Genomic DNA, 252,772 nt, shown 5'->3' on the forward strand with positions numbered 1-252,772 from the left:
GATGTTGGGAAAATCATTTCATTTCTTATGTTTTGGGGGTTGGGAGCTGAAGGGAACAGTGCATTTCTTTGTGCCCTGAGAATTGCATGTCCTTAGAAAACGTTTTGGCCTTGACGTGGTCATGAAATATGTTTTTTTTAAGGGAAGAATTTATAGAAAACTCATGTTCATGTTAAATAATTTTAAGATTGATTTGTTATTTATATATTTCTTTCTAGTTGTGGAGTTTTTTTTTTTTCTTTTTACATTGCAAAAGAAATGGGTTCTGGCTATGAAATCCAAACCCTCACTGGGGACAATAAAGTTTACCAAGTCATTTGCCATGACAAAATGGTTTATTAGCCCTACTTAACACAATCCAGGAGTTGGTAAAGATATCTTGATTTGTTCTTGTGAAGGGTTTACTTCTTAAGATAAGTCTAAAATACCTAAAATATTAAGGTGCAAATACTTCAATAGCAAATGTACTACTTACACATCAGAAATAAAAAACATTTAGGAGACCATAGATTTGCCTGTGGGCTCAATAAAAGAGCTGAAGATCTTTTGTTTTATAGTCACACATTTTATTACAAATTTCTTTTATTTTGTACCCAATAGAAAAGCAAGTTTGGAATCTATTTACAAGTACTATACATTTACACATATTATATACAGTTAATGAATTTAAAGAAAATGGGCAGAGAAACACAATATATACGGAAGAATATGCCACTGTACATGGTTTATTATCATCATGGTCCTTAGTGTTACTGAATCTTTATTGTAGTAATAAATACAGTTCTATATTTACACATCTTATAAAACATCTCATAAATGTATTTTTTTTTCAATTCCAAGTTAAAACATCTGATCAAAATAAACATGCTTATATAAAAATAAATCTACCTAGCAGTCTTTTGGTTTGGATGTATTGAAGCTAATGTAGTATAATAGAAGTTACAAATTAATCCTTTGACCTTTAGTATTTAATAATTCTGCTTCTTAAAATACTTAACACATGTATTACATATGGAATAAGCAGAGAAGTCATGTTCCTGACATCAGGTGGGTTGGTCCAGAGACAACACAGCTAAAACCAAGCTAAATAAACAGGATATGTTACAAGTCCCTGTTGAGTCCAAAGTGGTTTCAGACAGTTGCTAGAGCTACTAGAGATACACGTGTGAGAAGTTATTATGCCAGTGGATTTCATTTATGTCAGTCTCCATTTGATTATTTCCTTAAGATGCACATTAGTTTGAATCAAATGATAAAACCACCTGCAAAAAGTGTGCACTCACCTGAAAACAAACAAACAAAAAACATCAAAATCCTCCCAGGTTGCTCACCATCTTTTCTAGGTATATCCATTGCCAGCAATGGACTTTTATTCTGAGTGCTGGACAGCAAGGAATTAACAAGGAATTAGACAAGGCAAACCTCACTTTTACATGATCGCCTTCATGGCAATTTAAGAATTTAAGTTTATTTTCCTTTCAAAACATTTGTAGACAGTTTTACTTCACTGAGGTGGAACCATCTCATGCTGATACACAAATTCTGGCATCTCTAAAAATGACATGACTATAACTAAGAAGGCCCCACATTATCCATTCAGGAGGGGACTGGTGACCTGGAAAGATCCTTTGTGAGGAAAGGCAAAGGAGGACTAAAACATCCACATGGTCATTAAAATGCAATCCTACTGGCCACAGCCTTTACTTAGTAATGTAGGCCATTTAAAACCCTATTTTCCAAACACCTCTAACCATCTTTTAAGGGTTTTCAGGTTTAAAACCTCTTTTGTAAGCAAGTAGTTCTGCCCCTCTCCCCAAATAATTAGATTGGTGAGTTTAAAAAGAATTCAGTTGAAATCATGGAGAATCTTTTTTGAACATTGCAAATCTGCTTTTTAAAATCTGGGCATACCTAAATAGTGTGACTGATCTATCTCTTGTATCTGAATGAATTATACAAGCAGCATTTAGACTTATTTTTCACTTTCCAGTATCAACAGGTTTTCCAGCTTTTTCCACGCTGAGAGATATCAAAAACAAACAAAGTTTCCACTCGGCTATTTTTAGTTACTGCTCTGATGTACCCAATCTCATATTTTTGGTTTTTCAATGTTTGCAAACATTTTCTCCCACAGGTGAATTAGAGACATGGGACAAATGCCACAGATGAAAGGTGACAGCTTTCGGTCACCGGGTAAGCTGGTGGTGACACAGAATTGGAAGGCAGGTCATAGCCGATGCTGGTGCTGGTGAAGGTTACCAAGGCTTGGGTTGAATCACAGGACTGCTTCTCGACATCATCAGAGTTAATAGACATCAGGCTTGGGTTTCTCGATCTCGTCCAGAAGTGGGTTTGCTTTCCCAGGCTCCCCAGATCTTCCTTAAAATGGGGATTGAAGAGGATGTACAGAAGGGGATTGAGGCATGCAGGAAGCGGGACAATCACCAGAAGGATAAACTTAATTACTTCGGGACTGATAAAGGTGAGGTTTAGTAAGGAGGAGAAGGACAAGAAAGCCACGGGGCAGTAAAGGATACAGTTGGTGAAGAGCAACAGAGCGATGTGCTTCACCATAGAACAGTCCCACATATTCTCCAGGTCTCCCTTTTCCAAATTGCAGTAGAGCTTGGTGTAGGCAATGGTCATCACCAGGAAGCAAAGGGAGTTGAGCAAGACGAGTGCGACCATGTAGCCTGTGGTGCTGGGATCGCCAAAGGGCAGGGGCAGGCAGAGCGGGGAGGCGCTGAACTCACTGCCCCCCAGCAGCGGAACTGTGGCGATGGTCAAGGCCAGCACCACGCAGAGCAGAATGATTGCTTTCAGACTGGAGAAAGGAGTTTTCCTTTCAAATTTTGCAGAACATTTCACAGAGAACCCACGCTCCAGGGCTGCCAGGGTAAGCAGGAAAACAGATGATTCCGAAGCAAAAATGGACAAAAAGCCGACAACCTGACACCCGACCCCCTGCTCCCACCACGCCCCATGCTGTGCAAAGCTGCCAAAAGTGAACGCATCCACACCAGCCAGCACAGCACTGGAGACCCCCATGAGCATGTTTACTGCTGCTATTAACCCAATTAACAGTTTTATGGAGGAAATGTACAGAGGGGCTCTGAACACCGTTGAGGTCACCAAGGCATTGCAAGTAAGCGCCAAGACGGCTATGGTCCACACTCCAATTCTGATCAGCCAGCTACCAAACAGGTATTCGCAGAGTTTGAAGGGCCCTAGAAGTCCAAGGAAGAAAGAGACTGGGTATCAAACTAAGGTTTATGACTTCTGCCACATTACCTTTTTGTTTCTCTTATTAGGACACCAAGAGAGAGGCCAATAACAGCCAGAGTAACACACAGTTCCCCTGTGGCATGCTCTACTTTCTTTAACTACTGTGAAAACACGAATACCAGGTGCTCATGTTTTGAAGCTAAACACAGAGAAATGGAGATGGGGAATTTCAATCACTTGATTAAGGTCCCCCAAATACAGCCAGATCTCCTGGGCTTTTCATTATACTTTTTTCAGGATGCTTCAAAAATGTTCGGGAAGCAGAGAAAGAGAATCCCAGGGAAATACTCCATAATATTAGAAGGGAAAGTATGGGTAGTATGAGAGTGCATTTCATGAAAATTTCATCTTAGGTTTATAATGACATTTGACATTTGAAAGCAAGAGAGCTTTTTTTTCCCCCCCCAACTGGCCTATCCTGTTCCTGGGATTGGGACAAACACATGACATCAATATACAGTTTTTTTACTTCTCTGTATAAATTATTATTTGCTTTAACCAAATAGCTATTTAGGGAAGATGAAATTTTAAAAAATAAGTGATTACATGAAGCAAGACTGCTGTGTACTAGTTCAGGCTAGATTGCTGATAACACTTAAACAATTGCCTATGAGGGGGGGCTGGGTAGCCCAGTTGGTTAAGTGGACTCTTGGTTTTGGCTCAGGTAATGATATCAGGGCTCCGAGTTATCAACATTGCTCGGCAGGGAGTCTGCTTGAGATTCTTTCCCTCCCAATCTGTTCCTCAAGGACCCCCACCGCCCTCCTCGTGCAGCCCATGCACGCTCCCTACCCCGCTCAAGTAAATAATAAATAAATAAATAAATAAATAAGTAAATAAATAAAATCTTAAAAAAATTGCATATGCTTCTAACTACATGATTGATTCTTCAGTTTTCATTAATCTGAATCAAGTCTTTCGCAGAAATCTTATCTATGAATGGGGACCAACTCTAGGGAATGGACACTTCTATTTTAAAAGTCCCCATGCGGAGGGATATAAGAGCCTCAAAGGTGGCACAGATTTTGCTTTGAAGTGTCACCAATATGTCATTGATGGCCTCAGAGTCAGTGGTGGGTCTGGTGCTGAGGCAGTGCTGAGAGCTTTCTCACCTGGGGAAGGTGAGCACTGCGCCGAATGAAGGGCTTTCAGGTCTTCCTCAAAGTCCAGCAGGAAATCTTCAAGATCACGCTCATCTGCAGGAATGAGAAGCCCTGGAATGATGGGTTCTGTCTCTTTCCTGGGGACCACATCCCAGGACCACATCCTCGAGACATGAAAGGTCACAAAGGGAACTGAAGGCCAGACGTCCCACTTTTCCCTGGGCTCCGGCTTTTGGCCTTTGGATGTTCTACTCGAGCTACTATATGACGTAGTATTCCAGATGAACTGGGGGTGAGAGAGGGTAACCCCAGGCTCCGGACCATAACACCTTAGCTCTCTCCTTCTGTCCTTGTTCCCTGCAGCTCATGATGGCCCCAAATTGCACTGACCTAAATTAGAGAAAGGCTGTGGGCCTGTCTCCACTTTTCCAATGCTTAGATAGCTAGAGTGCAAAGGTTCTGGGCTGTGTTCTCTGAGCACAAGAAGGAGAATCAGGTATAGTAAGTTTCTATCTTTCCTGGGGAATTCTGCTTAACAAAGGACAAATCAAGTTACAGCTTGGTGCTTAGTTTAGCACCTACTTATGAAATAGGAGTTTTGTGATCTAACATATAGAACAACTGCCCTTAAACATAAACTCCTTGAGGAACTTTTTCTTGTCCATTGTGTTCCTCCTGGCTCATAGGAGGCACTCTTAATTTTTTTCTTTTACTGAGTGAATAAATATGATAGAAATTAGCGTGGTTGAAGCAGGAAGAGCAAAAACTAAGGGAAAAACAAGAGCCAGATCCATGCTGTGGCCTCAAACAAAAAAGCCAAGGGCTAAAATATCAGCTCCTTAACCCGATGTGTGTGCATGAAGAGAAGGTAAGGCGGGAACATGCAGACAGACGGAATCACACTTGCTTGGGAATCAACAAATCATCAGGGCCCAAAGGGAGAGAAGCCAGTCTGTTTAGACACTGTGCAAACTCGCAAGGTTGGCAGGAAAGGAAAGCGAGGGCCGCCCGGGCACCTCCTCATTACCACAGGTGTGGTTTCAGGTGCATTGCTGCCTGTTTAAGTAAGGTCTTACTTCAAGGAAAGCCAAGCGCTTTACAGACATTATCTCATTTCGCCTTCCTGACAGATACCTCCATGGGGGGTGGGAGGGGAGAAGGTTTGAGAATTAGTTGGATGAGAAGTGGGATTCTTGAGTCCTTCTGCTGACATATGGAGGTATCTAAATGCCTATACTGTCCGCTCATCTCAGGCCCTAAGAATAAAAATGGATTTTATCTTCTGGAGGAAACCACTCAGAAACATGTTTTTTTAAAAAAAGGTAGCCGTAAGGATGAGGTCCTTTTTAAAAAGCTTATGGAAATATTAACATCAATATTAAGAATTACCCCTGAGGATAGTCTATGCTAAAGGGGATCGAATTATAAATAAAAGTAGGAAGAAATCACTTACGGAAAAGATGAACTTTTAGAATGAATCCTAAGGGATATTTCTGTTTCTCTGGGAGTCTCTAAGTAGTGGGATTGAATGCCAGCTTGCTGGGGCTGGTTACATAGGGACTTATCTGGAGTTCAGATGACCTGTTTGATGACCTTTCAAGACCCTTCTAGATACAATTTCATCAGGGTGACATAGCAGGTCTTACCTTGAACTTGAAACATTCCAGCATCTTTCTTATAAAGGTCATCTGTGCTGCTGTTGTCCTCTTTATTCCATTGATTAGATATTTTATAGACATTCTCACACACTCCAAATGCACAACACTGGTAAGCATAAGGCATTTCTATAACCCTTTAAATGAACAAAACCAAACAAAACACATGCTTAAAGACACAGGTTATTAAATATAGTGTTCATCTTCTTTCACTCAATAATTCTGTCTTTGGATCTTAGCCTTAATTAACTAAAATATTAACTGTGTACAAAGATGTTCATTACTGTGCTATTTATAACAATGGAGTTATTAAAAATTATTGCTATGAAATGTTGATAACTGTTGAGGTTGAGTGATGCATATATTATATTATTTTCTCTACTTTGGTGCTCGAAAATTTCCATAATAAAGAAGTTAAAAAATGACTGCTAGGGAAATTGTAGCACCATTAAAAAGTGCTTATAGTATGACATAATGTAAAGTAAAGAAAACATGATGTAAATTTGTATATGTACAGTGGTTCTTCTACTTTCCAAACTCCCGTTTGGGGTTATGGTTTTAAAAGTATGTAAGATGTACTGTGGTTTAAAAATATGTATATATATGTATATATACACACACACATACCTACATGTATGTAGGTATATATAGTCTTTCAAGGGATTTTTTTTTAACAGTAATAAGCATAACAGGTTTTAAAGAGCATTACTTCCTCAAAGAAATACAAATTTAGCACATTTTATTAGAACATATAACAAGCTAGATTAATTTAAAAACGTAAGCAGGACTACAATAATGTTATGTTATTTAATTACGTGTCCTAGTTTACACCCCATGGATCAGTGGTTTTCAAACTCTTCCCGTGAACGCTAGGATTCTGGGAGTCATCTTTGAGAAAGAAAGGAAATGTGATCAGGAAGACGCAGTCTCCCACTTCAGGGTTTGTCCTAACAACGCCCCAGGGGTGGGGGACTTGAGGGCATGAAATGCAATTCAAAAGAGTCCCATGACCTCATAAATTTCGAAAACTACTATAACACGTCTATTACTTTGCATGACCACAAATGTATCTTATTAGTTTTAATGACAAACTCACTTGAGTTCTGGAAAGTTTTCAGATGATATCAAACTCTGTAAGGCATGATTTCCTGTTAATTTTAAGTGAGTTAAACCATGTAACCCTGTTACAGGAAGAGACGACAGGAGGTTGGAGGATAGGTCCCTGCAAAACATCAAACAACAATTGGCTTTTGGTCTGTGTTAGCAGAAAGCATCGGTGTTAAAAAAAAAGCTCAACCTAAAGATTATTAAACTGCTTCATAAGAACTTCTAAGCAGGGTCCATACCCTTCATGGTAAAAATAAACATTTTGGGTTTAGCTCCTGATAATTTTTCGATTTAAAATCAGACATGTTTCAATCACATCCAAATTGTAGTTTCTACATTGAGCTTCATTTTGCCAGGTGGGGACATCACAAATCAGTGGAAGGTGCTATACCTAATTTGAAAAGTGATGTTGAGTGGATTAAGTTGCTGGTGGGGTGGGGAGAGGAGGAAGACATAAGAAGCGGAGAGGGGGTTGGGAAGTGGCACAGGAAAGTTTTCTGTTAGGATGGCAAATATGAAATGAAAAGGCTTTGGAACTGAAATGACATCTTATTCCACCCCACCTGATTGCTCAGCGAAAATGGAAAATTTCACCTCAATAACCAGAACCAGCTGTCACCCAGATCTTCCATTAAACACGTCAGGGCCCCCCTGGCCTTGGAGGGGCAGGATGGGGGAGGGTAGGCGGGGTGAGGGGGCTCGTCTCTGTTCTGACTCAGCTGGAGTGTGGAGAGCACTGAGGGCCGGGCAGTCTGTGCACGGCGGCCTCTTCCGCAAAACCGGTATTTTTGATGAATTTAGGTGGCCCCCCCCAATTATTTAAAATATGCCATAAACAAGTCACAAAATACTCACAGCTTTCTTAGAGATGGCAAAGTGGAAAATGCATTGGGATGAATGATGGCAATTTTGTTCCAAGCTAAATTCCTATTAAAAAAAGTGAGAGGCAAGTGAGAGGATTATATACTTTAAAAAGATTGTGTGAAGTTTTACCTTATATATTCATTCTTCTGCCAAAATTTAACTTCATTCAGGACAAAATAATGAGCTTATCAAATCAGCCTTCAGGTAAAGATATTAGTAGTATAAAATGACTAAAGAGGGAACTTTAAATCAACCTTGTTTTAAATCAATCCAGGAAGAATCATGGAAGTGAATACTTTAGATTTTACTGTTTGCTAAAAAGTTTACTGAAACATGGTTGTGAAATTTTATGAGGGCATTTCTGAGATGAGTGGGGGTGGAGGAGGAATAAGAGACAGGACCTTCTGAGGGTCTTCCTCTGACAAGCCAGTAAATTCGAAGTGGATAAAATGTCCTAGATATGTAATGAAACTCAGCAGTGCTTTGTGTACATTGTCAGGTATGTCAGCCCACAAGAGAAACACCGAGAAGTATTTAAAAAAATTCCCAGTAAAGGAGATGCACATTGGAATTCTTAACTGCAAAATAAATAAAAAAGGGGCTAATATGTAGGAAATAAAATCCTTTAATAACAAAAAAACCCTACAATTTATGGAGAAATAAAATTCACTCAACACGTACACACGCACAATGAAATGTAGATGATTCAGCAGGAATAAGAACTTCCACATTTCAAAAAAGGAAAAATGAACTTCTAATTTGTCTTTTTAAAATGCCTAACAAGTATAACAAAAGTGTAGACATCTGAGGAAAGTGAAAGTGATCACAGTCAACTTTTCTCTAGCACAGATGAGTGATTTATTTATGATACTGGGCCTCTTGAGTTACCTTGGATAAATGGTCTTCACAGAACATTTATATTCTCATTTGAAAGGCTCCCTAAACTGGATGAAACTGGAAGGCTTTTTATTTTGATCCATCACGGATCCCAGAACAGAAAACAATTTTGGTGAACAAGGGGAGGAAATGGCAGGGAAGGGGTGGGGAAGCTCCAAATGGGGTTTGGGGAATTAATCAAGGAGACTGTCTTCTGCTGAGCTGCTCCTAAAGTCTCCGTCCAGTGAGGGGAGCGGGTCCTACCATCTGTCAAAGTCTCTCGTGGCTTTAGGGAGAACATGGGTGCCCCCGGTGAGCTTCACAGAGCGGAATATCAGGAATGTAGGCCAAGTCTTGCCATGGGGCTTTATAGCAATTTGACCGGTTTTTGAGTAAATATGGGAGAATTTGTATGTTCAAAGGACTGTAATTCCTCTCCTGTTTGTACACCTGTTTGCTGGAATCCTCCCAGCAGCCCCCCTAGGAGCCATTTCTGCTCTCCGGCCATTTTCAGTGCCTGGGGCTGACCTTGCAGGTGGCATACCCATGGCTCCCTACTGTTCGCAGTTGGATTCCTGGTGGAAGCCCAGGAGAGAGAACTTGGGCACTGGTGCTCCTTCTCTGCTTTGGAATCTTGTCTCTGGTGGCAACTGCACACTTTCTCAACCCCGGCCTCCCTTCTCTGTGCCTGTGTCTCTGTAGCCTCAGCCTCGGCCATGTTGTTGGTTTCTGCACACCCATCCCTCACTTGCTCTCATAACCGTCAGCACAACTCTGAGAGGTAGGTATTATCAGTAGCCCCATTTTACTGGTGAGGAGTGAAGCACAGAGTACTAAGTGACTTGCTCCAAGTCACAGAATAATCTCAGGAACTGGGATTCAAACTTGAGCTGACTGACATCAGCGTCCCTGATCTTTTGCTCAGAACATGTTTGAAATTCCTAAGTAAATAATGAGAGAGCCACTGCAGTAGACCCTGGTGAGGGGGTAAGACGATGAAAAAGTTCTTGTCATTTTTGGGTAGGGCACAGTGTACACATGGCAGTGCTGAGTGCTGAGTCCTGTGTCAGAGTGTGCAAAGGGCATCAGAGTGGCGTGGGCTCATGGCAGGAGATCTTGTTCTTACAAGGGCACAGGCAGGGGGCAAGTCAAGAATGGGGAGGAATCCGATGGGCAGCGGGAACAGGGGAGCTAGCCACCATGTGTCAGAGGCCTGGGAACGTGTGGGTGAAAGTCAGGAGGTTGTACTAGGAGGTTGGAGTCAGATTTTGAAAGGCGGTGCTGGGAAGTCTAGTCTCTATCTTGAAGACATTAGGGGACTGATGAGATTCTTGCAGCAGGGAAGCACCATAATTAGATTTCTATTTGAGAAAGATTCTCTTCAGAGAATGAGTGGAGACCGACGGCGGAAAGGCTGGTTAGGAGGATGATGGTGGAGATCCAGGGGAGCCATTCTGTGGGCCTGTGGCAGAAGAGTGGATGAATTGGAGGTGGCAGAGTTTAGTGGGGTCTAAGGGGCAGGAGGAATTCAAGGGGATTTGGACATGTAGCCTTCAGGGTCTGCGTCCCATTCTTCTGGTGTCATTAGAGGTCAACCTTTTATTTCGTGTGTAAATGAAAAAAATATATATGTATTTTTGGTGAGAACATTTAAGTGCTACTATATTAGCAAATTTCAACGACATAATAGAGTATTATCAACTATATCAGCCTTTTAAAATGGAACTGACTTTTGGAAACAGCCAGAACTCTAACTGGGTGAAAAAGGCAGGTAATGAAATAGGTAATGTATTTTTGTTTGACATTTATTAAAAAGAGTAGAAGAACTTCACAAGCTGATACCAAAAGTAAGGAAAGGGCAACATACTTAAATTCAGAACAAGATAGTTTTCAAGGTAAATTTTTAGGAGAAGATGATTCTTAAGGGTAAATTTAAAATGTTTTGAGGAATGGTATTATTTTACAAGGATATAGTCTCTTAAGTATTAAGAAAAACTTTAGGGGGGGCACCTGCGTGGCTCAGTCAGTTAAGCACCGATGCTTGATTTTGGCTGAGGTCATGATCTCAGGGTCGTGACATTGAGCCCTGTGTCGGGCTCCATGCTCAGTGGGGAGTCTGCTTGAGACTCTTTCTCCCTCTCCCTCTGCCCCTCCCTCCCCTCTCTTTCACAAATAAATAAATAAATCTTAAAAAAAAAAAAGAAAAATTTTGGGGAAAAAAAGGGTTTTTAACAAAATATACCAGAGTTTAAACATTACATATTGTCATTATTCATCAAAATTACATTGAAATTCAGTTTCAAGATGAAAAAGATCTGTCACAGAAAACAATCTGTTACCGAGTTTTTTTTTTAAATTTATGGTTAAAATATGGTGTTTTCACTTATAAAATGGAATTAGATACCATATTTACATTTTGACAAGCATTTTCCAGAGCATCTGTGCTCAAACCTTAGTGTACTTGTTAAAGTGCAGATTGTTATTGTACCTCAGAGCTTCTAACTCATGAGGCAGGTGAGGACCTGAAGCCAGCATTCTTTACAGTGGCCCCCAGATGATTCGCAAGTACTTTGAGACACATACTGAGAACTGTTTACCCACGAGAAATGAACAGGCAGGAAGAATTGTGTGGTCATCCCATTTCTGTGTCAGGGAAACGATCCCTACCAATTCCAGGCTGCTGACAGAAACGCGTTTCGTAGGCAAGGCAACAGCTTGGCCTCCTTCTTCTTTATCCAAGTTCCATGTCAGAGAGCAGACTGCCAATTTACTACTTTTGAATACATTCCCAAAAATTATCATGAGCAAGAGATTTGCCTTTTCATAGCAAAAGTAGGCACAAAGGTCCAACAATTACCCGTATACAGCGGAAAGAAAATATTAGAGAAGTAGTGGTGTGTTGGGGAAGGTGCTGGAGGCAGTACTCACAGAGCTCGGAGACCAAGCAGCTGCTGGAACGTGTCAACTTTAATTTCATAGATTTCATTATGTCGCAGGTCTCTGAAATGACAGAGTTCCAAAGATTGATTTCAAAGTCACTGGTTTCAAAGATTAGTCTTCAGAGAACTTGCACAGAGGGATGACCTGTCCCCAATCAAAGGAACACATGAAGTGTGACTATCAAGTGACTGATTTAAAATTTTTTGTTTTGCTTAAAGAAGAACATTCCAGTTTATACACGTAGGTGTTGCCTCTTTTACAAAGCAATGAGTTCTTTCGGGTGGGCAAAAAATGCCAGCCTCGTTCAATCACTTGGTGCCTGGCTCTGCCTTCTGAGCCCTTCTAGAATTCTTGGAGGGTCTTCAAGAGCATCAAACCATTACCTTTTATTTTTTTATTTTATTTTTTTAAGATTTTATTTATTTATTTGACAGAGACAGACACAGCGGGAGAGGGAACACAAGCAGGGGGAGTGGGAGAGGGAGAAGCAGGCTTCCCGCAGAGCAGGGAGCCCGACGTGGGGCTTGATCCCAGGACCCTGGGATCATGACCTGAGCCGAAGGCAGACGCTTAATGACTGAGCCACCCAGGCGCCCCAAACCATTACCTTTTAAAGACAGATTTGCCTTTCTTTTTCTCCCTTAATCGCCCAAAGGCATTCAGAGAAAAACGAAATGGGAGAAGATAGATGGTTAATTTTGATCAAAACCTAAGTATGACTTTAGAGCAATAAGGCTCATGTTTTGTGGAGGCAATTTTAAGAAAGGAATGTTAAAATGTTTCCTGCCTAAGTAGCATCAATGGCATCTCGAATATGACCAATAGGACACCTCCTCTAAAGATGGCTGTTGTGAAACAAACACCCAATGAACCCAAGTCCCTCCCATGTTTACAGATAATACCGCTCATTGGATATGTAAGCTTAGAAAAATCCCAAAGCTCCAATAGCACCAAAGTTCTATTATAACACCAAGTTTGGGGTGGAAAGAGCATAACAAATGCTTTACTTACAGTACAACGCATGGTAAAATAATATTATCTATGTTTCCCAACTTAATAGCCATCCTACACAGTCACACCTTGTGTGTATGAGAAGGGAAAGCACCAAATGTCTCCCTAGTGAATCACGGGGGCAAGCAAACCAAGGACCCCTGGAAATGTGAGTTTTGGCCCTTGTTTTTTGTTGAGTGACTTAGAGACTCTTACAGACATACATTTTCTGAAGCTTTTGGCAGACTGAGAAACTGGGTAAATCTTCTAGCAGGTTGTAAGATAGATCTCTGGAAAACAGAAGGTACAAAAGGGAAAATCTGTTACATATTAATCCTAAGGAAACATGCTTTGCTCTCCTTTCCCCTCCAAGATGATATATCTCCCAAAGGCAGACTCTGAATGTTTCCCCAGCCCTGACATGGAGCAGGTAGTCATAGCCATTATTGGATTAAGCATAGATCCAAACGTTTACTGAAATGTAGCTGTTGTACTTCTTTAATTGATTTAAATAATTTACTTAACGAATTTATTTATATTTTGTTAGTGATGATCTACAATGTTCTAGCTATTATCTTACTGAAATGAGTACAAATTAAATTAAATAATTGTGCCTCTCTAAGAGCTGCTATATCTCTGCAGCTAAGAGAGTCATTGTTGGTTCTTTTCTAATCAACTAAAAAAAAAAAAACCAACAACAATTCAAAACATAGCACTAACTTTGAAATCAATCACTGCAAGGGGGGAAAAATCTAAGAAAGTCTTCAGCCAAAACTCAACAAATTACAGAATAACAAAAACATCTGGACATATTTATAGTATAATATAACTAATCTAAAACAAGCCATGGTAATTTGCAGAAAGCTTAAAAAAAGAAAGCTGGTAGATAAAGTAACATAGATACCTAAAAAAAATCTTGTCTCATGTTTAAAAAGTTATCAGTTAATCAACTAACACACTTTCATGCCTGATTCTAATTCTTAAAACCAGATCACCACTACGCAACTGAAAAATCCATACTGTTTTCCAAGAGGCTTTTAAATTATTTTGTTCTTGTAATTGAGCACTCCATTCTACATTTATTGAATGAATGGAATTTATATAGAAAGACAGTTCATTTACTACACATAAATAATGCAGATGAAGCTGTTTGCAAACACAAATTTGTAGTTCAAACTAGAGGTTTGAAAGACCAAACCAAACAAAAAATGAAAAGACCCCAAACCATACCCCACACCAAGTACTTACTAAATACACCCGGTCAACAAAATGGTGTATATTTAAAAAAAAATAGTGACTGTGATAAAATCGACATACATATCATCACAGCTGATAGTAATTTGGTTCACTCATTTTCACAGACTGCAAGGGGACAAATCCTTCCTGTGTACCAAGTAGAGGATACAGAAAACTTTCTTCGACATAAAGACACAGTGTCACTTTCTGCCTACTTTCTACCTAATGATTTTCATGGCTAACACTCATCAAGCACTTCTTAAATATAGTCACCATGTTTACAGCTTTACCTAAATTATTTCATTTAATCCTTGTGGTCATCCTTATGAGGAAGACACTGATTATCACCATACAATGTGAAATAATTTGCCTAAGATCACCAGCTACTTAGTGGGGAAAGCCCCATACAGTCAAGTAATTCCCAGGCAGGTGAAGAGACTTGGGGACAATTTCAACAGTGACGTTTCCTCATGAAACAGGCACTCAGTGGATGATTCAGTCAAAGGAGGGGAGCTCGCAGATCTGTGCTTCCAGAACGTAAAGTAGATTGTAGTAGAGGTCAGGACCCTGAGTTCTACTCTCAACTTCAACCGATTCTTCAACTTGATCGATACACTGGCCAAAGCATTAGGCCTTTTTTCAGTTCTCTCCTTAAAGGAGGAGATACCCGTTCAGCTGACCTTGCAGGGTGTTGTGAAGAACAAATCGAAATTATAGGTTGAAGTGCTTTGAAACTGACAAGCTCCTGTGGTTAATGTATTTGTGTTCTTTCAGACCTTTCAAGTTTCAAATGGAGGAAAGAAGAGCTTGAAGAAAGAATAATGGTCTAAGGGAAGTGAGAAAGAAGTTGGTAAGAGCTAACACTGCCTGAGAGTTTACAATGTTCCAGGTGCGGGTATAAGCGTTTGACATGTAGTAACTCACTTAATCCTCATGAGGATCCTCTGGAGGAAGTGGCTGTTTCTCTATTTTATAGATTGGGAGATGGAGCCCCAGAAGGGATAAATAACTTGCTCAAGAAATCTTGCTGGTATATAGGGAGACTGGATTTGAACCAGAAAAACAGACCCAGAGCCTTTGCTCTTAACCGATTTGCCAGTCAACCTCCATTTATGCAGTTCTAGCCCTGGGTGGTTTGCCATTTGTGATGTGACATAGTGGAGACAGATGTAGTTTTAAATACCGGCTTCTTACGTACTAGTTACAGCATCCTAGGCATGTCATCAGGCCAGTTTCGTCAAGAAATGAAGATAATTACACCTGGGTGTGGTAGGCGGAATTCTAAGATGTCCCCTAAGATTTCCACCACCTGGTATACACGCACTTTCTCCTGGTTATCCAATCAAACTGCCTGTATTTGAATGTGGACTCTGCTACTTTCCTCCAGTGTGACTTCAACAAATGTACTTCACTTCCCTAGTTCTCAGTTTCCTTGTCTGTTTCTACACCTCAGAGGGTGATGTGGGGTGAAGAAGCAGACTTACTCCATATTCCCTCCCTCTATACATGAATGACTGACTCCAAGCCTGTCCCATGGTGTTCGTACAACCCCATATCACTGAACAATGGAAGTCTGAAGTGGTTAGGGGGCCGGGGATGGGGGAAGGCAGAATCATTGTGGCAGACATTCCCATTCTTCTACTTAACATTTGTAGTGCTGCTTGTAGTTCTGCTATGAGGTGAAGCCTGTGGTGGAATGACAGGCATTCAACTGACACAGATGTCTCCCGTGTGAGAACAGAGCCAGGACGGAAGACTAAGGGTCCATTCATTAAGTCTCCACAATGCATGAGAGGACGATAATAGGGGTGGGAGTTGAGGGAGAAGGTTGAAAATGGAAGGTCAAAACAAGGCTCTTCAAATTCCTATAAACTACTTTTCAGTAAGGGAAAGGCAGAGAAAAAAAAAGCTCCAAATCACCAGAAATCACATATGCAAGCTGTTTAACCACTTGTTGGAAACATTACAACGCGGCACCCACAACTATACTGGAAGAATGTTTGGTCGCCTTTATCAAGGTTTGTATGGGTCTGATAACTTAATTTTTAATTTTGGCATCCATATTGGGTTTTTGATCTATTATGTAATTTTTTTCTGCTCTGCACAGCCTCGAGAGGGGGAAATGAAGTTATGTAGGCTTGTTCATAGCCTTTTTCTTGACAGGAAACGTGTGCCAGTTGAAACTCTAATGGGAGACCGATGGGACCTTGGGAACAAAGGGTGAGCCACCACCATTACCGGGGTCACATCAGAGAGCCACTTCCCCAGCCCATAGGGGCGAGGGAGGACCGACCTCCTGGTGCCCTCAAGGAAAGAACTTTCTCCCCTTTTCAAGGATTATTGAAAGAACGCCTGCCATTTCGCTCCTAAATGGAAGTTGCCTGTTTACACAACGTCACTGCCTTCCTGATACGCACAGCACTTGCAGATTAGGTAACTGATCACAGGCGGTTTGAGGAAGAGATGAGATCTGGGCTCCAGTTAAAGTCCTGTTGAAACACAAACCAGACATAATTCTCTTATTCAGGCATCGCACAGTGACATATTTTTATTCACTGACTTTAAGATTGGTCAGGCTTCAAGGGCAGTGCACATTCTGGGCAAAGTCAAGAGCCTATTCAAGTACTTACAGACTTTCCAGGCTTGCAGTTCCAGTTAAATCAGGAAATTCAGTTATTTGTGAGGCGCCATTCAGAGTCCTAGAAGGAGGGGTACATGAGTACTATTGGAAGAAGATTCCAGAAAGGGGTAATTTTAGTGCCATTTTCAAAGCACTTTAACTTAAAATATTCACTTGGTTTTTACAGTACCCCTGCAAGGGGAAAGTGATCTGTAAGAGAAAAACCTACAGTGTTCTTAGTTCAGGTAAATGTTGAAAAGCGGATCTTCCAACAAGCTGGATGGGGTTGTCATAGAAATGTCTGAAAAAAATCCAAATACCAATATCTTAGTATAAAAGTTGAACGACAAAAGAATACCTGTTCAAAATTTCGACAGATATATTAAATGTATGTAATCTTGATTGTACTATATTGTATAACATTCCTGGTTACTTGGTAAAACACAAAGTGTTTTAACTCACGAGGAGACTTTTTTTGTTTTTAAGAATTTATTTCTTTATTTGACAGAGAGAGTGAGAGAGCACAAGCAGGCAGGGAGCGGCAGGCAGAGGGAGAAGCAGGCTCCCCACTGAGCAGGGAGCCCGACATGGGACTTTGTCCCAGGGACTCCAGGATCATGATCTGAGCCGAAGGCAGACACCTAACCGACTGAGCCACCCAGGCATCCCATGAGGAGACTTTTGGTAAGAAATCCATACTATATAAAAATGAAAGTTTCTGACAGCAAGGCAGATATAAGTGATAGATACTAAGGAGAAAAGCAAGTGAACAGACTGTAGGCATACCTAAAAATCTTCCTCTGCCTCCAACATCTGTGGCATATCCGTTAGGTGGCAAAAAGGTAATTCAAGGTGCTGGCAATTGTATCATTAAATAAAGAAAGATGAAGTTCTACAGATTCACACGAAGGTTAGATCCTCGGGTCAAATCTTATAGTAACATACACGAAGGACTCTTCAAAGTATTTGAGAGGAAATTTGCTCTTCTGCTTTTTTGGCAACATTAGATTTCTAAAAACTTAATTACTGCTTTAAAAGGTGAGGCATTATTAGAACTTAAATATTTTGTTTTACAGATTTTTCAGTAACGGTATTTGAACTGTCTGGTCAATGAAGCCCTACAAATAGGTCTTAGTGGAGAAGACAACCTAGTTCAATGAAATTCAACAAATATTTATTGGTGTCTACTGTGCTCAACGTATGAGGGAATTTACAGACTGAGTCATTAAGGAAAGCCATCATTAAGTATCTACCACGTGCCTGACATTATGCTAGATTCTGGGAGTTTGAAGATGGCTAAAATGTCCCTTCCCTAAAGAAGCTTGGAATCGGTTGGGATAGAACAAATAAGTAAAAGCATAACACTTTCTGGTTGATAAAGCACTTTCACGTATATAGTTCAATTGATCCACTCAACAACTTTATAAGATCCAGAGCACAGATGCTTAGATACTATTTATTTCATTTATGGAGGAGGAAACTAAGGCTCAGATACTTTGGCAAGTTCAGTACCTCCCACAGCTTTACTTTTCTCATTTGTTACACTGGGATAATAAATCTGAGTTGTAGGGTTTGTGTACAGATTAAAAGAGCTCATGCTTGTGTAACCTCTGGTGGACCTGGGTTAGAGTTGTCACCCAACAAACCTAAGTCCCCTTCTGTCCTCCTGCCCTCTGCCCTCTTCCCTTGGATTAGATCATTGATAAGAGAAAAAGCTAGAGCCAGAATATAGGTCTTATGATTAAAAAATGGAATTTTTCTCATAATATCACACTGTCCCTTATCTATATCATATGCTTGTATGTATATCATTGTGTTCACATACATATATTTACATATGTACACTGGGCAGATATGAATGAATACCCCTGCTTGTGTACGTAAGTTTCACAAATAAGGAGTTATAGGGTTCTCAGGAAGGAGTTTTCTTGTGAGATCAAGAAAAACTTCATGTAATGTCATTTGAAACGGGCCCTGGGAGACAGAATTTCAATAAGCATTGTGAGGGGATGGACTCATAGGAGCAAGGACATAAAGGGTTTTTTTCTATGGATACAGCTTTGTCAATCTGAGTTATGGCATCGGGTAATTGAGGAGACTGTGGAGAACTGGTCGGGCGATGAGACAAGAGACGATCCTGAATCTCCGGATGTTCCACAGTAAGAGGGTGACAAGATGGATGCTGTGCCTCTACCCTCCCGTGATGGAGGCAGGGGGATGAGCCTTAGATCGGCAAGAATGTGGAGGAAGTGGCTAGCAGAGGCTGGTGGCAGTGGGCCTGAGAAGTTACGCAGAAGATGGGGACCACAGAGGGAGAAATGGAGACCGGGTAGCCAATGGGACAGGGGAAGCATTCACAGAAACTGGGAACTGGGGATCTGCCAGGGGGTGGCAGTGACTGACGAGAGAGAAACAGGCAGAAGCAAGATGAGGAGAGTTTCAGGGAGAAAATAGTGAACGCCATAAAATACTGGATAGAAGCACTAATAAATTTTGGGGGCTGTTAGTCCTTTCTCAAGTGGTATTAGCATATCAAAAGAGTGATTAAAAAAACCCCAAACAAACCCAGTCTTGTGGCTCTAAGGAAAAAGAAGCAAAGGCAATGCAATTTGCCAACTTTTAATATGTAAATACTCTCTAATGAGGCCTAATGTTTATTGGCAATAAACTTTAAAACCCTTAGTTTGCCAACATACTGTCAGACTATTTCAGAAACGATGAATGGTTTTTTTTTTTTTTTCACTTGTCAGGGCTAATTGGGATTCCAGCTCATTTGTGACAGATACTACATGGTTCCAGAAAGCCTCTTAATCAAATTGGCACAGGATGAATAACTGCCAAGAAATGCCCCCAGAGTCATGTTCAACAGTTGTCCTTACTCCCCTCCTGCTGTTTCGAGACACCTCCTGCATGATCTCAGGCCAGTACTATGCCCCCAGTTTGCCAGGTCTTTGAACGAAGAACCATCCTAACACCTGTTTTCATCTTCCCGCGCGTCTACACGTGATCGACCTTCTGTCTGTGCTAAATGTGAAACATATAACTAATTAATTATATGCTGTAGTTGTAACTCTGTTTTGTGCTTTTATGGTAGATAAACGCTCATATACATCTTTTTAGAATATATGCACCTTTCTAGAATTACAACCGAGCTTGTAATTGTATAAATGTGACTCAATGCTTGGGCTTGATAACAAATAGATACAGAAACCTCGCATAAAACAGTATCCCCCCAATGCCCACAATCAACTGAGTCTATTGCTGTAAAGGACTCCTGTTATAATAATTTATAGGGGCACCTGGGTGGCACAGTCAGTGCAGCATCCGACTCTTAGATTCAGCTCAGGTTGTGATCTCAGGGCCTTGAGATCGAGCCCTTTATCAGGCTCTGCACTCAGCACGGAGTCTGCTTGAGTTCCTCTCTCCCTCTTCCTTTGCCCCCCCCCCCCCCGCACGAGCGCTCTGTCTCTCACTGAAATAAATAAATCTTTAAAAAAATTTGTATTTTTAATATACCTGGGTTCAAGTTCTGAATGACTAGGTGACCTTGATAGTGATTCTCTAAAAATCAGTTTTATTCCTTAGAAAATAGAGATAAGCAAAAGTATGTCACAAGATTACTGTGAAGTGAGTCAAGGCCTCTGAAGATATGAAGCATAATGTAATGCACACCTGTAGGTTCTAGAAAAAAAGAATCTTTTATGTTATTTCAGCATTCAGCTGAAACCTGGCAAAACATCTCTATAGATACTTCTCTGTAAAGAATCATATTGACAAAGACAAAACTTGGGAATATATAGGACATTCATTTTATTATATTTAAAAGTGCAATATGTATTATATCTCAGGATGGAAAAATCAAAAAGAACTACGGCCACTTACATTGTAATAAGAGAAGGATTGCCTACAAATGCTTTCTCGGGTATTGACTTGATATTGTTGCTGTGAAATCCTCTAGAAAGAGAGGGAAACATTTCTTTAAGAAAATAACCTGTAGGGTAACATTATATAATAGCACTCCCTTCCTGTGGCAATGATCAGCGTCTTTGGTAGCTAGAGGACAAGGTTACATTCCTCTATGCATTTTGAAGCTTATGTGCTCTCCAGGAGAAAAAGAAATCACAAGCTGTCCTCTTGAAAGAGGAATAAAGAAACTGAAAAGAACAGTTGTGCTTTAAGGAGGCTTACAATCTAATGTTATAAAAAGAAAATCCATCTGTTAATATCCAGTAGAACACCACTGTATGACAACCAGATACAGAGGGAACCATCTTCGGAGAGAGGATTATGATCACTTCTCCTGACCCCGTTTGAAGTGAGGAGAAGAGAAAATTGACTTAAGCTGCTGTGAAGTAGAGATTTAAGTAAGCTCCTTATGAGGACAAGATTTCCTGAGCTGAAGGGAGGTACTCAGTGAGTCTGTAATAACAAACCGATTCTCCTCTGCCGGGTGCTAATGTTGTCTGGATGGCAGAGGGGCAGAGTCAATGCTCTTTGGGTCCCATGTGGCCGGGCCTGGCTGAGGCGCCTTTGGGCTGCCTGACCATAGACCATGAGGATTTCCCAGTTGAACCACACGTGGGGGCTCCTGAGGGAGAACCCTCCTAAAGTCTTCCGCTTCCAAACAAGCCCTGTTGTCTGCCTCCTTTAGGGGTGTCTCTCATTCCTCTTGGCCAAGAGAATAGGCTCTACGTTTATTTTCCTTTCCAAGCCTTGGAACATTCCTTACATACGTCATTCATATTTTTAGGTACAAAGAAAAGCTAATTGAATTATAGCATATAAAAGACAATGGATGCAACCTAAGAGCTGGAAGTCAGCTTTACTTTAGTAAAATTGTGGGTTTTTAAAAATTAAATATGATTCACAAAGTCTTTGAAGAGTATGAGATGATGTATGTGAAAACATCTAGCACGATACTAGGCACACGCATTTTATTTCTCTAATCCTAGACTTAAAAGACCTAGAAAAGTTTGTTCTTCAAAATGCTCAGCAAATAACTGAATTCCGTGACAATTCTTTATAAATGTATGAAGTGTGTAGATGTTGGGGGAATATAGCTTAGGAAAAGGGTATGATTTAGAGAACTATGTATATTTTTTCTAATATACATATTTTAAAGAAATCCATTCTAAATTTAAAAAAGATTATCTAATGTTTGCTGGAGATAGAATAAATTAAAATATATTTCAAGTGTACTTAGCCATTATTTATACAAATTTTTAAAATTTTCTAGTCAGTCATACTAGGTACAATAGTCAAATATATTTTAAAGTGAATTCACAAAGAAGAGAGTTCTCCCATTAAATTTGTCCTAAATACTTACAGTTCTTTAAGGTTGGAGAGTGTCCTGATGGCAGTGGGGAATTCATCAAGATTATTATAATTTAAATCTCTGAAAAGAAGTAAACAGTACTTTCAGTTTTTTGTTTGAAAATTCCTATATACATTTACAGAGAAAGTGAATATCCTATTGCAATGGGCCAGGATCACCGATCAAAATCCTCCTTCCTTCTCTTCATGGAGATATTCTTGGCTTGCTGACCACCATCATTCCACCAGTATCTGCGTTAACGTGGTCATTACACTGCTCATGAGAAATGTCAGAGTCAAGTCTCAATGGCACTGAGGTATTTAAAAACGGAGGGAATGGGGGTACATACAGCCGTGTTAATGTCCAAGTAGGAGGGACACTTGGTTAGGTTGTTGGTAGCTTGACCATGTAGCTCTTCACCTGAACCTGGCTCACCATGCTGTCAGCTGGTGTGTGTGTTCCTCCTGGCTCCTGAATCACATCTCCTCTCTTGTTCCCGCCTTCACACTCTGATGTTTCCCCCTGCTTTTCAGTCTCGCCTGAGAGGACATCTTGGAGAGCTGCTTCATCCCTGACTCCTGTAGAGTGCCTGTGAGTCTCCCAGCCTGAGGTCCAGGATGACAGTCTGCTTCTGGAGAGGTGTATGTGGTACAGGGTACTCTCAGGAAGGGCCTCAGGTCTAGAATTTCTTCAGGGTCACAAATAAAGATTCAGACCAGAAGTATGTTTTCCTCGGTCTGTGAGGCAAAGCTCTACATTATCCTTCATGCCCAGAGATGGCATGGCCAAACAATTTCAACTCATTAATTTCTCTATCTGTTATGACACAAATGGCTTTTCAATTCCATTACGCAGACTAACTCCACCTTTTATCTACAACTTCGTATGAAAAAGTAATTGCCTCCTAGTCTCGGGGAATGGCAGATTTCCCAGATGACGCAGAAAAAACTCTTTTGGTCAGGCAATCAGATGTGGTTAGATCTTCCTCTATGGAGAAGAATTGCTTTTTAATTTTGAGAGAGATAATTTGACCGAGTTAAACATGAATCAAGATTCCTACTTGTCTGGCACAAACCATCCTTAAGCTACACTGCAGGCAGGAAACTCATGTCTTTTGTGGACATAAATTTTCTTCCTATTTGTAAATCTCTCCAGATGCTCTGTTTTGATTAAATGGAGGACTGGATCCTTATAAATTACTTGGGTTTCTAGTGAGGCAGAGGAAGAGGTTGGGAGTAACCAATTTACTGATCCTCTGTAGCCCCGGGCAAGGCGAAAGGAGGGTGGGGGACAATGAGACTCATATGAATTTGCCCTGAAATGTTTGACTCTATGGTATTTACATGAAATCCTGGGTTCTCATCTCAAACATGGGGTGGGGGGAAGACTATTTACGGAAATACCCTTCAAAGCCAATATTGTTTTTTGTTCCTCTTGTGTTGGAAAGGACTGGAAGGTGCTTTCCATTACTAAGATCCCAAGCCCAGTCCTGTGTAGATAAGGGAGAAGTTCTAATTTTTCCAAGCACCTCATAAGAATGGTTTGCCTATGCCATTAAGTTGACTGCAAAGTTGTGCCTGGAGAAGTTCATCTTTGGCATCTCCTTATGAGGATGATGCCTCCCTTCTACGAGGAAACACAGAGTGATGTAAGTAACCCGGGAAGGAGAGCTGGGAGCGCTCACTGACCTGAGCCACCAACAACAGATGGCCCGTCAGGAAACTGTCAAGCCCAGACCTGATTAGAAGCTAAACTGACCAAGTGCAAATGCTAAGCTCTGGATGCAGATGAATAATGGGCTCCAAGGCCACAAGAGAGGTGGTCTTTGGTCTCTCCTTCTGCAGGCCGGGTCAGTCACCTCTGTAGATGTAGTGGCCCTGGGTGGTTTACTGTACCTGAGTATTAGAAATATGGGGGTGGGGGGGCACAACTGGAATCACCCCCCCTCCAGAACACTCAGGACCCCCACGACCTGTCACCTAACCCTCATGATATCTCTCTCACTCAGCTAGGGCAGTGAAGAGCAGCTCCTCCCCTGAAACGGCTGGGGCCTGGGGAGGCCCACGAGAACATGAGAATTTTTCCCGTCGTGGCTCTGGGAAAGACTTTGGGCAGTCAGCTGGCTGGACTCTATTTTTATTATAGGTACCAATTCAGATCTGAGCTTTTGACCTATTCTTTGGAAGCAGTGTATGCTGGTAAACATGGATTTTAGAGTCAAACCTGAGAAGAAGCAAAGCCCAGCTATGCTACTGCCTAGATATGTCATGTTGGTAAAACAACTTAAACCTGACTAGAGCTTACAGTGGGATGGTGATAGCCGCTCTCACAGGACGGGTGTGGGATCAACTGAAACCACGTATGCCGAATGGTGCAGTGTTTGGATAGAGATAAACGCAATAAATGGTAACTATTATTACTTTTTAGTTTTTCGAATCACTTTGTTGTTTGCTAATGGAACTCCTGTTCATCTCAGATTGGAAAGTCCAGCATTTGTCTGGTCGGTATCCTCTCATTGGGCGGGGGCCAAGAAGGGGGGCACGCCTGGACTAGACTCATGAATAGTGAGCCTGAGCGACAGATTAGAATTGATCCTTGACACAGAGTACACATTCTTAGGCAAACCGTCGCTGCTCAGTAGAGAACATCTCATTTAGCTTATAATGATTCTAATTTACCACTCTTATTAGATTAAAATAAAATCTCAGTTTTACTAGCTCTGTGTGTGTGTGTGTGTGTGTGTGTGTGTGTAAGATAAAGCCACCGTAAATATCTGTTTAAAGCTCAGGCAATTAACCAAACCAAACAGCAAGTTTGACTTTAAGGCTATTTTGATTCCTTCAGAATACTCATGAAAACACTGAAAAAAGGGAAACAAACAAAAGGTCAACTCACAAAGTCTCTAGGCTGTGGAGCCCATCAAAGCATTTCTTTCCCAGGGAGTGAATTCTATTGTTATGGAGATGCCTGCAGGAGAACATTATGGACACAGTCAGGAAGGCACACTGCTCATGGAAACTTCGGCACAGACTTCTGATAGCTTAAATCCAAAGAAACTTAGAGTAAAGAATGCACTAGTTATATATAAGAAATGCTTTGTTTTACTTTTTTTCTTCAAGGCTATATGACCCATCCACTCTTATCATAGATGATTCTATACTACAGAATTTAATAGGCAGTGATAGTTTTACCTTTTGGGTTTGAGATATCAGGGAGTATATAATAATACGGGCAATATGACTGATAAAAGTAAATTCAGGTTGTTAACCTAGCTTTCGGATGTAGGATATTAAAGCAGAGATTCTGGCCATCGTTGACAAATGAAGGATGGAGGGAAGGTCCTGGTGTACACGCATATTTTCTATTAAAGCTGCTGGCTTATAAATGGCTATGTTCCCAGGGTGGGACCACAGGTTAACAGGCAACAACAATTTTAGCCACAGAGAATGGTGATCAGATTTTTTTTGGCTGCCCCAGGAGATTAGTTATCTTGACATAGTATTAACATGTATAATTATCATCTTTGGCTCAGTGGTAAGTCAGTTAAGTCAGGGCCAATGAGAACAGCTGTGTATATAACTGAAAATTGGACCAAGTCCCAAGGGATTTTTGGAAAATGGGCTTAAGGAGAAGAGGGTGAAGAAAAATAGTTGGGCCTCTGTAAATCCATTCCCTCAGGTGGAGGAAAAAATTAAAGCACACACCCAGCTTCTGGTGGGTCAATGGCATCATCTTTATATGCATGAGTCAGTATAGAAATTTGTCAATATCACCCGAAATTTCTTATCCTTTAGACTAGGGTTTTGTTTGTTTGTTTTTTCAAAGATTTTATTTATTTATTTATTTATTTATTTATTTAATTTGAGAGAGAGAGTGAGAGAGTGAAAGTGAGTAGTGGGGGGAGGAGAAGAAGGGGGAGGGCAGGGACGGCGGTGGGTGGGGAAAGAATCTCAAGCAGACTCTATGCAGAGCGCTGAGCGTAGAGCGGGACCTGGGGCTTGATCCCACGACCCTGAGATCATGACCTGAGCTGAAACCAAGAGTTGGTCACCCAACCGACTGAGCCACCCAGGCGCCCCAACTAAGGTGTTTATTCTAATACATCTATGTTGGTTTCATGTGAGATCTTTGTGACATTTATTGAAGACCTTGTACATGCAACACACGGGGGGAAGCGGATTGAGGGGAACCTAAAAAGATGGATAAGATGCTGGCCAGCCCTCAAAAGAAGATAATACAAGAGAGACACGGGTAATCAAGAAAACTGGAGTAATTGAAGGCAGTGGTGGACCCGTGGGCAGGCACGGAGCAAAGGGAGAAAGAGGGCAGAAGAAGCCTTCCTCAAGGTTCCTTGGCAAACTGACCTTCCAGCCTTTCAAGCAGCTGCTATTTTCCTTTATCAGCCTTGATCGACCATTATATTATACACGTGGGGCATACAGCTACACCCTTAAAGGAGACTGATTATTTTTCAAACCATTACTTGAGAATCATTTTGGTTTACTTAAAATAATGAAATCTAGACCCCTCCGGGAAAAAAAAGCCACACAAACACACAGCTCCCTGTTAATGATTTGTCCTTACTTCTCTTCCCTTGGTAGGGGTTCAAAAAATATTTATTAAATAATAAGAAGGGCATATTTCAATTTGACCTGAATTAGAAATTATTGCCAGAAATAAGGAATTTTTATTCGCTTCCATCCCTGGACTAACTTTGTACAGTGTGACGATTGTCTGAACAATATACATGGGCTTCCCTAAGACACAGGTTGTAGTTTATCTTTGAATACCTCAAAGTGCTTGGCACTTAGCAGGTGCTTGGTTGAATTCTTTAATATTCTCAAGTCATTTCGGGGAGTCCCTATTCAAGGCGTGAAGGGCCAGCACTTGAAGACCAACAATGTCCTGCGGTGAAAATTTAGAAAGTATGAAAAGAGAGAGAGAGAAAGAAAATCATTAAAACTTACAGAACTACCAAGCTGGAGAGGTTTCCAAAGGCATAGTCTGGTATGTGGTGTATTTTGTTCAGGGCCAAGGTCATGGCCTGCAGTGCTGATAAACTTCTGAAAGCCTGGACGGGGATTTCTGTCAAGGCGTTGTCATCCAGCCACAAGTGCCTCAGGGAATGCAGGCCACTGAAACAGCTCGGGGGGACGTAGCTGATGTGGTTGGCATCCAGACGCCTGGGAAAGCAAGCAAGCAAGGACGGTGAAGAGGGCAAAGCCCAGGCAGGAGATCAGCCTTGCAGGAACACTCTCAGTATGCTGAGGAACAGGTGTGAAACAGGGCTCAGGGCCCTCAGGATGCCCAGGCATCTGGAACAGTTTGCTTTCCCGGGAGGCTTTCCTCACTTGCGAGTAGAACCATGGCTTCATAGGGCCCCTCGGCTATTAAAATTCCACGGAGCTATGATTCCCTTCCAGGCTTGTGGGTAACATGCCTCCATGCACAGAAGTGGCCTCCCCTGAGGTATGAAGTCTCAGTGTGATGATCTTTCAGTTTTTCTCTCTGACACCCTTTCTCTTCCCCCTTACCCCAAGGCAAATACATGCCTTTGCTTTCTTTTCCTTTTTTTTTTTTAAGATTTTATTTATTTATTCATTTATTTGAGAGAGGGACAGAGAGGGAGCACGAGTAGGGGGAGGGGCAGAGGAAGAGGGATAACCAGCCCCCCCCCACCCCCCCACCGCCTGCTGGGTGCGGAGTCAGTCTCAGGACTCGATCCCCAGACCCGAGATCATGACCTGAGCCAAAGTCAGATGCTTAACATACTGAGCCACCCAGGCACCCCGCATGCCTTTGCTTTCTCTGGACTGTTCTGAACCTACAAAACCTACTATTCTACCAATTTGTTCACTGAACTCTGGGAAAAGATCTTGGTATTTAAAGAAACGGAGTCATTTCTGAAGGCTGTTAGAGACACGCCTCGGGGAGAGGAGAGGTGGTCCCTCTGGTTTTTTCAGTACAGTGCTGATAAAAAGCCTAAGAACTGCAGGCTTTCTTGCTCATCTGACCATTTGCATTGGGCAGGTATTTGTTTGTCTTGACATTTTAAACAAATAACAAAATGAGCAGCTTTCCCAGCTTTTGCTTCTTTCTTCCACATAGCATTTAAAAAATATATTTTATTTATTTATTTTGACAGAGAGACACAGCGAGAGAGGGAACACAAGCAGGGGGGAGTGGGAGAGGGAGAAGCAGGCCTCCCGTGAGGCAGGGAGCCTGATGCGGGGCTCGATCCCAGGACCCTGGGATCATGACCTGAGCCAAGGCAGACACTCAATGACTGAGCCACCCAGGCGCCCCGTTTTTTTTTTTTGTTTTTTTTTTTTTAAGTGGGGAAATACATCTAAACATAGGTCTGGGTAATGAGCTGTTGCAGCTTCAGAACCAGCAGAGGGAGTGCAATGCACTTCTCTCGCTCCATCCAACAGGAACAGCGACTGCAATGACAACGCCGAACTTTTCTAAGTGGAAATTGCAATTTTCTGTAAGGTGTATCAATGACAGAGCCCCCAGCACCCGGCTGTACTTCCAACGGCCCTCGCTCACTTTTCCAATCTGTTCTTAAGGCTCATGCATTTGTTTGCATTTTCAAAGCTAGGATTAAAAAAAGAAGAAGAAGGAGAGTTGCATTTTAAGCAGTCCGTGTCTTAGGAAGGATTAGAAAATCACGAGTGGAGTTTGAAAAATGTTTTAGGAAGCATTGAAGACTAAACAGATACAGGAAGCGCAGCAGGGTCATGGAATAATCCCTTTCCAACCAAATTTAAACAATTTAGAAATAGAATTCTCTGTGGTAGGGAGCTAATTTCTTTGGAAAGCAGCCTCCTCACTTTTGGTCACAATATGTCACTTCACTTGTCCTCTGGCTTCTGCTTCTGTTGACTGAATGGGGACAAGTGATGCCTTCAAGGCCCCGGACCAGGTTTTGATATTAACTGAGATAAGGTCACTTGGAATGAATTTTAAGAGTTTGGTGTCCAGGGGTGCCCACTCACAATTAAATTTCCAGTATGGTGACGATTACTGTAGGCAGCAGAAACACAGATTCCAAGTATCTCAAGGTTCTGTCAATAAACGGAACCGGAAATGTTTAGGAAAACTCAACACTGCCCTTCCCCCTTGATGCAGTGACAACACGCTCAGCCCAGGTTCAAATAAGGTATAACTTCATCCAGGGTGAGGAGGTGATGGTTTTCTTTTGACCAGAAGTGAAGCACGTACGTAAACTCTCCTTAACGATTAAACAATGAAGACTTTATTCAAATAATATGAACTTCCCCGTTTGAGGTGACATCTTGTCTGATGATTGCCAGTTGCTTATGTAATAAAACAACAAGTGGCTTCTAAGAGTCCTGAAGATGACTCATCTTAAAGTTCGGTACACACGTTGGGGTACATTTACAGAAAAGGCTCTCTCAGCCCTGAGTCAGAGGCTTGTCTTCTTCGGGACTTAAGTTCCCGCTAATGTCACCGCTGGGTCTTGAAATGACCTTGGTCTCAGTTTTTAATGTTAATAAACCCATTTCTCTGGATAAGTGAATTTATGAAAAAAAGTAATTTATGATTTATGATTTCGGAATCACTCCCGGCACCCCGCAGGAAAAAAAGAATGTAATCTGCCCTCCACAATGTAATCTTAGGGCAATTTGCTGTCTGAAATGAAATGAGTACGACAGGGCAATTCTGCACAGTCCTATCCCTTCCTGCCTAATACTTCTCGACCCCGTACTCGGGTATCCTGAATGCGGCACTAAAACGTGTCCCTGCCTCACTAGTTTCTTCATCTAAGAAGCTCCCAATAAACCATACTTCTACTAAATGCAGTGTTTTGAAGTCCATGTCCAAAATATGATCCAGCCAGCCACTCATATGCGTGGAAAATGCAATATTTAAGTAGTGGTGTATAGGAAAAACATCACTACAGAGTACCCAAAACCATACATAAAAATGCAGTTCTAGAATATTATCAGGGACAACAAAAATAACTGTGTTATATAGTTCCACTTTTTAAGTGTTTCTTTGTTATCATTTCTATTTCATGCCAAGTCACAAAGGGTGTGTGTGTGTGTGCGTGCGTGCCTGCAGCTTAGAATCTGAATTAGAGCAGAGATTTGGGATGAGAAATCTCAGGTCCAAGTCAGTATACAGTAGCTGTGTGACCATGGCCAAATCAATAGACCTCAGCCTTCACACCTGTAAAATGGGGGTAACACCCCTCCATTTTATAAGATTGCTTTACGATTTAATTAAAGGAATGAATACAGCACACTATAAATCACCTTCATGATTTTACATTATTATTACTTGAGGCTGGTTAACGGTTTGTATTTTTGTTTCTTTTGACCACGGAAACCATTCAGAAAAAAAAGAGGTAAACTAAACTTTGCCTGAGTCAAAGGTTGGTTAAAAGGAGTACTATATTGTCGGTGAATTTCAGCTCTGAAAAACGCTACTTCCTTCATCCCTCACGACGGAAATATGAGGTGTCTGCAATTAGACTGACTAGAAGTTACCCTTACTTTTCAGCCTTCAGCATCACAATTATAGAGTGTGCATGCATGTGCACGTGCGTGTCTATAATCCCAAAGGGCAAAGAGTTTTGTTCCCGATACATTACTGAATAGAACGTCTTCATTCCAAAGGCAAAGGAGAAGCAGTGACATGGAATAGACAGCACAATCTCAGAGACAATTCCTACTGGTGATCTTGGCATGTAACTATCTAACCCTAATGTTACAGAGGTAGCGCAAAGCCTGCACGCTGTTAGGGGTAACAAAATAAAACACTAACAATGGGAGTGGCCCCATCATCTTTTAGACAAATAAAACCTCTTAATTATGATCTTGAAAGGCATTCTAAAAAGTAAGGCATTCTAAAAAGTAATCACCAAATGGAACATGGTACCCATTTTATGCTCCTTCTGTTACTTATAACTTCTAGCACACTGGTAGATACAGATTTTACCCTACTTTCTATGTTGTACAACCACTTACATCATGGGCCTAGGGTAACTGAAAAGTGCACTGAATTAGAAAAATCAAGACACATTAAGTCAAGACCCTGTCGGTTATTAATTCTGAGATTTAGAGGCACGTGGATTAATTTCTCTGAGGGTCCATTTTCATATCGGTAAAGCAGAATTGTAACAGGTCACAGAATTGCTATGGGAATTAAATGAGAAAACATACGTTCAAGTGTTTTGTAAACAGTAAAGCATTCCACAAATGATAGGTGTTATTACCTGAGAAAAATCTTCACATTTAGGAAGTGATATCATTCCTCCCCCCTCCCCCACAAAAGTTTCTTTAATTTTTCCTGAAGGTTCTTTACTCTTTGTCATTTCAAATCTCTCTAACGGAGACTGACATTTTTTGAGGGGGTCATATGGGCTGGCAGGACTGCTGATTTTCTACTCACCGTAATCCTTCGTATGTAAGTTCAGTAGCTACCCTGCATGTTTTGATTAGAGTTCTAATCAAAGGAAGCCTCCCATCACAGAGAAAAGAAGAAGCACACATCTTTGAGATTAGGCCAGCAGAAGTCCAAAAGGGCCCCAAAGACTAACATGGCTGAGAAAAACTATGACATCACCTGGTGCTGTCTATTCTCATAGGAAGAGAATTTTCATCAAGTAGAAGTCTGGGCCGTGTTACTTAGAGGACTACCGCTGGTGAGAAAGGGTTCTGTCATGACTTTGGGGCATATGTTGGAATAACTCCCTCTCAGGAGGGAGGACTTGGAGGGCTCCATAGTTACCAAAGGGATTCTGCTGCACAAACTGCTTGGGCAACGGGACTGTCCCTCATGGACCTGAGGATGTGTCTCCTCATCACTGGGAACTTGTCAGGGCCATCCAGGTCACCCTGACAGGCTTTAATACTTTTGAGTATCCAAGGTAAGCATCTGGAGTCTGGATAACTGCGTTCAGAAGATTTCTGGGTTATCTACCTATGAGCAATGTCCCATTCTCCTCCAAATCATCTTCAAAATCTGCATAAAATTGTTTCTCTGGGGGGGAGGGTTGTACAACCTCCTGACTGGGTACCCTGATAATAGCTGTGCTGTAGAAAAGATCTCTTTGATTGCAACGTGCAGAGGGACTGGTGGGAAAGTAAGTGACCAGGGCAGTTGCAGTCAGGAGGGTGAGAAAAGACAGGAGCCCGGAAGAAGTGTGGAAATGGACAGGAAGGTCCGAGATGAGGATTGCTAAATAAGTGGGCCCGGCAGAATGGGGTGAGTTGTCAGCTGTGGCCACAGGGGGAGGCAAGTGACTCCATGTTCCATCCTGGGCGACTGGGCAGACGGGGACTGTGCAAGAGCAGGGATGAATGTTACCCAGTATTCTGTAAACTAAAAACAAAATAAAACTGCATGTTTGGGGCGCCTGGGTGGCTCAGTTGGTTAAGCGACTGCCTTCGGCTCAGGTCATGATCCTGGAGTCCCGGGATCGAGTCCCATATCGGGCTCCCTGCTCGGCGGAGAGTCTGCTTCTCCCTCTGACCCTCTTCCCTCTTGTGCTCTGTCTCTCATTCTCTCTCTCTCAAATAAATAAATAAAATCTTTAAAAAAATAAATAAAACTGCATGTTCACTGTGACTGCAGTTCTGCAATATCAGTGTGTCCTGTGTGATGAAGACCTAGAAGGTAACAGGCAAAAAAAAAAAAAAAAAAAAAAAATCAATCTTTTATGTCAGGAAATGGTAAAAAAAAACCCCACACACAGAACCCCCCCAAAACCCAAAAAAACAAACTTCAAAAGCTCATTTTCTTACCTCCTGTCTAAAGATTTTTGCATAATATTTTCATGTGTAAAAGCTTAATTTTACAAGTTTTCTCTTTCTAAAGAAACATTTTGCCAATCTGTTCCATACTCCTGAAAGGAATTTTTGATTTATAAGTGGCATTATTGCAGGGATTAGAGAAGCTATGAGATCATTCTTGCTATTGTTTTTCCAGAAAAAGGCCCTTTACATATATCTCATATATGATACCTTGCCAATGTATCACACAGACTTATATCTTTGTTTGAGAATGTCTTTGATAAGCCATTAACTACAAGGAAGAAAGCGTTAGTCAAAAGATAAGCCATAGATCTTGGCTAATTCCATATCTGAGATGACTGTAATGTTGTCAATTATTAACACAGATGACATGAGGGAAAAAAAAGTCAAAGGTGTGAAGAATGTTGCAGCTGCAGGTATAATACAGTTTATGGGGATTCTTTCAATAAACAGAATTATGAAGCATAGCATTTTCATCACTGACATTTCTAGTTTATATGTGGATGAGCATTTTTCCTTTGTAAGTTTTAAAGAAACGACCAACTCACTTGTACATGCATTTGTACATCTTGTAAGACCGTTTTGAACCATTCACGAATAGTCAAAAGAGCACAATCATTCAGTTTTTGATAAATGAAAGCATGTTCAGTTATTATCTTGCTTTGGTGCTGAAATGAAAACTACATACTTCCAAGCTTGTATGTAATACAGTTTGACAAGGTATCTGAAGCACTTGTTACGGTGAAATTTTAATGCACTGGACAACCAGGGGATCACTGGAAATTGAATTTGTCAGATCGTTATAATAACACTATTGGGATAGAATTTTCTCTCCATAAACCCTTATAGATTGGATTCCTGTTGATTTATATGAATTCTTCATAATCATAGGAGTCATTTTTATTGTTACTGTTGTTATTTAACATTTATGGAGTGACCGCAGTGTGGGATTCTACCTTTTAATGAAACTTCCCATCCATATCCTAGGAAGACATGAAGCGTATGAATTCATATAAGAAGCGTGATTGTTTATATAAGGATTGCTGCTTCTAGCTTTCTGTTCTCCATCTTATTCATTTGGAAAACTTAATGTAAACCAGGAAGAAAAATTATTGCTTTAAACTTACCTCTGAAAAGGTAAAGAAGTTTTCTCATCTCTGCAGCGTGGAGAGAGATGAAGCCTATATAGGCTCACCAAAGAACGGTAATTTAGAGCCTAGTCAGTTGGTTTGATGAACAGCTACCTGAACCAAACCTCTGTCTCTCCAGCATCATTGGAGAGAGCAAGCTTCAGTGAGAAATATATTTTAAAATCAATTTATATGAGGTTGCTCAGTTTCTCAGAGGTTATTGTTGCTGTGAATTTTGTAACAGGGAGATGAGTAACAGAAGCATTGACTTCTTCAGTTTCATTTTTCTCCATAGAAAACAAGGCTTTTTTTTTTTTTTTTTTTTTTTTTTTTTTTGGCCAAGGGCACCATTTGTCTCCCAGGTACCATCAGGGTTTGAAATCTAGGGGTCATTTTTTGAATCTTCCATAACCTTCCAGTCAACCATTCACCAAGTCTTCCGGATTTATTTTTATCTCCAAAACTCTCCACTTCCACTGTCTAGTTAAGTCTCTTATCTCTTAACACCTGCATGACTGCAACAGTCTCTGAGCTGGTCCTTTTGCCTTTGATCTCTTATCTCGTCGATTAATCCTGTAGACTGCTACCAGATTAATCTCCCTCAAACTGCACCCTATGTCCTTCCCCTGTTAGGAATCCATGGTTCTGCTACCATCCCTTCAAACTCAAACTTCCCATCTGATATTCAAAGCTCACCATCCACCTTATCTAGCCACACTTTTCTCTTATTTCTCTGTCCCAGGCAAGCTGTCCCTTTTTAGCTCCTTCCCACAGTACTTCTGAGTCTTGTATTCATGAGCATCTCCTACTTCCTGCCCATCTGAATCTCACCAACCCTATAAGACTTAGCATTATGGTTCTTCCCCAAACCCTACTCCTTTTTTTTTTTTAAATTATGATTGCAGTATAGTTGGCATATTATATTAGTTTCAGGTGTACGACCTAGTGATTCAACAGTTCTACACATTACTCAATGCTCACCACGGTAAGTTGTAGTCACCATCTGTCACCACACCATGTTACTACAAGATTACTGATTACATTCCCTATACTGTACTTTTCACCTCTCTGACTTATTTATTTTATAACTGGAAATTTGTCCCTCTTAATCCCTTTTACCTATTTTACCCATCCCTGCCCCCACCAACCCCTCCCTCCCCACCCCTCCACCCCCACCCCCGGCCCTCTGGCAACCACCAGTTTGCCCTGAACCCTTGAATTCTTAGAGCAGAGAGTCCTCAGCTGAGACAGTGGAAAGCTAAATCTTGCAGACAGATCGACTCCAAAATCCCTGAAGAAACGACTAGGGACCAACTCTCAACTCAGGAAGGGCAGGTAGAAAAAGCCAGGCACAGAGACAGAGTTTGGAGCCAGGGAGATCAGTGAATGTGGGCAACAAATTGGGGGAGATGTGCTGATCCCGAGCAAATGTTTAGAACATCACTTACGGTTTGAGGCTTTAGTTCAATAAATTCATTAAATGTTTCTTGAGTGTGTTTTCTGCAGGTCCTGCTCCTGGTGCTTGGAGAGCTAACAGCAAACCAGGCAGACATGGAGCATGTTTTCTAAACATGTTGATCCAACATTTACGGAGCATGTTTTCTAAAGTGTTGTCAGACAATCAAATCATTACAATGAGGTGTTAGGTGGAGGGTAATGTATGGTAGGAGGACCTGACCTAAATTTCACTTTTCTTTGAGATCCAGACCTGGATTTCAAGCTGTTTATGTGACATTTCTACTTAGTCATTCCTCCACAAACATACACGTTCAAGACCAAACTCATTATTTCCCACCTTATTTTCCCCAGATGTAGCCTTCTATGGGTGTTTCTTGTCTCAGTGATGGGCCTCATTAAGCACATGGATATATAAACCAGAAATGTAGGAATCATCCTTGACACCTCTTCCTCCTTCATTCTTCATCGCCAATTCATTACCAAATACCAGTAATTTCATCTAAAGATTTCTCAAATCCATTTCCCTTTCGCCATCTCCACTGTCCCAATCCTGAGAAAGTTCTCCTTTCTCTCCTAGACTGTTTCAGTAACACAGATCAGATCATGCCCCTTCCTGCCTAAACTCCTCCAGTGGATTCCCATTGCTTTCACAATGAAGACTCAAATCCTTGGCATGTCCCAAGTGGCTTTCGAGGTGTCTGATCCCACCTGCCTAACCAACTCTTCTTGTACTTCCACCTCCCTCTCTCTTCCTGCTTCAGCCACATGGACCTTGTTTCTGTTCCCTGATGTACTAGCCCCCTGCCTCTCTCCCCCCGCCCCGCATCCACGACAAGGTAGTGCAGCATACTTCCCTGTCTGGAATGTTCTTCCCTCTTGTCTTTGTCTAATCAACTTTCACCTTTGCAATAGGGACAAGATACCATGTACTTACTTATCAAGAAAGTGGAAACAAATTCTACCTCACAGGTAATGAGGGAACAGACAACCGAATGTATAGGGAACACTACAAAAGGCAGACTGACCCACTCTTTAATAATATTGTTCTCTTCCCTTCTTCAACTTATTTACTTCTGTCCTGCAGCATTACCAGTTTCTTTCTTTTGGTAAACCTTCACAACATAGGTCTAGAGGGAAGATGTGATTCTGTCAAGCCCTTTTCCCTCAGATTAGTGCATCTGCTGTGTGCCCATTCTCGGCAGTGGATTTTGGAGGGGGGCAAGATAGCGTGGTGGTAAAATGGGCAGATTTTGGAGCTAAAGAGACCAGAGTTCTTATCCCAGACTCACCGCTAGCCTGACTCCATTACGAGCCATATGACCTTGAGGAGGTCATTGAACCTCTTTGAGCTCTTTGCCTCCTCCTCACAAAGGAAAGGATCATCTCTGCTCCTTCCTCCGGGGGGCTGCTTCGAGGATGAGGGGAACGTTGCAGGTAAAAGCACTTCATAACTAGCAGGGGCTGATGCTTTTATAACCAAGGGGGTTTAAACACCCTGGGTGTTTCTGATTTTGTCCTGGCAGTGTTCCCATGCTTTACTGCTTCTTCATGTGCCTTTTTACAACTCCTTACAGACTTCACCTACTGCAAAGAGGGGGAAACATTTTGTCCCCTTCACAATGCACCTTCCCATTGGTGTCATCCCTTTAGCTTCTCCGAAGAGTTTAACCTGCTTTCCAAAGGGAACCTTCATTTCTCATCACAAGACTGCAAAAAGTGGTATTTGACTTCTCATGGATAATGTCTATGTTCTCTCTTATTTATCTATCTGATAGGACTGTCCTAGATGGGATTTGATCAGGGCATTGGCGGGTAACCTGATGTAAGAAAGCCTCAGGCATGGGGTCTTGCATTAAGTATTCACATTTTTTTCGTATATGATTCTGAAGACTGTGCTCCGACTTGCTGTAAACATTGCGTGGGAAGGGTTTTACCTTTGAAAATAGTTTGCATGGGGGCATCTGGATGGTTCAGTCGTTAAGCAACTGCCTTTGGCTCAGGTCATGATCCCAGGGTCCTGGGATCGAGCCCCGCATGGGGCTCCCTGCTCAGTGGGAAGCCTGCTTCTCCCTCTCCCGCTCCCCCTGCTTGTGTTCCCTCTCTCGCTGTGTCTCTCTCTGTCAAATAAATAAATAAAATCCTTAAAAAAAATAGTTTTCTTCTCCTGTTTAAATGGGGGGAGGGAAACAAGGAAAACTTCTCCTCATAACAATTCAATGGGTGCTGGTTTGCACGTAGTTCTGTGAAGTGAACACCCAACAGTGCAATAGACAAAACGCCTGGCCTCTAGAATGTCTGAGTCCCCCCCATCCCAAGACGTATCTGATAAGTTGGCACTTGGTGAAAAAACAAACTAAACCAAATTTTTACTTATTGAACATGCATTTTTATTGTGTAAGCTTGTAATTTCTCTTTCTGGAGACTATTTTGGTGGAAGGAATAATGTCACTAATACTAAAACCATTGTTGTTGTTGTTGTTGTTTTAACCCCTTTGATCTTTTAAACTTATCCTCTTGATTACCTCACTCTGCTTTCTTTTTGTCTGGTTACACCACCGTGTCTTTTGTTACTTCCTTCCCATTCTTTATCCAGGGTCTGAAACCCAATAGGCTCCTGGATATTAGTGGGAGAAAACTGGCTGGTTCTAGGCTTGCCTGACTTTCTGCTCAGCACCCTGCCTCTTCCTCCTCGTCTCTTCCGCTCGCTTACTCTCTTTTAGGACTGTTATCAGCAAAACCCCATCACAATGAGTGGGTGAAGTTATTAACATTTCACAGGGTTCGGGGGTGGAGTCCGCAGCCCTGAAGGTGTAATCACAAGATGCACGGGCAGATCATGTTCCAGGCAGGAGTTTTATGTTCTTCGGTTTTAAAGCAATATGTTATCCTCTGAAGATGAACACCAGCCAATTGGAGAACAGAGACAATACTAAAGATATGTCTAATCCCCTCATTTTCTATGTATCAACCCAATTACTTTCTCTATTGACAATGAAACTTGGAATGAAAACTAACATGTAATAAATAATACTGGATAAACACGAAGATGTCATTGTCTTTGATCATCTTCACTGATGACAAGGAAATGACTGAACGTCATTAATGACTGTCCACAAGTGAAGCAGTTGATTTTTTTCAGAGACAGATTTCTTAACTACAAACACAAAGGTGTGAGGGCATGGGAGGGTTAAGGTTTGAGTTTCTATGAAATCACTGTAATCTGAACCTGGTCCTCAAATGACTATTATGCCAAACGTTTCTTGGTGAAATACAACTCATTGTGAATTCTGATTACATTTCCTATTCCCTTCCAAAGAAACAGAAAGGAAATTAAGTTATATTTGATTACATTACAAAAAAGCCAACTGGTGTCTGGGCAATCATTACCATGTCAGAAGCAAATGGCCATATCGTTTGGGGGCAGGCTCTGGGCTACTGGGCTCCGGCACATGGACTTGACCTCTTGTTCTTTATGAAAACAACTTGCAAGCATCAGGAGAGAGTTACAAGAACACAAATGTACCTATGTGTTCTCATTATGAACAAAGCCAAATAACGTTTGTTTATGTAAAATAAATGAAAATTACATCTCTTGAAACATGAGTCCAATTTGTTATTTGCTCACAGCAATATTACCAATTTTAGCCTATCAGGTTTCGTAAACTATCTTCAATGCCGTCAAGTCCATACGGTGGAGCAAAGTACACCAAAGATCTATTTCAGTAGTTATCAGCCACTTTTGGTTTGTAGACCACTTGTTAGTGTCATAGAACAATAAAAATGTTCATTTCTCAAAGGCAGCGGCCATATCAATCCCCTGAGGATTCTGTTAAAATGAAGTTTTGAGTAGGTAAGACAGAGATGAGGCCCACTGCTCCGTAGATCTCGGAGGTGCCCGCGCTGGGGTGAACACATTCGGATAGCCGGGTAATACACAGCATGTGGCCTCCTATCTTTATCGGCCCCAGACTGTCAGTAGAATTAATAGGCAGATGTGAGCTGTTTCAATTAAACACAAACAACGCAACCCCTGACTTTTATTTCATATTCTAAGGACATCATGAGTTCATCCTGGAATGCAAAGTATGGCTGAGGTTACGATTTCAGGTTTCAAAATGGTTCAGGAAGAGTATCTGCCGTACGCCTGCAGGAATGCCGTGGGACACCAGTCTTCCCAATCCTCCTTTAAAAAGCACTTCATGTTATAATTGCACCAGTTAGAAAACACTCGGGGGAGTGCAGCCTCAGGCTTTGGGCCTCTCTGGAATGATTCTTCTTTGCAGCCAGCGTTGAGGAGCCCCCGTTGGAGATGACAGGGCTGGGCACGCACAGGGCTGATGTGCTCACAGCTCCTGTGGAGTGCCCCGTGCGGCTTAGAGCGCGAACATATACCACAAGGCAAATAATCAAGTGAAGAGAAAAAGAGCGACTTCCAGAGAGAGAAAGAAGAGGAACCATGACCAGAAGGGCTGAGGGGCAGGCTAAGGGCTTGACTGCGGTGCAACAAGAGCTGGGGGACTGAGTGGAGGCCTCCCGGGTGCGGGTGCGGGCGGCAGGGAGGAGACAGGTGTCATCCTCTTTGTTACTTGTATTGATACAGAAGCATCTTGAAGGGAAATGAATGGAGGGCGGATAGGGAATGTATGTATGTAATGACCACTCTTCTCAAAACTAATGCTTTCATTTTCGGATCTGCTTAAAGGAAACGGGAGAGGGACTATTAAACACCCTGAATCTGGGACAACAGTAAAACTTTAAAAGGGCTCGCTGTGGCCCCTACCTGCAAACCCAGCCGGGGGGCTCCTTTAGCTGGTACAATACAGTGTCTGTGTGGTTGGTGGCTCAGTCTATGTTTATGATACTCTTTGCCAAATCTTAATTCTTGTATCCAAGCAGCACAAAGAATGTGAGAAGATGTGGCGTGATAGCGCGCACTGCCAACATTCAGCACCTCCCACGGGTCCGTCTGCGCTCCGGGCAAAGGGACGGCTGCACAAACATTACACAGCCCGCCGATAAAATTCAGCGAGCACGGGGGGCCGAGGGTCTATCTAGATGCGATAACCATCATAATAGAAAGTTAACCCTTGGCTTTTTCACAGGGAACACATACTTATAAGGTTTCAGACACCATTGTTTTTTGTGAATCAGAAACCATAATGCAAGAGACACCTGGTGAACAGTAAATATCGAGACTGTAAGAAACCAAATCTGAACACCTTTATCAGAGAGGCACCACCCAGTTTGGGTGAACAAAAGATTCATGGTTTTCTCTTTCTCAAAGAGTTCACTTCTGTGTGCGTTCTGTTTGTGATCTTCTTTCAGCTGATAGTGGCTTTTGGTTACAAACTCTTATCCTTGTATCTTCTGCCTCACAGCTGTTTAAAGTTCCCATTGGCCACTGCCATTAAGCAGCGCCTGGACCCTGTGCCCTTACGCATACAGCCCCACTTGAGAGCCTTTGGCCTCTCTGACTGCTCCGTCCCTTTAGGAAAACGTTGGTGCAACAAAGGAGGAGTGATACTCTGATGGCTTTAGGGAGCCCCTAAAAAGGCAGCAGACCTGTCCCAGGCCACAAAGGGGCCCTTGTGGGCTTGTTTATCTATAGGCCCATGAAAACCTAGGAAGTCACTTTGTTTGACTGGACTAAAAAGCTTAAAATTGTCTCAAGCACAGATCTGCTTTCATTAAGGAAAAAAAAAATCAAAGGAGGAAAGTATCATCTTCAATCTCACATTCCTCCTTCTCTTGTATCACCTCAGTAAAAGGCATTAAGCAAACTATATGTAATTATTAACTGATGGATTCCTTTTTTTTCTTTCTTTTTTTTTGGAGAGGGGGAGGGGCAGAGGGAGAAGGAGAGAGAGAATCTCAAGCAGACTCCCCTCTATAAGGGGAGTGAGCTCACAACCCTGAGATCATGACCTGAGCCGAAATCAAGAGTTGGATGCTCAACTGACTGAGCCACCCAGGTGCCCCCATTATTAACCGATGGATTCTTTATAATACTCTTCAGCTAGAGCCTGCAATATTTATTTGGCTTTTTTTCATGCATTTATCTCCCTCAGCATTCTAGACCAGAAACCAGTATTTTGTTTGACAGGTGTTAAGTAAGATAAAAGGGGACATTACACATGCATATGTTGGAAATTGTGCAATAGATTGTAAACACTGATACATTCTGATGAGATGATTTACTAACCAACTGCTCATGGCTTAGTCTTGCCAAATAATCACCGTGAATAATTGCCTACACCCCAAGCTCTAAAACATCCTGCTTGTAAGAAAGTTCTTTTTGTGAGAAATAACTAATTTTTATTTACTCAGAGATTCTAAATCAATGAAGAGTGGAAACTCCTGACAGAAAACCTGTGTGTTTGGAATAAGGAACAGTAACACCACTGCCGTGTTATGTTTGTGGATGTGTCTGTGCGTGAAGCTGAGGTGTGTGTGAGTCTCTCTGTGGGACTGTTTGTATGCCTGTATGTGTGTGTGTGGCGATGGGGAAGTTGGGCAGTAAGGCTTCAAGACATACCATTAGATCTCAGTTTACGGCTATGAGGACCCCTGATGTACATACAGGACTTGAAAAATTAAATCTGTATTGGACTCAGCAAACATTTTACTACAAAGCAGCTCAGATCACCTGAAAACAGAATAAACTGAAGATGCCAAGCTGTCTAGATTGTGACACTCCTTTTTCTAGATAAAGGGAGAAAGCATTCTCTCTGATTTGAACTCCGGAACTAAAATATTACAGGGGAAGGCAGGACAAGATCCTGGACGTTCTGTCCCTTGATGCCAGCGTATCCAAGAGGCTTTTCACGGCGGGTGCTGTGACTGAGTATCTGACCTGAAACTCCAAACTCCAGCACTGGTCCCTCCCACACGTATTGTTTAATGAGGATTCGAAGGATTGTTGCTCTAATGAAAAGTCTCATTCACAACTTCTTTAGGTATGGTCCCCAACCAAGGAATTAATGAAAATGGTCATTTGGACATTTCAGTGCTCCTTCCCATATTGATCCTGAGAACACTGGCAATTGATACTTACAGGGACTGAAGGCTTCGCAAATTCTGCAGAGCTTCCGTCGGTACCTGTCTTAGGTGATTATTCTGCAGCATACTGCATATGAAAACAAACGAAGAAAAACATTAAAGAAGGTTCACAATAATTAATAATAATTGGCCGTAGCAGTGCCAGGCACTGTTCTAGGCGTCAGGGAAACAGCAGAGCATCAGACCAAGTCTTGGCCCTTGGGGAGCTTACATTCCTGTGTGGAGTAAAAGACAATTAAAAATTAATGGATGTGTCCATAACATCAGACAAGGGATAGGTACTATGAACAAAAAACAAAACACGGTTTTGGGATGGATGGCTATGAGGGATGAGATTTTTTTTCTTTTTAAGATTTTATTTATTTATTTGACAGAGAGAAAGCGAGAGAGGGAACACAAGCAGGGGGAGTGGGAGAGGGAGAAGCAGGCTTCCCGCGGAGCAGGGAGCCTGATGCGGGGCTCGATCCCAGGACCCTGGGATCATGACCTGCGCCAAAGGCAGACGCTTAAAGACTGAGCCACCCAGGCGCCCCAAGGGGTGAGATTTTTATCTTAAAGGTGGTCAGGGAAGATCTTTCTTAGGAGGTGATACTTGAGTGGAAACTAGGATGGAGTCATGGAGCAAATTCTGTGAACATCTGGGAAGAATTTCTGAGAAGACGGAGGAGTAAGTGCAAAGGCCCAGAGGCGGGGGCTTGTTTGACTCATTCAAGGAGCAGCAAAGGAGGAGTGAGTGAAAGCAAGAGGCTGGGAGAAACTGAGCCATCTCAGGGAGGACTTGTAGGCCACAATGAGTCTTTTAAGTGTGATGAGAAACTCTTGTTGAAGGGTTTATGTAGGGAAATGATATGCTCTAATTTATGTTTTTTTCCTTTTTAAAAATTTGATTATAGTTGACATACACTGTAACATTAGTTTCAGGTGTACAACTTACTGATGTATCAGTTTCTACATCATGCTATGTTCATCACATGTGTAGCAACCATCTGTCTCCATACATCACTATTACAATACCACTGACTGTACTCCTTATGCTCTGCTTTTTATTCCTGTGACTTATTCATCCCATAACTGGAAGCCTGTACCTCCTACTTCCTTTCACTGATTTTGCTCACCATCTCCAGCCTCCATCCCCCAGCAACCATCAGTTTGTCCTCTGTATTTATACGCCTGATTCTGCTTTTTGTTTGTGTATTCATTTTTTCAGATTCCACTGATGAGTGGAATCATGTGGTATTTGTCTTTCTCAGTCTGATTTATTTCACTTAGCATAATACTCTCTAAGTCTATCCATGTGGTCTCAAATGGCATGATCTCATCTTTTTCGTGGCTGCATAATATTTTCTCTCTCTCTCTTTCTCTCACACACACATTTCCTTATCCATTCATCTATTGATGGACACAGGTTGCTTTCATATCTTGGCTATCATAAATAACATTGCAGTGAAGACAGGGGTGCATACATCTTTTCAAATTAGTGTTTTTGTTTTCCTTGGGTAAATACCCAATACTGGAATTACTGGAACATATGGTATTTCTATTTTTAATTTTTTGAGGAAGCTCCCTACTGTCTTCCCCAGAGGCTATTCTGATTGACATTCCTAACAACAGCGTTCGAGGATTCCCCTTTCTCCACATCCTCACCAACACTTGTTTTATTTATGCTTTTAAAGGATCACTCTGATGACTATATAAATTAGACAAATGGAAATATGGATACAGTAGGAAGCTATTAAAAATATCCCCTCTTCTTGTGTGTGTGGTCATATTTTAATAGAAACTAAATACTTTTTGTGAAGTTTTGTGCTTTTGTTCGCCTGGATTCAACAGTTTCAGAATGTGAGGACTATAGAACAGAAACACCTGGTAACAATGAAATAAAAATATATCATTGCTAGTAGGGAAATAGCAAGGAAAAAAATTTCCCATTAGATTCCTTGTATTTTGCTATCTTATTCATAAATGTTTGTAACACCATAATTTCACAGCCATTCCTTCTGTATTTCATAGTCTCTGTAAGCCAGAGGCAGAAGACTATTTTAGGAAAGCAGACATTTTACAGAAATATTTCTGCTGAGGAGGCTACTACTTACATTTGGATCTCTGAAACAGTGTGCCTGGTTCTCTTCTCTCCACAATGGAAGTTTCTTTTCATAAGATGCCTAGTTGGGATCCAACCCCAAGTATGTCTAACTCTGAACTTGATGTACGTTCCACTGCACCTTGCAGCATTCTCTTGAGGCATATTTGCTGAATGTCCAGAGTCTCAGGTTGTATGGTGTATGGTCTGATTAAGGTATGGGTAAGACAATGGGTTCTTGAATCTGTCCACCTCTTCCTTGCCACTAGCAGAGTGGCCTCAGGGAAATCATCCAGTTTCTCCACATCTCAGTGACCAATGATAATAGCCACCCGAGGGCTTCCTGTGATGATCTGATGAGTGAATGTACACAGAACAATCCCTGCTGTATGGTAAGCATTCCATAAAGGTCGGCCCTTTCTGGATGAATTGACAGACTCCTTGTCAAAACTAACAATGTAATGAGATCATACTGGATATGACATTTTAATTAGCCAGAAAAAAAAATGGGCAGGAAAAAAAATCTGTGCCAGTGGTTCTCAGACTTCGGGGTTCATCAGACTCCACTGGAAGACTTGTTAAAACCCAGCGTGCTGGGCCCCACCCTCAAAGTTTCTGGTCCAGTACGTCTGGGTAAGAGCCAGAGAATGTGCATTTCTAACCAACTTGCAGGTGATACTGGTGCTGAAGGGCAAGGTGCTACACACTGAGAACCACCCTATGCTAGACTAAGTGATTTCTGGTAGAGTATTTACACCTAAACTTGAGGCTATATTGACCTTGGAGATAAGGCCTAAGTTTTGAGTCTTAGGGAGCAAACCATTTAATCTCTCTGACCTTTGGTCACTTATCTGTGTAATGGGAATAGAATAAGATCATCTGATTGATAAGGTGTTTGAGGATTAAAATATGAAGGTATTTATAACACTCATATATACAAATGTGAATTTGTATACAAATAAGACATGAAAAATACTTAAAGGTCATAAAATTTATACTTTTCTTATCATGTCTGAGATTCTGTTTAATAAAGAATAGAATTATGTCGCTTGTATTCCAATAGTTCGCTGAAATAATTTCATAATTAAACTTGAATTCAACTAACATTTTATAAATCAAGAATGTCAAATGTATTGGTTCCTTATGAACAAAGTCAAGTGTTAGGAAGATCTCATGCTTCACATGCCTGTTAGGGAATTGGGAAAATTGTAGCTTGAATTCTGTATTTTGCATAATTTACCTGAATATTAACATTTTACATTTCTAGGTTATTTTACATTTTTCCAAGTAGTTTTAATATATTGTATAATTTTTAACTCCACAGAATGTTTTCTAAGTCACTCATGAATTGAGTGATAAGTTTAAATGATGGTACGACACAGATAATGGACTGAATTGATGTCTAAACTTTGTAGGTAATATATTACTCTATAAAGTATTTATTGAATAGTCTTTCTATGCTTTGCTAACCAAACAGTGAAACTATTAAAATGTGGACTTCCTAAAAAATTGGAAAATTGGAGTAGAGGATAAGAGATATTCAGATGGTTTTCCGTCATTAAGTAGTTGCAAACTGTCTCCGAAGTTTTATATATCTGGTTTCAGAAAACAGAACTTAAGTGAGCTTTGCTAATGATAATTTTTAAACTACCCCTGAACTACCACTCAGCAATTTAATTTTTGAACGACTTCTACCAGTAAAATACCAAAAATACAATTTAAAAAAATCACTTAAGTCCTGAGCTCTTCCTAAAATAACTTCTGTTTAATTACTTTTAAATAACAAAACAAGAGCAAGTTATCTCCATTATATCCTTATAAGTCTCCAGTGAGTTAATTAGAAAGTTCTGTTTTTGTTTAAGATATCCTAGTGTGAGACAAAACAATTAAAGGGTTTACAGCACTATGGAGTGCAGTTAGAACAGAAAGCATTCACAACATGGTTGCTGATTTCTTTTGCAAATATTCCTTTATTCAGTGCATTGAATATAAGCAGAAAGCACCGGTAAACTGAATATGCGTTTAGGCACTTTTAGCTTTGTTTTTTATCATTCGCATACGGGTGACAAAAGAAAATAAAGCACTTTCTCTAGAGACAAAGGATGGTTGCATATTTTCTTAATTTCTTTCTCTGATTTTAAAATATTAAAAATTTAAAAATGTTTTTATTTTTAAAATTTATTTTAAAATGTATTAAAAATCTACATATATTTAAATTATTAAAAATTTGAAATATTCACTATTTCCTACAGCATCCCATACTTCCTAATAACACAATGTTTGGTTATCTTTTTTGCCAACAGGACTAACTGAGAACAGGTACAGTGCAGCAGAGGGAGATGAAATCATATGTTATAAGGGGACTTCATCACATCCATAGCTTGATCCTTTGGTATCCCTTCTGCCTAATTGTTCTGTGTTCAGATAGCAAGTAACTGCTGAGACTCTGTTGTAAGTCTACGTGGGAATGAGAATTTTGGCTACTTGTACTTTTCCCCGGTTAGTTTTACCCATCACCTCCACATGGCTTTGGTTCTTGTGCTGGGGGGCAGAACGAGAAGCCGTTCCCTGACTGAATGGCTTACACGAGAAAATGAACCTTGGTTGAAGAGAGCCTGGTTCAGAATTCCATTGGACTGGGTATTTTGCAATGCAGAACCAATAACTTCTTTTTTTTTTTTTTATGAGGCCAATATACAGGGGTAATCTTAAATATTAGTGATCTTCCAGAGTTCACAGTAGCAAGATTTCAGGTATAACAGAGTCCTAGTCAAGGAGGGCTATTGCTATCTTTATTTTCTCAGTGGACTGGATTACTATTCTCTCTCTCTTTTTTTCATCTTCTCTCTGCTGGTCAGAGACCCGGATGAATATAACTTGGATATTACCTTTCTTACCATGCTAATACTGTAATCAGTTCTTTCTTTCTTCCAATGACTTTTGGACTTTATAAAACATGTGGAAGAGTTGTCATGAGCATAGAAACAGGCTTGTCTTCTTCTGCATTGTACCTCTAGTTTGGTCTTAACCCTATTGGACCCAATTCTCCCTTTAATACCAAATATTTTATAATGCCTCATCTCTTATATTTAGATAAAATTCATTAAAATATAGCCTATTTACATACATCATTTTGAAGAAAAAAATCAATATAATGTACTGCCCTAACTATATTATGAAGGACAAATAAAAGAGATTTATAATAAAGTGATACATGTGTCATTACACACATGATGTTCAGATAGGAGACATATTTATGAACGAGTCAGACGTTTGCCTCTCCTTTTGATGAATAAGGTTGGGCATGAGAGAAACACCATGATCAGAAGCTATTCGGGACAAGAACAGGGAAACGAGATTAGAGGTCTAGATGGATACTGAGTGGCACATCACAGGACAGTTTACTTCATGCCAATCATCTGGAAAACCAAAGACATCCCCACAAGTTTCCAAAACACTCTGTGGCAGGCAGAATGACCATGGTTGAGAACCACTGTTCTCCTACCAAAATATTTTCAAAATATTTGACGATTGAATTTGCCCATTGAATATTAGTGTTTAACTCAGCAAAGTAAAAGGAAGAGTGAATTCAATTCCTGGCAGGGGTCTTGCTCCTCCAGGTTCCTCTTCACATGGACAGCGATCTGCAAAGTCTGAAACTGACATTCCTGCGCTTACAACTTTTCCCTGGTTCCTCAACACGCCTAGAACATGATCATGCCCATGCTTATTTGACATGACACACAGGATCTCTGGGACCAGAACGCTTTCTATCTCTTACAGGAAGCCAGTCTGAACCATCAGACCAGACTAAATGCTTCCCAACCTCTGGAGTTCCACAGTGCCCTGCATATATTTCTAGACACACTTTTCAGATGAATCAGAGATCTGTTTGTTTGTGTTTGTCCTACTATCCTGATCCCACAACCTATCACTACATTATAAACCCTTCAAGGGCATGGACCATACTTACTGATCTTCGTATTTTTAGTAATAATCTGTTCAATGCCACACACACACACACACACACACACACACACACACACACACACACACACTTTCTCTCTCTCTCTCTCTAGCTCAGTATACCCAAAATACATTTTGTTAAGCGAATTAAAATAATTGCTTGTAGTATAACTTATTTAACAAGTATAATAACAAGTATTAACAAATGCTTTGTGGTATATATCTCAACATTGAAAAAACATCACTTTTCTTTGTCTTACCTAAACTCGATTTATTTATGATGCATTTTGAATGGTTTGCTGAGTTCATGGAGATATAGGTGCATTAAAGAGTTGGTGCTACAGCTCAGAATTTTACCACATAATGAATTAACATTAGGATTTGGTAATAGGACAACTTAAAAATATTTCTGCCTAATAGAAAAAACAAGTTAACAGTAGGGGGGACCAAACTCAACCACCTAAGCAGACCAAACAATGGTTCTGCTGTTAAATTTGATTTTTAACAAAATGTTGAATTTAAATAAAAGTGCTTTTCTAATAGCCTCTCTATCCCTCAGGTCAATGAAATACATTTTCCATTAAGGAGAAATATATCAAATGCCTTCTTAGAGTTCATAACTTTTATCTCAAAGAAAGGAAGTAAATTCAGGATATTCTCTGAGATAAAATTTTCGTGGTATGACTTTCAACTTAGGCTACCTATTTTCTCTACCTAGGTGATTCTTTTTCCTACACAGAATAAAGTGAAAGAAATTAAGCAATGAGTACTAGAAGGAGGTATTCAATAATAATGAGTTTTCTGATGAACAAACTGGGAAGTTGGGTATTAAATAATAAGAAAACCACTTTTACAAGTCTCAATGAATGAACAATTCTCAATTAAATACTCAGTGTATCTGTTACGGACTCGGCTTTTCTCTATTCATAAGTGAAATATAAACTTGGTCGTGTTTTAGCTAATCCTTATTCGGTGCATTATAAGGAAACAAGCCTGACAAATTGTTTGAGGCTGTGGTCTCATTATGTCAGCATCATAATGATTTATTCACTTGGTGATCACAATGATTCAAGAAACTGTCCCCAACTTCATTACACAAAAGGAAAGGGAATGGCTTCTTAAAAGTCCAATTTGATAAGTTGCTTATTTAGAGGCAATTTTAGAAATTAAATTAGAACAGGAGGGATGGACTTTTTTTTCACACACAAATCCAGCCGGTCCTATGGTACCAATGAGGTAGACTTGAATTTAAGTGAATTAGCCTATGGTTCTAAATAGCTTATTAGAGGGATTCAGTCTTTACAAGTTAATTACCATCTACTTGACACTAAAATCAGAAATATAACAAATAAAAAAGAAATATAACAAATAAGACCCTGTTTACTTACAGAACTTTAAGACTGTAAAGGCCAGCGAATGCTCCCTTGGGAATGTATGTCAAAGAATTTCCGGCAAGACGTCTGTGGGTTTCAAGGGAGAGGAGAGACAGTGAGCATAGTTTTCTTCATGTGGAATTCATTTAGTTGTTAAGAAACGCAACAGAATTTTGTTCAAACCACAAATGTCAAAAACAACTGTAGAGAACCTTGTCTTGTTATATTTTGTGAAAAGCTTCTGTAAATTTCTAATCAAAAGGCTGGCAAAAGAAGTGCCTACAAAGAAATATAATAAGTTATCTATTTTTACACTAAATCGTTTAATAGCTTAGACTATATATGTAGCTCTCCTTTCTAAAAAATTTTATATGAAAGTTAGTGCCATATAATAATCTTCAAAAATTGTAATGTCAAACTGTGATTGTCACATGATTTTTACAATTTTTCTGTAGAAGTCTAAATAAATCAGATAATCAAACATAAGAATTTTTCTGTTGCAATTATCCCACAAAATACCCAACTTTCTTGCTAAATCTGGCAAATAAGATGCAGACTATCACAGTTAGTTTTTTCTTTTTCTTTTTCTTTTTTTTAATTAACATATAATGTATTATTTGTTTCAGTGGTACAGGTCTGTGATTCAACAGTCTTACACAATTCACAGCGCTCACCATAGCAGTTACCGTCCCCAATGTCCATCACCCAGCCACCCCATCCCTCCCACCCCCCTCCACTCTAGCAACCCTCAGTTTGTTTCCTGAGATTAAGAGTCTCTTATGGTTTGTCTCCCTCTCTGGTTTCGTCTTGTTTCATTTTTTCCCTCTCTTCCCTTACGATCCTCTGCCTTGTTTCTCAAATTCCACATATCAGTGAGATCATATGATAATTGTCTTATTTTGCTTCGCATAATACCCTCTAGTTCCACCCACATCATTGCAAATGTCAAGATTTCATTTTTTTTGATGGCTGCATAATAGTCCATTGTGTATATATACCACATCTTCTTTATCCATTCATCTGTTGATGGACATCTAGGCTCCTTCCATAGTTTGGCTATTGTGGACATTGCTGCCATAAACATCGCGATGCACGTGCTCTTTCGGATCACTACATTCACAGTCAGTTTTTTCTAAACTCTATCGGGAAAGGGTATTTTAATCAACGGTTCAATTGGAATTGTATTTCAAAATGGTATTATGCTTAAAAAATTGAAAACAATAAAGAGTGTTTAGTATGAAAGACATGAATAAGGTTTATTTAGTGGAAAGTTTTGACATCATTAACTGGTAAAATTTAAAGAGTGTATAATATTTTTCTAAGTGGGAAACAGCCAAGGTGAGAACATACGCAAAAAGATGGACAAGGTGTGGTACCGGAAGCACCTGGTTCAGTACTTTTCTGGCAATCACATCAAAGCCATAACCTCAGGTGTTAGATGGTTCCACAAAATGAAAAATCCAAGAACAACACAGTGACTCAGAAGAGCACAGAACCTTTTAAGGAGCTGATCACATTGTAGAAGGGTGGGTAAAGCCGGCAATCAAGACACCCGCATGTTTTCTTGACGGAGGTGGAGGTTGGAGTAAAAGGGTGGAGGGGCCCACTTGAACTAGTGCTTATTCCTGAAGGGCCGAACAGCTTCAAATTTGTATTTTGATATTATCTACAAATGAGAGATAATTCAGTTCCACTGAGCTCCACTGATGGGACTGAAAAAAGCCATTCAGCATACAACTTCAAATATGTGTCCCCGGGCTAGTCTGCATCACCAACAAGCTGGGAGTATTGAAATAAATATTATCTCATAAGCAGCACCTCTGAATAGCATGTTTGGTATGTGTATTAGAAAGCGTAATTTGCTCGATCCAAATTAAATTGACTTAAAATCAAAATGTATCACAATTTTTGTAATCTTGCTTTTATTTTTTTTAATTTTAAAATATATAACAAGAGACTTGAATCTGAGAAGAAGGTCTGCCTATTTCGGGTCTGCAGCACCAACTTGCTGTGAGCTGTTAAGTAAGTTTATATTGCTGAGATTCATTTTCTCACTAATTACATGAAACAGTAAGATAAGGTAGCTACTCAGGTCCCTTCTATCTCCTACACTCTAGCACTTCTCTCTCTCGTCTTATGTTTATTTGTGTTTGTGCCTATTTTCCCTCTCTTAACAAATATAATTTTGTTAAGATTCAGATAGCTCTTATATGGTACTCCTCCCGCATTCCTCATGGTGCCTAAAGACGTCTTTTTCAAACTGTAAATAAATCTAGTGGCTTGGAATAGAATTAAGAAAAAGAGAGTAGAAAAACAACAGATTGCATTTTCTACTCTAGTAGAAAAGTATCTTTTTATGAAAGCTTTGTTTTGAAACATGTTTGTGAAACTGGATTGAGGGGAAGAAATGGATTTCTTCCTGTATATGGTCAGAAAAGTTTGAAGGCCACTAGCCTAGAGCATAGTATGTATGCCATTAACATGTAATTCAGCTAATATTTAACCAGGGTGGTTTCAGAGGTGTTTTGTTTATTTCCTATAAAGTCTTACTAGAAAACCCTCTTTAGACTATCACAACTGGCTTTCCATCCAGTCTCCCACACTGAATCCCTCCCTATGCCCACTTATTCTGTGTCCGCCACCATCTTTGTAAAGCCAACTCTGATTATATCACTCACCTGTTCAAAACCCTTCACCAGTTCTCATGCCAAATGAAAAGAAATGCAAAGTCCTCAGCTTCCTCTCCATAATTCCCTGATCTGTGTTCTATGATGTAGCTCCACGAAACCGTGAGACTGGCTTTTCCTAACTGTGCCGTCCACCATCTCCCTTCTGGTCCTTTGCTCTATCTAAAATGTTCTTCCTCCTCTCCCTTCCTGTCTCTCAAAGCAATTTCATTTCTTAGTTTTCCAAATGGATGGGCCGGCTCTCTATTTTGAACCACTTTGGTAGCACTTTGTGCCTCTCTATGGGTTTGCTGGCTACCTTGTGTGACAGTGCGTACCTGTCTTGTCACACACATTCCCCTGAAAGTGGGAATTCTTTCTGTATCCATTATAGGGCCTTGCATAGTGTCCGAAACAGAATAGGCTGCCCCAGTAGTGTCCAACTAATCATTTGAGTAGAGACGACTAAATGTCCCCGGCAGCCATTGCCCCCTCCTTCTAGAATAGTACCCGTTACCCAGAGTTCTAGCCCAGTATGTGGTCACCCAGCTAGAGACTACACTTCCCAGCCTTCCTTGCATCTAAACATGGTAATGTAACCAAGTTTGGGTGTGAGTGAAAGTGAGGTGTGAAAACTCCCGTGTCACCTCCTTAGAAGGAATCTGCTTACCCCCAGTGTTGTCTATTACAGGAAATTCCTGCAGAAGTGGTACTGGCAAGACAGCACTAATGATTCTGGTGTGGAGAACACTCCACCCAAGGCAAAACAAGGGCAGCGAAAGAGCCAGAAGGAACCCGAGCCCCTGGATGACTTTAGGGAGCAGAGCGGTCCCCTCGCCCTGGCGTCCTCTTCTGATGAGTAACAGAATCAGTGTGATCCCTTGTTGCCCTCTGCAAACAAGTCCGTGATTGAAGGATTATGAAGCTGGCAAGGCTAGTAAACCTCCGCTGTTAGAGACCTTACTAGATGCCAGGCTTGAGGAGCCATGTTTGCAAAACCGTTCCAAACTGCAGCATCCACTCTCCTCTCCTTATCTCCCTTTTGTCCTTGTATCATGAGCTTGCACTTGGCACCCCTGAACGCTCACAGCCATTGCATGTTGCTGTTTCGAACAGTCACGCTAAAGTCGGAAGACGTTTACTTTATCATTCCTTCAAGCAATCTTTGCAGATCCGACAAGTATTGACAGAGGGCCTGCCCTGTGCGGTCGCTGCGGTCCGTGCAGAGATGCAGCAGTGATCCCCAGATGGGTAGAGCCGCTGACCGCACGGAGTTCCCTTTCTAATGTGGAGAGATGGTCATTAACGGAAACACAAAGGAAGACCACCACACAAAACAGACTCTGAAAAAAAATATCCAAGGCGAGGGGATGAGAGCAATGCGGAGGACAGTGGGCGATTCTTTCAGATCCGATGTGCGGGGAAGCCTGTCTGCTGAGTGGGCATTTCAGCAGAGGCCTGAGACATGCAGGTATATATGTGAAGGGAAAGTCGTGCAAGAGCCCCACGCTGGGAGTGGGCCTGGGGGGGGGGGTCCCGAAGCTGTGAGGTGGCCAACAGGGCTGGGGTGGAATGACACAGGGAGCGAGTGCCGGCGCGGGGACTGTGGAGAGGCGTCCAGGGCCACTTCATGCAGGGCTCCGGAGGCCACGGGAAGGACTCTGGCCAGGAGAGGGGATGCGATCAGACTTGTGTTTTAAAGTGGCCCTTCTGGGGGCGCCTGGGTGGCTCAGTTGGTTAAGCGTCTGCCCTCGGCTCAGGTCATGATTCCAGGGTCCTAGGATCGAGTCCCGCATAGGGCTTCTTGCTCAGTGTGAAGTCTGCTTCTCCCTCTGCCTGCCGTTCCCCCTGCTTGTGCTCTCTCTCTCTCTGACAAATAAATAAATAAAATCTTAAAAAAAAATAAAGTGGTCCTTCTGATGGGAGCTCTTAAAGGGGAGAGTGGAGTGGAGTGGAAGCACAGGGGTAACCAGAGCAGTTCAGGTGGGAGATGCTGCTGCAGCCCCCCAGGGCAAAGGTGGCCAGAAGTGGTGGGATCTGGTGCAGAAGAAAGAAAACTCCAACCAGGCAATCCACTAGGGGCAGGGCGACATGTAGGCAGCCAAAAAAGAGCAACATTTTACATTTATGGTTATATTATCTATAACTCACGGTCATTTGCCTAGTTACCCAAAGTACTACGTGTAACACTGAAGTAATGAACTATGTGTGACTAAGAGCTACTTAGTGAATTAAGACAGACTCAGGCTTGGTAGATGACCACATACGACTTAACTAATCAGACTGGGCTGACTAAGAACGGTTATTTTCGCCAAAAAGTCCCTAACTATCCCTGTTCACGGTCCTAACTTCAACAGTACATTTCGAAGTTCTAGGGCACAGCTTTCTTTCTTTCTCTCCTTCTTCTTTTTTTTTTTTTACTATGTTAATCACCATACTAGGGCATAGCTTTCAAATGAATGCTTAACTCCTACTGCTGCTCATGTGTCATCACGCAGCTTCGAGGGTTCCTGAGACGTTGACTTTGGAAATGAAAACGAGGGAGTAAAAACTTTATTTACTTTATTAGTTGAAATTATTGTTAGGGCAGATACTTTTCTGTTACATTTCCTGAAGTCTAGCTTACTTCTTTCACATTTTCTTTTCTGGGCAAAGACTTTCAGAGCCCTTGAGTCTGTATTCAGAGCTAACCTGTGGAACCATGAACCTGTGTTATGAGGGGAGTTTGTCTTAAAGGAATTTTTGATGTGCTCTTAGCTATTTGCGAGGCCGGTGGAAGATCTATCTCATTGACAAAAAACAATAGTTTAAGGAAATCCCTGGATCCTTCTCATTTCTTTACCATGTGGGATGGTTTTAGTAATTCTAAAATTAAATACATATAAACTATAGGGGGGAAAAGGCTCTCAAATAAATACATGAATAATTAGAACTGCACACAAATCTTTCCTGTGACGATCTGAACTAACAAAATCTCTGGCAACTATGTTCCAACCCCAGAGACCCACATACCATTTGTCTGAGAGTTGGATTTTTTTTTTCCTGTTTCTAAAATTATTTCATGAGAATATCTCTTCCAACATCTTCATTTCTATAATAAGATACAACTTATTAAGAAAAACTTTTATATATTTTATATGATCTAAAAAACGTTTTCATTCTTAAAGATATTGCTCCACATGTAAGACTCATATTGTCCCGCTGTTGTTAGTGTTACTGACTCAGCTACCATAAAAAGAAAAAAAAAATCAAATTATAGTAGACACATGCCTCTTCAACTAAATCAAATAAGTAGATGTTTTGGTGTTTAACAACCAATTAAAATATCTTTGAGAGTCTATGTTTCTTTTAATCTCTATGATAGTTTGAATCTCTAAAGAAATCTAAAGGATTTTTTTTTTTTTTTTGGTAGCTTCATTTTGTAAAAAATGGAGAGACGAGAGCAAAGCAATCAGATGCGACCTCTAATTTCTGATTTCTCTTCTCTGGATGTTGGCCTGGAGAGGGAGAAGCATGTGGGTAAAATGGAGTGTGCACGGTGAGTGGAAGGGGTGCTTGACCCTGTGCTCTGGCGAGGGCCTCAGGAAAATTACTGTGCGGGGAACCATGCTCCAACGTGGGTTTCCCTGGCGGAGTTCCAAAGGCAGAAGAGCATTTGCAGGGCTAAGTGAGAGGGCCTTGCTAGTTCTACCAGGCCTCCTGGGTCAGTTCTTGTGAGAAATTTTGCCTTGTAATTCTTAGGAATTCCCCCCCCCCCCCCCGCCGCCTTTCCCTTTTTGGTTTTCTTCCTTCTCACCATTAGTGTACAGTAAAGCATAATAAAAGTCCCTTAACTTCCCTGGGCCTTATCTCACTTATTCTTTTAAAATGATAGGGTTCTGGGGTGCCTGGGTGGCTCAGTCATTAAGCATCTGCCTTCGGCTCAGGTCATGATCTCAGGGTCCTGGGATCGAGCCCCGCATCGGGCTCCCTGCTGGGCCGCAGCCTGCTTCTCCCTCTCCCGCTCCCCCTGCTTGTGTTCCCTCTCTTGCTGTGTCTCTCTCTGTCAGATAAATAAATAAAATCTTAAAAAAAATGATAGGATTCATTCACAGAAGTTTTCTCTGCCCTCAAATTGTTTTTCTGCTACACGTGCATTTCCTACTTACCTTCATTCTTTTCCCCCTCATCCTCCCTCTAACCTGCTGTTTTCTTCTTGTTTATTATAAGATTTCTTTATTACACATTACTAACATTTTATTTTATTATTATTTTTTACATAACTTTTTTTTAAAGATTTATTTTTTTGGGGGGAGTGGAGGGACAGAAGGAGAGGGAGAGAGAGAATCTCAGGCAGGCTCCCTTCTGAGCATGGAGCCTGACATGGAGCTCCATCTCACAACCCTGAGATCATGAAATGAGCCAGAATCAAGAGTCAAATGCTTAACTGACTGAGCCACCCAGGTGCCCCTATGTAACATTTTTTAAAAAGACTTATTTATTTATTTATTTTGGAGGGGGGAGTGAGTGTGTGTTGGGGGAGGGCAGAGGGAGAGAATCTTCAAGCAGACTCCCCACTGAGCATGGAGCCCAATGTGGGGCTCAATCCTATGACCCTGAGATCATGACCTGAGCTGAAACCAAGAGTCTGACACTTAATCGACTGAGCCACCTAGGTGCCCCCCAGCCCCCATGTAACATTTTAAAAGCATTTTCCCATACTTCATATCAGGAGGTAGATCAGAGATTATTACACTCCATATTTTGTAGGTAAAGATACCAAAGCTCAGAAAGGTTTTATGTAAAATGAAAAACATCGTCACTTTCCTAGTTTTATTTAAATGTAATCTAGTCTTAGGGAGCATATAAGTTATGTAACAGCAGGGCTGCTTAAATAATCAGAGAGAATGAACTTGAATGTGATAACCCTTATGATTTAAAAGAAGACATTTCTGGGGCACTTGGGTGGCTCAGTCTGTTAGGCGTCAGACTCCTGATTTTCGGCTCAGGTCATGATCTTGGGGTTGTGAGATGGAGCTCTGAGTCGGGCTCCGTGAGGGGAGTCTACTTGAGATTTTCTCTCTACCTCTTCCTCTGCTACCCCCACTCTCTCTAAAAAATAAATAAATAAGTAAATAAATAAATAAGTAAATAAAATAAAATAAAATAAAAGACACTTCTGGCTACTTAGCAAATTCAGGCTGGCTCCTAGAAATTACTGCTTTATTTTCCAACTTTTTTTACCAAGTACATGAGACCTGGACAGCACACATTCTATACTTGCAAAATTAATTTGTTCTAGAAATTTGGTGAGGGCTAACATCAGGCTTGATGGTAGAGTAGTTTCCCTCCCTCTTCCAATTCTGAAGCTCTGGATGACACTTGCTGATTTCCAGTTTTCTGGGACTATTTTCCTTCTCTGTGATTTTCTGATATTTATTTTCAGTGACTCTGTTACTATTTTTAAACTTCTTTTTCACTCTTCTGAGTTGAGATTCACCTGAATAGTTGTAAACTATCACTTAAACATAAAATCTCTAAAGTCTTCTATTTCTGTACGATGTGTCAAAATATTCTCATATGAAAAAACAACATCATAGTCAATTCAGATTGGCTATTCATGACTCAACTCTATTGATTAAGTGTTCTTATTGCTTTTGGGGCCACCCCACTGATGAGTGTGGCTTTGGGTTATACTCTTAAAGGAGCCAAGAGTCTGGATGATGAAGACTTAGACATAAACAGGATGAAACTCACAGTCCGATGTACTCTACTAATCTTAACTCTGCAGACAATAATGCATCATCGTTGTACTTGACCAAGCTTACCATGGTGGCTTTTCTTTTATAAGATGCCCATGCTAGTCAGAAGGGCCCAGATGCTTAGAGTTTAACCCGCTGGTATTCATCTTTGGTAAGGTTTGCTGAAGCCTATTTAGCAGTTTTGGATGCAAGGATTATGAAATTCTATCAGCTGTTTTCCTTCCCATCAGAGGAAATAAGTGTCTTTCCTAATATGCCTCAAGAAATTGTGATTTTCAAAAAAATGTGGTTTCCACCCCTCCTCCAAAAGTTAAGCATATCCAATTGGTCAAATCCAGTCAGGAATCTTTCTCTCTTTTCTTTTTTTTTTTTTTGTGGATTTATGAACTGTCCATTTTGTTTTCATTATTAGGATAAAAATATTCAGATCTCAATGTTCAAAGACTAAGACCATTGGAGCAAATAAATGAATTCTTCAGGGTAACAGAGAATAATACTTCAGTGGGCATAAAGTCCTATGGTTTCTTTAACCACAATATTAACTCCTTTGTGAAGCTTCCCTTAATTACTTCAGTCCAGAGTCAACTTTCCTGTAGGACATATTTTATACAATGCTGTTCATTTCCTACCTTTTTCTTTGTAGTCTACCTGATTTGATTATAGATTCCTAAGGTAAAGACTCTTATTGCCTGCCCAGAGCAGGTAGCTGAATCAATAGGTACCGGTCTTGTTTCTAAAGACAGTTGGCCATAGTGCTACAGGTCTGTCATAACTATTCCAAGACGGCTGGCTAGTCACATAACCAGATCAGGAACAGCTAAAGAATATGCCTCCGTTATGCATCAAATTTAAATTCAGCAATTTCTTTGAGTACTTTTTTTTTTTAAGATTACATTTATTTGAGAGAGAGGGAGAGAGAGCATGAGCAGGGGGAGGGGAAGAGGGAGAAGCAGACTCCCTGCTGATCAGGGAGACTGATGTGGGGCTCGATCTCAGGAACCTGAGATCATGAGCTGAGCCAAAGGCAGACACTTAACCCACTGAGCCACCCAGGCAGCCCCTTCTTTGAGTGCTTTCAATATGCCACGGAGAGTGCTTTGCAGCATACAAGTAATAGCCACCTTTTATTAAACATCTTGTAAGTGCCCGGCACAATGTTAAGTAGTTTACATACATCGTGCTATTTAATTATTGTAAAATCATATTAAACAACATGATTATCCCCCTCTTACAGAGGGGAAAATGAATCTAAGAGAGGTTATTTGCTCACACTTACATAGAAAAGTTTACACAAGAGAATTTGATACAATATAGCATTTTGGCTCAAAAATTTGAGTTTGTAACCATTACTTCAGTTAAAAGTAGGTTGACCTGGAGCTTAGGTTGGTCAGGAAAAATTACTCTAAAACAGGAAAAACATAAGGACACACATGCCTGCATCACTGGGGTTAAGGCCGTAAGAAAACTGTACTCACTGCTTCCTACTCAGATTCTTCCATTGCCCTCCAGATCCTGTACAACCTTATTGCTCTCACCACTATGACTGGTGGTCTCTCTTTCTTCCTGCTAGCCCCTCTTTTAATTCTCATCCTCTAAACAGAGATGTTACTTAGGTTTCTGTCCTCACACTTTTTCTTTTTTCTCTGGTGGTGCTCAAACTTGAGTGTGCATTGTCATCGCCTGAGAAGCCACAAAAATTCAGATTCCTAGGCCCCAACTCAGATTCAGTGACTCAGAGTTTCTAGGGGGAAGGATTCAGGAATCTGTATTTTAAAATAAGCAGCCCAGGTGATTTTAACATGGGTAGAGAGTCACACTGGGAAACATAGAGCCTATATCTTCTCTCAAGGTCCTCATCTGCCCCAGCACCTTCAAAAATCACCTCTTTGGTTTTTTGTTGGTTTTGTTTTGTTTTTTAGAGGGAGAGAGAGAGGGGTGGGCAGGGGCAGAGGGAGAGAGAATCCCAAGCAGGCTCCATGCCCAGCGTGGGGCTTGATCTCATACCCCTGAGATCATGATCTGAGCTGAAATCAAGAGTCGGATGCTTAACTGATTGAGCCACCCAGGTGCTCCAAAAATCACCTCTTTGTAGACAACTCTGTAGTCATTATTTCTAGAACAGACTCATCATACTCCAGACTCACATTCCAACTGTGTTAACAACATCTCCATTTGGATGTCCTACTGGCACCTTACACCTAGTATGTCCAGAACCAGACAACTTCTGCCTACAAAATACCAGTTGTTCCCCTTGAATTCCCTGTTTCACTGACTGCACCTCACGAGTCTCCTGCACCTAATCTCATAATCTTCCTCACAGTCATCTCTCACCTTCGGACTTCCCTTCTGGTCCCCACATTCCATCAACTGCTGAGTCCCTGATTGTCTTCCTGCACTGTGATGCTTCCATATATCCCAGTGGGTCTCAGCCCACCTGTAGGGCTTTAAAAAATATTGTCAGGGTCCCCACTGAGACCCATTAAATCAGAATCTCTGGGCATAAGCCCCAGTAAAGTAGTTTTAAAGAATGGTCCAGGGGATACTAATGCATATGCAAGGATTTTAAACTCTGGAATAGTTCTCTCAGTATAGTATTGATAAGATCAACTAGAGACCTTCAAGGTTTCCATCCCCAGAAATGATGATTCATTCATTACTTGTTGGGGGAAGTAGGAGAGGTCATTAGTTAATGGGTTTTAACAGTTATCCAGAAGAGGCAATAAGAACCTGACCTACGTAGTAATAAAATAGGGTAAACGAATGGGAAAGACAGTGTGGAATTATGAGCTCTGGATCTTGGAAACTGGCTGATACCAGGGGGTGAGAGAGAAAGAATTGCAGAACACAAGAAGTGAGGGACAGACACAGTGATCACAAGTTTGGATGATAAGAATGCTTATGGCAAGCAGGAAAGGCAAGAGAAAAAGCTTGTTGGGGGGCTGGACAAGTCAGTCTGGTTCTGCACTCGTTAAGTTTTCAAGTATTGGTGGGGTAGGTGGAAGTGTCACTTGGCAGATGATTCTCAAAGTGTGGTCCCTAGACTAGCAGTGTCAGCATCCCTGAGAATGTGATATAAAGGCAAATTCTTGACATCTCCCCCCCCCCGCCCCACTTCCAGCCCACTGAAGAAACGCTATGGTGGGGCTAAGCAATGTATGGTTTAGCAAGCACTCCAGATGATTCTGATCTCACTAGAATTCGAGAACCACTTGCCTAGAGTAGTGACCCTCAGATTTATTATGCATCGAAATCACCTGAAGAGCTCATTAAAGGCAGCTTCCCGGGCACAATCCCCGGAATTTCTGACTCACTAGGTTGGAACGGGGCATAGAATTTGCATTTCTAACAAGTTCACAGGTGGTGCCAATACTGCAGGTCCGGGGACCACACTTTGAGAATCACTGGTCTATCAGTCAAAGACAAAATAAATCTGAACTAGGAATATTGATTTGGTGGTCATCTATCTTAACAAAAATAGTTTAACTGTTGGGTTTTTTTCCCCAGACGACCACAGTCATTTCCTAATGGGTCTGTAGCCTCCTGTCAGGTCCCTCTGCTTCTGTAAGTCCCCAGTCTCTTTGGCATACAGAAATCAGAGAAATCTTTTAAAATCATAAACCCTATGATTTCATTAGCTGTACACAATCCTCCAGTGGCTTTCCATTGCTCTTATTTGAATTCTGTAGGTAGCCTGATTGGTCCTGCACAGTCGGGTCTTTGCCTTCCTTTCTAACCTCACCCCATGTCAGTCTCTCTTCCTCTCACTCAGTTTCAGCCACAGTGATCTTCTTCCACGTCCAGAAAACGTGTCACGTTCTTTCCTACTTCTGGACGTCCACTCACACTATTCTTTTGCCAGAAACATTCTACCCCAGCTTTTCAGACTGCCAACTTCCCTTCATTCTCCTGATCTCAGTTTAGATGTCATCCTCTTAGAGAGACTTTCCCTCCTTGTCCTCCCTTGTTATTTATTCTCTACCTGTGTTTGTGTTCTTCAACACTCTTGTTACAATCATCGAATATCATCGGTGCTAGTTTCCTCACTTACTGTGTCGCTCCAGTAGAATGTGAGCTCCCCCAGGGCGGGGACCTGTTGAATGAGTGAGTGAACCATAGCAGGTCCCATTCTCTCTTACGTTCCCAGCGGCTCAGTAAATATGTATTCAGTGAATGAACTGAAAAGTACCCGAGAAAGGAGACAATAAAACGAAGTGCAATAATCTGGGGGAATGTCTACATATTATAGGAGTTGGGAGCGGAGGAGGAAGGATGCTAAAGAGAAAAAGAAGAGGAGCCTGGAGATAGGGCACTTTCAGAACACTGCCCAAAATGTCGTAACGAAAGATACATACACGTGTGCACACACACACACAAAGACAGATATTTAAATGTCTATCTCCAGCTATATGGAAAGACATTCGGAAGAGAACTAAAATAACTGCCATGGAATAACATTGGAGAAAAAGAGCTTCCAAGAGGCAGCATTTTTCATCATTTGCCAGATCTACGAAGACAAGAGACCGAACACTGTGACAAAGCCCAAGGGTAGGAAGAGCATTCATGGGCATGAAGGTGTTTTCACTTTACTAACAAATCCAATATGTGAATTACAGTTTACCAAAGTTCTTTCATCATCATTTCATTTGATCCTCAGAAAAAAATCTCAAAAGGCAGGCAGGACAGCTCTCACCATTTTCAGCAACATGATGAGGAAGTAGAAGTAACAAGCGTAGATTCTGCTTTCAGGAAGTTTGGTGGTATTTCTCATTACAAATCTCATCTGCAATAATCGGTATCTACTATTTATATAGAGATTTATATAGAGATTCCTCAAGGCCAACCATAATATGAGCAAACAGTTCCAGGGAACAAGAGTAACTTAAAAACAGACCTCCCTAGAGCTTCTCGTGTTTCCTTGATGGCTAAATCGAGTATTTGATTCCAATAGCATTCGAATCCGGAAAGATTTTAAACTACTACTCGGAAACAAAGGCCTTCAACTCACACTGTTTAAAATGGTAACAGTTCATTTCCCCCTCTGGTTTAATCAGACTACGAATCTAAGTTTAATGGGACCTGTAGATGTCAGCATTAGGCATGCTCTGCCATTAGCTCCTAACATCTGAACACACTCTGAGGGACCAAATGTAGGCTCTTCTATTCGTCCAAATAGCAAACATTAACATAAGTCCCTGGTAGAACTGAATCAACAGAACTGAGAGAGCACTGTTGGAGAGAAATGCAATTAGCGCTCAGGATGTTTAAAAACTCGGTAAAGAACTATTCTGCACTAATCGTGTATATCCATTAAAGCCCACAGCTCAAAACAGCTTTTCCTTCCCAAGTCCTGGATCCCTGGGTTACTGCAAAATCAGGCTCAGGAAATAGGGAAGAAAGAGCTTAGAATCTTCTCGAAAGTGCTCTCATTTTACTAATACAGCTCGGTAGGTGAATCAGAATTTAGCAAAGTTTTCTCATCACCCTTTCTTTCGATTCTCAGAAACATCTCAAAAGGCAGGCAGGGCAGCTCTCACCATATCCCCTGAGGCCCAGGGAGGTCAAGTGGATTATCAGCTAGTAAATGGCAGAGATGAGACAAGAGTCCCGGGCTTTGCCTTTAGATACTGCGCTTTTCTCTCTACACAGCGCAGCCTCGCCACACTCAGATATAGTTTTTGTTTTTTTTCCAAAAGGAAAAGGCTCTCCTTCCTCTTGCAATAATAGGACATTTGGCCTGTGCACGTCTGGTCACCATGTAGATTAAAAAAAAAAAAAGTAACAGAGGATAAACAAGACTTGAATGTGCCAATACATGTGGCCCAGGTAGTAAGCATTCCAGAATGGTGTGAGGGAGGGGAGACCATTAACGGTGATGGCTTTTATTCTTCTTAAATATTTGCCTCAGGCAGTCACTTTCTCCAGGGTTATAATATACATATATTTCTAAACACTGACTCAGTGAGTACCTTTAGGGCTTTATGGATTCTTAGAGGATTTTAAACCTCGACACCTTTGTCTAGCTCCAGGGATGGAGGAGGGATGAATCATGGCTGTCCACACAGTTTGTTTTTTTATTGTTTTTTAAAAATATTGTTTTTTTTAAACAAAATTTTTTTGTTTAAAAACAAAATTTTTAAACAAAAAAATTGTTTTTTAATTCATTTAACATAGTTAAATGAATTAAACTAGGGAAATGATTAAGTGGGGGGCAATTAGTGCGAATGGGAAGAGCGGTAACTTGCCTTTATTAATAGTGATTTTTAACAACTGAGTTTTGTGCTGGGAGTTTTATTAATATCATTAATAGTATCAGTAGCACTTATCCTATTTAATGGCTGAAGAGATAAAGCATAGAGATGAGCTGAATAAACTGAATGAAGTACTTTTAGAACAGTGCTCTATTGTCATAACAAAAGACACACACACAAATGACAGATATCTAAATGTCTGTATCTAGAACATATAGGAAGGGGGAAAAAAAGAGAGAGAAGGAAACAAACCAGGAAACAGACTCTTAACTGAGGGTTGCTGGAGGGGAGGTGGGTAAGGGGGATGGGTTAAATGGCCATTAAGGAGGGCCCTTGTTGTGATGAGCACTGGGCATTGTATTTAAGTGACTAATCACTGAATTCTACTCCTGAAACCAATTTTACACTCTATGTTAACTAACCAGAATTTATATAAAAATTTGGGGAAAAAAATGCCTGTCTCTAGCTGTATGGTTGTCATTTGCTAGTTCAGGTAATATACTATATAAAACAAGCTGCTTAAGTATATGCATGCACTTGTAAAAATATTCACTAAGGTTTTGTACCTGTTGAGCAATGCTAAATTGGTGGTAGTCTACACCTGAAAATCCTGGTGATACTTCTCCATAGCCAATAAAAGGTGATGGTAGGAAATTAATAACCTGAATATCCAATTTCACCCTGCCTGGTAGACAGCTCTCTTTCTTTTTCATTCCTCCACATATGCACAGACAGACACAGATATATGGCAGAACTATCATTACAAAACTTGGTTTAAACAACACTGTCAAGGATTCAACTGTGCAAACCACTGTTCCAGGTACTATTAGAGAAAAGAAATGCACAGACGAAAACTACACACAATTCCTAACACTCCCTCTACTTTCTGAAGGCGGGTTTGACCATGCATGCTTGCCCACTGCATGATCTTGAACCAGTTCCTTATTTCCTCTGTACTTCATCTTTTTTTTTTTAACCTATGAAATGGGAACAATAAGAATATCTACTTTTATGGGATTGTTAGGAGGATTTGTGGGAAAATGTGTATAAAGCATTTTGAACAGTGCCCGTACAGAGTAAACGACTATTGTAGTCATTATAATGATAATATACTATTATCTTGAAGATCTTATACTCTAGAAGAGAATATAGACTTACACATAGCTAAGTCTAATAGAAATTATCAGCAACATAACAGAGGCATAATCACAATGCTCTGCAAAACAGGTGCTTTTTTGTTATGGTTTGTTTTGTTTTAAATGCAACACCCTAAAATTAGCCTTGGGAACAAAAGAATAAACCAGGCAGAGTTGATTATTTTTCCAGGTTCTATAAATACTATCCCCTTTTGCCACAAAATGAGTAATGATGTCTTCGAAACATCAGTCAGATGCAACACAGAATTACATATGAGAAAGTGGTCTAGCTTTTGAATTCTGCAAGTTGGCCTGCTCAGCAGAGGGAATTCCAGAACAGAATGAAAAACTAGAATGAATAGCCCTTTAAGGGTCCCCTCGATTTCTGAAATTCCATGATTCCAAGGTCAAGACACTTAATGGAGTTTCCAGATATAAAAATAAGACAATACAGAAAAATATCTTTTTCAAATGGTAGTTCCCTCCCTCTTTTTTTTTTTTTCTTGACTTTTCTCAATGATCTTTTGAAAAACTGGCCTTGGAACAGAATTAACATTTACCTCATGAAGAAAGAGTAGTTATTTTCAATGAGCTGGGTCACCGAGGGAGGAATTCTATTAAACAAAGTCCTTGGGGAAGTGAATTCTTTATTGATTCCATTTGTGGTCCAAAGTGGAGGTGCATTGCTGCTATAAACATTGGGGTGCACGTACCCCTTCGGATCCCTACATTTGTATCTTTGGGGTAAATACCCAGTAGTGCAATTGCTGGATCGTATCATAGCTCTATTTTCAACTTTTTGAGGAACCTCCATACTGTTTTCCAGAGTGGTTGCACCAGCTTGCATTCCCACCAACAGTGTAGGAGGGTTCCCCTTTCTCTGCATCCCCGCCAACATCTGTCGTTCCCTGACTTGTTAATTTTAGCCATTCTGACTGGTGTGAGGTGGTATCTCATTGAGGTTTTGATTTGGATTTCCCTGATGCCAAGTGGTGTTGAGCACTTTTTCATGTGTCTGTTGGCCATTTGGATGTCTTCTTTGGAAAAATGTCTGTTCATGTCTTCTGCCCATTTCTTGATTGGATTATTTGTTCTTTGGGTGTTGAGTTTGATAAGTTCTTTATAGATTTGGATACTAGCCCTGATATGTCATTTGCAAATATCTTCTCCCATTCTGAGATCTTGCCATTTGCAATGATGTGGATGGAACTGGAGGGTGTTATGCTGAATGAAATAAGTTAATCAGAGAAAGACATGTATCATATGACCTCACTGATATGAGGAATTCTTAATCTCAGGAAACAAACTGACGGTTGCTGGAGCAGTGAGGGGTGGGAGGGATGGGGTGGCTGGGTGATAGACATTGGGGAGGGTATGTGCTATGGTGAGTGCTGTGAATTGTGCAATACTGTTGAATCACAGATCTGTACCTCTGAAACAAATAATGCAATATATGTTAAGAAAAAAAAAAGAAGAAGATAGCAGGAGGGGAAGAATGCAGGGGGGGAAATCGGAGGGGGAGATGAACCATGAGACACGATGGAGTCGGAAAAACAAACTGAGGGTTCTAGAGGGGAGGGGGGTGGGAGGATGGGTTAGCCTGGTGATGGGTATTAAAGAGGGCACATTCTGCGTGGAGCACTGGGTGTTATACACAAACAATGAATCATGGAACACTACAGCAAAAACTAATGATGTAATGTATGGTGATTAACATAAAAATAAAAAAAAATAAGGTGAGGGGCATGTTGACACAGAATGGAAGCTTTGTGCCATTGGTTAGTGTAAGGAAATGACAGAGGAAAGCATAGCAAATACATACCTTCAAGATATGGGGTGGGGGTGTACATAGGACTAAGTGTCATGTTTTAATTATGGTGAGGAGGGGAGGATGAGAAGGATGGAAATCAGGAAAAAACCTTAACTGAAATTTGCTAAAGGTAATCTTTAGAAATATTGGCTAATGTCTACCACGTCTGTTGCTCTTTTCTAAGGCAGCCAACTTGGATGAGAAGCTCCTTTTACATGTTTTGCTTTCTCAGGATGCATTCATTCATCAAAAATGTATTGATTACTTATTATATATAAGCCATTACTAAGATAGACAAAGACTCAGCCCTGACCAAAATTACTTTTTAGCTGTGGAAATGGCAAGAGAGAAAAGAGAAGAGGGGAAAAGAGGAGCGTGGACAACCCAGAGTGAAAACACATGAATGATAAAAACTTGCTGTGCAGCCTCGTATTCTGAGCTTCCCCACCGTATTCCTGGATAAAAACCTGGGCATATATTCAACTGATTTCAGTAGTAAGACAATAACATTTGCTAAAAATATAAGGCCATCAAAAATATAGATAAAACCCTAAAGGGAGAAATTTGAGAATATTATCTTCTTGAAAAGGGAAAAGATCAATGCAGTGTAATTTGGTTATGATGGAACATTCTTCCCACTTCCCATGGTGGATCACGCAGTGCATCAACCATTTAAATTTTTGAAATTTTGACCTCTTTTGAAAATAGAGGTCATTGCCTACACAATCTCTTTAATCAACAGTCAGAGGATGTACTCAAGGGATGGTGCCAAACTTTCTTCATGAGGACTGTGAGGGCACATGGCTCCCCTAGTCTCCATCACTCCAAAGGGTAAGAGGATCAAATGAATTTTTAAATGCAGATTTTTGGATTATACAATTCTTTTTCATCTTCTGGAAAGTGATTACGAGACTTAATCAAGATTCCTCTGTGTATCATTAGCTAATTTTAGCTTCATCCTTTTTTATTTTTTTATTTTTTTTTATGGTGAGTTTAGGAGAGCCCAGTTTTAAGTCCTCTGTGGATTTCATGTTTTTCTGTTCAAGCCTCGAGGGAAGCTAAATTAAGAAGTAGGAAAATAGTAATTAAAAGTGATTAGGACAAGAAGTTTTGGTGCTATGGAATGTGGACTCCACTCTCCCTGTCACAACCTGAACCAAGCGGCAGTTTTTGGTTTTGATTATGGCTTTACTTACTATTTTAATAAACATGAACCGGTATTCAAACTTTCAATATCCTGCTGCTTAACTATTTCCAAAGAGACATCCAGCGCTCTTAAACAGCCTTTGTTTTAAAATTTTAATTTGTTTGGCTCAAGGCTCACCTTAGAAAGTTGTAGCCTCATGGTCAACTCTTTCATAAGTTGATTTCCAGAATCTTAGGCAATTCCTTTTTTCTCCCCTCCCAACTAAGTGTTTCCTCATGTGCCAAAATTGTTGGTGCTGACAGCTTTTTTGCCTTGTTTTATCTGGTTCCCAGAGTAAGTATGAGGGGCAAACCCAGGAATGTGCTCCGTGTTGACTGGACGCATCACTACTACGGGGATACTTACAACTCCTCTAGGAAGCGGAGACTGTACAGGGGATTCGGGAGCAGCTGACTGATGTTGTTCATACTGAGGTCTCTGGAGAGGAAAACAGACAGCACGTGAGGAGCGGTATATGCCACCACAAGGGAATCCAGCTGTTCCCTTCGCACATTTTCAAGCAATACAGCCCAAGGAACTCATTCTTTTGCTTGACAAATGAATCGCTATTTTGCATCTTAAACATATTCCTTACCAGCACCCCCCACCCCGCCCCCGCCCATCTTGGGCTCTCTATCAAATTAGAGACCCTAAGAGGAGATTTTTTTGAATTCAAAATGATTTAGACCATTCATGGGCATGGTGGTAATCCTTCACGTTTAAAATTATGTGAGTAGGACGGCAAAGGAAACAGACATAACTCAACCCTAGACATAACCCAACTTCATGTCTTGCTTTGAATTTTGTGACAAAGAGAAATGTCTTCCCCATGCAACTCTGCAAGTCCTGCTTCTGTGGGGCTATAAGCACTTTGTAAAAACAAATGTTTTGATTCAAAGAAACTCCAAAAAAACAAGACAAACAAGACAAAAAGCCCATTCCCTCCTTCTAACATGTTCCCTTTGCAGGTTCTCAGATTGCATTAAATAAGTGAAATGAACCATAAAACAAGGGTGTAATGTGATCCTGCTCCAGAGCACACTTCCTGCTGGGCCTGCACAGTAGTTCCTGGCACAGGAAACAACAAGCCACTTTGGGCAGAACTCAATCAATTTTTGTTTTAAGGGAAACTCCGTGTAATTAGATTTTATTCTGTTTTTACTTTTCTATTTCTTGACTGTCTCCCACATAACCCTACAGCATCACTGATATATGCCATCTGTATCTCAGAGGACAAAAGACCGGCAGCAGGATAGACTGCAATCAAGACCAGCTAAGACTTTAGGTGATAGTCAGCTGAAAGTTGACTTAAAACATGACTCATTGCTCAAACCTGTAGGTTCAGATTCTATTCAAAATTCATTATAATCTCAGATCAGGTGTACACACTTAAAATTTATCTCAAGATAAGACAATGAGCTTCTTTTTATTTATTATTTTTAAAAATTGACTTAATAGGCATATGACATTGTAGTAATTTTAGGTGTACAACATAATGATGTGATATATGTATATATTGCAAAATGATTACCGCAGTTAGTTTAGCTAACATTCATCACATTTACTTTTTTTTCTTGTGATGAGAACTCTTAAGATTTACTCTTAGCAGTTTTCAAATAAGCAATACAGATTTGTTAACTATATTCGCCCTCCTGTACATTACATACCCAGGACTTATTTATCATATAATTTTAAGTTTGTATCTTTTGACCACCTTCACCTATTTCACCCATGAGCTGTTTAAAAAATCCAGATTACCCCTGTTATTTAAGTGGCCACACCCATAGCATCTAACCAGCTGATGTCAGTATAGATTGCTTGGTTCCTTTATCAAATATTAACTTTTAATCACTGATGGTAAGAATGGAGGGATTGATCATTTACTCTTTAAAAAGTGACTAAAAAGTCACTAGCATGTACAGGAAGATAAAATATTCAGTTAAATGTTTCAGAGTACTTAAAAAAACAATTATAAATTTTAATATCCGCTACTGAACAATGATACAGCTGAGTAACATGCTATATATATTCTTTTTTTTTTAAAGATTTATTTATTTATTTGAGAGAGCGAGAATGAGAGAGAGAGTACACGAGAGGGGTGAGGGCCAGAGGGAGAAGCAGGCTCCTCACCGAGCAGGGAGCCCAATGTGGGACTCGGCAGGGAGCCCGATGTGGGACTCGATCCCGGGACTCCGGGATCATGACCTGAGCCGAAGGTAGTTGCTTAACCAACTGAGCCACCCAGGCGCCCGCTATATATATATTCTTAAGCTAAAACTAAACGATGTCAAAAATATACACGCAAAATTTTGTATTTCCATATATTAAAAATCTGAGTTGTTTTCTGGCATTGTCTAGGTAAGAGTGCCAAATAAATGATTAGCAATTTAAATTTGTTGTGCAGATATTTCTCTGAAGTAGCAAAGTTGTTTAGTTCACTGGATAGACATGTATTAAATGAATCAATCAAGTTTTTGAATTCCTCACTGGGACTATATAATCCCTGCAAAGACTTGATATTTCTCAGGTACTCACTTATTTCTCATGATATCCCACTTATTTCCTAAAAGAATCAAGTTGGTTTGCTTTTGGAGCATGTTTAATAGCAACCCAGATCAAACCAGTTTCAACATCAAGACAACTGGTATGGATAGCACTAAGTTTCCTCTCCTCTTACACTTTTCTGTGTGATGTGCAGATCAGTTTGGGACAAACAGCACTCTTGTCTATATGCAGAAAGCTCTAAATAGAATGTGGAAATTTACATATTAAGGAGATTCATAAACATTCCACATGATTTTAATACTTATTATCCTATTTCAGATTCCTGGAAGTGAAGCTTATATAAGCCTCTCAGGGTCCCCACTGGAACACTTTCTATGCCAGAATGGTGGAAAGAGCAAGGCACTGTCAGGGTATAGGGTCTTGGGTTTGATTCCTGACCTCCCCATTCACTAGCCGCATGATCTTGGGAGAACTAATCTCCATGTGGCAGGCTTCCTTGTATTTAAACTAGGGTGTCTCTACATTAATAGTTTATGCTATTGAACTCTTGCTAGCTGTTTCCAATCAAAAGAGAGTGACTTAACTTATTTCTTAAAAAGAGGAGTATCTCCCTTTCCCAAAAGGAATTAATAACTTCTCTGTGTTACCTGATGCTGGGTTCCTCTTAGAAAATGAGCAAATACTGGGTGGAGGGATGGGTTAGCCTGGTGATGGGTATTAAAGAGGGCACGTATTGCAATGAGCACTGGGTGTTATACCCAAATAATGAGTCATGGAACACTACATCAAAAACTAATGAAGTACTGTATGGTGACTGACATAACATAATAAAAAAAAATAAAAATAAAACCGTAATAGGGAAATTGCAAAAAAAAAAAATAGAATGATAAACAGCAGAATGCTCATTATGCTCGACCTATGTATTAGTGATTTTCAAACTTGGATATATTAAAGTCAAACTTGGGGAAAAAAAAAGAAAATGCACAAATACTGCTAAACCATTCTTTTACCACCTGTTTTCTAATAAGTCTGTTTCCTTGTTTATTTGAGAGAGAGAGAGAGAAAGAGTGAATGGGAGGGAGAGGGACAGAATATGAAGCAAACTCCACACTGAGTGCAGAGTCTGATGCAGGGCTCGATCCCACAACCTCGAGATCATGACCTGAGCTGAAACCAAGAGCTGGATGCTTAACCAACTGAGCGACCCAGGCACCCCAAGTCTGTTTTTTTTTAAAGAGCTTCTAAGCAATGCATATAAGCCTATAGCAGAAAATAACTTTCCATATCAACAATATAAGGTAAAATGAAATAGGCCTCTAAAATATAAATTCAAAACAGATAAGCTAAAAAGGAATTTGTCTGCATTTACTTTATTCATTCTGTGTTCACCTTTGCACTGATGTTCAAATGGAATAGTGGTCCTCTAGCTTCCCAAACTAAACTATCCATGGTGAAAGACCAATTTTTTAAAATTTTGAATTTGCTGAGTGTTTATAATTAAAAAAATAAAATTAATTACTAGGAAAGGGAAATAAAAACACTAAAATGCATAAAATAGGAGCTCAATATTTTGTTATGTGATTCAATATAGATTATTCAATTACTATAAAAGCTTCTATACCTTTACTCTCAAATTCTTATCTATTGTGGATTAGTAAAAAACAGCCACATCCTGGGAAGGACACTTCCCTGGACCACTCTTTGATTAACAATGCTCTTCTTGCCTTTATGTCAATTTTGAGTTAAAAATGATAGAATTAGAACAACATTAAAACTCTGTACTAAAATATTCTCTTTCTTACTTAAATTATTTGTGAACTTTTCTTTTTAGTGTTTGGTCTTTCTGATACCTGGAACACATATAACCTTAGCAGCAAATCAGGAGGTCATAAAATAATTTCCAAACATGCAAATTAAACTATGATTTTAAAAGGGGCCCCATATTGCACCACATTTTTGTCTATGATTCAGTTTCCTAACATTTGTGAAACAATGTAATGGATTTCTTTAATTTTTTCATCTTTTGCCAAGGTGTTGGAATTAATTTTGAACAAGTGGTCACTATGTACAAAGATTTCATAAGACATGGAGGAATCATTGTGACAAGATGGTCAAATATGTTCCAACTATTCTGCCCTGTCTCTGACCCTGCTCTTGCCGATGCTGTGTTAATGACCGTGTCTGGGAACCTAGAACAGGGGCTGCAAAGCTCTATGGGAGCAGTTGACTCTGTGGAGTCATCTCAGGAGCTTTATGGAATATTGATGTCTGGGTCTCATCCTCAGAGTGCCTGAGTTGATTGGTCCAGTATGGACACTGGGATGTTTAAAACCTTCTCCGGTGATTTGAATGATCAGGCAAGGCTTAGAACCATGGCACAGGAGCAACCCTGAATTCCCAGGTGAGGGCTCTGAACTCTACAACTCACTCAGCGTTTAGGAGGCCTAACTGTTTTCTAGAAATAGAGTTCCGTCCAAGTGAACAGTATCTCTGTCTTGCGAATATCTTTGTTGCTTGCAGCTTTATTGTTTTTCTTCATTTGACAAATGTGAGTTGAGCGTTAATGGTGGGCAGGTCTAGGGACACAGTGGAGAACCCATCCAAGTCATCTCCAACTTTTCCCTTTTCTGCTGTCCCTACGTCCATAAAGACACTCAGTATTAAGTCTCTAGAGTTTTCTTCTGGATCTGGCCTCCCTTCCTTCTTTTTGGCTGCTTGCTACCTTTGGTCAGGTCCTTGTTATGTGGATAACCGTTCTGCTCTCCCTGCTTACTGTGTCTCCTCATACTGTGTCTAGGTCATCTTCTACCATGGCCAGAGAGGTTACCCTGAAAAGCCTATCTGTCTGATCGTCACTCCACTCAGAGTGACTGTTAGCCAATAAAAAAAGCAACCCCTCAGGTGCATCCACAGGAAAAGGGGCATGATGAATTACAGAAAAGATCTTCTTTGCACTCAAGCAGCAGAACAAGGTGAATGGTTTGCAAGCAGACCTTGGCCTGGAGTTCAGCAACCAGGGAGGAGTCCCTGTGCAGGGCAAACCTCACAGATGTAGCCACATGGACCCCCTCCATCTGAGAACTTCTGCTGGCTCCAGGCTTCTTAGAGGAATGAATGCCTAAACTATTTAGACTCTTAACGATCTGGCCTAATGTATGTTTCCACCTTGATTTTATGTCACTTTCCTCTATGCAATGTGTGGTCCACTTATACACTTGAAATTCTTGCTGTTCCCCTTTGCATCTGTCTTTACCTATGTGATTCTCTTTCCCTAGAATGCATTAGCCTCTCTATTTCTAAATTCCTACTCCTGTGCTCCCCCACCCTTCCCTCGCCCCAATTCAAGATCTAGCTTTACAGACCCTTTTGTTTCTGACACAGTCTTTTGTCTTTCCAGCTTAGTCTTCTATTTCGATCTCTAGTCCTTTGATACTTCCAGTATTAAAGCTTTGTCTTAGCCTAAGAACCTAGCTTAGATCATTGGTCCCTGGATCACTACCTCACCAACACCCTCAACCCCCTGGTCCCTTGTCTTTTGTTTCATTCTCCTGGCAAAATCCCAGCTCTGGAAAAACACCATAATTCATTTTCTCTGTTCCTATCCCAGGGTACTGAGTGCTACTAGAAAAGAGAAACTCACAAATATGCAGACTAGTGACTATAAATTCATGGTCTTTGTGGGTTCTCAACACTGCTGCACAATCTTGTTATTTGTGATTGCTCAATTTTCTCCCACGGGAACTGTGGCCAATCTTTACTACTTGCCTCAAACCTCTTAATCAACAACGACTCCCATTATGGGACACCTTCCTTTTAACTTCATGGAAACAACTGAGATTCTTTAGACCACCAAACATGAAATAAACCAAATTCTTGTTCCTTTTTGTCCCCTGCTTATGATACCCATACTTTCTGCTTGCTTAGCCTTGCTTATGGGTCCCATCCCCTGTAGGATGCTATAGCTCATTACTCATGAATAATTCCTTCTACTTCCTCTATTTTTTTCCCCTATTCTTCTTCCCTTTCAATGTATAAACAGAGTCAAGTCTTTTCCTCTACTAAAACAGATGGGAAGCAGGATCTTTCAATCCAATGTCTTCCTTCACCTGCTGTTCAGTCTTTCTCATTCCCTTTGGGGTTGTTTAGAGTCTACAATTGTAGTCTCCACTTCCCATTCCCTTTCCAACCCACAATACCCAGACTTCCATCCCTACACTCCAGTGAAATTGCTCTTGCCAAAGAAACAGTGACCTCCATATTGTCAAATTTAATGAACACAGGACTTACTGGGCCTCTCTCTTGCATTAGATTTGCTCTTTCTGGAAACTCTATACTCCATTGGTTTCCAAGTCATCATTCTCTCAGGATTCTTTCCATACTTTCCAAACTTTCTACTTTATAGGCTCCTTTGTGGGATTTTATTCTATTTTTCCCTTAAATGTCAGTGTTCTCTGGAGTTCTGCCCTTGGCCTAGCGCTCTTCAATCTGCCTTTTCTTCTTGGAGACTGTTACTTACTTTCATGGGTTTGAGTGTCTCTTAGATGCCCATAACTCCCCACATGCTAGCCTTAATCCCCTCTCTCCTAAATTTCAGAACCATAGTTTTAATCCCTCTCTCCTAAATTTCAGAACCATATATCTAATTTCCTTCTGCATATGTCCAGTTAGCAATCTTGCAGGAATGCACCATGCATGAACATGCACCATGTTCAAAATGGAAATAATTATTTCCTATTCCAAATTTGTTTCTTTTTCTGTAGTACCAGTTTCTAGTTAGTGCCATTACCATCTTCCTGCCAGAAAAGCCCAAATCTTAGATACTATTCTTCTTTTTTTTCATCTTCTCTACCTATCTCTTTTCCTCTTTCTTTACTCTTCCCTGCTGCAGGTGCTCACCATCTCTGCCCCAGTCATCTGAAATTACCTTCCCACTCTGTGCTTGCCTGCCATCAGTCTTATCCCTTTAGGCCCACCCTCTAATGGCTACAGAGAGCCATTAAAAAATGCAGAATTAGCCAAATCAGCACCCTACCTAAAACCTTTCAATTATCATTTTCCAAATGAAATTCACATATTTTAGTATTGCACACAAGCTCCATTATGCAGCACACCAATGCTTTACTACTCTGGCATATTGATTTTCATTCATTGTTCAAGACTTAGGTAGGGTGTCATCTCCTCCAGGAAGCCTTCGCCCAACTGTAAGGTTAGGGTAAGTGATTTGTTCTCTGTCCTCCCAGATCACCGCACACATTTAATGGCATCATATTGAAGTCATATGTTTATGTGTCTATCTCCTACAGTAGGCTGTGACTCCTCATGGTTGTTGTTTTTTTTTTTTATAGTATACTTCTAGTGTCTAGCTGAGTCTTGCCATAGAGAAGATATTCAGTGAATGCTGAATTGAACTCTCTTCTACTGCAGCCTTACTATAAGTGAGCAGATGATCTTACCCGATCCATTTTTTTTTTTTAAATCATGTTTCTCATCAAATGGCTACATTGCTTCTAAGTGTGAGGCATATAACACTTCTAGTATGAAACCCTACTGGGAACAAAACCCACTTTGTGTATACCCACATTCCACCGTGATTTCTGCTCAGAATTAGAGTTATGGCTTCTCTCTTCGGTCAGCCTTATTTGCTTTCTGTCCTAGAGATTCCTCAAAGATTCTCGTCCATTGAAAGTCCTCCTTCTACCGCCACACTCAAGTATCTCTACGCTGCTGCTATTGCTTCTCCTTTGCCCCCTTCCCCTCCTACCTTTTTTCTTCCTCCCCTTCCTTCCCTCTTCTTTCCTTCTACTTTTCCTTTTCTCCTCTTTGTCCTGCTAAGACATCTTTCCTATCGTTTCTATGGACTTGTTGTGGGAGGAATGTTTGCATTAGGCGCTTAGTCCACCATCTTAAAATCCAGCTCGACTATTTATCTTTGAGATTCAGGACAGGAATCAGTGAACAAAGAGGCCATTCCTTATAGTGTGACTATTAAACAAATTAAGAAAACAATTCCCCAAAATGGTTCTTTAATCTCGGCCACAGTTGAAGACAAATATTTTCTTCTTTAGCAGCACAGTGCAATTCCCATTTCTTCTAAGTACAATCATTTTAAATTTGTCTTGGGAGATCCAGTAGCATTTAGCTTTCTGCCAGATACCTTTGTTAACAATGGATCCAGGCTGGAGCCACTCCAACTCTTTTTAATTGATCACTTTTCAAATATGCTTCTAGAGATAAGCCGTCCTGTGAACTTCAAAAGGAAAGGTGCAGGCTTAAGTAGCATTTTATGATAGTATGAATAATGTTATTTCCACATACTTTTCTCATGTTATTAACTGCAAAACAACATATCTTTGAAAAACATTTTTTATTAAAGTGTAACATATATAGGAAAATGAACAAATCTTAAGTGTCCAGCCCAATGAATTTTCAGTGTGAACATACCTTCATAAATGAGCACAAATCCAGAAATAGGACATAATCATTGTCTCAGAAGCTCCCTTATGTTCCCTTCCACCCACTTATCCCCCAAAGGGAACCAGTCTGCTGACTTCCAACACTTTTATATTAGTTTTGCTTAGTTTCAATCTTTCTGTAAATGGAATCATACAGTGCATAGTTTTTTTTTAAAACACATTTTATTATTTAGAGTGGTTTTAGATTCGCAGCAAAATTAAGAGGAAGCTAGAGAGATTTCCCATATACCTCTTGCCCCCCACCCCCATGTGCACAGCCTCCCCTGTTATCAACATTCCCCTCCAGAGTGGTATTTTTGTTACAACTGATGAACCTATTGACACTTCATGGTCACCCAAACTCTGTAGTTTACATGAGGGTTCACTCTTGCTGTTGTACATTCTATGGGTTTGGACAAAGGTGTCCACCATTATAGCATCAGACAGAGCATTTTCACTACTTAAAAATCCTCTGTGCTCCATCTATGCATCCTTCCATTCCCCATCCCAAACGCTGGCAATCCTGAACCTTCTATTGTCTCCATAGTTTTGCCTTTTCCAGAATGTTATATAGTTGAAATCATACAGTATGTAGCCTTTTCAGATTGGCTTCTTTCACTTAGTAATACAGAGCAGAGTTTTTTTGTGTTTTCCTAGCTTCTTTCACTCATTATGTTTATGAAACTTATCCATGTGTTGCATGTAGCAATAGTTTATTCCTTCTCAATTCAATATAGTATCTTGTTTTATTATTATACCACAACTCAACTGTTGATGGACATTTGGGTCAGTTTGTGTCTATGATGAGTAGTGCTGCCATAAACATTCTTAAATATGTCTTTTGTTGAGCATATACGCAATGTGTGTATTTCTGTTGGGTATATACCTAGGAGTAGAATTGCTGGGTCTTGGGCTATGCCTATATTCAGCTTTAATAGATCCTGCCAAGCAGTCTTCTAAAGTGGTTGTGCTGAGTTATACGTCCGCCAGCAGTGTATGAGAATTCCAGTTGTTTCACACCTGTTTTTCTCCATTTGTTATCATCAAAATTGGCATTATTTCTCTATTAAATTTTAGTCATTTTCGCTAAATGTACAATGGTATTTCATTGTGGTTTTAATTTGCATTTCCCTCATGTCTAGGAGAGTTGAATACCTTTTCATATGACTTTTGGCCATCAGAATACCCTTTTGTGCAAAGTGCTAGAAGAATATTTTATTTTATTTGATGACCTTTAAGTTAAAAAATAAAACTTACAGGTTGTAAGTGAAACAATCCGTTTATATGTAAAGAAAGACTAATAATCTTTTCATTTCCTTTCTAATATTATTATTTTTCCTGAGGTTCCAATGGTATTAGGAGCTTGTATTCTGGAGCCATCCTGCCTTAGGTTGAGTTGGCAGGATATTTGCTGTTTCTGAGCTGAATAACCTTGAGCAAGTTATTTAACATCTCTGTGCCTCAGTTACCTAATCTCTGAAATAGCGATAGTAATAGTATCTGCTTTATAGAATTGTTGTGAGAAATAATGGAGCGAATACATGTAAAGTATTTAAGTAGTACCTGGCAATAAGCGAACAGACAACAACATAGCACTGCATAGTTTGCTATGATGATGATGATGATGATGATTTATTTTTTTAAAAAAGATTTTATTTATTTATTTGACAGAGAAAGAGAAAGAGAGAGCACAAGCAGGGGGAGTGGCAGGGAGAGGGAGAAGCAGGCTCCCCAAAGAGCAGGGGGAGCCCGATGTGGGGCTTGATCCCAGGACCCCGGGATCATGACCTGACCTGAAGGCAGTCGCTTAACCAACTGAGCCACCCAGGCGCCCTGCTATGATTATTATTATAACATAGACTCTCTTAGTGTTTTTACACATGAAAACTCTTACCTGCACAGATGTATCAGGAGTGAAGAAATATTAGCTTATTGATACCTGGTTATCTTGAAAAATCTTTTTAAAATTACAGTATAATCTTAAAAATGTTTAGAGATAGCTGGCTTATGTACTTACGTATGGGTCCCTTTGCTTTATTGAATTTTTTTTTTTAAAGATCTTATTTATTCATTTGACAGAGAGATACACAATGAGAGGGAACACAAGCAGGGGGAGCAGGAGAGGGAGAAGCAGGCCTCCCACCGAACAGGGAGCCCGATGTGGGGCTCCATCCCAGGACCCCGAGATCACGACCCGAGACGAAGGTAGACGCTCAACAACTGAGCCACCCAGGCGCCGTGCTTTATTAAAATTTTAATGGAAAATTTGAAAAGACAGAGCCTCAAAGCAAAGCTCATTTGAAAATTTTACATTATCACCCTGATCTAATAGATAGACATAGTTAATGTGACCGGGTATTCACATACCTTATTTGTATTTTGTGAATAACAAGAGAAGAGAGATGTAGAGGCCACTTTTAGGCACACAGTCTTGAGCGATGGAATGTAGAAAGGACCCAGAGCACCCCTCGCCCCCGGCTGAGTACAGACAGGCCCATTAGGGGACCCACCTCAAAATATCCAGAGGCCCTCACTGACCAATGGGCTACTTACAACCAGGCACAGTCACCAAAAAAAGGGAGAATTCCATACGTTGCCATACCTCCTCGCTTTCCCCCTTTAAAAACAGCCCCCTCCCACTGCCTCCCGGCAGATGGCCTCTCTCTGCTGTCCTGCCCGCAGCGCCCTTGCGGTGTATTCAATACACTTCTATCTCCTTTGTCCTGCCTCAGGTAGAACCTTTCACCCCAGAGTCAGTCACACCACATTTGGGGCCCCCATCTGATCGGAAAGACACCCCATTTAGACACCACAATAGATACAGTTATCTGTGAGTGGACCACTTATCTAAAAACTCATGTACTCGGAACACATCCCAAATAGAGAAATGAGCAAGCAGACAACAAAATGAAACAAAAACAAATGGACAAAGCAGGAGAAATTACAACAAACCAAACCCTTTTACAACTGTCAGAATTAGAAGCCCACAAAGTCAGTCATGAATGTTCATGCACTTTTCTCAGAGGAAAAGGTCTCCATCAGAAGGGAAGTATTCTTTATTTGGGCATTCTTGGTGGGGTTTTTGTTTTGTTTTGTTTTGAAATCCACTGTAGCAAATTACCCATGGGAAGCAAACGTGACAAGGTTGGCAATGAGGTGGGAAAGCAGATTTAAGAAGTCAAATGTCGGGACACCTGGGTGGCTCAGATGGTTAAGCGTTTGCCTTCGGCTCAGGTCATGATCTCTGGGTCCTGGGATTGAGCCCCATGTCGAGCCCCACATGGAGCGCCCAGCTCAGCGGGAAGTCTGCTTCTCCCTCTCCCTTTGCCTCTCCCCACCGCTGGTGCTCTCTCTAACAGTTGTCTGTGCCCAATCGTAATAACTAGCATTTTTCTCTCTTTCTCTCTCTCACATACACACATGCACACACACACGCACAACCTAATGAATCTTCAGATAACAACCCGTTTTATAGATGAAGAGACAGGAGGCACACAGAACTTGAGCTTTCCTAGGATGACACTAGCAGTAAAGTGGCAGAGCCAAGCAAGGTCTGAACCCGGTCCGTCTGACTCTAAAGCTTGTGGGATCAGCCCTTTGCAGCTACACTGTACACTGGAATCCATGATCTATTTCCTGCCGTAGCTTAAGTTCAGGTCTTAATATTTGCTTGACCTTTTTGACTCTTAAGGACCACGCATGTAAGAAGGGGCCTCCGGGAAAGTCTCTTCTCTACTGTTCACACCTTTGTGTGGCATGTCTGGCTGCTTTTACGTCTTAGCCAGCCCCTGGGAATGATTCTACTTGAGAACACCTCTCTGGCCCATCGACTCTGCTTCCTTCCACTTAGCCTTTGGACATCATCTTTTGGGTCCTTCTTGGCTCCATGGTGTGCAGCCCCTGGTCCATTTCCCTCCCAGCCCCAGAATCTCAGAATTCCAGTCGGAACTCTGGGCCTTTCATTTATCTGGCAGGAGAGGTCAAGCAATTGCAATGAGATCTTAATGGTCCTCTCTGCCTTCATTCTTGCCCCCTTCCCAATCCATCTGGAGTTATCTTGATTTTTTTTTCCCTGAAGGAGAAAAGAGCTCATATCTTACATTGTGCTTCTGTTTTTTCTTCTAACAATAACTCCATTTTTTGTCTAAACAGTTTACGAAGCTCGTTTATGCCACAAATTGGTCTCTGTGAGAGATAGCTGAATAGGGATATTAGTAGAATCCTAATTAAGACTGCTATAATTCACAATAGTAATGTTCATGTGAGTAATATATTCTGTTTTTCTTTATGCTTAGAAAAAGAAATCAAACAATCGACTTTGGAATTAGAACAGGGTTTTTCAATCTTGACGCTACTGACATTTGGGGCTTGATGATTCTTTTTGCTGTGGGGGGCTCTCCTGTGCATTGTAAGGTGTTGAGCAGTATTCCTGGCTCTACCCACTAGATGCCAGGAGCACCTCCACTCCTCCAGCTGTAGCAACCAAGAACTTGTATAGACTGTTTTGGGTTGAACTATATTCTGCCCCCCCCCCATTTGTATGGACGTTCTAATGCTCCATAACTCAGAATGTGATTGATTTGGAGACAGAGTCTTTAAAGAGGCAATTAAGTTAAAATAAAGTCATTAAAGTGGATCCTGTTCTGCTATGACTGGTGTCCTGATGAGAAGAGGACATTTGGACATAGGGACAGAGGGAAGACCATGTGAAGACAGAGGGAAAAGACAGCCAACCACAAGCCAAGGAGAAAGGCCTCAGAAGAAAACAACACTGCTGACACCTTGATCTCAGATTTCCCGGCCTCCAGAAGTGTGAGAACATAAATTTCTGTTCTTTAAGCCACCCGGTCAGTGGTGCTTTGTTATGGCGGCCCTGAAAAACGAATGTATAGACACTGCCAAATAAATGTTCCCTAGGGTCAAATCGCCCCTGGCTTAGAATCACTGAACTACCACACATGAATTACACACAGGAGACTCTTCGTTTTGCCTTCTTGCGATGACAGCAAAAATAATGTAATGACTTTTTTCTTCAAAAGAGGAAATTTAGAAAAACCTTCCCTCCCTACTCGTCTTTCACACCATAAATGCCTTTTAGCAGATAATTTCATTACTTAATTATTGGACAACAAAAATATACAAGAAAAAGTAGAGTAAAAAGCTATGAGATATAGTGTGTGTGTATGTGTGTGTGTGTGTGTGTATACACACACATATATAATAATTTTGGGCCTGTGACTATGCCTAATGTTTCCGTAATAATTACATTAAAAAGACTCCCAAGGCAATGTTTCAAAGAAAATCTTTCAAAAGCTTTGATTAAAGGAACTAGATCTATTTTATTCCACCCAGGCAGAAATTCCCATTGTTTTTCCTGCTCTGTGCAGAAAGCAAGAGGCTGAAATATCTTGCAGTTAACATGGTGTGGCTAAGGGATCCTTTCTTGCCAATAGGATGAAATCTTTCTCTTCCACCCATATTCCATCTCATATCCTGGAGCACATGCAAAGAATCTGGGTTATTATTTAAAAAGGCAGATCTGAGCCATCATCCAACCCTATCCCCTGGGTTCAAAAAGCCTTTGTTGGTTGTCTACCAGCTGCAAAATGGAGCCTAAATACTGTTACCTAGCTGTGGCATGTGGAAAGTAAAATGGGTTACAGATTTACAAAAGAGGTCAGGGTCTCAAGTGATGGTTCTGCCACCTTGCTGTTAGAGTCTGTCACTTGTTTTGTTTTTGTGGCCTGAACTTTTAATGTTGTATTGTAACACCTCTTTCATGCTGCCGTGGTGGGGATTAAATGAGATAAGTTAGGTGCGTGCCCTTGGCTCAGTGTCGAGCACTGGAAAGGGTTTCCCTAGTTGTGGGTGGAAGTCTCCATGGTCCAGTCCTAATCCGCTGGATTACATTTACCTCTCTAAACCTTTCCAAATACAGATCTTCCTTCCCTTATGATGGAATTACATCCTGATAAACCCATCATAAGTTGAAAATACTGTAAGTCAAATGCATTTAATACACCTAACCTACTGCACATCACAGCTTAGCCTCGCCTACCTTAATTGTGCTCAGAACACTTACATTAGCCTCCGGTTGGGCAAAAATCATCTCACACGAACCCTATATTACAACCAAATGTTGACCATCTCATGCGATTTACTGAATACTGCACTGAAAGGGAGAAACAGAATGGCTGTTGAGTGTATGGGTTGCCGACCCTTGTGATCACAGGACTGACTGGGTGGCTGCCACTGCCCAGCATCACGATAGAGGACAGTACCGCATGTTGCCAGCACAGAAAGGAGCAAAGTTCAAAATTCCAAGTGTGGTTTCTACCAAATGTTGTGTTGCTTTTGTACCGCATAAAGTTGAAAAATCGCTAAGTCCAACCATTGTAAATTGGGGATCAACTGTCAACTCTATTCCAGTCACACCAGACTATTTTTTATTCTCCCGTTGCGTCTTGGGGTTTTGCTTTTTAGATCGACACAGGCAGTATATTTCCAGTAAACTTTCTGTTCAGGGGAAGGGCTTTGGAGGAATCTTGTCCTGGGGTTTCCTGAGCCCAGGCTTTGCTAGAGTTGTGCAGACTAGAGAGTCTCCATGGCAAGCGCCTGGCACAAGGCTGGTCCAGGGGAAGCAGCTGTCACCTCCCAGTCACATCCCAGCCTGCCGAGGTCCCACTCAGTCCTCTTTCCTAAGCGCTCTTCCCCTTCTTGCTTCTATTCCTGGCCCCCTCCACAGATGCTCCACACAGAGGCCAAATTAGCTTTCCAAAACAGAATTAGATAATTTCCTGGCACTGCCTGAAATCTTCCAATGGATTCCTGCTTGCTCTTAGAGTAAACCCAAATGCCTTAGCACGGTGGACAGGCCCCGAGCGCCTCACCCTTCATGCTCGTCCTGACTCACTGCGCTCAGGGCACAGCTGCCACAGTGTGGCTCCCCCAAATCCCAAGGGCTTTCTCCCTCAGCCCTGACCTGTCCATTCACCTGCACCCACAATGCTCATTTGCACCTCACCCTCCCTTCCAAAGGCTGGCTCCTCTTCATTCTTAAATCATCACTTTTTCAGATGATCCTCTTGGTCTTCCAATCCAGGATAGGTCCTTTCCCACCTTTCCCTGCTCGTCTTCCTGCCTACCCCTGCAGTCCTCCCCCCTCTCCCTACCTCCCACCACCATCCTTTCCACTTAGAAAAGTTTGTGGTCACATCTTTATTTACTTTCTTGTCTTCCTTTCTTGAATGCCATGAAGGCAGGGTGTGTTAGATCACCAGCTTTTAGCACAGCGTCTGGCACATGGTTGACAATCAATAAATACTCTCGTTGAGTGACTGACCAGCTGAATGAATGCTGCATTCTCTGGCATTATTCCCCTCCTGTCTTATTTCTGGGAGGATTATTTTTACTAAGTATGTTTTTGTGGGTCTCCGAGGAGAGTACAGCAAGCAGATAAAAGAATACTGGGTCTACTTTGCGTTTCCTATAAACAGTTGGCCACAGTGTTTTAAAAATAACTTTTAAAAATAACATTACTATAAATGCTAATCTACTTATCAGAAAGATATTAATGAACAATGGGTAGGAAAAAATAAGAAGGAACTCAATAAGTCTCGCTGACTAATTTTTGAGTTAGTTTCTAGCTGAGTATGGAAGATGTAGAAACATCTAATTGCATTTTAAGTAGGGCACAGATTGTATTTTTATTTTGCTATTGAACAGTATGTGAGCCTGCGTAGACAAGCTTCTCCCTAAATTGAATTTTTCCTCCCACTAAATGGAAAAATCTTTACCGTTCTTACTTCAGTGATGTGGGGAATGTGAATGAAATATTCATAAAGCATATTCTGAGATCCTTTGAAGTGCCTACTTAATACTTAATGAGCTCCTGTTATTTTTGCAATGCTTTTAAACATTTTAAACTCAAAACAAGGTAGTAAAAACAGAAATGTAATTCTCCAAAAGAACAAATGCGACAAGATAGACTCTCAATCGAATTCAACTACTCAAGAGTTTGATTTAAGCATTCCTTTTCTTTAAACTAAAATAACCTTCTGAACACCACATCAGACGGCTGCTTGCATTCAAAAGATGAAAGACAAGACATATCTTCATGAGGTGGTGGCACTTTTCAGTTATTCGATGGGAATAATCTTCCAGCTTAATGTTTGTCTTCATTTCTCTCTGGGATGGCTAGGCCAACTCTAAAGAGACATTCTTCCATTTCAGGGAAACTGTTTTCCCTCTCAACTTAACCAAGATTCCAGGAGTGGAAGCAGACTCAATGATTAGAGAAGAGAGATTTTAAAACCTCATACACTCAACAGTAAACAGATCAAGTGCTCAATCAATTTGAGAAAACTGGAAGACTTCATTTTTGCTACCAGTCACGTAGTTTAGCTATTTACCTTCCCAAGGACCTGTCATAAAGGCAACTGTCTGCCTTTCTTAAACATTTGCTGCAGAACATTCATTTATATGCTTGGAGTCACTTGAGAGCCAATAAGTCACCAATGAACTTTTAAGAACAACCAAAGGCATAATTATTCGTTGTTATTGGTTAATGAGTTACAAAGCTTAAGAAAATGTAAAAAATAAGTATAACGTTTTAGACCCGGAGTGACTACATATATCATTAGAGATCCAAATTGTCAGATTAAGCCACATCAAAGGTATAATTATTAACTGAGAAAAGACGGAAGAGGAAAAAATGGGGAAACTTCAAAAAGAGAAAAATCCAAACTTGTGTTTTTACAATGAGTTTTGTTAAAGGCACTGAATCCTATGTGGGAATTCAACAAGTGCCAATTGATGATTAAGCTAAACATGCCATGCAAAAAGGCAAGGAGGTATACCAACCCTAAGGAAGTAAGTTTGCAGATCTTACTACAGACTCAACAGTAAGAAAGCGAGCTCTGACACTCACAGACACTTGCCATTACTTGCCACACTGCCCAGGCCCGCTGACCCGGAGTTGGGGCATGCACAACTGTGTGGCTTTATGTGGCGGTCCTACTTACTATGGCCCTGGCAGTTCAATGTTAAGAGAGGAGGCCATCATTAAGTAGAAGAATTCCCAGGGCAGCTAGTGGAATAAAGTATTGGTGACCAGATAAGAATTTTCTTCATTGATACAATACTGTGTAGTTTTAATTGTGTTTTCATGAAGGTGAAACCTTTTATTTATTTTATTTCTTTAAATTAAAATTAAATTTAAATTTTATTTTAGGTCAAAGTGATTATATATTTGCACCTAGATACATAGGCATTATATTATATTATCCATGTTATATATATATAGTTTAAACAACTACAAGCCTTAGAATGAAAAAACAAATACAAAAACAAAGTCACCAGACCCCTTCCATCCCTGATTCCCACTTTCCAAAGGCAACCATTTGTATGTCTTAGTCCAGAGTCTCTCAGGGCTCACTCTCTTCAGACTGGAACTTTCCAGTCTTCGACCAGGCTTATTGTCTGTGCTGGAAGTTTGGGTGGTGAGGAAATAGGTGTCTGGCTGTGTGAGCTAAGGGAGATGTTTAGCTGCTTATTATTAAGAATTTCAATGAATCTCCCTATTTTTAATAATAGGTAGACCTTCAAAAGTACTCTTTTTTTAGGAATTGGGTTGCTTCTTGACTAACCCTATGCCATTTCTCTGCTAAGTCACGTCACAGATTTTTAACACCTCTCCTCTATTATAATTTTCTCTCCTCTTTTCTTTGTCTTTGTGGGTTTATGCTTTCTAAATTAATTTGCTGCCCCTCGACATAAACATATGTTTAATCTGCTATGTGTTTCTGATGTTTTTCTTTTTTTTTTTCTGACGTTTTTCTTAAGCTGAAACCACATGCCAATTATTCAAATATCTACTTGTTTTAGGTATAGTGTTTCATTACTCCAACCCATGCCAGCCTGATTAAAAATAGCCATAATATATCATTTACAGGGTGTTGCTCCCAGTCACGCTTAGGAACTTTAGTCTCCAACAGATTTCCTTCCCCAATCATTCTAGAAGTTCCAGCCTTGGGTGGGATGACTCATCTGCAATGCAAGAACTAGTGTTTGTGACTACAGTATGGTATCTGCTGTTGACCCGTCCTTCTGACCTGAGTTGCCACCATGATGTGTCAAAATGCTATCAATGATCAGTTCACTGTGCCATAGATACTCATCCCAGGCGTTTTCCACCTGAGACTAAAAAGTACCCAGGGCTCTGTTGGTACCACCATCACCAGTGCCCTGCTCCTGACCCAAACTTCTGCAGTTAGGCACCATTTCTTTTTGATACTTCCTAGAAGATTCCCCCATGTAAATAAACCCTTTCTCTGTCATGCTTGAATCCCAAAGTAGAGACAGCTTGGGTTCAAGTTAAGTAATTTACCCAGACTGATTCCATGTAGAAGTCTGTATGCCTCCAAGAACATGTCCTTGATTACCACAGGTCCAGAAAGCTGTCAGTACATTTTCCATTAGTTAGGGAGACAGCTTCTTGAAGGAGCTGAGATTTCAGCAGTGTTTTTTGTGTCAAAAGAATAGTAAGGTAAAGTGGGTGTTCAAAGGGAGTAGCCGCTGGAGCACCTGGGTGGCTCAGTCAGTTGAGTGTCTGACTCTTGATTTCAGCTCAGGTCATGATCTCAGGGTTGTGGGATCGAGCCCCGCATGAGGCTCCGTGCTCAGTGCAGAGTCTGCTTGAGATTCTCTCTCTCCCTCTGCCCTTCCCTCTGCTCTCTCTCTCTCTCTCAAATAAATAAGTAAGTAAGTAAGTAAATAAATAAATAAATAAATAAAATCTTTAAAAACAGACAATGAAGGGAGTGGCTGGAGTTCCAACTGGCAGGTTTGGGTAACTTTGCTGTCCACCTACTAATCTGGCTGGGAAACAGTACCCTAATATTCACATTAATATGTGACTCCCATCTGACCTGTTCAAAGAGAACAACCCTCCTAAACAAAGGAAACCTATGTTTCAATCATTGACATATTGGTGATTTTTCTATCCTATTAGTATCTCCAAATTAACTCTCAAGATCCCAACATGGGAGTAAAATGACCAAAAAGGAAATGAAATGTACAGAATAAAAGTCTTCATTTTCTAATAAGTGAGATAAAAAATGGTAAAAGTTTCTTAGTCCTTTAAATTCCAATACAAGACCAATCTCCCCATAAAATCCCTCCCAGATCTTAGCTGGTTAGGAATTAATCTCTTCTGCTACCAAACTCTTAAAGAACTTTCTTTTTACTTATGTTAAACAGTTAATCTCAATATTCCTTATATCACAGTTCTAAGAGGCACCAACCCTTAAATGGAGGCTTTGAGAGATGTCCTGTCTCAGACAAAGGGAGGGGTGAAAGACAGCAAAGCATTTCTGGTAGGAGAAGAGCATGCGCAGAAGCATCAGGGCATTAGAAAGTAGGCTGTTCTCCAGAAGCTACAAATGGGTCGTCAGGGTTGAATGGAAGTGCTTATGTTGCAATATGACCCAACACAAGGCCCGAGTAGCGTCAAGGGCCAGAGCCAAACCAAGCTCGCCTCATATGGAATGCACAGAAGCTCGGACCATCCTGGAGGCTCTGAGAGCCACTGTAGGACTGAGTGGAAACAGAGAAATCATCTTTGGATTCAGTAAATCTCTTGGGTAGTAGTTCTTTTTCTTTTATTTAAAGACATAAAAAGGGAGTGATGTTTATTTGGGGGGGATCATGTAGTATATTTTACTTTCTCTCTTGAGAGCAAGCATCGAACCTTTCGTTGCTTTTGTGCATATTACATATTAATTTTGAATTAGACACACCAAGAGGCTTAAATTAGAACAGTTCTTCACACGTTCTTTCTTTTGTGGTCAGGCCATCTTTCTAGATGCATTTTTAAGGGACTTTACATGTCTGCTAGCCTCAGACTGGCTGCAAGAATCTTCCAAACCCTACTTGCAATTCCAATTAGTCATAGATCAAAACACGACTGTGGACAGATTAAAGCAGAAGTCCTCATGCCTTATTTCCTAATATCATCTGTCTTTGCTTTGAAAAGCACACCAATGGAATCTTCTGCATCTGTACACCCCAAAGGCAATTTAATCTCCCTTGGCCAACATTACGGCTTTAAAGTAACTCTATGCTATGATGTATTTTTCCTTCTTTCCCAAGTTGAAGCATTATATAATTCCCTTTTTTATCAGCTTTTTTTCTTGTGAATGGTCAGTCGCCACATTGTTTATAGCTTTTAAAATCACCTAAAAGAAACCTTACAAGCTTAAAGTTAAGTAAATTATTTTCCACATATTGTCACGTGAAACTGAACATAGGCAAGGACATAATCTAGAGTGTATTAATCCATGTTGCTTTAAAATATTTTTACTAATCTAGGATTTTCAAAGATTTTGGAAGAACACTCATCTGTAAACTTTATTTATTTTTTTTTTAAAGATTTTATTTATTTATTTGAGAGAGAGAGAGAGAATGAGAGATAGAAAGCACGAGAGGGAAGAGGGTCAGAGGGAGAAGCAGACTCCCTGCTGAGCAGGAAGCCCGATGTGGGACTCGATCCCGGGACTCCAGGATCATGACCTGAGCCGAAGGCAGTCGCTTAACCAACTGAGCCACCCAGGCGCCCTCATCTGTAAACTTTAAATGTGAAAACAATTTCTCCTCATTTACTGGATCTATCTTAGAATAGATATTCCATACATGTGGGTTTCCCACTTAAATTGAACCTTATCCTTTAAAATGTCCAATTTTTTCAATGTTAAAATTACATATAGAAAACTTTAAAAATTTTGATTCTGTACTTTAATGCCATGTTAAACAAATTAAGACTTTTAATTGTTCATGGTTCCCATCGTAAAAACACCAGTTACCTGTGCTGAAACTTCTTTTGAAACTATTCAATGAGGGCTGTAGGATTCCTCAACTGTACACCAAATGATGGCAAATAGGGTTGTTTTATTTGGAGCGCTAGTTCAGGAATTCTTCTTCCTTTGCTATTGATTGGGTTATCAGTTGATAAATCTCAGTTATCAATGAAAAGTGAAAGACTCCTTAGTGTTCAGCTTCTTATGTAGTTGCTGTTTATACTCAACATGCATTCAGAAGTAAAATAATCAACTTTATCAAGATTATATGTAAAAAGCCCCAAATGGAGTGTGAAAGAGAGTCAAATCCTCCTTTTCAAAGAGGCTTAAGTGTATGGGATTTGTACAGTAATATTTGATGCTCAGGGTCCTATTACATTTCCTGGCTCTGTGTAAAGAGGCGAAAATTGCTGGAAAACTGACCTCTGGGAAAGTGAGGTGTTACTCATCTGCCCTGTATGACCCTGATTCTAATGGTTCCTGATGAACACAAAGTGTATAAAAGATATGTATATATACACACACAGAAGATATATATATATATATATATATATATATATATATATAACTGTTTCACAATTTTACTGAATGCCATATTCTGTAATCATATTTCAATTTCATTGAAAATCATATTCTCAAAATTAAGGATGACTTAGGTTAGCACCCCAAATTTACCTTTCTTTTTAAAGCAAATCTTTTTTTTTAAAGATTTTATTTATTTATTTGAGAGAGAGAGAGAGAGAGAGAGAGCACGTGAGGGGGGGAGGGTCAGAGGCAGAAGCAGACTCCCTGCTGAGCAGGGAGCCCGATGTGGGACTCGATCCCTGGACTCCAGGACCATGACCCGAGCCGGAGGCAGTCGCTTAACCAACTGAGCCACCCAGGCGCCCTAAAGCAAATCTTAAAAACATTTTTAAATGAATTAAACAGACAGGACAGTGGAAATGAATGAAAACCTTATTCATCTTTCGGTCTCCTTTTGAACAACTCACCTTGTCATATTAATTCATTTAAAGTCCATTCATTCATCATTCAACATATTATTTATTTAATTTTTAAAAACTGTAGTTTCAGGTGTACAACATAGTGATTTGACAATTACATACATTATGAAATGAATTATAAAATGCATTTAAAGTCCATTCATTCATCATTCAACAAACTAATAATGAGCATTCTTTTTTTTAAGATTTTTTTTTTTTTTTTTGACAGAGAGAGATACAGCGAGAGAGAGAACACAAGCAGGGAGAGTGGGAGAGGGAGAAGCAGGCTTCCCGCCGAGCAGGGAGCCCAACGAGGGGCTCGATCCCAGGACCCTGGGATCACGACCTGAGCCAAAGGCAGATGCTTAACAACTGAACCACCCAGACACCCCAATAGTGAACATTCTTAAAAGTGTTGAGTAGATGTTAATTTATAAATACCCTACACAATTTCCCCCCAAGTTGTAATTCACTCACTCACTCACTCATTTATTGACTCCACCAATATTTAGTGAGAGCCTCCTCTGTGCCAGATCCATGGAAAACGCTGGGAATGCAAAATCCAACAAGACATGGACACTGTTAAAAATCTGTCAGACTAGATTGTAATCTCTTTGACAGCAGAGATTTAGTGAGAATTAAATACTAAAATATGGCTCTGCTCACATATGAATTATTTATAATCTAGTATATATGTGCTGAAGCTCTGACCTATGGATTCATTGAATACTCTTGAAGAGAGAGAATTTAGTCTGAAGCCCCATAAACTGTGTTCCCAGATGTCCCAAGTGCATTCTGCTCTCCACTCGGGATTAGTTTTGCATTGTCCTTTTTGATCACGGGATGTGCTTCATACAATCCACTTGTGCTGCCGTATGCACATGCCATGTGTAACACATTCTTTGCTACTGACTACAGTGATTGAAGTCAGATGTTATAAGCACAATTCTTCATGGTGTCATAATGTTGGTGTTGAGAGAAAAGGATCACACTCTTCTGCTACAGACCCCCCAGGCCTATCCTTTCCTGAGGTTATATTTATTTAACAGCGTTCTCGAGACAAAGCCTCTGCCTATTTTCCATTTCGAAAGAATATTTCTTATTGTACAATCTCAGATGGGACAGGAGGGCCTGTTGTGGCAGTTTCACGTGGCAGATGTGTTTAAATAAGGAAAGCACGGTGGAGCCATTAACATCCATTGAGACAGTTCTCTCGATGGGCAGGTGCGCTATTTGTTGGGTATGTGTATGTGAACACATTGGCACACGGGACAGCCTTGGGTACCAGAAAGGGTACCGACCGAGGGGTCGGAGGCCTTCCATTCTCCACTGACAAGGCACGGGGACTTGAGCAAGTTACCCTCTCTGTGCACCACTTCACTTGTCTATAAGTTGGGGATAATAATAGTTATCTCACGGGTTGCTCTGCAGCTAAAACCATAATATAATGTGTGTATATGCATGTATTTTATTATGAGTTGCCCATGGTGTATACAGGATGGCTTATTAACCACGAATATTATATATGCTATACACATGTCATCATTCGTGAAAGAACTAAGACAGTTTGTATTATGAGTATGTTAAAATATGTCACATTTCCCCTCATGATTCAGAATACATTGCATAATCTTTTTTTAAAATGTTTTTTTTATTATTTTTTTATTTATTTGACAGAGAGCAAGCACAAGCAGGGGGAGTGGCATGCAGAGGGAGAGGGAGAAGCAGGCTCCCTGCCAAGCATGAAGCCTGATGCAGTGCTTGATCCCAGGACCCTGGGATCACGACCTGAGCCAAAGGCAGACGCTTAACGACTGAGCCACCCAGGCGCCCCCCTCCTACACTGCATAATCTTTTAGCAATCATGATACATGATATTTTTTGAGTGCTACTATTTTGCAGGCACTGTGCGAGGTATATTCAGTGTTCATTATGATCGTCTGTGATGGGTACTATTATTACTTCTGTTTTATGGAAGAGAAACTGAGTCACAGAGAAGCTAACTACCTTGCCCATGATCACTACCTGGTAAATTGTGGAGGATCTGACAATCTGACTTACAGCCTTCACTCTAAGAGCTTTATTGAGATATAATTCACACACCATACAATTCACCCATTAAAAGTGCACAATTCAGGGGCGCCTGGGTGGCTCAGTCGTTAAGCGGCTGCCTTTGGCTCAGGTCATGATCCCAGGGTCCTGGAATCGAACCCCGCATCGGGCTCCCTGCTCTGCGGGAAGTCTGCTTCTCCCTCTCCCACTCCCCCTGCTTGTGTTCCCTCTCTCGCTGTGTCTCCCTCTGTCAAATAAATAAATAACATCTTTAAAAAAATATATTAGCTATAAAAAAAGTGCACAATTCAATGATTTTTTTTTTAGTATATCCACAGAGTTGGGCAACCATCACTAAAATCTAATTTTAGAACATTTTTCTCAGCCCCAAAAGAAATCAGCAGTCACTAACCAATACCCTCCTCCCCTCTTAACCCTGGGCAACCACCAGTCTACTTTCTTTCTACATATTTGCTATGCCGGACACTTCCTACACAAGGCTTATTTGTGCTGTATCACGTATCAGCACTGTTTCTTTTTATTGCCAAGTAATATTCCATTGTGTGGATATACCACACTGTATTTCTCCATCTGTTAGTTGATGGACCTTTGGGTTGTTTCCATATTTTGGTAGAGCCCTCATTCTCACCAGTTAAGGTAGGCTACATTATTTATAAATCATTTATTGTACTATTATTAAGGTTTATTTATTGGATATCCTGTTCATATGCCTTCCAGATAAAAATAACATGTTAATTGATCAAATATTTATTGACCAAACATTATATTCCAGACAGGTGTGTCAGAGACCTGAAGGCAATTCCTGTCCTCATGGGGTTTATTGAATAGGAGGACAGAAAAACAATTTAAGAATTACAAAAGTGATAAGTGCTTTAATAAAGATGTAACCAAGATGTTGTGGGAGCTCAATGGAGGGGACCCTAATTCAGCCAAGGGAAGCATGGAAAGGGTGGGTAAAATAATGGGACAGAAAGCTTTCTTGAGGGCTGCCCTAGTGCCCAAACTGGAGGGATGAGTAGGGATTTTCTAAGTAGAGAAGAATGAGAAATACAGTCTAGAAACTGGGACAGCCCATGCTCTAAAAGGGAGCCCAGCAGGTACTATGCATGGTACATGGTACATGGTACATGGTACATGGTACATGCATAGTTAGGCCATGCAGGATTTGTAACGATTTGTTACAAGATATACATGAGGCGGTGGAGGGAGTTGAGTCTGCCCGGAGACAGGAGTGAGTGAAAGATTACAGTGGGATTTATAGGCCATGTAAGGAGTTTGGGCTGTATTTCATAGCTCTGTGTTTCCCAAACTACTCAGTCATTATTCCGCCATATAAGGACAGTAGCTGAACTCTTATTTTATATATCTGCATACATATATATCTACATATACACACATATGTACACGTGTATACATATAATTTATATATGTGTATACATATATACACGTGTGTATGCATATGCACATATCTATATACATGTGTCTATATGTAGCTATATATGCGTAGATGTACCTATAGGTATGTAGATATATATTAATTGACTGAAATTGCCTAGGTAAGTTTAATAAGAACAGAAAATTTCTATCACCACCTGTAAGTAGAAAACCAGTATCACTTCTCAAAAATAGAAGGAAACTGTTAAAGTATATACAATGAAAACCAAATGATGTTATTAAATTCTAGTTAGATTCCTAGTTATATTTGCCAAGTCAAACTGAGCCTGAAACCTGTATTCCCTTTGATAAGAATGGAATGTGGTGGGTTTAAGAGAGATGTTGAAGACAAACCGCCCTTGAAGAGACTTTCACATTGATGAAGCCAGGATGGTGAAAGAGAATCGAAAAGGGAGTAACTTTCCCACTATGTGATGCATTGTTTTCGATTCCGTGACCAAGTGCCAATACTCAGATCCTGCTGGGTATGGGTACCCAAGGAGTCACTGAAGGTTTTTTGGGAGAAACACATATGATATTAGGATGACATTCCTAGAAAGATCGTCCAGGTGTGGTGTGGAGAATGAATTGGAGCCGATCAGCCCAGAGGGGGTCATTCCAATAATCCAGGTGAGAAAAGAGAAACAGAAAGAAGTGGGTTGTCTTTACTGTACGTGTATGTGTGATGCTACTCTGGTTATGGGTGAGCCTTTATTGGGTGCTAGCTTTTATTTTTTTTTAAAGATTTTATTTATTTGAGAGAGAGAGAATGAGAGACAGAGAGCACGAGAGGAAAGAGGGTCAGAGGGAGAAGCCGACTCCCTGCTGAGCAGGGAGCCCGATGTGGGACTCGATCCCGGGACTTCGGGATCATGACCTGAGCCGAAGGCAGTCGCTTAACCAACTGAGCCACCCAGGAGCCCGGGTGCTAGCTTTTAAAAGAGCAGGAAACCAGGGGCACCTGGGTGGCTCAGTGGTTAAGCCTCTGCCTTCGGCTCAGGTCATGATCCCAGGGTCCTGGGATCGAGCCCTGCATCGGGCTCCCTGCTCAGCGGGAAGCCTGCTTCTCCCTCTCCCACTCCCCCTGCTTGTGTTCCCTCTCTCGCTGTGTCTCTCTCTGTCAAATAAATAAATAAAATCTTAAAAAAAAAAAAAAGAGCAGGAAACTGACTACTAGGCTTTCTAGCTGTTGTGGGGAGGGATTGGAGGCTCCTGTGCACAAATCCTTCCTTCATGCACTGGGCCTTTAATCGTTACCAAGGCAGTGAAGTGGGAACATTTCTTCCTTGGTTTGGGGGGGTGTGGCCAACTGATATGAGCCCAGAAACCTGCCCTAAGCCCTCAAGTGTTTATCCTTTCTGCTTCCACTTCACTGGATTTTCTCAGTTCCTCCGCTTTGACCTCATCCCCATCTCCTGCCCCTTTCAGCTTCTTTGTATCAGTGTCGCTTTCTGTCAGATCACTGTCAGCGACCCAGGGAAATGGGCAAACAAGGCCAGAGCGTGCTGCTCCCGAACCCACTGGCGCCTGGGACAGCAAGAGGGCAGGTGGAGTCTGACGGGCCGACGGGCCGCACCCAGCACAAAGTGATTCATCCAGCTCTCCGAGGATCAGTCAAGAAGATAGGAGGTGTCATCTTGTTTATGAAATCCCCTTCAGATTTCACTGAAGTGAGCAGAAGAAGGTGATGACAAAGTTTAAAGTGGGGCCAATTCTAATCCAAATTGTGCTGGGTATTTTATAATTGCATAATACTCGAAAATTGCACTCAGATTTTTATCCAATGAAGAAACGTTTTGAATATAATCTCTTTGGAAATGTTCCTCTTCAGGCTGAATAAATTTTCCTTGCGCCAAAAACCAATGGCAAGATGCACACAAGACTGACTGGCAAGAAAATGATGCCAGTATTCATTAAAATCTGATTTATAATGTATAGGTGGCCGTGACATTCTAGAAGTCTAAAGTAATATACATATTGACAAAAAAAAACTAAAAAGAAAATCCAAACACCTTTAAAAAGCTTTAATTGTATACTTGAACCATGTTATTCTAAACTTTCAATACTGGGGGGCTTTTTATAGCTTCTATATTGGTAGAAAGGTATTTGAGAAAGACACTCCATATGCACAATTGTCTGGCAAGGGTTTATCTAATTCTCCCTGATAGAAATATATGAACATGGAAATACATTAGAGCAAGGCTCACCATCTTCTTTTTCTGAACCACATATTTTAGGAATTCAGCAAAGATGTGGGAAAAAAAAAAAAGGCAGGAAAGAGAAAACTCAATGATACATCCACACACCTAAAAACCAGAGGCTACCACAGAGATTCTTCAAAGTCATCTTCTATAGTGGGAGGATTTCCTTTAAATCCTTTTCAAAAGCATATGGCTGGCTTTGAAAGCTTAAATGGCATTTGTCAACCATCAGTAAATCTTTAAAATTGTTTCTGCAAATAGGCCAACTCAGTTTCGGCTTTTCCCATTAATCTTTAGGTAGGACCACTGAAGACTTTTTCAGAGCCTAGAGAATGCCTTGATTAAAAGGCTCATTCAAGAGGGAAGGCTTTAGCATTCACCTTGGGTACATAGTCATTTCTCCAGGGTATTCATGGGCTGCTATTTCAACTCTGCAATTGTACCCCAAACAAGACATTTTTCCCCCCGCAAAGCTTTGAGTAGAGACATTCTTTAGTGAATTACTGAAATCTTGCCCTTTCTATTTGTCACAGCTTGTTATTTTTTTTTTTTATCGAGTGTAATCAGTTCAAATAAGACCCTTAGGTTTGACAACTTTACAACTGTTACTATTTAAAAGAGACAACATTTTATTTTATTTCTCCAAGTGCACCAGTAGTCCTGCTCAAACTACACGTACCTGTCTTGGGTGCTGTCTTGCTTACCAGTTCATTATTCATAGCGCAGCTTCTAGCGATCGAACACAGAAACAAAGCAGATGAAGTCTAACGCACGCACACTATTCAATTATAATTTTTAACTTTCACAATGTCTAGGGAAAATTAACCTGCTTCTCACACAATAATATTACATAATGTTCCTTGCTCTCTTTAAAAATAAAGATATTTTTAAAAGCATTTGTTGTCAACCTTATAGAAATATTTTGAGAATTAATAAGAATTCAGATAAGACCCTGGGACCTTTTTGGATGTAGCAATGCTATGCAAGTTTCAACAATACAATACTTAGGATTTTCATGAGGTTAAAGCATACCTATCTAGAGATTTCACCTGAGGTTTCTCCTTAGAACTTTCAGCATTTTCATGGAAATGACATGAACAGAAGTAGTTTCTAGGCACAATATTCAGAATCATGGCAACTAAAATTACTATCCATGTTGTTTTCATGCCACCTGCCAATTTGGCCTCAATTATTCCAGTCTTTCAGGTCCAACAGAAAGTATCAACTGTGATCTCTACCATCCTTCCAGGATAGTTTTTGAAGGTACTCATGATCACTGAAGTTATGTGCAGATAACATCATCCTTAGGAAATAACACTATTAACTGGCCAGCAAACAAACAAACCAAGCCACTTTGATTACTCCAAGAAAGACAAAGATCATCAGAGACACAGTTGGAATGACAGCCAGCCAGTCCTGAGGCAGATGTTATCAATGACAACAACGGAGACTCCATAGTATCCTCAGTCCTGAGTCCCCTGGCATTTATCATGCCCCCCATCTCTTCAGGCCAAATTCACCCTAAAGCTACTTCCACACCAGCAAAACCTTGAACAATTTTCTCACAATTGTATGATTACTTTTACCACCTTTTAAAGTAACTTTTTATTAATGAAAACTTCAACCTTCTAGAAGCAAGTTAAAATAGTCATCACAGTTGGCATTAAGGCAAAGTTCATATTTGGAAATTCTTTGTGTAGTCCTGGAGAAAGCATAGGGATCAGGCAGACCTCTTTTCAAATCCTCTCTCTCCACTATTTATTAGGTTTGTGACCTTGGAAAATTCTTCAACTACTTTGATTTCTTTATTTATAGACTGGAAATAACAAATCTCACTGGCTTGGCATCAGTGGTGAATAAGATAACATATGGGAAGTCTGGCGCATCACAAACAGGTGGCTATTTTGGTTAAAAAAAATATCTGGTCTACACTATTTTCTTTTTTACCTTCCTCATTCTCCAAGTATTCAGACCCTGCCTCATGTAACTATTTTGGTAACTCTCATTATCACTTAGGATCCACTGCAATGTTAAAATCAGTTGCATTCTCCTTATTTCCAATGAAGACACGTTGCCAATTTCATTTAATAATAGCTCCCGAAAGAACCATAGTTATGTTCCTATCTCCTCAGTTGCCTTAAATTTGGAAAATCTGAAAATGACAACCAGACCTTACCCAAAAAAAGCCTTTTAATTTTTTAATTTCTTGTAATCTGCCAGATTTCCTTAGATACTACTCATGAAAGGCCAAGACAGCCAGAAGCAATATGAATCACATATAGATTCTATTTTGGTTTTTTTGGGGCAGGTAACTTAAATGCAAAATAGTGTCATCATTACTGTATCATTTTCTTTTTATCCCTCAAATAAATGGATGACTTTTATTTAATCTACTACACTTACATTGCATTTCTTCATCATCTTCCCAGTTTAAAGGTATGGATGCAAGATGATTTTTCTCTGTATGATGCTCTCAATTCCATATCCTCTGGCATTTTATCAAGCAAGAAGTCCTGACTTACTGCAAGCTTAGTAAGAGCACCTCACATTTTTTGAACTCTTTTTAATAAAAGGGAACCTTTGCTAAACTGAAATGAAGCAATGTTAAGCCCTTTCAGGATTGATATTACAGAAGTAACATAATTTCATAATCCTCCTTGCTCCTTTAATTCTCCTCTTGATTCATAAAGAAAGATTATACCAGTATATTTCGTCACCATTAAAAAAATACAAGCAAAAAACTGTTCTATTCAATGGATAATCCTCATAGCAGTCTGTCTTTAATTCATGACTTTCTACATAAAGGCACAGGCATCACTCCGGCACACCAACCATCCCGTTGGTGGCAGCCTGCCAGTCTTCCCAGGTGCAGTGTTGGATAAAAAATTATCTCATTCTATTGAGTTCTAACAGTGTGCTAGACATTGTGCAGTGAAAAGGCGCACAGAACAGGTGCAACAATTACTGCCTTTCAGGAGTTAATGGTTGAAGACCAACAAAACATCTTTCCTGCTGCTGTTTCCCAGCATTATTTTTACTGAAGGTTTTTCTGAGTGGTCAGGAAGTGGCATTTGATAATCTCTGTGCTGTGCGAATTACCAGGGACCACTTGTTTTCTCGTTTCCAGTTAATCAGTTTATGTTACCTAAAAAGGGAGTTTTGAGGTGAGTTTCTACTAGAGGAATTGAGAAACATACTTTTGCCAGGTGTTAAAAGGCAGGAGGTGTACCCAATGGACCAGGAGAATATAAATATAGGAAGGGAGGAAGTTTAGGAAGCTGTTTGGGAGATGGAGTTGCACTAGTATGGTAGCCTTTTGATGCTCTTCTGTAACTCCCTGAGGAGTCCTAGGAGACAGAGTTTTGTTTGAAAGACAGTGGAGGAAAGCCAAAGAGCATAAACATTCTTTGGGACAGTAGAAATGCCCAAACATATATACATATGATTAAGACGAGAAAGAAACGAGCTAGAACCTATGGAACAGAAGACAAAGAAAATGGAGGAGGAGAATTAAAATCTGAAATAACTTTCAGGATCCTGTGGAGGGTTGGCTGTCCTCAAAGTAGCATTGCTTCAATGTGCTAAGTCCTGTTACTCTCCTAAGAAACGTGGCATCCTTGCCTGTTCCTTCCCTCTTCCAGACTACATTTTTCTTGGTCAGTTCTAGGAATGTTATGGTATGCTGTCCAGATGCCCCACCTTCAGGACTGAATCCCTCATCCCCTCAGCGAGGGGTCCAGCTGAGTCACTCTGCTGAGCAATTAAAGGGTGCCTCCTTGCCCGAGGTCACACTCAGGAAGGAGGCTGGGAGGGAAAGACCCACAACCAGTAAGTGATCAGTTTGAGGTATGAAGGGATGCTTCCGGAGGGCTGCCCCAATGTTAAAGCTTCCTGTAGGATTGCCTGAGGACTTTGGTGCAATCTCAACTCAGCCCTACTTCTCCCTCTGGGCAATCCTGCCCCCTCCACTCCTCTCTCCCCCTACAGGTGTCATCTTGAGGGCACGCCCCAGGAAACGTTCGGTACTCAATTCTCCAACTCTGAGCCTGCTTCCCAGGAAAACTTTTCTTTTTTAACCTCCAATCCTGTTTTTTGAACAAAGAAATCTCATGCCAATTTTTAATGTTCAAAGAATTCACATGAAGTATCATTACTAGAATAAATCAAAGTAATAATGATATCGAATGTACCTTATTCAAACAACATATGTATCCTCACAGAGCCTAGCTTGTTGAAACTCACTTTAATATGGACTTGGGACTATTTCCCTTATATCTATTTGAGGGCTATAATTGTAGCTTCTGTGATATAATTCTGATTTTTCTTAACTGGTTGTTCATTTTTCTGTCTCTTTCGCCCCTCCTTCAGCATCAGTCTGGAGTCTTACCTCTCCTCTATTTGTTAACCCCTCTGGACAGTCATCATCTTCCTAAAAACATTTATTAAGTGTACTGGATGGTACATATCCCTGAATATGTCAGGTACCACTAGCTACACTGTAAACTTCGGTGAGATGAGGCTGTCATAGTCTTCTTTATATTTCACACGTAGTTCCAAGTTTATTTTGTGCACTGCTCCTGGTTCTGGGATAAATATGTGGGAGTACTGTCCTCCTCCCACTTCCTTTTTCTCATCTTCCTTTCTTGTTCTCACTCAACAAGTATTTTCTTGGTACGGACTATATGGCAGACACTGTGCTAGGTTCAGGGGATTCTATGGTAAACAACACACACATAGTTCCTGTCTTTCTAGAGTCCCACATTGAGACACTTGTCATGGAAACAGACATTAATCTAATTGTAAGGAAATGATTATTTAATTATAATTGTAAGTGTTGGGAAGAAAGATATTTTGATACAAAAATGATTTAAGCAATCTTATTAAACTAACATATCAGTCCACTATATAATAATATATTCTGGCAGAGGCTTCTATATCACTTTGACCAAAGGTGGACACATCAAAGGGCTATCAAGTAACCTCTGAGGATGGGGCGCCTGGGTGGCTCAGTTGATTAAGCATCTGCCTTCAGCTCAGGTCAGATCCTGGGGTCCTGGGATTGAGCCCCACGTCAGGCTCCCTGCTCAGCAGGGAGTCTGCTTCTCCCTCTCTCTCTCTGCCCCTCACCCTGCTCATGCTTTCGCATGCTCTCTCTCTCTTTCTCTAGCAAATAAATAAATAAAATCTTAAAAAAAAAAAAACCTCTGAAGCAGTGCTTTGTTTTTACCTATGGCAGAAAAGGCGTCCAAACACATTTGGCTTAAAAGCCAGACAAGGTCAAGGACTTTTATATGGCCACTTGAAATATTAGAGATTACATACACATACACTGACACACACACACGGACATATATTACATATACAAAATATAATTCATTTTTGTTAAAACTTATTCTAATAACCTTCAGGGACAAAAATAAGAAATGTAAGAGAGATATTATCTTTACCAGTAGAGTGATAACTTAACTTATATTAGTATTTCCTTCAGTACTATGTAAATTGGTCTTGAAGCTACCTGGCCAATTCGAGATTTAAAAAGAGGAAGTTCAATAATCATTACTGTCATCATTACAGTTAACATTTATTGATTATTTGCTACATGTTAGGTGCTGTCTTGAATACTACGTCGAATTCGATCTGATTTTTATCTTCCTGTACAGTACTATCATTGTCCCATTTTGCAAAGGGGTAACCAAGGTTTAGAGAGATAAAGTAATTTTCTCCAAGTCACACAACTAGTAAGTGATGAAGCTAAGATTCTAACGCAAATGTTTCTGGTGATAAAGTTCAGATAAAGCTCTTAACTGAGGCTGAGAGACCGTGCCATCAGAATCTGTGCCAGGATGCTGCCCAGAGCTGTGCACTGCACAATTCCTAGAGTTGTGTGATCTGGCGAGCTTGATCACTGTGGCACTGTTCAAAAACAGACGCCCAGGGGCGCCTGGGTGGCTCAGTCGTTAAGCGTCTGCCTTCGGTTCAGGTCATGATCCCAGGGTCCTAGGATTGAGCCCCACATCGGGCTCCCTGCTCTGCGGGAAGCCTGCTTCTCCCTCTCCCGCTCCCCCTGCTTGTGTTCCCTCTCTGGCTGTCTCTCTGTCAAATAAATAAAAATAAAATCTTTAAAACAAACAAACAAACAAACAAACAAACAAACAAACAAACAAAACCCCAGATGCCCAGGTTCACGTCCAGATCTACCAAGTTAGAATCAGGAATGTGGACTTTTAAAAAATCTCCATAAGCGATTCTGACTTTTGCCCCAGTTATGAGCTCTTGAACTAGAGTATAAATACATTCAAATGTTTATGGATTTTACCTAAAATCTACTGTTAAGTGCCTAAATGTGCTACAACCATAATACTGTCACCAAATTTTTAATAAAACATAATCACAGTTGAAGTCTTTAAGCACATTTTTTATTTGCTGTAAACTTGTAAATGCATTATCCTAGTCATGATACAATTAAGTATTAAAAATCCAGGCTCCTTACAGCTCCTTGCTCTCCTTGTATGACTTCAGCTACATGGGCTCAAGTTTGCTCTGAAGAGTGGCTGACAGATGAGAGAACAAAGGTTATTTGGGACATTTCAGTGAAGTTTTCTGAAGCTTTGGGTAAGAAGTGTTGGATTTGAGGCACTGGGCAATGTTAAGTCATGGTGGATCTTTCAGTAAGGGTTGGCGTAACCAAAGCTGGCCAGAGGAAGACAGAATTGACCAACGTGCAAAGGTAAAGCCAGCGGGGCAGGGAGAAGAGTAAGGAGAAAACTGCTATGGTCCAAACGGGACTTCCCTGATGGGAATCCACCACAGAGGAGGATGACTGACATCCCTCAGGTGGGACAATGACTCTTGGCCATGGAAGAGGAGATGACACTTGAGAAGAGCCTGAAGGAAGAATTTTTACACGTGGAGATGGGAAAGCAGCCAGTCCAGCCAGAGAGATGGGTAAGAGCAGAAGTATCAAGGCAGGAGAGCAGGAATATTTTAGGAAAATTGGGTGAAGAACAGATATTTGAAGGGCAAATATGGAAACATGAGGCCAAAATCACAGAACTTTACAGCCAAGTAGAGCGTCAGCTCTGACTGAATCTAATACTTCAATTTGTTAATGGAGACACTAGCGATAAAGAGATACTAAATGGCAAGCAGAAGCCAAGTCGAACTGTCTCTGGGATTCCTGTTGTTGGAGCACAGCTGCACAGGATTTGAGCTGACTGTGGGGACCAATGGTAGGTCAGATCTCAGATTTGGAGTTTGCCCGTGCCCGGGTGTCGCTGGGGCTTTCTGAACAGGGAAGTGACATGATCATTATGAAGTTTAGGAAGGTCAATTAGGCAGCAGTGCACGTGAGAGATGAGAGCGAGGGAAGGAGAACGATTAGGAGGCCGAGTAGTGTGCCAAACACAGATAATAGGCTTTATTAGCCCCATTTCACAGATAAGGAAACTGAGCTTTGGACTGTGGCCAAACTCAGGCCTGGCGGATTCCAAAACGTGTGCATTTTAAGGCTGCAAGGGTGGCGCACTCACCTGGCTTACGGTGGGCAGAGGGGCTAGTGGGCAGAGGCTGATGCTGCAGCGTGGGCTGGGAAGACTGAGGGCTGAGAACAGATCTCTTGGATTTGGCAGTAGGAGGTCAGGGGCAGTGTGTTGAGGAGAGAGTGATTTCAATTGAATGATGGGAGTGGTAGGCTGATCGCAGGAGGCATGAAAAGAGTGAGGGGGTGGTAATGGAATGGCAGCAAGGAATACAGCCTCGTCTTTCAAGAATTCTGGCAGTTGAGAGGAAGGAGAAAGAGGGGCAACAGTTTGGGGAAATCACGGAACAGAGGGAGGAAGCCCTCATTCCACCCCCAGAAAACATTTGTACAGCATGCATGTGTGCCGGGTACTATGCTAGGTAGTGGGGGACACGATGATAAATAGAGGAAGGAGGGAGAAATAGAGGATGTCTTGGTAACAGCTATCTCTAAACGGAAATCCCTTTATCAGGTGACCAAATTTAATACATAAAATGATAACCAATCTTTTAGATTTCAAACTTCTAGAAGACAATGAATGGATATGTCCTCCCATAGAACCTTGCATAGCGCACTCTCATTCAAAGTTCACTGAAGGAATAAACCATGGGTCCCAGGAGAGAAAAGGGAAATCCAAAATGAGGGGCAGCTTTGGCAAAGAGGCGGGAGATATGCCTTTTGAGACATGAGTCCTTGCAGCCATTCAGATGTTTTCCGGGTTCTTTGTCTTCCAAGCTCTCTCATTTCCAGTCACTGTTGCCCCATGTTCAGCAAATCTGAGAATTTCCTTCCATGTGCTTTCCTGCTCTGCTGCCCCTGCTGATGGGCTTCTATAGGACATGCCCCAACCATGTGGTGAAATGCCCCCCCATCCTTTAAAAGCAGGGCAAACCAAACCCTCTCTGGCAAGTATTTGCAACCCCAGGTGGAGTGAATGGTGTCCTTCTCTATGCCTCCACAGGACTTCATACTGACCTCTAGCAATAATCACAGCTAACCTTGCCTTGTATTTACTACCTGTCAGGCACTGTTGTACGTGCTTTGCAAATAATATCCCTCATGAACAACCCTATGAGAAATGTTCTGTTTTAGAGATGGGGAAACTGAAGCCAGAGAGGAGTTAAATAATTTGCCCAAGGTAATAAGTGCATGCCAGGATTCCAACAGAGAGTGATTGATTCCAGAATGAGGCTCTTCACTACTATACTGCTTTGGTTTACTTGTCTGTCTTCCTTAACTAAATAGTGAACTCCAGAGAGGAGGCTGTTGCTTGATTCATCTTTGTTTCTTGGGCTCAGTCTAGATAGTAAGTGCCAAGTAAGTGTTAGGTGAATAATTTAAAGAATTAATAAATGTGCGCACTTAGGTCCGACCAGCTCCCCCTTGTGAACAGAAATTGGAAGAGTTTACTGTGAATGAGAGGAGGACAAGCTTGCCTTCTGCTTCTTGGCTCCCCATCTAATGCAGGGAAAACACACAGGTCCATACAACACAATTACCACTTCTTTTCAGGTTATGATTGGGGGGTGCAAATAAATGTTCGTAATTATGCTTCAGAGAAAATGAAGTCAGTATGCCCACTAAAACTATAAGCTAGACTTTGGAGACCAGAACACAGCTGCAGAGACCCTTGCCACACAGATCTTTGTACTATATTCCTATGAGAAGTTTCCTAGTAATGGTAGGTCAGATCTCAGAGGTGGATCCTGCCCCCTACGGGTAACCATGTTCAGACCTGCAATAGGAGGTACTTGGAGGTCCCTGGCATCACGCTGGACGTTACAGTCGCAGAATGAATAGAGGAGAATCCAGCCAGTGCTTAGACTGAAATGGGGAAGTTTGTCTAGAATGTTCTTTCCCTCTCCTTCTGGCCAATGCCAACTCGTCCTCCAAGATTCCAGATTAAATGTCAATGGAAGTCTTCCCTGACCACCGAGACTAGGCAGGTTCTCTTGTAGTGCACTTCCATTCTCCATCAGAGTCTTTGCATAATTCTAATAACATAAATGTAACTAAGCAGTTACTTAATGTCTGTCTCCCCTGCAAAGGCTATACTGCTATGCCCTTAGCATCCAGAACAGAGTGGGCAATAGATAAGCATGAATTTTGTGAAAGAATTAATGCATATGCAGGAACATGATGTTAACACTACTGAGGATTTGCTCCCCAGCCACAGATTGAATTCTTATTCCTAAGTGTTGTCCTCTTTTCTAGACCTTGTGACAGTTAGCAACAAAGTGAAATAGACTTATTTGTATTTTTTTAAACAGTTTTTTCAGAGCTTTTTTTTTTAAAGATTTTATTTATTTGAGAGAGAGAGAATGAGAGAGAAAGAAAGCACATGAGGGGGGGAGGGTCAGAGGGAGAAGCAGACTCCCTGCCGAGCAGGAAGCCCGATGCGGGACTTGATCCAGGCACTCCAGGATCATGACCTGAGCCGAAGGCAGTCGCTTAACCAACTGAGCCGTATTTTTTTTTTTTTTAAAGATTTTTATTTATTCATGAGAGACAGAGAGAGAGAGAGAGAGAGAGAGAGAGAGAGAGAGGCAGAGGGAGAAGCAGGCTCCCGAGGAGCAGGGAGCCCGATGCGGGACTCGATCCCAGGACTCTGGGATCATGACCTGAGCCGAAGGCAGACGCTTAACCATCTGAGCCACCCAGGCACCCGAACTGAGCCGTATTTTTAAACACTTAACAGCCAAGAACGTTTAAAACATTAAGGAATTAAAATGTTTGTTGACTGCGGCTTCCTGAAAAGAGGAGAAAAACATGAGAAAAAGTAAGTCAAATGATTTTGAGTAATTCTAAAGACAGGGTGGAGGAGTGGTTTTATTTTCTAGTTTCCTTTGGAATTATTCTGTAGCAACAGTTCCTATAGAACCCTGAAGCTTGGCGAGCTCCGACCCCACAGAGAGATCCTTTGAAAAGATCCACTTATTTTATAAGACACATTGAGTTTGACATGAAATGTACCCTTTCATATCTAAGAACCCCAGCAAAGGAGATTAGTAGCCAAAAAAGCAATTAAGGTTACAGTAGGGTAACAGATACCATATCTAGTACAACAGCTTGGGAAAGGAAGTAAAGCAAAGGTCATATTAACAAGAAAAAAAGTAACACTAAATAGCAGATTTTTTTTTTTTTTAGAAACAAAATCCCATATTCCAAAATCTTTCCTTCTCATCTAATAACTTGCATGTGTTTGGGTGTTTGGAAAAAGACAAGAGACGAGGACGCGGCATTACTGAAGCTGGTAACTGGCCCAAACCCTCGTGAACCAGGCTGTGAAATTCAAGCATCTGGAGCATCGGGTTCCTGATCAGCTTTTCCAGTTTAATCTCAGATCCCACTCTAGTAGATGCAGGATTGTAGAATCCCAAGCTGGCTGTGTCTGTGTGCTTTAGAGGAGCAGCGGCTTAGGGTTCGAACAAACACATCCAACTACCCCAGCTTAAATAATTTAACAACGCCAACGCAAAGGTGCTGGAAAAACCAACCATGTTTTAGGACTAGGTAATAATCAAGCCCTTTCACGTCAAGGTAAAGGTGTCCCCACAAAAGAACGGGGCTCTGTGACACAGACACCAATTATAAATCACCCCTTGGTGATTCTGTTTAGTTACATAGCATTGTAGATCCCAGGATTTACAATGGTTGTGCAGCCCATGAAACTATCTTTAGCCAGAGTTCCTCTTCTGTGTCAGTATCCTATTTTGAACTAACAATGCTCTCAGATGAGCCGAAAAGATGTATTTAGCTCCCACCATTACAATTTCTGATCCTCTTTACTTTAGCTCTTTTGAAATAACATGAAAGCTTTGGCTTGCTAATTACTTTTATCCAGCCCATAGAAAAATTAGTTTATCTTCCTGATCAAAGCAAATTAGGCAGATCGTGGCTGATTAGAATGCAACAGTAAAATTGCCATACTTTCCCTTCCAGTCCCCTTTCTCTCAGAAATAGGGCCTGTGTCAAATATGTAGGTATTTCCCACGGCCAGGCCGGACTCTGTTTCCAACAGGGACCGCGGCTTGGACAATGGTTCTTACACAGACACCAAAGTTCTTTAGTTCAGTCATTGTGTTCGAGAAGAACTAGTAACCCCTTAGCTAGCATTTGATGAAACATCTAGATTTACATATTTCCTTAATTGCATTTTTTTGAATGTGAGTGAGATTTATCTGACCAGAGTTAAATGCCTCTTTTATTCCCCTACCCAAGGCAAAATTCAACTCCCTGCTCTTAAAAAAAAAAAAAAGTGAGGTGGGAGGGTGTATGGAATCTTACTTAATTCCAATCTGAATAAATCTGAAGGTTTCAGTAAAGTGGGAGGAGGGAGATACATTAGCAAACACAGGAAAGGTACACCTTTACCTTTCAAAGAGGAAATGTCAATTGCCAAAGCTTTTGCTTACTCAGCTCATTCGAAAACGCTATTTTGATTTTGATAATGAATGTTATTCCCGGTTGCCAGATTCCCCAAATCAGTTGCTAAGAGGCTCCAAAACTGTTGTCCTTAATAATTTCTCGCTAAAATTTCTTTGTGACTGTAAAAACTTGAAAGTTAGGTTTACTCTTCCTTATTTATTTACTATAAATTAACAGTAAGTCTTGTATTTAGCTCCATTTAAACCCCCCTCCGCAGCTGCCCATTTGAAAAATAAAATGGTTGCCTTCTTTCACTTCAGTGGGTACGATACAAAACACCCATTGAGCTTTCCCTTTACTGCAGCTGCCAGTACCCAGCCGACTTTTAACAAACCAGCCAAGCGGAATCACAATGCAGCTGCAACATTTTATGGTATTTCTGTTGGTTCTCTTTTGAGACTGGAGGTGTTAATTAGGAATCAAAGAACACAACCCTGCCAGCTTTCTTTCACAAACCATACCCTGGTCACTGCAGTTTGCAGAAGAAAATAAATCTAATAAAGGGATAAAAATGTTGTTTGTCACACCAGTAAAGTGTACTTAAGACCCTTTGATCAAAAGCTTTTTATGTCATCTTGTCAGATGGGCTGGAAATATTGTATTTTCCCCCTTTCTCTCCCTTCTTCGTGCAGACTTCTCTGATTTTGAATTTCAAGACTGTCTGGAAGAAAAAAAATATAAGCATAGTCATATGCGGGATTATTACTTAGAGGTGAAAGGTGTTCTCATAGAGCAGAGTCATTTTGTTTCTTAGAAAATTGTTCCTATTCAACGGAGCGTCCTGTTATGGGTTCACACAAAACTGGGCCTTCTATTAGCATATTTACCGTATTCTAACCACAGGTTCTCGCGCTTACACTTTACACATACACCTGTCAATACTCTATTTGGGGTAGATTATTTGTTGCATAAATCTTTTTCAGTGTTATAAGAGGATCTTTTTTTACATACACAGAATTGAGTATTCTCATAAGCGTAACATCCAGATATATATACACACACACACGCAAACATATATATAAATAATGTTAATTAATCAAATAGTGTGCCATTTTTATATAGTTTTTATGCATCTCGAGTATCACGCATTCAGATGTAACAGTGTGAAGTCATTACCTTTAATCTTCAGTCAAAGTTAAAAGCTTATAGTAAGTTTATGAAGTTAGCACTGCTGGGAATTAGTCAAGCCTGCTAGCTCTCTCAGCAAGAGGTTTTGCGGCTAGATGCACAAATCATGCCAAAATCCATTAATCCTGCTTGAGAGAGGCAGAAAGAAGGTCTGCTTGTTGATTTAATGTTAATGAAATGAATGGGCTCCTGAGGCTACCTACAGAGGCCCTCTAAACTGCAAAACAAATAAAGTCATTTTAAGTAATGCTCACTGCAGGAGAGTAAACAATGCTCCCAGATTTGCTGTACAAAATGGATGTGGGTGTGGATGCCTAGAAACCTCCCATTTTCTACAATCTCACTACACCTGTCCTGGTGTACGATACACACAAATCTCAAGCTGACAGATTCATAGATAACTGGAGAGACCTCAGAGCATATGCTCACCACTCTGACTTTACAGATGTGAAAACTGAGGCCAGGAGGGTATGCATATCCTGCCAGAGATTCTACGGCTGATTTAGCGGGGGAGCTAGATCTAGTTCAGTGGTTCTCAAAACTTGACCACGCATTGAATTTGCCTTGGGGAGTAAAAAATCATTCTGATGCCTCGCTTCTTCCCCCAGAGATTCTGATTGAGTTGGTTTGGTGTGGGATCTAGGCCTCAAGATGGTTAAGGTTAGGTTACAAATGGAGCTCACGTGCAGACAATTTGAGAACCATGGACTAGACCTCTAACCGGGAACACTGCTCCTCTGTGCGTTGGGGGTCTGTTTTGTCCCACTGCACCACAGTGTTAACTATTTCCCAGCTCCTAGGAGTATGCCAGGTGCCTTAGCATCCTATGGAGAGAGTAGATAAATGGGTTTAGAGATTTTCAGGTTGTTTGCAAAATGAGTTTCCGTTTCTTCTATGTGTAAATGCAGCGATGTGCCCCTGCTGTGGGTGTGTAAATGTGTGAGTGTGCGTGTAGATTCCTTGAAGGACAGACAACTACCCGTTGGGTGACCCCACCCCACAGCTGAGACGGTCGCCAGGGTCTGTGCCATCTTGGCAGCCTGAGTTTGTGCCTCACTTTTCTCTCTGTCCTGCCGTTGACCTCACCTTTGGGTCTTCCTTGACGCTTTTTTATTCTTTTCTTATTTGCCCCAGTCTCCTTTGGGTTGTGGCTTTTCTCTTACCCCCTTGCCACCTGGAGAACTGTGCTTTGCCTGAGCCAGATCCTTCTGACTCTTCATTTGAAATTGTTTGACTTTTGCTGCCTTCAGATTCAGTCTGGTTTGGTGATTGTTTAAACTGCCTAATAGAACTAGGCTGATAGATCCCACTTGTCCAATCTAAGCTGCTGGGTAACACAGAGTAGACGTCTGCCGGAACGTTCCTTCAGTTTTGGCTTTAGTGCTGTAAAATAAATCAGCTTCCTACTTTAGTGATTCAGTGGGCACTTGAGAATTCCAGAATCAACCTTTCACACGTAGTAAGATATGAAAGTGTTCCTAGAGAGTTCCCTTGTCCTTTCCGGACCTGCTCTCTTGATTTCATTGGTCATGGGTGAAGCAGCTTGCCTCTTCTGCAGGGGGCTGTTGAGAATCTGTGAAGATGGTGACACAGGGCTCATCCAGCAGAATTAAAAGGCTGTCTGGTCCAATAACCGCCCACCCATCTCTCCTCTCTGCTGGGGATCACTGGCCCTAAATCCAAGGTCCCCAGCTCAAAGACAAGCCTGAGTGGTGCTTTGACCCTCTATTTAACTTTGAATCCCTTCCCCTTCACAGAGTCAAGTCACTGGTATCTATTATTCTCCAGGAAATAATTTCAGCCTCGTTGTCATCACTGACTGCAAAGATCCTTCCTGCAATTGCATTGAACTAACGGCTTCTTTTTCAAAGACAGCTACCGTAATTCCTCATGAGAATTAAACTCTTTTGAAGCTATTTTCAGATAGACATAAACCTATTCCTTATATTTTTTTCCCCCAGAGTTATTTTTTCTGCCATTAATACATTGAAAAAAATCAAACACATTTTAGTTGTGTTGAAAACATAGTTTTCCTGGGTGCATCTCTGGCTCTGAGAAAAAGCTGGGTTCCCTATATCCTCTCTGCCCCCCACTAAATCCATCATCTCTCACCTGCTGCTACAGTAAGTCAACTGCTGAGATTGGGCTTCTGAGAGCCCAAGAAGTGACCAAACTGATTTTTTTCCTACATACTCAGGAAAAATCGTGGGGATGGGTGAGATGAAAATGAGAGGAGAAAATCAATGTCAGCCCAAGACCGCAAACTGTGAGCCATTCATTGAATCCTGTCTGAAGAGTGGGCTTTTACCATGAGGCCACTGGCCCAGAATCGGTGACAAAGTGTCTGCTCAGTCATCAGCCACCCTGGAGGTCTGTGCAGTGTCTACACAACATTATGCACCCACGTGAAAATATGAGACTTCATTCAATACACGGAATCTTTTATCTATTTGATACCAAGGATCAAAGATGAAAGAATCTTTTAAACTTAAACAGGTGTTGGGTGATACACTATTCATGTGAAGCTGCCCCTTTTTCCTTCCCCTATTCTTTTACCTAAAAAATCTTGTTTAATGAAAATTATAAAGTTTTAGGGCAATGGCTTTAACTATTTTGGGGAACAGCAATAAGAGGCAACACTGTATTTGAAAAGCATGGGTTTAGGGGCACCTGAATGGTTCAGTCAGTTAAGCGTCGGACTGTTGATTTCGGCTCAGGTCACAGTCTCAGTGTTTTAAAATGTCGGTTTTAATGTTGTTTAGGTATGGTATGGCCCATAGATCGGGAGACAACTGTTAGTGAAAAGATAGTTTGTTACTCACAGTGCCCAAGAGTCGGGGGTACATTCGGCCATGCAGGGTCACATGGGCGAACACCAGAGTCAGGAAGAAGAAGGAGAGGGAGGAAAGCATGGGCATGAGCGTTCATTGTGGTTTCCATGTGAAGGAATAGACAAGGTAAGCAGGCTAGGAATTGGCTAGTTGGAATAATTTCAGCAGGCTCGGGGGTGCAGGGGCTGTCCACAGTCGTCTGGTACCTGGCCCTGGGGTCATCAGAATAGGCAATATAGACCTGGAGTGTAAGAGCCTTGTAAGAGCCCAATAGAGCCCAATAATGAAGGTGGTGGGGGTGTGGGCCTTGGATCGGCTGGTTTGCATATGAAAGGCACACTTGCGGAGGAATTTTAGATAGCCCTGAGAGAGGCCATCTCTCCTGGGTCAGCAAGTCCACAAGAGAGCAAAGCATCACAAAATGCAGAAAATGAAAAGCATATTAATACACAGGGATTCTGAAAACAAAACAAAACAACGCAGGGTTTGTGTGTTCTGATCTCAATCCCAGGCGGAGTCTTCTTTGGTCCAAGAAAATCCGTAATTCAAGGGGTATACATAGTCTAGTAATGAAAACAGACAAGCAGATCAGACAAGCAGACAAATATGGTGGTCAAGTGTGGTGAGTTCTATGACAGAGGTGGGCTCAGCATGATATGGAAGCATCAGAGACCAGTTTCTAGAATGGTGGGTTACAGAAGGCTTTCCGGAAGAGCCAGTGGATGTTTGAACTGAGTATGGAAAGACTCATAGAAGTGAGCAAAATGAAAAAGAAGACAGGCATTCCAAGCAGACACCAACACACGTGAACACCTGGAGGAAGGAAACATGGAAATTGTAGGTGGAGTTGCACAGGGCTGGAGTGAAGAGAGCAGGAGGGGCTAGGCTGTGGAGTGGCCGCAGGGTTTGCAGGTGAGGAATGAAGCAAGAGAAGCTTACTTTGTGGGTCAGACTGAGAATTTAAACTTTATCATGAAAGCCACAGGAAACCCCTGAAGGACTGTATATGAGAGAGACATGGCCACAGTTGCATCTTAGACAAACTAGCGTGAGGGTAGGGAATGTGTGTGTCCAGAGGGTCTGTGGAAACCAAGACAGGAGGCTGCCATGGTGATCCGGGCAAAAATCGAGGAGAGACTGAATTAATGCAGTTTCAGTGCTAGATGAGAAAGGGAGCACATTCAAGAGACACGAAGACAATCTAAATTTGGTCAAGTTAAGGTCACAAATGAAATTCAAATTATAATAAACACATGTTTAACTACTATGAACAGACATTTGGGAAATTATTTATTCCTCAAACTAAATCTGATTGTTTCCTTCTGTTTTGCAGATTTTTAGGTGATACAGAGACACTTTATCTGCATCTACAATGGGCCAAAAAAAGACAATACAGTTAAGATTCAGGCACATATATTTACGTATATAGCACGCATAAGCAACAGGATTATTTGGCAACATCTAGAAAGATAACTGGGATTTTTAGAATTCACCCGAGTATCTGGCATTGGAACAAAAAAGTGAAGAGAAGGGACACTCAGCTGGGGTTCTCAGGAGAGCTGGGTTCCAACTCCATCTTTGCCAGCCATGTGCTTTTTGGGAATGTCATTTACCTCTTAGGAGCATGAATTTCATCATCTGTGGAATGAAGGTGTTGGATTAGGTGACCTCCAAGGTGCTTCACATTCTACATCCCATGGGTGGACACAGCGTCTGACTCATCGGAAACCTCGGCAACCCATCTAAGTGATTTTCATTCTGTTTATTTGGGCAATTAGGGTAATGCTCTAGCAATCACGATTAAATTTCAGTTTTGCACTCTGTAATGTGACCTTAGGTATACAGCTTAGTCCTGCTGGTGATTTGTGGATAAAGATTATCTTTAGTTCTTTACGGTAGAACCATACTCTACATGTGGTTAGCTACTAACATAAGCTGTGAATTGGTATTATCATTAACATCAACCTACCAAAATTAGCCTTTCCTTTCCCAATATACAATTAACTATGTTTTGAGGCGTTTCTATAGCTAAGGCAAAGGGGGCCTCAAATTACTACCTACTAGTCATTCGGGACCAGACGATATCCACCTAACACTTGTCAGGATTATAAGACCGTGGTAAGACCGTGGGGAAGTGGACTCTACGCTGGATGACCAGCAGCTGTAAGGTGGAAAGTGCATACTCGCTGTCAGTGAATCATGTTGCTCAAACTTCTGAGATCTTCAAATGAGATATTTTTACACCCTGGGAGAAGCTGGTTTAAGGAGGATTTCCTTTTGCTACCCGAAGTGAAAAGAAGACTCAGTGAAAAAAGATCTTGAACTTCCTCCGTTGCCCTGAGCCCCAGCGTAAGACAGCTGCTGAGGGAAGGGGCTGCTGTGACTGCGGGCCTCCCACCGCAGGGAGAGTGATGTGGCTTCTCCAGGTTAAAATCAAAGACCCCAATTTCGGTGCACTTAGGGTTGATACTTTAAAGTATCAAAGTATACAAAGTATACAAAGTATACAAAGACTCTTCTCTCTAAACTTCCCTTCATCTCCTAGTTTGAAGCCCTGGGGGACGTGTCTGAGATAAGGAAAGTGCATGTTTCCAGTCTTCTGATACTATCTGGAAGCCAGGGATGGAGAAGGATCGAGAGACACAGGAGAAGTGTACCATCTGCGTCAGGGGGCCTAGTAGAGGTCTCACCATCTCTCAGTCCTGCCCGCACGGTTTCTTGGGTAGCAGATTTCCTTGCTTCGTCTTTCCACCTCTCTTGGCATTTTTTTCTAGGCTTTACTTTATGCGGCAGTTGACACTCCAATGGTCATAGAGTAGTAGGTCTACCATCCAAACGTAGGCATGACTTTCTGCTAAGGGTCCCTTCAGGGCAGGAAGTTTGAAGGGAAAATAAGGAAGAAGATGTCTTATTTCGGTCTTCACTAGAAGACGCCAAACTCATTCTGTAGATTCATTCAACAAACACTGAAATAAATGTTTATTACCAAAGTCTCAATATATATACAAAAAATAGATGATCCTTCCATGGAAAATTTTATTTGTTTTTTATAACCAAATAATCTTCACTGTATATGTATACAAAAAGGGAAAGGTTATTTCGTGCTGATAGATTGAAAGACCAGTTGATTATGTAACAGAGTTCCTTCAAGTAAGTGCCTCCCAAGAAAATTTATAACCTGAAAACTTCGAGTACCACGTGGTGTTTTGTGTGTTGAACCAATAAACTCATTAAAATAACATTGGGTAAACCCAAACACAACACAATGAAATTTCTAACACAGCCCACATTAACCAACCAACTTTAAAATAATATCTTTGTTATGTACTAAGGTTAAAAATTCAGCAAATTCTTTATATTTTTTCCACTTGAGATCATGTGTGGTTTTCTACTTCCCTGAGAAGTACACTTTTGCGGCTTTTTTGATCAAAGGCAGGTTATTTTTGCAAATAGACATCTTTTGTAGAGTCCCTGTTCTACTTCTTCAGAGTTTCAAGAAAAAAGAAGCACAAAAATATTTACCAGTTTTTTAGTGAAACATAAAAATTCTTAGGTTCTTTTCTTTTCTGTCAACTTTGTAAAGGAAGGGAAGGCACGAATGTTAAGGTTAGCCATCACTCTGTGTGTGTGTGTGTGTGTGTGTGTGTGTGTGAGGGAGAAAAGGAGGAGGAAGGAGGAAATAAAGGAATTTGGCTGCAGAATTGAGTAACAGTTTGAAACACTTGGCTTCCAGTTGTGAAAGATGAGCAACACTGGGGAAAAGGCTGGGCTAACAAGGGACCACTTGAAGAAAGCTTAATCTCAGCTTCCTCAGCTGAGATGAGGAAGGTCAGCTTGGTGCAAGCGCTCTCGGCAGGAGGTGGGCTCCCTTCGCCAGGACAATGGTCTTTGCATTTCAGCTTCTGAACTAAACTGAAGGTGCCTTCACACAGCCAGCTCCTCAGCCTCTCGCCTTGAAAGAGTTGGCTCTCCGCGGCCACGCCATGTCAATGTTATGTGTCATTTCCACAGAGCATGTGACAGAAAGGAAACCATTTCTTACTGGTATGTTGGTGCCATGGGTGTTCGTGTGTGTGCAGGAAAGGGATTGCTTTCCTCCCCGCCCCCGACAACCACAGTCCTTGTTAGAAGACGAAACCAAACTCCTTCTGAAGGCAAGGAGGATAAAACGAATGCAGAAAAAATGTGTATACCTCACAAATGAGACCCCTGAAAGTGACTGCTGCATAATTTTAAATTATTAATGTTTAGGGGCGCCTGGGTGGCTCAGTCGTTAAGCATTTGCCTTCGGCTCAGGTCATGATCCCAGGATCCTGGGATCGAGCCCCGCATCGGGCTCCCTGCTCAGCGGGAAGCCTGCTTCTCCCTCTCCCACTCCCCCTGCTGGTGTTCCCTCCCTCGCTGTGTCTCTCTCTGTCAAATAAATAAATAAAATCTTTAAAAAAAATTATTAATGTTAAAACAAAACTGGAGTTGGGAGTGGTGTTTTAGGAGATTTTAGAGATTATATCCATACGTGTCCTACATTTTCTAAACATCAATTCTTACTTGATGAGGTGCTCTTTATACAGAATATAATTTATAATTAATTGGCCCGCTATTGGTTTTTCATATTGTTGACTTTGTAATGCAATAAATGGTTAACACGCATGAGATTTCCAGCAGCAAATGAAATGAAAGACTGATGAAACAGGATGGATAGCTTAGGAAGAGTTTTTCTTTGTTCAAAGGGGGGAACTTTTCTCTGATTTATCCAGATTGCTAATTTACACAGATGTCTATATCACCGGCCTAATTGTTAAACCAGGCACAATTTACAGGTAGATAAGCAGACAAAACTTTGAAATAATTTCCATTCTGAATCAAATGATAGTATGGCAACCTTCATGACATCGATTCATCTTATCTGTTTTAAAGGTGAATACAAACTCAAAATTTGCCTAGTAAGAAAGTTCATGTCTCTCTGAATTGAGAACTAGTTCTAAAGAATTCAGCTGCTTTATTTGACACATGGATATGGTCATAGAAAAAAAAAGTTTTATTCTTGACTTGGAAGTTATTAGTCAACTGATCACTCTTTAGGATACTCGGGCAGCTACCACAATTTATCTTTGACTTGTGGATAAGAAAAATTGTTTCTGTGGTAGTAAGAAAATGGATATATGAAAAGATATCTACTAAACTTAAAATATTAGCCCTCAGCTATATAATGTTATTCTCACTTTACTGAAAATTAAAAACTGCATTTCCCAGTTAGTTGAAGAAATATTTCTGGTATTAGAGCTTCGTAAATTGTGTTCCTGAAAAAAAAAATGTGCTGAAATATTTCATCACCAGTTACAATTACTGTGAGGCATAACTATAAATTAGAAGGCTGGTTTTCTTGTATTTCTGGTAAACTGGCTCTGAAGATAATTTCAGAGAGGTCCCAAAACACGTTGAGCAATGTAAATATCCTTGAATAAGCAGACAGGCCTGCAAGTTTGGGATGATGATAGTATCTGCGTCACAGGGTGTTTGTGGGGCCTATGAATGAGTAAAGTACTTAGCATAATGCCTAGTACTCACGGGGAACAATATAAATGTCAGCTGTTATTACAATAAAATGACTTAGATATGTAAATTATGGCGTGTTTGTTAAAATAAGCAACTCATTGCATCCTTTAAGCTGAATACAATTTAATTGTATTTCAAGTGGGGCTGGTCCATACACAACTGCAGAGAGCCTTGTGTGGTTCTGTTACATGCAGACGGGCCTCTTTTAGCCACTGGGATTTCAGCAGCTGGCTCAGCCAACTCTATTCACTCCCACACCGTCAATGTTTACTGAACGTCCCTTAAGTGTCAGGCACTGGTGTGGACACTTGGGTTATAAAATGGAAAATTTCCTCCCCTGGAGGAGCTCAAAGTCTAGTGAGGAGGATAAACCCTGAAGGAAAGAGAGCTCATCATCACATCCTGGAGTGTTACTCCACTTGACCTTGAAAGGAAGACCGTTTCAGGGACATGGTCAATCCCTCTGCGTCCTCTCAAAGCAAATTTCTGCTTCTCCAATCCCAGACTTACACATTGAGAACAGGGGTAATAAACATATGAAGGTATGAGGAAGGAGTCCAGCTTGTGAAGTATCTTTTAAACAGCTCTTCTCTTATGGCGGACACCCTGTTAACAGTCTTTTAGTATTACGACTAGATAATGTAATTCCATTGCGTGAAATCAAATGGCTAACGTTGTTCTGCCTCCCAGTTTCAAATAAGGCATTTCCATTGGGCTCGATCAACGTAATAAAAAAAATTCACTGGGAGAGGTAGGGGAACATGCCAGGGATTTCAAGAATGGGCCCGCCTCTTAACCTCTAAAGAACAAAATTAATTTTGAATTATGAAAAATTTTATGAAAAAATTCCACCCTACAGCCTATGAAATATCTCCCTTTTCCGTAGAAAAGGAGTTCCCTGGGTGAAACTGAGTGTTGTAGTTGGCGTCTATAATGAGTGGATAAAAATGTGGATTGAAGCTGAAAGATCCGGGAATAAAAAAGTTGCAGGAGGTTAGAACTCATGGATACAGTTAACAAGTGAAATTCTGCTAAGAGACATCAAAAATAGCAATAGGACTAGATAATCAGCTTGTTTTCTTTGGTATGTAATATATCAGTTGTGGCTCTGATGCAAGTCTGATTCATCTTTGTGCTATAAAATGAGACTCTGTAAAGGAAAGCATTGCAACAGGAGTGAAGAGGTTGAATCTCATAGGAAGGAATCTGCCTTCTCATGAAGAATTCAATTTGCCAGAAATATCCACTTGTGGGGTATTTATGAGGAAATGTACCATTTAGCATTATTCTAAATTTATATAAATAACTGAACAAAAACAAAAAATTACTCCACAGAATTGCTCAATGCAGAGCTCACTACTGTTTTTCATTTCTATCATATGGCATATGATTTGGATTAATTGGAAACATACTTCAGTTTATAGCTAAAACGACTTACATGTATGAGTTTAATAGAAAAAACATAAAAAATGGTTTACTAAGGTCAGTAGTTATTAGGTATCAGTTATAAAACTACAAATATTCTGCAATGTCTTTAATTATATGACAGCTTTTTGGGGTTAATTGCTTACATGGGTACTATTTCTATGCCTTTGACAGATGCCTTGGAAATTAAAAAAAAAAATCAAACAGTTCAGTTAAAAAATTTAACTCTGAGAAATCATAGACCAGCTTAGTGTTTTTGAACTTCTTCAAACACATCCAAGTGGGAATGGTTCCATTATCGAAATACATTTTATTTAACTACAAATGGGTTCTTCTTTTTAATTCCAATCTTCTAATTTGTGATTGTTATCAAAGCTCCTTTACTTTGAAGAAAACACATAAGGACAAGAAAGGATTGAAGATCTGATTGAAGATCATATTTCTTATATGTAAAACTTCATTCTTCTCACACAAACTCTGTCATGCACATGTTGATCATATTCAATAAAATATTTACTTTAAATCTATGCCACAAAATTGTTTGAATCAGAACCACTGCTTAAAAAAAAAAAATCACTCGGAATAATTTAGTCAATGAGTTTCAGTAATTGCCCCCATATCAAAAACACTACTAAAACAACCCTGGGAATCCTGGAGAAAAAGAAAGAACTTCTTTAAAATGAAGAAAAGTCATTGAATCATTCTATTTTCAACAAATTTTGAGAGCAGTCTGTGGAGCAAACTGCATACATTTAGCAATTGATTTAAATTTTAAGACTGTTATAACAGCTAAAGGCTTTTGTAACCATTTCTAAACTACAAACATTTTCCTTGATTTAAAATACTTTTCTTTGCTTGCAGGGAAGCAGAAATATATTAAACCATTTCAAAGAAGATTCTAAAAATATTCTTTAATTTTGAAACTGCATCTTAAATGCTTAAAACATATGTATGACACCAGGGCCATACTTAATTAGTTATAATTGAGGGTTTTGATCAGTTTTTATTAATACCAGTTTTGCTAACTATGTGTAAAATTAAATTTTGTTATAAAGTTACATATGGAAAAGTAAGCAAGCTACACAAAAATTTAAAAAAAAAATTCATTCTCCTGGTTCCTTTGGTTCATGAATTTGCTTGTGGATGAAATGTTTATGTCTTCAAGCAATAGCAGGGAAAAACTCAGTGTTCATTTAAAAATAAAATGGCTGTTCTAGATCAATAAAGAAAAGTATATTTTCTATACTAAAACTATATTAGGATGTTCATAAGGATTTAGTTTTTCTATCTGGATGCCACACTAACTGGATGAAAGGCACATCTAAGTAGCATGGGGAAATTATTTTTAAGACCCAATTAGCAAAAAATGTCCACATTTCATGCATTAAAATAATTTACCTAGAATAAGATTATCTGCTAGAGCTACTTTATTTCTGACAGATCATTACTGGTAGATTGAGATGTATTAAACATTGCAAACAATTACTGCCTGCTTTTATGTCTCAACTTTAGTGTTTTCCTTATTTTAATGCAAAGGGAGCTTTGTTAGCCTATTTATTGTTTTGTGAAATCAGAGCCCAAAACGACTGGAAGAGAGAGAGAGAGAGAAAGAGAAGATTAAGATTGAGATTTTCCAGTGTTTCCACCATGTTCAGTGGTCCAATTACAGATCTACTGGGGAATGCAGTTCAGTAAGAAAAGAGAATTAATATTAATATTTAGACTGGCTTAAGATTCAGCTTTTCTGGGGGAACAAAGATTATAAAACTTCCCATAAATAGCTCTTGCCTTATATGAAGAGGTTCAGGAAACCTTTACCTATCAGTCTGACTAGCCAGCTATCAGATGATGGCAAATCCATTTGCCAAATGTGTCCAGCTGCAACTTGCCATCATCAATCTGTTTGAAGAAAATTAAATGCTTGTTCTTTTGTGGGTAGGGGAGGAAGATTAAGAGATAATATTTTGATTCAAATAAATGGTGATAACCTACTACAAACAATAAAAGATAGTAGTCTGGCTTTTTACCCACGTCAGTCCTTGGCACAGTTTGATGTTCTCGCCAAAGCTTAATTACGACGGGGCCCCAGCGGTACGGGGCTATAATTTCGTGGTTTCTTTCAAGAGCAAAGGGAAGTTATTTCTTAAAATAAGGAAACCTGTACAATACATTTATTTGAATATGAGTAAATAAAAATTTCTCTTTTAGGTTAGGAGTGCACAAGTGAAGGCAGAAATGGCCAGATAATTCTAGGTGTAACCAAAAGAGGGCACCATCTACCCTTAATGTCTGCACAGAGTTCCTGTGGTTGTAAAAACAAAACCCAAAAAACTCCAAGCCCCTCAACCCCTCAAACTCTGATCCCGCCCCAAGAAAGGGCATCCCGTGGCTCCTGACATTTTGTACTCTATAAGGAGACCAAATTCTGAAACTACACCTCATGAGGAATATCAGTTTGGTTATTTACTTCAGGACTGATTTCAGCAACTCATGGCGCCTGACATGTTAGCCACAAGAAGCAAGTATTTAACATTCACTGTGACACTTTTCAGACACTTCGAGATTAAAATTTTATAGGGCACTGAGAAAATTTCCCCCTAGGCCAGAGTAAGGCTGTCATCAAACAGCATGAGAAAAAGATGACAATTAACTTCCTAATGCTATCTTAACTCCGAGGGGTTATCTATAATGATAGATAGATAAGGACCCCCGGCAGTAAGATCTCCTCACACAGGGAGGACACAGTTAAATGCATTTGAGGTATGTGGGAAATAATCTGAAACAGCATTTGATGCCAACTTTTAGTAACAGAAGCCTAACAAATGTTCATTCTTTCAAGTGGGAAAAAAAAAGCATTCTGACACTACTCATAAATTTATTTTCTGTATTCTTAAACATGTCTTATGACAAGTGCATGATTAAAATTGATCAGTGTTTGGGGGGATTGCACACCTCCCTTGTATCTAATCAATTTCTTCAGGGTGATGGGGAAGAATAGTTCCAGGCTCTTAAGTGCAGTTGCCAAACTGCTCTCAAAAATTCACTACAGAGAAGACCACATGATTCTTGAAACAATGAGTTTAGCATTTAAACCAGAGGCTGGGGATGAGCATTTCACTTTGTAGTACAGACAGCTGTTGAGGAAGAAGAAATGTGAATTCTTAGAGAATGGTCATTTCCACCACTGTAAACATGCAATGAGTGTAACTAGAGGAAAACCTGGTGGGGAAAAAATAATTCTATAATCTTTTCAAGTAAAGAAAAGCACCCAAAATAGTTTTATGGTAGATGAGAAGGGGACTGCCATCTATGAACACTAAAATCTAGCAGGATGGTGCCCTCTGAATTTCAACGCAATATTAAAGCAAATAAAATTTTTTTTTTGTCTTACTCTGTCTCTAGAAAAAGAATCACTATCTAGTGGAAGGCGTTGTACAAGCCTCTTCATGTTTCTTTTCTCCAGAAAACAACGAAACAGAGGAAAGAACGAGTTCACACAAACATCTTAACTCGCTCCTGCCAAGGTACACCAGAGAAGCCGAAACTGGCATTGCGTGGGCTTGGGGTGGGCTCACGGCAGTGGCTCGAATTAAAACCTAAACGTGTCACCTTGTGACCACCTCGTGACCCCTTTTTCAGAGTGGCTCTGACCCTGGTCTCTCTCTGCCCGAAGGAACCGAGCCGTAGACACTCCATGGATTTGGGGGAAGTAGTCGCCTTGGTCCCGGAGAATCGGGTTCCTCCTGGGTCACCTCATCCACCCAACCACCTGTTATCCTTCGGGCCTCCGTTTTCCAGAGACAAAACTATGAAATGAGCCGCGACCTGGTCTTCGCGGTTGGGGCTTTGGAGGCTGTGGTGGGGGAGGAGGATCCCCGAGGGATGACAGAGAGCTTCGGGTCTCCTCTGGGTAGTCGGCGTGGCTGTTTACCAGCCCCGCCGCCTTCAGCCCACTTCCCTTTTCCTCCCAGGGAGGAGGAGATGGTTAAAGATTACACCGTGGCCGCGGGCACTTCAAAGGGCGGCTCGGGCAGCCAAAGGTAAAGATAACGTTCTGGCAGCTCTAATCAGGGTTTGTGGTTGCTACATTTTAATCACTTCATTGAAAGAAAAAAAGAAAGAAAAAGAAAGAAAGAAAGATCAAGAAAAGAAGAAAAGAAAAAGTTTACATCACACGTCCGTGCAAGGGATGCAGAGTAAGTTCCTTTGGGGCTGGGCAAGTTGGAGTTCTCTTTTGGGAAAACTTTGTACAGCCCGTGTCTTCGTGGAACGCGGCTGGACGCGGAGGGGAGGTTGGCGCAGGGATCAATTGGGCAGCCCGCCCTTAGGTTCCAGGCTCAGGGGCGCAAATGCCCACACTGGAAGCAAATGGTTACAACCGGGAGCCCCGCGACCAGCCTAGAGCTGCACTGGAAGGCTGCGACGCACTAGCGCTTTCTGGGGCTTGCACTTGAAGCCTTTTCTCTGCGGGCCGGAAAAGTGCGCTTGTTCTCCCCCTGAGACACGTGCATTCCTCTGGCGCCCAAACACGTCGGTCCAAGATGCCCTCTGCAAACTCGCCCGGTCCCTTCCAGACCCCCAGGCTGGTCTCCCCCGATTTGCCCCCTTCCCGGAGCCGAGCGGCGCGCACTTACAGGTAGGAGGTGAAGACGCTGAGGTTGGCGGGCAGCTCCGAGAGCCCCAGGTCCGAGCAGTCCACCCTGAGCAGCATCCTGCCGTCGGGCTCGCACTGACAGTGCGCGGGGCACCCCCGCAGCAGCGCGCCGGGCCTCGGCGAACCGTCCACGGCCGCCAGCTGCAGCAGGACGGGCAAGGACAGGAGCACGCCGACCGGGGAGGTGTCCATGGTGCCCTGGCAGGGTGCCTGGAGCGAGCCGCGGTCGGAGGGCAGCGTCCTGGGTGCCGCGGGCCTCGGCCGCTTAGCGCTTGCCTGCAGCGCTGGGCGCCGCGCTCCTGCCCCACGGCGGGGGCACAGAGGAGAAGCGCCGCGGGGCCGGGCCGTGCCCGTTGCAGCCACGCGGGCCTCGGGAGCGGCCCTGGCTGCAGCCGCCGCAGGGGCAGAGAGCGTTGCTGCTGCAGGCCGCCTGCTCGGTATGGAGCAGCATCTCCGCTCGCACGCTTGTTTTTTAAAGCGCTCCAGCCCGAATTGCGCGCCCAGTGACGTCAGCGCAGCCCGGCTTCCCAGGCACCCCCCGCCCGGCCGCACTTTCCCTCCTCCGGCCCCCTCCCTCCTTTCCCGATCGCGGGCTGGGAGGCTGCTGGCGGCGGGAGGTGCCGGCGAGCTCTTGGCCCTCGGGCTGGGCCGCCGCCGGGCGGATTCCGGCGCTCAGCACCGTGTGAGGGCCGGGCGACCCCCCACCCTCATTCCCCTTTGCGTCGTGGCGACCCAGAGCCGAGAGCCGAAAGGGACCTGCCAGAGGGACACACACGGCTGCGCAGAGACCGAAGGACGCAGCACGCTTCCTCCAAGCCCACTTCAAATAATGGATGGAATACATGGAGTGATTAAAAAAAAAAAAAAGACTAAAATTCAACCCAGAAAAATAGTTAAAGTTATCAGGGTAAGGAGGCAGGCTTTCCCGGGCGAACGATGGGTGGCCTTTTTGATCTTTACCTCACAGCACACTGTCTAGCTCGCTTTTGCCTTAAAATCAAAGTGCCAGGTTAATGGCTAAATAAATACGGCTCGTGAGCAAGTACTGCAATTCTGCCTTCCTAACTTTTGGGGTGAGAAGTCGAAGTCTATTTTTTTGAAGTGTTTCAGGATCCCCTGGAAAGTCACCTTTAGTTAGAACAATACCGGACGGACAGACAGATGGCTGTTTGCTTTTGTTCAGGGAGGGGCCTTTTCTTGCCAAGCGCCCCTAGGGTTCTCTAGTGCAGCCCCCCCCACCCCCGTCCCCCCAGGCAAGAGGCACCGGGCTCTGGGAGAACCTTTGCCGAGTACCAGTGCAGAATGTGTCTTCTCACACTCTTCAGCAAGTGCCCTAGGGTGAAACTAGGGGAGAAAGGAGGAGAAGGACGTAGGGCTTTCTTGGAGAGACAGCCTCAGTGGGAACAAGTCAAACGTCTCCAGACCCGAGACAGAGTGGCTGAAAGAGGTGACAGCCCAAGCCTGTCACATCAACTCACAAAAATGCACAGTTTTCTCTCTGGGGTACAATGCCTCCTTGTTTCATGAAGGTGGAGAACCCCTTTGGCTCCCAAGGCCTCTCTTAGTCTTCTTCCACTTAGCCTTTCCCACCGAATTTCCCGTATAAACTTCAGAATTTCACGATTGGGGAGTTCTTTTTCTTTTTTGTTAGGTATATTTCATTGAAGGAGTGATCCCCACAACTGGCTGATCACCTGTGGGGCTTTTATGATTAATATAGGTACCTGGACCTAAATGAGTATTCTGAACATGTCCTTTTCTTGGGTGAATCCCATCATTCACAAGTTTGTGATTCTCTGGCTTAGATGGAGGGGTAGAGTGGCAAAGAATTAGAAACTCCATCCTCCTCGTTTTGCAAATAAAGGAACTGTGTGGCCCAGAGATACTGGAAAATTTGACAGAGGCTGCTGAAAACTGTGAGTTAAGCCTGGTTTCTGGACATTAGTGCAGTGCCTGGTTCTGGACTGTTTCTTCACTTATCCCTATGCACACCACATCCCCTACCATCACTTTGCTCATTCCCACATTATTGTTTCTCCCAGCCATTCCTTCCACATGTATAGAATGCCTACTAATTGCCTATTTTCATTCCCACTTTTTCTTTCCCCAGATTACTTATTTTGTAAGTGCAACTCAAGATTTATTCTTTTTATGAAACCTCCCATGACCGCAGTCTGCATTAATCATCAAGCAACCACTGTTTGTAGAACAACGATGATCATGATGCAGCAGTGACCTGAGGGGCAAGTTAGCTCTCTGCATGGAGCTTGTAGTCTAAAGGGGAATCCCACGGAAGATGAATCTCACTGAACGGTATGTTGTAAATACCACAAAATTTAGTTCTGAGGTTTTCTGGAAAGCATATTTGTTTTGTTTTGCCAACTTTATTGTGACAACTTTGGAGACAGGGACTTGTCTTATCTTTACCTGTAGGACTGAAGCTCACGGTAGTGACCCCAAACCTAACAAATATTTACTGACTGATTGATTTATCAACACAGGCATCCAAATATGGTCGTGTCCACCGCCTGCCTAAAAACTTTTGGCAATACTTTCTTGACTTCAGGGTTGTTGAAAAGAGCATAACACTTTAGTTGTAGAATGAATCGGGCAGAACCAGATTTGAATGTAGGTTCTGCCAGTTTCAGGCAATTTGATCAGAGGCACAGAATGAGCCCACCTGTCTCAGCTACCTTCTCTGTAAAGGGCGGGTAATTATTCACCTACGTTGTTCTACATGTGGAAATGTCTGGAACTCGGCCTAGAGCAGAATAGATTTTCAAATCTGTGTTAGTGCCTTTCCTCCTCTTCTCAGGACTTAAAGCTTGTTAATAAATTCATGTAGAGTAGAGGGATTTCCGATTCAGTTAAATGGGGGTAGACAGCTGTGTTGAATGAAGCCAGGTATATTGAGCATCTGTTATCTATCTGTCTGTCTATCTACCTGTCTATCTGCATGCCAACGTTTCTCCTGTCTCCTTGTGGTGGGAACACTCCACACTTCTTGGGAACCTTTAACTGATTCTGGGGGGGCTATCGTGTGGTTCTACCTACCTGCCCCTGGGCAGGTATATGACCCAAGCAATGAAATCTGAATCTGTTTGAGGGATTGTCATAGACCCTGGGGTGAGAAGATCTTCTCTGGCTTCTTGAGTTGTAAGCACAAGGAAAATTAGGGTCAGGGGTGCTGTTATTCTGCTGTAGAGAAAACTTACCGGACATTATTAGCATTAGTAAAGAGAGAAGCAAAGTCCTAGGGTCATCTTTTAAACACCTGGATCTAAGACTATTTCTACCCATCACCTCCAAATTGGTGAACCAATCAATTTTGTTTTGTTTTGTTTGAGGTAGTGAGTGAGGATTTAGTTGTGATCAACTACAGTCAAGAATGCTCTGTAAAAACCTGAAAGGTCAGGAAGTGTGGACATTTAAGAGTGACCAGATGAACCCCCAAGGTCTTGTAGACCTTAAAAGATAGAAATCATATAGGTTGAGAATAGGAATGATTTGGCTAATGGTAATTGTATTGCCTGAATGCATGTATGTTAGTCATTTTATCTGAACTAATAAAGATGAGAATATGGCAAATCAGATTCCTTGCACACTAAAAAAAAAAAAATTCTAGTAAGGACACTGAGGAGTAGTCTGTCTGGTTATGTGGCAAATACCATTTAATTTATAAGATCAGGTTCTCAAATTGCATTATAATGACCATCAGCATCGACTCAGCTCTTTATACATTCATATCCTCACTGGGTCCTCTTAACAACTTTAAGAGATAGATATTATTCTTACCCCAATTTTAAGAATAGGAAATGCAAGTGGTTTTCCTAATGGAGACCAGCAAGTCAGTGATAGAACTAAAATTCTAACTTGAGTCTTAAGACTTTAAGTTCTTTCCCAAATCCCTTGAGAATTCTAAGCACTACCACTCCCACCCTCAAACACACACACACACACACACACACACACACACACACACACACACACACACACACACATACACACACAGACTTAAACTGGATAAGATCTTGGGTTTACTGTCAGTCATTTCATTGAGAAAGAAATTCACATTTTTAAAAAATTTTAATTTTTTAAAGATTTTATTTTTAAGTAATCTCTACATTCAGTGTGGGGCTTGAACTTACAACCCCAAGATCAAGAGTTGCATGCTCTACCAACTGAGGCTAGCCAGGGACCCCATCACATTTTTTTTAAAAAAAGAAAAGTATAGTCTTTTGGACTGCAGTGGAACCAGTTGGAACAGAGAATGGTGGCTTTTTGTGTGAAGAGTAGGGGCAAGTATATATTCAAGCTTTTCCTCTTAAATATATGCATTTCTGTTTTCTCTTGATAACTCACAGGAATACATTCTGGTGAGATGTCAGAGCAAAACAACAATACTTTTACTTGTGATAGTAAGGCTAGTAGGCTAAAGCAGATTCATTTAGTATTTTGTCTGGGTGAAATGTTCTTATTTATGATTTTGGAAGGTATCTCAGTGTTAACGAGCCGGTATGTAATGGAAGATCTCATGCCAGAGTTTAAATCACTTATTGCTTCTCAGACTCTGATTGCAAGTGCCTAAAATTGATTCTGGTAAAGTGCAATCTGGTACGTGTCTACTTTCTGGGCTTGCTAAATGGATGATTTCCTAATTCTTTAATCTTTGATAAAAGTCCACCACTAAAAACATTCATGTACACCACAAGAATTACTAATAAGCTTAGTTGAATCATGCCAGGATAATTTTAGTTAACAGGTAAGTCAATATTTCTTTTACAAGTATAGTGAAATAGTGTTTACACAACTGGTGGGCTATTATGGACTTATTTAACTTGTTTGAAAGAGTATAGAGCCCATTATTTGCCCTGCTCATTTTACATTCATGATTTAATCAGGCTTATGCTGAATTTCTTAACTTCCTTTCACCAACAAAATCTAATTAATTGAGAAGGGAGGAGGATTTAAGAATAAAGATCTATTTTCTTTCAGAATTATTTATTTTGCAAGAAAGCATTAGTTCAGCTAGTTCATTACTTTGAAATAGCCTGTTATACAAAATCAAGTGGATCTGTCTTTGATATTATCCAACGTAAAGAAACCTTTAAATATATCCACATGTTCACAACATGCTAAAAGAAAGGACAGTGCTATATTATCGATTCTTTAGCTCATTTTGATTCTCTTGTCTTATTTCATGTATGATAATGAACATGGTTCTACTGGTATGTGGTGGGCTTCCTGAGAACATATGTCCAATCAAACTCACATGTGAAACAGGGGGAGGTTTTCTTTTCAAACGAAGAGTAAAATAAATGAGAAAAAGATAACAAAATACTTCAAATTAAATGATCTTACTGCTTATTCACACACTTTATTTAATTCTGCCAAATATTACCTTAACATCTGGACAAACTTTTCCATATGCCCAATATGATGGATCCTTTCCTGGTCTTTTTAGAAGTATACTTTTTGGATTTTTAACCATCTACCGTGTCCACATGCTCATATTTAAATGGCAGGGCTCAGACAGAGCATAGGCCTTACTCCAAAATGATGAGGTGCTAATAGGTTCCTATTCCCAGAACTGCTTCCCCCAAGGCCTGTTGCTGGAGTATATACAGATCTACAACTCCTCATCTGCAATTCTGAAATCCCAAGAGCTCTGCAAAGAGAAAGGTTTTCTGAAACAAATTTGGTGGCACAATCTGAACCTAATGGATGCAAGTCTCTCTTTCTTACATTTCCTGTTAATCTTCACTCAGTTTGCCCAGAAATATTGATGTCCTTGATTGCAGGGTGCTAACCGGGCTTCCACTGGGAGTTTTATGTACTATATGGGGTTTAGTTTTTAAATCTTCCAAAATTCTGCATTTGGCGACCTCTCTGACCCTGACGTTTTTGGCAAAGGGATTATGGACCTATATGTATTTATATTTGGAATATTTATTTCATAAACAATTTTCAGAGGAAAAAGAAAGACAAAAAAGGCATGTGAGAACCCGTACCATCAAGAACAAGACTCAGAGGAGAAAGGAAGTCGCTCAGGGGAGTGAGTGGCCCTCACTGACCACATTGCCCTTTGCAGAGTACCGGGCAGAACCTCCTGTCTCTGCTCTGGGCGAGTATTTGGGAAATGGCTGGTAGAAAACATTCTATATATTAGGAGTTAGCTCTCTCAAACACTGGAGAATAAATAACGGTTGGTAAGCATATTTCAGGAAAGCAAAACCAGAGATGTTAGAAATAGTAAAAGAAGAAATTGTAGAGCTTACCTAGAAGAACAAATTTATGGATTTGCAGGATTTGTAAAGTAAAATAAATACAGAGAACGCCGTTTCCCCAAAATGCTTTATTTTGATAAGTCTGGTGTATTTTAATTGAGTATGCATAGTAGCATTTCACTGCAATTACAATCTCATAAAGCAGGGCAAAATATATTGCACAAACATTGTGGTTCAACTAAATGAGTCATAATAAAACATTGTCCAGATTGCTGCAATTAAAATTTACAGAAACCTTTTGTTGAGTGTTGTTAGGTTTGTGGATTAATAAAATGAGCCTGTTTGTTTTAATTTTTCTTTAACGAGGACTAACATTTTGATTTTAAGTTTCATAGATTTTTCTTCTTTTGCATAGATTTTAGATTGGTACTTGGCAGAAAGAAGTCTCACTGCACTTTCAAGAAATATATATTTTCTAAAAGACGATCCCCTTCATTTCCTTATTAACCTTCACTCTCCTTTGTTTATAGTCTCTCTGTTTTTCCCACTCCCATTTTCTCCCTAACTGCTGGCCAGGATTGCTGGGAGTGGGCAGAATAGCATGAGGGTCATTGGTTGGGTCACCTACGAGAAGGGCAGCAGCACAGTGTGGGTTTTGGATTCTCAGAGACCAGGGTTCAAATCTCTGTTCTGTCATTTACAACCTGTGGGACTTGGAGCAAGTTCATCCCTGAGGACCAGTTTCTTTATCTGCAAGGTGAGGACAAATAAATAGTATCTACCAAATTTGTACAACTGTTAGTAGAACGAGGGCTAATGCATTACAGAGCTTTGCATGCAGTGAGCACTTAATATATTGTAACAATAAGGGACTTTCCATGGTTGGAAAGTAAGAGTTTCTGAACTCTTAGGAGTTTTCTCCTCACGAAAGTCTGTTCAACTCTGTAGAGATGGTAGGATAGAAAGTGGCAAATAGGTCTTTCACTTTTTTTTTCTTTTGCTAATGACATGAGTACTTTGAATGTGGTTTCACATGAGAGTAGAACATATCGTGAAATTTTGAGTTCACCTTGGTTAGGAATATTTGCTAGTGAAACTGTCTGAATTACATTTAGTGTACCTGTTTTCAGTTTTAGTAAAGCCTCAGTTCCTAGTTTTAATTAGAATCTATTTAATCAAAAGCAACTCTTGCATATGGGATAGATGCCCAGCACTGGGAATGGGGGATAAATACATATGGCACCTGCTTTCAAATAATTTACCATTAAGTTGAGAAGACAGACATGGAAAACAGATCATTAAAATGCAGGATGTAATATCCAGGGACAAAAAAAAATGCAGTTAGGGTAAAAAGGAGGGGCAACTAAGTTTGCCTCGGAGAAAGGCTTCACAGACAAGGGCACCAGGAATTTGTTAAGTGAAGAGGAGCAGAAGGATATCCTTGGGAGTTGGATGGGGATAAAATGTAATCTTTAGATGATGGTTAGGGTGGTCTAGCTTAGGGTGAACACATGTGAGGCTTGGGAGACTGGCATAAGGTAAAGCTGGAGAGATCCACCAACGCAGGGGGTTTGTGAGAGGAGGGTGCTAAATGCCATCTTAGTAAGCTCGGGCTTGATCCTGGTGCAACCAGGGGCCCAGGCAGCTTACTGCAGGGGAATGACATCGTCATATTTCATCTTTGGGAAAAGAGAATGTTAGTGTCTACACAGGGCACTGTTGGAGAAGTCAGAGATGAGTGGTAGAAGCAGGCATTGGGAGTTACCACTGATTGGAGTATGCAGATTTGAGCAGGAGGCAACAGTCAGTATATAGTAGTAGACATGGGAGGAGGCAGGGGTTAGATTTCTGGGATATTTCTGGGGCAGAATTGGTAGAACTTGATGATTGTGGTAACTCCAGGGAACAGAACAGCCGTAACATCTCTGTTGTCACTAACCTGGGAGATTGGGTAGATGGTGATTGTTTACTGCAAAATACTGTTACCATTCTTGAGTCCTTATTTGTGCTGGGTGCTGGGCTAAGTGACTTAAACACATTCTTTTTCTCATTTATTCCTCTCAACCTGTAGGGTAAATATTATTACCCTCTTAAACAAATAAAGAAAATGAGGCTCAGAGAAACTAAGTAACTTTCCAGAGTCACTCTGCCAATAAGTGGCAGAGTTGACATTGAATTTGTGGTCTACTGGACTCTGGAGCCATGCTTCTGAGCCCTGGAAAGGGAGTGGGCTTTGAAAAGAAGATCGTAAATTTAACTCTGGATATGTTGAGTTTGCAGTTGAGAAAAGTTCCCAAAATCATGCCAGGGTCTATAACGTGTACTTTTGCAGCTTCAAATCTTTCTTGATGTGGACTCTTTGATTTGAGCCGGACATAAATTCTTGATCACAGGCTTGATGCAATGGCCTCTCTATATTGCTTTCTCCCAGTGATAGACTGGATGCAGGGCTCTAAAAACCAAAAACTCAGGAACTGTGTATCCTAATCAATTACAGTGGCAAATATTTTTGGTAAATTTTTTCTGAAGTTCTTTATTGTACTTAAGCTTTTCCAGTCACACTGTGACTGAAATTTGATGCATTTTGAAGGTATAATGTACCCCCCCTGGATTTTTTTGGTGGTACTGAGCTTCATATATTACCGTAGTAATCTGTTTTAATATTTATTTTTATAAAATGTCTTTCTTCTTAATCCTTTTTATATTGTGGGTCATAATATAGTTTCCTAAGGCATTCTATAAATGTTTGGTGAGTCAGTTACAAGAGGAGTACAAGAAGTGTAGTGAAGGACCTATTCTTTAGGAGGTTTACCTGGGCAGCCAGGCGGGGGGCTCACTGAGGGGAGAAGGTGGCAGAAGGACCACTGGCTCAGTGTATATTCACTGAGCACTCTTCTGTGCCAGTATACCAACTAGAATGCAAAAATAGAGAAGTTTCCAAGCTGACCGGGAGAAAGGTGGTGCTATTTGAAAATGAGCAGATTTGGGGAAGAGTCCAGATTTGGATGTGTTGAGCTTGAGTGGCCCAAGCCTCAGTTGGGTATTCAGGCTGGTGCTTCAGAGAGAAGGCAGGGGTAGATGTCTTACGTTTGGGAATTCAGTTCGTGAGGTGGTCGTGGTTGATACTGTCATTGAAAGATGATGGATATAAGTGTGGGAACTGATGAAATGATGGACAAAGAGACTGTAGATAAACATCTAAACTTTGTTGAGCACTAACTACTCATCAGGAACTGTTCTAAGCATTTTTAGATATTATCTCATTTAATCCTCCTAACAACCCAACGAGAGAGGTACTGTTAACATGCCCACTTTATAGAAACCCCCATTTCATAGTTGAAGGAACTGAGGCCCAAGATCACACAGTAGAAAGTGTTAGATCTGGGATTTGACCGCAAGCAGGCTATTGTTAGGCCCTACTTTATGCTGCTTCCCAGACGGAAGGAAAAGAGAAAACAAATCTGAGGACTAGCAACACTTAGAGGTGAAGTCAGGAAGAGGAGTTGGCAGAAACCAAGAAGGAGTGGTTAAAAGAAGACATGGGAAGGAAGCCCAGAGAGGCTGTGGCTGGAATGGTGGGGAGGCGCATCGTCAGATACTATGGGCATTTTTGTCTGTTGAAAGGTACATCATAGTTGGCATGAGCAGGCGTCAGTGGAACACTAAGGCTTCATCTACATGGTTTGAAACAAGGTTTTCTTCAGTTACTTAATCAGGAAGAATATTCAGAGTAAATATAGCTATAAAGCAACTAGTACCTTGTTGGTTGATAATAGTCTGTAGCTACATTTAAATTCTCCTAGTTTTTCAACATCAAGACTAATTACTAATCAATGGAAATTGGATATAAGTACACCCTCTAATAATTTTGAAAACTTGGAGGGATAATTTATTTGAGGGAAAGAAAAGTCTGAGTCATGTGTTTTGCTGAAAAGAAAAAGAGATGCATTTAATAATTTAGGGCACGAATAGAAAAGAAAACTGCAACAGGAATTGGGTTTAACAAAATTATGTCAAATTAAGCATATGCCTGAGGGAAAGTTACAAATGACTTCCAATTATTATTTCAGTATTTTAATGAATAAATTTGTAATTCCAAAACCACCTCCCTCAAGACTATCCTCTTAATGCAATTCAGTAAGAATTTATTAGCCACTATTAGGGACTCAAGTATGCTAGGCACGGAGTGCTATAAAAGGGACAATTATTTATTTGTTGAATAAATATTTATTGAGAACTTACTCTGGGCTTGGCACTGTGTTTGGCACTGAACATACAATGCAGAGTAGAACAGAAATCTGGCCTCCTGAAGCTAGTGGTCTAGTGGGAGTCACAGACAATGATTAAAAACAGACACACACAAATATTTGTTTACAAACTGACCTGAGTGTCATGAATGATCTTTTTGAGAAACAAGATTTACCAGTGAAAGAATAAAATAAAATCTCATGCAAAAATGAGCTACATTCCTTAGAATGATTTTTATACCATTAATTTGCTTAGCAGTCCTTCTCATGGACAGATGAAGTGAACACCAAACATTAACACAATTATTATGTTTCTCAATTAGTGGGGGTACAGTTTTACTTTTTATCTGCCTTTTTTATTAGGCATGTTTTTTCTCTTTCTTTTTATTTTTCCATTGCTCATGAAGCTGTAAAATTGTGGTGGTGGCTTGTTGGTTGCAAGTTTATTCTAGCAGCAAGTGGGCAAAGAAAATGGAGCAAGGAATCATATTGATAAATGGGGTTTTTACACCTTAATTTTGAGGCTGCTTTGAGCGTTGTAAAAGGTGGGCGTGTTGTCTTCAGCATGGAGACAGGTAGCTATGTTGAGTAGCTGAATTTCCTTAGATACTTACTAAGTTGAAATCTTTCAAGAATAAGAACAGTGTTTTCTACAGAGTGTTAAAAAATCTTGAGTGACCACTCTAGTGCCCCTTCACCTCAGGCAGTCAATTTTTTTTTTAAAGATTTTATTTATTTATTTGACAGAGATAGACACAGTGAGAGAGGGAACACAAGCAGGGGGAGTGGGAGAGGGAGAAGCAGGCTTCCTGCCGAGCAGGGAGCCTGATGTGGGGCTCGATCCCAGGACCCTGGGATCGTGACCTGAGCCGAAGGCAGACGCTTAACGGCCGAGCCACCCAGGCGCCCCTCAGACAATTTTTAATTGACACAAATGTTGACTTCTAATGTTTTGTACTGTGATTTGTCTATATATAAGATGTCGAAAAGGTTGTATTTTTCCATGAAATTCAAAACATTTGACAACATGCTTTTATTCCATTTCCAAATGCTTTTCAACCTTCACACTGAGAGCCTGTGCTCGTAACCCAAAACAGAACATGTGGCAAAAATCTGGCAAGTCTTCTTTCAGAGGAATAGGTGTATTAGTTACAAAGAAAAAAAAAGTGAATATCACAGACCTTGGAAATGGAGAGAAATCCAAAAGAAGGGACCACTTTGAAAAGAAAAAAAAGAAACAATTTAGTTTATTATAAAGTGTAAATGGAAAATGGAATTAATATAATTTTTAAAATTAATTTGTCTTTCCTTAGAAACTGTTGAAGTAGGTAAAATTTTTCACCAAAAGCCATTTAAAATGTAAAATTTTTGTTTATTTTACATAATGTGGGTAAGACAACAGAAATAATTTAAAAGGTGTATGCAGAAGAGTATTAGAAAGAGCATGTCCTTAATTGGTAAATTTAGAATAGTGAAAGAAAACATTTATTCTAATAATAATATTTAGTTAATACTTCTGGCTAGTAGAACAGAGGAATCTTATGCCAGTTTATTGGCCAGAGCTCTAGGATAGCATTTTTTATAAGGATCAGAAGTTTTTGAAGTACTAGAGGATAATAAAAACAAAAACCAAATATGAAAATCCAAAATAAATGTCGTTAATAAAGAACTTGTGAGGGAATTTCACATATTCTGTGACTTCTTTCCCTCTTGGCTATTTTGCCGAGGTTCTAGGAAGAAGAAATAGATTGTTTCATTCTGTGGAAAACTCTACTGAAAGAAGGGAAGCTGCTCCCTGACTTTTAACTTAAATTCTTGTACATATTAATTATCATTCCAAAAAGGGGCTGCTTTGCGAAGAATCACTGTTACCCCCAAAGAGAAGCAAGAATGGTAATGCTTGGAAGAAAAAGAGTAGCAGCATATTGCTAAGGCTTAAATTCTAGTTTGATGTATAAACTAAACTTAGTGAGGTACTATAAAAGGAATGTGTTTGCCTCGTGGGTTATATATATTTATGTATGTATATGTATACACAGACACAAATACAGACCCAGACACACATACACACGCACACGCACACCCACACCCCACACACAGACTATTGGATGCTAAAGGACCAACTGTTACGTGTGCTGTAATAGATTTTGTTTCATAAGCAAGTTTTTAAAATTTAAAATTGATCTACGTAAGTGCCAAAAGCCTTAAGGCTTTCATTATATTTAGGAGGTTAATTACCATCTTTTCTTGGCCTAGGAAAACTACCCCTTCATCATTTTCACTTATTCACCCAATAGTTATTGAGTGCCTGCTAGGGCGAGATGTTGTTCTTGGTTGTCGAGACATAACAAACAAACACAACAGACAAACATTCTCGCCCTTTACATTCCAGAGCGTTTACATTCTAGAGAGATAGACAACTGACAAATAAGATAACTAAAATATATAGGCTAGCAGGAGGTAATTAGCTAAAATGAAGCAGGGATGGGGAGCTAGGAAGTGTGTGAGCAAGGAGGGTGAATGCAGTTTTAAGGTAGAATGACCAGGGCAGGGCTCGCGGAGAGGTGACATCTGAGCAACATGCTGAAGGAAGTAGAAGAGTGGGACTCGCAGACATCTGCACGGAGGACCTCTCCAGGCAGAAGTAACAAAGGCCAAGGCCCATGAGCCGGCAGGAGCAGGCCTGCCATGATTGAGGGGCAGCAGGTGACCAGAGCAGGGAGAGTGCACCGAGAAGGGAAGGGCCATTGCAAGGACCCTGGATTTTACTCGAAGTGAGGTGCGAGCCGCTGGAGGGTTTGAGCAGAGAAGCACGTTGGTGTCATTTCCATTTAGAAGAATGATTCCGTCGGCTAGGTGGGGAATAGATGATTTATGAAGAGGGCTAAGTGAAAAGGACAGGCTGTTGTAATCCAAGTGATGGCTTGGGCCAGTGTGGTAGCAGGGAGGTGATGACAAGTGACTGGATTAGGGGTTGGATTCTGGATATGTTCTGAGACTAGAGCTGACAGAACTTACTGATGGATTGGATGTGGGGTTTGTGAGAAGGAGGGAGGAATCAAGGAAGAATGTAAGGTTTTTGACCTGAGCAACTGGACGGATTGAAGTTGCCATTGATTGAGATGGGGAGGCTGTGGGAAGAAAAGGTTTGGGGGGACGGAGAAGGTTGGAATTGAACATGTTAATTTTGAGAGCATATTATATGTCTAAATGGAAATACTGAATATGTAGCTGAATATATTATGTCTGGCATTCAGAGACTCTAGGCTGGAAACTTAAAATTGATAGTAGTCAGAATATAGGAGGTATTACAAGCCACAAGAATTTTTGAGATCATTAAGGGGGTGAGTGCAGATAGAAAAGAGAAGGAGATCCATGGCCTGAGCCTGAAATACTCTGAAGTCTACCCTATAACAGGTCAACTGTCAAGGTTGGGGCACAGAAACATTCCCAGTGAAGTCTAGGAAAAGTGGTCAGCGAGGGAGGAGGAAAATCAGGAGAAAGATGTGTGCTGGGAGCCAAGAGAAAACATTTCAGGAGGGAATGCGTGATTAACAGTAAAATATGTCCTAGTAGACTTACAAAGAAGGAGAACTGTCTGTTGGGTTCAGCATGGTGCAGGTCATTAATAATTTTAATAAGAGCAATCTTGATGGAGTGATAGGAACAGAGTCTACTTGGCATGATTCATTTAACCTTTTTGAAATAACAATAGAAGTAATTTAATCTGCTTGAAAATATCTGAGATAAATAGCACACTCAAAAAATATTCTCTTTGCAACAGACCAAAAACACACTTTTAGATACCGAGACAAAAAACAAGTGACTTTTATTTAACACCTATTGCTGCCAGGCAGTGTGCAGAAGTGCTCGACAGGCCTGAATTTATCTGACTTTCACAATAGATCTGTGAATTCAGTGCCATTATCTCCATTTTATGGGAGGAAATTGAAGTTTGCAAAGGTTAAGGGGCTTTTTCTAAAGTCATACGACGAGTAAGTGATGGAGCCGGGGTGTTGAAAGTATTTTCATATTTCTTTTAAGGTGAACAATTATTTGTTTCCAAAACTTGTTTTTAGAAATTAATGGCTTCATTCTTTAAAAACTGTCATTCCTTCATTTTGTTCATTGCATGTATTTTATATGTCTTTATTTTCCAAACATGCAGCACTTCTACAATATTGAAAATTTATAGCCAGTTGCTTTAATAGTTGTTTGCTTTTTTTTTTTTTTTTTTGGTGCAGAAAATTACCCCAAAATGTTCCAACTTAATGAATTAGATTTACATGGTCAATCATGTTAAAATGTTATTAAAGAGAATGAAGCTCTCTAGAATGATTTCTATAGAAGTGTGCTGTGTAGAAGTTTGTTTGGAGGAACTTGATTAAATTTTGAAAGTACATTCTTAAAATAATGATATGGAGAATCATCGAGCTTTTTTAACATGCTATTTCATGTTCACAAGCGCTCTGTGAGGTGGATGTTGTCATCATATACATTTTACAGATGGGGAACCAGAGGTTTGGAGAAGTGGAGTAAATTGCCCAGTCACAGGGTTAGTAAGTGGTGGAGAAAGGACTGACCCCACGTCCTCTGAAATTACATTCCATGCTCTTTCCACTACAACATGCATACAAATTTAGTTAATTCCAAAGAACGGCTTGAAATATTATCTTTCCTCATCTGTGTAAAATTGATTACCCTCATCTGATGCACCATTGTAACTCTAACAGCTGGTGCAACCGGGGCCCGAAATTTTAGGAAGCACATATACATTTTTTAATTAGACAAATTTTCTCTGGGAAATACGTCATTGGGTTTTTTTTTTTCTCTATTAGGATTGGTTCTACCCAACCCTACAGAAGAAACAAACAGTATTACTGTTTACTTGGTTATCCTTTTCATAGTTGCTGATCTTTTTTGAGGATGTAGCTGGGATTGGAGTTGGTAGAGAACTGCCTTGGACACAGAATTATGCCATGGATTCTGGAGCCTGCCTTGAAATGGGCCAGAGAGTACGTACTGTTTTTCTAGAATGAGTCTTACAACTTCGCATTGCCCCTGCCGCCTCAACCTCACATTGCATTCACAACAAAAGTGTTGGTTTCTTTCAATGAGCACACTCTTCCCACTTCTACTTTTGAGCTTCCTTAGTCAAGCTTCCAGACCAGAATGGTGTATTAAAAAGGCAACTCTGATAACCCACTTGTGTGCTTACAGTTCTTCAATGACTCTCCCTTATATTTAATATAAAATACACACCCGTTTCTATAGCCTACAGGGCCTGACATGACTTGGCCCTTGTCCTACTCTCCAGCCTCAGACAGCACCATCTCCCCCCAGCCCATTGTGCTCCAGCCCCGAGGCTTTCTTGAAGCTCCTTCAAGTTTTTTCTAAACTCAAGACTCGCATAATACTATTTAATAATACTACTAGATAATAATCTAATAATACTAGAACATTCTCTCCTTTATTGTCAGTGTAGGTGCTACCACTTTAGAGATCCTCTTTGACCACCCAATCAAAGTTTGACCCCTTGTTATCATTTCTCTAATTACCTTGTGCTTTTCCTTTGAAATACTTATAACAATTTAGGGTTACATTGTGTTTGTATGTTTGTCTAATATCACGTTTCCCCCACGTGGACGTAAGCCTCATGAGCACAGTTTCTGTACCTGCTTTTTTTCACTATTGCCTGGCTTATCGTAGTTATGCAATATAATTTCTTGAATAAATGAATGCCCTTTCACAAACTTCTTGGCCTGGAGTGCCACAAAAAATGGTAAAATTTCTTTTGCACCGATAGCCTGAGCACAACGACGATATCCCTGGAGCGCAGATAGGAGGTACGTGTATGTAGTCAATAACGGTAACGACGTTTTAGGGACAGTTATGCTCACTCTATTTTCCTGCTGGATCTCATTGACTGCCTTAAAAGCAAGTGATAGGGAAAGAGCTCAGAAGGATTGGGTTAGACATCATAACCTACTCTATATCTAGTCTTCTCCTTTGGAGAACATCATACAATCAAGAAGCTGGGGTGTGTATCAGTGTGGGTTTCTTTTAAAGAGGATGAATATTCATATCAAATTTTATATCACTTTGATGGGGGTAGGTAAAGATAAAAGTCAACTATCCTCTATTTTCTCTAAATTCAGTAATACTCTTTTTCTGTCCTCCCAGGAAACAGGACTGGGAGCGGAGAGTGGGTAAAACTATTGTTTTAGCTCCCTCTGCTGGTGGTGAGTGATGCTTTTAGTGGAAGGCGTGTAGAGAGTGCAAGTATTGCTAGAAGACAGGGATGGAACTCCTTTACCAATTGCTGCTGCGCTCCCTGTGGAATAGGGAGGAAGCACACGTGCTCTTTTTAAAAACAATTTTAATAGCCATGTTGAGATACAGTTTGCATGTCGCAAAGCTCACCTGTTAAAAGTGTGTCATTCAATAGTTTTTTAGCATATTTGTGCAACTGCACAACCATCGTCATAATCTAATTTTAAAACATTTTCACCTCCCCCTAAGTAAACCTTCCATCCATTATCCATCATTGCTCGTTTCTCACTCCACTCCCTCCTGCCCCTAGCATCCTGGCAACCACTAACCTTCTTTGTGTCTCTACGAATTTACCTATTTTGGACATTTTGTATAGATGGGATCGTATTATTATGTGGTCTTTTGCAATTGCCTTATTTCACTTAGCATACTGTTTTTGAGGTTCATCATATTATAGCATGCACGGATCAATACCTCATTGCTTTTTATTGCTAAACTATATTCCATTTTATAGACATACCACATTTTGTTGATCTTTTCATTAATTGATGGACATTTGGGTTGTTGTCTACACTTTTTTTGCAATTGTAAACGATGCTACTACGAACATTAGTGTACAAGTAGTTTTTATGTGGGCACGTGCTTTCAGTTCTATTGTGTGTATACTTAAGAGGAGAATTGCTGGATCATATCTGTGTTCAACATTTGAGGAACTGCCAAATTACTTTCCAAAGTGGGTGCTCTGTTTTACATTCTCACATGCATGCTCTTTCAGATAGATTTGAAAAGTAGTACTTTAGAGAAAGAGAACTGAAATTTAATAAATATGACATCACTTATTCTTCTGTTTTACTTAAGTATTTTTACTTTGCCTTCATTTGCTTTTTTATTGTTGCTCACTTTATCTCTTTTTCTCCATTACTACTATGAAATCCCTTTAATTTTCTCTCCTATAAAGATGGGTGATGAAATGATTCCTAAGCTTCCACTCAGCTCAAAAATATTAGGTGACAATGAAAAACCAAAATATTGTCTTGATCGCTAGCTTCCTCAATGACATTGCTGTAAGACTCCTTCTGGGAAGTGGCTTCGAGTGTTGACTCTAGAGTCAGCCCATCTGAGTTTAGATCCTTGGTCCACCACTTTCTCATTGGGCAAAGACCTAATTTTCTTTTTCGTCTTTTTTTTTTTTTTAAGATTTTATTTCTTTGAGAGAGAGAGAGCGTGTATGAGCAGGGGGAGGGGCAGAGGGAGAAGGACAAACAGAACCCTCCCCCCCCCCCGCCCACCCCCCGAGCAGGGAGCCCGCCGCCGTGGGGCTAAATCCCAGGACCCTGAGATCATGATCTGAACTGAAGTCAGATGCTTAACTCACTGAACCACCCATGTGCCCCAAAGGCTTAATTTTCTAAGTCTTATGTGTAAAATGAAAATAATAATAGTGGTAATCTAATGGGATTGTTATGGAGACTAAATGAGACAAAGTGCTTCACACAGTGCCAGGTTTATATGCAAGGAGCTCTCAGTAAATAAAGATAAAGAAAGATACTCAGAGAACAATGTCATAGCTCCCAAGTATGTAAAGATTCTTGAGTGTAACTGAGGAGACAAGGCCTGTGTTTATGAAAGCCTTGAACGTTTTGTATGCAAAGGTAGGAGAGGAGAATGGAGAACCTGCTGGCCTTTTCTCTAGGCAGGAATGGGGGGGTGGGAGTGGGAGGCAGCACTAAGGGAGGACCATGGTCCCTTCTGATATTTCCAGGAGGCTCAAAATCTGTGAATAGTCCATAATCTTCTAGATTTTGAGCTCTGCCAGCTTCTCCGAGACTATGAAGACAGAGGAGGTAGAAAGTGGCTCGTGCTTTGAGGTTCGTGCCCTACTCGCTGAGAAATTCCCACTTGATCTCTAGAACTTGCAAGATAGAGTTGGGATCAGATGTGAAATGAGGGTGCTTCTGTCATTTTTACGTGGATGCTCATAATTGAGGATGATGCCTCAAGATTTCCCCTCAGTTCTGCCCTCTTCTCCGGCTACATTCTCTTACCCCTCAATTCCTCTCTGCTTGCTTCCCACCTCCCCAAATACCCAGCCCCGTATGTATGATGTGAGATATACTCTTCCTATGCCTATGAGCTCTGGTTGGATTCATTATCTAGTGTCGTACTACAGAGTTGAGGTCAAATTTTAGCTCTTCATTCTTACCCATACATTTAAATTGAAACTCTGAATTCTAAATCAAGAAGCTGAATCTCCAATATGGGAGCCAATTGAAAAAATTGTATGGGCATTTATAAATTGGACTATTTTTATGGCTTCAAATATGTTACATTTACTCTTAGGAACTTGAAAGTTATAAACCGCAACTCTAGTTTGCTACTGTGAATAAGATGATAAAGAATTTTTTACAGTTGCACCCAAAACCATAAGATACCTAGGAATAAATCTAACCAAAGAGGCAAAGGATCTGTACTCAGAAAACTCTAAAATACCCATGAAAGAAATTGAGGAAGACACAAAGAAATGGAAAAACGTTCCATGCTCATGGATTGGAAGAACAGATACTGTGAAGATGTCAATGCTACCTAGAGCAATCTACACATTCAATGCAATCCCCATCAAAATACCATCCACTTTTTTCAAAGAAATGGAACAAATAATCCTAAAATTTGTATGGAACCAGAAAAGACCCCGAATAGCTGGAGGAATGTTGAAAAAGAAAAGCAAAGCTGGCGGCATCACAATTCTGGACTTCCAGCTCTATTACAAAGCTGTCATCATCACGACAGTATGGTACTGGCACAAAAACAGACACATCGATCAATGGAACAGAATAGAGAGCCCAGAAATGGACCCTCCACTCTATGGTCAACTAATCTTTGACAAAGCAGGAAAGAATGTCCAATGGAAAAAAGACAGTCTCTTCAACAAATGGTATTGGGAAAATTGGACAGCCACATGCAGAAGCATGAAATTGGACCATTTCCTTACACCACACACAAAAATAGACTCAAAATGGTTGAAAGACCTAAATGTGAGACAGGAGTCCATCAAAATCCTAAAGGAGAACACAGGCAGCAACCTCTTCGACCTCAGCCACAGCAACTTCTTCCTAGAAACATTGCCAAAGGCAAGGGAAGCAAGGGCAAAAATGAACTATTGGGATTTCATCAAGATAAAAAACTTCTGGACAGCAAAAGAAACAGTCAACAAAACCAAAAGACAACGACAGAATGGGAGAAGATATTTGCAAATGACACATCAGATAAAGGGCTAGTATCCAAAATCTATAAAGAACTTATCAAACTCAACACCCAAAGAACAAATGATCCAATCAAGAAATGGGCAGAAGACATGAACAGACATTTTTCCAAAGAAGACATCCAAATGGCCAACAGACACATGAAAAAGTGCTCAACATCGCTCGGCATCGGGGAAATCCAAATCAAAACCTCAATGAGATACCACCTCACACCAGTCAGAATGGCTAAAATTAACGAGTCAGGAAGCGACAGATGTTGGCAGGGATGCGGAGAAAGGGGAACCCTCCTACACTGTTGGTGGGAATGCAAGCTGGTGCTTGCACCAGCTGTTTATAGCAGCAATGTCCACAATAGCCAAACTGTGGAAAGAGCCAAGATGTCCATCGACAGATGAATGGATAAAGAAGATGTGGTATATATATACAATGGAATATTATGCAGCCATCAAAAGGAATGAGATCTTGCCATTTGCAACAACATGGATGGAACTGGAGGGTGTTATGCTGGGTGAAATAAGTCAATCAGAGAAAGACATGTATCATATGACCTCGCTGATATGAGGAATTCTTAATCTCAGGAAACAAACTGAGGATTGCTGGAGTGGGGGTGGGGTGGGAGGGATGGGGTGGCTGGGTGATAGACATTGGGGAGGGTATGTGCTATGGTGAGCACTGTGAATTGTGCAATACTGTTGAATTACAGATCTGTACCTCTGAAACAAATAATGCAATATATGTTCAGAAAAAAAAAGAAGAAGAAGATAGCAGGAGGGGAAGAATGAAGGGGGGGAATCGGAGGGGGAGACGAACCATGAGAGACGATGGACTCTGAAAAACAAACTGAAGGTTCTAGAGGGGAGGGGGTGGGGGGATGGGTTAGCCTGGTGATGGGTATTAAAGAGGGCACGTTCTGCGTGGGCACTGGGTGTTATGCACAAAGAATGAATCATGGAACACTACATCAAAAACTAATGATGTAATGTATGGTGATTAACATAACAATAAAAAATTTAAAGAAAAAAGATGATAATCAAAGAGTTTATTGTTTTTTTTTTTTTCTTTCATGAGGGCTCTTTGGACCTGTAATGCAAGAGGCATTTCAAATTTTGGATTGCCCTTAAAAAGAAAACGCCAAGTATGTTAAATTGTGCACTTAGTTTTTAATGTGGAAGAACACAGTCCAGATTCAATGAATTAACAAAATTCCTCAGCGCTCTAAAGTGTATTTGCAATTAAGACACTGTACTTGCTGTACGCTGGCTGATTCTTTCTCCTGGAAAGCTTTGTTTCTCTGTGAAACCAAAAGTCCTGCCATTGATCTGTACTCACAAAACCCTGTTGATTTAAACAGGACTCCCAGAGGTCGAACAACAGCAAAACCAAGAGACTCAATTTACTGAGCTTGGGTTACAGGAAACATATTTAATAGCAGACAGTTCCTGTTTTCATTGTTTTCCATCTAAGTTCCTACAAAATCAGATTGTCTTTAAATAGATGTTGCTGCCATTGGGACAAGGTTCAGTTTCACATCCCTAAAGAAATAAAGAGTTTTGTAAAAATCCACTGTACCTTGGCCTCACATATAATGAGCCTAAGTCAAGCCAGAAGGATCAAGATGGATATCACGCTAAAACAGTGATAGAATAACAACACCAAAGATGTGAAACATATACTTTTTTAGACTTTTTAATGTAGCCCTCAGTAACCAAGAAATGCTTTGCTGGTGGATGGAAGTTAACAGGATTTTCAATTGAGAGTAATCCGTTTTGTCTGTTTTAGAAGAATAACACAGGTTGGTCTCAACGATTTCTGAGGAGAAAAAGGAGGGGAAATAGTTTGAGAAAACTATCAGCTATGATCGTTCCCACTGTTTGGAAAGATCCTGGGTTTGGCAGGATTCTTGGAATTTTGCCTTGACAGAGATGAACTCTGGCCAAACAGCACTAATGCTGATGCTAATATTAATGATGATGGCTAATATTTATTGAGCACAGAGTGTATGTCACAAGTCCTTTGCTAAGCAGCATGTATGTGTACAATACCAAACATCATAATGTTGGGATTAAGACCTCCATGCTGAATGGCTGCACAGTATGATGGTTAAGAGAAGGTATAGGGTGTTTGTTGTTCTTCTACCACTAATTTAGTGACCTTAAGTAAATTACTCTCTGAGTCTTAGTTTCTTAATCTGTGAAATAGCACATTAAGGCTCACCTCCTTGGTTTTTGTGGGGATTAAATAATACAGTCCAGCCACAGAGACAGACAGACAACCCTGCAGTTCGAATACAGTGAGATCTGTGGGAGGTAGGTGCAGAGCACTGGGAACAACTTGCAGGAGGATTTTCTGCTCTCCCAGGTCTTTGGGATTGCAGGACTCCCTCCAGGAGCTGCCCTCTCAGTGGAGGCTTGAGTTATGGATGGGGACATATCAGGAGAAACTCAGGGATGGGTGTACTAGGTTGGAGGATTCGCGTGTCCTTGGGGAGTTGCCTGTGGCTGCCCAGCTGCAAGGATGGGGAGGAGGCAGGTTGGGAAACAAGCCCGAAAAGCGAGCACACCCTTTTCCTAAAGGAGTTTGGGGGGCTTTCTAGGGAGTTTGAACTTTCTCCTGAGGTCAGAGGGGAGCCAGTGAAGAGTTTTAAGTGGGAGAGTGACATAATTAGATTTGCTTTCAGTGGTATTCACTCTCATTGAGATTAAAGATACTGTGTGAGCAGAGACCCTTTCTTGACCCCACAGTAGGGCAAATCTATGACCTTGACCTTTTTGGTTTTAGGACTGTTGTCAAGTGACAACAAGTATCATCAAGCAAGAATTTGACTCCCGCTGTTTTGATTTCTGTTATACCTCTTATGACTCTGAATAATTTCCTTCTCAAAGTGGGGTGGTTCAGAGGATGGGAAAGGGGCATTTCTGCTCACAGATAAGGCTGTGGCCCATCGTGTGGGCCACACAAGTACATTTTACTTGAGTTGCTTTATTGCCTATACTTAATATTTTAAATATAGCTAAAATTTAGTCTTCAGGTTGAGTTTCAACTGCTTTCTTCTCGATTGCAACCATTTACTGAGAGTTGGTTAGGCAGAGGAAACCATTTTCTAACGTTAATCTAAATAAAACAACAGTAAGGAACATTTGTAGACACTTTGTCTTTTCTTGCTCCCAACCTGGCTGCTTGTTATTTGAGTGAAACACGCAATAAAATCCAATTGCATAGGGGTACCTGGGTGGCTCGGTCGTTAAGCGTCTGCCTTTGGCTCAGGTCATGGTCCCAGGGTGCTGGGATCCAGCCCCGCATCAGGCTCCCTGCTCCGCGGGAAGCCTGCTTCTCCCTCTCCCACTCCCCCTGCTTGTGTTCCCTCTCTCGCTGTGTCTCTCCCTGTCAAATAAATAAATAAACTCTTAAAAAAAATCCAATTGCACACATAATTTTTTGTGGAGGAGGCCGATGGAAGTCTGTACCTCTGCTCACTCTGAATAGAAAATCGATTTCTGTTTTATTATCACAATCTTACATTCCCCCAAAAGTCTAAGAAAATCATCTTTAAAACAAAATTAGATAACAATGGCTTTCTAGGGCATATTTTATTAAATGATTAGCAATTACTACTTTATAAAATATGTATTAAAATACTAATACCTGAATAGTTATAAGGTTAAAGTTAGGTAGGACAAAAAATAAAAAAGTCACATTGGGCTGTTTGGATTTCTGGGGAAACAAGCATTTAACATATTGAAATCAAGTAAATACTTATTTAGAACTCCATATGTTCTAGACTTGTGGCAAAATTAGAAAGTTTTAATGTACCCACAAATAATAACCTATGCCTAGTACCCAAAGGGTAAATAATTATAATTTCATTTCAAGAGAAATTAAATGTTAGAGGATTATGATAAAACTTTTATTGGAAAATTTTAGAATTTCTTAAGAAAGAAAAATATGTATAATGGAAATCAAATATATTTGCTTTGAGTTGTTCATGAAGTGACTTAGCACTCTTGGAGCATTTTATGTTTTACTAACGTTGTTGTTAAATCCCATCTGGTGTTTGTGAAGTCTTTTACTATCCCCTGCTGGGACAGGCAGACATTGGTTTGCATGACTGTGTGTTCCCAAAATATTTTTAAAAAGTATCTAGTGGATTTTTACCAACTGTAGCAGGATGATAGAAGACCACATTTCCATCATGATGCCTTTAGGAATGGAGACAGATGTCATCAGGTCACAAAAGATCCATCAGTTTTACACTGTGTGACATTTGGGGGAGAATGTACATGATTAGTGGTTTTCAAAAGTTGTTTAGAATTCAACATTCTGTGTAGATATTACTTGAAAAATATTTATAGGTTCTGAGTCAGTGAGATGCAATTTTTCCCTCCACGGAATTCATTCGACAATGTGTGGAATATTGCCTTGAACCCCTTAGTCATTCCAACATATTCCCTGGAAGTATCATTATTGTCAATAAACAGGTTGTTCTGCCTCCTTGAGTGATTTTTATTGTATGGCGATCACCCTATATTTCTGGAAATCAACAGGATCTTTGTAGGGAGAGAAAATAATTCAGCAAGAATTTATTGAATCATCTCTATGTTCGAGGCAGTCTTATAGGCATTGGGAGAAATGAAAAACAATCAGACACAATTCCTAATCTCAAACAACTTAGGTAGTTTAGGTGGGGAGACAAAAAACAAGGTAAGCTGTTGCAAAAATGGAATATAATAAAGATGTTTTACTAATACTGAGAAGGAAATATGAAACTTGATTGGGGATGAATACAAGCACCATGGTGAAAATAAAATGGGCCTTGAAGGATAAGCATAATTTTAATTTTAAGGAGGTGGTAAAGGTCATATATGTAAAATAAGTAATAAAATTTATAAATAAACTCATGTAGGAATCAGAATGTAGTAAAAGAATTTGTGGATGGACACCTGAATTTTACTCTTGGCTCTGGAACTAACAGTGTAAGCTTGGGCACTGCTCAACTAACATTTACTGAGTCCTTATAGTATCTTGGGCAGTGTTTTAGGGGCTGGAGTTACAAGGCTAAATGTGACAGGCAGGGCATCTAATAACGTGCATTTTAGTGGGAAGGGATGGGAAGAAATAAGTGCAAAAAATAATAAAAAAAGAAGACAGCAAGGAGTAATTAGTACTGTGATAAAATAAAAATGGGTAGCATGATAGGAAGATGAGAATGGGCTGCTTTAGGTTGTCAGGAGAAAAGACCCATCTGAAGAGATGATATTCATCTCTGTCATTCAGCTGCAATCTGAATGACAATGAACTTTTCCTGTGAAGAGCTGTGTGGAGACAGTTGCAGAGCAAGGACCCTAGAGTAGGAGCAAGCTTAGAGTGTTCTAGGAGTAGAAATGGGTCTTTATGGCTGGAGAGAAGGCAGGAAGTTAGAATTCTTGGTAGATTATCCAGGGTTTTGTGTACAGGATGAAATAACTTGGCTTCTATTTTAAGTATGGTGGGGAATCACTGAAGTGTCTAAGCCAGTTTGTTTTATGGGTTATGTTTTACCAAGATCACTCTGGCTGGTGGGTTGGAATATGGAGTAGACAAGTGTGGAAATAGGGACACGAGTTAAGAGGCTTTTGCTGTAGTTCAAGTAATAAATGATGGTTATTTTGACTGATGGGACTAGTGGACATGATGACATGCTTAAACTTCAAGGATGTTACGTAGGTTTTTTTTTTTTCCTCTGGGCAACTGGAAGGGTGGTGGCGACATTTACTGAGATGGGAAAGACTGGAAACTATGGAGGTTTAGAGGACATGGCTCTTGATATCCCTAAGTCCCTCTTCCCAATTGTAAAATGTCAGTGATAATACCAATCCTACTGGATTGTTGTTGTAAGAATTAAATCAAATGAAGGAGCCTATATAAAATATTTTGCAGGGCTCAGCAATTGCCAGTTACCCTTTCTATATCCAATGACAAGTTCATTGTTTTTATTTTTTAAAGATTTTATTTATTTATTTGTCAGAGAGAGAGAGAGCACCAGCAGGTGGAGGGGCAGGCAGAGGGAGAAGCAGGCTCCCTGCTGAGCAAGGAGCCCAACTGGGACTCCATCCCAGGGTCCTGGGATCATGACCTGAGCTGAAGGCAGACGCTTAACCAATGAGCCACCCCCAGGCATGTCTCTAATAGGAAGTTTAAATAAACAGTTCCAAAAAAGGAGAGGTGGGAATCAATCACACATTTTTCATGACTCTGGACTTCAAAATTTAGTGTTTAAAAAATTCTCATTTCATATGTTTTATACTAACCTGATCATTTGAGATCTTGTGTAGGATGTGCTTGCAAGCAGGATATGTTATACTGAGGCAATGACTCCTGGAAGGAGATAGAAGTGGAGCCATGAGTGGGACATGGGAGATTCTACATGATGGAGCCAGACAGAGTGGGATGTGAGTTGTTTTCTGTGCACCTGTAAGGATATTCCCATCTGAAGATATGCCAGTGATGGTTGAATTGGATTGTGTTGTGGTGCCCACAGGCCTTAATTTAACCTTAAATTACAGTGGGATACTCGTGTCAATCTATTAGATAGCTTCGAGGCTTGGACCTGCAATAGAACCATTTCTTTATTGCTTCCTTTTGGCCACTAAATCAGTATGCTTTTGATTACATGGTCTGCTTTGTCTCTTATATCAAGATCAAGTGGAAAACATGTGGAAACTTGAAAAATAAGAATCACCAGGTTGATTACCGAGTATCAGGCCGTGGTGAGAGAGTGCTGATCCTTGATCTTAGGAACGGAGAAAGGTTTCTAGTTTTGACATGCAATGAAAGCTTTTGGACACTAGAGGACACTTTGCAGAATACATCCTCAGGACAAAGCAACAGCCTTCCCTATGCTTATGTCTTCCGGCGGTACTGTTTTACCGTCTCAGAAAAGAAGGTTCATCTAGCTGTTGCTAAAGCTCTGTCTCACATCATAGACTCCTATTGCCTATGTTGGGGTTCTACATTTGTCTTAGGGTGACTCAATGTTGGTGTTGTCTTCCAAAACTCAGTACGGGCTTCCTCAGCCCTTTAGGACCTTCCCCTTTTCCCCCAAGATACCTGTTTTGTGGGGAATGCTCCAGATACTATACTTTTCTAGTTAGGCTAAATGTACCCCAACTCTTTATTGGCCCATCAGGTAACTGCCTATGTTCTAAATTTAGATAACTGAATTATTATTTGAATTCATTCCTCAAATCCTGCTCTTGAGTAATCATAATCACGTAATTATTAGAAAAAATTTTAGGATTAGCTGGTGGTTTTTTTTTTTTTTTTTTTTACAGTCTCCAACACGTACAAGTGCTTAAAATACCATTTAATGATGAAGCTGATTAACATTCATACTTGAAATTCAACAAGACAAGTTATAAATAAGAAATACAAAAATTTTCTGGGCAACAGACTTAATTCCATTTATAGGTTCACAAATATACCTGCCTTTATTCATAGGGTAGAGAAAAGCAGAATGACCATAGAACTCTTGGTGGTTCACTTCAGTGGGTGCCCTGAGGGCAGGGTGCGGAACAGTCAAGCATTTCTCAGCCTGGCACGTGGGTCAACCTCGAGGAAAGAAATTCACAGGTATTTATGTCAATACTAACCCAAATTTTAAAAATAAATTACCTTCCTTTTGTTAAAAATTTTAACATAGTTTTGTAGTTAGTTTGATTGAAGATATGGTGTCTATGAAATTAATAACTGTGAAGATAAAAGTATAGATTTTAAAAATATTTATAATTTATGAGATCTTATTACAGTATATCTTATATAGCTTTTCTTTTAAAATAAGGTCTTAAATAGGACATTATTATTCCTTAATTCTTAATTCCATTTGTTTTTTAAAGAGGCCTGAACCTTCTATTACACCTGTTTACCATCTCTTATCAGTGACTTTGCAAATCGACTTTTCTCTTCCCTCCACCGTTGTTGTTTATAGTATACCTGAGGATCTTGAGAATCTTCTTGTTGTAGACTTCTCACTTATGTAGTTGGTTGGTGGGAGAGTTAATTTGCTATTGGTGTAAATAGCACATCCATGCACAATAGAGAGCAATGTATTGTTTCCCCAAGATGAGGGGCAGATACCATGAAGGAATAGTAAATGATTCCTCAAGTCAGTTTGGCATGATAGCCTTTAAAGAACATTCAATTAGATAGTGGGTGAAATCACTGCTTTTGAATTTTCTTTTCAATTCCTCTGATGAATTGAAAAGAAAATCTTAGTTCAGTGTTAATTACATTTATAATATCTTTCGAACACTTTGAATCTTTCATTTTAAAGAGGAGCGGGATTCATACTCAGAGTCTTGGTAGGTATCTATGTATCATTAGAGACTTTTTTTCTTGTTCTTTTTTGTACCTTTAAAAAGAAAGTTTTTTTTTTTTAAAGAAGTTGATTTTAAAGAAAAATTTAAGTAAGTAATAACAGAAATACATTTTGTAAACAAATATTTCAAACAAGTGAAAATTGTACTTGACTGATTAAAGCTTGCAACGTATTGGTGTTACTGGTAAGGGCACAGACTTTGGACTTAAAGACTGTCTCTTCCATTTAGTCCATCACTTGGGTGAACGTAAAATCCTTTCTAAGCTTCAGTCTCCTCAACTCTAAAATGTGATAATAGCAGGACCTATCTCATATGGTTATTTTGAGGATTAAATGAAATTTAATATTAAGTCCTTAGCACATTGTAAGCTCAATGAATGTTAGCTTCCTCTACTTCTACTGTTTCTATTACCACTATTACTTTTGTCTGTGTTTTTGGTTAATCACATACAAATGTTGAGTAGAGACTAAAAATCACAAATAATACAGATCTAGTTTCATTACCATAGCTTTATTTTTATGAGTACTATAAGGCCCTCTACTTCCTTTTAGATAACCTAGTGACTAAAATGTATTGAATCATGATTGCTAAGGTTGGTGAGATCTCTGAGAATAATAAAAGTATGGGGGTGAATGGTGGAGCAAAGGAAATTTAAGAAGGAAAACACAAAATCAGTATACTCTTGAGTTGAACCTTGAAGAACTAAGAGTCTGACTAATCTAGGAATTCAGAACCATTGACTTAACACTCTTCATTTTCCCCATTCTAGGTAGATTTTATTTCTTCTGTATTCTACTTTATTATATTCTTCAAAGGTTTTCTGTATCTGTTAGGTATAAGTGATATGTAATGAAATGTACTGCACTTTTTAGAGTCAAATAATTTTATTTTATTTACTTTTAAAAGATTTTATTTTTAAGTAACCTCTACACCCAATGTGGGGCTCGAACTCACAATCCCAAGGTCAAGAGTCACATGTTCTACTGACTGAGCCAGCCAGGAACCCCAAGAGTCAAATAATTTTAGAAGTAGGTGTATGAGGCAGCAAGTGTAGTGATTTTCTGCTTTGTTCCCAGAGGTGTACTGCTTGTATTCATTCAAAACAAGAAATGAATTTATTATTTGTGTAATAAATTTCATTAGACAATACTTATAGCAGAATTCATTATAAAGAGACTTAATGAAAATGCCCTAAGTAGAGTACCAAGACAAGTCAATGGGTAAAGGGCAGTCTTTTCAACAAATGGTGCTGGGAAAACTGGATATCCACATGCAAAAGAATGAAGTTTGGACCCTTCCATTACACCATATATAAAAATTAACTTGAAGTGGATCAAAGACCCAAGCAGAAAGCTAAAACTATAAAACTCAGAGAAGAAAACATAGGGCAAAGACCTCATGACATTGGATTTGGCAGAGATTTCTTGAATATGACACCAAAGCCCCAGGAGACCAAAAAAAAAAAAAAAAAAACAAAAAAAAGGAAGTCAGATTTCATCAAAATTAAAAACTTTTGTGTGTCAAAGGATAGTATCAAGATCATGAAAAGGAAATCCATGGAATGGGAGGAAATTTCTGCAAATCACATATCTGACAAGGGATTGATATCCAGAATCTGTGAAGAACTCTTACAACTGAACAACACCAGAACAGCCTAATTAAAAAGTGGTCCAAGGACTCGAACAGATATTTCTCCAAAGAAGGTATATAAATGACCAATAAGCACATGAGAAGATGTTCAATATCAATAATCATTAGGAAAATGCAAATCAAAACCACAATGAGATAGATTTTCACACACATTAGGATGGCTACTATTTTTTTTAAGACTTTATTTATTTGAGAGAGAGAATGAGATAGAGAGAGAGAGAGAGAGAGCACGAGAGGGGGGAGTCAGAGGGAGGAGCAGACTCCCCGCTGAGCAGGGAGCCCGATGCGGGACTCGATCCCGGGACTCCAGGATCATGACCTGAGCCGAAGGCAGTCGCTCAACCAACTGAGCCACCCAGCCTCCCTAGGATGGCTACTATTAAAAAATCCAAAGAAACAGAAATAATAAGTATTGAAAAGGATGTAGAGAAATTGGAACCTTATGCACGGTGGGTGGAAATGTAAAATGGCACAGTCACGGTAGAAAACAGTGTGGTACTTCCTCAAATAGTTAAACATAAAATTATAATGTGATCCAGCAATTCCACTTCTGTGTATACACCCAAAAGAAATGAAAACAGGGACTGGTACAGATATTTGTACATCCATGTTAATAGCAATATTATTCACAATAACCAAAAGGTAGAAGCAAACCAAGTGGTCATCAATAGATGAATGAAGAAACAAGATGTGGTGTATACATAACGATGGAATATTATTCAGCCTTAAGAAGGAAGGAAACTCTGACACATGCTTCAACATGGATGGACCTTGAAGACATTATGCTAGGTGAAATAAGCTAGTCACAAAGGACAAACATGGTTTGATTCCACTTATATGAGGTACCTAGAACAGTCAAATTCAGAGAGACAGAAAGTAAAATGACAGTCACCAGGGACTGGGGGAAGAGGCTTATGGGAGTTACTGTTTAATGGGTACACAGTTTCAGTTCAGGAAGATGAAAGAATTCTGGATATGGATAGTGGTGACAGTTGTACATAATGTGAATGTACTAATTCCATAGAACTATACACTTAAAAATGGTTAAGATGGTAAATTTTATGTTATGTGTATTTTATCACAAAAAAATAATAAAAGCTCTAAGTATGTATTTAAAGTCTGCTCCATGTTCAGTCCTGAGCCGGGAGAAGAGACATTTCCATAAGCAATGGAAGACCTGGCTTTTATTCACTAGGAGCTTAGAAAGTTTCTCTGGAAATTCTGTCACATTTTCTAAGATAATGCTTTGATTCATTAATGTCACAATCATGTATTGAGTGCTTGCTATGTGCCAGGTGCCGTTTGGTTCTGAAGGAGCTTTAATTCTTGTGGAGAGAGAGAGAGAGAGAGAGAACAAAACAAGTAAAATAGAGTATGCAGTTGGGAGGGGGGATTAGTACTCTGAAAAAAAAAGAAGTAAAGTAGGGGTTGGGGTAGAGAATGTCTACTCCTAAATAAGATGGCAAGGAAAAGCCTACGTAGAGGTGACATCTGAGTAAAGACCTGAAGGAGCTGAGAAGAAAAGACATGAGAATATCCGGGGGTGGGGAAGACGTATTCCAAACAGATGGGCTCTGATGGGCCTAGAAGTGAGAAGGAGCCTCCCGTGCATATGATGGAGGGCAGTGAGGAAGGGGAAAAGTGGAGCATAGGAGAAGACGAATCAGGAGATTATGGCAGGTAGGTAAAGGAGTAGATTGTTTAATCTGGAAGGTGGGTCTAAAGTCTCTGGCTTTTTGCTCTGTGTGAGACAGAAGGCAGCTACTGGACTGGAGGGTTTTAAGAGAGAAGTGATATGATCTGACTTAGGTTTTAATAGGATCACTCTGTCAGATTAAAAATAAACTATAGGTGGGTATATTAGTTTCCTATTTGTGCTATATGAATGTCTACAGATTTACTAGTTTAAACAAACACAAATTTATTATCTTACGGTTGTGGAGGTCAGAGGTCCCACTGGGCTAAAATCAAGGGGTCAGCAGGATTGCATTCCTTTTGGAGGCTCTAGGGAATAATCTATTTCCTTGCTTTTTCCAGCTTCCATAGGCCCCCTGTATTGCTTGGTTCCTTTCTCCATCTTCAAATCCTTCTCTCTCTTACTCTCTCTCATCTCCTTCCTCCACTTATAAGGACCCTCATAGTTACATTGGGCCCACATGGATAATCCAGGATAATCTTTCTGTCTGAAGGTCTTTAACTTAATCATACCTGCAAGGTCCCTTTTATCATATAAGGTAACATAGTCACAGATTTTGGGTTAGGACACGAACATTTTTGGAGGGCCATGATTTTGCCTACCACAGTCCACTCTCTGGCCCCCAAAGATTCAGATCTGTCCTACATACAAAATGCATTCTTCCAGTCCCAATATCCCTCGAAGTCTCAACTAATTACAGCGGCCACTCTCGAAGTCCAGACAACCTCATCTAAACCTCACTAGCTCAAAAGTCGCAGATCTCATCACCTAACCAGATACAGTAGAGGCCCTGTGTGTAATCCATCCTAAGGCACAATCCCTCTCCATCTGTGAACCTATGAAACTCAAGAAACAAGTGAGGTGCTCCAAAAGTACAGTGCTGGAATTCACATAGGATAAAAGTTATAGACATTCCCGTTCAAAAAGAGAGAAAATGGAAGGAAAAAGAAGTCACCAGTCCCAAGGAATTTTGCATCTAGGTGAGCAAACAACAACACAGTTTGTTTCCGGGCCTTTGGTTTTACGGCTCCACCTTTGAAGCTGTCCTTCCTGTCCTGTGAAGAGTAGCACGGGCTTGCAACTGAGTAGCTTTCTCAGTCTGTTTTCTGCTTGTAGAATTCTGGAGGTCTGGCAGCCTTTTTCATTTGTCCTCTGTCTTTTTCAGTCCAAACTGGTTCCGCTTTTATAGAATTTTTGAGTCTTGTACGTCTCTTGTGTATGTTTTGGTATTTATTTCATTAGACAAGAGGCTTTTCCATAGGTCTTTCCTAGATCATCCCATCCCAATTTTTTGTTGAGATGGTCCAGGGGGCATCTACGAGTAACATGTTTAATCTTTTCAGAGCCCTTTTTGTGCTCACTCTAGTCCTTTTGACCCTTCCAAGGTGCTAGCAATATATATCACAAGCATCTGACTAATTATTTGAGGTATGATCTGTGTACAGTAAAATTCATGATTTAAATAAACAGTTTGATGGATTTTAACATGTTTATGCATCCTTGTAACCACCACCCAGCTCAAACTATAGAACATTTCACTTCTCCTAACGTGTGTGTGTGTGTGTGTGACTTTTTAATCACTACCCTCAGCAACTTCCCAGGAGTAATGACTACTCTGATCTCTATCACTGTAGATTAGGCTGGTCAGTTTATGGAGCTAACATTTTCTGATGGTTTGGATGTGGGGTGTGAGGCAAAGAGGAGAATCAAAGATGACCCCAAGGTTTTTGGCTTGAACTACTAGATGTTGCTATTAATGGAGGTGGGGGAGGTTGTGAGGGGAATAGGTTGCGAGGCGGGGAGGTTAGACTCTCAGGCACTCAATTTTGGACATATCAATCTTGAGATATATACTAGATGTCCAAGTGGAAGTACTGAGTAATCAATTGTTTATGTGCATTTGAAGTTTAGAACTATTGACATAAATTTGGGCATCTTGAACATTTTTGATGGTCTAATTTTAAGCCCTGAAAGTTGAAGTATCAATGTATATAGAAGAGTCTGAAGACGGAGTACTGCAATACTCTATGTAAGGGTTAAGAGATCCCGAAGTTGAGAGGAACCAGCAGAGCAGACCAAATAGGAGCAGTCTGAGAAGGGGAAAACCAGTAGCATTGCTACTCTGAAAGCCACCTCAAAGTCCTTTTAGCATTATGACAGTGCTGAATAGTCACCATAAAAATAATTTTTATGGTTCTTAAAAAGTATATGAACAGTTGCATTAGTAATATTTTCCAGAAATACAAGTAATGAATGGGTGGCTATTACAAAAGTGGACAACAAATTGTTTCAGTAGTACTTTTGAAATGACTAAGCATCGATTAATCGATATTCTTTTATGACGATTGCTTACTTTGGACTTCACTTTGATACTTGGGCTTTGTTGTCCCCTAAAACTGAGCTTCCCTCATAAGAAAATTTGCCTTGGTATGGGGCGCCTGGGTGGTTCAGTCAGTTAAGCGTCTGATTCTTGATTTCGGCTCAGGGCATGATCTCAGGGTTGTGAGATTGAGTCCTCAGTCAGGCTCTGCCCTGGAGATTCCCTCTGTCTCTCTCTGCCCCTCCCCCTGCTTGCATGCTTCTCTCTCTAAATAGATAAATAAATAAATTCTTTAAAAAAAAAAGAAAAAGAAAATTGGCCTTGGTAAACTTCACAGGAAACAGATTATAGCAAAAGAGACCAAGAAAAATATCTCAAATCCATACAACATCACATAGAGGTTGTTAAAAAGCCTTGTAAGTCCACACAAATTCCAACTTTTAGAGAGAGTAGGGAGTTTCTCCTTAAATATCACCCTAAAAATTGGGCTTTAGCTGGAATAAACTCAAAAGATGCACTTGGATAAGCCAGGTCTAGGCTAATTTCCACCTGGATATCCACTAACAGTCAGTCAAGTGATACTCCAGTCATTCAGAGTTTCTTCCAAGCAGTGACTGTCAACTCTGCTCAGATCATTGCTAACTTTGGTTTTCTAATGCGAATGAATGACTCCTGGAACTAGGGAGCTACCATGAAATTCTTTTTGATGGGACTGTAAGCAAATTGCAGCCATAGACCCTTATATTACTTATGATAACATTTATGGAACTTCTGAGGGTAATGATGAGAATAGCATGTGTGCTAGTCTGATAGTATAAAACTGCAAGTGGGAAATTACACACCATGTCATAGTCTCCATCTTAAACATTTTTCAGATTTCCCAGAGCTGCTTAACACAGTGATGCTATGTGATCCTTGTGCCTTCAGGGAGGAAATTATATAGAAAATTATTCTCAGCAGATTGATTGATGACTTGTTAATGATGGCAATGTAACCTGTTCTAATGGAGGATTTGTCAGCACCATTTCAGATGGCTGATCATGTGCTGTTGTGGTCTTAGTTACAGTTCTTGGTCGAGGTGGTTGGCAAATGCTTGCTATTTTATTCTATTTATTATTATTTTTAAATATTTTATTTTATTTTTTGAGAGAGAGAGAGAAAGAGAGAGTGCATGCATGGGCAGGGGCATGGAGCAGAGGGAGAGGGAGAGCATCTTAAGCAGACTCTGTGCTGAGTACAGAACCATAGTGAGGCTCGATCTCATGACCCTGAGATCATGACCTGAGCTGAAATCAAGAGTTGGGTGCTTAACCAACTGAGCCACCCAGGCGTTCCTATTGTTATTTATTTTTTATTTTTTTAAGATTTTTATTTATTTGACAGAGACACAGCGAGAGAGGGAACACAAGCAGGGGGAGTGGGAGAAGGAGAAGCAGGCTTCCCGCTGAGCAGGGAGCCCAGTGTGGGGCTTGATATCAGAATCCAGGGATCATGACCTGAGCCAAGGCAGACACTTAACGACTGAGCCACCCAGGCGCCCCTATTGTTATTATTGTTTTTTTTAATGCTTGCTATTTTAAAAATGGTTTTTGGAGGTAGGTGAAAGAGGGCATTAAATTCTCTGAAAGAGCTTTCCCTTCTGTTTTTAAATTGATAGGAAACTATCGTTTATTTATTGAGGAGAGTGAAGTGTGGCCAGATTTACAAAGATCTGAGCAGTAGACTAATCAGCATAAAATTTAGGTATAATTAACCAATAGGTGCCTTTTGTTTTGTACCTTTCTTCCCCCTTAGTTTTCAGTGTGTGTGTGTGCGCTATGTATGTGTGTTTCCTAAAGAGTGGCTCTGGAAATGTAGAAAGTTGCTTTCTTTTATGGAAATATTGAACAAGGAACTAACAAGGATATGTTTTTCCACTTCAAAGATGTGGGAACTCAAAATGCATTAAAAAAAACCAACTCACAGTGAATGCTGATTAGATGATCTGGTATTATATTAGTATTATATTTGGTATTGTAGTTCTTGTACTTTTATAATGTTAAAGTGCCTGACTCAAAGTAAATGATCAATAAATATTTTTTGAATTTAATTGGGGAATGAAGTAGGGCTGGCCTAGAAATCTCATCATTGTTCAGTTTCTTTGCTAGTTTGTTTATTAATACATCTATTCATTTATTTTTTAGTTAATACCTGCCATCTATAATGGATTATGCATTATAATAGATTATTCATAAAGAAATATGAGGAATATGATGTTGGCTTTGATTTCAAAGGGTTTACAATTTCAGGTGGGAGATGATATATATGCAAGGAACTAGAAAATAAAGTAAAAAATTATTACAATAGGAAAAGATACTCTGAGTTCTAAGTTTGTAAGTTCCAAGGTCTGGAATTTTGGAACTCAAAATTGTGGGAGTTCAGGGATGCCTGTGAATATTTACTTGTTTATCTTTATTTACCTGTTATAAACACTTTAAAATTATGTAATAGGAATTTTTATTTAATGAGACAACTTAGTTTTAAATTTCACTTCCATAATACAGAGGCTAGAATGCCTAATGAAATTGACATGAAACTCAGAAGAGGTTGGCCTATGCTGCCTATTGTCTTGTAGTAACTGAGGGTCTCTGAATGAGTTCTGCCTACTTTCTCTTACAGGTAATTTATATTTTAAAACTTTTTAATATTGGAAATTTTAAAGAAAGCAATATGTTTTTTTCCCCAATTCCAGAATTTCTCTTAAATTTCATGTGGAAAACGAAACACTTTTCAAAATTAAGATGTACAACTGAACTAGTGGTTGTTACCATGATCCTCACTGCCTTTGTAGGATGTTGCCAAGGCTTTGATATAACAGCAACTAAAAAAGCAATAATAGCTTCATATTTTATTGTAAAACATTTAATTCTATTAAAAAACATAAAAAGAATCTTAAATATGGCATATGTATACTTCTATTAATGTTCAGCTTTTGCTATATTGTACTTTAAAACATGAATTTGGTTGATTTAATTCATCAGTAGGAAGGCACTACTGATGTTCTTTCCCTTCTTCAGGATTTTTTTAAACATTTTTTTACTTATAAGAAGCTTATGCACTGAAACTGTGGTCCATTGTTTACCTCCTTATTTAGTCCATTATGTTTATTAGAACTTGGTGTCACAAAGACCTGGGTTTGAATCTTAGGTTTGACATTTACAATAAACAAAGAAGGTATTAAAAATATTTGATAATCTGGAGCTCATTGTTACCAAGCAGTCTGTCTTCAAGTCCTTCGGCTAACCTTACAGTTGCTGGATCATGGAGAGGTCCATGGGTCTGAGGGGAGAAGATGGAGAGCAGTGAGGAGGGTGGTTAGTGGAACGTGGGGTACTTCCATAGTGAATCTGTGGAAGTATTTTAACATTTTAATACCTGACAAGAATGTACCATTGTGTGCTCACTGAATATTAGCTCTGTCTATAAATTTACTTTCACTTTCCTTATCTGTAAAATAAGTAAAAAATACATACTTATAGAGGTTGTGCCTATTCATAGAGCTTTTGTGAGATTCAAATCAAATGTTTGTAAAATAGTAACAACAGCTTTATGTCAAGGGCCATTGAAAGTGCTGTAATCTCTAGAATATACAGTTCTCACAAGAATCTTACAAGGTAAGCATTATTCCCGTTAGAACTACTCTATGAGCCAACATGTTTATAATCCACATTTTATAGAAGGAGAGGGTGAATTCAGAGATTGAGTAATGTGCCTGAAATCATATAGCTAGTTAGTTCCTGGTTAGAGATAGGATTCAAACACTGATCCTCATTAAAGATATGAAAGTAAAACTTAATATATGTTAGTAAAAATCAGTTTCATTGATCACACACCTCATATACAGTGGGACAGAACTTGTCTATCTGGATTCCAACCATAAATTACTTTAGTCCCTTTCAGATGGCTGACTAATACTTACACTCTATCGCCCTGGTCAAAATTTAGTGAAGGGAAATGAGAGAACGTAGGAGCTAAAAGCACAATTAAAACTATGTGAAGTTGGGAAAATGTGTTCAAACATTGAGTTTAGTTTGGAGATCAGTGTTATACTGGCAAGAAATTCCGTCTCTCAAAATGAGGTTTTCAGTTTCTTTATTAATAAACACGCCGTGAGACACTATGTTGCCTAAACGGGAGATATGGTAAAATTGTTCAAACATCATACTTAATGGAGAAACCTTAGAAGCCTTCCCTTTAAGGTCAGTAACAAACAGGGATTTCTGCTATGACCTTTTCTGTTCAACAAAGAACTGGATGTCCTGGCCAATGAAATATGAGAAATAAAAGAAATAAAGGATAAGACCATAAGGGAAGAGACAAAACTGTCAGTATGTGTAGATGATTTAATTATTTACACAGGAAACCTAAGAGAATCAACAGACAAGCTTTTAAGGCTGAAAAGAAAAAAAGTTCAGTGTGGTTGTTTGAGCACAAATCAGTAAGTAACAATCAATGGAATTCTTTTACACCAATACACATTAGAAAATGTAACAGAAGATAATATGATCTTTACAATAGCCAGAAGGAAATCTATAGGTATCTAGAAATTGACTTGAAAATGCGAAAGTTATTATGGAGAACATTTTAAAACATTATTGAAGACACAAAAGCAGACCTGACTAGGAAGAGATATCATACTTGTGGAGGGAAGATTTAACATTGTAAAGATGCAAATTCTTCCCCAGTTAAAACGTAAATTTAATGAGGCTAAAATAAGGAACCCAACAGAAGTAAAATGCGCATGTACAAATCCACACATAGCTAAAACAATTTTTAAAAAGAAAAGTGATATGGGGAAATATATTACCAAATACTAAGATATGTTAGCAAGCTATAGTAATACTATGATACTGATATTAAAGATTCCAAGTAGATATAGAATAGAATAGACTCTAAAATAAATCCATGTGTATATGGGAACTTGGTGAATTTTTGGTAGATAATTGAGGAAATGGTTTATCTGATAAACAAATAAGATTATTTGATAAACAATATTGTGAAAATTGGCAAAATATTTGAAGAAAAAAAAGTCCCAAAACTTATACCACAAAATAATACAAAAATAATCTCCCATTGGAATAGAGATCTGAAACTAAAAAGACAAAACTATAAAGCTTTTATTAAAAATGTTGGAGAATATCTTTGTAACAATGGAATGGGAAAGTATTTCTTAAATTAGGTGAATGAAAGCACAAGACCATAAAGAAAAAAATTGCCATCATTGATGACATCAAAAAAGATTTCTGCTCTGTGGAGGATACAGTAGACAGAATGGGAGAAGATATTTAGGATGCGAACATCCAATAAAGGATTAAACTGTAAGAAATTCCTATAAACTAACAATAAAAAGCTCGGTCATCCAGTGGAAGAAAGAGTAAAGATTCTACAGAGACAAATTACAGTGGGGCAAACTAAAATAACTAAAAAGCATATAAAAAGAAGTTCAACTTGGATAACTGAAAATTGAAACTTTACACATGAGAATGGCAACAATTAGAAAGTTAGATAATAGGTAGTACTGCCAAAGTGTCTGAGGTGCTTCATGCTCCTCTATGTGGCTTCTCTCCAGGAGGACCGCTAGTCTTTCCAACATGCCGCTCGGAGCTTGGAGAGAAGGAAGCAGAAGCTGCAGGGTCAGCTAAGGGCTATGTCGTAACTAGCAGAGTGTTGTGTTTGCTGTATTCCATGGGTCCAAGCCATCACAGGTCCAACCCAAATGCAAGTGGGTGGAGAAATAGATTCTACTTCTTCATTGCAGAGCAGTGAATCTGCATCACTGAAGAGTTTGGGAGAAGGGAGATAATGTTGCATATTTGAAAACCTGTTCCTCGTTCATTTTTTTTTTTTTTTTTTACTATGCTTTTTCCATTTAAAAAGTACTTTCATGCAAGTCTCAGGAGGGGTATACTTCCTGAATCTGTATCAGATCCTTAGATGTAAGTGATCATTTGAATGCGTACAGAAATCCTGGATCACAATCTTTGTCTTTAAAAGCATCTGGAGCACTTAGTGTTGTAGAGATGTCTGTTTCTAAAGATTTTCTCTTTGTACATTTTCTCCTGTTTCCCTCCTCCCTTCCCCTATTCTGGTTTGGATATATGTGGTTTTCCTTTCCTAAAGCCTTCAAATTCAGGAATTTCATCAGTGAATGTCCAGGTTTGTTTCTTTCCACATAAATTTGACCGGGCCCTCATGAATCCATTTAAGCTGAAGAAACAAGCCTTCTCAGGTAAAGGAAAACTTATTCTATAATTATTAATGATTTTTGCTTTATCTTTATATGTTCTGTTTCTCTATAGAGTCCCTATTATAAGTAAATTGTATCTCTTGGATTTGTTCCCCATATCTCTTTATTTTTTGCACTTTTCAAACAAATTCACTGATTCGATTTTTCTATAGTAATTTCTTATAAAATGTGCTTTTATGATAATAATGATTTTGAATAAATCCCTCTTTCAGAGATATAGTAGATTTTCAATTCTTGCTTAGAATACAGATAAAAGATTTTTGTAACGCTTTCTTCTATTTCTTTCAGTAAGTCTGCTTAAAGGGAAATTTTTATCTAGTGCTTCAGATTCCTAGCCCTCTTTAAAACTACTAAATAATGCCATAAGTTGAGTGATCTTTTTCTTTTTGCAAATTCCCACACTGGGGTACATGAGTTGATGCTTCCCCAGCATTTGGAGTTACACATTTTATAGATAATGTAGATTGTCATTAAAATCTTTCAGATCCTAAAAACATTTGTTTGTTGTCCTGGGCCAAGGAAGGTAGGTGTGGCTCCTTCTCTCTTTCAGGTCTCAGTTTAAGTGCTGTCTCTTCAGAGAGGCTTTTCTTGGTTGACCCTTAAATCTAAAGCAACTGACCCTGATTTTCTTCTTTCAAGGGTTGGCAACAAAACTACGGCCCACAGGCTAACACTGGCCTCCTGCCTATTTTTATGAGTGAAATTTTACTGAAACACAGCCACACCCATTCTCTTATGTATTGCCTATATCCGTTTTTGTGCGGGAGTATCAGAGTGGAGGAGAAGTTTCAACAGGGGCCATACGGCCTGCAAAGCCATTCACTGTGTGGCCCTTAACAGAAAGAATTTGCTGACTCCTGCTCTATCTCATCATCCTATTTGTTTCCTTTGTGCCATGTATCATACTTATAATTGTCTCATGTATTTCTTTGGCTATTTATTTCACATGTCCACAAGGATGAGAGCTCCATGAGGTCCTTAGTCTGCCTTGTTCATCTCTGTACCTCCGGTAACCAGTACAGTGTTTGGAATGTAATAGACACATAATGTTTGCTGAATATATAAATGAATTAGATAAATATCAAAATGTTATATTATTTTACTTATTTCACTGGGAATTTGGGAGCAGGGTGGGGAGAATTAAGTGTATTTTGGCTCAGTTAACATATCAAATTGGAAGTAGGTGACGAGAATAAATATTCTAAGTAGGGTCTGAAACACAGATTTAGAAAGGAAGGTTGGGATAGAGTAGCCTGAAAGATAGGAGGAAACCAGTAGAGAGTAGTGCCCAAAGGTCAAGGGCAGGAGGATTTCAAGAGCAGGGAGTAAATAATTTCATCAAATGCCATAGAGAGATATCAAATAAACAAGACTTGAAAATTGTCCTCTGGGTTTAGCAACAGAGACCTTTTGACATTGGCAAGGGCTGTTTCCGTGGAGTGGTTGGGGCTGTATTAGTTTGCTAGGGTTGCTATAACCAAGTACCACAAACTTGGTGGCTCCCAGTGACAGAAATTTATCCTCTCACTGAAAAGAAAAAATCAGAAGTCTAGAGGCTAGAAGTCTGAAATCGAGGTGTCGGCAGGGCCATGTAGACTCTAGGTCCTTCCTTGCCTCTTTCTAGCTTTTGGTCCTTGCCAGCAATCCTTGGTGCTCCTTGGCTTGTTGTTGCATGACTCCAGTCTCTGCTTCCATCCTCATAAGGTGGTGTTCTTCAGATGTGTCTCAGTTTCATTGTGTCTTCACATGACTTTCTTATAAGGGTGCCAGTTATTGGGCTTAGGTCCCACTCTAATCCAGTGTGACCTTTGTATTATCTTGATTTCATCCTCAAAGACCTGATTTCCCAATAAGGTCACATTCACAGGTCCTGGGGTTAGGATTTCAACATATTTGGGGAAGACTATTAACCGACAACAGGAGCAGAAGTCAGATTGCAGTGTGTTGAGAAGTGAATGCTGCAAGAAAGTAAAGACAACGAGTAAAATCTTCAAAACACTTGGTGGTGAAGAGAAGAGAAGCAGAGCAGTAGTTAGAGAGACAAAAGTTTTAGGAAGATGTTTGAATGGCCAAGGGAAAGATTCAGTAGAGAAGGGAAACTAAAAGATATGGGGGAGAGAAAATGTGAACATAATGAGGAAGACGCGCAGGTAGGAGAGGTAGAGACTGTTACTTCTGCCTCAGTATCCATTCTTCCTCACTCTGCTTCCCTTCAATTTTAGCTGGGTTCATAATTGTCCCTATTAAGAATACATTTCCTAACTTCCTTTGCATCTGGGTGGGCCTTGTGGTTAGATTCTGGCCAGTGGTAGGAAAGTTGGTTCCTTGTGTGTTGACTGGAGTGCATACACGTTGGCTGGAGTTTCAGTAGTTATCTTGGACCATGAGGTGGAAGCCAGATGTTGAGAATAATGAAGACATGTGTTAAAAAAGGAGCCACATCTCTGATGAGTGTGGAAGTATTATAATAGCCCCGATTTGCTTATATAGGGTTTGAAATTTTGCAAAAAAGAAATAAATTTCTATTCTGCTTAAGCCACTATCGTTTTGTGTTTTCCTTCACGTTCTGCTGAACTTAATTGTGACTGAACATAGATGGATCTAGGGTGTGATGTGTAGATTAGGTTCTGTTCGGGCAGAGGGTAACCTAATTCATTGAGGCAGGAGGGGAGGATGGTATAATGATTGTGGATATAGATGCACTGGTAAGTAGATGGTGGGAAGTTTAGAGAGTTGGTGTCTGAAGGCATTGGTTTTCTCTAAAATAAAAGTAGAATTAGTTTGTTGAGAATAAAAGAAGAGATTTTAGTAGAGCAGGTTTGATGGTGATAATTTAAAAGAAATTATTGTGAGGCATGTGAGAGCTGACAAGTAAGGGGGCATTGAGGACAAGAGAGACTACGTAATTTTAACGGTCAAGTGAATTCCTCTTGTAGTGTTCAGTGGGATTAAAGAAGGTTCATAACAGGTATCCATGATTAGACTTTTGCTTTATGGGAATAAAGAAGGGACAAGGGGGCTTTGCAGAAACACTTTAACCACCTTCTATTCGACACTTCCCACATAGTAGACGGACTGCATGAACGTGCCAAAATGAACAATACAGACTTCACTCCAACTATAAAAGGAGCCAGTTTGGAAGGTTTGGCCCATGAGGAAAGCTCCTGAACATAATGGCGCAGCGTGTGGGGAAGTAGGTAGATGCCATTTCTGAACATGTTGAGAAGTGAAGAAATGTTCTAACATTTCACAGGGCATACCATAAGCACCATCTTGAAGACAAAGGGAAATAAACCTATCTGGGCAGCTGACTCACTGCTGCTCCAAGTTCTACTGACTCTACTAAGAGTGATGAGGACTGTTGTATGATAGCATGACACAGGGAGAGCGTGCAGCAAGCCCTGCTTTTTAACTTAAAGAAGGCTTTGTTAGACCAATATTTTGTCTTGGATCTATCACTGTGGTGAAAAAGGTTTATTGTGAAAAAGTTTATCATTCAGAGAGAAAAGACAGCATCTCAACAAACAGTGATGATCGTAATGAAATTTTGTTACAGGTTTTAGAACTTGACAATTTCCAAGATACATTCTAAATATATATGTTACCTCATTTAATCTATAAACAAGACTGTAAAGTGGTTTTTAATTGTGATTACTTAACCTACAAATGAGGACGTTGAGGCTCAGAGAGGTTGATAATTTTTCCTGGACAGGTAACCAGCAAACATTAGAATCGAGTTTTGACTCCAGGGCCCCAAAAGTTGCATTTCACCGTGTTCGTCCTCAATTTGATGATTACTTGCAATAAGTAATTAGTCTGGACAGCTCCACTGTGAAATAGGCAAGGTTTTCATTTTCCATAAAGGTTCTCCAGGAGTCTGAGGCTTTTTCAAATTATTATTTAAAACTTCAATTTGTGGTTTGTGGTTGTTAGGTCAAGGCAACATATCCACCTAAAATGGAACCTCTCTTCTCTTGAATTTGCTGTATTTTCTAAAGCCTATAAATCTCAAACTCTTGAAGACTGTACTTGGAGGCACTGTTGAATGAATAAAATATATCACGTTCATGTTGGCCTCTAGAGGTCACAAATGCAACAGAATCTTGTTGCCTTCTCTTCTCTCCAAGAGTGTTTTTGACAGCCCACAAACCGCTATGGTTTTGATGCATGTGTGTGGTCACCATAATTCTTATGATTCTAATGATTGCATTACAAGAATAAGTTTGCTTACAAATATGTCCAGAACTTTACTTTTTATACCAGCATTTTCTGAGTATTCATAGCTTTGGAGAACAGGAAAAAAAACAATAGAAAGATTTTTATTTTTTTTTGGAACCTCTGCAAACTATTTTTTTTTAAATGCAGAAAGTGAGGTCATATTTTTCTGAGAAGACCCATTGGAATTATTTGCTATCACTTTTGGAATCTGTGTAAATCGATGTACCAATGACAAATAAAACACTTATTTTAGAGATACAGGCAATGAAAATATTTGAAAAATAATTCATTTGTGTATAAAAATAAATGAGAAAGTATTGTTAGTTTACCATTTACACGAAATAGTTAAAACTTAAAATTTAAGTTGGCTTAAATATTATGACAATATTTTAAGAAGCAATGAAGTTGGTGGTCAGTAATGCTTTGAATTTTTTAGTATTTGAATTTTATGGTGTTCCTAATAAAAATCTCTGCCACTTATTGGTCATTTATAACCTGCTGGGCATCGTGCTAAATATTCTTTAAACATATGATCCCATTTATTTTCACAACAACCCTATGAAGACCTTTTGTTAAATTTAAAAATTGATGCCTTTTATTTGCTTGTTTTTTTCTTAGAAAATGTTTCAAACTCTTTCTCACTATATGTTAATTTGGAAAAAATAAACACAGCTATTTAAAATTTCAAGTAACTACATAAAATGAAAATATTTGTCAGTAAAGTACACAGGTTCACATTGAGAGACAATTAAAAAAAAACAAAAAGGACTCTAGGCAGCTATTATTGCTATATCACTACCTAGTTTTTGTTGGTGTTCCTTAGAGATGACTTCATAAAGCCACTTCTCAATATATGGCATGCTATGAACTACAATAATGAACAGTATTTAGCTGTAACACCAACTAGGAAACAATATTGAAAATTACTCATGATGTCATTTTTACAAAGGAAAAGGTAAGACTCAATGGGATGGACAGATAGCATCAGGAGAACCTTCCTCTCCCTTCTGAGCTTGGTTCTGCAGTGTGGAAAGAGCATGCCTGGGCTTCAGGGTTCAGCCTGAGTTCAACAGGGCTGGGTTTAAATTCTGACTCCATTATTTTGGGCGAGTTATTTATCCTCTCTTAGCCAGATTTCTCTCTGTGAAAGGGGATAGTAATATATCTTTAGAATGAAACTACCAGCATGTTGACCGCATGGCCGTCCTTCATCCTCTTCACATTTCTCTGACAGGCCGTCATTAGCTCCTTAGCGTTATAGGAAAGAAGGAAGGAAGCAGTGATGAGGTGGAGTCTTCCCTACTCTCCATTATCTTCAGCACTTCCTCTCCAGCAGGTGGGTTCTATCAGTGCTCGGCAGTCCCTATTGTTTAATTAGGTGATTGGAAGAGAAAGAGGAGCACGGGGACTGCTGGCTGGCATCTGGATCAGTTGGCAAGAGCAGTTGGAATAACATACCCTGGGAATCAAGGGTTTTGTACAGTATGCCCTAGGGGTCTCAGGGCAATTCTTCAAATACAAAGGACAGCAAAAGAGAAATACTGTTTGTAAAGTGGACAGGGAATACAGGATACAGGTTGGGAGATCAGGTTCCACTTGGCAGCTCTGGAACCCTTTGCACCTTACTTAACCTTTCTGTGCCTCAGTTTCTTCATCTTCAACATGATGATTATTAGAGTCCTTACCTCCTGGGCTGTTGTGAAGTTTCCATGAGTTAATATGTGTAAAGCTTTAGAAGGGAGCCTAAAATGTTATAAGTGCTACAAGGTGTTTACTGCTGTTATTAATGCTTACAAAATAAAACAATGCCAACGTGGCTGCCTAAGTTAAGAAAGTGTAAATTAGGCTCGTTAAAAAATATTAATATTGGTTGTTTCCCCCAGCACCTTAAATTTTGATCCTGGTGTGTGGGTGTGAGAAACTGAAAACAATGCACAGTTGAAACCAAAGTGTAAATTCCAGGAGATGAAATAGAGCAAGACCACCATATTTATGGTTTTCACACCAAACCTAAATGAATCCAAGGTTTGCTTTATAATGGCACCTCTTTTGTTTGGTTTGGTTTTAAAGAGTAGGTGGTCCCTAAAAGCCAGTATGTCCTTTGTTAAGTGTTTCAAAATGATGAAGATTCAACATTTGAACATAAGACCAGGCCAGGTGATTTTGTAGGCTTGATTTGTAAAATGCAGTTAGAACCTCTGAAAAAGAGCACTAAATCTTGCCAAATCTAGTATCTAATATTTGCATCTGGGTGGGCCTTGTGATTAGATTCTGGCCAATGGTAGGAAAGTTGGTTCCTTGTGTGTTGACTGGAGTGTATACACATTGTCTGGAGCTTCAGTAGTTATCTTGGACCATGAGGTGGAAGCCAGATGTTGAGAATAATGAAGGCATGTGTTAAAAAAGGAGCCACATCTCTGATGAGTGTGGAAGTATTATAATAGCCCTGATTTGCTTATATAGGGTTTGAAATTTAATTTAAGCAAAAAAACTTGAAAAGTAGAGTAAGACCTGAATTTAGACTGCCTTTAATTGTGTGTGGGTAGATAATTTTCCTTATCTAGATGAATTTTCTTTTTGTTTTCTTTTCTCGTCTTTTCTCTTCTCTTCTCTTTTCTTCCTTCCTTCCTTCCTTCTTTGAGACAGAGAGAGAGAGAGAGAGCACATGCAAGGGGGGGAGCAGAGGAAGAGGGAGAGAGAGTATATGCTCAGAGCAGAGCCCGATGAGAGGCTCAGTCTCATGACCCTGACATCATGACCTGAGCTATCATGACCTGAGCCGAAATCAAGAGCTGGACACTTAACCGACTGAGCCACCCAGGTGCCCCTAGTGAGTTTTCATATAGGTATCTATAGTTACCTCAACTCAATGCAATAATGAAACATTCTCTCTTAAAACTCTCATTTGTGGGGCTCCTCTAGTTCCACTAAGAGCACCATCACTCACCCAGTTTTCCATCTTGGATACCTTTGAGTCATTGTTTCGATCACAGACTCTTGTTAAATCTACTTCAGGAAAAACTCTGAAGTCTCTTTCATTCCCAGAGCCAGCTTCACCCTCTGCCACTCTTTGCCCTACAGCTTATGCTTGGCCATGTTGGATACTCTAGGCACTTTCATGGTTTTGGGTCTCAAATCTAAAATTCTGCAATAAGATTGCTGTAATGTATTCTTTTAGTTACTTCTAGAATTTCAGTTTAGATTAATTACAGAAATCAGTATTTCTTTCTAGCGACGCAGGAGATCCTCCCTTCGTTTCCTGAGGTTGTATGTGTCCTGGAACATGGGAAATGCTCCATGAATGTTTGTTGATTGAATGAATGAATCCCCGAAAGGGTGCTAATTTACTCATGTGCCAAAATGGCTTCACACAAGGTGGTTTCTTTCTTTCTTTCTTTTTTTTTTGAAAATCAATTTTTATACAAGGTGGTTTCAATTATGAAGTAGTTCTGAGAAACAAAATACAAACATAATTTAATTGAATTAATGGCTAGGAGGGATTCTAGTTTCAAAAGCATGCATATCTTAGGAAATCTAAGATTTGAAGAGAAATATTAGTGAAGACTAAGTTTTTCTAACACCCAGAGAGAGTAATCAATTATATCTGCAATCAGGTATTTTTTTCTAATGCGATAAAAGTAAGAGCCAATTCCCCTCCAATATCCCCACTCCCCCAAGTCTAAGGCAGGAATGGCCAGCTGTCCACCGGAGATTTTTGCTCCACTCTCCATAGTGTCGAGCGGTTTCTAGGAGCTAGCTGTGCAGACAGTCCTTCCAGGTGTTGGTGGTGCGATGTCATTAGTTCCTGCCAGTGCATAATAGGGGTCGTGAGTTACTTTACCTCTGGACTAAGAAGGTGACGAAGTGGTATGCCTTCTCTATTCTGTCTTTCTCCATCTACCAGCTGACATCAGAGGACTACAAGACTTCTAGCAGGGGACAGAGAAACAAGGTGGAAAGAGGCTTTGTTAAATTAACGTTTGTTCAGTAGAGGCTAGGCTGTTTAAGAGTGAGCCCAGAGTCAACAGAAGACCCCAAAGGAATTGAAATAGAGAAGTTTGTTACGCCTAGGTCCTGAGGAGGTGCACAGCACGCACAGCACGCACAGCCTGCACGGCCTACACGGCACGCACGGCACGCACAGCCTGCACGGCACGCACAGCATGCCTCAAGGGCCTTGAGGAGACGTAAAGGCAGGTACTGGAAGACGGAGCAGCTGCACTTGAAGCACATGTCTCTGCTAGACTCTGGGTGGTTTCTAGGTGGTTCCCTGGGGTTCCCAGGCTAGGGCCAGATTGGTCGTTTCAAGCGAAAAGTACGCATATCCTAAGGTGGTTGGGGGAATCACATTAGGAGCTTACAGTTACTTGTGACTCTGTGGGCTGTTACCTGGGGCGTGCGCTCGAGGGAGAGGCTAACATCAGCCCAAGTTCTCTGCAGGCCGCTTAGCCACACAAAATGGATGCTGAGGCACCTGTGTTAGGGAGTAGCTTAGCCAAACTTTGAATAATCATCAGATGGAGGAAAGCCACCTTCATACCAGTAATATGTGCAATGGACTCTTACTTGAACATGAAATAGACTTACTATATTAGACCACCGGAATTGTGGGGTGTATTTGTTATAGCTGCTAATGTTCCTCTAATACACTGTCCTAGTCCTCTGTGTGCATATATTGACTCTACAGTAATATTGCATGTCCTACAGGCTGGGACTGTGTCTCATAAATTTTTGTACCCACCATAATACTTAATATAGGGCTGAACACATTCCTTTCAATTCATAACCACCTATGTTTATAAAAACATGGATATCAGATGATTGAAACCATCTTCTATGAAATAGCTCTTGCTGTCTTCTTAATACCTAGAACAGTAGTTTGGATGGTAAATCATCAGACTTGATTGCTAGTTGTTGTTGTTGTTTTTTTAATAACAAACTTTATTGAAGAATTTTTCAGCCCAAGCTTTGACTTTACAAGTTTCCTGACAGTCTTACCTCATACTCCCCAAAGCAGAAATGACTAGCCCTTCTTTCAAGCTTATAAAAACATTTTCTGGGGCGCCTGGGTGGCTCAGTCAGTTAGGCATCTGCTTTTGGCTCGGGTCATGATCCTCGGGTCCTGGAATCGAGTCCCGCGTCAGGCTCCCTGCTCAGCGGGGAGTCTGCTTCTCCCTCTGCCTGACGCTCCCCCTGCTTGTGCTCTCTCTCTCTCTGTGTCAAATAAATAAATAAATAAAATCTTAAAATAAAATAAAATAAAAACATTTTCTGTGGTAACTACAATGCGGTATTGCTCTAAGTTGCTTTGTATCTGTTTCTTTCTACCATAAACTCTTTGAAATAGGCACCATATCAAATGCACCTTTTTATCTCAACAGCCTAGATGTTCAGCATTGGTAAGACTTGACATCTGCTTTCAAGGTGCTGTCTCACCTACTAGTAAGTGAGGAATAGATGTTTCAATTCTTAGCTGTGTGTTTTACTTTCTCTCCCTAAACTAAGACTGCTGAAACAGACTGTGATTTGTTATCAATAGGAAAAATGTCTGAAATGAGATCAGGATAATAAAATGATAAAAATGTTAAAATGTATCAAAATCTTGCCAATATGCAAATCTGGGCAAAAAAAATTGTGTTTTAAAATAGAATGGCTACTACTGTTTCTAAAGATGGATTCATAAATGAGAGAAGGTGAGCAGGACACTCACATATTTGAAAAACCTGGTATTACACCATGTGTTAACTAACTAAAAGAGAACATTTTTAGAGAGGCAGAATGATAAAATAGAACATGGCTAGACCGTGAGTCTTTATTCTAAAATGGACTGCCTATATATCATTGGTAAGTTACTGGTCATTTAACTTTTCTGAGCATGAAACTTTCTTATCTGTGAATTGGGATTGTTGATCACTCCTTCTAATATCATGGCTTAATGACTCATTTTGAATGCAGGAGGATTAAATAATATGTTCATTTAAAATGTTTTGTCTAGTCATTATTTTACTCAAATATATTATTTTTTAAAAGATTTGTGGTATTTTAAGTATTTGCAATCACATTAATCTTGGGGCTTACTTTTTTATCTTGTTTTTCAATTACCTTTTAAATAATGTAATTTATTTATTTTGACTTAAAATCACTTATTTTGATTTGATTTAAGTATATGCAAAAGTATAAAGAAGAAAGCTTAAATTACTATAGTCGTTCACCAAAAGAAAGTAGCCACTGTTCATATTTTGTTATAGATTCTTTCAATATTTTAATTATATATATCCAATTGTACTGCATATAAGTATATTCTCTCTTTTTTCCCTTCCTTCCTTCCTACTTTCCTTCTCTCTCTTTTTTTTTTTAAGATTTTATTTATTTGACAGAGAGAGACACAGCGAGAGAGGGAACACAAGCAGGGGGAGTGGCAGAGGGAGAAGCAGGCTTCCTGCTGAGCAGGGAGCCCGATGTGGGACTCGATCCCAGGACCCTGGGATCAAGACCTGAGCTGAAGGCAGACACTTAATGACTGAGCCACCCAGGCGCCCTTCCTTCTTTCTTTTTGATTTTAACATTATTTATCTTTAGAACATTTTTCTTTGTCATCGATTTGATATTCCTTTGTATGGAAGATCCAGAGTTTATTTAACTCTTTCACTGAGATTAGTTTAGTTATTTAGTTATTTTCACATTTTTAGTTGGAAAAAAGCTACTCTAAATAGATATCATTCCCCTCAGGCTCTGTTTGTGAAAGCTGATCATGAAATATTTTAAAGTGCACTTCAAGTAGAAAAGAGTAAAATTCCATATTCCTAAGTTAGTTTTCTACATATGACAAGTCAGGTTGACATTTACCATCATCTATAACTTACATTTTACTCTTAATGAAAAATGCCTTAATTACTAGTAAAGCAAAATAAACTGGAAAAGTCAAATAGAAAGAAAGCACCTTTAATGAGTCTGAAAGTATTTCTAGAAACGTTCTTAAATAAGTGATTAGAAGAATTTATGTTTTATTCTTTTAAGAAATTATTAATTGAGGGGCGCCTTGGTGGCTCAGTGGGTTAATGTCTGCCTTTCAGCATAGGTCGTGATTTTGGTTTCCTGGGACCAAGCCCCATGTCCATGGGCTCTCTGCTTAGCGGGGAGTCTGCTTCTCCCTCTCCCTCTGCCCTCCTGCTCACGCTCCCTCTCTCAAATAAATAAAAAAAAATCTTTTTTAAAAAAAGAAATTCTTAATTGAAAAAAATTATTAATTGAAGTGGCATTGAGTTACATAAAGTAACAAATGCGTTTCTAAACTTTTCTTTCAAAGGCGTATTTAGTCACTATTATCTTTTTATTTCTCACTAAATAATGATGGATAATGATGGGTAGAAAGAACCATTTGTAAAAAGTTGCTTTGCATTCACAGTATTTCCTACAAATGAAGATTTCATTATTTGGATTAAAAAAACTACACATTTCCAGAACTGGGAAAATCTTTTTATCTTGGTTTTGTGACTGCTTAGCTGTTTGTGAGCTCCTTGAGCTTCAGGTTCCATATTGGTAAATGAAAGGATTTGAGAGCATAACCACTCAATTCACTTTCAGCTCTAAAATTTTATGGATCTCTGCTTCTCTTTTTCTAAGATGAGGAAACAGAAACAGGCTGTATCGGAGAAGAATAGATTATGATTTGTGGTATGATACACTGATTGCAGAAATGGCCCTAATTCTCCAGTATCCATACCCATTACGATGTGACCTTGAATTTCTCCTCATCAAAAGATAGAGTTTAGTTCCCTGCTCTTTAAATCTGTGCTGGTCTTATAACTTGTTTTGGCTGGTAGAATTTGCAGAAGTGAAGCTGTACACAGTTCTGAGCCAGGCTTCACTAAGCCTTGTGAGTTTTCACTCTCCCTCACTAAACCTTACCACTGCCTTGAGAATGAGCCTGTTGAAGGATGTAGAGATCATGAGTCAGCCCAGTTGTCACAGCCTAGGACCTCACTTCAAAAGCAGGAGTGAGTCTAGCTGTGACCAAAAGAACCACCCAATCACCAGCAGAATCCTGAAGTAAATAATTGCTTATCATTTAAAACCATTGAGTGATGTAGGTGTTTGTTATGCAGCATCATTGTGGCAGATAGATAGCTGGTACATAATCCTCTAGAGCTTTTTCACATATCTTGCCATTTGCCCTTATTCTTGAGATTTCAAGCATGGGGATCATTTTCTCCTACCCCTCCAGCATCTCACCCAAAGGCATTTGGTCCTGGAGGCATTTTGCATGATTTTTATGGTTGAAGTCATCATTTCTCCCCTCTCTGTCACACCAAAGCTGCTCCTTACCTATTTTTTATCTTGATAAACATAGTATTAAAACTCTCTCAGGTTTCTTCCAACCAGAAACAATTTTGGAGACACACCTAATACTTCTTTTTCTTCTCCATTGCCTCCTTTCCCCCTTTTCATTGCTGCTGTCTTAGTTTTAGCTTTAGCCTCTTGCTTCAGAACCGTTGCATCAGCTTTCTAACTGATTGCTCTTTGCATATGAACTCTCCCATGAGCTAAGCCTGGGAGCCTGGGGAAAAAAAGGGCACATGCTAAACTTTCCATAGAGAAATGTATCATTGTTGGAAACCTGACTGAACTCTCAAAAGTACACAAATCAGCTATATACAATATAGAACCCAGGTCAATGGTTTTGTTGAATCTGCTATAATAATAATAAAAAATCTTTAAAATCTCAGCAATACAGAAAAGAAAAAGCAACCATGACTGTATCTAAATAATTTGCTTTGCTAAAATATTATTTCTTCAGGGGAACTTAAATACTTGTTGGGAAATTTAATGAACAAATTCATTAATCATGGCACTGAAATTACTGACTAAGATGCTATTTTTTTAAAAATAAAAGTTTTTGTTTATCTTTCCACTCCCAGGCACATACAGACATACTCAGCAGATATTTGTTGTTGTTGTTTTGTTTCTTTTTAATCATTAGTGCTTATCTGTTTAAATTTCACAAGGGTGGGGGATTTCACATTGTTGCATTAATGCCATACTTAGATTCCGTAAATATTTTCACATACCGGTGTGTGTAATCAAGGCAGAAGATATTTAAACTGACACATGGTTTTTCTTCAATCAGAACTAAAAACACTTTATTTTGTGGCTTTTTGAAAAGTACACTTCTGTGTGTGAATATCAGCCTCTGTTTTCAAAGATTGGAACAGCTACAAAATGAAAACAGTGTCTGTGGTTGTTAAGACAGATGCTGGGCTTACAGTAAAAGTAAATAGGATTTTGTGGCCCGCACCTGATTTTTGGTGAAGATCAAAAGGATGGAAAGAAAATCTACTCACTGCTGAGAAAAGGAATCTGGGGTCTTTTGAATCATCATTAAAGCGTTGGCCAGATGCAGCAGATTTCTGGGAAAGAGTCCTCTAGTGCAGGGGTTCCCAAATCTGAATTGCCATTAGGGCCACCTGGAGAGTGTCTCAATAAAAGCAACAGATTCCTCAGCTTGACCCTGTAGTATGGCTCAGTCATCTGCATGCTCTGAAAGCTGACCAGGTGATTTCAATTGTCAGGCATATTTGGGCTTGAATGTAGGATAGGAAGCTATATCCTCTTTTTTGAAGGGCAGTGGTAGTTTTCCCAGTGCTAATTTTCTGAAGTCTCCAGATAAATTTTTTTTTTGAAGAAAAAGAAGACATTATAGTCTTTTTTTTTTATAAAGATACATAAGAAAAAGGAATTTTTTCTCCCCTGAAACTGACTTTTTTCTTGGGTGGGGGTAGTTTTTAAGAAATTATATAGACCTCTGTTGTGAAATCTAAAAATGTCAAAGTCATAGAAACAAAGAGTGGGATGGTGGCTCCTAAAGGGCTGGCAGTGAGGGAAATAGGGAGAAGTTAATCGAGAGTACAAACTTCCAGTTATAAGATGAGAAAGTTCTGGAGAGCTAATGTATAGCATGATGGCTATAGTTAATAATGTATACTTGAATTTTGCTAAGAGAGTAGATTCTAAATGTCTTTACCACACACACAAAAAGACTAACTATGTGAGGTGATGGATATGTTAATTAGCTTGACAATATATACCTCTATCAAATTATTATGTTGTACACCTTAAATATGTACAATTTTTATTTGTCAGTCGTACCTCAGTGAAGGTGGGAAAAAAAATTAAAAAAAAACTAAGCCGGGGGCCCCTGGGTGGCTCAGTCATTAAGCGACTGCCTTCGGCTCAGGTCGTGATCACAGGGTTCCTGGATTGAGTCCCACATTGGGCTCCCTGTTCAGTGAGGAGTCTGCTTCCCCTTCTCCCTCTGCCTCTCCACCTGGCTCATGCTTTCTCCCTCCCCTCTCTCCTCTCTCTCTGTGTCAAATAAATAAATAAAATATTTTTTTTTTTTAAAGCTAAGTTAAAAAAAAGAAACTATGTAGGTCATGTCTGCTTATGACAAGTGTTGGTTCTAAACCTTTAAAACCAAATTTCTTTATTTGACCAGAGGAGAAAATCATTTATTTTGCATGATTATAATCCTTACTTCCTTTATTTTGCCATCTGGGCATCTTATGACAGGGAATATTATGAAAATACCTTTAAAATGTTAAAAAACATTATACTTATCGTTTCATAAGGCTTATTTGCAATGCCATGTTGTTTATTTTGTACAGGAAGTTAAAAGCTCCCTTTAAGCCAGTAGGTTATCAGCTGTGACAGTTGACTGCAAAAAAGGGAATTCCTGAAAAAGAAAGGAAGATATGCATCCTTTCTGTGAAGAGTTGGTCTGAAAACGAGTTCTAAAAACTCAAGAATTTCCCTAGGGACGATGGGTTGACGATGAGTTGAATTTTGTCAAAACATTGGCTGCCCTCATTAAAAAAAAAATCAACTGCCAAAGTTTTAGCTAAAACCACTGAACTGTCAAGAATCAACTAGATGGCAGTCTACCTGTCCTGATAAAGCTGAAATATTAAAACACATGTGAGTGGGAGCACACAAAGCAGCAACAGTTCTTCAATATGCCTGTTTCTACTTGGAGCACTTTTTAAAGGAGCCAATATATACACGGCCACGGCCTAGGTTTACTGCACCTTTTAATGATGTTTTGAACCAAGAATAAATTCCTAAAAGACAATCCAGTGGGTGAGTCAAGAATAAAGGCCAGAGATTGATGTTGGGTATGAAATAAAGTTGAGTTTTAGTTATTCAGCAAATGCTTCTCTACTAGCAAGTTTCTTTAGTCCACACCAACAGTTGTGAAATGCTACATATTTGCTATTATGACTGATGCAGAATCGTTTCTTGGTCCTTTGAAATTCATTTTTATTCATTTAGTTGACAGATGTGAATATCCAGTGTGTGCTATGTGGTAGGGATACAGGAGGAGATAGTTTCTTGCCATCAGCAACCTTTTGGTTTAGATAAACTAGTGGCTAAGTCTGGCCCGTCTCCTGTTTTGTGAATAAAGTTTTATTGGGAGACAGCCACAGCTCATTTGTTTACGAATTGATCAGGGCTGTTTTCACAGTTACAACGACGGAGTGAGCAGTTGTGACAGACTGTGTGGCTTTACAGAAAAAGATTGCTCACCCTGGCCTGCGTTCTTTCTGAAGCAGTAAATCTAGGATAGAGAAGGTAAAGACACAAAAACATCAATCCCATATATTAAAAAAAGACAACACAATGCCATACTATAGTAGATACTGAAAAATCTTTTAACTGGATAGAAAATATCTTTTGTTGGCTAGCTCAAACTGTTATAACACCACATTAACAAACCCAAGACCACGTACTTGATCCTCACATGAGAGAGTATCCTCACGATCTAGTGTGTGAACACAGACTTAAAATATCAATGCCAGTGGACTATGGTGCAGAATCCCCCATGGTGTTGGTTAGAAGGGTGACAGGTTGAAAACATGTGATTTAATCAATGCAATTTTTTTAACATGACAAAATAACTTAAAACGTAGCCGTTTTTGATGCTGGGCTCATAGTGCCTTTGTGGGTTAAGCTGAGAAAGAAGTGTTGGGGAGGAGTAATGGCAGAGAGGAAAGAGACAGCAAGGAGGTGGCAGCCCCTCTAGTCTTTCTGCTCAGTGGGAGTGGCTGATGTCACAGCCAGATCACTATCCACTTGGAAGATGTTTTCGTTGAAAAAAGTCAAGAGTCTCATCTTGTCAGACAAAATTAAGGGACGGGGCATAGTGCCACTGCTGTGTCACTAAAATGCTAGTTTAAGTATCTCCAGTATTGCCCCTGAGTGAGAAAATGAACAACTCTTAATTTCATTGAGTCATCAAAGAATACAAGATCTCATTTTTTAAAAATTAAATTAGCTTTACTTGTTCATAATTTGATTTATGATGTCAGACTTGTTGAAACATAAAAATTGTCTGGTTTTCAATAAATAGGGGTGACTAATTCAAGCAAATGACTTCACTTGATCCAGGAAAAATCAAGTCAAATCTCAGTAAAAGGTCTAGAGAAGAGAAATACCATCTTAGGAGAGTAAATTCACTTAAAATGATGAAGCTTTGTGAATTAGGCAAAGTATTTGGTTTCAGGACTTTGGCCTTCAATCTGGGTATCATGGGCTCATTGCTATTTCCCTGTAAGTTAGCTTCCTGCCTTTGCTTTGTCTTGAAAAAAATTTTTTTAACATAATCAAACATCCCAATTGACTAACTATATAGCTCTCTTCATTTTCTTCTTCTACTTAAAAAAGGAACTGTGATTTTAGGAAATTCAATTTTTTTCTTAGAAAAAAATCTCCATAATAAAATGGTAAATTAATGGTAAAATTAATAAGAATTGAGAAGTCCAAATATATGCTGATGTATATAAATACAAGAAGGGTTCCCGCCCTCTTCTTCTTACAAGATTATTCTTATTGGTGGTTCTTTCTAGTTCTTATGTCTTTCAACTCTCTGTTCAATATGGTTGGGTTGACAGCTAGAGTTGCCCCAACTTTCCATCCCTCCTGGAATCAGGGGAAGTACATTTTCTCTGATACTGTTTTCCTTCTTTTATAAAGTCTGGATTATTATAATACCTAACTAGGTTTCTCATGGGGATTAACAACACAGTATATGTAAAACACTTACCAAAGCACCTAGCATATAGTAAATGTTAAATAAATATTAATTATTATAATTCAAATTCCAAAATAAAGCATGGGAAGTAGGGAAACATTTCCCTACTCAAGCAGTGATTGTGAATTTGAGGGCATGTGCCCTTTGCCAGAAATCAGAACTTGTGGGTTTAAATCTCAATATGGGATTCTAAATGTTTAATTCAGGGGAATCCAGCCTATTTTTCTTTCTTTTTTTTCCCTTTGGTATAAATTTTATTTTATTTTATTTTAAATTCAATTAATTAACATATAGTATATTATTAGTTTCAGAGGTAGAGTTTAGTGATTCATCAGTTGCATATAACACCTAGTGCTCATTACATCAAGTGCCCTCAATGCCCATCACCCAGTTACCCCATCCTCCCACCCACCTCCCCTCCAGCGACCGACCCTCAGTTTGTTTCCTATAGTTAAGAGTCTCTAATGGTTTGCCTCCCTCTCTGATTTCATCTTATTTTATTTTTCCTTCCCTTCCCCTATGATCATCTGTTTTGTTTCTTTTATTCCACACATGAGTGAAATCATATAATTGGCTTTCTCTGATTGACTTATTTTGCTTCACATAATACCCTCTACTTCCATCCACCTCATTGCAAATGGTAAGATTTCATTTTTTTCATGGCTAATATTCCATTGTGTGTGTGTGTGTGTGTGTGTATACATATATGCATATATGTATATATATATAGACACACACATCTTCTTTGTCCATTCATGTTGCTGGACATCTGGGCTCCTTCCATAGTTTGGCTGTTGTGGACATTGCTGCTATAAACATTGGGGTGCAGGTGCCCCTTGGGATCACTATGTATCCTTTGGATAAATAGTAGTGCAATTGCTGGGTCATAGGGTACCTCTATTTTTAACTTTTTGAGGAACCTCCATACTGTTTTCCAGGGTCAGCCTATTTTTCTGAGCAGGAATAATTTCTTCTGAAGTCCCAGAATCCCTTGGGTGTGGTGGGATATGGGTTGTCTTGTCAGGGTGAGCTGAGGAAGTAGAGAGGCCTCATCTTCTCAGGAAAGGAGACGGTGGTTTATGGGTTCTAACCATTCCAGGTAGGTTTTGAATTAAGTCTAGGACCCAGGTAACAGACATGATGATAAAGACCTGGAGAGGCTAAGGATGGTTCTTGCAATGAGTATGTGTATTGTCAATCAGAATGGGTATGTTGTAAAGGGGATATGACACAATCTGGGAAGGCAGCTTTTCACTTCCTATAATTTGATTCGTTGACAACGGAGTGAGTGGTTGGATGAGTGGTACCACCAGGGAGCTCCTTAGAAAAGAATGAGGATGTATGGCTGCAGGTGTCTGGAAGGCCCACTGTGCTGCGTGCTTTAGGTAGGTCATCCCAGTGAGTATCGCAACAGCCGTACCAGAAGGTTATTATTCCTTCCGTTCACAGATGATTAAATAGAGGCCACGAGAGTTTAAGCAGTTCTCTTGAGACCTCATAGCAAGTAAATGGCAGGGTTGGGATGAGAATTCAGTTCTCAGACTCTACAGTTCATATCCTTGTATTTTATTTTTTAGTTATAAAACACTGCCTTCTTTTAAAATAGGATGTGCAGACAAAAAGAAGCAAACACACAGAGAGAAAATTCATAGGCTCAATACCTGGGATTATGGGATTGAGGAAGAACCTCAAAGAAAAACCCTAAAGCTCAGGGCATAAGAAACTGAAAGTGGAGCCTGAGCCATATTAACCCAAATTGGGATTTGTGATTGGGAAGTCAGCCAGAGCCACTGTGCTTTTCACCCTTCTTCCTACTGCCTTGGGCACGCCTCTCACGTACAGTGACGTGGTTGGGAGACAACGTGATGTCATGGAAAAAGCCCAGACTTCAGTGCTGGATAAACTCCGGCTGGAATCTCGGCTATACAGGTGCTGGCTCTGTGACGTTAGGCAAATCACTTAGCCTCTCTTAATCTGTTGAATGGGGATAATCTCACATGTAATTGAAAAGAAAAACTGCAAACAACCTAGTATAATTATAACAGTAATCATTTGTAATCTCCAAAAACCCCTGCTTTTTCACCATGAAACTAATCCTTTCCCCTCCCTGAATGATCTTATGTCCTAGGGAAATAGACTCTGAAGTGGAAATTTGCATGTAGGAGATTTATTTGGAAGTGATGTCAGGAACATCACCTGTAAAGGAAAGAGGGAAGCTGGACAGGGCAGTGGGACAAGTTGATCTGTGATACAGTTGCAACATGTCTCCACTGATCCCTTTCCTCACTCAAAAGCTGAGATGACGCTTCAGAAGTGCCCCGCATCACGCCTTTGTACCTTTGTCCTCCAGTCATTGAGTGCACCTGCCCCCAGGGACAGGGCATGACTTTCGGGCAGACACCTCTCTTTAGCAAGGGGCCATTCTTTGAAAGGGACTCAGCTGTGAATGTCATCTGGCAACATCCTTGGCAGCTAGGGGAAGTGCCCCCAACCTCCTTCATTGCTTCCTTCTCCTAGCTCAGCCCTTCTTGTGGGGGATGGAGCATTCACAATTACTGAGTATCTTTTGTGTGCCTAGCACTGTGGTAGGCATGTCACATATATCATCCTATTTAACCCCCAACAGTTCTCAGTAGTAAGAGGAAACTTAATAGAGTAACTTGGCCAAAGTAGCAAGAGCCAGAGCCACGTCTTCAATGCAAAGCAGTTCATGGCCAAAGGCCATGTTCCTTCTGTAACATTACTACTTCTTCCTTGCCCATCACCCCCACTTGACCTATGGTTTCCAATATTGCTATTTTTAGTAGTCCTTCAGCAGATATCTCAAATATATGCCTTACCACATAGCTTTCTGGAAATGTGTATATTTTATTTAAAAATACCTGCATCATCCTTTTTAATACACTGTATTTAATTTGCAGGGAGTTTTACAGTTTAAAATCTAGTAATCATCAAGGATCTATAAATATCAAGGTGAAGACAAAATAATTTCATTATGTTCATCAGGACCTTGCTAATTTAATTTTGAATCTTTTCATCCAAAATCCTTGCAATATGATAAAAATATATCTTTAGATTGGGATTAGTTTCTTAGGCCCGACATGAGTCACTAAATTCTGGCCTCCTTCATTTTCGGTAAGGACTTGGGAAAGCAGTCATGTAACCGAAGAAATTTATCAGACTAGTCAATTGGAGAGTTTATTATTTTTTATTTTTAATTTTTTAAAGTTAATTATTATTTTTTTTAAATGAGGATAGTGAAGTGATGTCAACTTAGTAACAGATAAAAGGTAATTTTCTCTTCTTGATATCTTTTCCCTGTGAATTCTTACAGGAGTTTCTAGCCTAAAATAGATCATAGTTGTTTTTTTTTTTCTTTTAAAAAGAAGTGCCAAAAGGAGAACATGTTTCTTGGTCCAATTTATGCCCTCCAGCACTATTGACAGTTCAATGAATTTTAAACCAATTTCTGGTTCTTTCCTTACTTTAACTGAAATATTTTAAGTTATCTTTGAAAAGCTCTTGTGAGTTAGTCCTATAAATTATCTCTAAAATATATTGCTGTGAATCCAATTTTCATACTGGCGTTTTTCGTTCTTTTTTTTTCCTACCGTAAAATGTAATGTAATTCTCTAGTATTCCTTGGCCACTAAATTTCCAAGTCCCAGAAGCTTCTGGTTTTCTACACCCATCTACCACCCCAACAAATCCTGCATATTACAGAGATGCCTCCATAGAATGTTGAAAAGATCTTACTGTTTCTTTGCCTTCATGGATGGAGCTATTTTCTTGTTTTGTACACTTCTCTACAAAGAATGGATTTAAGAAACAAAACCCACCTTTTCAAAGTCAAGGTCATGGTGCTCAACGGAGAAATGTGACAAAATGCTTAGGCAAAGTCCATAGCCATATGCCACCTTTCCTAACATTTAGGACAATGGCAGCAGTGAGGATTGGTTTCTGACCCAGCATGTGATTTTCTTTATCAGGTAGTTCACTCTTATTCCGCACACTTGGAGCTAGTCTCCTGGTCAGTCCTTCCCAAAGATTCTTCTCTGCTAGAGTCCCTTAAAAATTCAGTCCATACAGACTAGCCCTCCAGCATTAGAGCAATATAACTTCTGCAAGGCTTTCTTTGTTTCTCTAATGCCATCTCTTTCGCTGTTCTTTTATGTAATTTAAAGCCAATAGGATTTTTTCAGTACCTTACTAGTTAAGCATTTTCCATCAGTTCCTCAAAAAAAGAGAGTTTTTGAGTTTTGACCACCCTGATTAGTAAAAACGTTGAAGCACAAGATGATTTAAAGTTTGTATGCTTTAAAGATCAAGTAATTAAAAAATACCCTTTGTTCTTAGTTTTATGTGTAGGAAAATGTTGAGGTTAATTCGCTGACCATGTGGGATAATTTGACTTTCAATCAGTAAATTTAGAAGATCTTTCATAACATAAAAAAGATCCAGCCCTGCCAAGGACAAATGACTGGCACTGAAATTCCTTTGTTAGCTTAAGTCACTGACATGTAAAACAAAAGAAAATTCTTTGGCAGAAAACACAGGAATGTCCAGATGGTTTCTATCTATTTTCTCATTGATTGTATAATTAAAATCCCCTTTAATCATCAGAAAAATTGAGATAGAATGTTTGTAATAGAACAGTACTGTGTTTTGAAGAAATTCTTCTGTGGTAGGTTCACTAGTAATGAAGTACTGGCAGCAACTATTTTGTGAATTTGCCCTATGGAGAAAAAATATCCAGATAGTTCATGAGGGGATAGATTGCCTATTTGTAGCACTGTTGGTTGTGCCAGATAAGATCACAACACTGAGCCACCAAAATGAATATGAATTAGTGGCTATCACCTGCCTTTCAAGCGGTATTTCCCTTTACCTGCCGCAGAATTCACACCTTTGATGAATTGAGAAGTGGACTAGTTCATTGTGAGGTTAGTTACTAATGAAAGCACCAATAAACTAGTCAGTGAACTACTTATAATGCATGTCATCAGCAGTTATGGGATGTTATTTATTTACCCAGGAAACCCTGACCTAATCTTGCTAAACTATATTCTGTGAAATTATGTGCCTATTGATCTACCTAAATGATACTGGTCAGCAGAACTACATTCCCATGTGTTCCTTCCTTCTACATTCCGTCTACTGATCACTCGGTTATATATTATTACTCTCTACATATAGAATGTACATGGATATGCATGGTTTTACACTTGATCTTGGCCAAAAGGCCAAGACGTGTTTATACGAATGGTTTTAGTTGGTGGATGGCTTTATCTTTTTAGGCTGAGTGACTACTTAGAACTTTATGGGGAACTTACACGACATTCTATCTATATGTTTATGTCTATGTCTGTAGCATCTGCATCGCAATCCATCTTCTGGTTCAGAAATGGTGTCAGTAATGATTTTAAAATGGAAAACAAACAAAAATGAAAAATTCTAGTGATTGGCCAGCAATTTCTGGGATTTTTTTTTAACTTGTTATTTTCAAGGACTTTACTTTGGTTTAAGTAATGAGACAATATTGTCATGTTTTTCAGGATGCTGATGAGACAAAATACAGGAACATAAGATCTCTTTCCTAGCGGTTCTGGGAAAAGTTTATGGAGTAAAGTATTGTAGAGAAAGCAGTACTGTTGTTATAGCTGCTGAGTTCAAAGAGAAAGGGTAGGGAAGAATATGGTGAGGGTTTAGTTTTCTATGGCTCCTTGCAAGCCTGTGTGATTCCTGATGGGTAATGACTCACAGCCAAGAAGCCTAAAGGCATAGGTGCCTAGGGCAGGAAGCAAAGGTCCAAATAACTGCTATGCTTATTAGGTACTTGCTATAAACCATGAATTTATAAGTGCTAAGGACTTCACACAGATTATCCCATTTAACATCACCTATCCCCATTCCATGCATGAAGCTAGCAGAGGTTTAGGGAAGTTAGGTCATTTGAAGGATCAGTGATTCAAATCTGGGTATTTTGACTTGAGAGGCAGCCTTTTTTGGGCCATTACATTGTTCTCTCTTGAAGTCTAAACACTATCCTCATTGCATAAGCAAGCAAAGGTGTTCATCACCATTTTAATTAGGACCTTGAAAGATCCATTATCAATGTCAGGGAACATTCCTGCAGCAAACATTAGGAGAAGGGAAACCACTCTCTGCTGCAGTCTGCTATTCCTTTCCTCTCCCAGCACCTTGGTTGTTCAAAAGGAAGTGATGGTTGTAGGAAGGATTGGTAAGGGGGTAGGTGGTACTCAGGATTTGACCTGTAGTGATTCTGCTCGATAGTTGCAAGAATGTTTCAATACCTGTTCTGTATTTCCAAGTCAAAGTTTGTTTTTGTGTAGGGTTTTTTTTTTTTTTAAGATTTTATTTATTCATTTGAGAGAGAGAGAGAGCACAAGCAAGAGAGGCAGAGGCAGAGGGAGAGGGAGAGGGAGAAGCAGGCTCCCCACTGAGCTGGGAGCCTGACACAGGGCTTGATCCCAGGACTCTGGGATCATGACCTGAGCCGAAGGCAGACGCTTAACCATCTGAGCCACCCAGGTGTCCCTGTGTGTAGGTTTTATATGGCTTTTGTTGGTATGTGACTATAATTTTAGTTGACTGATGACTTCAAGCCCTGTGGTGACCCTGCAACATGACCTGTTATTTATGGCTTTGCTTTATTTAATTTTCCAGTAATATAAGGAGGCAGCTATTATTATTCTATGTCATGAATTCGAAGTCATACATTCTGGCCCCCCTCCTGCCTATATTTTAACAGTTAGGTCACGATGTCTCTTACAATTGATGGTATGTGTGTATCTAGTTTAATTGGCAGTACTTTTTTTTTTTACTGGCACATAAAATAATAGTGCAGTTTTAAAAAATGATGGTGTTTTGGATGTAACAAGATACAGTATCTCTGGTTTATGGAGGCAACTATGGAGGTTAAATGATTTACTCTGGGTTACCCAACTAGGGATTGGTAGTGATGTGTGATGGCAAATTGTTGAGAGAATCAGTTTCTCCTTCACCCTGTACACAGTTGGTCTACATTTTCCAACCTCTCTTGCCATTATATTTGGCATGAGACACAGTGATAGACGCATAACCAGAACCACAAAAACACATGTTTTTCTCCACTTTTTCTTTTCCCAGTCAGGTAGCTGGGTGTCCATGTCCAGAGTAACCCTGGGAGCCACCTGTTGAAGGTGGCTGAACTTCTACCGATCTGATTCATGAAGGACTATGTGGAGCAGAGCTGTTTCCCTTCCCCACTTTCTCTAATCTACTGATTGACTTTCCATGAGTGAAAGTTAAACTTACATTGTGTTAGCCATTGAAATTTTAGGATTCATATGTTGCAAATAGATTCTCTTACCTTAACAAATATATCGGTAGAGCTGGGATTCAAACCTTGTCATTCAAATTCCAAAACCTGTCTTCTTAACTAACATTTCTTCAAGTTAACTGGTATTATATTGAATAAAAGTTTTCATGATGAAAGAAGTTTGGGAAACACTTATTTGAGTAAGTTTTGTGATGTAAGACTTTTTAGAGCCATGCGGGTATGCATTGTGAATCTTTAAAAAGTGTCATATGCAGTTTTGATAGCTCTCTATGACACTGACACTGACTATACGTCAGACTTCTAACGACATTGAATCATGTCTCTATAAAAATGTGTTACTTTGTATAGGGCCATATTCTTACTGGAGGCTGGTGAATACATTTCAAATTATACTTATAAAGAAACTATTCTTAATGATTTTCTGGTGTTATATTTTCCAGCCTAATCAGTAAATTTTGTATCCATTCAACTTATTTTGTATGTTATTAAATGATAATTTTTATTAAAACTGTTTTGAGGACAGGGTCTGAGGTTTTCTTGTTCACCACTGTATCTACAGCTCCTTGGCACATGGCCTAGTACACGGTTAGGCACTCAGAAAATATATGCTAATGTAGTTAAAGAGGGGGCATGGTGTGGTGCAGTGAATGTTGAATTAGGTGTTGAAAAGTGTCCTTAGTATGGGATCTGTGAGCCTCAATGTCCTCATTTATAAAATAAGGATAATGATATTACTCCATTGGCTTAAAAGGATTCTGTGATGATCAAATGGAATAACCTAAGTATGAGCACTTTGTAAAGCTGTAATGCAACATATTAGTATGACTATTAGAATTAAATACTTAGTGTTTAGTAGACTTTATTTAAAGCTTATATTTTCCCACGATTATTAGGCTTTGGTACAGACTTTATATTACATGTAGTTGATAAAGTAGAATCATATGTCTCTTCCTCATGGAACATGAGGGAAGTTGAAAATCAGTAAAACTTATGTGAGCATCCTTGCTCAGCAACTAGAGCTATCCTGTCTTTTGGGCACACCAGATAGTCACATGGAAATGCATTCAGCAAGGATTTGAAAGAAGGCTATAAAGAACTCCAGAAGAACCAAAAATAAAAAAGTTAGTTAAAAATCACATAATGAATAATCTTTTAGAATTAATCTGGGAAAACTAATTCCAGTTTGGAAATCTTTTTTCTTCCTCTGAATTTTGCCATGTTTGTTTGTCTTAGAATGAGCAACACATTAAAAATCAAAAACAGCTAAGTGTTTGAGCAAGTGTCCTTCACATCAACCCCTGATTTCCTTTTGCTTCTATATAAGAAAGGTTCATACTTTCACTGGCGTAGGCTTCTCATTTTGAAAGTACTTGGATGAAATATGTCCTGTGGTACTGAGTATTCTCCCTGTTAATGTACTCTGTATATTGGATGTGTTGTCAAGTTTATTTGGACCCTCTCTAAGTTAGCAGTGAAATTATCTTAGATTGCTTTCTTTCAAACATTGACCTTTCGTCACTGTTGGATCAGATGTTTTTATTGCCAAATGACAGGGCCACGTGTGTGGACTATTTTCAGGCAGCAATATATGGTACGGCAGCAAGGGAAGGGAAGAAAGCCATTAGGTTTTGGTAATGTACTGAATGACCTACTCCCTTTTCCAAGAAACAATTCCAGAAACAAAATGTTTTCTCCTGAGCTTAAATGAAAACAGATACAACAAAGACTTTAACTGAGAAATAATAGATTCACTGGCATCAGGTACTGAAGGAATTGCACACTATTTAGACTTCTCAAAAAATTGGCTATACTTGTTAGCTGGGGGTCCAAAAATTCTCTGGAAATTATTGTCTATGTTAACCATAAAACTACTAAACAGTTTATTATTGTCAAATTCACTTAAAATGGATAACCTTGATCTCTGAGTAATTCCCTTTAGGGAATCGCCTGTGGTGAGAATATATTTTAGAAGTCCATTGTGAAGCATTTCAATAAATCAGTATGATTGAAGAAAATTTGATGTTCCTATGGAAATTTCCATGCTTTCATCCCCCCTTATTATTAAGACTAGTGATTCCTATGCTAAAGAATCTTTAGATTCTTTAGCATAGACTGACGTTCTTTAGCAAAAGACTGACATTTTCTCAGTTTAAAGTATATTTTACGAATACTGATGGAAAGAATGTTACTGCGGAAATTCATTTGTTTCTCTTAGTCTGCATTATCTATCTCCTTACTCTTCAAGTTTACCTTTAACTTCTGTCAACCTAAATTAGTTCTGTTATCCAATCCAGATATAGTCTATATATTTACCCTGAGGGAGATGTAAGCCCTAAATATTTGGTTAACTTATTTTTCTGATGGGGCCTTATAAAAGTTGTTGAAATCATGTAGAGATTCTAAGGTATGGATTTTAGTTGTAGGTAAACAACCACCCCTGTTTGTCCAGCACTGAGGGGTTTCCTGGGACACAGCACAGCTCTCCACAGAATGGAACAGTTAGTCATCCCAGTGCATCAATAATATATACATTAAACATTATATGAAAAATACCTAACCCAATAGCCCAACATTAATTATGAAATATATATCCCCAACAGGTCTTCATTTTTCTAGGAATTGCATTGGCATTGAACTCATTCTTTGAAATATTGCTTACTGAACATTTTAATGAAGAGATCATTGGATGCTTCTGACTTTTAAATAATATAATTTACTTATTTTTGCATTTAGATCAACTTTATTATGTTCAAAATATAGAATTTGTTGTAACTTTCCTATACTCTTTCTTAGTTTTAATTTAATAAGACATAAGAAATTACAGGCCAAGAACTTCATTTAAGAAATATTTTTTATTTTAAAAGATTTTATTTATTTATTTGACAGAGAGAGACACAGCGAGAGAGGGAACACAAGCAGGGGGTGTGAGAGAGGGAGAAGCAGGCTTCCCACTGAGCAGGGAGCCCGATGCGGGGCTCGATCCCAGGACCCTGGGATCATGATCTGAGCTGATGGCAGACGCTTAACGACTGAGCCACCCAGGTGCCCCTAAAAAATATTTTTTAATGGCTTATTTTCCAGTTGCTTATTTTTTATGCCGAGATATTTACTTTTGGAGGTCATTAAACATATTTCTACTTCTTTGTGAATTTGAGCAGAATAATTACAAAGTTCCCCATGTATTGTTTTTGCTGAAAATCAGACAGTCAAGTTTTACATGTCTGCAAAATAAATATCTTGTCAACACTCCTTACTTCTTTTTATTTTCCCAGAGCTTTGGTTTGTAAAACAAGCCTGATATGTGTTGGCATTCTTTTATAAGATGACCTCGTTCCTTTTCATGAAATATTGTAATCCAAAGCTCCAAAGAGCTTGAATTATCCCAATATTCGGTGTCTTAAGATTTGTACTAGTGAGACATAGCACAGAGGACAAAGAATACCTACTAGATTTCTGAAGAATTTGAGCTTGAAGGAACAATCTTAGAAAGACTCTCCCCCACCTTTTTTTTTAAGATTTTATTTATTTATTTGAGAGAGAGAGAGAGGGTGAGTGAGAGAGAGCAGGGAGAGGGGTGAGGAGCAGACGGAGAAGGACAAACAGACTCCACACTGAGCGTGGAGCCACATGCAGGACTTGATCCCATGACCCTGAGATCATGACCTGAACCGAAACCAAGAGTTGGATGCTTTAACTGACTGAGCCACCCAGCTGCCCCAAAAGACTCTCCTTTCTTAAACTTGAATAAGAGTTGCAAAGAGTGAATTTCATTTTAGAAGAGTAAAGTGGGTCATAATATTGAACAAGCTAACAAAAGCACATCAATTCACTCTGGTGGCAGCTAATAGTTGCATTGTAGACATACCTACCTGGTCCATTTACTCTTTCTGAGGGAACATAGAATGACAAATGTGTTGAATGCCCATTTCATTTTTGAAGGAAGCGAGAGGAAATAGAAGGTCAGTTTGATTCCACTGTCTGGGAACTTTTGGAAATGGATGTTCTAATATTACATGGCAGGAGATGGTAATCGGTGGCCATATTAAGTGATAGAATTTGTTTTACCTATTTTTCCTTTCTTGGTGTACTTTATGGACTGTTTTGCCATATTGCACATTATCAGGACCTCAGATGCTGTCTGTGGTCTTCTACTCCTTTTCATTCTTTAGCAGTGAACAGACCCTTATATAAAAAAAGGTCAAGAGTTAAACTGCATGTCATGTCTAGTATCAGGTGAATCCTGCTTCCTGGAAGAACTATTACCATTTCTTTGTAGGTCTTTTGTAGTATCTATCTATGTATATTTAATTATATTTATATGTTATTTAATTATTATTTGATTATATTGAAGTATTTTAGTATTTTTAGTACTTAGTATATGTAGCATTTTAAATATTCATATGTAGAATGTGAAGATTTAATTCATATATACATTTTTTTCATTGGGAAAAGACAGATTTCAATTATATCACAAATAGCTTTTCATGACATTAATTTATATTTATAGATCTTCTGGCTATACAGCTATTCCTTGAGTATGAAATACATCTATCTATCTGTCTATAGATAGATACATAGATAACCTTCTATGAGGGAGTAAAGCTGGGTACTAACTCTTAGCAGTATTGCATACTGTCTTTCTGTACTCAAAATAATTCAGTTGTCTATCTAAGATCCATAGCTGACAGTTGCACAAGAAATGTTATTTGTTTTTGACTTTTGAAGACTTTTGAATTTGTTTTTCTCTTTGAAAGGTAACCAGAAAATCAGGGAATGTGAATTTTCGTCCCTAATGACCATCCTTAAGATTTCCCTTCTAGGCCATTTTTTTTTTTAATAGTTGATGGTCTTCCCTACCATCCTAAACAATGTATAGCAAGTCATCTACACCCTAAGAAATGTAAATCACATGTTATGTTTATTTGGAATTAGAACATCTTCTGGGCTTCTCTCTCTATAGTGAATTATGCCTTAACCATATGTGCTAAATTATTCATTCCCACCTGTCAGCAGGTTTGCAAATGGAACTATGGAGGAACCCTCACGTGGTCAATGGTTGTTCTCTGGGCAGACATGAATATGAATGTGTGGACCTGAGTACATAGTGCCAGAAGAAATTAGGTGTCAGGGCTGTGCAAACGTGGGCTGAGGGTCTAAAAAGGCAATAAATAAACATTACCTGTCCTTCCAAAGGCATCTTTTTTTCAGGCATACCATTTCAAAGGGAAGTGTTAAGGTTAGGGTTAGGATTACAGACTTTAATACCAAAGCAAATGAACCATCTTTTATTTGTACAGCCTAAAGAAAAGGATTCTGAATCTTAACCCCTTATTTTATTCAGATAAATGAATTAGACATGAGAGTCTTCTAAGAATTCCAGTTGTTCATAATTTTAATTGGTGAAGAAAATCTGAGGAATTTGACATTTGTGAAAGGAAAGCTAGCAAAGGATGTGAAGCAAAGCTGCGGGAAGTGGTACAGATATTGTGCTTTGTGATCAAATACGTTCTCAGTCCTTCAGGTCATCTCAACTTCTCTTTGCGGTTGTGGAAGAATTTGCTGTACTTCAATCCTCATCCCCCCCCAGCTTTATTGGGGTATGAATGACAAATAAAAACTATATATTTAGGTTGTACAACATAGTTTTTTAGAAGGTGTAGAATGTGAAGATTTAATTCATATATACATTGTGAAATATTGCCACAATCAAATTAATGAACACATCCATTACCTCACAGTTACCTTTTCTTTCTTTTCTTTCTTTCTTTCTTTCTTTCTTTCTTTCTTTCTTTCTTTCTTTCTTTCTTTCTTTCTTTCTTTCTTTCTTTCTTTCCTTTCTTTCTTTCTTTCTTTCTTTCTTTCTTTCTTTCTTTCTTTCTTTCTTTCTTTCTTTCTTTCTTTCTTTCTTTCTTTCTTTCTTTCTTTCTTTCTTTCTTCTTTTCTTTTTTGGTGTGTATGTGGCAAGAATACTTAAGATCTACTCTCTTAACAAATTTCAAGTATATCATAGTCACCTATGGAATGAGAGAGAATATTTGCAAAACATATATCTGACAAAATATATAGGGAACTCATACAACTCAATAGCAACAAAACTTCCAAATAAACCAATTAAAAAATGGTCAAGGACATGAATAGATATTTTTCTAAAAAAGATATAAAAATGGCCTATAGGTATATGAAAAAGGTGCTCAACATCACTAATCATCGGGAAAATGCAAATCAAACCCACAATGAGACATCACCTCACACCTGTTAAGGTGGCTATTATCAAAAAGAGAAAAAATAATGAGTGTTGAAGAGAATGTGGAGAAATGGAAACCCTTGTACACTATTGGTGGCAATGTAAATTGGTGCAGCCACTATGGAAAACAATATGGCAGTTCCTCAAAATATGAAAAATAGAAATGCCATTTGATCCAGCAATTCCATTTCTGGGTATATAGCCAAAGGAAATGAATTTGCTATTCTTTGATTGTGCCAAGATCCTGTGCTAAGCTTTCGGGACTTTGCGTTTGCTGTCCTTTCTGCCAGGAATGCTCTTTCCCCAAATGCAGACTAGGTCTGTCACTCTCTTCATTCCAGTCTCAGCTCAAATGTCTTCTCAGAGAGGCCTTGCCTAACGGGTCACACTGTCTGCTTTAATGTTTTCACTAGAGCCTTAGAGACTCCAGAGACTAGAGTCTGAGGTTGCACATCTATTAATTAATTAATTCATTCATTATTTGTCTCTGCTACTGAATGTGAGTTCCATATAGGCAGGGGCTTTGTCCAGCTTATGGCCACACACCCAGCCTTGTCCACATCAGGTGCTTGATAAATGCTTATTGGTAAATGAATGGTGGAATTTACAGTAAAGCCAAAAATGTTACATAGCTCTTTTACTATAAGAAGGAGATGTTTATTTTTCAAGTTAGAAACACAAAGAATCTACTTCTGGCTTTAATATATGCTAAGATCAGGTGAGAAATGCAAATTGCTTATAATAGACACCTCATGGGGAGTAGTATCTGAATAAAGGCTCAAGTGGGGGAAAAAATGAATCTCTTCCTAAACTCCTAAAATCTAAATCAGAAGCATACCCCGGACCTGAGGCTTCCTAGGCAGGCAGTCAACATCATCATCACCACATGAACACATGCTTATTGAACAGTGAAAGTGTACCTCTCTTCTAAGGATACTTACGGGCAACAAGGAAGAAACAGGTGGTGCCTGCAAATGAAAATGAGCATGAGAAACTGCATGAAGATTATGAGGACTTCTTGGCTCTAAGTCTCTGCTCAGTCTCATGTTAATCTCCCGAGGATACGACACTGATCACTCATTACCTCTTGAAAATACTCCTTCCACTTGACTTCTATTAAAATACTGAAGTTTCCTGTCATTTGTCTACTGACCTCTCTTTTTAAACTAGCTCCTCTTGCTCTGTCTTCCCCGTAAAAATTGATATTCACTAGAATACTACCCTTTATCCTCTTCTCATTCACTGTCTACCTAGGGGAGGTTACTCATGATGCTGCTGCTGATTCCTTACCATAATGCTCGTAACATTGACCTTTCTTTCAATTCCCAGGCCTAAATTTCCCACAGTTACAGGGTATCTTTGTGTGGATTTTCCTTTAGGCACCTCAAAATTAGTATGTTTCAAACCAAATCTGTTATATCATTTTTTTCTCCTGCTTTTCTCATTTTAGTTTCTAGTCCTCTAAGGAGCTATCTTCTTGTTATTCTCCTCCTACCTTTTTTCTCAGTCACTGCTCAGTTCAGACTTTCATCTTTTCCCACACTGGGTAGTGCAGTAACTAGCATGGCTTCTCTCCTCATGTCTCTGATGCCATCATTTCATTTCCTTCTGTAAAACTCCTCTGTTTATTCCCCCGGAAGTAATGTCCAATTTCTTTATAAAGCCATAGAAATACTCTAAAAATCTGGCCCCCAAATTGCTTTCTAGCCTCATCTGCCTCTACAGTCTCCATACAGCCAACCCCATTAGATGGTTTGGGTCCCTTGAACACTCCCCATGCCTATTTCCTCTGTGCCTTTAATCGTGCCCCACTCTCAGTCTATGTGCCTTTCCTTGATTCTTCACATTAAGAAATCCCATTCACTGTTTGAGATGCCACTTAAAAATCTACTCTGAAGCTTCTGTCTACCCTTTGAGAGCCCATGCCTCTTTCTCCATTTCATTCTTTCTCCCTCTTTAGACTATAAACCCATTGAGATCAGCTGCCTTACTTGTCTCTCTTTATAGCCCTCCTTAGCATCTTCTAGTGTAGTGTCTTGACTATAGAGGACACTCAGTAAATCTTTCTTAAGTGACATATGTTGTATGTCTTAGGTTGAGAGTAAAGTGCCCATTCTCAGTGATAGATGATAAACAATGGAAGATTCACCCTTCTTGTGTTTGTAGCATGCCATTTATAAGCTCTTCATGTTTATCAAAGTGGTTAAGATCTGGGCTATGGAATTTAGCAGATACAGGTTAGGGTACTAGTTATGAAGGATAGACAAGTTACTAACCTTATCTAAGCCTCAACTTATTTATATATAAATTGGGCATAATATTCTTTATCTAATGTAAGGTGGTTGTGAAGATTGATGAAATATGAATGTAAAGTGCTTAGCACAATGTCTCACACATAGTAAGTTTTAAGTAAAAGCTATTTATTGTTGTTGTTATTCCAAGCCTCTAAGCAGTCGTGTCCAGTCCTAAAATATCTTTATATTAAATATTAGCTGCAGAGCAAGCTTTCCATGTAACTCCTTTATGTGTTTGAAAATAGATTAGACACGTGTCATGATACAAAGTCTTTGGTTATATAATTCCTCAATGTACCTATTATCACTCTTGCCTTTTGTTTTCAGTCTTTTGAAAAATCAAGACAATAAGTATAAACATTAATTGTGGCACAAACATTCTTGCTAATGATATGAAAACAAAACAATTGTAACCTGATGTGGATTACAAAGATAACCCACTAAAGTCACCAATGTTGTCCTCTTCACTTTCATTTCGAACAACCATTTAAAGCTAAATTAATTTAGATGGCTGAAATATAATCTTGGCTACAGTTTTTGGCATCTTAAAGCCAAAAATAAAATCACAGTTTAATTGGCTTCCCTGGCTTTGGCAATAAATAATATGATAGATTTTACTCAGGAAATTTTGATATTTTCAAAAGAATCATGATTTGTTTCTTAGCAGTCTCTCAAAGACAAAATTTAAACCTAGGAAAGGGTGAGAGAGTGTGAGGGGGAGGAATAATGAGAGAAGTATATATTTGGGCTTAGGACAAGTATAATTTCTGGATAAGAATTTGGACTGAGATGATGTTTGTGAGGCAATTTAAACTTCATGAAAGAAAACTGGCATTACAAGCACAGTGTTATTATCTGCATATGTGTTTATGTGGCATCAATCAATATGCTATAAAAATTAGGAAGATATATTAAATGGATGTTATTGAACAGGAGGGGTATCAGGTGAACATGCTGGAGGTTCTAAGGAACTCACAGAATTGTCTAGCCAAGTCCTCCCCTCTGCCCAGAAGTACACCTAAGGTCTGTGAGGAGATTGCTTATTTTGGCTTATTTAAAGGCTTTCCACAGGTAAAATCCATTGCTTGATTTCAGTGTGTAATAGTCTTTGTGGGGAAAATTGCTTCCATTTTGTGAAAATTCCAGCTCTCTTTTAGTCTTCATCTGTGCATAGCTGCTATTTTTGTACCTCTCTCATCAGAACACCACTGTCTTTTTGTGGACGCATTTAACAATTGCTTTTAAAAAGTAACTAGACTTGGGGCGCCTGGGTGGCTCAGTTGGTTGGGCGACTGCCTTCGGCTCAGGTCATGGTCCTGGAGTCCCGGGATCGAGTCCCGCATCGGGCTCCGTGCTCAGCAGGGAGTCTGCTTCTCCCTCTGACCCTCCCCCCTCTCATGTGCTCTCTCTGTCTCTGTCTCTCTCTCTCTCATTCTCACTCTCTCAAAATAAATAAATAAATCTTTAAAAAAAAAAAAGTAACTAGACTTGGGGCGCCTGGGTGGCTCAGTCGTTAAGCATCTGCCTTTGGCTCAGGTCATGATCCCAGGGTCCTGGGATGGAGCCCTGCATCAGGCTCCCTGTTCAGCAGGAAGCCTGCTTCTCCCTCTCACACTCCCCTTGCTTATGTTCCCTCTCTCACTGTCTCTCTCTCTGTCAAATAAATAAATAAAATCTTTTAAAAAAAAGGTAACTAGACTTATTGTGATAATCATTTCACAATATACACAAATATTGAATCATTATGTGGTATACCCAAAATAATGTAATATGTCAATCATATCTCAATAAAAATTGATGTATGCAAATGCGAATACTTAAAACAGTATGGAGATGCACACAAGGGAAAGGGAAGTGTTTCCTTTCCTTATCTTCATCAGACACCTCAAAGAAAACTTTTTGGTCTTAGGACCCTTTTAGATTCTTAAAAGTTTATGAAGAACCCAAAGAGTATTTGCTAATCTATCAATATTCATCATATTAGAAACTTAAACTAAGAAAATTATAAAATATTTGTCAGTTCATTTAAAACAGCAGACATATAGACCAATGGAACAGAATAGACAGCCCAGATATGGACTCTCAACTCTATGGTCAAATAATCTTCGACAAAGCAGGAAAAAAATATGCAATGGAAAAAAAAGTCTCTTCAATAAATGGTGCTGGGAAAATTGGACAGCTATATACAGAAGAATGAAACTTGATCATTCTCTAACACCATACACAAAGATAAACTCAAAATGGATGAAAGACCTCAATGTGAGACAGGAAACCATCAAAATCCTAGAGGAGAACATCGGCTACAACAACTTCTTTCAGGATACATCTCCAAAGGCTAGTGAAACAAAAGCAAAAATGAACTTTTGGGACTTCATCAAGATAAAAAGCTTCTGCACAGCAAAGGAAACAGTCAACAGAACAAAGAGGCAACCCACGGAATGGGAGAAGATATTTGCAAATGACACTACAGATAAAGGGCTGGTATCCAAGATCTATAAAGAACTTCCCAAACGTAACACCCAAAAAACAAATAATCAAGTCAAAAGGTCAGAAGACATGAACAGACACTTCTCCAAAGGAGACATATAAATGGCTAACAGACACATGAAAAAATGTTCATCATCATTAGCCATCAGGGAAATTCAAATCAAAACCACATTGAGATACCACCTTACACCGGTTAGAATGGCAAAAATTGACAAGGCAAGAAACAACAAATGTTGGGGAGGTTGTGGAGAAAGGGGAACCCTCTTACACTGTTGGTGGGAATGCAAGTTGGTACAGCCACTTTGGAAAACAGTGTGGAGGTTCCTCAAAAAATTAAAAATAGAGCTACCCTATGTCCCAGCAATTGCACTCCTGGGTATTTACCCCAAAGACACAGATGTAGTGAAAAGAAAGGCCATATGCACCCCAATGTTCATAGTAGCAATGTCTGCAATAGCCAAACTGTGGAAAGAGCCAGATGCCCTTCAACAGATGAATGGATAAAGAAGATGTGGTCCACATATACAATGGAATATTACTTAGCCATCAGAAAGGATGAATACCCAACTTTTACATCAACATGGATGGGACTGGAGGAGATTATGCTAAGTGAAATAAGTCAAGCAGAGAAAGTCAATTATCATATGGTTTCACTTATTTGTGGAACATAAGGAATACCATGGAGGACATTAGGAGAAGGAAGGGAAAAATGAAGGGGAGGAAATCAGAGGGAGAGATGAACCATGAGAGACTATGGACCCTGAGAAACAAACTGAGGGTGTTAGAGGGGAGGGGGGTTGGGGGATGGGTTAGCCTGGTGATGGGTATTAAGGAGAGCATGTACTGCATGGAGCACTGGGTGTCATGAAAACAATGAAGCTTGGATCACTACATCAAAATCTAATGATGTATTGTATGGTGACTAACATAACATAATAAAATAAAATTAAAAAAACAAAACAAAAAAAACAGCAACAATAAACCCATCGCATATTCACATTTAAAAAATGCCATTTACCAGCAGATGTGTCCACAGAGCCTAGCACTGTGCCTACAACCAAGTAATTATTCAATAATTCTTGACAATAAATGTATGACCTAAAAGATTTTATTCCAAAGCCTAAGAAGTTAATCAAATACAGATCTGCCCAAGAAGAGTATATTTCAAATGACTGTCAGGCCGGAATATGTCTTCCACATCTTGACTCTTCCTTCAACACATAGCTATAACTCCTCTGGTCTCTATCCAGACCTTCATGTTACTCTCACTCAGTTAAGCCAATAGCAGCCTTCAAACCAAAAATATGAATGCTAATTGTGAAAAGCTAATATTCTTTCATTCAACAAATATGCATCATGTGCTTCATACATGAGGCATGGTACTAAACTCTGGAGGTACACAAATGGACAAAACCGACACTACTATTCCACTCCTATCCTAGTGGAACAAAACCAATGAATAAATATCTAAAATACTAAAAAATAAATTAAAATGCCATTTAATGAAAAATGTTGAAAGAGATTTTCCATGGTAGTGAGAAGAGTGGCTTTGTTCTATGTTTTTTGTAAATCTCTTTAATGCCCGGATTAACACACAACAAGAGGATGCTCATCTCTCATTCTGTGTTCAAACTGTGGCACTATTATACATCACGTAGCCTCTAGAAAACTTCACTGTACAGTGATGACAAGGTGAGACTGAAAAAGGTCAATAACATTTTGGTATTATTATGAAAAACTTTTGACCTTGTAGCTCCCCTAAAAGCGTGGACTCACCTGGGTCCTGGGACATATTTGGAGCCTCACTGCCTCAGACAAAATAATTTTGGACCATTTCTGGGTTTGTCTTTTCTGATTATTACAACCATAATGTTAAATGTTATGCTTATACCTCTTGCCTACTTTCTGCTTAAATTCCTATCTAATTGCTCCCTATTCTGTAAGCTGTCTCCTAATAAATGTTGGACTTTCCTCTTTCCTTCCAGCTACGTGAATGAACACTTTGGTGTGCTTCCATGTCCCGCACCTCCATCTCTTCTTCTTCCTTTCTCTTTTCAAAACCTGCCAACTCTACCAGCGCTTTACACGATTAAGTTTTCCAGCATTTGGATTCTTTGCCATTGCTATAAATAGAGCTTCCATGCTGTAAATGAAGGCTTTCCATTTCTGTAAGTTGGATTTAAAATGGAAAATAAAATGTGATAATTGTGTAAATATTTCTATGTGTAAAAATCCATAGAAAAAGAAATAGAATCTTACATCTCTAAATCTGTAATGTTTAGAAGAAGATGTCCCAGCATAAAAGTCAAATAAGTTCTTTTCTCAGATGCCTATTGCCCAAAACAATGACATTGCAGTATGCTTCTTATTTGGACCATATATTTCTTGTACAGTTTTTTTATTCTTCTTAGAGTTTCTAATTACCTTTTGTGTTTTTTGTTCTCCAGAAAGAACTTGTGTGCCTTAAAAAAAAAACAAAAACAAAAAAATTATGTTCCTAAGATAATTCAGTTTCTTAATTATACTACTTGCCAGATGCATCAGTATGTGTCATAGGTCTGCTGCCGAGGCATAATTCTGGGTTCTCTTGGATCTTATGTCTTTCTTTTTGTTGTTTCCTTTTTAATTTAACTGTAGTGCATATTCAAGTAATTTTTTTTTTCACAGAAAGGGAGATAAATACACTGATTATCTGTATGTACAAAAAATATCTTTATAATTTCTACACATTTTGACTGAAAATTTGGCTAGGTCCAGAATTCTGAGTTGAAATAATTTCCTGTGCTATCTATGAAGGCATTGTTTCTTTAGTTTCTAACATTCGGTGTGGCTGATAAGAAATGTGATACTAACCTGATTTTTCTTATTTGTGGATAACCTCTTTGTTCCCGTGAATACTTTCTGGTAGTTTTCTTTGTCTTCAATTCTGAAGTTTTGTGAGTATGTGCTCAAGTATGGGTGTGATTTTGTTTATCCTGCTTTCACGTTTTAATTTGAAGACTTCTGTTTTCTGTTCTGATAAATATTATTCTGTTTTGGGGTGCCTGGGTGGCTCAGTCGGTTAAGCGTCTGCCTTCAGCTCAGGTCATGATCCTGGAGTCCCGGGATTGAGCCCCACATTGGGCTTCCTGCTCATCAGGGAGTCTGCTTCTCCTCCCTCTGCTCCCCCCAACCCCTTACCATTCATGGTCGCTCTCTCACTCTCTCTCTCACTCCCTCTCTCAAATAAATAAATATAATCTTTAAAAGAATATTATTCTGTTTTTATTATTATTATTGTTATTATTATTATTTCCCTTCTCAATTTTACTTTTTCTCTGTTTCTGGGGCTTTTAACAGGAAATTGGATATCCTTGATTGATTCTTTATTTTTTGTCATTTTTCTCCCATATTTTCAAAACTATAACTTTTTACTAGTACATTATGCCAACTTTTTCTTACAACTTTCTATTGGGAACATTTATTTTGGCTTTCCTTTTTTTTTTAAGATTTTATTTATTTGAGAGAGAGTGAGAGAGAGAGAGTACAAGGGGGGTGAGGGGCAGAGGGAGAGGAAGAAGCAGGCTCCCCGCTGAGCAGGGAGCCCGATGCGGGACTCTGACACCAGGACTCTGGGATCATGACCTGAACCGAAGGCAAACGCTTAACTGACTAAGCCACCCAGGCGCCCCTTATTTTGGCTTTTTGATTGTTATTTTCCAAGAGCTCTTTCTTCCTTCTTATTCTTTTTTGAGATTTTCTTTATGTATTATGAAAATCTTCCTTAATATCTTTGATGATATTAATTAAAATTTCTCTTGATTGGATCAGAATTATTTTTGTTTCTTCTGGGGTCAGTTCTGTTTGTTCAGCTTGTTCCTTCTCGTTGATGTTGCCGGTCTTCCTCAAATGTCTGATGACCTTGGTTTACTATACATATTTGTGAATGAAGAATGAGGTTGATTCATACAGATAAGTGCTTTGTTGTTCACCTGACTTTACCAGCCTGTGTCCTGAATGAGAGTTGACTGTGTTCTGTGCAACGTGGACAGCTTATTGGCTGCTCTGTCTCACTCTAGGCTGTATAGGCTTGGGACAGGAAGGCAGAATTCTTCCTCCTCCAGCCTCACACAAGACTTGCCAAAACTATGAAGGCCCTACTATGTGGCTCCAGTCCCTTTCTTGGAAGCCCTAATCCTTCAAGGCAGATAGCTCACTTTCTTCACAACATAATTTCCTGCTTTAGTTTGGGTGCATATGACCCTCCTGCACATGAAGACATGGGAAAGTCAGCCAATGTAGGTATTCAGCAAACAGATCTTCAACCAAGTGGCCTGTTTTCTCTCTTTCTTTCTTCTTATTCTCTCTGTTTATTCTTACTTCTGCTCTCTCTTTATCTGCTGCCTGGATTGGGATAGGGCTGGGAGAGCTCAGCAATGATGTCTTCTCTTGTGGATCTCCAGGGTTGTACGACCAATGTTCATCAGTACACTTCTGGCCCCGGTTAAATGAGGTGGTCATTAGGTTATCTTTTAGCTTGGTTCAAATAACAGGTCTGGTCAATTCTCATTCTCTACTTATACCTGGAGAAGATAGGTTTGGGGTCTCATGACACCCAGATGGGAATGGAGGCAAGCACATCTAACTGACAAATGAATTGGTGAAACATCCTGCTGAGGAATTCTTAAATGGCCTGCTTTTTTATGTTTCAAACATTATCTGAGGAAACCTGACACACAGACTTTCAACCTTGGCTCAGTTAGAGGGTGTTGTGAAGTCACCTAGAGGCACAGGGAAGGAACAACTTGACTCAATGAATGCACGTGTTACATTTTTATAGCAACCTTTTAAAATGACCCTCCCACTGATGTACACAAGTCTTTATGAACAAAATATGAATAGTTGCCCAATGATATTTTTAGGAAGCATTTAGTGAGTGCCAGAATGCCTACAGGACACTGAGGGGAGAATAACATATGCTGCATTTTATTGATGTCAGCAATAGCTTGTAAACCTCAGACATGACTTCACACCCAGATATTGCTTCACTGCCCAGAATGAAAAGCCATTTTCAAGGGAACTCCTGGCATCACTTTTAAGAGCACTTTGTGCCTGGCCATACCACTAGGCTTCATGTGAAGGGCAGCGGAGCTGCAGCTGGCGAGTACATAAGCCTCTCACTTCTGGAGGTCTGAGTCCATAACTTAGCCTTGCTTTGGCCACAAGAAAACATTTACTTGGTTCGTTCTCTCCCTGCTTAGCCTCATTAGAAAACAACTGCACCATGTGGCTCGGTTTGTTCCAGCTGGCAGTGTCTAGCGAAGACGAGGCCAGGGGTTGGGTAAACAGGGCCTGGTGAGGTGTGCTGGTTCTTCTGAGTGGAATTCTGCCTGCCACCTGCCTGGGCTTGAGCTTTCTTCAGGCCACATGCTATTAATTCTTCTCGGTCATGAACATTACATCCATGTCAGACTTCTGTTTTATCTTAAAACGAATGCATTAGGTGTTTGCTCTTCTGAAGCTGGAATGAGTAAAGGTTTGAAACACGAGATGGATTGGTAAGAACTAACTGATAATACTAGTGACTGGGACAGGGTTCTATTTTTGAAAACATTTTGTTTTCATCTCACCAGGATACTCAGGGACTCCGTAGTGTTACTGTAATTCTTTTTCTGGTGGACTGGAAGTAAGGTGTGCATGTTTCAGGTTTTCCATCTGAGATTTTAGAAATATTGGGAAAAGTACAAGTGTTTTGCAATAGCTTTAAGGGAAACGGGTTATCAGTTCTATAGCATGGAGAGATAGTAACAAGTTCTGTCCTTTCTGCACCATGAATCCCAAGGAACTTCTTGATCCAATAACAGTATGAATCTAGCAAAGTTTCAGATTCGAACAGAAAGTTCCTGAATGGGCTTTTCTGCTGCTCTATGGCAGAGCCCCTCTCAAGTGCAAGCAGTTCCTCACCTTCTGTCCTCTCGTGGCCACCATCGGACACACCATCCGCTCTTGCCTCTGCCCAACTTGCCTGCCGTTCTCAGGCATAAGCACACTGGCCCTTTCCATTTTAAAAGGGTCTTCAAATTAGCCTCAAACTTCCACATGCTTTATAGGAATTTAAAATCTTTTTCTGAACATGGTGTAGTAAATTATACATTGTCATGAAATCAGACCAAAGAGCCAGTGATGAGGAAACCTTTTTAAATTTTAGGAAAAATTAATTTCAGCATTTTAAAGTAATACCACTTGATTGTCCCTAGACAGACAGGTTTTTAAGGTGAGAGGTAATTGACCTGTCATTCACTGTGCTGCTCCAATTCTGCCATTTGGAAGGGAGAGTGAAAATATTTAAGAAGCCAAGAGAAAAGAGGAGAAAACACACACATTCTAACTCATAGGATACAGAATCTCTGAGGCTATATTCTGTGATCTACTAGAAGCAAAGAAGTAAAGATATAAAGTGTGTTTCTACTAGAAATCTAAAACATGAAAGTGCTTTTGGAGAGGCTTGGTCTCTAAATGATATTTTCAAATTCTTATAGCAGAGGGGAGACTGGAGAAGGGGCACAATCAGAGTTCACCTTAAATCTCACTTCTTTCCTTGAAACTCTTGTCACCAGAGAGGCCCCAGGGATTGCCACACTTCCATTTTTGAATTTAGAACTCTACCTCACGCTTATTAAAACAAATATTTATTGAGCACCATCTATTTACCAGCTACTGGTCTAAGTGTTGGAGACACTTAGTGATAAATAAAGCAGCTTTGGTGTCAGCTTGCAAGAAGCTTGTATACTAGTGGAAGAGACAGTCTGTGTATTCTGAGTTTCACCCTACATGCCACAGTTTCACAAATGTTAGAAGAGATGAGATGCTAGAGTCTGAGATGAAGGATGGTTTATTACTCATAATAACAGCAGTAATAGCAGTTGCCAGAGAGTTAGCATTTATGTGCTAGTTCTCCAAGCCCCAATTCCCACAGGGTGAATGTGAAGAGAGTCAGATGATACCTGCCTATGCAGAAGAGGAATGCTCCTATTTAGGAGTTTAGGAACCTGAATCCATAATAATGGGCAGCAAGCCTGCCTGCGCTTTGTTTTGGAGAGAGACATTATTTTTATTATGCTGGACAGTAAACATACCTGTCCTTTCCTGCAGAGGGAGACCCTATCTCTGTCTTTCAAGACTGTTCATTATACAAACATCCTTGAGAAGGTGGTCTGGAACAAAGAGCAGCCCGTACCTCATTTGCAAGACATGCAGAAACAGGAGAGATCCGTGGAAAATTCTTTTCCAACAGTTCAAAGCAATGGCTTGTTTTGTCGAGTAGAGACAGCTCTGCCTACAGGAGTGAGAAGTAATTTATTTCACATGCTGCCTTCTGGGGCTTATGGATGTGACCACAATACTAAAAAGGGCATGTCTTCGGGTGGGATAGAGGAGGAGCCGAGCTGAGCCAAGGAAATCTCTGATGTGACAATTCAGTTGGCAGCTCCTAGAAACCTTCACAGTTCTATGACAACATGAAACTTTAGCTACGTATCTCACGATTAGAAGTGTTGGGCTGCAGGTGTTAGCCAGGCTGGCTACCAGGGTGACCAGGCATCCACCTGGGGGTGGGTGGTGGGGGCACGGGGTGGGGGGAGGTGAGCCCCTTGGAGAAGAAATGAGAGCCAGTCATGGAATAATTGTATTTAAAAAAAAAAACTCCTGTTTTTGAAGTGAATTAGCCTAAATAAGTGTCTCATGTTGGCCAGGATTTATTTTATTTAAGCCTGATATACAGGAATTTAGAAACAACCATATGGATTTTCTTGAAGGTTGGTAAAAACAAAATGTGCTTCTAAGCAGTCTGCCAAGTTTCAGCCTTAGTTAATTTTTATGGATGAGTTTTAAACTCCTAAAAAACAAATGTATAATAGAAATGCTGACATAGAAACAGATTTAACTATAAAAATATGCAGTGGAAGCTGAAATATATATCATAGAATTTTTGCAGGAAAAATTTGATAAAGGTGTATTTGATATAATAATAAATTCGAAGCAGTCGCAAGTTGTAGTAAAAATAAGAAAATAATTATTGTTGGTGAGAAGAATGTATAAAATGGATTAAAAACTCTCTTAACCAGAAATTCAAGAATACATGGCGTATATTTCCTGAAATGCTCAGTGCATATCTGTCTGGACTAATTGACCTAATGCAAACTGTCTTTGAATTTTTGGACCTCCTGTCTGAATTCTTCCTTACTAATAGTGTTAAAATAGTAGCTGGAAAACTAATTCTCTAGACTGCCTAGGAGAAAAGCTCTTGTGCATTTAATTAGTCTTATTTAAATTTAAATTTTAATCCCTCTTCTCTACACTCCCTGTGCCAATGCTTGCCATATGTATGCTGGAAAAGAGTATTGGTATTAATTTTTTTTTTAAGTTTTACCATGTTCTTTTGTATACATTGTTCTTTGACCCCATTTAGTCCTAACAATTACGCTTTGCATAGAGGAATTATTATACTTTTTACAGATGAAGAAACTGAGACAGTGAAAAGTCAGTGATTGTCTAGAGCCAGATAGCCAGTGAGAGCACAGAACAATGGATTGTCAAAAAATACTGATTTGGTTCTTCCTGAAACAACAAAGTTATATAAACAACTATTTACTTGGTGGGATGGGAATTTCTAGTTTAGATTACCATGATAATGGAACTACCTCTATTAAAAAATAATAAAAATATATAGGTACACAACAACAACAACAACAACAACAACACACGCACGTGCATGCACACACACACACAATGTTTTCTGTGGTTCAGTTTTGAATTAGACCATTTTCGCCAATGCTTCAGAAATGAAGGAAGAAAGAAAATTAAAGGAAAGAAAAGGATGCCAGGCAATGCCTGAGATTCTTTTTGGACCTTACCTTCTGGCTAATGATAACCTCAGGAGTAGGATCAGAACTGCTGGAAGATTTAGGATTCAAACAGTAACTTTATTTTAAGAAATTACACGTTCTATTTTGTTGAAAAATTATGGAGTAAACTTTAAGAATTCATTTACTTAATAAATGTAGTTTAAAAAAGAAAATGTTTTTAATGAGGAGATCAATTTTAACTACTCAGGAGACAGTAGATACATGAAAACAAATTTAATTCTAGTCCGTACAATTTTGAATTACTTCACTTTCCACTTTAAATATAAACAAACTTTAGGGCTGGTATAGTACTAAATATAAGGGCAACTGACATTTTCATGGTGAAGAAAACTTCACCATCAAATGGGTATTAGGTTCAGCAATAACTTAACAAATAGAATTAGAAAACCGTGTCTGTATTAACATAATCGTGAAGTTTTTGATCTTTATGCAAAAAAAGTTGAAATCAAAAGGAATATGATATAACTGCTCTCTTTTTATGCACAGAGAATAATGACAGTCATAAAACACAAAATAATGAAACCACGGAGATCCATTCAGCCTATGTTTCTATTTCTGATAGTGACCAACGGATATATTCACAAAATCCATTGTTTTCTGCAATGACTGTGGTAAACTTTTAAATGAAAGCCCCCCACTCCCCACCACTTCCTTAACCCCTCCCTCCATATACAGATGTAGATAGATAAGTTTAAAAGGAATCATTTGCCTTATCCTGAAAACTTGTTCTGCAAAAAAGTAGAAGGAAGTTGAAATTTAATAAGGCTTATGGGATTTTTTCCGAAGTTCAAAATACTATTGTGACTACTTGTGTGGTTCTCTGCCCCCAAAGACATGCTTTACCAGATACCCGAGTGCTTAAAATTTCACAATGGATTTATCACTTTGGGCTTTAAGATGTCTTTGGGTCATTGAGAATCTCTCTGGGAGTGATAACACCCAGTAAGACACATAGTGAGTGTCCAATAAATGTTTTTAAATGGAAACTTTATTATTTTCTTATGGGGCTTAGTTGACAGCCAAGTGAGGTTAAATTAGGTCCTCAGTTAAGAGAAGGGGAGCAAATAGTGAGTACTTCAGAGGCCAGGAGTGAGGAAAAGGAAAATGAAAAGAGAGCACACAAAAAACTTTGTTCAGTTTATGGATTCATTGAGGCTTTATCTTTCCCATAAATAATTTGCCAGAACTTACCTTCTCTTCCTTTTATTCTTCCTCATTTACCGGTTTTTTCCTTTCGGATCCTCCTTTTCCTTTCCTTTTCTTCCTCATCTGTCTACTCCCAAAATGGATTTAAAGGTATACTAAAAACATTATTAGAATCATAGTTATTGTGAAGAATGAGTAATTTGTGCATATGATAAATTAGAATTATTTCATTGGGCTATGCATCAAGTCAGAAATTTTTCTTCTACATATTTCTGTATCTTTATTATGCTTATTTTCACTGCTCTTCAGGATATTTAGGGACATTAAACACATTTGAAAACAGTGTGCATTTTACTCTGTGGAATTCATAAATGAGCAGCGAACTTGCCTTACTACTTTTAAAAAACACCAAGAGTTAGCATAGTTAACATGAGATAAATATTTATTGAATGTCAAAGGGTGGTGAGATCACTACTTAATATCTTAAATAAAAATACAATACTAAGTTTATTTCTTATAATAAAGGAAGTCTATACCAATTGTACATAGTCTCTCTGAAAAGAGTAGACTGCTGATCTTGTGTAGGGTTTTTGAACACCACGGGGTTCAGGGATTGGCATACTTTGAGAGGCATAAGTGGGTTGACCTATCTGTTTCAGCATGATTATTTAGGTGAGATTGTTGTTGATTGGTTGGCATTCAAGGGCATGTTTCTTGGAGCAGATCTGTGTCTCACTGGCTGACTTTCAGAAATGAGGAACCGTTATTGAGGCAAAATTGTCAGTGATCAATTGAGTAGATTTAAAAGTGGCTCTGACGGCTATTTGCTACTATGGCGACAATAGCTAAAGAACAATCATTCTTTTCCCTAGGATCGTGTGAACATTTTTATTTGCACTCCCACATTTTGGTCCTTATCCAGATAAAGCTGCAGGAAGATTGCCAAGATACTCACTACTGTTGCTTATTCTCATGAAGGTGAGATTTCATCATTGATCAGCGTGTTTTCATCCTGTTTTCAATTTTGAATCATTTGTTAGATCATCTGTTTGGATGATGGCTGTGCAGAATCATTCAAGACAATGGACGACAAATATTGAATAACTGTGACACAAACGAGTATAATTGGAAGTGTTATAAAAAAGGCCTAGAAGACACCATGGAACCATGACATAAGATTTCTTAGAGCTGGTCAGGAAGACTAACTTCCTGAGTCTAATTTAGAAAATCAGGATACCTTTTCTTTTAGCTTAGATACAGATTGTTCCATCTCATCTGTAGCATTAATCCAGGTATAACAGGAAGTAGAAACAATAGTGTAGAATTTCCCCAGTTGACCAAAATAAATAAGTAAATAAATCAATAAATACACACATGCACATTAATAAATAAAATCCAGGGCTGTTGTATTGAGTTAAGGAATCAAATAGGTTTATTGTGTCCTCCTTGTCTGGGCTTATTTGTCACTATGAAAGTGAGGAAACAAATAGTTTTGGTGACTACACCAAGTTGCCTAGCTGCTATTGATGGAGTTATTATCAGGAGAGTTATTTTTTTCTCTGTTATTACTTGCTATATGTTTATTAAAAATACAGTAGAGTCTAAATAGATATACTAATCTGATTTAAAACAAAAAGAGAAAATTATATAATGTGAGGTATGATAAAAGAAAATAACTATAGATGATACTGAGATTAATAAAATTTTAAGAATGTTATGTACAACTGTCTGTTTATAAATTAGAAATTTTTAAAATTTGAGTATAGTTGATGCACAATGTTACATTAGTTTCAAGTATACAGCATAATGATTCAACAACTCTATGCATTATGCTATGCTTAAATTAGAAATTTTATTATATAATTTGTTAGATAATTTATCAAGCAAAATATAAATACCAGATTTTACCCCAGAAAAGATAGAAATCCTAAAAAGACCAATTGCTGTAGAAGAAATTAGAAATGTTGTTATAAAAATGTTGTTGCAGAACACTCAGTATTTTAAAACACATGAGACCCAGATGGTTTTGCATCTGTGTTCTAGGTAACATTCAGGATCTTTTGAGGTAATATTCAAAAAGAGGTAATCCACACATAATACAATTATTCAAGATTTTGGGAAAACTACACACACAATTTACAAAGCTAGCATAACCTTAGTATCAAACTCAATACTGAAAGTATAAAAAATTATAGACCTAGACCTATATAGGCAAATCAAATTTATCAGTGTATTAAAAGAATAATATATGAAGTAAGTTTTGTTCCAGGAATGCAAGGATAGTTCAACTAAAAAATGCCATTTTATTATCAAATGAAAGAAGGAAAAAGCATTATCATTCTATCAATTCTGTCTAAAAAGAGAAAATTAAATCAAAGTTAAAGTTAACTCCATTCCTAATAAAAATGCTAAGAAAAATAGTGACAGAGAAAACTATCACAACACAATAAAGACCCCTTATCAAAAAGTTCAATAGCATGCTTCTTAGTAAAGTATTAGAGTTATTCCCATTAAAAGTAACTAACACTATAGGATACTCACAACTTTCCTCCTTGTTAAATGCTCTTTTGGAGGTTCTAGATTAAGCCATGAGACAAGAAAACAAATAAATGGCATAAATATTAAGAGAGGGAAATATGTTTATTTGCATGTAATCCAAGTGATTCTACTAAAGATATTAAGATTTGGTAAAGTAGCTGAATATAAGATTAGCATAAAAACAGATCAATTGCTCTTCTTTATATTAGTAATCAGAATGAAAGGGATGCATTTAAAAGAAAGTTTCAGATTATGTGTGGACAAAATGTTATTGAAGTTTCTAAAATGAAGAGACATGCTCTGTTCTTGATTTGAAAGAGTTAGTATTATGGAAAAATCAGTCATTCAAAAATGAATATATAAAACGAATTTATATATATTCAATCGGAATTTCCACATGTGCTTTTTAAAATTAGACAAAACAATTTTAAAGTTTATCTGGAAGAATATATGTTGTAGAATTACCAACAATTCTAGGAACAATGATAGTGATGGGATTCTTGCATTACTGGATATCAAAACTTACCATAAAGTTGCTATAATCAAACCTGTACTGTTTGGCACAGAAATAGATGAATAGAAGAGCACCAAATAGATAGTCCACACATATAGTAGAGCCTAATATAAGCATGAAGATGACATTTTAATTCAGTGGGAAGAGCATGGTATATTTAAAAATGGTGCTGGCAGAATTGACAATTTTGTTGGGAAACAGAAACCTAGATTCTTTTTTTTTTAGATATATTAGAAGTTTAAGCTATAAATAAGTGAACAAAGAAAAGGAAAAAGAAAATTAAGAAGGAAGGAACACCAGAGACCTTAAAGAAATAAATAGACGTATGACTACAGAAAACAATTACATTTCTCCATATGTTGAGCTATATTGCAAAAAAGTCAAATGACAAATTCAGAGAAAATTTTTTCAATACTAATGACAAAGGGTTATTACTGCAAACATTTAAAATATTGCTAGACACTGATTAACAAAAAGACAAAACTTAATAGAAAAAGAATAGTAAAGTTAAATGTCCAATAAATTTTTGAAAGTCTGATCAACTTCACTAGTACTCAAGGAAATATGTTCTAAAGCAATAATAGAATATAATTTTTCACCCATCGTATTGGAAAACACTGAAGAGCTTCATAGCATCAACACTCAGATACCTGGAGTGAGCTCATTTACCCCTTCAGGAAAGTTATTTGACAGCAAACACCTCTTTTGGAACTGTGTCCTAGAAAAATACTTGCACAAATGCATAAGAAAATATGTATATGTGTGATTGTAGCTGTGTTTCCACTACAATCACACATATACATATTTTCTTATGCATTTGTGCAAGTATTTTTCTAGACCAGCTGGAAGAAAAATCTGGATGCCTATCAATTCAGAGAAGTATTGAAAATATTTATTTAATAAACCTGCAAAATATTATGCAGGTATCAAAACATGTTTAGAAACATGAATTCATATATATATATATATATATATCCACCTACAAGCATTTCCAAGATACATTTTTAAGTGAAATAAAACAAGCTGTGAGAAATGTATAATGAATAACCCGAATTTTTTATGAAAAATCTGAATTTTTTAAAAAATGAAGTGAGCAAAAATCAATATATGGATATATATGTTGGTATGTGCCTTGGTGAGTATAGAAACAGGTGTGGGAGATTAGATACCACACAGGTTACATTGGTAATTTCTTGATGTGGGATTGTTTGGGGATTAGAGGAGATTATTAACTTTTTTTTCCTACCTATTATTTAAGTTTTACAAGGAGCACATACTACTTCAAACAATTATGATAGTAAAAACCAAAATAGATATTTATTCATAGACAAGTAGATCATGAAAGCATTTTAAGATGTTAGACCTCTTAGAGAGTTAGGAATTCTCGATAAAAGAATAAATGCTATAAACCAAACAGGTGCTTAAACCAAGGGAACTAAGGGAAAGAAGAGAGATAAATAAAAATCTTATGAATTTTTGGAGTTCCTCTAAATCATAGCTCTAAAATTATTGCAACGCGGGGGCGCCTGGGTGGCTCAGTCGTTGAACGTCTGCTTTCGGCTCGGGTCATGGTCCCAGGGTCCCGGGGTCGAGCCCCACGTCAGGCTCCCCGCTCGGCAGGAAGCCTGCTTCTCCCTCTCCCACTCCCCCTGCCGGTGTTTCCTCTCTTGCTGTGTCTCTCTCTGTCAAATAAATAAATACAATCTTAAAAAAAATAAAATAAAATTATTTCAACACGATAACTAGTGCTATCAGATGTTAGTTATTATATCCTACATCTATCTAGTCATGGCCAACTTGAATTAATATAAAGAAACAAGCAAGCAACAGGCAAACAAGAACCTTGAAGACTGACTCTTTGAGATTTACCTACCGGTGGGGATCTGGAACTATCAGTACTGACTCTTACATCAAAAGCACAACTGCTGGTTCTCTTGGTTCTCATCCAGCTTTGCTGTCTGTATACAGACGTGGCATTCAAGTATTCTCTGGATCACCAGAACTTGACCAAAATGATCATGACGAGAAGCCAGCAGCAGGCAATGTGTGACTCAGAGGGTTCCAACTTGCCCAGGTTTGGGTGAGTCAGTGGTGAAATTGAGGTGGGCCCTGGACAATCATTTTAAATAGAAGTCTCCCCCTCCTTCTAAATTTTGGGCACTAAGATTATGTCTTGTAAGATAATAGCTTTTCCCCCGGCAAACCATAAATAATGCTGTTTAAAATAAAAATGAACGCATGTGATACGACTGTACTTGTTTGATTTTTTAAATATCTAAAGACGGTCTCATTATTCATCGTTTTGGTTTTCAGCTTGCTTCCTACAGCCAGTGTATAAACCGACTCGATCAGCCGAGATTTAAATCTCCCAGATATCCTGTTCCTGTTTTCTCCTGCGTTGACATTTTACAGGAGACAGACCCAGAGATAACAGAAATGCAGTATAAATAACAATGTGGATGCTTATCTGAACTCTGTAAACATATATAGTTCATCCGTTTAGATTCCGTACGTGAGTTCAACATGCACACACACACATACATCAGGAAGTTTAGGCTCCCGCAGGAAGATCCCGATGGGTACCTGATTACTCTTATATTCACGGAATAATCACTGATTTTTCCAGTAAGTGATCCCTTAGAAACAGAAATGTGTATATCTGAGAGAATACATATCTTAACAGAACATATTTTTCTACTCATGTTCACAATCGAGACCCTCATGTGTCTATGTCATAATGCAGGTATATTAGGTCATCCACCAAAGGTTGAAAACTAGAGTAAATTTACCGTTTGTATGTATTTTGAGTCTGGTCCCATGTAAAAAAAAAAAAATATTTAGGAGCTTTGAAGAAATCACTTTAGATTCACTCCTACTGGAAATAATTGGAAACAGCTTTTCATGGAAACATTCACTGGTGCTTGTTGCCTGGACTAGAGTCTAGGACAGCTCACTTGTTTTTCTACGGTCCATGAGCTAAGAGCGCTCTTCACATTTTTTAAACGGTTGGAAAAAAAACAATATTTTATGACACATGAGAATGATAGAATTTCAGATTTCAGTGTCCGTAAATCACACAGACGTTCATTCATTTTTTGCATTGTCTATGGCTTATGTTCTGGCTACATGTAATGGCAAAGTTGAACATAAGGACAGAGACTATACGTCCCTCAAAGTTGAAAATATTTACTGCATGGCCCTTTACAGAAAAAGTTTGCTGACCCTTGGATTAGAAAAATCCCTGAGTATATTTGCTGTGAGGAGTTTATATGTAATGTTTCTTCTGTGGTGGGCTGAATGATTATGAGGTGATTCATTTATTCAGCCTTTTATTCTTTCACTCAATAAAAGCTTACTTTGAATATTAACACTGAACCAGCATTAGGAGTAGGGGGAAATGCAGGACAATTTTTTGTCCTAAAGATTATACTGAAACAATTGCATATTAATATGACAGTTGTACTAAGAATTTCTACAGATAAATGCTTTATTGGGCAGAGGACACAGTAATTTTGGGTCTTCTTCTTTCCTAAGAAGAGCTCAATCCCAAGATTTGGTGCAATACATGCAGATTATGAACTTTTCTTTGTATCTTCTACTGTAGCATGCTGAACTTCCTTTTCCCTGCCCTCAGGGTTACACGAGGAGTGCCCTGCTCTCTGGAGATGAGCACTGGGCCTCCGGACAGTTTCAGAGGTCCAGATTAGCAGCCACTATCATTGAGCATTTTCCATGTGACGAGTACTGTGCTAGGAGCTTGACTTGAAATAACTTCACTAAAACCTGACACTTAGCAAGGTAGACACAATCATCCTCATTTTTGTAAATGAGAAAACAGAGGGGCGCCTGGGTGGCTCAGTCGTTAGGCGTCTGCCTTCGGCTCAGGTCATGATCCCAGGGTCCTGGGATTGAGCCCCGCATCGGCCTCCCTGCTCTGCGGGAAGCCTGCTTCTCCCTCTCCCACTCCCCCTGCTTGTGTTCCCTCTCTCGCTGTGTCTCTCTCTGTCAAATACATAAAATCTTAAAAAAAAACTAAAAAAATGAGAAAACAGAATTTAAGAAAAGTCAAGTAAAGTAAGTGACAGAAGCAATGCTTCAAACATAAGGTTGTCTGTTTCCAAAGCTAACCCTTTTAATGACAATTTACTAAGTTGGCCTGTTCTTAAGACTCAAATTCTCGGGGCGCCTGGGTGACTCAGTTGTTTAAGTGCCTGCCTTCGGCTCAGGTCATGATCTCAGGGTCCTGGGACTGAGCCCCTCATTGGGCTCCCTGCTCAGTGGGGAGCCTGCTTTTCCCTTTCCTGCTCCCCCTGCTTGTGCTCTCTCTTTCTGTCAAATAAATAAATAAAATCTTAAAAAACAAAAGAGTCTCAAATTCTCTCCACACTGTGCTGTCTTTGGTTACTTCTGAAATGTCAATTGTTAGCTAAGTCTTTCAGACTATGGCTATGTGATAGAAAATAAATATTTTTGAGTAAATACACTGTTTCCATGTTTGTGGGTGGCAGTGTCTTTATACAAGAACGAGTTCACCCTGAATTCCACTTTTGTTTCCCACCTTTGTTTCTAAAACATTTGTGTTTACTTGAATGAGAAGAATTTTCCAGGCAGTTGTGACCTACCCTAGGTTAGAGCCACAGGGTAGGTGGCAAAAGAAACACGGGTTCAAATTCATACTTTTTTCTTGATGCAAACCCTTGTCAATATTACTTCATTTTCTGAGTCTCAGTTTCTTCGTTTGTGAAATTATTCATGGTGGAATTTGAGATAGGTGTCTGTCTATTCCCTATATGCATATGACCATCTTTAGAATTAGTTTCCCACTCAATCCTGTCGGTGGCAATCTCTGGCTACCGGATCATAGAATTTTAGAGCTGGGATGAGTAGTAAAATGTATAATCTTTTTTTTTTTTTAAGGATTTCTTTATTTATTTGTGAGAGAGAGAGAGGGAGAGGGAGAGAGAGAAGAGGAGCAGAGGGAGAGGGAGAGAGAGAATCTCAAGCAGACTTGGTGCTGAGTGTGGAGCCTGACATGGGGCTCGATCTCATGACCCTGAGATCATGACCTAAGCTGAAATCAAGAGTTGGACCCTTAACCGACTAAGCCACCCTGGTGCTCCTACAATGTATAATCTTTGAAGACAGATAGACTGGAGTTATTACTAGTTGAAGGATCTGAGGCAAACTGACTTCTTTTCCTTGAGTCTCAATTTCCTTATGTGGAAATGAGGGAATGATAGTACTACCTCATAGTACTTAGTGATTAGTACTCGATAGTACAAGTTCTTAATGATTATGTCACAGCTCCCACAGAACTGTGTTAAGGTTTAATTAAAAAACAAAAGGAAAAAATATATATAAAGCCCTCAACATAGGGTGGGTTTTCAGTAAATATTGATTACTTTCAGTCATTAAAGTGTTTTAAAAAGTGTGACTCACATTCGCTTGCATTGGAATCACGTGTTGTGAGGGATGTATTTGTCTGAAATGCTGATTCTTGGACTCCAACCAGGACTTACTGGATTCTGGGAATTCTACATTATTAAAACATGCTTCCTGGATGATTTTTGATACACCAAAGCTTGGGGCAGTACCTTAGAATCAACCCAGCCCAACTCGCTAACAATGCAGCAATCCTTTCCTGGCATTGCTCCAATTACTCCTAGGCTTCTTTGAGAGTTTCTGGTGATGGTGAACTTGCTTTCTCACAAGGCAGCTCATCTTGTTTTGTTTTGTTTTTTTAAACTTGTATTATTAGAAACATCTTTCTTGTAATTGAATGAAAAAAATGGCCTCCACCTTATTTACTCTCCGTATGACCCGTTCAGCCTTCTGAGTCACACAGATTACTATCGTAGGGAGGCAACGGGAAAACCGTTGTGGGAATGTATGGGACTGGAGATGTGTTTATGAGCCTAGCAGGTGAAACAGTTTTCAGCAATTACCTAAGGTCCTCAAGGTTATGACTGTCCCAGTATGGTGACAGGGAGCCTGTGAGTGGATCAAATACAGAAATCCAGGTAGGGAGGCAGACAGGTGAGAACATCATCAGGAAGATGATCAAAGCATGAAGAACAAACAAGGACTCAAATGCTGACATGGGGAATGGGGCTGCAGTTTGGCTATGGGGATAGGAGTCCATGAGGTTATCGTGAGGTCACCGACAACTTCACTTGACACTGAGACAACTGAGTTACTAAATCAGGGTTCTTTTAAGTTTTCCCTTAGGAGGGACAGGATTCATGTTTCTACCTAGTGCACATTAGAGATATTTACTGAGTGAATAAAAATAGCTGCCAGGTGGCCCCAGCCATGGAGATTGCAAGGCAGGGATCAGAACACATTTTCCAAGTTCAATCATCAAAATATTCAAGGAAAACCTTTCCTTCTCCAGCTTAAAACTTTCTGAGTTTTTTTTCCCGCTGTCCAGCATAGGAGCATAAGATCTGGTTTTTGGAGCTTTTTCCAATTGGCAGGCATCTTCAGACACTTGGGTTTGTCAATATCCCTCTTAAAATGTGGTACTCAGAACTGAATACAGCGTCCTGATGTGGCATGACCATACCGAGTGCTGCAGGTCCTCCACCTCTCTTGATCAATGTGTTATATCGCCACTAATGGCCACACCAAACTATTTCCTAATTAAATGGGCTATATGTATATCATAAATAACTCACTTCTGCTAAGGCAGCCTAAGATCACACTAGCTTTTCTAGCAGCCAAATCACGCACTTGGCTCATATTAAAATTTCTGTCAGTGAAATCCCTGAAGTTCTTTGTCACATAAAACACTACTCAACTAAGACAAAATTGGTTTGTGTTTGTGCAATTGCGTGTTTGAACCTAAGTTCAGGATTTTACATCTATCTTTGTTAAATTGCATCTTGTTGGTTTTGGCCTGACTGTCATGCCCAGAGATAATTTAAAACTCTGTTTCTACCATTCAATATATTTAGCTAACTCTTCCATCCTTGTGCCATTTAAAATCTTACCAAGCCTTCTATACCCTCATGTAAGTCACTAATAAAAAGTATTTCACAGTAAGGACTTGTGTTTTCCTAGGATCTCCCTTTAGGATGACATTTTCTTTCATTTGTCAATATTCTCTTAGGCACGTATTATGTGCCAAATGCCGTGTTATAACCTAGGGATAAATGTATGAACATGGCCCAGACCTTGGTCTCCAGAGATTCACAATCTAACGAAGAAGATTAACAAGTTAGAATACAAATGCAATACTATGTGATGAGAGGTCTAACAGAGGGATACATAAGGGATAATGGTGAAATCAGGACTTTGGTAGAATAATCATAGAATGATGGAAATCCATTTGGGATTGAGTAGACCTCCATAATTTAGAAACACTCTTCTCATGTAGTGTTATGAACCCTTTCTATCACTCTTATGCAACACTTTAAAAATTACCACTGCCTTTTCTTTGGGTAAATACCCAGTAGTGGAATTATTGGATCATATGGTAGTTCTTTTTTTTTAATTTTTTGAGGAACCTCCATACTGTCTTCCACAGTGGCTGCATTCCCACCTACAGTATATGAGAGTTCTTTTTTCTCCACATCGTCATGTAGAAACTTGTTATTTATTGTCTTTTTGATTCCAGCCATTCTGACAGGTGTAAGGTAATGTCACATTATGGTTTTGATTTGCGTTTTCCTGATGATGAGTGATGTTGAACATCTTTGCATATGTCTGTTGGTCATCTGTATGTTTTCTTTGGAAAAAAATCTCTACTTTGGTCTTCTGGTCTTGTAAAAATTGGATCATTTGGATTCTTGTTGTTGTTGAGTTGTGTAAGTTCTTTATATATTTTGGATATTAACCCTTTATTGGATATGTCATTTACAAATATCTTCTCTCATTCAGTAGGTTCTACTGCTGGGTATTTACCCAAAGAAAACAAAAACATTAAATTGGAAAAGATATATGCCCCTCTATGTTTATTGCAGCATTATTTACAATAGCCAAGATATGGAAGGAACCTAAGTGTCCATCAATAAATGAATGGATAAAGAAGATGTGATATATATAGACAATGGAATATTATGCAGCCATAAAAACGGATGAGCTCTTGCCGTTTGCAACAACATGGATGGACCTAGAGGGTATTATGCTAAGCGAAATACATCGGACAGAGAAAGACAAACACCATATGATTTTACTCTGTGTGGAATCTAAAAGGCAAAATAAATGAATAAACAAACAAAAAGCAGAATCAGATTAATAAATACAGAGACCAAACTGAGGATGGTTGGGGAGGGGGCAAAATGGGTGTAGGGAATTGGGAGGTACAGGCTTCCAGTTATGGAATGAATAAGTCATGGGAATAAAAGGTACAGTATAGAGAATATAGTCAATGGTATTAAAATAGTGTTGTATGGTGACAGATGCTAGCAACATTTGTGATGATCATAGTGTAACCTATAGAGTTATTGAATCACTATGCTGTACACCTGAAACTAATGTAACATTGTGTGTCAACTACACTCAAAAGATAAAAAACTATCACCACTGTGTTTTTATTAACCATTAAATTGAAGGCCCAGCTCTGGTATGGTACTGTTAACTGTATTCTTTATCTTGTCTGGATGCTCTTATCGGCTAGATGAGAACAACCACTTACTACCCTCCTGCAAAGAATATTTTTTACCCTTTTCCTTTTACGTAACTTATCTATGCTCCCCCCACCACGCCAGTGCTGCCCCATACCCAGTGATTAATGAGACTTCACTTAGTCACAGATGGCAACATTTAGCTGTGTTTCCATTTCAAATTACAGTGTTTGTATGTGTATTCTTTAAATGCAAGCGGCTCTAGGATCCCACCCTACAGGCTTGTTTAGCTTAAGTTGGGTACAATGCCAAAGTGAGTTTAGAGGAGTTCTCATCAGATCTCCCACACAAGGCAAAATAGTTGGAGGAACGGTTACCCTGCTGCTCCTCTCCCACTTAAATCAGTTAGGCCAAGAATGTGGCTTCAAGTTTCCACGGAAAATATTAGTTATTTTTATATATACAAGTCAGTTCTGAATTAGTTTAGAAACAGAATTTTCTTTTTTTTTTTTTTAACCATAAAATGAGGGTAGGGAAATTTGGAGAACCACCAGCTGAAAATTGAGCTAATTCAGTATGTACACCTTGGGCCATTTTTTAGTCATTCTCGTGTGTTAAAAAAAGAGGCTGGGCTCCTCAGGATTGAGCATTGGTACTGGGGGTGGTGGTGAGAGCTGGTTAAGTATAATTGAGTCTCATACAGCAACTTATTAAATCTTATTCTTTCCTTTTTGGGGAATTGCCTTTAAGTTTTCTCCTCTGGTTTCTAATTTCTTGCTATTGTGGAGGACGCCGGGGGTTTAAGGGTTTGCTTCTGGAGTCAGAAGCAACCTGGGTTTGTATCCCATTCCTCTGTAGCTATGTGACCTGGGTGGGTCATGACCTCCCTTTGCCTCAAATTTCTTTACTGTAGAATGGTGACAATCAACGGTTTATTCCTCACTGGGCTGCTAGGAGGATTAAACAGTATATGAAAATGCTTAGGATAACACACTGTAGAGGGAAACTGCTCAATAAATGTGAGCTGTTTTGTTGTTGATGTTAAGATAATGCTTTGAGGATTTGGATGGTGAAGCTGACAGAAACCAAAGTGAAACCACTGAATTCCCATAATTGCCGTACAATAGCTCTAGAATAGTTCTAACAGTGTCTCAAGGACATTGTGCTCTGAACTATGGATACCAGATAATTTTTGTTTTGCTTTGTTTTTTCCCCGTTTGGTGGGCGGGGGTGCTGTGCTGTGCATTGTAGAATGATTAGTAGCATTCCTGGTCTCTGCCCGCTAGATGCCAGTTGCACTCCCTTTCCTCTCGGTTGTTACAACCAACACTGTTTTCAGACATTGCCAAATGTCCCCTGGGGGACAAATAGCCCCTGGTAGGCCAAAAAGAATCATAAGTCACTTTCTTCAGCCCTAGGGTTCACACAGTTCCCCTTACCTTTCCTGAAAGCTATGAAATTGAGTTTAAAGGAATCCCCTTGGCTTTGATGGAGTGGATCCTTGTAAAATTTAAGTAGGTGTGTTCTTTAGAAATGAGATGAATGCTTTCTTATTGCTGACAGTGCAACATTCTAGTGGGCTCTCTGGTATAATTCTGGAATGGAGAATAATGGTGCATTGTATTTGCATGCTATTTCACTTGCTACTTTCCATCCAGCACTGAATTCTGAAGGAGGAAAGAAGGTATTCTCATTAACAATAAACACCATTTTCAATAAATATCCTTAGGGCTCATTAAAGACAAAAAAAATTGAACTAGGGAAAATAAATGGCAGAAAAATATTATTCATATAAAATAAATGTGCTAACTGGCAAGAGTGGTTCAAAAGGACTTCTCCACTCTCCAGACACTTTGAGCTTTGCCCATTTTCTCCTTGGCAGTGCAGTGTAAAAATGGAAATGGGTTCTTTGAGCCTCTCGATGACATTTTGTTGGAATATAAGACATATTGCGTTTAGATTTGTGATTGGCAAGAATTCCATCTGCACCATTCACTGGAGACCGTGCCACTGATGATGATTCCACACGGTCTATTATTATTTATTTACCTGCTTAATAGTAGCAAATTAAACTGAAATGACAATTTGATTAGGAGACTTCAGTCGATTATTTTATTTCTTAGAATGGCTTGTGTGGAACAAAGAGTAGTCCACGTTTTGGATAGAGGCAGTTAATTTTTTTTCTTCCTGAATACACTTCAGGGATTTGTAAAGAAACCACTATCCAAGGACCATCTTACCAGGTGAGTGCTAGAGGAAAACAGCATAATAAAATCCACAATTATTTAAAAACAATTTTTTTTTTTTTGGCTTTCATCCCAACCCAAGTGAATAATGTCAATGAACTGAATGAGTCGACATTTTACCATTTCCTAGATTCTTTCAGGAACAACCCTCATGGGAATGAAACATGAGTTGCGGGTTCAACCTTGGGGGACCAATTATGCAGCTTCAGTTGGCAGCTATTGTCATGGCCACTTAAGTGTCAAGGCTTTTGATATCCATTTGTAACCATAACCTTTCATTTAAAAATACTATTACTTTCTTTGGCAGTCATCCTAACTTAATTAGGAACTAACGCAGACTTGTACATTTCTTATAAACACATCAGCCGACCAGAGGATCTGGCCAGGGCTAGAGCATGATTTGAGCCTGATTGAGGGGTTTTTCTTTTCCTCCTTCCTATAACGCACATATAGGTCTGGATTATATTCAGCAGAGCTGCTTTTCCTTTTATTTTCCGGTTTTGACATTTTGAATTGATTTACTCTCGTGCTCTCATTCTCCTGCTTTTACTCCTCTCTGGCATTGTTTTTTTTCTCTCCTAAAACTTTGTTTTGCACCCTTCCCCCCCACCTTTTTATTATTATTACAACTTTATCATTTAAACATTTACCAAAGAACTATTTTGACAGCCTCTGGACAGTAAGGAACAAGATTTAATGATGACATCAGAGATGATCATTATTTTTCTTAGTGAATGGTATATTACAAATATGATTTTTTTTAAAAAAAACTTCTTTTGAGAGGAGGGCTGCTTTTTTCTTGCATGGCTCTAGTGGTAGCCTGCCATCAGTGAACATGCAGAATAAGACACAAGGCTTGATGGAAACTGTGGTGAAGTGGGTACTTACAAGTGGCCTGGGGCATCCAGTTCTACCCTAGACATGAGTTGTGTGGGACCATGTAGTTTAGATTTTGCAGATCACCAGTAATAAGGACATAATCATCAATTGGGGCTATAAAAGGAAGTGATTATATGCTAGCGAATTTTAAGTGTCTATTATGTGCTAGGTTCTACGCCAAGTACTTGACCTATTCTTCATATAATCTTCGCAACACTACTGAGATAAAAATCATTTTCCTCACCATTTTAAGATGAACTTAATCTCAAGGAAGTTAAGTAGCTTTCATACAATCTTGCAGCTACTAAGTCTGATTCTAAAACCTGTATTTTCAGCCACCACATTTGATATTCGTTTCCTACTAATTTGAAGACAATCTTTTTATAATCCTCTAGAATGAGGGTATGAAAAATTGTATCGCATAAGATAAAGATGAGCAAACCCTGTTCCTGGCAACTGTCCCCTGGGCCAAGAAAAATCTGGTTGAGTGGTATTTTCTGTGCTTCATATTACTCTGTGGGTATGCTAATAGGTTTTAGCAAATGCAGGGGCTGGTACGGCTTTTCTTTTAATCTTTGGTCCATTTCATCTGTAAAATTTGTTCTTTCAAACTAGTTGTTCTACTGGCTTCAGAGACAGAAAATTCTGTTCAGCACAGAAATGAGCATAACATGCAGATGAGACCCTTTCCTGTGGTCCCTTGTCTTGGGAGTGAGTTTTCAGCTAATGAGAAGTGAGAAGTAATGAAGCTGGAATAAGAACACAGTTACTGAACTTCAGATGGTTGACAAGATGGTATTGCTGTTGGCCAACACATCCTCCAGATTTTGGCTTTTAATATAAAAATGTTTCATGACCAAATAGTTGTTTAGAGACTTGATGTGAAAGCAATAAAGTAGAAAGTTAAAACCAGGGTTTTGTTGTTGTTGTGATATTTACAGGATGATATGCTCTCGTACAGGGATCTGGTCCTCATTGTCAGCTAGGACATGAGTTGGGAATGCTTGTGGGTCCACGGGACAAGTGGGGACAAAGCAAAAAGCAAGAGAATAATAAGAAGATTGAGAGAACAGAGCAGAAGAGGGGAGAATGGAAAGAGGAAGAGAGACCAGGGAGGACGTAAGATGTGGAATAAAAGGGGATCAATAGAAGAAAGCTGTCTCCCTGGTGGGAATAACCTACTGTTGTCTCAGGCAGATTCCAGTGCTATAGTTTAAAGTACGGGTGTCATAAAATCTAATTGATCATTGAATGGTAGACATGATGGGATAACACACCATTTGAGAAACCATTTAAAAATTTCCTTTTTCTTCCATTAAACAAAAATGTAGCACATAATATACATTATCTGCCCCTATCTTATTACACATCATGATATATCTTGGCGGTCTTCTATGTCAGAACACTGAAGTCGTCCTCAGTTTTTTATTAAGTGGCATGATATTCCTTTGGTGATAGAAACTGGGGTATATAATTCATCCCCTGTGTTGTTTCTACTCTTTATAGATTTCAAACAATGCTGCCATTACCAATATTATGCACACCTTATTGTACATGAGTAGATTTATCTGTGGGACAAATTCCCAAACATAGGACAACTGAGTGAACAAGAGAATGCCAAAGTGAACTCCACTGAGCGCTACCATTCTGGGGCTTCCAATTGTATGACTATTCTTTAATCCATTGTATTAATACTGATGACAATAAACATTTATTGATTTCTTCCTATTTGCCATATATTGTTTGAAGAGCTTTAAATGCATTATTGTGTTTACTCTGTAGTATGAGATAGGTATAATTATCTCTATTGTACACTTAAGGAAAATGAGACTCAGAGAAATAAATCACTTGCACGGTGTCAAAGATAGCGTAAGTAGTAGAGCTAAGATTCAAATCCTGATGGCCTGACCTCAGAATTCCTATCAACCAGCTGTTCCACCCAAACTCCACCCATTGGGAAGGTCACCAATGGCCTTCTTATCTCCAAATCTAACAATTCCCAGCCTTCATTCTCATTTTTCTTTCTTTCAACCTCATGCCTCCTGCAGTCAATATAAGGGACTACAGGCTTTGGAGAGCCACACCTAAATTACCCCCCATTATGTGTATTTTAGACTTTTTTTTTTTTTTTTTTTTGACAGAGAGAGACACAGCGAGAGAGGGAACACAAGCAGGGGGAGTGGGAGCGGGAGAAGAAGGCTTCCCGCCGAACAGGGAGCCTGATGTGGGGCTCGATGCGGGGCTGGATCCCAGGATCCTAGGATCATGACCTGAGCTGAAGGCAGACGCTTAACGACTGAGCCACCCAGGCGCCCCTGTATTTTAGACTTTTAAATAAAAACAGAAGAGAGAAAAGAAAATGTGTCATTTCCAAAATTATTTAGGAAAAGAAATCGTTCAGACTTGACAAAAAAGCCCTTGAATAAAAGGTTAAAGTGTCAGCAAAAGTTCTTGAAAATGTTCTACCATTTAATAATAATGTTAAAAATTTGAAGAGTCTCTATTAAAGCTAAGGATTTTAAAATTTGGAAATATATTATTTTTAAGATTTATTTAGAGGGAGAAAATTTTTATGGCATTCTTAAATATTTATACTTTATTATTCACATAATTACTTAAGAAATAATTATTTGTTAGAGTAAAATTTTTGACACTATACATCAACTTTTTGGCCTGGTCTTGAGAATTCAGGTAATAAATAGGAAAATAAATTACACTACTTCTAGCTCTGATTTAATTTGAACAGATAGAGGAGACTATATGAATAAATATAACATATACTGATATTTTTAAAATTTCCATCATTAGGTAGAAGGTAGAGGAAAGAATGAAATATGGTTATCAATGAAACCATATGTTAACTAGTAATTAAAAATTGTTCAACATCACAAATCATCACAGAAATGCAAATCAAAACCACAATGAGATATAATCTTACACCAGGTAGAATGGCTATCATCAAAAAGACAGAAGCGATAACAACTATTGGTGAGGATGTGGAGAAAAGGAAACTTTCATGCACTGTTGGGGAATGTAAATTGGTGTGGCTACCTTGGAAAACAGTATGGAGGTTCCTCAAAAAATTAAAAATAGGACTACCATATGATCCAGCAATCCCACTTCTGGGTATGTATCTAAAGAAATTGAAATCAGGATCCCATGGAGATATCTGCACTCCCATGTTCCTTGCAGCATTTCTCACAATAGCCAACATGCAGAAACAACTTAAGTGTCCATCAACAGAGGAGTGGATAAAGGAGATATGGTAATATATAAGCAGTGGAATACTATTCAGCCATGAGAAATAAGGAAATCTTGCCATTTGTAACAACATGAATGGACTTTGTGGCCATTATGCTAAGTGAAGTGTCAGAGAAAGACAGATACTGTATGATATCACTTATAGGTGGAATCTAAAAAAAATGCCAACTCAGAGAAACAGAAGAGTGGTAATTACTAGGGGTTAGGGGTAGGAGAAATAGGGAGATACTGGTCAAAGGGTATAAACTTCCAGCTATAAGATGAACAAGTTTGGGGATCCAACATACAACATGGTGATTAGAGCTAATAATACTGTACACTTAAATGTTCTCAAGAAATGGTAACTATGCGACAGGATGGAAGTGCTAGCTAATACTATGGTGCTAATCACATTGAAATTTATAAATGTATCCAATCAACACACTGTACACCTTAAACATATAACGTTAGGCACCAATTATATCCTATAAAGCTAGAAATATATATCTATTTCTATGTAGAAAATGTGTATCTATAAATATCTATCTATCTATCTATAGGTATATATTTCTATATAGATATAAAGTTATCCATATATAGATAGAAATATAGATATACAGATATTTCTAGGAGAAAAAGCCTCAAAAAATTGACTGGAGTTTTGAAGTAGTTGTTCTATTTCTTTGTTTCTAAGAAGGCGAATGGACTCCTCTTGAAAGTATAAAAGATGCTTTAGTGAGTTGCTGAGGGTATCTGAGCCCTATACCTCCTCTTCTCTACACTCCTCTCCACATTTGGGGCTGAAAGCCTGCAAGCTATTTTCCGCAGGTTCCCTCACCAGCTGCCTTCCTGTTAAGTTCTATTAATGGGAGACATTGGCAGGTAATTGGGACCTGAAAGAGGGAAGAAACCTTTTTTTTTCTTTTTTTCCCTCGTGGCTCCTGGCAGGTACTTTTGGTAGGAGAGGCCACTGGCCAGTGTGAGCTCTGGGTTCTTTCAGTTGGTGCAGCTCCAAAGGCAGTGTGTGTGTGGGGAGGGGGGGGGGGCGGTGTTTAAGCAGGCACTGGCGCCAGGGGCCCCAACAGAGGCATTGGCAGTAGGGGGTTCTCAGCAGCCTCAGAAGCTCACAGTCTGGGTTCTGGGTCTGCCGTTTCCCCTTTCACTTCTCTGGTTCGAAGCACGGTAGTGATTCTCTGCAGTTCCTGAACTTTGGATGAGCTTATCTCTTCTGGCTCATGGAGTTCTTCCAATATCTTTGTAACGAGTTTCCTGTATTAAATTCTCTCTGTTTGATATGACCAGAGTGGTCTCTGTTTTCCTGGCTGGACATTGACTGATACAGTTTATGGAAGTTTCTCTCTTGTCCATAAACTAGAGCTTATGATCTTTAAGATGGTGGTACCCAGATAGGGTGGTGTCACATTTTTATGGCGATGGAGATATTTATGCTATAACTGACAAGCCAAAGCAAGTGACTATAAACCTGAAGGGAAAAGAATCACAGTCTTCCTGTGCCGTCTCTGTATGAATGCCAGTGTCCCACTCTGTCAGCATGTTCTTGGATTGAACCTCCAGCAGCTGGGAAAATCTTTGATACTGCACAAACATGGACTTCTTTTTCTCCTTATCTGAAGGGCAATAAAGTTGAGGGGGAAAGAGACCATGGAGAACAAGACTAATTGCTATCTTTTGTGGCCACCTGTCTTATTATAGGAACTCATCAAAATAACCGTGTAAAAAGATTGTCAACTACTTTGTAAAATCTATGTGTACATAGGAAGTTATTGATAAAATTTTAAGGCAGATGTTTATTTCACATTTTTCATTTTTGTCGTGCTTTATGAGATAAATGGTTCATTCCTGGTCTAAAAAGTGTTACGGGTCTACTAGAGGATAAGACACCTATGTCAGAATGTAGATCAACTACATCATTAAGCACACAGACTTAGTTCATCAGCTTTTGGATTGTGCATATGTCCAAACTCATTAAAATGTATACATTAAGTTTTACCTCAATAAACCTGTTAAAAAAGCTTATATAAGTGATTTCATGTATCATTCTGCAACTTGATATTTTTCATGCAACATTTTTGGTTTGGGGCATCTACTCAGGTTGATATATTTAGCACTATTTCTTTTTGATTCACTTTCATTGTCCTGTTCTATTCTATGGCTTAGTGATGTAAGATCACTTATTGTTTTTTTCATTAGAACCCTATGATTTTAAAAATCAAGATCTTCATTGTAGCTGTGGTTCTCTTTATACTAGTTTCCTGATCAGATTGCATGCTGTAGTAGTGGAGATTAGCGAATCCTAATTATTTTCTTTTATTAAAAAGCTACCCCCTACCTTTTTAGAAACAGAGGAAACAGAGAAAAAGGAAACCCTAGGTAAATTTCATTTTCCTCTATCCTTACCTGTACTTGTCAACCTTTAATGTCCTAACCTATGCAAATACTTGGAAGGGAATGTGGCACAGAGTCAGTGCTAGAGAAGCATTGTCTGAAGGACGTGGGGGCATTTGGGTAAGGAGCCAGAGTGTTTGGGTTGGAAGCTCAGCTATGCTTTTTATTTATTTATTTATTTTTATTTTTTTTAAAGATTTTATTTATTTATTTGAGAGAGAGGGAGAGAGAGAGCGAGAGCATGAGAGGGGGTTGGGTCAGAGGGAGAAGCAGACTCCCTGCTGAGCAGGGAGCCCGATGCGGGACTCGATCCCGGGACTCCAGGATCATGACCTGAGCCAAAGGCAGTCGCTTAACCGACTGAGCCACCCAGGTGCCCTCAGCTATGCTTTTTAATACCTGTGTGATTTTGGGCAAATTTCTCAGCCTTTTGTGTCTCAGGTTCCTCATCTGTAAAATGAGGGCATGACAACAGTCCCTACCTCATAAGGCTGTTTTTTGAGGATTAAATGAGTAAATGAAAATATGCAAGGAACTCCTGTTACCCAGCCAATAGTAAGTTGTTGCGTGTGTTATTTCAGGTTCCTTGGGCTCTTGCTCCAGGCCTCACCCTCTTTGGACCCTGCATTCTCTGCAGTCTTGGAACTTGGATGCACCGACTCTTGCCAAGGTACCAGTGAGTTGATGAGTCATTCCTTTCCATGATATTTCCCTTTAACCCACTCCCGCTGAATGAGCCTGAAATATGTCCTAAGGGTGAGCGTGTCTTCCTGGCACAGCTTGCGTGGCACCACACGTCTATTTCCCATCTAGGGGAGACCATCTGCCTCCCTCCTGCTTCACTCCTAAGTGTCATGACATGGAGACTTTCCAACATGTTGTTTTCTTTTGACAAGAGGATACATTTCTGTTGAAAAAGCCGCTAGCAGCTGACCTGGTGACATGACTTGAATTTTTAAAGATTTGTTTCTTTCCTTTCTGCTTAATGCTTCTCCCTGATGCGACTTGTATTTTCCCTAGCTGGAGGTGGTGGGTGGGAACCCATGTTCTGAGCATTGTTTGGTAGGGGAGGCAGCCCTTCCTACCCTATTGAATTTTCACCAAATCCAGGAAGGTCTCACACATAATTCGAGCCGCTGCCGCTCCATCTGACACTTTCTGCTCTTGTATCTACTTTCCGCGATTCCTTTGTTCCAGTGAGCAGCACTGATCTGCTGCCACCCTTATTGGCCACTTGCTGGTGGCCCAGTGTCTGTCCCTGGCTCCCCTCCACCCGTGCTCCCACCAGGCACAGAGCCAGCAATCGGACCCAGTTCCTGGATTCTTGGCTATCGTGAAGCTCACTCTGCCCACGTGGCCAGGCTTTGTCTCCACTTGGGCAGTTTTTCTTTCGATGCTCCACCTTCCTTTCCTCCAGTCTGCTCTCTTAGGAAGCCTCAGTCCCGTGTAATGGGAGCATATCCAAGCCACATTTGCTGGCCAGGTTTAAGTTCTTTCCTACAGAGCTCCTGAACCCCATCTGGATTAGGGGCCCTGGACATGCCATGTCAGGAAACAGTCTAGACTTCTCAGAGTGCCCGGGAAGCCTCCGGGGTGCAGTAGCTTGACTCTTGAAGTTCTCCCAATGGAGTGGCAGGCAAAGGGAGAAGCAGGTTCCCTGCTGTGCAAGGATGTCATATTGTTGCATATTAACAAAGTATTCTTTTGTATCATAAACATGATTGAGACTAGCACTGACTCTTGCCAGGCACTGTTCTATAAGCTGGGATGCATCATAGACCTCATGTTCTAGTAGTTTTAGGATTTGATTAGACTACACTCTAGAGTATTTGGGAATCTAGTCATTTCACATCCAGAAAAGATGGATATTCCTAGTGTGAAAGCATATACCATGAGAGACAACTGTCCAATTGAGGACAAAGAGCAAAAATATGTTCACAATCTATTGGGGAAGTCAGGAGTGAGTATAGCTAAAATATAATATGTAAAATGCTGTGATAGCATATAAACAAAGTATAGCTTAGAACAGTGGGTATTAATCAGATTTTACAAGAGGATAAACTTAGGCTTTAGTAACAAGCTAATAAAAGAGCTTCAAAAAGCACAAGACTGGATCAGACTATAGTCTTCCAAGGGCTGGGAATCAGGAATCAAGGGGTAATTATAGGATAGTTTAGGACATCTGAAACATAGGAGAACTTTCTCAGATACCAGACATGAGAGGACCTTCTTCCCTCAGGGTGAGAGATAAAGGTGGGTCATCCAAGGGTCATAATATCAAGGCAGAGAGTGGAGCCACCAATAATGGCCATTATTATTTATCTAAAATAATAAAAATAGCCAGAAGCTCAGTTTCATAGGTTGAGAAGCTCTGCTTTCTGGTTAGGCTTTGTGTCATTACAAAACAGAAAGGAAAAGTTGTGGAAATAATTCAAATTCTTGGTAAAAGTAAGCATTATCAATAACAGAAACCTCTTGCAATTCAAAGTTTATTAAATGAAAATTACCCAATAATTGGTAGGTTTAGAGGGATGATTCCTATATGGTTCCTTTTCCAGTTTCCACTTAAGAAAAGGAAAAGACTTTGGTCAAGTTGGTTGGGGTCAGAAGAGGGCAGGCAAACTTCATTCAGCTCCAGACTACTCTTGATTTAGTTGTGATAGTAACACTGGCATTCATATTGGAGGTGAAACTACTGAATGACAATAAGGGGTGAATCATCTTTTGAGGGTTCCTCTCAAAGGTGAGGCAGTCGAGTGAGTGCTCTGTCTGCCAAATACAAGTGTGCAGGGTACTAGGAACATGAAGAGTCATAAGGTGTAGTGTCTGGTCCCAACGTTCATAGAACTTAGAATCTTGAAAGAAAGACATCAGGAAAAGTAATACTAGGTAGGATACGGTTAAGGTACAGACGAAGGCCTTGGATCAGAGACCGGCTATCATGTCCATACACAAACCCAAAACTTTGATAGAAGAATGTGTAAGCAATTGAGGCTAGATATTTATCCAAACTAGAATCAGGACAATTCACTGAAAATCAATTTCCAGAAAGTCAATTTGTCAAGACTGATGAATTATGGAGGATTTTTTCAAAGTTACAGTTTTGCTATAGCCTTTACACCTCAGCTATTTTAGTAAGGATTTATCTGCTCAACTTAGCTCGGGGCTGATTTCATGCATATTTTATAATTCAGATGCCTGGTGTTGCTCAATGCTTAATGCTTTATCTGTGAACGGGCAGTCTTTTTCTTAAACCCAGTTTATAGCCTTTTCTATTTTGGTGGGCTCATGTCCCACCCCTGAAACTGACCTCAAATGGTTGCAACCAAGCTTCCTGTAACCTCAGGATATGAAGCTGACAGTTTCCTCCAGATGGTCTTTTGGTGGGTTTGCCATGTGCTGAAATGGCTTTAAATCAATTGACTTTCAACAAATTAACCCATAACAGTTCAAATGAACCCAGAGCACTCCAAACTACCTCTTAACTTTCTATCTCTGTAAGTGAAGTCTTCATGTTCCTGAATTATAAAATTAGAAGCCCCTAGCTTATTTTTTTAGTGATTTAACAACTTTCCTATTATGTTTTTCTCCCAGCACCGATGATAAACAGTAGTAAAAGTAACCCTTAACATATTTTTTAAAGCTTCCCTTTTAATCCCTTCCAGGAAAGGAATCCTGGATCTAGCATTATCTAAACAAAGGCTGAGTAGGTGTCAGGAACTAAGATTCCTGTCCCCAAACACTTAAACTTCTTAAATTCTTAACATCCAAATATTTTTTTCTATAAGATAGAGATAAAACATCAGCCTCTACCTTCCTTGTAAATAACATAATAAAAGGAGGTGAGGTGATAAAGTAACTACTGTGATCACTGAGGAGGAGAAAAGTAAATTGATTGAGCTTCGCTAACAGTCATCAGTTTAATATGTCCCAATTTAATATTTGCCTAGCATCTCTGCTCAAGAAATGGTGTTATGTACTATTAAAAATTAAAAAAAGGTGACCAAGACACAGTTCTGACCCTCAAGGAGCAATTGTTTTAGTCAGATGAATAAAATGAATACATAGACCTACGGGGCACAGTACAATAAGGGCTAAAAGACAGTAGAAATGCAGTTCATTATTGATTCCAAGGAGACCAATTACCTTGGACACGTGTCTGGAAGACTGGAAAGGCTTGAGCAGATGAAAAACAGAAAGGACATTTCGAGGAAGGGCATAGAGTTGGGAAACCATAGCACCCACGTGGAAAAGGTGTATTTACAGGGGAAATGGGAAATGGTAGTGGAGACTCATGGGGAGTCATGCTGTGTAGGGGTTTCTGTTGCGTTTGATATGCAATGAAACACTGAAAGATTTTGTATGTAAGAGATAAAATACAGCAATGGCGTTTGGGATAATTTGGAGAGCTAGATCATGAGATTGGGAGTACAGCCTGGAATTAAAGGAGCTTCAAGTCCTGAGCAGCAGAAATCAGACAGCAGACAGAGCCCAGAACCTCTTTCCCGGAGCTAGTCAGCAGTCTGGTGAGTAGAGCCACACATAAGTAATGGGCTGAGACAGAGGGCAAACTCTTCAGCATGCCCTACAAAGTCCCTTCGAAACTGGCTCTTACTGCTTTGTTAGCTTCATCTCCCACCACCTTCCCGAGCTCGTCTCTGTACCTGAACGGCACCATGCACATCAGCCCAACCATTCCATAAAAACCTCAGTACCCCACCTTCTTTGCTTTGCCTTCTGCCTGGGGCACTCTGCCCCGCCTTTTCCTCTGCCCAGGGAACTTCCACTGGTCCTTCTCTTTCCATTCCTTCCTCCACCCTCTTCTTACACTGATTTAGGGGTTTTCTTTTTCAATTCCATATCCTCCTGTAGATTTTATACTCTGTTGTCACTACCTATTTTCTTGTTTTTCTTTTTTCTCCAGACTATGAGCTGTTGGAAGCTGGGACCACTTGATTGAGCCGTTAGCATGGTGAGTGACACTGAATAGATGCTCAATAAATGCTAGATGAGGGAATAATGGCCAAATTAATACACTACCTCAAGCATCTATTCACAGTTACATTTCCAGCATTTGTATAGACAGAAATCATGCTGCAAAAGAAGAAAGAGACCTTTGGCTGATGAGTCCAGGCAATTATCTGCACCAGCATGTGCACATGCTCATACACACACACACACACACACACACACACACACACACATCTAGCAATATGTCTACAACAAATACACAGTGATTGATTCCATTTTTTTGATGTAAATGCTAGGGCGCTTCAAAACAGACGGATGGCTCATGGTGCCATTAGTCAGGAAAGGCTTCGGATCCCCTGGAACAATCCAGGAGAGGGGGAATTCATGCTTGAAAAAAAAAAAGAGAACAAAGGAAGCAGTAAGGTCAGTGATGTGCAAAGAGGACTGTTTAAGGTTTATCTGTTATTGAGATATGAGGGTGTATTTTCTTTCAGATCTCTCCTGTTCTTCCCGAGATCTAAGTAAACAAAGCGAAGGCCAAAATGGGAGAGGGAAAATCTATTCAAAGCCATGAAACACAGACATCACAGAATCGTTTCAGCAACATTTTATTGTCAGAAAGATTCAAAAGATAAATCAGCCTGGGCTGCCTGGGGATTATGTTATGGGGGTTTGGACAATCAAATTACTAAGAGTTACTCCAAGAGACATATTTGTAGTCATTCCTTGTGAGGGATAAAAGAGGATGATGTAAGCTTCAAGAGTAAAGTAACGTGTGATAAATTTTGGAAGAAATAACTGGAAAAAATAAGAACTTCTGGCTTGATGTTCCAGGAATACAGCTAAGCAGGCCAAGATTTTATTACAAGAAAAAAAATGCATATTACAGAAATGAGAAGACAATGTTATAGGGATAAAGAAGCACTGTGATATTTTAAGCTGGTTGAATAAAATAGAACATGGCAATGGAAATATGAATAAAAGGCACAGAAATGGGGACTAGAAAAAAGCAGATGTAGAAATTTTCTTTTTTCTGGGAGCAGACAGAAGTTAATGTTGGTTGATAAAGGCAACTACTATGAACCTACTTATATTATAAGCGACTTTGTGAATATTGAGGAATTGGTTGGCTTGTGCTCACATGGTTGGCATATTGGGAAAATTGCATCTAATATGGGCTTAAAAATCTTCAGCTTGAGGAGGAACATATTCATTCTAGGCCTTTCACAGATTTGAAAAGAAAACATAAGATAAAGAGAAAATGGAAAAATCAGAGGTAACAAAATTTGATCCTGCCTGTATTTTGTAGAGGCAGCTGAAGGATCTCTAAAAGGGAAAAATAAAAATAAAAAAATTTTTTTTTATCAGTTTAAAGAGAGAACATGTATTCAGAGGGGTTGGAGGACATAATTCCCCATCTGATACAGCAACCTGATTCTTCTTCTGTAACTACTAGCGTGCTAGAAGGTACTATCTGTTTTAATATGGTTTTTATTTTTTATTTTATAAGAACTGAAAGGACATTGCTATGACTCAGTTTGGATGGCAACATTACGTTGGGACATAGATTCCAAGAGCTGTATTATATATAGCAAGGGCAAGACTCCATAAGAATAAGATAAGATATAAAAAGAAGAGAGTAATAGGGATAATGGACACCTTAACTATCTCCTGAAGGGGACAATAAAAGTTAAAATGGAGCACTAGGGAAGGCAGTCTGGCTGAGGCCCAAACTGTCAGAGAAAGGCTTTAGAAAACTAAGGGGTTCAGATAGAATGATGGGTCAAGTCTTATTTGATATCCAGATGTGTAGTCCAGTAGGCAATAGAAAGTTAAAGCATCTTTATATTTAGACAGAAGATCCCATAATCAGGTGCTAACTTCCTTTGCTTTTAAGTGGGTCCTTTTGTACCCTGCAATGCTATGGGGGATGCCGAGTCAGTAGGTCATACATTCTGTAAGCACTTGGATAATGGTGCCGGCTGAGGTCCTGCAGGCAAAGAAGCCAAACCCATATTGGGAATATGTGTTGATTTTAGTCAAGATACATGGCTGCATTTTTCAGGATGAAAGGAGTCTAATGTAATCAATATGGCACCAAGTTAGTCTGGAGAGTTGGTGCCGTACTGGGGGGCTCAGTATTGGGCTTGATTGCTGGCAGGTTTGGACTTTCGGCAGAAGCAATATTTAATCAGCGTTGGTGACAGGGAACCCATGCGGTCAGGTCCATGCTTCCAGTCCTGCCTCCATGGCTATTCTGTTCATGGGGCCACTGTGCCAAGAATAGGGTGGTCTAGGATGCAGGTTGCTGATGTTCATTGTCTGCTTCTTTATTTATTATTTTCTCGGTGGTGGAAGCTTCTGTTGGATACCATGCTGTACTTTCACCACTCCCCTTCCCAGACCTCTTTGCCTTTGACCTTATTATTTATTCTTCATGCCATATTTATTCTTGCCTTAAGCTTCTTGTCTTTCCATGCAAAGTGGGTGACCGGGTGGACAATCTGAAGCCCTATTTATTGGGAGGCTTTCCTTCCCCACTTGCATTCGGGGCCACCCTGTGTGAGGCTGTGGAGTGGCAGCCACCCATTTTTGGCTTACACTCACTTATTGAACTGATCAGTCTGTAGAAACAAGCTTGGTCATTTCCCTCCTCCACTACCTGATCATAATGGACTTCTCAGGAGGCCACTGGTAGGAGCTTGGGAGAGGTGCTGGCGGGACCGTGGCAGATAACACGAGGGCACCTCTTGCATAGCTTGCTTGCAGCCCCACCAGCTGCTGATCCCAGATGTACCATTTCCATCTAACGGGATGCTGCAGGCCCATCCAGCCTTATGATTTGGTGGATCTGGGAGAACTCAGCTTGCGATGGACATACAAGTCCCGTATACTCTCTCACATCTTTTCCATGAGAGAAGAATCCCCTAATTCACTTGTAGTTGGGTCTCTGCTATTAGCAATTGAATATAATTTCTAGTTGACAAAGACTGGATGTTGTACAGCACTGCTATTCAAACTGTATTGTGTAAGCTACTGTCAGTCCACAAACTTTGCTATCAGTTGCAATTAAATCAGAAGCTAGCACCAGAATCTAGACCAATTTCTTTACTACACACAATCTAATTCAACTGGACATTTTTCTTCTTTTTGGGGGGTTGTGAGATGTTCTCAGCAAAGGGAGCGGTGTGTTGATTACATTGCAGTATAACCTCTTTTTCTCATAATGGACCAGTATTGACCATAATGGACCAGTAGGGAGTAGTTTGGACACTGACACCTCATATAAGACTCATCGAAGACTAACGTCTCCCAAAGTGTGCTTTTGAGACAGATGCACTGGGATATAAACAACAATTCCTTCCTTTAATTTTTGATTCTGTTCTGAAATTTAAACCTGTGATTATTGACTGGAGCTACTGCTAAGTCCTTTAAGTCATCTCTTAACTACTTTACTCTCCTGGTCTTGGATTCAGGATAGTGAAAAATTATTACACAAGACTTGGCTTCACAGACTTTTGTAATCACAGCAGCACCTGACATGTTGTTCACTTCAAAGCAGAATAAAAACCTTTCATTATGTGCTTCTTTTTATATGCCATTTGTCTATCAAACTTTGCTGTACTGCAAAGCAACTGTTTTACACATAGATTCTGCTTCAGCTTCAGAGTGGATGTGGAGTTAAATGGTTTACCAATACATGTAGTAAGTGCTGAATGTATGCTAGCTATTATCATTAGTTGAACAAACTTGGGTTTGTTTACTATTATTCAACTCCCCAACAGCACCCCACACCCCACCCTAAATCCCACTGTGTTTTTCAGAAGGTGTTTTGTATGGGTAGCAACAAATAGACAAAGATGAGTAAACCTCTAAGGACAGTCTTTATAAATGCTAGAATTTCATAGTTAAGCCCCAACTGGACCACTACAGCTCTAACTTAATCTGTAGGAAATCGTGGAATAAAAACCAATAGCCACTCACTGCTCTAGATCCCATCACTCCAAACTTCCTAGTGAAGTTAAAAAATGCTGTACTCCAAGATCATGTTATCGTTGGGAAGCATTTTATTCTGACTGTATGCACAGCTTTTATTATCATGTAAATTCAATTGGCATTAATTCCATTAGAAATTCTGGGGTAAAAAACCTTTCCTCCTTGCAAATGATTGTAGGGTACAATTCTCAGTATCCTTGTAGTCTAAGGAGGACAGCCTGACAATAATGGCAAGGATAATGCTTTTTTTAAAGATTTTATTTCTTTATTTGAGGGAGAGAGAACAGAGAGAGATAGAGAGCACAGGAGAGGTGGGGGAGAGGCAGACTACCCCGCTGAGCAGGGAGCCCGATGTGGGACTCAATCCCAGGACCCTGAGATCATGACCTGAGCTGAAGGCAGACGCTTAACCAACTGAGCCACCCAGGCACCCCAAGGATAATGCTTTTTATTTTTTTATTTTTTTTTAAAGATTATTTATTTATTTATTTATTTGAGAGAGAGAGAATGAGAGATAGAGAGCACGAGAGGGAAGAGGGTCAGAGGGAGAAGCAGACTCCCTGCCGAGCAGGGAGCCCGATGCGGGACTCGATCCCGGGACTCCAGGATCATGACCTGAGCCGAAGGCAGTCACTTAACCAACTAAGCCACCCAGGCGCCCCATGGATAATGCTTTTTAACTAGAGAACTTTATTTCCTTAGCCTAACTTTCAAGGAAATGTATTCTTTGAAGGAACTCTATGGCTGATCAAGTAGAAGACATTTCTGCTAAATCATCTGCAAATCAGTGGAGGATGCTAATGTAAAGAGGGATAATAGCTAGAATTTTTCCACTTTTGAACAAAAACGGTGACAACTGGGCATGACTAGGTTAGGAATAATGGGAATTTAGATGAGAAGATACTCTCTTGTAAAACGATCCACTACCACCTTCTTTCCTTCCAAAGCACTAAGGTCATAAGAGTGAAAAGAGCAGAAGAACAAGAATGGCACCCTAAGGAACTAGGTTATTAGGTGCGAGAGACAGCTTGGAAGTTTCAAAGGAGCCAAGGAGATCAAGAATTTGGAAGATGAGAGAAAGGAAGGGAGGGAAATAGGGAAAAAGAGTGGAAGGGTTGGCAAGAAAGAGAGAGGGGGAGGCGAAGGAGGGAGAGAGGGAGATCCCATCTTTGATCTATCTTTTGTTTTCTTTGCCCAGTTGTCTGCCCCTGCAACCATTCTCAATATTTTCCCCTTTGCTTCCTTCTCTCCTTTCACATGGTAAATGCAATTACCTCAATTTATCTGTACTCTTAAAAAGGGAAGAAAAACAAGATCAAACCAGTAAAGTCTCCACGGAGTTGTGGACTTGTTGACAACTTCTTTTTATCTCCTCTACTCCTGAGGTTTGGCATCCTACTTGTCTTTGAGAAGGGTGATAAGTGAAATTGAGGGAGGGGAAGGAAAGACGCATTTCATTTGGTGAGTGCTCAATGACTAATTATTCATGTAAATCCATTAACTTGTAACTGATTCAATGTCATGTATATGAAGTATTCACATTGAATCCAGCTGAAACCAATTTTGCTCTTCACTATGCTTCTTGAATAATCTTCTTTCTTGCCTTCTCAGCATTGCTAGTTAAATTTTCTTCTCTGACTCTCATTGCTTAAGATTTTATCTTTCTGTCATGTTCTTACCTTAGCACTCTGTTTATTGTAACAAAAGCTGCCACTTTTTTCTTTAGCTGTTTTCTTTAGCAGAGGAAGGGAAAGAATCCATTTTTTTTTTAAGACAACAAGTGTTTACTATAGATGTAGTGAAAATGCAATGCTTCTATTTAGGTTGAAGTTAAAAGGTGCCTGGAAAAAGATCAGCAACTGAAAACATTCACTGTATTTAATGTGTCTTTGTGTGTGAGTGGTGGGGGGCTGGGTGCTAAAAAACAATGCTTAATGCTGTCATCAGGGAGACAAACATACAGAATTAGATTTTTAGAGCTAGAGAAACATAGAAAAAAATTTTTTACTTGATCTCTTTGTTCAAATAGATAAAAAAGCTGAAGGAAAGAAAAGGTAAGTGAATTGCTATGCATCTGAGAAAATTACTCTTTCAGATGCACTAGAAAATGTGAAATTTTATATTATCCTACTACATTTCATATAGTGGATATTATGAATGGTGTCTTAAAAGGTAACTTTCAGTTAAAAATATGTAACTTGCGGGCACCTGTGTGGCTCATTCGTTAAGCGTCTGCCTTGGGCTCAGGTCCTGATCCCAGAGTCGCAGGATCAATCCTTCATTTCCCTCATCGGGCTCCCTGCTCAGCGGGGAGTCTGCTTCTCCCTCTAACCCTCCCCCTTCTCGTGCTCTCTCTCACTCTCTCTCTCTTAAATAAATAAATAAAGGCTTCAAAAAAAAAAGTGTAACTTGCAAAGATTTGTTATCTTAAACTCGATTTTTGAATGTTACTGGAATTAGTTTGTTAGAGCTGCCATAAGAAAGTACAGACTAGGTGACTCAAACTATAGTAATTTATGTTCTCCAAGTCCTGGAGGCTAGAAGCCCAAGATCAAGGTGCTGGCAGGGTTGGTTTCTTCTGAGGCCTCTCTCCTTGGCTTGTAGAAGGCCATCTTCTTTTATGTCCTCACATGGTCTTGCTTCTGTATCTGTGTCCTAATCTCTTATAAAGATAGGTCATATTGGATTAGGATCCACCCTAATGATCTCATTTAACCTCAATTACCTCTTTAAAAACCTTATGTCCAAATATTACCTTCTGAGATACTGGGGGTTAGGGCTTCAACATATTAATTTGATGGTGGTGGTGGGGGGGGACCCGAGTCAGCACACAAGAATACTTATGCCATGTTTGGCGGGGGGGTCTGGAGACACATTTATAAAAGCATCAGGCAAATCTACAAGAAGATAGACTGTATATATAATAGATAACAAGATTTATAAGTAATTTACACCAATCTTTTTAGACGTGCAGTGACAAAATGAAGCAGGACTGGATAGACTGTTGAGGAAAGTTAAAAGAAGAAACAAGTGAACTGTGATGGAAATAAATAGGAGAGAGAGAGAGAGAGAGAATGAATAGTAAAGAAAAACAGATTAAAAAAGGTAAGACTATAGAAAGTGACCAGGAAATAGAGCAGGTTTGTTTGTCCATTCATGTCTCTGTTTTTCTAACAGTGATGCTGGAAGTGTTCCATGTGGTTCAATTTATTCTATTAATAAAATCTGATGATTTAAGACATAAGAAATAGGGGATGGAAAAATATTGTATTTTTCCAGCCAAACCAAATCCACCCCTTGACTCTTATTTTCGGAGGTGGGCCCCCCATAGACGTTACTTTTGCCAACTGCTAGTATCATAGAAACCACCAGAACCTCAGATTATAAAAAAAAAAAAAGCTCTAATGATTTTAAATTAGAAAAAATTCGTTTGAGAACTAAATATCTTTTTGAATTACTCTATGGGTGTAGACTACTTACATTTCCAGCCTTACTATATATTTAGGATAACATTCACTGGACCAAAAATTTTTTTTAATTTAAGTAGTAGGAAGATTGATCAAAGCAAAAGTTCTAAGGTATAAAAAGCACAAAATAAGCATATCCCTTCATCTAAATTTTGGACTGAAAATACCCCACCATAATGTAGAAATAATGTGTGAGGTACTTTTTCATGTTTGACACACACTTTCAGTATAAGATTCTCCTACAAGGAACTTCTAAAGAATAGAAATAGTCACAAAGCAGCTTATGCAAGTACTATATCACTAATCCGTGAACAATTTAGTTCCACTCAGGCATTTAGAAGATAAATGTTATCCATGTCCATATATTTAAAATTTTCAGCCAAAAATATTTTAACCATATAGATTTACAGCACACAGAAAAAAAATACACATAAAAGTGAAAAATGTGTTTTGCTATAAATCTGCCACTGATATGCTATGAGTGTGCAATTAAATGGGCCGTGCTGGAGAGAGGCAACATTGGCTACTAGGTGGGTGCCAGTGATATCCTTTGACCCTTCCCAGCCTCATGTGTTCCTGATCAGGCAGCCAGGGCTCTGGCAAATCCAGCCCAGGCAAGCAGAAAACAGACAGCTCTTACTTTCAATGACGGGGTTCAGAGAGAATGGGGCATAGGACACATACTTGATCTGCTGCTAAATATTTCATTTCGAAGCTGAACACTAAATTGTAGCATAGAATTAGATGACTTTTAGGGAATTATTTTCCAGTGTTTTTCTTTCTCATTTATTCTGACATTCACAGCGGCATTTTATGATGGTGTAGTGTAGTAAGGAGTACTAAATTGAAAAACAAAAAAACCTAACCAGGTGTGGCTAGCTGGGTGACCTTGGCTAATCAATTAGTCACTCTAGGCCTCAGTTTTCCTTGTCTAGAAAATTAAATGATTGGTTTGGATGAGTAGAGATTGTATTGAGTGACCCTTAAGTAAATCTGGTTTGCAAATGTGTTTTTGGCCTTCACAGTATCATAAGATGTGTTGACTAGTAACCAATATCAAAAAAGCAGGAGATTTCACTAACATACAGATTTCTGGTTTCTCTTCAAAACTTCGAATGTCTGGTAACTTAGGGCCCACAGCTTTATGTTGGTGTGGAGTGCAGCAGACCCTTTTTGTTATAATTGGGAATGTTCTCTTGAGGTTGCTCTGGCTGCCAGCCAGAGGACCCAGTCGACTTGCTACATTTATTTACTTTAGCTGCCTGACCTTTTCAGACATTTTAGTTTTTCATCCTTTGTCTACAGCAGTGGTTTCTAAATGTGTCTTACAAAGCCCTAGTTCTTAGAGGAAACTCGTGAGGAATGAAGAGTACATGGATGGGGGACCAGCTTCTCTCTTCAGTCAGAGTTCAGTTTTTATTTGTGTCATATATTAGGATCTAAAGTGACCTCCGGGGCTCAGACTTTTAATCTTCTAAAATTTCTTCTGTTCTTGCATCATAATTGAATATCAGTTGGGCACATGTGGGTTTAGAATAAACACTCTACTCCCAGCCTCCTTTGCATCTAGGTGTGGCTAATTCCCAGCCTCCTTTGTGTCTAGGAATGGCCACGTGACTGACTTCTGCCCAGTGGTACAGGGCCAGAAGTGATGTGTGCAATATTCAGGTTGTACCTGAAGTAAGAATTTGGTGATGATCAATTTTGATCATGTGGACAAAGTATCACACTAGTGATGGCAGGACAACATGATAGATGGATCCTCAGTCCCTAGATGACTTCATAGACCAGAGTAATCCTACTAGCAATGTTTGCCTAACTCTGCAGTGTTACATGAGAGAAAAATTAACTTTCATCCTGGATAAGCCAATGTTAATTTGGGTCTCTATTACATAGTTCTAAAACTGTATCTCAGTTAAAACAACCTCTGAGATTCTTTCAAGCTCCAAGATTCTCTGATTATTTTGCCCCTGGTTGATTTTGAATTTAAATATGTTTGAGTAATTTTAACTGAAAAAAGACAAATCATTGTTCTTAAACTTTTTGAATTACTTCCTCGAATGCTTTTTTTTTTTTTTTACTGAGTGGAATTTAAATAAATTTATTTTCAGTCATGCACATGGTTATATTTTTATGAAATCATTATGCAAAAATGTCAGTGACCTAATGTATGTTGAATAGGGAGTGTACTATTTCCTCCTAAATGATCAAATGTTATGGACACCCTTTGTAGTTCCGTTTCATCCAGAAAATGATTTTATCCCAAAGGAGTGGAGTCAAATGTGCAAAATAAATGATGTGAGTTTGTTCTGTTTAGCTATGTAGATGGCTTGAGAAGAAAAAGATAAAGTTACTTAACTGCCCGAGAGAGGTCTTTGAGGTAGGCTGTTTCAGGCTCAATTTAAAATCTGGTGATCGTGGTCCCTAAAACTTGTACTGCTATAACTGTTGTTATAAAGAAACAGAGAATTTCACTCTTTGAAGTCTGAGGAAACAAATTTTCAATGGCAATGAATTTAATCTTATTTTGTTTTAAGTATAATGTACCTTAATGGGTATGACTAATGTAGCTCATCATTTTGAATACATGTCCTGCCTAAGAAAATTCACGCATTTTTCTCAAGATCAGAAAAGAAATCCAAGAAAAACCAACCTTGGATGTCATTCAAAGAGTGCCTTGGAAATGATGTTTTTAGTAAGTTTAGCAACCATCCCCCTCCCTGCCCAAAAACCTGTTACATAATATTCATAAGATCCTGGAAAAATTTTAAATCCTAAAATTTGGAACTAAGAGCACCCACCCATAGAGACGACAAGGTTAGAGGTGGTTTTGATGTTAGGACAGACATGTGCTTGATCTTTGGAAAATCAAATCCATCATGATGTTTACAGGAACTGAAGTGATATAAGTATCTCATGACAATAAACTACTCCTTGAGCATAAACAATTTTTTTTTAGATCAATAGGTCATCATAAATAAAATTATAGCTATTTTGTCTTAAGGACTTAATTAAGTTTTCAAATGTCCCTAATTTGCTTACTTTAAAACTTGGCTTAATAAAGTATAGGAAACCAATCTCATAACAGTTGGGCAGAGCAAAACAGTTGTTTTTAAGGTGGGAATTATCTAAAAACACATCATTATATGTATAGAATTAAAGGAGGAACCTATTTTCTGTGTGGGTCAGATCAGAATATTTGGAAATAAGAGTTATTTTAAAGGCATTAAATAACTTCTTTGGGGCGCCTGGGTGGCTCAGTCAGTTAAGTATCTGCCTTCAACTCAGGTCATGATCCGCGGGCCCTGGGTTTGAGCTCCCTGCTCAGCGGGGAGCCTGCTTCTCCCTCTACCTTTGCCCCTCTCCCTGTTTGTGCTCTCTTGCTTGCTTGCTCTCCCCGACCCTGCAAATAAATAAATAAAATCTTAAAAGAGAACATTTTAAAATCTTCAAAAAAAAAAAAAACAAACCAAAAAACAACTTCTTTGTGCCCAGTGGCCAGAAAGACATTAGACTTCTTTTTTTGGTTGTACTTCAAAATTGAGTATGTACTCTCAAGATTTGTTGAAGAAAACCTTAGTCAGAAAATGAAATAATTGATGAAAAATCAATGTCTCTCAGGAAAGTTTATGAATAAACAGCTGGGTCTTTTGGTTTTATTTTGAAATAAATGGATTTAACTGTGAACTCTCCTTTCTTATAATATGCAACAGTGATCTTCAGAGCCGTTTAGCCTTGGATGTTTACATGTCATCTATGCTAACATCCTGAAATTTCTATTATATTTCTACATATATGAATGTAAAAGGAAAGGAACCTTCTTATACTAAAACAACAGTGATTTGGGTTCTAGTTTGGTATTTATTTTTAACTTCAGTAGGTCCCTTAGCTACCTCAGTTTTGCCACCCAAACAATGTTTTCCTAATTATTGCCAGGGGCTGTTGTCATGAGAAACACATGGTCATCTTACATCAAAAAAATGCCATCAAATAACTGGGCGGCTCCTTTGAGCAAACATTGGAATAGATGCTCTTTTATAAAATAAGATGCTCTATTCTGAATATTAAATATTGAAGCCTGTGGCAGCCATGAGAAAGAGCCTCTTGGAGCTCCTGTTGCAGAGGGCGTAATTAACTGATGGTCCCAGCCACTGTGCTCTAAATATATCACTGCATTCACGTGGAAGCCATACTTACCATGGGCTGTTTCAAGTCTGTGATTGAACAATGCCAGAAATACTAAGGCAGGGCCATTCCTGGGAGAGAAAGGATTCCTCTGGTGGGAGACTTTTCTCAAGGACTTCCCAGCAACCTCGCTGCATTTTCTTAGAATTGCAGTCTAAGATGCTTCCTATCCAACCTTCCATTCTTCCCCCTTCCCTTCATGGGGCTCAGACTTTTATCATGGTCTGACAGGTCGTCCAGCCTCCTCTGGCTCCTTTCCTTATCTTTCCTCACGGGTATTTCCTCCAGTAGATCTCTCATGACTAATCCTATCTGGATGTCTGATTTTACACAATCCCTGTTTGAAGAAGGATCCCTTGGAGATTGAATGGTGACATTTTTCTGTGATTTTGTAATTTGGTAGCTAAGCTACCCATCAGTCTGTAGTATCCATTTACATGAGGATAAGCAATAACTTATTTTGTACCATGTTACAACACAGACATTTCCAACCATTAAATTTTTTCTTTATGAATATAGGAATGGATTGTAAGAAACACACTGGGTGCTTTTTATGATACTTTTCAAAAGAACTTGAGTAACTATCCTCTTAATAATAATGGTACCATGCAAACAAAGGAAGCATGCATACATGACATGGTTTTGAGTCATTGTGATTCTTTCTTTTATTTTTCCCAAAACACCTATCAAAATAGCAAAATCAGAGCCAATGGAAAGTATTTTTATTTCTTCATAACAAAGATATAATTATTAGACCAGCTCTCATGAACAAAGTAAAGTGGAAATTTAAGGATAATTCAGGCACAAGTTCTGTTTTCACTGAATTAACAGAAAAATTGTGACTGCTAAACAAAACTACTTTCAGCCTTTTTGTACTCCTAGTTTTTATATACTTAATCATACTGTACTTAAAATTTTATATTATTTTTAGGTATATTGTAAGCATATTTTTCTATTGCTTCTTAAACATTCTCATAAAGATTATATAATAATCCAAAAAGAGGATGCATCATGTCTTACATAGTCTATTCTTTTGAATTTTTAGATTGCTTCTGATTTTTTACTCCTGAAAATAAGGCAGCTTTGTGTAGTTTTATAAATCTCTCACATTTAGAATTGCTTGTATAAGATCAGTTCCTAAGGGTTATACCCATTAGGATTATTCATTAATTGTTTCAAAAACAGTTGGACCAATTTAAACTTAAATTACATGGCATTATTCTTTTCACCATACCTTGCTAAACTGCTAGCATTACCTTCTATTAGAAAACAAAATCTCCCAGTCATTTTACATGGAAAGAGGGTATTTTTGCTGAAGTGTGGCTAAAATTGCCTATATGTTTACTATAGAGTACTAGTACTATTTTTACACTTTTGTGAACTATTTTTTCTTGTCCTGTACACACATATATATATTGTTTTCCTTTTTTGTATCAGTCATTATCTAAAAAAGAAATTATTCTTGGTCTGTTGTATTGGCATGAATTTATTTCCCCCAATGGCTGTATCCTTCTTTTTATTTCTTTGTGATTTGCCTTATCCATCTGTTCAGCTACCATCTTTTGAGCACTTAAGTTTTGTTAGGCTCAGTGCTGGCAGCTGAGGATACAGTTTTGAACAAAGATAGACCAATCCCTACTCTCTTATTGCCTCCAGAGTATATTAGGAAAAACACAAAATTAAACAAGCAGTTATCAAAAACATACGATACAGGAAGCTAATGGCATTCTTTGTAGGCCGTCTAACTCAGTTTTGAGGGGATCAAGGAAATGCAGTTGGGTGAAGGAATGAGAATGGGTGATGATCAGCAGATGAGACTGGAGGGGGCAGAAAGAGGCAAAGTGGGACCTAGGCCACCTTAAGGAGTTTGGCTTTTTTGGCGGGGGGAATGGTGCAGAGGGAGAGAGAGAGAGAATCTCAAGTGGTCTCCATGCTTGATCTCATGACCCTGAGATCGTGACCTGAGCTGAAAACAAAAGTCAGATGCTTAACCAACTGAGTTTGGTTTTTATCACAAGGATTAAGGGAGGTAATTTAATGGTTGTTTAGCAGAAGGAAAAAAAATGATGATATTTATTTTAGAAAGATTATTTTGGCTGCTATTTGGAGATTAGCCAAAAGGAGAACAAGCCTGGAGACAGATCTGGCAGAGTAACCCAGGTGACAGTCAATGATGTCCTGGATGGGCATTGTCTGGGGGTACATTCCAGAAATATTTAGGGGACGGAGTCCAAACGACCTGGGGATGAAATGTGGACAGCAAAGGGAGATGGCAGATTTTCAGGCTTCTAGAAGACTTGAGTAACTGAAGGGGGGTTGCCATTTTCTGGAGGAACAAGTTGAGCAGAAAGGTTTCAGCTACAGATTTTTAAAGCCATGTTTGCATGTACCATTCTTGGCAATTTGTTATTATATAAAGATTAATTAATTCCTTGTCATCTTTATTTTAAGTAAATAACATTAAATTTCTTGTGGCGTTAGTTAAATAGAGATTTTTAAGTTACTTTAGGAGAGAATTTCTGGTCAATCTAAATGATATTATAATAAATAATAATCTCATTATTCATTGGGATTCCCCAGACTGATGAGAAATTTCTGGGTCTAATTACATAATTCTAGTAAACCTAAAGTGAGGTTCAAGATTTAGTTGACAATAAACACAAAGATTTTTTTTCCATTTAAAAAAAATTTAATTCCAGTATAGTTAACATACAGTGTTGTATTGTTTCAGGTGTACAATATAGTGATTCAACAGTGCTACACATCACTCAGTGCTCATCATGTGTTCTCTTAATCTCCTTCAGCCATCCCCCACCCACCTCCCCTCTGGTAACCATCGGTTTGTTCTCTATAGTTAAGAGGCTGTTTTTGGCTTGTCTCTTTTTTTCTTTGTTCATTTGTTTTGTTCCTTAAATTCCACATATGAGTGAAATTACATATTTGTCTTTCTCTGACTGACTTATTTCACTTAGCATTACACTGTCTAGATCCACCCATGTTGTTGTAAACGGCAAGACTTCATTCTTTCTTTTTACGGCCAAGTAATACTCCAATGCGTGTGTGTGTGTGTGTGTGTGTGTGTGTGTGTGTGTGTGTGTGTGTATTTATATATATATTCATCTATCAGTGGACACTCGGGGTGCTTCCATGATTTGGGTATTGTAAATAATGCTGCAATAAACATGGGATACATATATCTTTTTGAATTAGTGTAAGACAAAGATGTTTTAAAGTAACCAGCAATTATTTATTATGTCCAAAGAATACACATAAATAAAGATCCAGAGACAATTTAAAATTTCGCCAGTTTGAAACATCTTCACTGTGTTTTACACATAGTAACTCCTAGCAGGTAAATGAATTTATGGCCTATTCTTACACATCTTTAGAATTGGGTGACAGGTCTGGGGCACCTGGGTGGCTCCGATGGTTAAGCGTCTGCCTTCAGCTCAGTTCATGATCCCAGAGTCCTGGGATCGAGCCCCACATCAGACTCCTGGCTCAGCGGGGAGCCTGCTTCTCCCTCTCCAGCTGCCTCTCCCCCTGCTCATGTTCTCCCTTTCTCTCTGTATCTCTGTGTCTCAAATGAATAAATAAAATCTTAAAAAAAAAAAAAAGAATTGGGTGAGAAGTGATATATGGATGTAGGAGATATTAGCCTCTCTCTTGGAGGGGAGAAAGCTGCCTTCCCAGAGGGGATGCTTTCCTCCATTTCCTGGAGGAGGAAAAGTAAGTGCAAACAGCAAAGAGCTTGGGTAATCCTCAAAAGTATGGCTAACAAAATAAGATATAAATGATCTTGGCAAAAGGTCCTGGGACACATAACTTTTATTATAGTTATACACTAGTGTCTTTTGGGCTCACCTACAAGCACTAAAAAATTTGTTTGCTAAACAGTAGTTGAGAACATTTCTTGTACTTTTTAACTTTCTTAATGGATCGTTTGGAAGCTAAATAAGTTCCTATTGAGAGTATCATGTTCTCAGGTATACTAGACTCTTGAGCATAATGTATGCTTCTGAAACTGGCTATGATAACTCTAAACCCCAACAGTGGTAAAAAAGCACACACTCCCTCTTTTTCTCTCTCTGTAATCAGGTAGTCTTGAAGAATACTGCTACAGTTTAATTTTGTGCCCTGCAAACTTCCACACCAATTAATAACCTAATGTTACTCAGTCTGTGCTTTCATAAAAGCAAACAAATGGCTTTGGAAAGGACTTAGAGCATGTCAGTGAATGTGGATGAATGGCAGGATCCTTATAACCTAACCAGAGCCCATAGTAAAACATTTCTCAAAAATATTATTTGGTCTATGCTGTCAAAACTAGAGGAGACTCACATACAGCACATTTGTTTTCCATCACATGGACAGCCCAAATGGCTGGCTGGGTAAAGTAATTATGTAACTTGCACATTCGGTTTGAAGGCTGCTTAATCAAACCAGCAATCATGCCTCTATGATAGGGAATTTAAAGTTGTATTTATTAATCTGATTTCATATGAAGTATGGAATAAATAATGAAATAAACATATGAAGAAATATATGTGTGTGTGTGTGTATGTATACACACACACACACACACACACACATCAACTTATTTCTAAACCCTAAGGCTCTTTGAGCTAAAGCTCTTCTTTGCTTTTTGTTTACTGCTGAAACACAGCAACAATGGATTTTCCCTTTTTTTTTTTCAACTTCACTCGATTCAATAGGCAATAGGTAATAAGCCACAGGCAAGACATTCTGCAGGGTATAGTGAAGTCTTCCAACATGGTTCAAAATTGGTTTCCAATATTTAGAACAAAATTTGTCCCTAGTTGTTCCTTGATGATAAGGTAATTGTGAATAGTATTCCTACTTCTTTAGCCAAATGATTTGTTCAATATGTTTCAGCGGATTAGGGTGTGGTGGGGAAGAACTTTGTCTCATGTGCAATTGGCTCTTGTTAGAATTAGTTTTCAATTTAGCAATGCAACCAATTTAATCTTCCTGGAATTTTGCAACTTTATATTCCTTCAGGGCTTAAACTGAAAAAAACACTATTTTGGTGACCTCC

At 39.6% G+C, this 252,772-nt stretch overlaps 1 protein-coding gene and 1 long non-coding RNA gene across 3 annotated transcripts; one reads left to right on the forward strand and one right to left on the reverse strand.

The window, feature by feature from the left end:
- Positions 1–550: 550 nt before the first annotated feature.
- Positions 551–125,165, reverse strand: LGR5 (leucine rich repeat containing G protein-coupled receptor 5). Of its 2 annotated transcripts, XM_027594961.2 has the most exons (18): positions 124,654–125,165; positions 68,997–69,068; positions 49,859–49,930; positions 42,420–42,491; positions 26,958–27,173; positions 24,886–24,957; positions 22,003–22,071; positions 20,559–20,630; positions 16,906–16,977; positions 16,687–16,755; positions 16,474–16,545; positions 13,045–13,110; positions 11,819–11,890; positions 8,006–8,077; positions 7,140–7,265; positions 6,035–6,180; positions 4,398–4,481; positions 551–3,227 (listed from the first exon to the last, which is right to left on the reverse strand). In XM_027594961.2, the coding sequence occupies exons 1-18, from the start codon at positions 124,863–124,865 to the stop codon at positions 2,140–2,142; spliced, it is 2,724 nt and encodes a 907-aa protein (XP_027450762.2). In that variant the 5' UTR covers positions 124,866–125,165; the 3' UTR covers positions 551–2,139. The 2 variants fall into 2 exon arrangements, with proteins under 2 accessions (XP_027450762.2, XP_027450763.2); XM_027594962.2 differs by lacking the exon at positions 20,559–20,630.
- Positions 124,088–226,292, forward strand: LOC113922734. Its single transcript, XR_003520053.1, has 4 exons — positions 124,088–124,215; positions 126,784–126,986; positions 152,154–152,285; positions 226,064–226,292. It is a non-coding gene; the product is annotated as an uncharacterized LOC113922734 (long non-coding RNA).
- The last annotated feature ends 26,480 nt before the right edge of the window (positions 226,293–252,772 follow it).

The sequence above is a fragment of the Zalophus californianus genome, chromosome 9 (assembly GCF_009762305.2).
Source record: "Zalophus californianus isolate mZalCal1 chromosome 9, mZalCal1.pri.v2, whole genome shotgun sequence".
NCBI classification, from domain to species: domain Eukaryota; kingdom Metazoa; phylum Chordata; class Mammalia; order Carnivora; family Otariidae; genus Zalophus; species Zalophus californianus.

Excerpts from the sequence above, each read along its gene's own strand:
- LGR5 (XM_027594961.2), bottom strand. The coding sequence starts at position 124,865 with ATGGACACCTCCCCGGTCGGCGTGCTCCTGTCCTTGCCCGTCCTGCTG. Across the intron at positions 42,492-49,858 it reads CTTTACAGTCTTAAAGTTCT|TATGCTGCAGAATAATCACC; the intron begins GTAAGTAAACAG and ends TTTCATATGCAG. Across the intron at positions 16,546-16,686 it reads ACTGCAAGCCTGGAAAGTCT|GACTTTAACTGGAGCCCAGA; the intron begins GTAAGTACTTGA and ends GTGTTTCAACAG.